This window comes from Mytilus edulis, chromosome 9 (genome assembly GCF_963676685.1).
Source record: "Mytilus edulis chromosome 9, xbMytEdul2.2, whole genome shotgun sequence".
Taxonomy (NCBI): Eukaryota; Metazoa; Mollusca; class Bivalvia; order Mytilida; family Mytilidae; genus Mytilus; species Mytilus edulis.
This window is the reverse complement of record NC_092352.1, coordinates 62,604,115-62,892,472: the sequence shown is the minus strand read 5'-3', so window position 1 is coordinate 62,892,472 and position 288,358 is coordinate 62,604,115. Positions and strand designations below refer to the sequence as shown.

At 31.9% G+C, this 288,358-nt stretch overlaps 7 protein-coding genes across 13 annotated transcripts; 4 read left to right on the top strand and 3 right to left on the bottom strand.

The window, feature by feature from the left end:
• Window positions 1-42,236: 42,236 nt before the first annotated feature.
• On the top strand, window positions 42,237-92,214 carry LOC139488771 (guanylate cyclase 32E-like). The gene is made up of 21 exons (XM_071274660.1): window positions 42,237-43,217; window positions 55,831-56,013; window positions 57,218-57,338; window positions 63,479-63,625; window positions 64,520-64,701; window positions 66,294-66,429; window positions 68,822-68,970; window positions 72,503-72,608; window positions 74,033-74,111; window positions 74,821-74,941; window positions 75,597-75,770; window positions 79,321-79,425; window positions 80,150-80,221; window positions 81,496-81,658; window positions 85,457-85,606; window positions 86,554-86,734; window positions 87,533-87,673; window positions 87,807-87,930; window positions 89,020-89,362; window positions 90,469-90,560; window positions 91,128-92,214. The coding sequence occupies exons 1-21, from the start codon at window positions 42,852-42,854 to the stop codon at window positions 91,569-91,571; spliced, it is 3,579 nt and encodes a 1,192-aa protein (XP_071130761.1). The 5' UTR covers window positions 42,237-42,851; the 3' UTR covers window positions 91,572-92,214.
• Window positions 92,215-93,369: 1,155 nt separating this feature from the next.
• LOC139488772 (membrane metallo-endopeptidase-like 1) lies at window positions 93,370-128,672 on the bottom strand. Of its 2 annotated transcripts, XM_071274661.1 has the most exons (15): window positions 127,156-127,787; window positions 124,437-124,463; window positions 115,100-115,177; window positions 113,975-114,092; window positions 112,107-112,220; window positions 111,060-111,214; window positions 104,613-104,729; window positions 102,929-103,063; window positions 101,263-101,989; window positions 99,349-99,468; window positions 98,573-98,703; window positions 96,304-96,369; window positions 95,686-95,778; window positions 95,222-95,310; window positions 93,370-94,509 (listed from the first exon to the last, which is right to left on the bottom strand). In XM_071274661.1, the coding sequence occupies exons 1-15, from the start codon at window positions 127,555-127,557 to the stop codon at window positions 94,410-94,412; spliced, it is 2,472 nt and encodes an 823-aa protein (XP_071130762.1). In that variant the 5' UTR covers window positions 127,558-127,787; the 3' UTR covers window positions 93,370-94,409. The 2 variants fall into 2 exon arrangements, with proteins under 2 accessions (XP_071130762.1, XP_071130763.1); XM_071274662.1 differs by lacking the exon at window positions 124,437-124,463 and having other exon boundaries at window positions 127,156-128,672.
• Window positions 128,673-149,520: 20,848 nt separating this feature from the next.
• On the top strand, window positions 149,521-164,030 carry LOC139488770 (Fanconi anemia core complex-associated protein 24-like). Its single transcript, XM_071274658.1, has 6 exons — window positions 149,521-149,686; window positions 152,915-153,051; window positions 157,367-157,519; window positions 158,100-158,244; window positions 159,034-159,065; window positions 163,709-164,030. Exons 1-6 carry the CDS (start codon window positions 149,587-149,589, stop codon window positions 163,775-163,777), a joined length of 636 nt encoding a protein of 211 aa, XP_071130759.1. The 5' UTR covers window positions 149,521-149,586; the 3' UTR covers window positions 163,778-164,030.
• An 8,351-nt stretch (window positions 164,031-172,381) lies between these two features.
• LOC139488769 (dual specificity mitogen-activated protein kinase kinase 6-like) lies at window positions 172,382-199,481 on the bottom strand. 2 transcript variants are annotated; one of them, XM_071274657.1, is made up of 9 exons: window positions 199,181-199,481; window positions 186,988-187,066; window positions 180,481-180,643; window positions 179,322-179,441; window positions 178,729-178,845; window positions 178,081-178,260; window positions 177,047-177,124; window positions 176,516-176,655; window positions 172,382-175,659 (listed from the first exon to the last, which is right to left on the bottom strand). In XM_071274657.1, the coding sequence occupies exons 1-9, from the start codon at window positions 199,185-199,187 to the stop codon at window positions 175,509-175,511; spliced, it is 1,035 nt and encodes a 344-aa protein (XP_071130758.1). In that variant the 5' UTR covers window positions 199,188-199,481; the 3' UTR covers window positions 172,382-175,508. The 2 variants fall into 2 exon arrangements, with proteins under 2 accessions (XP_071130758.1, XP_071130757.1); XM_071274656.1 differs by lacking the exon at window positions 199,181-199,481 and adding an exon at window positions 190,798-191,132.
• A 292-nt stretch (window positions 199,482-199,773) lies between these two features.
• On the top strand, window positions 199,774-234,421 carry LOC139488768 (protein tweety homolog 2-like). Of its 2 annotated transcripts, none has more exons than XM_071274655.1 (14): window positions 199,774-199,907; window positions 210,399-210,559; window positions 216,738-216,849; window positions 217,435-217,673; window positions 220,676-220,771; window positions 221,295-221,367; window positions 221,848-221,917; window positions 225,081-225,139; window positions 225,676-225,768; window positions 228,091-228,230; window positions 229,443-229,544; window positions 230,691-230,804; window positions 231,567-231,618; window positions 233,059-234,421. In XM_071274655.1, exons 1-14 carry the CDS (start codon window positions 199,791-199,793, stop codon window positions 233,125-233,127), a joined length of 1,497 nt encoding a protein of 498 aa, XP_071130756.1. In that variant the 5' UTR covers window positions 199,774-199,790; the 3' UTR covers window positions 233,128-234,421. The 2 variants fall into 2 exon arrangements, with proteins under 2 accessions (XP_071130756.1, XP_071130755.1); XM_071274654.1 differs by having other exon boundaries at window positions 231,564-231,618.
• Window positions 234,422-245,345: 10,924 nt separating this feature from the next.
• LOC139488751 (poly(ADP-ribose) glycohydrolase-like) lies at window positions 245,346-281,875 on the bottom strand. 2 transcript variants are annotated; one of them, XM_071274585.1, is made up of 20 exons: window positions 281,800-281,875; window positions 278,801-278,891; window positions 278,504-278,579; window positions 277,311-277,414; window positions 276,854-276,920; window positions 274,174-274,276; window positions 273,850-273,948; window positions 270,871-270,990; window positions 268,865-268,948; window positions 267,321-267,395; window positions 265,822-265,914; window positions 256,926-257,086; window positions 256,498-256,580; window positions 255,209-255,351; window positions 254,608-254,755; window positions 253,057-253,138; window positions 252,650-252,758; window positions 251,163-251,283; window positions 250,546-250,677; window positions 245,346-248,282 (listed from the first exon to the last, which is right to left on the bottom strand). In XM_071274585.1, the coding sequence occupies exons 2-20, from the start codon at window positions 278,871-278,873 to the stop codon at window positions 248,038-248,040; spliced, it is 2,118 nt and encodes a 705-aa protein (XP_071130686.1). In that variant the 5' UTR covers window positions 278,874-278,891; window positions 281,800-281,875; the 3' UTR covers window positions 245,346-248,037. The 2 variants fall into 2 exon arrangements, with proteins under 2 accessions (XP_071130686.1, XP_071130685.1); XM_071274584.1 differs by having other exon boundaries at window positions 281,771-281,870.
• A 128-nt stretch (window positions 281,876-282,003) lies between these two features.
• On the top strand, window positions 282,004-288,040 carry LOC139488753 (small ribosomal subunit protein eS24-like). 3 transcript variants are annotated; one of them, XM_071274587.1, is made up of 6 exons: window positions 282,006-282,087; window positions 283,213-283,278; window positions 283,815-284,024; window positions 284,350-284,463; window positions 285,015-285,038; window positions 287,961-288,040. In XM_071274587.1, exons 1-5 carry the CDS (start codon window positions 282,085-282,087, stop codon window positions 285,018-285,020), a joined length of 399 nt encoding a protein of 132 aa, XP_071130688.1. In that variant the 5' UTR covers window positions 282,006-282,084; the 3' UTR covers window positions 285,021-285,038; window positions 287,961-288,040. The 3 variants fall into 3 exon arrangements, with proteins under 3 accessions (XP_071130687.1, XP_071130688.1, XP_071130689.1); XM_071274588.1 differs by lacking the exon at window positions 285,015-285,038 and having other exon boundaries at window positions 282,008-282,087; XM_071274586.1 differs by lacking the exons at window positions 285,015-285,038; window positions 287,961-288,040 and having other exon boundaries at window positions 282,004-282,087; window positions 284,350-284,490.
• The last annotated feature ends 318 nt before the right edge of the window (window positions 288,041-288,358 follow it).

The following is a 288,358-nucleotide window of genomic DNA, read 5'->3' as shown; positions in this document are numbered from 1 at the left end:
TTCAATTAGCACAATTTCAGAACATAAATCACATGTGTTCAATATATACTAATCAACAGAACATAATATCTAAGTAACTTAATATATAAATATGCATTAACCTAATGCTGTTATCGTTTTAGTTTTTCACTGATAGTTTTACTCCGACCATTCTTAATGCTACTTTTGTTGTTTTAATGATAACATATGCTTGCTTTGCGCAGACTGTTTTAATTCATTCAAAACAATGATTAGTTTGGATGGTTTATAGTGTTTGTAAGGAAAGAATAAGGTAAGATTTTGATTCATTGTAGGTAGATAGACCACTTTTTTCTTCTTTTTGGACGTTTTCAATGAATTATTTAATGTACAGTAATTCCTTTTTTGTAGAGTTTTCTATAAATCACAATTTGGAAGCTATTGTGGGAATATAACTGGACATTTATATTCTGGCCTGGGAAGAACTGCAAATTATTTATATTGCGAAAGACAAAATGATTTTTTTAAGAATATTATGTAACACTTAATAAAGCCATCTGCATGTTACTATATATTCATAACAGAATATATAGACGCGCCAAAAAAAATAAAGCGAAACTTGAAGAGGTAAACATGTATACTTTGAAACATACATTATTAACTAATATTTTAACATACTAAATACTAAGAATGGATACATAAAGCAAAAAAAAAACATTTATGTGTTTTCCACAGAGATGAATAAAATTAACATTCAGATTTAAAAAAAAATATATCCTGGGTTCAAATAGTGTTGCATATCAAATTTTAGAACAAAAAAACAAAACATTCGATCTGACTGATTTTCTAGAATTAAATACGTTTTTCCAGTGACGGACATCAATTGAAATTTCTCTGATACTATACTTTTAATTCTGATATTTTGCCTTTTGTACATGAGATAAGTCGTCATTAATTAGAGTTAAAATATTAGTACTACAACATTGTTATTATGATAAAAACTAATATTATAATAACGATATTATTGCTCGAAATATTAAAGACAAGTACGATATTTAGATTTCAAATTAAGAAAAAGCATTCGTGGAATAACCATCGACAAAAAACTGATAAAACTAAGGAAACAAATCTAAACAGGAACCACATCAAAATGATTTGAATTCAGATTCGCTGGAAGGGTGGGTAGATCCTGATCCACAAGTACAAGTATATTAGAGCCCATCAGTCAACGATATGTCACTACACGATAATCTTAAAGAGGATTGATCACACAATCATGGCAAACGGGTCAAATGGACATAAATAGAGGCTTTTTTTTTATTCACATCCAACAATTTTAATAGTTTTACTGTCAAAGTATTTCGATGTCTTTATCATGTGCATTTTAACAGAGTTTTTTTAACATCTATCGCCAAAGATTTAAATTTATTGATTGAGTGGTAATTAAATTGTTCGGAGGAAACTTTTATAAAGATATTTCCTAGTGTTTACATATGTAAGTAATTAAAGCGATACAGAATACAAAATTCAATCTATGTTTGTGCATATCAACCATAACAGCAAAGTTGAAAGTACGTTATAAAATTCATTCTCAATTTTTGCGAACAGTTCTGGCATAACATGCTAAACGCATTAACTAATTAGTCATTAAAACTGTACTTAATAATACAGTTTAGATGCTGTAATGTAAACAGTCATTATCTGTGTTATAAACCGACTAGTTATACTATTACTACCTTCTATTTTTCTTATAAGCTAAGAAGAACCATGTTACTATATAAAATAGAATAAAAATCAATTCATAAACGGAAAAAATAAGAGGCAAACATTTTTTTCTATTTCCAAGGATTTCAAAATTGATGCTGTGCTAATTCTTTCGTACAAATAATAAATCTCAATATCGAAAAGCGCAAGCCAGTGAAAAAGATGCGATTCAAGAATTTAACAGGTCTACAACTTGTGAACCTTAAGGCGCATCTGAGTTCTTATTGTGATTTGTGTCGTTCACTATCCATTTTTCGGTGTTATCTTTTATAGACACTTATTTAACTCTTTGTCATTTGTTAACTCTTAGTCAGATAGACTTCTTGCCAACGTATATTTGTTCCGCCTTGCAGAATTTCATCATTTCACATCCGATACCTTGTGTAGAGAAAAAAAATAATAGTGTTCGTTAAATAACCATTGCAACAGCACTTAAAGTGGCCCGAAGTTGGACAGTTGCGAAAGAAAATTTCGTCTTTCATCCAATGTACTCTGTTTACAATGACGTTCAAATACCAGCCCTTTATCCATTTTGATCAACCAACTCTGACTTTGCTTTATTTGCATTTATTGCAAAATTGTTCTGGTCCTGAATATGAAATATTTGCCACTGGAAATTACAAAGACAAAAACACCAATCCATCTTGAGCCCTTGATTTTTTTCTCTCCGATTCATGAACTTTTATTGTCCATTAGAGTCTCATTCTCTTTTAAGTCCGATGTACCCTTACTAGAACCTAATTGAGTTGCGTGCTTATTTTAACTACCACAGATGCGGTTATACAGCGAGTTGACTATATGCGGAACTATTTCCCTGAAAATGAATAGGTGATATATAGTATTTGAACGTGTAATTTTAGCATGAGATATAATCATATCTTATACCTACAGGCTTCAATTCAAAGACAGCAAAACTACTTGATTTATCAATTTCAAACTAATTTAAAAAGATAGCTTAGATTCGTCGGCTGGTATGTTTATCTGCGGGTCATTGTAATTATATATTAATCTAGTGTGATAGAATATATGATGGCATAAAACAAAATATTTGACATTTTTTTCTGGTTCGTAATAGCTTGTTTATCGGATAACCTTGTTTATCAAAACCGACTGTTTAAACGGATCGTAACATTTGGAATGTTACTCAAGAAACAGTTTATGTTAATATCTTCTTACTCAGATGGTCGTCTTGTTTACATATGTACTTATTTGTAAATAATTTATGTTTTAGACTGCCAATCTACCTTCTATCAAATTCCTCAAGATTGTCACAGGCTTTAATTCTCTGATTGAAAATATAAACAGCATTTTTTTTTATTTAACTCTCACATACATTTGTAACGTAACCATAAACAAGATTATGTAACACTTTGGTATTTCCATGTTATATAGCACGTCTATTGGAGTAATTACCAAAAAGGTTTATGTGTACTTCTATATAAAAGTATTCTATCAAACTGAAATATACATCATTTATATTTTGGTCGTTATTGTATTGATATTTTTGAAAACCAAATTAACTGGAAAAAGTTATTTAATATATATTCGTAAGATGAATGGTCACATTTCTATCAGTTATTTTACACCTTGTCTTAAGAAAATGGGATCAGCTACTTTGGGTAGTATTTATGACCTTGTCTGAACATTTTATTAATATTGAAAAATTACATTTCATTATTGGATATTACTAAGTCAAATTAATCGGAATTCGGGAGAATTCTAGTAGATCGTTCTCATAACTTGCAAAAGTTAAAAGACTTGTAGTATCAAAAATGCATTGCAGATTCTGTTTTTTATAATATATTTCCTAATCTCAATTTATGTCTACCTCATTTGTGTAAGATATATTTTTTACACGCTTAAAATTGTTTTTTTGATTATTTCCCTCCTTTTCTGAAAATCTCGACCTGGATGAACCAAAGGTTTGAACGCTTGAAGTAAGTTTTTTTTAAATGAATGTGCAGTATGGAACAGTAGTTAAAAGTACGAGCTTATGATTACTTAGTTTTCATGGGGTCAAAATACTAACAAACAGAGAGATGTTATATTGTATTATAATCAGTTATTTATTCTAAGATATACACCATGAGTTCGACGTCGTTAAAAATGTTGCATTGAAACAAGTCACGAAGTAACACGTTTTCGTTAATTATTTACGTATGCAAAACGACTGAAATTCCATAAATAAGACACTTTTAATTTAATTTTAGAAGTCTCATTGTTGACTTCATATTAGATTTCAACAGTTGTGATTTGATTTAATTAATTTAGATTCAGCTATGCCTTACCGTGCATGCTTATATTCCATTTCATCAAAGGCAACAATGCTCTATTATATTCATACAATGTAAAGGATAATTGCTCAGTATTGTTGTTTTTCAAATGTTACAATTATCAACATTACTTGGTTTATTACATACATAAGTTGGTGTTTTTGACTAGCATTACCAACCTCTTCCCAAGTCTTTACTAAAGTCAACAGTAGTATACCGCTGTTCGAAATCCCGGTTACAAATAAAAACTAAGGAAAACACATCAAACATAAGAGGAGAACTACGACACAACAGAAACACAACATTAAAATGTAACACACACACAATCGAACTTTAATATAACAATGACCTTTTTCCTGACTTGGTACAGGACATTTAAAAAAAAAATGGTAGTTTGAACCTGGTTTTGTGGCATGCCAAACCTTTCGCTTTTATGGCAATGTTAAATATAACATTAACATGACAACATTAAATGTTAGGACTACAATTACAAATGAATTGGAGAACATATAGAACAGAGAAAAATTTAATACGCCAGACGCGCGTTTCGTCAACACAAGACTAACCAGTGACGCTCTGATGAAAAAAGTTTGAAAGCCCCAAAAAAAAGAAGACAAAGTTGAAGAGCATTGAGGATCAAAAGTTCCAAAAAGTTGTGCCCAATACAGCTAGTGTTTTCTGCCTGCGATAGGAACATCCTTATTATTTAGAACAAACATCTGACTAACCTATCTCTCATATTGTCTTAACCTCTGACTATCTTATAAAAATATGTATTAACTTATTAACCACTTTCTCTCTGAGCTTCTTATTTTCCAATAATAAATCCCTACCTATACCCTCGACCCTTAAACCCTATACATTCTAACACTTTCTTTGTTATGTGCTCTCCGTTTTCTTATTGGTCATCCAATCTAAATCTATACTTTTCTAATTTATTATTCCCCTCTTTAACGTTTAGCTTCACTTAATTCACTATTAATCTCATTCATGTCATCCTTTTTTAATGTATTTTGTGTCCTTATTTATTTATGCTATTTTAGACAAAATACTCAAATCCTCATTATTGACCACTCATGCGTATTGCTTTCTGTCAATCCATTTTGGGACCTCTTACCGATAACCTTTTAATATGGATCGACTTTATCATCTTTTACAAATCCACTCCTAGTCCCGTTCGGACCGTTTCCATTTGGAGAAATCTTAGGCATCTCAATAGAGTGATCATGGTTTACGATTGTCAAAATAGAGGTTACTTCTTTCATCAGACAAAGCAAAAATACAGATTTTCCAAAACAAAGTAAACCACTTCATATGATGAAATCATAATCTTTCAGTCAGTTTAATTGAAGTCTGGAGCTGGCATGTCAGTTAACTGCTAGTAGTCTGTTGTTATTTATGTATTATTGTCATTTTGTTAATTTTCTTTGGTTACATTTTCTGACATCAGACTCGAACTTCTCTTGAACTGAATTTTAATGTGCGTATTGTTATGCGTTTACTTTTCTACATTGGCTAGAGGTATAGGGGGAGGGTTGAGATCTCACAAACATGTTTAACCCCGCCGCATTTTTGCGACTGTCCCAAGTCAGAAGCCTCTGGCCTTTGTTAGTCTTTGTTATTTTAATTTTAGTTTCTTGTGTACAATTTGGAAATAAGTATGGCGTTCATTATCACTGAACTAGTATATATTTGTTTACGGGCCAGTTGAAGGACTTCTCCGGGTGCGGGCATTTCTCGCTACATTGAAGACCTGTTGGTGACCTTCTGCTGTTGTTTTTTTCTATGGTCGGGTTGTTGTCTCTTTGGCACATTCCCAATTTCCATTCTCAATTTTATCAATTTCATGCAAGAGACCAGTGAATCAAATAAAGATGCAATGGATATCTCGAAATCTTTTAGAAGACTATGGTAATTACAAAACAGTTAAGATGTTGCTTTTCATTGACTGATTATATAAATCAGACATTTGTTCATTTGGCCAACTGACTACGTTAATAAACAACAACTAACTTTAAAATCACGGGGTCAATAAGGCTTTGCTCCGCCTATACATGTATGTAAATGAAAATAATACGAAAAACGCTCTTCAAATCCCTGTGTTGCGATGCAATGGTATCAATTTAAAACAGCTTTGATGGCGTTACTCAAGATCTTATTCATCTAAGCTAGGATTCCAATCGTGTGTAGGTATCCCGGTTTTTTGAACAACTAAATCGGTACATACACAATGTTGCACTGTCACATGGATTATTGTTTTCAAGATTGTCTCTTGCTAGCTTTCGCCTCTTTAATAAGTACTTAGTCTTTCTATAACAAAATAACGAATTTACTATGCCTGTTTTACTTCGTGGTATACAATCAAGCACTTTACCAGTATAAGAACGATTTGTAAGACTCCTAATTAGTCACTGAAACAAGTCTAAGGACTCCCTTGTTTACTTTTTAGTTTTCGCATTATTTTAACTTTTAAATAACTCAACGATATTGGCACATGCGTAACCCATCAAAATAACATAACACTGAATTAGATTTTACAAAAAAATCTCACACACACTAGTCACAAAAGAAGTCGAGCAAAAGTTTCAATAAATGGTAAATAGCAGGATATTATGTCTAAATGACAAACCTGCATAAAGACTATGAAAATAAATTGCATGCATTATACTATTTTCAGATGATTGATACATTATTTATTCCATTGTTATTCATTAATGAATGAGTTTTCATATGCTAGGCACTTTAGCTTGTTCCATAGTAACAATTACATAATTCGTGCCACATCAACTCTTAAAAAAACCCTCAAAACTATTTACAAATGTTACTTTGTCATAGTTCTACTAAATTGTTTTTTTAATCTGAAAAAGAGCATTTCAAGCAAATGGTTAAATTGAATTCGAATATTGAATGAATTTAAAGCTGTTCTTATAAAAACTCGTATTTACATGTGATGGCCGAAGCTTTTAATTTTACTTAGGTCATCTCTCGTGTCGTGAATATAATAAATGAGCTCTTGTCTAACATATTGCAAAATATTGTCTAATGCATTTTTTACACATAGTTATTTGAAGATTGTGTTTTAGCAAACTATCTTTATCATATTTGTACATATATATATATTTAAGTCATCCTTTCATTCTAATGTTATCGGAATTATTTAACCAATGAATGCATATGTATGAAACTTAATCCTGTATGCACGTGTTTTTTTGTTTTATTTATTACTAATTATAAAGTATTATCGACAAATAATATTTCATTAAATCATTGTTGATTTCAAGCAGATTATCTTTCCAGTTTGTTGCCGAAATTTACCGGACCGTGAATAGTTATCAAAGGTACCGGGATCATACAATATTTAACAATCATCACAGAGTACGTGGATTAAGTGAATTGCTAGAGCCTTTATATCGTTTTTATATTTCATTCGTTCCAAAAATGTTAATTAAACTTTTCCTTAGAAGTTGTGTATATAACAACGAAGATGTGGTATAATAGCCAATGAGACAACTCTCCATAAGATACCAAATGACACAGAATTTAACAGCATACGACCTTCAACAATGAGCAAATCCAACACATAGTCTGCTATAAAAGGCACCGAAATCACAAATATCAAAAATTCCATCGACAAAACAAACGGCCTAATTAATGTACAAAAAATGAACCAAATAAAAAAATGTAACACAACAACAAACGACAACTACTGAATTACAGTATCCTGACTTGGAACAGGCACATACAGAACTTATTGTTGTATTAAATTTGTTCTTCATAATCCATGACAATCTTGTCTATTGTTCTTGTTTAACACGAAACTTCCATCAGTACAATTTCCTTTTAAGTGTGAAACTGTTATAAATTAATTCTATGAGATAATACCGCTCTTTGTAAGAGCTTTTTTTAGTCATACATTTTCTGTAATAAAGCAGTCATGTAGATCATCATTCTTTGAATTCATCACGTGTCTCATGTATTATTTTTGTAAATAATAGTCAAAATCTTACCAAAGATGTATACTGTTGTCTAACCATTGGGGAACGGTTAACGAACGAAAAGCTTTATCAACGCGATTTTGTCAGAATTAAAGACATTGGACGTTTTTGCGCTAGTTTGAGAAAAAAAAGAATATTTACATTATAAAAATATGTATAAATGGTAAGATTTGAAAGCCAGTTTTAATTACTTAGAAAATCCTTAAATATATACCCAGTTTTATCAAATATCGCTTATTTACTTGCGTCTCTTTGACACATTCCCCATTTCCATTCTCAATTTTATGTTCTTTTTGTATATGAGAGTTTAGATTTGGTTTTTAAAGGTTTCTGCATGGAACAAGAATGTGGGCCTGAAAATTCAGAGACAACTATTTAGATTTAAACAACTTAACCTTAAGGGCATACGATACAGTTACAGGGGAGGTAATGACGTTGCTAACGTAAATTGTTATTTTCGCGACGTCAAACGGTGACTTATCGGGAAAAGATGCAGTTTTCGGCTAATTTTTAGCATTCAAACTGATTTAACTTGAAAACGAGTTCATGGACCCCCCTTTTTTAAAATGGCATTTGGTTTGATTACTTAAGAAGATTATGTGTACCAATTCTCAATAAAACGTAAATAGTGCAATTTTTTTTAATTTGATAAATATACAGCCAAAAATTACGTTTTTTTCCTACAATCATGATCATTTGATAAATTTGAGGTATTTGTAAAAATAAAATGTACAAATTTATGCAATATTTATATAACACACAAATTACAAATAATTTAACAAAAAACCGATCGTGTTTATCTTTTAAAATAAAAAAGTTATGTATTTCTATCGAAAAGAAAAATATGTCCACAAATCCGTATTTTGAGGAAATATCTGAAATTTGAACCTCAATTTACTCAAAAAGTAGCACATGAAGGTATATTTTTTATAACATATTTGATTTGATCAGATTTAAAATAACCTATATGCAAATTTTCATCAACTTGTAAATACAGGATCAAAACTGTATCGTATGCCCTTAAATATATATATGTATATTGTCGAAATAATAAAATGTAGTTGTACTCTTTAAGAAACAGGAGCTCCACTGATCTTCCTATTTCTAAAGCTCGTACACATACTTTTTTCTTAGATTTTCCGAGTATGTACATATATTGTATATGTGATCTGAAAAAACAGGTACTCCCTCACTTCTTACCGAATTTTGTCCCCTAAATAAAGGCAACAGTAGGATACCGCTGTTCGAAATTTGTAAATCGATAGAGAGAAAAAAACCAAATCCGGGTTATAAACTAAAACTAAGGGAAACTTATCAAATATAAGAGAACTACGACACAACAGAAACACAACATTAAAATGTAATACACACAGAAACGAACTATAATATAACAATGGCCATTTTCATGACTCGGTATAGGACATTTTAAGAAAAAAATGTTGGGTTGAACCTAAGTGATGTATTGTGCAATAGTTAGATAAATCAATCTTAAAAAGAATGTTGCTGAAGTTAAAAAGACAGAATTTGAATTATAAACATATATATAAAGTAGTAAATGTCAGAGTCAGTAGAACTCCTACATATCTCTATCATATGTAATTAACATTACGGCCGTCATTAATGGTTTCAAATGTGCTATCAAATCTATAAAACAGAAAATTCTCTGAAGTTAATGGACCAAATAACTACTAACTACCGGTATGTCTTCATCCGTTACTTGATGATAGCGTTTAAATGATTGATATGATTAAATTTGTCTCATTTTCTCATACTTGAAATATATAAAGATCCGTGGTTTAAATTAAATTTTTTTATTTAAAATTGTGTTAATCTTAATCTAAGATGAACTAATATAGTGTTTGCCGATTCAGTATACACAAAATGTTGACACAATGACCTCATAAATTTGACCATTTGATCATTGTGTCTATGTTCTTTTGATCAAAATTAATATGGGTAAAAGTCTTAACGAAAAAGGAAATTTGAAGCGACATCTGGTATGAAAATAATTTGTTGGAAAGTATCTACTTTTCTTATATATCAAAACAAACGTTACGCTGATCATGTAGAAGGGGAAGGATACTCCAGATTAGCATGCAACATAGGCAAAACAATGTGTATTATAAGTGGTACATTGAGGACTTTCAGAAAGAAAGGATAATAAAAGTGCACATTTATCTTCTAAACCTTATAAAGAAAGCTTTTTTCGTCTTACAATAGTACAATAGTTTTAAAACAAGTGATTTGGAAAAAAAAATTGGAAAAGTCAGTGCTACTTTTTCTCATAAAATAATGGCTTCGTAAATACAAGCTGTCTAAAAAAAGGGGGGATAACATAAACGGTACCAAAAGGTAAAATCACAAAAATACTAAATCAGAGCTAAATTGTTCTGCACCAGATGCGCATTACGACAATCGATGCTCGGGGCCCAACTATTTGAAAATTCTAATCTTATTAAAAGAATGAATAGATATGAATCAAAAAGGACAAAAAAGTTGACATTATTAGGGTGCTTGAGATTTTGATTAACAACACATTTGTGATTTTGGAGGACGTGTCTCTCAACAAACAATTGCCATTCCCCTGATAAGAAACTGTCCACCTCTTCTTGCAGACATTTATTCATATAAAGTTGATTCAGGCAGGAATGTCTAACGAAGAAAGAAAAGAATTAAGCAGCATAATTTAACTCCACTTTCGGCTATTGACATAATGTACTCTCACTAAGTAATTCAAACTTTGGTGACTATGTGGAACGTATCTATCCCATCGAGGTTGAGAAAAATGATACAACAGATACAGTTAAGTCTGCTTCATATTTTGATTAAATCTATAAATTGACAATGATGGTCGGTTTGAACCAATACTTTACGACAAAAGAGATGATTTCAGCTTCCCAATTGTGAAATTCCCATTTCAATGTAGTAACATTTAAACAGCGCCTACCTACCTACCTACATATCCTCTTCGCTCCTGGCGGAGCATAAGGTCGCCACAAGATTTCGCCATCCAACTTTGTCTTTAGCCTTTGTTTTGGCTTCTTCTTAGGTCATGTTATGCTCCTTCAGTTCTGCTTCAATCGTTAGACGCCAGGTGGTTTTGAGTCTCTTCCTTTGGGGCGTCTATCTAAGAGCTATCCTGGTGAAATTGGACACAGTCATCCTGAGAACATGCCCCAGCCATCTAAAGCGCCTCTGTAGAATTTCGTTCAGAATATTGCGGACTTAGTCATTTCAAGGAGATGTTCATTTGAAATACTGATTGACCTGAAGATTTTGCAGATTCCCCTCAGACAATTGTGGTGAACACTTGAGAGCGATTTCATATCTGTTTTCGTTACTCTCCAGCATTCACTCACGGAAGGACAGATTTAACAGCACTGTTATATTTGATTTTGGTTTTTGGTGTTTAAACGCAACTTTTTAAGCACCGCATTTTGGATATTTCGTGACGGCCAGTTTTTATTGGAGGAGGAAGCCGGAGTGCCCGGAGAAAACCACCGACCTTCGACAATCCTAGTCAATTAAGATTGGAGTCGAGTGCACCCGTACGAGCGGGGTTCGAACCCATAACCTCAGTGTTGACTGGCTAGTGATTACAGTAGTGACTACTTAGACCACTCGGCCACCAAGGCCCAAGCAGCACTGTTATATAGCCTTATCTTTGTTTTCCTGTTTACTGGGTATATACTTCCCAGTTGATACGAAGTTCCAGCGCTTGTTTTTTTATTACGATTTCCTTAATAGAGGGCTGCTGCTCATAATGAAGCTATTTCCAAACGATGGACTTGTGTAAATTTTACGGTAATCATCACATTTTGGTTAGCCGTTATGGAATATTCGTTTCACAGATGACAACGAAAATGCTCCAAATGTCGTAACTACAATCTCGTCCACTTTTCCTCGAATATGTCCTACAAATATAGATTTTTCACCGGGTTTGTACTTACATGAACAACACGACGGGTGCAAAATGTGGAGTAGTATCTGGTTATCACTCCGAACAATCTGAGTCAACTTCTAATTTTGTTTTTAGAGGGGTTCGTGCTGCTTTGGCTTTTCGATTTAAGTGTTTTACTTAGGGCCTTTTACTTTTCAATGTATATGATGTTTATACCAGTAACCGTCTTGTCGATTCTTTGTAATGACACACATGTTTTATTTGAAAAGTTTCTCTTTAAATGTCCTGAACAAAATATGGATGTGGCAGTAGTTATCTATGTAAATTTGACGTTAGTTATTGTAGCACTTCAATATTGCTGTTTCCTCGATTTAGGTGTGTCAACCGGAATCGATTAATCGATTAATGTCTATTGAACAGCAGTATGCTACTGTTGCCTTTATTTATCATTTTTTTGAACATCTAAAGTACTATTGACTCTAAAAGTTAAGTTGGTGATCTCTCATGGTTAAATATGGTCAATTACCAATACACTATTTTGTAATGCCATAAAAACTTTGAACTTATTGACGTATTTCATAGGAGTAATACGACGGATGTTGCATGTAGAGTAAGAAATGCTTTGTTTTCGGAGCACATGACATTATTCCAACATTTTGGTGGGGTTCGTTGTGCTCTGTCTTCAGTTGCTTATGTTGTGTCATGTGTACTATTGTTTGTCTGTTTGCCTTTTTCTTTTTTAGCTATGGTGTTGTCAGTTTATTTTTGATTCTGTATGTTCTTTTTGTAGTTTTCGTTTCTCTTTAACTTTTAAAGGGTTGGCATTTTTTGGGTATGGGTGAAAGGTGTGCAGCTACTTGATTTGAAGTATGGCACTCAACACAATTAATTAATAAATAACTGCAGTAACTTCCCTTGCTCCTCAACAGACTGATGAGGAGCAAGGGAAGTGTCTGCAGTTATCGCCTAATTGGCAGCATTAACCAACTGACACTGTCAGTTGGTTAATGCTGCCAATTAAGCGATTAATATGTATAAAATGCCATCTTGATGAAACAAAAGAATGTCGATTACTGTTTATTTGTTAGAATGTTAGAAAACAGAAGCAACATAATCTTCATATGAATGAAAGAAGTATATGATTATTCAGACAACAGCAAAACGACACGAAAAATAACATGTTCAAATTAGAGGAAGTTCAACAGAACCTTGTCAAAGACTTTGGGGAATATATTTCAACTGTCAGTCTGTAGCATTTTATCATCCACAGTAATTACAAAGGAACACATGTTGATATCAGCCTTACGAATATATCGGATTTTTAGACAGAGTAAAAATATGAATGGGGATTTTTTACGAATGCAAACGGCACCCATGTAAACAGTAAAGAAAACCTTGACCGTCGTTTTATTTAGTGATACGCATGTCGACAAAACAATCACAATTTCTACCAAACATTTCTTCTATGCAACCGAAGCCGAAAAAAAAATTATTTTAGCAATCCCGAGATCAATTATTTCTTTAAAATATATGAAGAATAAATGCACTAGATGGACGTGCAGTTTTGATGAAAAAATATAGTTAGAGTCATATTGTGGGGGAATATGACAAAGGGAAAAGTGGCTTTACGTTTTGCCAAATTTTCGCGGTGGAAGAATGTCAATGATTCAAATTTCCCGGGAAACTGATGGCATGGAGAAAAATTACTACATTACCTATTACAATAGATCCGTTAGATGTGTAATGATAGATACTTTCATCTAGTAAAATATCATTTGTGTATCAGTTGTAATTGGCTTTGAACAATACTCAATATTTTCTAGTAAATGTTAGTTCTTTTAGGAGGTACTTCATGTCTCTTGTCTTTGTATTAGTTGGGGTTTTTGTGCCAATAGTGTCAACAACTATCGAAGGTTAGATAAAGTAGATGAAAGACTTACCAACCTGTTTAATGCTCCATAGTCCGAATGTGTTTAGCCAACGTCAGGAGTTGTAGTTGATCGATATGTGTCATATTTGTTTTCCATTTATTGTTAAGTCATACAACAGGCATTTGAATTTTCGTTTGATTTCTTTTTCACATTTTTTTTAAATTTTCAGAGCCTTCTTTATCTGACTATAGGTTTTTCTCAGTGTTAAAGGTCTTTAATTGCTTACATTCATGTCATTTGACTTTGTTGGATATCATTTAAATAATCTTTTGAAGTTGGTTAAGGTTTTTTATTTTTTATAACTGACACCTATTATGGACAAAGTAAAGGGTACATAAAAATGTTTAGACGATGATTGAAAATGATACCTCAGTTCTTTACAATAGCATGAGTACGACGTTTATGAAATCATTTCATGTTTACTATTACACAGTATAAACATTTTTACACAACCATACGAGTAAATGCTAATTGTAAAAACAAATATTTAATATTCAGACTACAGCATACAGTTATTCATAAACTCAAAGATATAACTTTGACATGTGTAAGGAGCAAATGGAAATTCATTTATCAAAAAGACCCGACAATGTGTTGCCATTAAGCTTATTAGATATTTATGATAATCTCAAATCTTTTTGATTTATATGGTGATTTTGTTTCAGAATGAACTTGAAATGAACCTTCATTTATGATGCGCAAAATGAGAATTTAATACCATTCTATCGGAAGAAGTAATTATTATATTCGTTAACATAAAATATATAATATACTGCCTTCAACAAACGCAATGAATGACTTGAGAAAACTAATTCTGATTTGAAAATATTGTATTAGTATTGTGATCGTGGCACATTATTTCCGGACAAATCCCAAATGCATTTCTAGTTTTCGTATTTCAATAAACACGCTATACTTTATTAGCTTCGAATTTGTATCAATTACTAAGAATGTTTTAGGAAATATTTGTTTGTTTTGATGCAAGAACATCAACAACAACATTACTCATGCACAATATAAATCGTAACTGACAATGTCCTGTATCAGTAATTAAGTGATAATTGTATTTTCTGTCTCCAGAGACACATAGGAAGGCTAGCGTCGTAAAGATGATGAGAATGCATATTGTATTGGTGATCTGGTTTACTTGTGTTTAACGTTCATGATATGATACTGTATTATGTAGACACTGTATAGTAAATCATTTCATTTTTGCCCTTTTTGTAGTGCATAGGTACTATTTGTATGTAGACAAGTTATCTTTGAATATAGCGTTGTACCGTGAAATTGAAATTTGTGAAAACATTTAGAAAAAAAATCAAAGTAAGCGACATAACAAGTGCGAAGTTTAGCTAGCTACAAGTGTGAACACGGATTCATTCCTCAATTTTCTTCATAAGAAGATGTGGTATAATTCCCGACAGGACAATGCTTCCCCGGACACCAAATTTGAAGTTTACATTTCGGGAAGTTATAAACACGATTCTAAACAATTTTATCGTTGTAGTTCCTGTAGAAAGTCAATAAATATATGAAAATACAGAACATTCATAAATTGATATTTTCGTTTTGAAACTTATATATGTCTCCGATTTGATTGACAACTGATGTTTTGGAGCATTTCTTATAGTATGTATATTCAAATATAAGATAGCTTTTTTTCTCTATTTATGATTGCTTGTTTATTCAAATAAAAATTATATGACACTGCAGATGAATGGTCGATAGTTTTTAAACAATTAAAGTTTACGGTTGTTTTAATTTTTTTTTTAACTTTTTAAAAACATTTGTCGGTATTAATTTTGATATGAACATAATGATTCGAAAGAGGAACTTTCCACGGACTATTTTTTTTAATTCAATTCTGATTTCATATTTTCCAGAAAGATGCATTGCAAATCCACTTTTTCAACAACGAAAAAATATGTAAATTATTGTTATTGAAATGGCGGTTCTCTCTGCAAATCAGTTTGCTGTTATCATATATTGCAAAAACAACTTACTTTTTCAAGATCAATATAATTGTTTACAAGAATGTGTCCATAGTATATGGATACCCCACTCGCTCTATAATTTGCTATGTACAGTGAACTGAAGTTTGGTCAAAACTCTAATTTGGAATAAAAATTAGAAAGATCATATCATAGGGAAGATATTTACTGGTTTTCAAGTTGATTGGACTTTAACTTCATCAAAAACTACCTTGACCAAACGTTTTAACCCGAAACCGGACAGAAGGACAAACGGACGGACGCACAGACCGAAAAACCAGAATTTCCGTAGTTCGGGCTTAATAAAAAAAGTTCCTTTTTTTTTGCAGTTTGCGCAGGTAACAGTTCTCTTTGGGTCAAATGAGCTCTTGATATTTTCCCCTACTTTTTTTTCATTAATTAAAGATGATTTTAGAACTAATATTGCAAGTCAGGAAGACACTAATTGGATATTTGTGGCGAAACAAGTTATATATATATTATTTTTTTTCTAAATAGTTAAACCATTAATTTCATAGTTCGTTTCTTTGTATTTACATGGGCGTTTTTTCGTTGTGTTTTTGGTTTGTTGTCGCACTTCAGTCTTTTTGTTATTCCGTTGTTTTCCCCTGATAGTTGATGAGTTTCCCTCTGTTTAAGTTGGTAATCCGATTTATGACTTTTGAACAGTGGTATACTTATGTATTGAACATCTACCTTACCATTGACTTCAAAAGTTGTGAATTGAAAATAAAGATAAAACTTTAAACTTGGAGCGTTTTATTAAATTGTTTAAATCATGTAAGTCAAAAGTAAGATTCAATGTAGTGGTCAGTTCTGTTTGGCTACCGATATGATACCCACAGGTTCTGTTTACAAATGATGATATGATAGTGTATCTTCTTATCAGATTTATTGAATTAAACATCGGCAAAGAACTGTTGTCTCAAATTTAAACACCTACAATGTTTAATTTTATGACAATGTTGTTACTTCTAAGAAATTAATGAAATATTGAATCCTTGTTTGACTGTGTGCAGGTCCTCATTTGTTGAATTTTATGACGGATATAAATGTACCGCTTCACAATACATCGTAATATGATCCGCGGAGGTTTACTTTCTTGTTGCAACAAATGATACATTGATTCGACCATTCTCGACATAGAACATTATTTTTATCACGTGAAAGATACAATACTTAGGATAGGAAAACTTTTGCTGAAAAGCTGATTTGTATATGGTCAACAGTTAATAACCGATTTCAAAAGATAGGTTTTGCAATCTATAAAGATATCATGCTTATGATATGATACATCAGAAGACCCTCTTATCTACATAAGACTCATCAGGGGTAGTAGAATCAAATAAGTCAAATGGCCTAATCAAATACGTACGTAGTAGAAGATATTTAAAAAAAAACACATAAAATCGTATAAATAATAATCCCTAATCTGCCTAAGACCATGAGTACTTGGGGATCCAAAAAACTTTAATGTTTAGAATAATTTAAAATTAAAAACTTCTTATTTAGAGAAAATGACAATATTAACGATACTTGATGTCTAATCAACAGTACTTGAATAGATAGTGATAATTTTGGGTACGTGCCAGTGCTTATTAAAGCAAAAATTACTTATAATTAGGTTCACCAAAAGCGCGTTTTGTCCTCATCAGACTCATTATCGGCGCTAGAATAACATATAAAAGTTCGAAGACTAAATCAAAAACGATGTTTTCGAGTTTGTAAAGTAACTATTCTTTATAGTGATGCAAAAATCTTGCGAATACCATCTATGAACCAGGAAAGCAGCAAGATAAACCTACAAATTCTAAAAGAAATAATCGCGAAGATAACAAGACTAATACGTTAAGCCCTAACTCGAACATAGTATCTAACGGATATTTGCAAGAACCAAATGTTCATGCTTATCTTACATTAAGATACTGTTTATGTAGATTAAAATATTTCAATCAACATGATTTTGCTAAATCTAGCAAATACGTCGTACACGTCAAATCTTTATAAACGTAAAAAACATTGTCATTTCATTTCAATTAGAATAATTGATCATTTGGAAGACTACAGGATGTAATTTCGATTTTAAATGAACTTCAAATTTATCTCCAAATGAAGCAACTACATAACAAGCCATTAAGGTTAATCATGAAAAAGTTCTACACGGTTTAATAAATATTGGTAATTTGAAAGCGCGGTCTATCTAATGAATTTCAGTCAATATTTTATAAGTAAGCAATTATTTGATTAAATTTTACAGACATTCTTTAATTGATTTGTTGACAAGATGAAATTTTTGACAGCAGTCTTATAAATATTACAAGCATAATTGTCCTTTTTTCCAAAAAATCCTTCGTTCGTATGAACCTTAACCTGACCTGATATTTATCATGTTTATAACGCATTCATATATCTTTTTTGTTTTGACCGTTCAAAGTGTAATGGGAAGCTGTAAACTCAGGTCCAACCAACAATTTTCTTCGGAGAAAGCCTGTACCAAATTCAGAGTATGACAGTTGTTTTCTGTTTTTACTCCGTTGGTTTATTACGTTTGTTTTTGTTAGTTTTTATGCCCCTCCCCTTTTTAATTTATAACGCAAACAAAAGACAAGACTAATGTATTTGAAAAAAAAAGAACTATGGCAAAATGATTTTAGCTGCCAAATGTATATGCAATGATATTACTCAAAGTCTCAATTAGATTCAAAACTTACAAACATTAAATAATAACTTCGGAAACTCCAGAGGATAAAGTATACAACTGCATGAATTGTTATAGATTTTAAACATTTTAGTGTGACACTGAGTGTCATCTGATTAACCATCGATATAGCCACAAAAGATTTCTGATGGGTATGTGACCCCGGATTGAACATGATTATTAATATACAGGATACCACGTGCATGAATATCATGTGAACTTGTCTAACAAAATACTGCAGGCCAAATTAAACAAACATGGCAGAAATGATCTTAATATCGTTATAGATGGAGCAAAAAGAATGGTACAAAACTGTTCAAAATGAAGAGGTCTACTTTTGAATATTTATTTGCATCAATACTGTCCGACGGGTTATATGAGTTTTTACGAAGAATTTTACCTTTTTGTCTTTCCTTTTTGCCTTTTAACCCTAAAACTATAACAAAAAGACAACACATAACGAAGCAAAAATGATCAGCAGGTCAGGTCTATACATAAGGTAACATATTTGATTCGTTGTTGAAGTTATTGCCATGTAAAGACGATTTTTCCAAATTTTTTGCTTTTTTCGTATTATCTTGAAACAATAACTGATAGATTATGTAAAAAGCAACATTTAAAATATTTTTTTATGTGATATTCTCGGTCTTTTTATTTTTTTTTTTTTTTTTTGTACTCTATTCCCGTCATGTAATGTTGTCATTTTAGCGGTTTATTTAACATTGCCATAAAGCGCGGAGGTTGACTAGCCACCAAACCAGGTTCAATCCTCCATTTTTTTCCTTAAAAGTTTCTGTACCAAGTCCGGAATATGAGAGTCGTTATTTTATAGTTTGTTTCCATGATAATAAATAAATAAAGAGAAACTTTAAAAAGAAAATTATCATTTAACACTAACAATTAATCAATAAATCAGTCTACCTTGTTTTTATAAATGCTTACCCTTCCGGAGCACCTGATTTCACTCCCGGTTTTTAGTGAAGTTCGTGTTGTTTCTTAATTATTATTTATTACTATTGATGTAAATGTCCTTTGGTTTTGGGAGTCTTTGTTTACTCCTTGGTTTTGATTGTTTTTGTCTATGAAAGCATATGCAAAACAAGAAGATTTATTTATTCACCAATTCTATATTTCACCCACACTAAATGTTAATATTACATAGAAGGGCATCAGTGGCCGAGTGGTCTAAGTAGTTCAACTACTAAAAAAAATGTATATCACTATCCTGTCAAGACTGTGGTTATGTTAGAACTTCATATGTGGCAGGTATGCTCAATTGCAATCCTAATTATCACGGATTTTCAGATTTTTATCTGACGAAGATCGATGTTTCTGTCCGTCCAATCCGACTTCCTCTATCAAAACAGTTGAACACACATTAGACAATAGTGACGAAAGAAGACGTTGAACGACAATCAGTTTATTGTATATGGATAATATCTGGAGTATCCATGAAAATCTGAATAACAAAGTTCATATTCTAACAAATGTAATAAATGATGAGCAATGCCATTAACTCATTTAATGTTTGATTTCAGATGTAAGGTTTGTATAAACAGAGCAAATTACATTTCTAAATTGGAAAAAAAACCTCGTTAAATGTATACTTTGTATTAAAAAATAAATATAAACCTAAATATAAATGTTTGACCTTAAACTTTTAGTGAACTAAAGGGATAATTATAGTAGATTTCAATTCGTGATCAACACGGGTTAATCTTGTTATAACAATGTGTTAGGAGGTGTACGGAAATAGGCTCATATATATATCTAATCTCATTGCATTTGAAAACATGTTATAATTTTTTTTAATGTATTACCTCAAGCATTTATTGTACACATTGCCAACTAAACGTGAAAATATATTCATATAAATTCTATTTAAAAAAAAAATGAATTAGAGAAGGTAATAAGGTGTGTAACCGTATGACAAATGTACAGAAATGAGCCGTAGGTTTTAGAATTATAATTTAATAGCAGTTTCATTTAAGATTGCCACAAGGACGTTCATAGTTATAGAAAAAAAGATTTTGACCTTTTCTGTTTTCATGAACTTGTGCCCGTTTCTGAAATTGTTTAACTTATGTCTTTTTTTGAAACTCGTTTAAATATTTTTAAATTAACTGTCTGCAACACTTTTGAATGTTTGAAATACTAAGGCTTTTCTACCTCAGGAATAGATTACCTTATCTATATTTGGCAAAACTTTAAGAATTTTGGTCCTCAATTCATTTCAACTTCGCGTACTTTATTTGGTCTTTTGAACTTTTTTGGATTCGAGCGTTACTGGTGAGTCTTTTGTAGACGAAACGTGCGTCTGGCGTAAATACAAAATTTCAATCCTGATATCTATGATGAGTTTATAAACGTGTGTCCTTTTCTTTAAAATCAATACCTTGCTTGATCTCAAACAAATATCCACGAAATATAGTTATCTGTTACTGATCTGTTGGAGAACAACAACCAACTGATGTATCAGCTAATGTTCGTTTAAAATGTCTTCACGTCAGAGATAAGCCATCGTTCGATTGTGATTCCTTCACAAACACTGATGACGACTGTCGTCATCATTTACGGCTGTAATCAAGAATAATGCAAATAAACTGCAACATTGCAAACAGAATTACTTTATGCTTTTAAGCACACCTTATAGTATCTAATTTTAAGATAAATGTTTCTACTTATAATACTTTTTGATTCGCATTGCATAACTATCTTCAAAAGATTTCGTTTACATAGTAATTGGCTGCCTGTCGACAAATTACTGTCATAACAATAACAGTTTCTACATATTGATACAAGCAACAAAAATAGAATTCTAGCAGCATTTAGCATGTGTAAAAGATATTTTCTCTAATTCAAAGTGTTCAGAAATAACTGTCATCATCTTATGAATGTACAACAATAATTTAATTTCAACCTTTAACAGAAAAGATAGCAATAATAAGTGTCACAAAATGGTGTCAACCTTTTGAAGATTGTTTTCGATTAAGACCAGCCAATATAACATCCTGTGAAAGTAAGTGGTTGTCTCAAGACATATTTTCTTGTAATACAAATAGAATATATAAACAACTTCTGTTTTATTGTAAGGATCTTTTGGAAATATTGAATTAATACATACAGGAACATTTTTGATGATTATATAGTTGCACCTTTTAAAAGTTTTACAAGTCGGAGAACGTGTTGATTATTAACAACGAAAACGAACGTCGTTTCAGCAAAGTAACCTGTAAATTCTGCTATCAGAATTATAATTTGTTGGACGAATCAATCAACGAAAGTGTTCTTCCTGTTGTATCCTTTGTATAACTTTTCAATATTGTCATTCTTGTCGTTTTAATAACCGAACATGCTTAGCATATACGTTATCATTATCCAATGCAATTTTATTTCTGAGGTATCTGGGATGTCTTCCTCATTTTGGATCATCTTCATAAAAATGTGCAAATTTCGAGAATAATCTGTCATTCATAAGTAAGGCTTTTCATATCAAAATAGAAAATTATGAATGTGTTTTATCATATTTCCAAATGTATTTTTACAAAAAAGGGATTTTTTCAGCTATGCCACATAAGTAGAGATAACTCAGATAATAGTCCGGCCGATTTGTGCAGATATAGAGCAGGATTGTTCACTTGATGAGGAAAGCATGAAACTTTGCATAGTAGTTCTTGGTTATATACCCTTTGATTATAGCTATGGACCCACTCTGAAAAATCCAATATGGCTGCCATTTTCAAGATGGCGGAAAAACGGTATAAAATCAAGATTGTCCTAAAGGTATTCTATATAATTTCTGAAATTAAAGTAATGATTCTTTAAAAATGGACTTCATGTTCTTGAATTAGTTATCAATTTATTTTAAAATATAAAAAAAATAATTTGGTTATTTCTATAACACCTACATTTGCAAATATGGCTGCAAATACAAAAACAAATAGTGAAATTCAAAATGTTAATCAATATCATGTTAAATGTTATTGTAATTGTTCTTTAAATGCTTTCAGTTTTAATGGTTGGAATGAAATAGGTTGAAAAAAAAGTAAAAACACAAAAATACTGAACTCCGATGAACGTTAATATAGGTCGGTTAAATGTGGTGGAATAGTAGGTAACTCATCTGAACTTTGAGCAGTGCCGAGGGCACCTTGTCTCGTGTCTCTTCGATGCCATGTCTTACGTCACTTATCGCGTTTTCATCTGCCGTACCCATCACATCGTCAAATTATTCTATGTAATCAAATGTGTACCTTTCTTCAGGCGCGTTAGACGATTGCCATAATTTAAAATGGTTAAGGGGCAACTATTTCCTTTTACAACTACGTGTGAAACCAATTCGCAACTATTCAGCGAGCAATGTCCTAAAATGCACTCCTGGTCAGCACTTTTATTAGCTTAAATGTTAAAAGTCATTTCTGAGTTTGGCAGAACTGTGATGGTTCGTTTTATGCAAACTTGATGAGTTGAAGTGTGGGAGTACTCAGGTTTATCACTGTGTCCAAATGTCTAGCCTAAGTATAACATCGTCTGTTAATGGCTCTTTGCACACATCCCATTGTATGTTTACTCCATAAAAGTCGAGAGTCGTCCTTTATAACCTTTCGAATAACAAGTTGTTAATCCACCATTTTCTGCTGGAATTAATTTCTAATTTACAAATGTTATCATTGCAGCAGTGTCCACAATCATGCTCACATTCTGGTCATATATAGTACCTCGTACTGCTAAGCTCTTTCAAATGGTTCGTCTGATAACAATATCGGACGAGGCCGTGGGCCTCTGTTCTATTTTGTGCTGAGGTGATGTTTCATGGCCAAGAGACTTTGGAGTCGTGTGTTGGCCTTTTGGTCTGACCCTTTCCTGTTTAAAGACTTCATTGTTCGGGTTGCACTTTGATTTGCTCCATATCCTGGTAAAGGTGACCGTTGTCTGAAATAACTGGGATTTCTGGAGTTTGTCCGTGGAGATGCTAACCGTTGTATTTCGGGACTATATGATCTTTAGCTTAGTGGGGGTGTTGCTTTGGTGAATTTCTATCTGGCGATCTACCGCGATTGTATTCTCAGGAGATCTTCCACGTGTATATTAATCAGGTTATCTTCCATTGAACTGGTGATCTTTCATGACTATTTGATCAGAAGAACCGAGGTTATATTGATCGGCTAATCCACAGTTATGCTGATTAGTGGAAGGCATACAATGTAGCATCAGCTAGTTTTGTGACAGTTTGTGCGTGGTAATGCACCTCATTATCCAAAGGACTACTCATATTTCCTTTATCGGTCGGTGATGCTTCGCCATCAGCAAAGTAGACTTGTCGATGGTCATAGTTGGCACTTTTTGATCCATATATTGCCATCTGGTTGAGGTTTTTAATTGTTTTAACGCCTTGTTGAATGTTTCTGGGTTCCAATGCTTTTTTAAGGCGTTGGAATCATCATGTGTTTACCATGCGAGCGTACTCAAAGCTAATATCGGCCTGATAATCTGGGGCCTACACACATTTTTCCTGTTTTCCCATTGTCATCTACTGACAGTTCGTTCAAATGGGTAAATGAACGCCTCCCAATTCAAGGATCCTCTTCAATTGAGTTTTTGCATTTTTTGGGAACTGTGGTCTTCGGCTCCTGTCCCTTGCACCGAGTTTTTTTTCTAACCATCGGGTATATTCTCTCTCCAATGAGGAGTCTAAAGAAGAGCTGTCGCCACACTCTTTTGGTTTCCTCTGCCCTTTCCTGGATCGGTAAGTGGAGTTAGCTTGGTGTTATGGGAAGCCTGTTAGAGCTTCAGGAGATGACGAGGTTGTCATAATTAGAGTGATAAATGTGGGATTTGCCATTAACTCGACGGGGGTGATACGGTAAGTAGGCACAGCATTCAGCATTGGAGAAATTTAATAGGATCTACTTGCAGCCAATTGTTTCTGTCATGGTGTGCTGCTCTGAACCAAATATTATAGACTCATAGTAGATGGTAAGTATGCGTAAGAAGACACATAAGCCTTTAGCTGGTATTCTTGATTAGTACTAGAGGTTTATACATGTAGCATGTTCTGAAATGGAGATTGTTGTTGAATAATTTGAACTGTCTAATGCAGGGCCACGGGCCCTGACAAAGGACTTTTGACTTAAGGTGAAGACACCTTCAACAGAGTTGGCGCGGTTGATGGTTCATGCGAACTACAATTGGAGAAAGACCAAAGGCATGGATTTTGTTGTGTTCTTTTGGTAAACTTGCGTTGTACTGGCTGGCTAAGGTTACATTTTGTCTTAGATGATGTGTCCATCGAGCAATTTTAACTTCTTTATTTCGATTGTCCACTAATTCATTTACAACAGATGCCAGTTTTTGGAAGATAACCTGCTGTTCAAATGCACTTTTAAATTTAACTGTGTCTCCTTCCTCAGTTTGTTGTTAGCTTGAATATCTTATTGGTCTGACCATCAATTCCGCCAAGAAATTACCACTAGCCTTGTGGTCTATCCTGTCTTCAGACTGCTAAAGTTGCTGAGATATTGCTTCCATCTGTTCGTTATTAATATTCATTGCCTCTTTCTGTTCAGCTTGAATCGTAATGAGACCAATACATATTTTATCAATTCGCGCTTCGCTCTGTTTTATATTGCGGTAAATCTGAGCTGTTCTTTGAGCATTAGATTTTCTATCTGCTAAAAATTCTCGGTACAATTGTTTAATAGTCATTTCTGCGCTGTCCTCTGTTACAGCGTCTTCAGCTGTGTGTTTCTCCATATCTCCAAGTGATTCAGTTTCTGCCATATAAATGTTCTTGTCCTTGTCGTCCTCAATTCCTGCCATTTCACTGATATGTGTTTAAATGATTCTCAATTCACAGTATAATATCTCAAATAGCAAAATATTGCGACCCAAGAAATAAGATAGGCACTGAATAATATCTTAAGGCAAATAAATCCCAAATCACAGCTTTTATGTGTGACCCAAGACAACAAATAGTGCAGCTTTTAATGAAAGCTACTACTGCAGCTTTTTATGAAAGCTGATACTTTGTGTATGAAATGACAAGCAAGGCAAAATCAAAAAGGACAGAACTGGGACAAATACTAATTATATATATGAATGACACCATACATCAATAAAATGCTTATATTCAGGTCAATTCTCAATAATGAATATTTGTTTATTTTTAAAGGCGGCCATTTTGAAAATAGCCGCCATTTTGTATTTATAAGATAGATCAAAACAAATCTTGATAAGTACCCAAAGTCATTCAAATATGTTGATTTTTGTGCTTCAAGCATGAAATCCACTGTGGTTTGTGCAATACTGGAAAATATTTTGGAACGTATGGCAGCCATCTTGAAATAAGCCGCCATATTGAATTTTCAGGGTGGGTCCATAGCTAATATTGCTCAGTACACAAAAATGTACCATCATGCAAAAATTGGTGCTTTCCTCATTATTTGAGCAATTTTTTCACCGATCGGCCGGACTATAAAGTAACTTTATAATATAATGTTTGCGGTTTTACCTTATTTATAAAGTAGCATGAAAAAGAGTCCAGTGACCCCATGTTTTCCCTTTTTTCTTTTTTTTTCATCTAAAAGAATATATTATCTGGTATTATATAAAAAAATTATATGATGTAGTTTTCTTTTTATTGAACTAAACTGGGTTTTCCATGCATAATCTATACAATTTCACATTCTGCATAACCCGTAGTGTGAAAAGTCTTGTGACCAATACTTTTAAAATTATTTACAAAAAAAAACCTGATATCAACCCCATTTTCACAATTTCACAAAAGAAAAACTGAAAGATTCTGATTTAAACCCCTCCCATCTACCTTTATACCGCTTTTATTAATGTTTGAAAAAAATAAGAATTATGTTTTAAATTTTTTGTCTACACAGCTAATTCAACCTTTATATATGGCAAGTGTGTGTTTGTGTTTGTTTTAAATTTTAGTTCGTTTAAGATAAAATCCTATACTTTTAGCAATCTAAATAATAGAAAAATAGATTATTATAGTTTTAAAAATGGGTTAAGCGATGAAAAGACTACAAATGCTTGTGAGAACTTGAGTATCCGTTTCTTTTCTCAAGTATTAAAAAAGACTTATACACCTAAGACATTTAATGCAATAGCGTAAGAACGTCTGAGGATAGAATAAAGCGGTAGGTTCAAAAGAAAGGAGACACGAAGAGAAGGAAACGAAAAGTTAGAGGTAAATCATTTTTTAGTAGTTGTCTATTCTATTTCGTTTGGTTTATTGATGTTATTGTTAGATCCTTTCGACTATTGAGTTTTGAATGTTCCCTTGGTAATTTTTGTCAGTTTTTATACTGATATTCTCTTAAAGAACAATACAGGTAATTTGCAAGGTTTAAATTTTTGCTTTTACTTAGCTGCAGGCGTCCTTATTTATGTCAAGCTTCTCTTTTAAATATTGAACAGGTTGTCTCCGGAAAGGCATTATGTATTTTGACAGTCATTCGTACAACAATTCATTGATGATGAAGATAAAACCAGAAAGACTGTTAGATGGTTATATAACATGACTTGTTTATGGGTATTTTTGCGTAATTATATCATTTAACTAGCATTTTCCATTCGATATTCTTGATTCACTCAAGCCTATGACGCATTTTCAGAAGGTAAGAAAATGCATCAAATCGAAACCGTCTGTCTTTTTTATGTGTTGTTTTTCCTCAAAATTGTAAAATTTTAGAATAACAAACTTGCTTACATTTACGGCTTCGTCGACTCTATGTCTCATTGGCAAGTGTATCACATCTTCCTATGTAGTTAATAATAGTAAGTTAACCAGCTATGATTGACGATAGTTCTGTTGTTATAACAATATTGAAAATGACATCTATGACTTCCCTATGGTCAGTTTATTCCCAGGGTAGGATCCGTTTACAAGTTCAATAGACACTTGAAACAAATCTATTATAATAAATGGAAAAAACGCCGATAATAATAGTATACATGGAGACGTCAATAGGATATAGTATATATTTATATGTTCTTAAGCAAAGTTATCATGACGTTAAATACAACGTTTAAACAAGTGAATAGATATCGAGTGTGTTTCATCAATTGGATTCAAAATATTCTTGTAACACAACTAGCTAGGTGAGTGTAATTTAAGTTTCACAGTAAATGATTTATAAAACAGACATAAACAGTGTCTTTTTTTATCTGCTATGTTACAGTATTAAAGCCATGGAATCAGGATATAGTTTAAATTTCTTCAGGTAATGTAATGTTATTCCATTTACTGCATTTTAGTATTGAACATTCGAGGATTCATTGAATCAGTATATATTTGATCAAATGAATATATTAAATTATCATATGTAATTTCTAAGCGTTCAAGAAGTACTTAGAAATTAGATAAATGACACCGCGCTGAATGTTTAAAAAGCAATACAGGGAGATACAAAACACAACTATTTTACCAGGTCTGTAGAAAGAAATTCTACAGAAACGGTTTTAGACGAACATAACCGATGCCTAGCGTTTTATCTTTACTTGAATTTTTATGTTACATTTAAAAAAGTCAACTATCACGTTTACGTCACGATATTTCCAAAAAAATTTATTTATTATTTTTGTAGAAATATGTAAATTGTATATTAAACGGTTGGTTAAATGTCAGACTGTTTTTGTTGCAAAACATTTAAGATATTTTTTCTTTCGAACCGATGTGTTCTTAGTCTATATTACTTGCATGTATTTGTTTTAAAATCTTCACCGTGTTTAAATTGTCGGTCATTTATGTTGAGGATTGCAACTTCTTCAATCTGATGTTACTTTTTTTTATATAATTGTTTTCTCCTCATTTTGTTCCTCTGCCTTGTCATTAGTATTTTAAAGTTTCATGGTTCTCATAGAAGATCTACTCGAGTTTTTTTTAGATTCAATAGCCACAAAATCAGCTAAATTGTTTATCTTGACGAATTGTTCAACTAAGGAAATATCACTGGCTTTTAGTAAAGGAATGCAACAGTTAAGAAAACGATATCCCTAAGTCTCACGCTAAACACAATATGGGTACTGTATTAATAGTAATAAAGATGATTATAACAAATTAGTTAAAAGATACCGAGACAAACATTCAAAAAATCAACCCAATTTAACTGCCTCTTTTATGTTGTTGTCAGGTGTTTTCAATTTCCATCAACATTTTTAAATGGAACAATAGAAATAAAAACGCATTACATACGATTTTGACCCCAAAAAATTAATAAAAGTTTTCATTGTTTCAAATAATTATGATACCGGAAGTGTAAAAACGATTTCGTTATTAGCAGTCAGTACAATTGATTTCGTCAAAAGAAGCTTAAGACATCGGTAATGCATTTTCTACTCATTTAAATATGTAATCGTCCTACCTCCGATTTAACCTTAGCTGGAGATGGGTTATGAATTAGTACTAGTATATAATTTTTTTAATGTTCAGTTACTAAAAAGAACAGAATAGGGAAACTAAGGAGAACCGGGCAGATTCGTTTTGTGATTATACACACACAAAATGTTCATTTAAGTTAAACGATGGTATACATTTTTTAAGCCAAAGACAAAAAGATAAACTGACCTAGAAAAATCGTCTTTTTACGATTGCACATGCTTGTCTATGTATTCATATATATGTTGATGTTAACATCGAATATTATGACAATCGGCATTCATCAGAGTCATATCGATTATTAATTATATGTTAAATGTTTCTCTTCGATTTTGTTTTATTTGGATAAAGATTTTTAGTATGTTAAAGTCATATGTAACGAGTTTCTTGTAATTATAATGTTATTCAAATAATTAAATATATGCATGAATATACACAAAACTAGTCCTTTATACCCGTTTTTATATATATATTTATTTATTACGTACCTATGACGTATTGTGACATGCCGACAAATAGTATTTCATTGAGTGATTGTTGATCGTAGGCTAACCAATATTCGAGTTCGTTGCCGACGTTTAACTGATCGAGACATTGATAAACAATTAGCACAGACCACGTGGAGCACGAAGTAAATAAATGAAATAATATGAATACATTTTTTTTTGCCATGCGTTCCTAATTGTTAACTAATTCTTCCTTTACTTGTTTTTGAATGTATTGTTGTATTTAATTTGTTACATTTTTTATACAAGAATCAGTTATTACTTATCAAATTCAAGGGCAAGTTTCTTTTACATTTTTCAATCAAGGTTTCGACTTCGCACTTGTGCCGTGGGCGAAGTTTTAACGAGAGGTCACGTATCTAAAAGCACTCCATACTGGTAAATATCTTTGAATTAGTGTATGGTTTGGATATATATATGAATTGATATATTTATAATATAAAAGATTTATTTTAAACAAAATCCACTGTACACTTGTTTTATAGTAAAAACAGCCATTTAAGTATATAAAACGAGTTTGAAAATCCATATATAAAAACTTTAGTGAAATTAATGATCATTAATATGATAAATAATTTTCCATCCCCTTTAGTATAAAATGTTAGTCAAATTATTTGACTTATTACAAATATGCGATTGGAGTAGATATTAAACGAGTTTTACTTTTCTGAACATTACCATATAAGCGGGAGGTTTGGCTAGCCATAACACTTTCAACACACAATTTTTTTTTAAATGTCCTGTACCAAGTCAGGAGTATGGTTGTCCGTCCGTTTCTTAGTATGTTGGCGGGTTTTTTTTAGCAGTTCAGTGTTTCTGTTATTCCGTTGGCTTCCTCCAATAGTTGAAGTGTTTAACTCAGTTTTGGTATGTGTTCACTAAATCAATGACTTTTGAACAGCGGAATACTACTGTTACCTTTATTAACTATCACTGATAGTAAACTGTTAGCGCAGAGGATATCATCAATAATAGTATCCAGTAACTTGATGTGGGCATACATACTCAAATACACTCATAGAGACAGACAGAGGTATAAGTATAATAACAGAAGGAAATACGTGTTTAAATTCGTTACACATGTACACACTGTGTTAGTTTACAATGAACATTAGTCCCAAATGCACTCTTACTGTAATCCTTGTACCTTTGATAACTATTTACACTACTGGGTCGATGCCAATGCTGGTGGACGTTTCGTCCCCGAGGGTATCACCAGCCCAGTAGTCAGCACTTCGGTGTTGACATGAATATCAATGATATGGTCATTTTTATAAATTTCCTGTTACAAAACTTTGAATTTTTCGAAAAACTAAGGATTTTCTTATTCCAGGAATAGATTACCTTATCCTTTTTTGGCACAATTTTTAGGACTTTTAGGTTCTCAATGCTCTTCAACTGTGTGTTTGTTTGACTTTATAATTATTTTGATCTGAGCGTCACTGATGAGTCTTATGTAGACGAACCGCGCGTCTGGCGTATTATAATCCTGGTACCAAATATAACTATTTACTTATATCGATTGCTCCGTTTGAAAAAGAATATTATTTAAATTTTGACATATGTATTTTTTTATAACTATTTCATCGAAACTATTAGAAACTATATATAACCGTATATCTTTAAGCTATATTCCTTTTTAATGTGATTTGTTTGAGCTTTGGATTTTGTCATTTGATAATAGACTTTCCGTCTTTAATTTTCCTTGGAGTTCATTTTTTTTGGTTATTTTACTTTCATTCAAAACATAATATATTAAGCATCTACTACTATTCTATGATTGTATCAAAAATGCAATATTTAATTGTGCTTATAATGATATAAAGAGCATTTTTTATTTTTTGATATACAAGATTGTACATCAGTTCGATCATAAGAATAGAAAATTAAAGTAAAGAATTGGTGTGAAAAGAAATTGCCTATAAATGTACTTGGCGGTTCTAAATTGTATTGTATTGTTTCATTATTATGAACGTTTATGATGATGAGTGATTTGAGATCATGAAATATCTGCAGTTAAGTCTCAAACTATGCTTTTTCGTTCTTAAGATTCATTGAGCCACAATAAAAATAGCAAGAACGACTAATTATGTAATGTTTTTAGACGACACCATGTCTAACAAAGGGATTTGAACAAATTGTTAGGAGATAATGCTACATGCATTGAATTTCTAACGAAAGATATATAATAAATCAACGCATTACTAACTTATAAAGTAAGGACTACTTAAATTCATTAAATAATTTTGAACGTTTTATTCTCCTGCATTCTTTAGTGAATGAATTATTAAATGCTTGACTAGGGTAATGTCTGACTTTCGGTCAAACAGTTTTACTTAAGTATTTGTTTACATCATAGAATGAAGTTGATTTTCAAAAATCTATATAGAGGAGATGTTATTGAAAAATATTTAAAAACAAATACAGGATACTTATGACACTGTTTCTTAATACTTATCTAAGGTCAATGATCACAAGGGACCAAATGTTTAGGCAAACGCCTGACAAAGTAGTTTTTATAACAAGAGATACGAACATTGTTGTTGCTACAGAAAGAAGTACTGTATCCTGCATGTAGCCAGTTGTGGCTATCAACATTATTCAGATAACCTTTTTCATCGTAAATTTCAAGTTAATCCTTATAAACAAGGTTTAAGCTCCAGAAAGAGTTGACTTCAAGCTACATTAACTGCCACATTCATAACCAAATTGATTCTTCTTATTATTCGTTTGATACCACAGAAGTAGACATTTAGATACTCGATGCCCTTTATAAACTATAACCATAACCTCTGAAGATTACGATGGTTATATGACCCTGTAATCAATATAAACATCAATAGTAAAATACTTATAAATAGACATTGGTCTCAAGCGGGTCTCAGATGGACTTATTGGAAATCGTACCACATCTTCTTATTTTTGTATAGACAACAAGTGTTCTAATATGAACAGTTTAGCTAGTTCCGTTTTGTCTAAAATTATAGGTTAAAAAATCTAATGCGAATAGAATCAGTCAACAAATGGTCTTCCATTCTCAAACAGTATTCCTACTGGTTAACACAGTCTGATTTTCCTCATCTAATATTCCTTTTCAATTTCTTAACATTGACTACCGATATCCAAACTGAGGTCACATAATATGAAATAAGGGTATCAGTCAAAATTAGGTCGAATTAATACCTTGCAGGAAAATTATATTTTAGCGTAATTTAAGCATAGTTGGCACAACTGAAACAAACTAACGACTAATACTATTTTTATGCAGTAATCTGTTCTACTTAATGTTTTAAAAGAAAGGGAAAACAGGCCTATTTTTTCAACTCAGAGTGTCCAAATCGAAACTAATGCCGCTTTAAGATGGATTTTATAACTTTTTTCAGTGTTATAGATTTCATGTCCAGAAGACTTTTCGATTGATTTCTAAACATTTGACGTTATGCGTACATTAAACTTTCACACACCTATAGTTTTTGCTTATCTACTTTATGGAAAAGGACGAAACAGCAATGCAATTCTTAATTTCAGCTTTATATTAGTACTATAACGAATGATAAACATTTACTCACTCTACAATTCAATACGATAAATGGTGAGGAAAATTGTATATCTATTTAATCTTTTTTTACGTAAAAAGTTAAAATGTGTTTAGGTTATCACGGTTATAAACATCAACAATATACATAGGTAAGAAACAATTCAATACTTGATTAAAAGTAAAACCAAAAAACACATGATTGATTATAACAGCTTCAATTTCCTTTAACAATACTAATATTGATGGGAACATGATGGTATGTATCAAAGATTTTTAAAAAAAATACGTTAATCTAGAAGCGACAGTAATTTTGCGTTTTTCATTGTCTCATTTCAAGAGACATTTGGCATTGTTTATATTGGTACATACTTTGGTAACTGCCTGTAGTAAGATATAACACATAACAAATCCTTTGTATACAACCAAGCACAAGATTCCTCTAATTGGTTTTTTTTTTAGAAAAAAATGCTTCAATAATTTTATTTTATATAGCTTTTCATGAAATACTTTTAAAAAGGCGAATTTGGAAATTCAATGATCATTGTGGTAATTTAACCACAATATTTTAATATTCTTATGGTTATAAATCACATCAGGACTGAAGATAAAATATCACAATTGCAACAAACAGTCAATCAAAGCAAGCAGCCACTTCATAACTAAATTGCCAATAAATTTACTTTAAAATGCATGCTAACATATTTCGTTTCATAACTTTAATTATTTATACAATTGAGTGATTTTGAGAAGATATGATACATTCATTTAACTGTTAAAAACGCAAACTGATTCTTTTCCATTTTACTTGGAATTAATGCATCGTGAACATCGTCATTATTACAACTTATATATAGAAGTCTTTTAAGTTGGAAAATAAGTGGTTCTTTTGAATAAAAACAAAGTAATAACATAACTGGCAATTTTCAAATCTGTTTTGTATATGTGCCGTTACATTTGTTTACTTCTTTTAGTATTCTTTTATTTTTTGTTTTTATTATTCAATCAATTTCACACCCAAAAACTGATTGACAATATGTTTACCTGATCGTGTGTGGGGGGAAAAGTTGGCAATACAAAATTTATCTTCAGCACAAGTTTCAGCATTCCAGATAACCCTGCGCATACGGAGTATATATATATATCTTCCCCAATTTATACGATATTCCAGGGCTTGTATTTTCTGTCATTATTTTCTTGATAGAATGTTGCTGCTTGCAAGGAAGGTATTGAACGAAAAGTTCCCTTTTCCAGAATGTCCTACATAATTATACCTATTACCAGGTTTATACTTACATAAGCAACACAACGGTTGTCACATCTGCCTACCCTTCCAGAGCACCTGAGAAAACCAACAATTTGTTGATGGGGTTCGTGTTGCTCGTCTTTATTTTTTTTTATGATGTGTTTTGCGTACTATTGTGTCTATTGATCTTTTTCTTTTCCAAACATTGTATTTTCGACTTGTGAGTTTGAATGTCCCTGTTGTCTCTTTCGCCTTTCTTTTATCTAGACAAAGTTGACCATAAATGAAGTTGGCTATTCTTTTGAAGTCCCTTGTGATAACATTACTCATCCGACAGTATTTATGCATCCCTGACTCAAATTTTTTGAAAGGTAAATAATAAACTGGGTATATATGGTATACTTTACATTTTATTTTAGAGATATCATGATATAGTTTTATTTTAGTTATCACTCATCTATCAGGATTTTGTCCTGTTCTTAATTTTCACCACATTAAAGGGCTAAATTTGCCCATGTTAAAATGCTGATATAGTCTTGTTTGAAATCTCGCATAGCATATACTATTTCATGTGTTTGATTTCGAGTCTGGGTTTGTATGTGTATTTCTTTATTTTAGCTAATGGAATTTGGACGTGTACAAACATCTACCAATATTGGATACAAGATAGTCTGTGGCATTCAAAGTATACAAATAAATGTTACGACTATTTAATTCTGATTGTAGAAAGTATTGCTCCTGATTTTCAAAGAGGATGTTTATTATTAGAAATTCAGTGGTTAATACTTTCCTTAATTTTTATCATATCAATAGAAGATGGAATAAAAGAAAGAAAAAAGGCGAGGGAGGACGAAAGACGATATAACTGAAGCGAAAATGAAATAGTAGACATAATCAATACATAATGGAGTAGGTCCGGTAAGGACCGATTTTGGCCTCAAATTTCAGGTTAATCTAACGAAAGTTTTGACACTTTTTAAACACTTAAGTGTCTATTTCAATTGATTCGATAAGTTTATGTGAAAGATTTTAACTGATTTAGTCATTAAAAACGCTCTGATTCAAGCTTAGATATGAAAAATCTACCAAATATGCCAAAAAAACATACTTTTCAGATGTTTTTTGTCAAAAATGAAAGTGGCCGCATCCGTGTTCATCCTCAACCTTTATATATGTTTTGTATTATCATCAAATACTAGTACAACTTACATTTCAATATTATGAATGAACACGAATGCGGCTACTTTCATTTTAGATGGAAACCGTCTAAAAATTAACCAGAATCCTTAAATTTTGAAGATTTCAGTAACTTATCACGACTTAATGAAACTAGAACGCGATATTTGTGCATTGTAATGTCAAAAACAGCTCATATTTATGTAGCAGAAGCATTTTGCTTTCCAAAATATAGCTTAAAGATAACATTTTCACAATTTTCTAAAACTGCTATATTTTTGGGCCAAAAAAGGGTCTTACTGAACCTACTCCTTTATAAATAAATGGTGTGTATCATTAAAAAAAACCCGAAATTATGAAGAAAAAAGTTGTGTACATGTAGCACAATATTTCTGTACTATTTGTACTTATAGCTAGTTCCTTTTGACAGTCTTGAATCTTTAAAAAACAAAATAATTGTCTAATCGGTAATTTATCGATTGTGTCATATTCCCGGTTGCGATATTTTTACTGATTGTGGATTTGCCTGGCGGATTATGCTCACATATAGCGGTGACTACTCTGACGCACCCTGTCTCGCTCCTTTTTGAGGTCATACGATTTCCCTCAGTTTATGCATGTTGCCTTGGTTTGTCTTCTTAATTGATTTACGAGATATCAACATCGATAATCTACTGTTTTAATTTTACTACTCGTGTTGTCTTTAATTCTTCGACCATGCCATCACTGGTGTAGTTAAAAATCAAAAAATGATTGTCTGACAGTGGAGTGCTGTCGTTAGAAAAAAATATTTTTGAACACAAGTTGATATAACGGTTTCCATACATGAATATGTACATGTACATTTCGACTGTAGAAAAGTCCATTCTTCTCAAATCGTTTGCTTGCTAACTGCTTAGTATATCATCATAGTGTTCAGTGATCGTTTTATTTCACCTAGTGAGCTAAAGGTTTTCTATTGAATTGCATGAATAGTCATTGAACCATTCTGCGTAAACTCCAAGCGCAGTATCGGAAAATTACTTTATTTCAAACAAAAGCATTTGTAGCTAAACACTGTATCACTGTAATGTGTTTATCTAATCCACCATTGAAGATAGATAGAGTTTTAGTTTTAACTTGTCGTTTAAACTGAAGTTCATTATTTGTGAATTTTACATTTAAAAATCAAAATGAATACATGGCAATTAATAATATGTTCAGGGAAATGAAATGATAAATTAAGAGTGGTGACCCGGTTAGTTATTTATTATTGATCATTTTCAATATTATATATGATATCATTGACAGTCTTCTGGTCAGCATATTCCTAGGATGTATCTATTTTCGTGTTGTTTGGACGCTTTAAAACTAATATGTAATTACAGTATATATTGGTAATACATAAATTGGTATTCTTGGAAACCTCATTTTGAGGGCCTCAGGGAAGATTAGTTTATTGTAACTAACTGAGTTTACCCTCTTTAAATAAAGAATTTATTATTATTATTATTATTATTAGGATATAGAATTTTAGTATGTATCTATTCCCCAAGAAAATCCCTTGTATATTAAACACCTGAAAAAATATATATATCGTGTAAATAGCATAAAATTATATTTAAAAATTTGAACTTAGAGTCTAATACATTATTGAATATATTACCTTTTGTCGTCGAAAACAAGATTGTAACGGCAACAATGACAAATGTGCAAAATGAATCATTTGCGTTCAGTCGATTCTATCAAAATGTTTTTCATAACTTAAATAAGTCATAAAAAAGACAGTTTCGCTGTAACTATTTAATAATTGAAACCATAAGACACAAGATTGGCATATAACACGTTTGTTTTAACCAATTTAAATTGATTATATTTTTACCTTTTAGGCGTTGGTTCAAATTTAACAGGGAATCCATCAACAACTGATTTCTTTTGTTTTAGTCATCTTCTATTGCTATCTAATATAAAAATTAAAGAAACAAGTTATTATTGATTCTATCGCATTCTTTTCATTTCCCCAAAATCATCCCGGGGGTAAAAAGGAATTGGGAAAAGAAATTAAAAAAAAAACGATTTAACAAGTCACCATTCTCAATTTAACCTGTATATCTAGAACAGCATATTCATTACTGGAGATGAAATTCTTTGGAATGCAACCAACTTTTGTCGTCATTTTAGTTTGCATTGCGCCTCTTTTTTGTTATTATTCTTAATGTTTATTTGTAGATTTCTTCTATAACAAGATAACTTTCAAGCAAGGACAATTTTATCTAGGCTGGGTTTTGTTTATATTAATTGTGTATGAATATTGTGCCATAGATCAAATTTATTCGTTCAGTATGTGTTCACTTGATTTGTTTATATATGTCTTTTGATTGAATAAAGTCATTTCAATTTATATTCAATAGTGTGTCTTTCTATGTTGTGATGTTACTCCATTGTTTATTGCTAAGGTGAGGGTAGGTGCATATTAAAATGTTAAAAGCCGCTCCATTTGTGTCCACCTGTATGAAGTCAGGAACCTGATGTTAAGTGGTTGGCGTTTGTTGATGTGTTTCTCGTTTCTTGTTTTTAGAAAGATTAGACCGTTGGTTTTCCAGTTTGATTGATTTTTCTTTATGTAATATATGGGGCCCTTTAAAGCTCCGTGTTGCAGGCCGTACTCTGTTCTATAATGGTTTACTTTTACAAATTGTTATTTGGATAGAGAGTTGTCTGAGTGGCACTCATACGACATCTTCTTCTATCTATATATGACGTAATGTGTTTGTTGTATTTTTTAATTATAGTTATAAATCTGGAAACACACCTTTGACGTTAAGTATAGATTGCAAATGAATGCTCTATTTTTGTTCTCTAAAAACTTCTGTATCTTGTACACCATTATATTCTTGGTTTGTAAAATACAGAACTACGATGACATTGCGATAAAGAACAATATTAAAACCTAGAATGACCTTTATTTAGTCTGTCTGACTTTTCTAGAGCAAGGTCACAAAACAGTTTAATATCATAAAAGCAATTTGTCACATTCAACGGAATAATCGACAAACATGTTGAATTTTGTACAGACTTCAATGACACTAATAATGTAATATAAATTTAAAAAAAAGAGTGACGTTTCCTTTTGAAGAGGTGAATCGTTCAGTTGACAGTAAATAAGGTGCTCTAATAAATCTGATGCGTTGTCATTGTATATATATATATATATATATATATATGTGGGGGGAATTTGTGAAACAACTATTTTTCCATAAAAAAATAAAGATATCATATTGAAAATATTGGCAAATGACCTAATTAAATCGTATATTTATTTATTTACTGATTTCCTTAAATGGTCAGTATAGGTTTATATATATGAGCATTTTGGTCATCGTTGAAGGCTATGCGGTAGCCCTTTAAAGATGTTAGTTTCTGTGTCGTTTGGTATGGTCTCTTGACGAGAGATATTTTATAGGCAATCATACCACATCATATTATTTTTTTTATGTTTTTACGATTAGTACACAAGTGGCTGCAAATTCTATGTTTAATCCACATAACAGGTCTTCTAATTTAAAAGTTTTCACAATCAACTTTGAAGCATTTAGCGTTATTTATATAGTGCATATTCAGTACATTTACGTGATTTAAAACATATGTTGTACTACTGATTTTTTCAGGAAAAGGCAGCCTATTTCATAGACTGATCAAAATTTGACAAGTGAACGACACAAGTTATTTACTCTTCAGTCTATCGTTTCTGACATGAGGAAATTAACAATAATAGTTTTGATATATTTTACACGAAGCAGAACAATAAAGCTATCATTTATCATTTCAATACAGTTTCAGCAGACTTTTATTTGACAACGTCATCAAACATGAGCCCCTAAGAATATATGTTGATCATATAGGTATATATTGATCTTCAAAAATGAACAAACTTCAACAATGTGGACTAGAATAGAATTTATGATGATAATCTCTTTTTTTTGTTGATAGTGTAGTGCTGATATTTGTTTCTAATTACGATTTCTCTCTATGTTCTTTAGCTTTTTGCTTTAATCACAAAAAAGGTAATAATCATCATTTAAAGTCAATAACTTGTATAAAAAGTAAGCAAACAATTTTGGTAAAATCTTACTTTTATGAAGAACTCTGCTTGCTGATAACTTTTGCTATAGAAATTGGTTATTGATATATTACAGTTTTGAAGATGATAGACAGTAACAGGTATCACATTCTTGATTGTCTATGAATATAATGTTGTATTACTTATTTAGTTTACTTTTAAAAGTTTGAATCGGAACATAATTAGTTCAGTTGTTGGCAATACATATATAATTGACTAAAATATTTTTTTCGAAAAGCCCAATTATTTTGTAGAAAACATTGTAATACTGGCAAGAAAAATGTTTTTCGGCTTCTTTTATAATTTCATAAGCCGCACATCTTTAGTTTTGAGCGCTTTCGCGCTTCATACAAAATATGATTCAATCAACGCTTGTATGTCCTTATCAAACTACAAAAAATAAACTTCCAATTCTAAATTATCGGGCTATTTAGATGACAATGTCTTATAAAATTTGTATTTTTCCCAGCAAGTCCTATAAGTTCTCTAGTTAATGAAAATATATATGATGATAGAATGGCGTGCTGAAATAATATTTAGGAAATTCATTTCAGTGTGAATGTCCTACAACTCCCGTTTTATTTGAGTTTTAAAAGTTTTGAATAAAGTGAATGCAATCTTTTTTCAACGTAAAGCTATCAAGTTTTATGAAGATTAATAAAAAGCTAAATCGTTCGATTTCTGGCAACATAATACTATCACTGTATTATGTCATTGCACGAACCAAAGCAGTTTTTTCTGCCTTAATTTAGTATTTAGTGTCCCAGTCTCTTATAACTACCACTTAAGTTGTCATTAAAAACATCGAGACAGAAACGTATATGACCTATCAATTTCCTTCGAGTGTTGGATATCGTGTTTGAAATTGACACGAATTCATGTTTATAGAAATGAAATATCTGTTTTATCAATATGAAGGTCGTCTACAATGTTTCTGTGGTTCACTGCCACTACATGTATATATTTGAATTATATAGAAAACAATGTGTAAAATTCTTCAAACTTATTAAAATAAATTAAGTTTGTCATTTTTGACTGATACATTGTATATGTGACAGATTGTTTTTTCACCTCACATTTATTTTATTGTTTTAATTGATAGCATTGCTTAAAAGAATGAAAATAAAGATCTTTATAAATTTAATATGCAGACATTTTTAATGTGTTATAATGTCTTTAAATAATAGTGACAAGTTCTAGATTAAATGGCTGGAAAAGTAAGGAGATGTGGTGTGATACCTAATGAGACAACTATCAACCCGAAATGTTATATAGTATTGACACAAGGTGCAAAAAAATACCAACGGACCAAGGCAAGAAAAAAAAAAAGCAACGGAGTGACATAAGACGACAATAAAAATCCCCGCCAATAAACCCCTAAACATAAATCTGATGATTAAATAAATAATTTAGTCCCCCTTCCCCCTTTCCGTTTGCCCCATTAAAACCAAACGTTAGCTTACTAAAATATTACTTTTTTACGAAGTTGCATTTTAAAAAGGTCTAAAAGGTGTACAACATTCTTCTTTTTCTTGAAACGGTTCTTTTTTTTATCAAATTCATTTGATTCTTGTTTTTTTTTGCGTAGAAAAAAAAACTCTCGGTTGAAGAGAAATGAAGCATACATGTGTTTACAAAATAACTTATATTTACTGCTTTATGGCCATTTAGGTTTCTCAAATGTTCAGTCTTGTAAAATGTACTACTACTTTATACCAACGGACCAAGGCAAGAAAAAAAAGCAACCGAGTGACATAAGACGACAATAAAAATTACCGCCAATAAACCCCTTAACATAAATCTGATGATTCGCAACAGAAACTACACACAAAACAAACCCGGAGACGAAACGTAATCATTCCATAATGTTTCTCTAGCCATGAAAATTTCACCCCATGACAAGCAACTTCCAGCAGAGAAACAACCTGATGATGATGTTTGAAGATATGAACACTTGTTACAAGCAACTGCAAACTTCAATCAAAATGATAAATTCCTCTAGGCCTTCATATGCTATAAAGTTTACCACTTAGTTTAAACTAGCATCAGCCTATTGCATTACTTATGGTTTATTTAAAGAAGAGTAAAACATGGTTATAGAAACCACAACATGATTTGCTTTCATTCTAAGTGATCATTAATCCATCAAAAACATTGCTACAGTTATAGCTTCAGTATGAACTGCACCTTGCTAATCATTTTAACCTTTTGTATAACGTTTAAATTGTTTGGTTTTTTTTATAGAAATAAGAAGATGTGGTATGATTGGCAATTAGTATTAACTCTTTACAAGAGACCAAATTGACACAGCAAACACAACTATAGGTCACTGTACGGCCTTCAACATATAGTAAAACTCATACCGCATAGTCCTCTAAAAAAGGTTCAGACATTATGACAAATGTAAAAAATTTCAAACGAGAAAAAAATAATGAACGAAAAACATATATAATATACAACAACAACCACTGAATTACAGGCTCCAGACTATATATTTAATCGTTCAGAATATCTTTAAAACTGGTACTTGTGCGAATACAAAATTATTTTCGAGCGTTGTTTCTATCTGTTTTTAAATTTTTGATACAACAAATGCACGAGCATCAATAATAATCAGTTGGTGTTATGATTAACTTTCGATTTAACACATAATTCAGTCCTGTTTTAAACAATAGAGGGGGTTTAGAACTGTTCTCTGATTATAAGCTTGCAAGCAATGATAGTTTAAGTCTTACTAGGAAGTAAAACTAACAGGAGGTTAACTTATGCTGCGAATTTTTATCTTCGAAGTCTCGGAGAGCAATATCGAAACTGTCTGTGCATACTGGGAGCTTATATATATCTCAGTGAATTCTCAGTGATAAAGCCAGAAATTTCTCTGGAAAGTTAATTAAACTGTATCTACACTACGTGTGTTAAGTGACTTATGAAAAAGAATCTATTTAATTTTGTTTCTTATTTCAGAAATAGATTGAACGTTTCAGAAATAACAGTTTAACAGCTAATTAATTTCCACGAGAAAACAAAGTTATCAAACAACTAATACTTCGGATCATTTACTTTATACTCTGTTGGAGAAAAAACAGTAATTTAATTTGCCATTTGTTAAAAATCAAAGTTCACGTTAACTCGATAGTCTATATAATCTCCTGCATCAGTGATGCTGACTTCGTTTGCTTCTCTCTGAGGACGTTAAAAAGTAGTTATTATAGTTATATACGCCACAGAAACAAATAAGCGGGGCGGCAAATTTTTCTGCGTCTTCGATAATTACCCAATATGCATGCATGAATGTGGCGTGAATAAGTTTATATTTATTTTTCAGACGAAGCTACAGAAATAATGTTGTGATTGCATATATGGATAATGAAAGTTAACGAAAATGATAAATTTTATTTATTTTCTGGTGATGTGTTATGGATTTGTGACATTTACTTTTGGAAGTAACGTTATCCGTTTAGGATATTTAACCGGATCGGAACAATTAGGTAAATATTACCAGCGCCCTGGTCAATCTATATCAGGTGCATTAACCTTTGCATTGGACGAAATTAATTCAGACTCAACACTATTACCAAATACCGATCTAGTTTTCACATCTGCAGAAACATATGGTAGTGAAAAGGAGAGTATTCGCCAAACAGTGGAATTATTAAAACATAATATTTCCGTTTATATAGGACCTCAGGAAACATGTATACACGAAGGAAGGATAGCTTCTGCATTCAATCTTCCTATGGTTTCATATGTAAGTAATTTATTATTAAATGTAAAGTATATGCACCACTAGGAAAACGGAAAGATGAAATCCAACGCAAAATATGCACAACTAAGTGTGTGTGTGTAGTGTTTTGAGGGACTAGTGTTTGTCATTGTGTCTTTTCTGCTTTTAACCATGGTGTTTTCAGTCACTTTTTTGTCCCCTTTCATATGTTACTTATTTTATCTAGTATGTTATTACTATTTGAGCTACCTAAATAGAAAAATACATTTTTTTACGTACCCTTTTCGATGAACTGTTTATGTACTAGAAATAATAGTTCGCAAAAGCAAACGAATGAATATACATAAAAAAACATATCACAGATACCAGGATTGACGTTTTATATTAACGCCAGACGCGCGTTTCGTCTTCGAAAGACTTATCATTAACAAAATTTGGAATGGTCTCAATATGTTAGCAGTAGACTGGATTTACACATATATGCTGTGTATGTGTCAATGAGACAAAAATAAAAAAAAACAGGAAAATTTACATCTAACTTCAGTATTTTCTGCACAAATAAGAACTAGTCTTACTATTTTTTGTTCAGTTGCGACAACTTCCTCTGATAATGTGGTCAGTGATTTAAATACTTTTTTGCATGTTTACATTTACTCAAAAGTTTGGAAATCATATACATAACGTTTTGTTTGATTTCGATCATACCTGATAACACCAGATATATTTGGCATAATGATATATAGTTTTTTCTTCATTTGTCAATATTTTCGCCATGATTTTATTTTATCTTACATAAAAATGTAGATGAGTTGCAACAACAGGGCTTCTAATTGTTATTGTATAGATATGTTTTATGGCTTTCCGTTATAATAATTAAGATTAGTTTTGTCAGTTTTCCTGATGTTCTTTAATTATATGGTTTTTGTCTATGACGAGATATGTATCTCACACTTTAACAAATTAATTTCCGAATCATAATTATATTGTTCAAATTTTGCCGGGGATATTTGTTTGGTGTTTCTACATTGCCGACTATCACGCATCTCATTTTTGTACAATCACACTATAAAGATACACAAAATAAGCATTTAATCATAATGAAAATTCAGCGCATCAAACAATTTTATTAATTTTACATTGACATAAAAACCGTAAATTCTTTTGGGTAGCCTTTGTTATCATGAGTAGTTTTAGAACATGTATTTTCAGTATAAATCGTTTCCTTATCACCACGTTTTATGGGTTATTATTCTACTCAAATAAAGACTTAATTGTGTTAGAGGTAGAACCAATTTCATATGTAATGATTCTGAATTAGACATACATTGTAGATAATCCTTGTAAATATGTAAATTGGATATTTTTTTCTTGTTTCATTGATGTCTTACTACAGTTAATACTGTAAGTCATAAAGTGTAACATATATTATATATGTCAATATGGAGGGGGGATAAGAGGGGTCCTGATCCCGAAATCCCGAGCTTAAAAACACCCAAATCCCAGAGTCCCGATAAAGGTCCTATCCCCCCTCAATATGAAATTTAAAAAAAAAGATATGGCCAATGAGACATGATAGTTTTGCTTTTCAGTATTGACTGAAGTTTCTCATTCCCCTTTAGAATCCCCGTCGATTAGATATCATCATTATCATAGTCATCTTTTGATTGTGTCAACCTGTCATTAATGTTTCTAAAAAATCATTATAATAATAATTTGCTTTTTTTTGTCTACAATGTTATCAATTGTTGTATATTTTAAAAGATCTTTAAAGGTCAAAGTGTGTGGTGTATGTCTGTAACTAGTAAAGTATTTATGGAAAACTTAAATATTTCTATAAATTTAAAGCCTTCTGAAGAAAAACAAAATTAGTCATGTTTGCATAATTTCTTCTGTTCTTAATTTTTTTCAATTTATTTTTACAAATCGTAGATTCGTGCAATTACGTATAATCGACAAGGTCAGATTGAAGTATTTTGAGGGTCATATCCATATCTGACATCTGCAATTTTAAGACTTACCGTACAGTAACTTGGCGCTAAACTTTTTCCGATTAAAGACTATTTTGTTTGACAATAAACTAGGATACATATACTCACATGTTGATAAAGTTATTTTTAAGTGAAAATATCCTTTAAACTTAAAAGCAAATTGATAGCTAAAATTTAAGTGTTGAACTCTATGTACGGATATTCATATTTGGTATTTGTATTCATTGGGAAGTAATTTTCTTGTGAATTCCTATTACTATAACTGATCATGATACAAACTTCAGAATTGAATCCGAATTCTCTGAAATTGAAATTTCTAACGTATTATGTCAAATAAAGATACGCTGATTGACATTATCTTAAATTACTACATTTTCATGTCTTCCACTTCAGACACACGTAAATAAATTTTAAAAATTCAATAACTAGGTTGATTTTCTATTCAGTAAGTTCGCAAAGATAAAATAAGAACGGATCGGTTTTTGCATTTTAAAAAGTCGTGTTTAATTGATTTTCAGAGGCCATTAACAACTTCTTTAAAGAGAACTTTACCCAAGATTATAGGAAGTAAGCCATTCAGAACTAGACAATTAGTTAAAACGAAAATAATGAAAATCAGATATGCAGGGGGAAAAAATCAGATGTTTCGATAAATATTACAAACAAGTAATCTGAATAATAAAAACTAAGGATAAGTTGACTATATAACCTTTGATGATGTAAAAAGTAAAATCACAAAAATACTGAACTCCGAGGACAATTCAAAACGGAAAGTCCCTAATCAAATGGCAAACTCAAAAGCTCAACCACATCAAACGAATGGACAACATCTGTCATATTCATATGAATCAATTATTCAAAGCAAAGAATACAAATCATATTTAGGAATTGTTTTTCGTCAATTATCTTTTATTATTTTGACTAGGTGCCAAACATTTTACCTGCATAAACATATACGAGATTTTTACTTAACTTAAACAGCCGAAATTCAAAAAGTAGAGAGAAATCCAATTTGTGTTAAATTGATATATTGTAACTAGTATTTATTTTTTGATTTCATGTTCCGATTGACGGTTACAATACACACAATTTTGATTTTTTTTTAAATCTAAATAATTTTTGACTCACCAGCAGAATCAGATACGCATTATAAAAGTAAATAACAAAGATAACAAAATATTTGCCTAAAGAAAGTCTGCACACTATTTTCAGCTTTTAATTGTTCTTGAACAGAAATAAATCCGTTCACAATCCTTGAGACCATACAGGAAACCTGTCTTTTTCAATTAATGATACTTGACTAAAATGAAAAGAAATCGCTAATGTAGATGTATTTAGTTCAATTTCTTTTAATAACTGCCACTACTGTACCAATAGCCTGTCAACACTAAGGTTGTAAGTTGGAACTCGGTACGCTTTGGTGCTTTCGACTCAATCGTAATTGACTATGATTGGCAATTGTCCTATGGAATTTTTTAACGACCTTGCAGCTATACAGCCCTTGCACGGTTTGTCAATTTTCCTACTAAACTTAGATTGTCACTCTGGGCACTCTAGCTTTCTACACCAATTAAAAATGACTTCCCAGAAAAAGCGCAATATTCTGAAAATGGCATGAAACACCAAGCAATCTATGAAGCAAAATAAACCGTTTGAGTTACACATACGGTGTATACGAATTATACCGTTCTTCTGTTCCTCCTTAATAAACCGTTTGAGTAACACATACGGTGTATACGAGTTATACCGTTCTTCTGTTCCTCCTTAATAAACCGTTTGAGTTACACATACGGTGGTTACGAATTATACCGTTCTTCTCTTCCTCCTAAAATCTTTAAATAATAGTAATTATCTGCTTTTGTTTTGCCCCAAAAACACGACGGTCTACTACCAAGGAAGAAATCTTTTTACCTTTCTGATTCACCCGAGATCAACTTCATTTTTTATGAGATTTGGATTGCTAAATTTAATGTTTTTGTTGCCGTTATGTGTACCCTTATTGTCCTTTTTGAATTGTTGCTGATGGCCATGATGTGGTCTATTGTAAACTTTTGATAGCACCCATGAGTATCCTTGTGTTAATCGATTTTATCAATAGCTAAACTAATATTAGGCTAGTCTAAACTTGGATTGTTTAGGACTGACCCTATTTGATCTTTTAATGGTTCACAGAAATATAGTAGATGCATGACAACATGCCATGCGATATTTAATTTTTATAATAAATGAAGAGTTTAGTTTTAAGTATAATTTCACATTTACGTAAGCGTTTAGGTAAATTTACGTTGTTTAGTCACTGGTAAAGATCGAGTGGAATCATGACAATCATCATACTAGATCTTCGTACTTTCATAGTAAGAATTATTCTTTACTGAATGACTATTTCTACTAAATGCAATAGACTTTACTTTGATAATCTCCTCCTGTCTAATGCAAACATTAACTTTGATATAAGAACATCCTTGTATAACGCATTTCGTTTCAGTGATTTGACAGGATTTGCTATTATAGAATACAGGAACCATTATAACTACTTGGTTAGGAATAATAATTGACTAAAAACCACTTGAGATATTCCAGCTGCAGTTTACTGCTTATAAAGCCTTTAGAAAATAGACTGATTAGTAACAGTGCAAATGTGAGTAACCGCTTTATCTGGACGAAAATACTTGAAGGAATACATACAACTTTTTCTAAATTGATTTAAATGTTTTCTCCCTTGGAAACAATTAATTAAATTTTTCTCGGTTTATGATATGAATTATCACAAGGTATCGGTTTTTAATGATTAATTGGCGTTTGATGATCTTTGTCTGTTCTGAAGACTAGATAAATAAGACAAATGTCTGCACAAGCCAGTACGATTGTAACAAATGTTTTGATAACTCAAATTACTTCAACAAAGTAATTTACTTCCGGTTTCATGTGATAGAATGCTTATGGTGTTTGGACATCAAAATAAGTGACAATGGATCAGTATAACTACGCATCATTCCTGTAAAACTAATTAAGGCAAACGATTAAATCGTCGAAATGATTTATAAAGCAGTGGACTTTTATAGGGACTGTAACAGAAAAATAACGATAACCTTGGGTCAGACATGACATACAAGCTTTTACATAAAGACACCGTTTGATAACACTTAGAAGATCGAATCATGTGGCACTAACACTGCCATTACAAATATGGCTAAACCGTATCTACTGTACACTAAAATAGACTAGTAAGTTAATTTACAGGTTAAGAATTCCGTACACGAAAGTTTGACGTCGGGAAATTGCTTTACGTTTGTATTGAGACAATACAATCTGCCTACATACATGATATATATTAGTGTTGCTGTTAATATGATCAGGGTAAGGTGTAGGTAAACCTTCTTTTGTAATTTTTAAGTTATTTTGCTTTTATTTGAACATGGTTGAAGAGTAAATATTTTCGATAGATTTTGATAATATTTTATATTAAATATTTTTCAAGCTACGCATTCAGGTTTGTCATTCAAGTTATTTGTCGTTATTGACTATAACTTACACATGTCATAATTAGAGGTCCGTCATTTAAAGACTTATCAACCGTATATCATATACGTTGACGCATACGCATCTGCAGATTTACCAATAAACATTATGTGATCCCGAGCTTTAACTGTATAGACTTTCAATAATGCAGATGGGCAACTGATTAATTATAATGCTAGTATCTAATTGTGTAGCTGACTTAATTGTAGGAAAAGAGGGTCAAAAGATACCACTGGGACAGAGGGAAAACATGTAATAGCCTAAGCTCGGGATCACAATATATTGTTTGGTATATCTGCAGATGCGTATATACGTCAACGTATATGATACGGTTGATACGTTTTTAAATGACCGACCTCTTACAATAGACAGAAACCAACGACGACAACCACTGGATTACAGACTTTTAACTCGGTACTGGCTCATACTTAATACTATGACAGTAACGGTGTGTTCACGTGTCAAAACTTAATTTTTGATTTTAGATGTTTTTTCTGCTTTGTATTGATCTGATCAGCCGAGACCTTTTCAACTGATTTTTATAGTTTTTTCTTTTGTTGTACGGTAGCACCACTGTCCCAGGTTTGGGGAGGGTTGAGTGATCACATACATGCTTCTCACATCCACATTATTTATGTGCATGTGCCAAGTCAGGAACCTGCAGTTTAGTGGTTTTCGTTGGTTCATACCTGTCATGTTTTAATTCGTAAACTATTTTTAAATAAATAGGCCGTTAGTTTTCTAAATTGAATTGTTTCATATTTTTCATGTAGGGGTCTTTTATAGCGGTTGGGATATTTTCCAAAATTGATAAAGGCCGTACAGTTGCCTATAAAGGCTTACATCTACTTCATTTACACTATGATGAATCATTGTCTCGTTGTATATCAAACTAAATCTACTTTATTTTTAAATAAGCAATGTGGTTCTGTTAGACATGTTTGTGAGCTCTCTACAATCCCAAATTACCTGGACAGTGGTGTTTAAGCACAACCTAAAAACTAGTTTTTTCAGGAATCAATTTTTTGCTTATTATGTGTGTTCGTAAGATTCATTCACCAATAAATATGTCTGTCAATATAAGCAAATAGTTGCGTTAACACCAAATAACCAATCAACCAATATATTCACTCGCATCAATATAATTGTCCTTAAAATTTGCTTATTAATTTTAATAACGAAATTGTTAATCTTCACAGCTGAAACATTCAATTCTGGTTTTGTACATTTCACTTGACTTCGATGGTCTAGCTATATACAGTGTACGAAGCATGTCCATATTTTTGTGACATAAACATTCAAAAGGAAATACATATTATTTTGGTTCAATAGCTTGCAATTTTTCTCTTTTCTTATTTTAAAAGGAAATAATAAGATAACGTTATATATAGAAAATTGTTTTCTATTTTAAGCTGTTGTTCAAAATATTTTCTTTTAAAATTTGGATGGAAGACATTTTTGTCATCATAACCCAACTTTGCCATTCAGATAACAAGTCAATTAAAGACACTGATTGTATTTCCTTAAACATTCAGTCGGTGATTGTTATCAATTTTCATTTCCTTAAATGTGCAAAGACTATTTTCATTTTATATTTAAATGAATTCTATAATTCGGATTGATCTTTTAAGACAATCCTTTTTACAAGGTTAAAATAAAAGATTGAGATCACTTTCATGACACATGTGTCGAAATGCTTAAGCAAATTGTAATTAATCGCGATCAATTTAATATAATGACAATCAAAACAATTTTTGCATTCGATTAACATCGATGCTGTTGGGACAATTGTTTCAAACGTCTAGTACGTATCTTTTAGGTATCATATTGTCCTTTTTGCTATATGTGTAAGTTATTAAAATCTCTAAAGGGTTTATGTTCGGTTTGAAATCTTAGAAATTGAAATTGATATTGAACTTTACAATTTTTCAATTAGCGCATGTACTTTTTCATACATACTACTGTATAATCCTGCAACAGCCATATACAAATCCATACTAAACTTATATTTCCATTTCGAGCGGAAATGCGATCAATTTAATATAATGACAATCAAAACAATAATTGCATTCGATTAACCTCGATGCTGTTGGGACAATTGTTTCAAACGTAAAGTACGTATCTCTAGGTATCATATTGTCATTTTTGCTATGTGTAAGTAATCAAAATCTTTTAAAGGGTTTGTGTTCGGTTTGAAATCTTAAAAATTGAAATTGATATTGAACTTTACAATTTTTCAATTAGCGCATGTACTTTTTCATACATACTACTGTATAATCCTGCAACAGCCATATACAAATCCATACTAAACTTATATTTCCATTTCTAGCGGAAATGCTATCAGTTTAATATAATGACAAACAAAACAAAAATTGCATTCGATTTACCTCGATGCTGTTGGGACAATTGTTTCAAACGTAAAGTACGTATCTCTAGGTATCATATTGTCATTTTTGCTATGTGTAAGTAATCAAAATCTTTTAAAGGGTTTGTGTTCGGTTTGAAATCTTAAAAATTGAAATTGATATTGAACTTTACAATTTTTCAATTATCACATGTACTTTTTCATACATACTACAGTTTTATAATGTATAATCCTGCAACAGCCATATACAAATCCATACTTAACTTATATTTCCATTTCTAGCGAATGCTTAGATTTATAGACCTATTTCAGATGTCAATTAAGATATTGCTCATCAGTTCATAGCTTTATGTATGTCTATTTATATCAGAACGTCATCTTTTGTGTTAATAAATTTCATACACGGAATAAATCACAGCAGTTTTATAAATTGCTCACATGAACTTCAATTTATAAGTTTCCAATAATTATTTACGCAATATATTGTACAAGCGGATGAAAGTTGTAATTGAAATTTCCAAAAGGTGGCTTTTAGTAATTGGTTAAATTTTCACAGTACCTACTGGAAACTGAACGGAAATGAAAATATTTTTCTCAATTAATCATGCATTTGATATGAAGATTACATAAAAGCTATAGTTCTATTATGATCTTTTCAAACTGAGAATCGGAGGAAATTCAGTGCAGTTGAATTTATTTGGTATATCATTCGTTAACCCGTAAGTAGTAGAGTTCAGTCACTTGGGTTTCGTGCCTTAAGTCATTTATTTCAACATGAGAAAAACAGGGAGGGATAATCATGAAATAAATATTCAAATTGCACATATATATTGCATAAAAGCAAGTTGGTTATAGCATTTTGTATCTAATGCCTTGATAAAGTTTCCACGTTGTTCTTTAATTCGACCGGTATTATTATACTCGTATCATTCTATATGCCAAGTGTTACATTACAGATTCAATTCTCCATGGTTCTCTGTGTGGACAATGGCTATTCAACAATAAAACGGCCGAAAAACAATTATGCTTCCATGAAAAGTGATGTGTTATCCTTTATCGTGTATTTTTCCAAGTATCAATTAGAAAAGAAGGTCTTTTGTTTGGATTAACATATCATTCAAAATATATGTGTCTTGTCGTTGTTGTTTTCGAATGTTCTTTGTACAAATATGTTCCCGTTCATATTAAATAACAAAATACACTTCGGATTTTAGTATTTATTGAATCATAATTTTAAAGTAGCCAAAGAATATAATCTGGAAGTGCATGCAGTGATTTTAATATGTAAGAACTCAATGTTATTTTCATAGTTTTTTGTGGGGTTCAAAAGCACATTCATTCGTCCCCTATGGTATCACCAGCCCAGTAGTCAGCACTTCGGTGTTGACATAAAACTAAGGATTGTCTTATCCCAGGAATAGATTACCATAGCCGTATTTGTTGTTTGGCTTTATAACTATTTTGATCTGAGCGTCACTAATGAGCCTTATGTAGACGAAACGCGCGTCTGGCGTATTGAATTATAATCCTGGTACCTTTGATAACTATTTACACCACTGGGTCGATGCAACTGCTGGTGGACGTTTCGTCTCCGAGGTTTTCACCAGCCCAGTAGTCAGCACTTTGGTGTTGACATGAATATCAATCATATGGTCATTTTTATAAATTTCTTGTTAGAAAACATTGAATTTTTCGATAAAACTAAGGATTTTCATATCCCAGGAATAGATTACCTTGGCCGTATTTGGCACAACTTTTTGAAATTTTGGGTCATCAAATGCTCTTCAACTTTGTACTTGTTTGGCTTTATAACTATTTTGATCTGAGCGTCACTGCTGAGTCTTATGTAGACAAAACCCGTATCTGGCATATTAAATTATAATCCTGGTACCTTTGATAACTATTATAAATCAAATTCCCTTTATTGATTTTAAAATGGAAAAGTAAAACGATGCATCAAAATTAAATAAATCAAATGTTAGCAACTTAATAAAACTTGTCGTACTTATGCAGGTTTTATTCAGATTTATGTAAATTATCATTGTTATAGTCGAGAAAATTAGCGTTCCAACTTTAAACTATGTAAAATCAACAATTTTCCGCGCATTAAAATAAAAGGGTTCAAGGGAAAGGAATATCTTTGTGTCAATCTGCAACAATGGAATATTTCATATAATTTCATCTTGATTGATTTAATCGATCTTCTTTTGTAAGTACATGAACAAGTTATCAAACAGATTAAATTTGCATAATTTAATGGGTTTGAAGTAAATTAAATGACAACTCATCCGTTAAGCTGAGCGGGATTTATAAATACACAGCTACGTTAGGTATGAACTTTCAGCGTCTCAGTTTTAAATGACCGTCCCAAATGTCCGGGCTTCTATCCGTTCGATCTCATTTGTTGAACTTAACTACATGAAACTTATTGATCTTTTTATCAGAATATTGTAATGAATATGCGTGATATATTGGCCATATCATTGTACGTTAATCAAACAACAAAAGGGACATTAATCAACTGCATGTTGATTAGTCTTGAAAGTATATAATTTCAAAATAGGTTTCTCAGCTTAACACAAATAACTTTTGTTTTATTATCAATTTCCATATTTATTCTGTACGACGAGTCGTAACTGAAGTAAAGTCATTTTTTTAAATCTATAAACAAGAGTCAATCATATATTTTTTGTTGCATTAATTTTTATGATATTTTTTGTTTAGATTTTGTGATGATTTGTTCACGCTTATAATTGTGCATGACCTATAATATTTATTCATCTCAATCTTTTTAAATAAAAGTTGCGATTTTTTTCTCTCATAAATTTCCAGTGATTAAGTCTTCCATTTTAGCATCAGATAAAGATGATCATTTTTGTGGGTTTTTTTATTCAATGGGTCAATGAATGTTCTATTTATGATATTTTAGAGACGTAATAACTGCATATACCACCCACTTAGAAATACATAAACCTGAATTGATTGTATTGCTTCTGAAGATAGTTTATTATTCCAGTTGTTATATCAGTTAAAGAAAACCAACATAAAATACTTACGTTTCTATAATTAAAGAGATGTCTCAGTGTTGATGATGAAGGCCGTGTCAATTCCTTCAGATTGCGAAAAATACTAGTATGTTTTGTCTGATACTATCATTACTATAGGTATCAAAGGCTTTCATGCTAAAACAGAAGTCAATGCAACAGGTATTATCTCTCAATGGGGTTCTCAACGATTTGTGTTTTTAGTTTAACATTCGTGGGAATTTCTCAACACTTATAAACATTGAATATAACATTCATAACATATGTAAAATAAAAACAAAAGTATGCCTTAATATGATTTCCCTCTTGTATTTTGGTTGAGATGCGTACCTATTTGCTTTCTCAAGTCATCGACCATATGTCAATTGTGTATCATTGACAATCATTAATGTAATATCATACTACCCTTTTATCATATCCACGATATTGGGTGGAAAACAAAATTCTATTTTCCACAAATGTTATTTAACTATTAGAATATTATTAGAAGATTATGACGCTTTTGGATCAGTTGATTACCATTTATACGGTATTCGCTTTCTGATTATGTTATTTCTGCTCTGAATTTAACAAGATAAATTACGCCATCCATAACAAAAGATATGAATGATAATCATGGAAAGCTGCATTAAGTCTTGTCTGATTTGGTTCTCAAAAGACATCATGCTGTATTTTCAAGTATGAAATTTAAAGCATACAAACTACCCTCCTGTTCATAGATCCTTAAGTTGTTATGTTTAAATTTTCCCGACGATGATAAATCAAGATAAGCGCCTAACTTGTTTATTTTCGTTGGCTTTTCTTCTTGTATGTTATGTTGTGGTTTCTATAAGAAGTTACGTTGTGATTTTTTGTTACACAGTCCATTTGGGACACTATTAGTTTTTACGTGATATAATATAAGTGACGGTTATTTATTGTTATTGTAGACCATATGTCAATGACATTTCTCCATTGTAAATCGATAAGCGTTTATGACAAGAAAAACTTCAACATAGATAAGAAATAACATCATACCATCATGTAACAACGGGAAAACTGTGACATTATTGTAAAAACAATTAAGTTACCTAAGACTCAGGCGCTTGGGAAATGACAAATATTTCCGCTTGAATATTAAAAAAATATTTCTCTAGTTTCCTGTTAGGGTCATGTCGACAATACCGGTATGTTTATTTGCAATTATCGACACGCTTACCGTCTAGTGGCTGCTGTCTCAATAGTGGTATGAATCATATTATAATTTAAACTGTCAATTTTCTTTTCGTAAAATAATGTTATTGTGTTGAAGCTTAGATTGCAGCTACCAGGGGACAAAGTTAACCTTAAACAGGATTTGCTGCTCTGGTTCTTTAAGTTTATGCGCTCTTCAACGTTATTTAAGATTTACTTTCAAAACTTGTGGCATCTATCGTAACTAATACATTTTATCTCACAATGTCGTGTTGTGGGTACAGAATCATAACACAATTGTTATGATTATGGCTTCATTACATTTTGTTTCTTTAAACTGACGAAGGTTGTTTAGTTGTCTTTTTTGACTTTCAGTTATTTTAAGATTTGTTTTGAATATAATTTCAACTTCACTGACAGGGGTAATCGTTAAATTTGCTGTCATAGATATTTTTTATTATGTCTTAAAATCTTTTGCCTGAAAATCCATACTCCTTCGTTTTTTGTGATTTTCTGATCCTTAAATGCTTTAGATATATCTTTTTCAGTATTGTTCAGAGTCTGATGTGAGCAATAAGATCCAGTATCCAACATTTGTGAGGACAAAACCAACAGATTCTCAGATCTCACAAAGTGTTGTTTCAATTCTGAAAACATTCAACTGGAAAAAGATCACTTTCATACATTCCAACGATAAAGAATATAAACACACAGCAGAAACAATTTACCAGGTATACATTATTTATAAAATTATTTCATTTTAAAGACATACTGCAAAAGAATTGATTGTAACATTGCATTTCCAGTGAAATTTTGGGACGAGCGAGCGAAACAAGTATTTGTTTGTTATTTTATCTGATATAATAAATGCGTGATCACATGACCCGTATATGGAGGGGAAACGATACAGTACACTTTTGTTCGCCTTGCCCATACAGAAAATGTGATATTCTGCCATCACCTGGCGTACGTCCACCATCATTGTTCGTCGTCTGTTTATTTTTTCAAAGTTCGTCTCCTCTGAAACTATTACTTATAGTAGTTATTGCCTCTAAATGACGTTTTACTCAATTTTGTGCGATTTTGAAGAAAGAGAAAGCTGTAAAAGGCAGAGAAGTATCAGAATGATATTATAAAAAAAAAAGGTGAAACAGCCGAAATTGCCAGTCGACTAGGACTAGGAGTAGGAGTTATTACTTATGATTTTTAACCATTTTTGCATTTGTTTCGCGAAAATAACAGACAACACATGATTTAGATTGTCCAAAGTAAAATGACCTTCATGAGTTTTATGCATCATGGTGTTGATAGATATGCTCTTTTGTTTATCTGTTCATGTTCTATCTAGAAAAAGGATTAAATATTCATTCGTAAATTTTGCATACAAAGAACACGTTTTCCGAGCATGCGATGACAGTTTAATATTGGGAGAGTTTATATGAGCAATCTCATATACGATACACTTTATTAAATATTATGTGAAATTGAACCCCCTTAAAACATATCAACTGAATCAAAGAACATCATTTAAGGCAGGTCATTTGAATGAATAAAACGCAATAGCGATATAAAGAATATGAACGATTATTTAGTCAATTTTAAATGCAATAGAATTACTGTTATCGTTTTAAATATTGTACCCTTATTAGTATAGTAAAGTGAAGCTAGTTTCAATCTTTAAACCCGATTCTGTCAATTTTTAAGTTTTGTCAAGGTAGACGTTTGTCAGTTTTCAAAACGTCTCAATCATTCTCAATCATTGGCTTATTTCTATCCACTTCCAATAAAAATAACCAACATGAAATATGCGCAAGTGTAGAAAGTGGCGTTAAATGACACCAATACTTTAACAGTCCCTGTCTTTTGAATTTCATAATGCATGTTTGTTTCTACTTATTTAACAGCATCTATAACTTATAATCGTTCATTTTGTAGCTGTTGTTGCAACACAATCTTACAGTAAGCTTTCGAAAAGTTTATGCTGGGCCTTATTTCCATGGACATACTGAAAATCCCTTCATACGGATCGTTTCAGAAACTTACATTGACACAAGAAGTAAGTACTTGTTTATTTTTCACAAATGCATATTTTAACTCATACAGTTCTTTAAATGTAAGACCAAGATTCAATCTTAAGAAAATGTGACGTGTCTGTCTTTCTTTAAATTTCTGTCTGTTGTTTGACCGCTGTTTCGGATTCACTGACGTTTATTTTATTCACACTATCATCTCTTTCTAAGTTAACTTTTTTAACCGTCTATTTCTTTCTTGATGTAAACAGGAAATTGGTCGTTAAAAGGTTTACATAACGTATGCCCTGATTTTGATAATACCGTGATAGCTTTAAAACGACCACATTTACTTTGTTTGAAAATACCATTGTATGATTGTATAATTTATATGTCTGTTTTCAACTCTCATTTCTTCATTTAAAACAACTCTGCACCAAAATAGAATTGGACACTAATGTTGTCTGACATTTTCACATTTGTTAAATAAGTTTTCTTAACAGATGACATTTCTGTCTCCATTTGGATGACAATTGCACATTATTAGTCAATTTCAAATCAGTATTCTCTTTCTGAATTATAGAGACTATTAAATAATTGTGCATTAGTTTGATATCAAGCTATTAAATTCTTAGTGAAGAAATGTTTCAACTTTGTCGTTATTTAAAGAAAAAGGACTGGTCGATAACTCGTTTATTAAATTATTAATAGAACAAAAAATGAATAAGAAATAACATTATAATAGTTACTAATTAAAAAAAAGTTTTTGTCAAGATAATGGTGTAACTGGCACGAAATCAGTGATAGAAATCTAGGGTCTTGATTTGAGGTCCATGGTCCACCAAACGAAAAATGCGGTCGAAGTTTAGATGTCGGCTTATTAGCGCTTCTCCTTAGAAACCATATAAGAAAGGGACAAATATTTTTACAGGTGCAACATGTCGTAACATTTTTATTTTGTAAGGATGCGTTGATATTTTATGGGATTGTTCTTCCCTCTAATGTTTAGAATGAACTATATTATGATTTAACTCATTAACCGTAAATTGTAGAGACTTCCGGTCTTTCAGCTTGATGTCCTTGCTGAAATAGGAAATAGAAAATATCTTCCTTATTTCAGGCAAAAGTATATTGAAACAGTTCATTTTATGAATCAGCGTAGAGAATTCTTTCGTTTATTATATTTTTAGAATTTATTGTTGTATAAGCTATCAACATACTACTTTTTATCAAAATTTTCTGTTTTCTTCTTTGAATGAAGTCTAAAGAACAAGTTTTTAACTTATCGGGAACCTTAAAAACAAGTTCCGAAAAGAAAAAGAAAAACATATTATTTCGTCGATTGAAATGCAAGACGCTCTTTATTCTCAACGTTTTCTACGTGATTACAAAGCTCTTTATCAAAATCAACATCTTTTTAATCAGTAGACCACTTCTTATACAATAAAATACATTATTCTTTGATGTTGATATTGCAGTGTTCTAAAACTTTGATAATGTCATATCATAATATATAAATAACATATAGCTGAGAGGGGGATAGAGCTGATTGTTACCCCGAGAAAACATTGCCAATCGCGGCGAAGCCAAGGTTGACAATGCTTTCTCGAGGAGTACCAATCTGCTCTATCACCCTCTCACCAATGTGTTTTTTAATTCATTATACTGAACGTGCTATCATCATTGTCTTTTACAGATTAATTTTATTTAAAAGTATTTTCCATGACGTCACGTAAACAATAGCAATGCTACGGATATTAGAAAAATCAACAGAAGTGTAGCAAGACGTTTTATTATTTTATTTTGACATGCAGTCAAATAATAAAATCAAAGCCAAAACGTAGAACTTAAGATTGTCTATAACTACTTGATGTACATTCAATTCATTGTCCTTTAAATTATCAATTTTTTATTGGTCTGTTTTTATAAATGCAAAAAATGCGACAGGGTTATAATCGCAATAATTTAAACTGGCATTTTGAAATTTTTTATATGAATTAAAAAGGATTTTTTATATTATCGCAAAACCACAAATCGCATTTTAGTCCAAATTAAGAATATCGCAATAATAAATGCACGCCATTATTTTTGAATTTACAGCATTGGAATGTATATTACATTGTTCTAGAACATTAAAAGGCTAATACTACACTATTGTGACTGTGTCATTTTATTCAAAATAACATTTATTTAGAAAATGTGTCTTGCGACTGATTATAAAAAGTTTAGTACAGACAATTATGCAATTGTTGTTTTTGCAATCATCACAAGCATGTAACTGATCGCAAAACCGTATGCGTTATATTGCAATGATGTTTAAGTAAAGGCAAACTGCTAAAACACTTATGTATCTGTCACGGGAGGAAATGCCGTAACCAAGAAATGCGTTATAATATTGTTTGTAGACATGATTCATGCTTTTTGACAATGTGTAAGTAATAAGGTTTCAATGTCCTGTACCAAGTCAGAAAAATGGACATTGTTATATCATAGTTCATTTCTGTGTGTGTTTCATTTTAATGTTGTGTTTCTGTTGTGTCGTTGTTCTCTTATATTTGATACTTTTCCCTCAGTTTTAGTTTGTAACCCAGATTTGTGTTTTCTCTATCGATTTATGAATTTCGAACAGCGGTAAACTACTGTTGCCTTTATTTAATAATGTGTCCAAACCAACAAAGCGGAATTCCATTTTAATAATCTAATGGGTTTATTAAAGGAAAATATGCCTTTATACTTGGATGACTCAAGGCCAACCATGAATTATACCGAAGGTATATGAAAGATCGAAAGGATTTTAATGTTATAAAGTTGTTCGTTTAATTTTTACGATTAGATTCTTTTGAGACTTATAGTGTGTGCCATTGTCATTGCTATTGTTTTTTTGTTTTTTTTTTCAAATATAATGGATTAAAATGTTTGTCCTTATATCTAAATGTTATAGCTATGAAACTATTAGATGAGTATCGTTAGTACAATTCAACTTGTATCTTTGCTATAGATATTTCGCTATCTATTTTAAATAAAAGAAGAAAATAAATGATTATAATTCAGTCAATTTCAGAAATCTCTATCATCGTTAAAACATTGATGGCTGTTTTTTATGTATGCTTTTGTTTATTCTTGAGTGATAAAAGAGGTTTTTGAATAAACATTCGTCGGAAAACTTTAAAACAAATTCAAAACAAATTCAAAAAAACCTTAACTGTTGCAAAGCAATAGTGAAGACCTCCCTTGTTAGAATTGTTTCAGCAATAAAAGAACTTCAACTCTGTTGTTATACCTTGTTCTAGGTAAACTAACTCTTCGAGTTGTGTGTATAGTATAAGTTTAATAATGTATCAAAAAGTAAAAGTATCATCAAAGTCATTTGAAGCACTAGTTCAAAATCATAAAATTACAGACAAATTGAATACGTGCTATTGAAATATTCACAATCAAAGCTCGTATGAAAACTATAAGCTTGACTGAAATCAACTAATAATACTCTGACAAGTTATGCAATTAAGCAATTATTGGTTTGGTTTCTCTACTTCTTTTGTAACTTCATATTGTGTACTTCCATTAATCGATATTATATGGGAACGGTTCAGCATTAAGTTTCTTTGTCTTTCCGTAGGCCGGAATATCGTCTGTGATTATCCCTTTCTTCTCATTCCAATTAATGTGTTGTGTAGTTATCAGGTGTTTGATTGACTCTGTGCAATTGGATAACTGTTTTTCAAACTACCCGGGCCGATTTGTCAGAAGTCCTATGTCTATACTATGGTTAGCTATATTTTTATGTTTTAATGTCATTAATGTTAAGTTCTGAACTGACATCAGATTTTTTTACACGAAAATTCCCAGGAAACCTCTGTTAGATGAAACGAATACACGGAGACAACATTCTAGCATCTTAACAATAAGCTGATTACTAAATTTTTGTTTACCAGAACAGGTGATGTTTAGACTATAACACTAAATACGGTCTTAAAGAACGATACGTATTCTATATTTGCAAATGAATCTGGAAGAGTTTATTCATAGACGGCAATACATCTAATGGATTTTTTTTTCTATAAAAAGCTAAATATTATAACAATTATGTGATATTATTTTAGCTACAAAAGCATATGGATTATGCTTTTCTGTGAATTATACCTGGTGTCATAGCTAGCTAAACCTCTCACTTGTATGACAGTTGAATAAAATTCCAATATATAGTTCTTCATATGTTAAGACTTTTATACATCTTTCGCTTTTAGATATTCGGCTTTAAGCGTTCCTGATGGAGGTTAATCCAGAAATGCTTTTCAGACGCATGAAATGTTTAACAATTTGTTTTCCTATTGTAATGCTATTTTGGTTTTTCAGAACAATAAGGTGGCGCATTACTGTTTTAGATTAAAACAGTCATCATTCTTCTTCTATATTTCAAGCTAAATATTAATGACTTCCCCCTTTTCATCAACTCTTGTAATAGTATACCATGTATTTTTAACATTTTTTACTACTGTCGTTTTTGTGTTAGCTCCAAAGTGAAACGTTAAACAGATTAATTAATTTCAAATGAATGGAATCATAGAGATCATTAACCAAAGAAGACAAAGACATATGACGGATTTCTGCCGTTATAAATTTCATAGTCTAATCAAATATGACATTCATTGACTGATTTTATTAGCCCGGGAATACTCTTTGTTCTCATAAACATTGTTACTATCATCTTATATAAATTCTCAAGAAGCTGTCTGAATTGCAAAATAATCCTCATTGATGTGACTGACATATCATTTCTTCATTGAAAGTGACGTTATATGTTGTTATTTTGTCGATAAATCAAGAAAAATTACTTAATAAATCTTCCTGGGGTTAGTTCTGTCCAATACAATTGTCAGTCTCCGAAGTTCTCAAGCATCTTTGTCTTCATCTATCTATTGTGAAGCAAAACCTATCACAGATATAATTACATTGTCATCTTGAAAATGTTGGGATAAATGAGTTTACACTTCCGTTAGTATCATTGTCCTGAAGGTGTCTAGTTCATGTTTTATTTGTTAGTTTTATTTTCGAATTATTATCCCCTGTTGTATGGTTTCTAGTGTTTACAGTTCTTTGGCTGTTGATTCCAAGTTGTAGATTTTTTGATTGGGCTGACTTGGTTCTTCCATTTTTATCACGTAATCAATCAAACTTCTTGGAAAATTATTGAATAGTACAACAATAAATCTGATTAAACACGAAAGTCATTTTTTGTTTCACGATTTATACCTTAGATTTTTCATTTTCAACTTTACAACTTATTAAATGATTCAGTAGATATTTGAATATTGATACCTTTGCCATTTCATTATCAAGTTTACAACTAAGTAAATGAAGGCATCAGTAGAGGATAACAACTTCATCATTTTGACCGCTATAGATATTTGTTTTGAAATGTCCCCGTAATAATGTTGCGTGTTTATATAGATTGATAATGTTTTAGTGATATTACATGGCAAATGATAAATAGTCAAAGCAGACAACTCTTGACACGTTCTTTCAATCATTTGATAATGTTCTCTTTTTTTGTTTGAGCCCTGTTGATCTTCTTAAAAATAGGAGTGTTTTAGTAATTGATGTTGAAAATAGAAACATTGTAAATTGCTGTTAAATAAATGATTTACAAGATGTTTAATTGAAAGACAAAAGCGACATTTTGCGTGATTCTTCGAGACTTAAAGTTTAAAAAGGCAAATTTATTTAACTCCGAAGAGCACTGAATTTGTTATAACAAAAGCAATTAAAATATTTATTCTTACTCAATGTAATTGTATTTAAGGCATAATTTTTTTATCAATTTTAAAAGTTTGCTTCGCGAAAAAGAAAACAATATTTTTCATATTAATGTATTTTCTTTCTAAAATACTTTTTTTCAAAAACAGCCGATTCCACCACCCTCAATATCTAGTTCCAATGAACAATATCATTTATTCTCGATTATATTTATGTGTTTTTTGTTGAAATGAAGTTATTTCTTTGTGTATGTGTTTTGTTAATGACTGTTTGTTTTATTCTTCTTTTTAGTGCTTTCTGTCCTCCTTGATTACCACTATGTATCTTCTTTTTGTCAACATGATGTGTCTTAATTCTTCTATGTAGCTTAATTACATTTACCCTTTTTTTTGGTGTATAAAATCAAAATGGTTAATTCATTTTTATCTTGCAGTTTATGTCATGTTGGGCCGTCGTTATGAGTTTATAGGACTGATGGACCATTTAGAAGACCGGGGATTACTTGATTCAGGAGAATATTTTGTTGTTGGTATTATTCTTAGACAGTATGATCCGCTGAAACCATTTGAATATCTAGAAGGTATGTTTTTATATTATTCCTGAATCGTAAGTTATAAATGTCTTATGCACCAGAATTTGGATGAAAACACATACATTGTGAAACATAATAAACAATATACAATATAATAAATGTTTTGATAAAACATTTCCATAATAGTTTCAAATGATAATCGGTCATTTTGTCGATTATGTCCTTTTCATGAATGTGTCCTGTTCGATTGTGATATATCGACTGAGTGTGTATTCGAATGGCGAATGATGCATAAGAAGATTACCATTTCGTCGACCTTCAGTGCTCATTACGGAGATTATTATGCGATTCCCTTAATATATTTTTGTTACCTGGATTCTTCTCCTTAATCGTGAGACTTTGAACAACGATGAACAACTGTTGTCTGAATTTGCTGTTGGTATGTTCTTCTAAGAATTTGTATTCAACAAACCTTGTGAATAAAAAAAAATATTATACGTTTGAAAATAACATAATCCGTGTTTATCCGTGCATATGCTTAATTTTCTATTTACTTGGAATATGGCAAATCAAACATGTTGAATAATATATAAGACACTTTCGTATGATTGTCAATGAAGTTACTATTGTTCTGAAAAATGTGCGGTTACGAATCATTATTCCCCTTCCCTTAAACTTTTTTGTCTATTGTCTTGTTCAGTTGGGTTTGTGATAATGATTGCTCAATCCCTACCCAATTGATTTTTTACATTCTATTCTGTATGTATGCTGTTACATCACTCTCCTAGGTTTTGGTAGATTTTAACGTTTGAATATAAAAACACTGAGGTTTTTCTACTCTATATAGGCTATTATTTATTGTTAAACGATGACAGATAATGGATTTTTCAATTTCACCTAAGGTTGTTTTCTTAATTTTAATTTACTGTCTTATTGTTACAGGTATATTTGATAGAAATGTGTCGGATTCAAGTGTCAAAGCGTTTCAGCATTTTATCGGAGTGGTTCAGTCGCCTCCGATATATCCAGATTACGAGAATTTCTCGGAACATGTCAATCATTATCTTGAATTACCACCATTTAATTTTACAAACCCTTTGAAAAAATATGGTGCCAAAAAAATAGTAAGTATTCGTTCGTACATTTTTATTTAATAAGATTATCATAATAAAATGTTACTGTTCCACATGACAACTTTTCATAGTAATAATTAGATAAACAAACAAACAAGCCTCCGGGTGCGGTAATTTCTCGCTACATTGAAGACCTGTTGGTGACCCTCTGCTGTTGTTTTTTATTTGGTCGGGTTGTTGTCTCTTTAACACATTCCCCATTTCCATTCTCAATTTTATTTAAATCTTATGTATGAGATAAGCATGGGGAGACAAAAAAATGAAATAAGTTTTTACAGGTTTTATTATTAAATTAATGCATAGATCTATTTGAATGCATTTGTTCAATGTGCTGAAAGTAGCATACAGATGCACCTATCCTACTTTCACAGCATAAATTATAAAGAGACAACATTACAGTATTTTACCTGCTTTAGCATTTACTTATCCTATAAAAGGAAAGTATTTGCATAGCAATTTACAAATATTAACTAAATTTAAAAAACGGATGGTGGGTATATACATATATCTATTAACTTTTCTGTGCGTAGAATAAGTGCTATTGACTGCTGCACTTTCAACACCTTCCACGATTTAGACAGTGTGAGTTTGACTTTGTACAGAAAAGGGAGTTAATGATGAAAAAATAATTCATGGCAAACATATAAATCAAATGATTTAAACTTACACAATATAATTCTTACTTCTTTATAAAAAAAAAAGGAACATCAGATGCATTTGGAAAAAAATAAGTTTAGTTGACGTCACTTGGTTTATTTTTAACTGCAGTAGTTATGTTTTTAAAAATGTGAACACATTTGGGCTACTCATGCTGCTTAACTTCTAACTTAGTTTATTTCTTCTTTTTTTAAGACTTTTATAGCGAGCACGTTGTTTTACATGTATACAATTTATTGGAATCTACCAAATTTCAAAAGTTTTCGTTCAAGATAATAAAATACAAAATATTCCTTTTAATAATAAAATTAGAAGAAACTATTTACATTATTTGATACAACTGTTTTATTTAGAGAACAAATAATTTAAGAAATATAAGAGAAAAAGAGACAGAAATACAAACGACATATAAACTCATCAGGCAGAGAAAAATTATAGAAACGAAAATCTACGAAAAGTCCAACAGAAGTTCGATGGTGTTCAGGCAATCAAATACCAATAATGATAGATAAAATCATAATGAAGATATATAAACCTTATTCCTTAAAAAAATCAAAAGAAAACACACCAGAAATTTATTGCCCACAATTAATTAGGATTACACTCATTTTTGCTCAAATTAAAGTATCTATCGAGTTAGTTTATATTTTTTAGGAATGTAAGCCGTTGTAATTGTTTTCTTGACCAGTGTGTGTCTAGAATTTTTAATCGGAAGTGTTCATGTCCTATTGGCCTAGTGGGAAATCTTCATGTTTAATGTTTAAATTCTGTAATAGGGAAAATGATTACCAGACGTCAGTCTTATCATGTGTTAACAATACCATTAAATGTCAAACTGTTGCACACTCTGAAATTGAAAGAAGCATGCATGTCAAATAGCATCATGGTGCATATGATACAGTGTTTATTTTCATATTCCATTACAGATAAAATCAGAGGCAGCATTTTTATATGATGCTGTTTGGTTGTATGCACGCGCGGCTGATCAGACCATTCAAGAAGGAAATGACATAGCAAATGGAACGTACATTTTCAGTAAGCTCATTGGAATGAGATATAAAAGTACGTATAACCTCTGGCATTTTAAAGTACCGAATTTTAGTGATTTTTTTCTAATATGACACGGAAATAAATAGCAAATAAATAGCTTTGAAAATTACTATGATGAAATGTTTAATTGAATCAGGAAAAGATTAATTGGAAATTTTATTTTTCAGTACAGTAACTATAACATTTTCAAAAGAATAATTATTCTCAATTAAAACTCCTGTAATCGGAAATAATTGAAGTTTAAGAAATTATTTACGGAGGACAATTCGGGCAAAATTCGAGGATTTGCACAGATAATTGAATTTCCGTTGCAGGAAAGTGTATTGACTTCAGGGTAACAATCCTGTTAATTAACACAGATTTAGGAGATCATTTATTACAAATATCATGTCGGTTTATTCAAAAATTGAATTAGGCAAACAAAGGGAGAACCAAAAACCAAAAGGTATTGGAACAACTAATAGCAAGGAGTCGATTTACATATTATTATATGTTTGATGAACTTTGATTTAGATTTTTTATGAAACCTCATTAGGTGTTACTGACAGCATATATAATTCGGGTTGAGTAAAAAAACATCATTAATATAAGTAGCTGGCACACGATGACAATAAAAATGTATAGGTTCAATGAAATCTCAATACTCAATACAAATACCTGATAAATGATCAGGATAGAAACGTATATGTTAAATGACAATTTAAATTCTACCATGATCAAAATGTGATGTAGGGTAAATGTCACTGAGATACTGGGTTAGTTTCATTCTCATAGAAACTTCACTAGGTAAATAGAAAGAGTGTACAGTTTAAAAAATATCTATATAAGATATTTTTATGTGGAATTATGGGATTTAGTTTTGAGTGCATACTCGGTCTACTATGACCTCCAGAAAAAGTCTTATGATTTCTTATTATACCGTTAATCAAGCATTCATCAATGTATCTAAGTCTTTCATCGACATCCCCCATTACATACTTATGAAATCATCTATAGCATGAAGTATCATTTTATTATATATTTGTTTTTTTTAAATATGAAGATGATGTGGTATGGGTGCATATGAGACATCTCTCCATCCAAGTCACATAAAAGTAAATCATAATAGGTCAAGGTACGGTCTTCAACACAAACCATTGACTCACACCTTCTCTCTATCTGAATCAATATTGAATCATCACAACATAAAAAGAGTTTTCTGTAATTGACAATTGTATATATATATAAAGAAGATCTGGTATGATTGCCAATAAGACAACTATTAACGATAACAGAAATGAGACAGAAATTCACAAATATAGTTACTGTACTGCTTTCGACAATGAGCAAAGCCCATAATCGCATAGTCAGCTATAATAGGGCCCGGAATGACAAATGCAAAACAATTCAAACAAGATAAATACCTGTCTGTTTTGTGTACAAAATAATGAACGTAAAACAAAAATGTAAAAAGTATAATCACGAAAATACCGAAATCCGAGGAAAATTAAAAACGGAGAGTCCCTTATCAAATGGCAAAAACAAAAGCTCAAACACATCATACGAATAGATAACAATGTCATATTCTTGATTTGATACAGCCATTTTAAGTGTAGAAAATGATGAATAAAACCTGTTTTTCTAGCTAGCTAAACCTCTCACTTGTATGACAGCGTATACATCGATATATGAACAAAACAAACAGGCATAATAGTTTAAAAATGTCAAAATAGGGGTACAACAGTCAACATTGTGTTATCATCTTAATCACTTTAAAACAAACAAATATGTAACAAAGAAAAACAAATAAAGCATATTGACAAAGCACATAAGCAAAAATGAAAGACAAGAATACAAAAAACGTTCCATAGAACAACAGTACAATGAGGGGATTGTACCAAGCCACGTCAAATGGATATCATAAAAAATAAACTAAACAGTATCATTGAATTTCAAAAATACAAATAAAAGAATACACTAACTTGTTTTAAGAACGTGTTATTGTATTCTGAACAAGAGAATAAAGAATGCAGCAAGAAACGACAACCACTGAATTACAGTTGACTGTATACATAAAAAAGAAGATGTGATATAATTGCCTATGAGACAACTTCCTACATGAGATAAAATGACACAGACATGAACACTAATAGGTCACCGTACGGCCTTTGCAACAAAGTGTTGGTTTGTGACTGGAAATTTAAATGCTTTAATCATTCAACCTATTATTACGTCCTAATTTAAAAAATAATCCTTAACGCAAATCTTGCTTTAATTGATTGTGAAGCCATAATGTTTAAGACATTGACATTTGACAATACTTTATATTGAATTGGACTTTTTCAATTATAGCGATTTTACTTCAAACCTTGAAGCTTTCTTATGACATATAAACATAAATAACTGTTATCACTTCATCACATAGGTGCCATGGGGTATATAAGCAGAATTAATTCGGTTGGTGATGCAGAAGGCAATTTTTCCATGATTTCCAGAAAGCTCGGTAATGATGGTAGATGGGGGTTGTATCCTGTGGGAGTATTTCAGCTGAACGAAAACACACAAACTCTGCCTGTAAGTTATTTCATACAACTGATATTTTTTTGATGCGTGATAATTTTTTGACAGTCATCAAGAATTATGCAACCTGATAACCTCCTACCACTATGAATTGAGAGAAAGACATCTACGTTAAGCAAATCAAGCGAGAATATGGCGCAATTACCAAGGAGATTATCTGTTAGAAATTCCTTACAAATGCATTCTTAACATGACGTTTTGCCTAAGGAAAAAGAAGTTGATTTTGAGTATTCGAAATTATAGCTTTTAAGCAAAATCAGAAGTTAGAACATGCTGTGAATTTATCATCGATCCGATATAAAAGTTTGATATTATACAGTTCTGAATCACATAGATGTTTAAATTCCATAATTTCATCGTGTTTTCAATTCTAAGGGCAGGTGATATTTTAGCACTATTTCTGTTCAGACTAATAAAGTTTTTGCACAACGAGAACGTTATGACTAAGTCTGTTAGACATGTTACTGTGGATTCATTTATTTTCGTGGGTATCAATTTTCGTGGATAGAGAAAAAAAGACGTTTCGTGGTAAACGTAAATTCGTGGATCGCTGAAAAATTCAGATACATAAATAGTGAATTTCTGTTTGATTTAGGATGTCATATAAACTTCTTGGTTTGGTTAATAATAAAACAAAAAAAGGATTCATTGAAAAAGTGTCGTTGAATTGTCAAAATCCTCACTTGATCATTCTAGATTAAAGTGTTCATTGAAAACTTCGATAGTAATCGTGAACAGAGACAACTAATTATTTGTTTGTTTTACAATTTATAATTTTTTGTCGGAATTTTAAGAGGCATTAAAAACAATTGTTATCTTTCCAAAGTTAAATATCCATATTATTGCAAAAGGTGTTGGGTAATATGTCAGTTAGAAAGCAACCAAACGACTAGTATATTTTCTAATATTTGGTTCTTTATATTTTCAAGGTATGCAAATTTTAAATTATTGCACAACAAATATTCATACTAAATGAACACAGAATCTACATCAGACAGATAGACTAACTCTAGACAAGAATAATATTCCCTGAATCCCTCTGGATATACAATATCTTTTGCAGTTTAAAACAAAGTTAACTAATTATATAAATATTGATATTATCAAGCTGCTATTACAGAGGACTGTCAAATAAGGCACACAAGCGTAGTTCTTATTAAATCAATGAAGATTTAAGAATTTATTTTCGTAGCTTAAGAACAATTCTATTGAAATAAAAGCACCACAATCACTTATGCGTGGCAATCTAATCAAGATAAAGGAATACAAAAAACTGCCTTGGGAAAAGAAATAAATTAAGGAACCCCAACAATACCGTCATCATCTATGATTTTTCAGATATTGACAAATTCGAACTATAATCGTAAAATTTCGTTTATTACTTACTCAGCTACAATAACGTCATACTTTTTATGAAATAGTATATATATAACGAGTTAAAAAATCGACGACCCTGATGTACATGTGATTGAATAAAGGAAGCTGGCTTGTCATGTTTTGGATTTTTTGTCAGATTTTCGAAATCCTCTGGTTTTATCCATTTGAATGCCTTGAAAAAATTTGCCCGGTGACCCCCATTTTTCTTTTTGTAAATCTTTTACATGTATAATGATAAGGCGTCTGTAAAAGTCTTATAAAATTTTAATTATTTTTTAATAGTTTTTGTGAACTTAAACTTGTCAATGATAAAGCTATGAAAAGTCAAGAGAACATATTTTCCCGCCAAAATTTCAATCGCTAATATCTAAAAACAAGCACGGTGACCTATATATTTTTTTTGCTCTTTGGATTCCTTTATTAATCCTCCATCAATATAAACTAGAGTTTTGAAAAGTTAATTGCTTTGAAACCGAGAAGCGAACTCCCTTAAAACGTCTGGGTTTTTCATCTGATAAAGGTTAATGTTTCCTTGATGGTTGTTTTCTTTAGATACAAAAGCTTTTGTAGATCAAAGATATTATTTGTATTGTTTTATTTCCGCCAAAGTGTATAAAAAAAGCAGAAGACTTTCGGAATGAACTTTAAAGGAAATAAGCAAAATTTGGGACAGGATTGCAATTCATTTGAAAGGCTTAAAAAAAATCTAATAAGATAATTTATATTCTCATGTTGGATTGTACAGTAATTTTGTCTACGTGGATTTTGTATCATAGCACGAAAGAGACCCGTGTTTTCCTCTTTGAAAGATACCAGCGAAACATACTAACTCCTAAGTCGAAAAAAAGAAAAAAAGACAGACTAGTACACAAAAACACAACATAGAAAACTAAAGATTGAGCAACTCGAACTGCACCTAAAACAGGTGGTGATCTCAGGTGTTCTGGAAGGGTAAGCAGATCCTGATCCACATGTGACAAACTTGTTGATATTGTTAGTACAAACCCGGTGATAAGTCTCATTCTTTTGGTCACATTCGGTGGGAGGATGGGAATTTGGTTAAAACAATTAAACTATATTTGTCGTCATCTGTGTGGTTATTTTATTCAGTCTTTAGTTTTCTATGTTGTGTTTTGTTTTCTGTTTTCTGTTGTTTGTCTTTTGTCTTTTTGCTGGTGTTTGTTTGGTTTAAGAGTTTGGAGGTCCTTCTGGTATCTTTCATCTCGCTTATATAAAAGATATTTTCGTGAAATTAAAAAGAAAACACGTCTCTTTTCCATCTATTATCAGAATTTACCTTTTAATAGTTTTTTAATAATTTTTGTTTTTTGATTGGGAGAGAGGGAAGATCAATTGTTAAAATTCAATTTTTAGCTTTTAGAAAAGATATATTTGTTCCAGGAGGAAGTGATAACAATCGTTTGATTCCTTTGAAAATGAAGGATTTAAAGATATAGTATAGAAAATGTTCCTGTATGTTATTGATTTTTTTTATTATTTTAAAAAATGACTTTTCCTGTGAAGATTAATGGTCGGTACCTTGAGAAAACCTAAGTTGCCATATTTCTATTCCACAGACATTCACAGGGTGATTTTCGAAATGAATAGTGTGGAGGGGAACTTACTGTAAAAAAAAATCTTGTCCAAGATATGACAACAAGTATTTTGTTCTACAGGACTTTAAAAAAAATAGTTCTGTAGAAAAAGTGGAATTAATTTTCGCGCTTTATAAATTAACCGTATTATCAGCATGTGTAAAATTACTATCTTATCAGCAAACATTCCCTATCCCACTGAAAATCAAATGGTCCACTAAGGCTACTTAATTTGAAAAAGCTTTGAAATGAGCAACTTTTGAATTCTTGTATATTTAGTATATGTTGTAACTTCCATAAATACAAATAATAAAATCAACGTTCTTAATATCCAGTTTTACTTACACTTAATCTGTACTCGGCTTTTATGCTATTATAGCGGTGTATTCGATTTATTTCCATGTAGATTCAAATCATGTACTAGTATAGTGGGTGCTTCAACTTCTTACTACCAAAGCAGATGAAAAATTTATCAAATATTTGATACTCGTTTTTAATATCAATTATTTAAGAAAAAATTATCCATATTAATAATAATTTTATTATAATTTTAGAAATTTACATTTTACAAAAACGAGCAAATATCTTGGCCTGATGATAAGATACCTATAGATGAACCAGAATGTGGATATCGGGGTCAAAGATGTATACAACCTGTCAGTAAGTGGAATTGTCTTCTCGAGTATAAATGACGGCAGATATTTTCTTCCAGCACTGTACTTAACCTTTTCTGGAAGTACTTAGAACATTTTTGTCATCCTAAATCCTCCAGTTTCACTTCAGACTGCCATCTAGCTTTACTTCGTGTAATTGATTTTCTTAAAATAAAAAAGAATGGTATAGCAATGATATAGGAAACACTTGATGCCATAGTAATGGAATCACATAAATAAAACATAGATGGTCCTCTTCATTGGTGTACGCATATGACTTGAATGATTTTATCTGCGGTTTGTACAAAAAGGTTATAATAATGAACATTATTAAAAAACTGCTGTTGAATGATAATCGGATGGTATCTTTAAAGATTAGACAATATAAGTTGATTAGATGACGGAAACCAGATATTATAAGGGTATGAGTTATTCAGGATTTCAAAATTTACTTCCAAATCTACGGGTATTGATTAAGTCAATAATGCAAAGAAATGTAAACATTTGACAATTATATGAGGTATTAATGCCTATATGTATGATACAACTGTCAATTGAAGATTGAGAAAATATATGAACAATAAATGTTAACTGTACGGTCGTCAACAATGTGGAAACCTATATGGTAATGTAAGCAATACAAGGCGCCTAATAAAAATATTTAACCAATTAAAAAGTGAAAACCAAACTGTTTGATATATATTATTACTACATCAGTTAACAAAAATAAATAATTGCAGACTGTAACCAACAGCTATCACTTGATTACAGCCGTACAACGATTATATTGAATTTAAACATGCTTTTGTGCTCAACCTGGCCCCTCCTTGTTGAGAAACAATTAATCCAAAAAAACACAGCGTTTCCGATCTCAGAATACTCGTAGATACTGGAAGTTAGTAAAATGCCAAATTTCAGCTAATATATAAACCAGAAATGAATTTATCAATCAACTCAAATAGTTGCATACAGTAACCAACAGTTATCACTATATAACAGACATACAACGAATATATTGAATTTAAACATGTGTTTTGTGATCAAATCTTCCCAAGCTGAGAAAGTTGTATAAAAAGTGCTTGACTTGTCAAATCGGTAGGAAAGCATAAAAATAAGTAGAATAGAAAATACGCAAAACTTGGAATCAAGAGTACTCGTACATATTGAACATTTTAAGCAGAAATGCATAATTAGAGAAAAGACGGTGTTATTTACAAATCTTAAATTTTCAACTTTTTTGCTGTTTAGATATTATTTTTAAAAGCCCTGAACTCGATATGTTGTCACCATTTCGAGTCGATATTCTTATGACGGGAGATTCATGCATATCAGGACTTGTTATCCTGTCGGTGAATTCGATCCAAAACAAACCTGGTATTCACTAATATTTAACTGCCTGGAGTTCACAAGTGATTGTATTCTTTTTTTTAGCCTACACGTCAGAGATATTGTTTGGTGTTGCAGGAGGGATTTGTCTAATAACAATTGTCATAGCTATATTGATCTACAGGTAAGGTTAAATGAAGATTAGATAGTTGTCTGGGGGGGGGGGGAATAAAAAATAATCATGGTTGATGAATCTGCAAAATTAATTAGCAGATATGGGCTGTGAACTTAATTAATGAAGAGGTCCTTGTTTCGTATTCTAGATTTCTGTTTCTGAATGCTTTTGTTTTTACCTTCTTAACCATTAAAAATATATTACAAAAAAGTTGTCGATGTTGAATAATTTGGTATCTGGATTGTTTTAGAATATTGAGAGATATTTTTCTTTAAGTGAAACGTTTACTTCATATAATTTCTTTTGAGATTAAGTTGGAAATATGTTTTTGTTTTTCTTTTCTTATTCAACAATCTACTAAATGTATTCTGTTAACTATTCATCATTGAAAGTCAAATTGAGAATGGAAATGGTTAATATATCAAAGAAACAACAACCCGACCAAAGAGCAGACAACAGCCGAAGGCCACTAATGGGACCTCATCGCAGCGAGAAAGTCCCACACCCGGGGGTGGTTCTCACCTATCCCCTTAATAAAGTTGTTACATATGTTGACGTTATTCAAATAACATTAATATTGAAAGATGTTTCGACGAATCAATCTAAACTTGACTTGGAACAACCATAGCTTTTATAAATACATAGTTTAATTTTACTCAGTTATATTTATTGTGTAAAGTTGTAATTTCAATAAACGATTTGTCTTTTATCAATGAAGGAACTGGAGATATGAACAGGAATTAGCTAGTTTATTGTGGAAACTTGAATGCCGGGATATTGTGCTGGAGAACCAATGTGGAGTTCCAAAGTCTGTCCTTGCTAATGGAAATATTGCTTGGGTAATGTGTTGTTTATTGCTGTCGTAATGTAAATTAACATTACTTGTTAAATAACTCATTAATATTTGCATACTAAAGCCCTCTAGACCAGCTTGATAAAATATGGTACTTAATTGTAAGGATATATGGCTGTGAAAGATCCTTAATATACCTCTTGATAGATTAATCGTCGCAACTTTCGAACCTGCCCTTTTGTTTACTTCAATGAAATTACAGCTGGCTTTCTGGCAACGGTAATTGAAGACCTATGAATGCAAATGGTAAAGGAAGAATGTGGAATTTTATACACGTATAAAAAACGGGCATTATGCAATCAATATATCAAACTCGAGAGACGATACTATTGGGGAGGATTGAGTTTTAATCAAAAACGTAAATTGGTGATAAAAAATAAGTTTGACAATCAGCTATGTATATCATGATCCACAAAAACACTAAACAGAAAACTCGAGACGGATAAAAAAAAGGAGTTAGTAAACCTAGGTTCTCCATTCAGTTCAATACTTTTTTTAGAGAAATCATAATTAATTATGTTACTGACATACTGTCTTTGTAATATCCATATATTTTTAACATACACTTGGTATCGTTGAAAGAATTAAGCGTTTAAACTTAAACAAAATCCAAATATATACTTTTAGTTTTTTCTTTGTAGAGGAGCTCTTTGTTCAGAGCTACTAGCCAGCTCTCACTAGGGTCACAAGTTGAAGCCGATTATAGACAATTTTTTACATGTGTTGGGACATTAAAAGGAACTATAGTTGCTGTAAAAATGGTTAACAAGAAAAGTGTGGAGATTACACGAAATATTCAAAAAGAATTAAAAGTTGTAAGTAGCAATGATAATGATAAAATAGATGCTCTAAAAATTTTGATAAAGAAAATTTGGAGATATACAAATTCATTAAAACGAATTCCAAGTGTTAAGTAGCAACAAATAATGATCAAATAGACATTACTTGTGTTACTCAGTGTATATAAAGTGCGAATCCAGTCAGTTCATGTTCACTGTTGTATGCGAGTATGTTCATTGTAGAATAAAGGATCATGGGAAAACTTTATTTGTTTACGTTTTGAAAATACCAAAATAATCGATTTGAAACTAATCGATCCATGTTCACTATAGATGCGATGAAATATCACTGTATGGCATTCATTTCTGATGTAGAATTTTCGAAAATGCGATGAATTTTTATTGTTGATTAATGTAATAATTAGACTTGCAACAAATGAAAAACTTATTTGATGACTTTAATATTTAATCTATTTATAACTTGTATATGTCTATAGAAACTGGCTGGCCATTTATACGTTTTCCCACAGTATTGACATGTGTGAACTTTAAACTGAAAAGTTTCCCCTCAATGTTTGATTTTTCCGGTTCGTATATTGCTATGATGTCGTTATCGTCTGCGTCGTCCGAAGACCCATTTGGTTTCCGGACAACTTTAATTTAAGTGAATGGATTTATATAAATTTTAAAGAAGGTTCAATATCAAAAAAGGAAAGTTGGGATAATATTGTGGATGATGGTTTCAACCGTTTACGAAAAAGGGGCATAAAAAAGCATGTTTTTAGTTTCAGGATAATTACTTGTGTATAAGAATTTTGATTGTTCTGAAATTGTACCACAGTGTTCAATACCACAAGTAGAATGTTAGGTTTCATTTTGGGGTTATGGTACTAACAGTTTAGGAATGAAGGAACAAAAAGGGACAAAAAAAACAATCATGTTTGTAGTTTCCAGATAATTACTTGAATGTACGTTTTTTGATCATTTCGCATTATCACAAATGGAAGACTGGGATTTTGTTCGGGGATAATTGCCCCAAACATGCAGAAATTAGGGGCAAAAGAAATGGCAAAACAAACGTTTTTCTAGACAATATCTTGTGTTCAAGTGTATGGACCTCTCTAAAATTGTACTACAAGGTTCATTACCAGAAAGGAAAGACTGGGATTTGGTTTGCTGGTTATTTATCCTAGAAGGAAAACAAAATATTATGGGCGGGAAGAAACCTTCAGTTGTACAGTATTGCGCATACGATTTAAGATCTTCGACCACATTTACCCTGTGTCAGAAACCTATATAACGTCATAAAATTGATCACAATCCAAATTCAGATAGTATTAAGCTTTAATATTATGTCCAAATTTGCCCCAACTGTTCAGGTTTCGATCTCTGTGGTCAGCGAAGCATTTATAATGTTTTACTATAAAACGAGTAGATGTGATTAAAAGTTCCTGTTGCTTTTTTCATATGGTAAGCTATGCCAGCATAGGCGTATCCAGGGGGCCTTGGAAAAATTTGGTTGATTATATAGGGAATCACTGAATCATGACTTGAGCCCCCCCCCCCCTCCTTTTAGGTCAGCCATCGGGCCCGCCTTTCAAAAAGTTCTGGATCCGCTAGTTCTGCTTTTGAAGTGTTTGGAACAATGAGTACAAATCAGGCTTTCTCCATGCTATCAGATGTTATGCTTATTGGGAAGTCTTAAAATCTTGATTCACACTGGTTACATTTGTTTAACCCATTAGTGTGAATCTTCTTATGCCTGGGAAAACTAGCTACCCATTTTGTCTTGAAAGGACAATACGTGCATTGGTATGAAGACCCCTCCTTAACTTTAGTTCTTTTTTCTGTGATTCATCTTCATATTGTTGAGCCCCCAAATGCTTCAACATCCATATTCTGAAGGAAAGATAGTTTTTAGCTCGATTGTTGCTTGCATGTTCTTTACTGTATAAAATGAAACGACAATGTGACATATAATTATCCAAAGTCATTAAAGCTTGAAATGCAAGTCAAGTTGTGTAGGGCAAACTTTATCTGTCAAAAACGTATACTGATCAAGTTGCATTGGAACATGATGTACGTGATGTAGAGCACCCATGATACTACAGCAGAGGTCGAACCCTGAACAGTTTGGGGTAAGTATGTTCACAACATTCAAGCTAGACTTCATTTTTGACCATTTCGATAACTTGGCCCAAAATACCAAAATCCCAAATTTAAAAACATGGTAAGATTCAGCATTCCAAATTACCCCAAATATTCAACTGTTGTTGAAATCCAAAAGAATTTATTTACAGTTAGGACCCCACAAACTTGTTAAATGGGCCAAAAATTACTCGAAATCCAATGATCAAATTTGTTTGCACATGCGTATAATGACTACTGCAGAAACATGAATTTTATCAAATTGGCATGCATTTGAAAATATTTTGCATTAATCTAAAAACACTTTCAACTCTGAAATGATTCACATATTGTTATATTATGACAACGATGTGTTTTATTTGAAATAATTTAAAATATTAATTCTATTGAATTTATTGGAGTGTTCAATCAAAATTTTCATCTCAAAGTAAGCACTATCAAATCCTTTTCTTACTTTAATTATTGTTTGTGCAAGTCGGCTGAATTTGGAATTTAATGCATAAAAATTAATATTATTCATACAGTGAAAATGCACCGCATATACAATACTAATGAATCGCTCTACAGTGAAAATGAAAGTAAAGTATCAATATTCAACAGTAAACATGACTCGCATAAAGATAGCATCATAGTGGAATTCAATACCATATGGGCAAACTGAATAACAATAGCTATTCTACGTTATACAACATTAATAATTGTGTTGTCATAAATATTTTTTTGCAACTACATCTTTCCTGCTAGCTTTTAATCACCTGCACGATTTGTTCGTAAAACGTCCTAAATATTCACCTATTTCGGTATATATTTCACGTATGGATGGCTCTCGGCGCGATAAAAACCGGTTCCCATCTCTTACTTTGTATAACTTGTATTATTCATTACTAAATATATAACAATTTATAACAATTTTCTTCATTTTCTTCAAAAATCATAATTTTTTCGTCTGTTTATTTACCATTCTACATCAGAAATGCATGGCATATACAGTGAAAATGGTATTTTAGGATCCGCACTTTACATACACTGTTACTTATACTGACTAAATAATAGAATAACAAGGTAGTTTTTTCTCAATAGCTTTAGAATATTGCAACACAGTAAACATGAGAATTAAACAATGCAGATACCATTTTGAAAACCAAAAGAATAAACACTGAAGCAATATACATTATTGTTTACAATTTACTATTGAACGATAGAAACATTATTTGAAAACTCTCAATAAAAACTTCGCTGAAATGATCTGTTGTCTTAATGTTTTGGAAATAGAAAATGAAAATAACAAACATATCGAAAAATTAAGTTCCTCATCAAATCGCAAATCAAAAGCTCAAATATATCAAACGAATGGAAACAGCTGCCATATTTCTGTATTGGTACAGGCATTTCCTTATATAGAAAATAGTGGATTAAATTATCATCATTTTTTTTATAGATGAGGGAACTTCGCCATGATAATTTGAATCCATTCCTCGGAGCTTGTATTGATAGTCCAGTGATCATGATTGTCACAGCTTACTGTTCAAAAGGAAGTCTACAAGTATGTAATTTTGTCTATCAGATATATACTAAAGTATGAAAGAGATTTTTTCTTCTAAAATTGATTACAATTGTTTGTACAAAAACTTTTAATTCAAACAGAAACTGTGCTGCCGAGACAATCCAACTTAAATATAGATTTTAAACATTTCAGTAAATGTAATTTTCAAGACGATTCATTAGAATTCATTAGATTATTTTGTTTTTACGCAAAATGTGCTGTTATTTGACGAAAAGTAAAACCTGTTGGTCGCTCAATGGGTAATTGTCTTGGCATTGTCAGTTTGTTTTTTACATTTGAGGTTGAATATCCCTTTGGTATGTACCTCCTCTCTTAAAATTTCCATGTGCGTGTCTGCATTTTGTTCATATATACTTAAATATATAAGTAACTTGTACACGGTTGTCTTAGAATTGACTACTTGGTATACAACGAAGGTCTTGGAACCCTTACAGTTCAAGAATCTACGACGTTATTATGTTTTAAAACTCGTCACTGTTTGCGACTGTTGTCAAACATCATATTTATGAGACAACAATCAATTAACTTGTAGGTTTTTTTTAGGATAACAACTTTGTAACTTTAGACAAATAGTGTGTATATCTTTGTTGATCTAATGATATTTTTTTGAAAATGTCTTGTAGGAAAACATTGATTTCAATTAGAATTATTTGATATAATAAAGTAAAATGAGTTTTAATATAGTCTTCTATTATTTTTGTAGGATGTCCTAGAAAATGATGACATTCAGCTAGATTCAATGTTCATTGCGTCCATTGTATTTGATATAATTCGAGTAAGTTTTTATATATTTGTCAAATAACATTAACTGTACCATTTTTTTCTGTACTAGATGCGAATTTCGGCAATAATGTTTCTTAGGTGATGCTCGATGCCAAAAGACTTGAAAAGCCTAAATACAAAGATAAAGAGATTTACCCCAAAAAAGGAAAATTAGTGTAGGCTAGCCAAAGCCGGGCAATGTATCAAAACTTGATAACTTTCATGAGGGAGATATATGCCTTAATCTAAATGTTTTTCCATGCCTTTGTCAAAAAACGTTTTTTTCTGTACCATTATGATATCTTCTACTTGATATTCCCTTTGTATCTTCTTATTTTTTTTCGACAAAAATAACACACAAGCAAAAAAGAAAGATGTGGAATAAAATGTTGTTAAAATCAAAGTTTATCCGTCATATATCATTGACAAAACAACATCACCGTTAAAGATATTGTTTTCCGCTTATTTCAGCCTTACTCTATTATAGATTAAGGATTTTTTAAGAACCATTAAAGACGCTTCCTTTCTAGAAATGCGTTACTTGATCATTAATCCCGATCTCGTGACTGTTTGATAAAGTTATAAAAACTTGATGTATACTCTGCTAATGAATGTGAGTTATACATGTTTTAACTAGTCCGGTAATTACTGAGGGTAATTAATTCGGAAATGAAGTATTATCTTCGTTATGTATTTCTTTTAAGTTAATTATAGCTTGAATTTGAATCTACATTTTAACACATTACAGGCTATCGTCAATAGTTATTACCCCTGGTTATCTGATTAATAACATTTCTGTGAGTAGCTGGGAAGTCGTCTGTGATTCAAATTTTTTAGCAACTCCTTCTCAATCAATAACAATATTTCATTGATACATTCAGCAAATTAATCATACCTAATAACATAACAGTTCTTTAATAGTATTTTCCATCAGATATATTTTCTATTTTTTTAACAGAGCAAAACATGAACTTTGTCATATCTGCAAAATACTTCCTAATCTTTTTTCCGTAATTCCTTCATAATTTACAGCTGGGTTGCAATGAATTTTTTACAAAAATTACTTAATGTATTAAATTGCTTTAACTAATTATTTTGTGATCTCAATAAAAAGCTCGACTGCCTCTTTTTTCTATTTATCAAATGCAAGTCTATTAATTGTTTTTAACATTTAAAGTAAAAGTTAATTTATTCTTATTAATCCTAATTTTTTTTGCAGAAAAATTTCCAGGTTTAGAATTTTTGGCTTGCACAATGTGTCAATTTGTTCATTTACTGTGATTGTAGGGTCTCATGTTTCTGCACAATACTGAAATAAAGTCTCATGGCAGATTGAAGTCCTCTAACTGTTTGGTGGATAGTCGATGGGTAGTGAAAATTTCCGATTTTGGAATGTGTGAATTTCTAAACGGAGCAATAGAAGACTTGGAAGAGTATGCTTATTGCAGAAGTAGGTTGTGATTCAAGTACCACACACAAGCAAATAAAAAAAAATCCCTGTGTTCATACCCCGCAATGTCAAACCTTTGTTTTATACACAGTTTGACACTCAAAGTATGTTATAATATGAAGTTCTTCGTAAGATTTGTTCAATTTAACACCCTGTTATAAAAATTAGTCAATAAACGCTTCATAAGAAATAGATTCGTTATAGATGTAACCAGAGGTGAACAGAATTTTATAATGGTGATTACATCACTATAACTTATATTTTTTATGATTTGTTGCAATGGCAATTCCAGGTTAAATTTGAAGTTTATTTGGAAATAGGGAAAAAAATTACGAGGAATATTTTAAACATTCAAGTAGGAAAATACGATTAGTAGCTATTAGCTTGTGGAGTACTTATTTTGAAAAGTATAACTAGACGATAAACACTGTAATAACATGAAACCAACGAAAAATAACAAAATATGCGGGATGGGTTTAGCTCATTGTTGAAGGCCGTACGGGGACTAATATTAACTTACTTCTATGCGATTTGGTCTCCGGATGATAATTAACGTTTCTATATTGCAATCATACCACATCCTCTAGTTTTTATAAGCATTGGAGTTTAAAAGGACAATTGGACTTGAGTTAAATTTGTGTCGGTTCTTATTAAAAATAAAAAAATTGCCAAAGAAAAACTTTCACGATTCAATGTTGCATTACACAGAGATTTATTGATTGTATACAAATATATCTTTTACACAGACGAGGGAAGTATTAGACAAACAAGTAATTTGCACTAAATGCGCCAATGTGTCACTGCAAATTTAATTTAGATATACTTCTTACTGCACTGATTACTTATCAGAACCTGCTTCGATTGAATTAAATGTCATTTTATCGACTTAATGAGTATTTATTTAATAATAACACGTAGTTCATTGCATTTAACAAAATTCCCAGATACAAATTACGCAACAAAAAAGCAATATGAATTGTTATATGGCATGGTTGCAGATCATTATATGGAGTTAGTCAACTGAATCAAATTCCAAATAAAGTTAAGCTATGATTCATACTTCAAACTAATTAATTTAACCTATTAAGAATAAAATTAAAATGTCATGACGGTCTCTAGCCTATGTTAGGCAACAGTAAATGTGTCTAATTATATTCATCAAAAAATTTTTTTTAGGTAGAACGGCAGACTTTTATTATTCAATAGCATCACATATTTTTGTCTTTTCAAGTTTTTAATATTGAGGTAACCTGGTGAATATGAAACAAAACCTTGTGTTTGGTATGATCACAACTATCTACCAGCTACAAAAGATCAAGATGTGAACAAATTTGGGTCACTGTATTGTTTTCAACAAAGAGCGAATAAAAATAAAAATAACAGCATGAAATATAACATAACAATAGACGAAATAAAATGCCAGACATGCAGCTGCCAAACTCGTAAAATTCAGGATTTTGACTTGAGAAAGACACATACAGAATGTGGTGTGGTTTAATACGTTTCTCCATAATCAAGTGTGACGATGTTGCAGTGAAATATTTAATATTGAGAATGCAAATGTGATATACAAAAATCTTTTACGCATAGACACTGTATAAATGCGTTAAATAAAGGCAACAGTAGTATACCGCTTTTCAAAACTCATAAATCCATGGACAAAAAACAAAATCGGGATAACAAACTAAAACCGAGGGAAACGCATTAAATATAAGAGGAGAACAACGACATAACACTAAAATGTAAAACATATAGACAAAATCCCACGAGAATAACAAATATAACATATATATATAACATCAAAACCAAATACATGAATTTGGGATAGACAAGTACCGTGACACGTCTTATCGCAATGTGAATTTACACTCAAAAATAAGAGAAAACAAACGACACAACGTTATAATGTAATACACACAGAAACGAACTATAATATAACAATGACCATATGTGAACGATTTAAAGGTGAAGTGTGAAGTATAACCAAAGCGAATCTAAGTCAACTCGTGTTCAGCAGAATACAAACATTTACTTGGGTTCTGTATGACATTATTTAACTGATCGTTCGATGTCAAAGGTTGACAGCAGGGGGAATTGACAAGTTTCTGTGGGTTGTATAAACAGTTTGTTTTTTTAAACCTTTTGGAGAAATCTTAATTCTTTCGTCATTTAGTAAAATTCAAAAAAAAGAAATCATTGTAAAATCTACTCATTGGTAAGTTTGTTTAAGCCCATATCAGAAATAAAAGGTTTTAAGCCCATATCAGAAATAAAAGTGTTTTTTAAGCAGGTAACAAAAGGGTTTCAAAAAGATACTTTGAAAGTCCTTTTTTGAAGAAAAAAATCCTCATAATTTTATTTTAATTCAAACAGGTAACGTATGCATACAAACCAGTGTACACACATAAGCAAAACTTACACAAAGAATATTTGTTATGTTTTACATATCTGTTCATTCTAAATTTAGAATTATGATAAGAATATTTTCATATAATTAAACAGTAACCTTTGGTTATGTTTCTTATTTAACCACCACATGATAATGGCTTGGAAAAAATTGTTTGTGGTATTTTCTTATATACTTATATTTGTTCAATGAATATGCCTTAATTCGAACACAAAAATATTGTTTGTTGTCATTTAAACAGAGAATAAAATAAATGGTAAGATGTTGATACTTAGATTAATCTATGAATATATATACCTTACACAAATTAATATCCCTTCTTTTCATTATATGTCTTATTTTGCTCATAACTTTTGTATATATCTTTAAAATAACATTCTTACAAGGAACACACAGTTCAGTACACAATCAATTGCTTATAGAAGATAATTCCATGAAATATTTTTTTTTTATAAAATCGCATAAACTATTTGTTATCATGAAATGCAAGATAACAAGAGCTTATAAACTGAAACAGCAAATAGTATTTGTTACGAATAATTTGGACGTACACTGATTTTGTATATGAAAATTGATCCACACTGGGGATTATGTACTTGAAAAGTTGTGTGCTCTTTATAAACGATCTTCTCTATATAGTGGACTGTTAAAGAACATTGCAATGTTTCCATTGTCTTACAAATTTGACTATATACAAATTCTTAACACAATACAAATGTTTATGAAACAATAATTTTTCATACTTAGCTATTCCTACAGCTTTACATTAATCCAACATATATATATATGATGTTCCAGATTTCTTATGTTTCTCTGCTGTATATATTTTTACTCAAAATTTGCTACCTCTAATATACATACAGAAAAATGCACACAAACAAACACCTATACGTAGTTGGCGGACAATAAAAATGTCAATAGAACAATGTTTTCGCTCTAAAAAAGATCCGGTAATAAAGGATAAACAGCAACCTTAAAAGTATTGAACAGATATTTTATATGAATAAAGCAAACATTTTTTATATGAATAAAGAAAAAAAGACACAAAAATACGCCAATGAGACGACAAATCTGTAGATAGCTACATGCTAACATAAAATGTGACAATACATCTATGTTAGCTACATGTTAACATTAAATATCCAACAAGACTCATCGGCAAGTATTTTTTAAATGTACAAATAAAGCATCGTAAATTTCACTTGATAACTGCGGTATAGTACTGTTGCATTTTTTAAAGCTCCATGTTAACATTAAATGTGACAACACATCTATGTTAACTACATATTAACATTAAAAAAAGTTGTCTTTAAATGTACAAATAAAACATCGTACAGATCACTTTATAACTGCTACAATCCTAAACTATATAAATCTTAATGTCTGTTTAGATCTGTTATGGTGTGCACCTGAGCTGCTTAGAATGGAGAAGAGACCCCGATGTGGTACACTAGAAGGGGATATTTATTCCTTTGCCATCATACTTTATGAAATCCATGGTCGTAAGGGACCATATGGCGACATGGACATGCCTCCACAAGGTAATATGCAATACATGCTTTACTTGCACAATATAATGAATAAATTAGTTGCTTGTTATATATAAACTAATGTATTTCGTATGAACTGAACAACAGAGTTTATCACAACAAAAGCAGAAAATCAACTTTTACATTTAGAAAAAAATAAACTGAAATAGTAGATGTTTTCGAAAATTGTGCTTTATGAATAAATAAGTAATCACAAAAGCGTTCAATGACCTTCATGTGGATATCAGAACTGTAAAATCTTGAATAGAGCACAATATGCGGCTAAACAGATATTTACATATAAAAATGAGAAGATGTGGTATGGTTGTCAAACAGACAACTCTTAACAAGAGACAAATTGACACAAACATTAACAACGATAGGTCACCATTGAGAGCTTTAATCAGGCGATATATAGCTTTATCAAGATACTAGGTGCATGCTGACTGGAACTTCATCTGGTGTTTAGACTCAGTATCAAAGACCACACTCTGACTCTTACCAACACTTTAAGTTCTGTTTATCAGCATCAGTTTGTAAGAAGTGTATCTGAGGATTCAATCCATTATTTGTCTTCTTTAAGTTACTAATTACAAAAAAAGTGATTGTAATTGCGCATACTCAGGATGAAAACAAATTCATTAATACAAAAAGTAGGTTCTTCTTTGTAATCCCTACCCACACCAGACCGAGAGAACTCCAGAAATGAACATTTCTATACACCCCAGTCGAACCTTGTAAGTTCAATATCCCATGAAACCTGCAATTGAATCAATAGGACTCTACAGCCTCCCATTTTTGAGATAGAAGGCTCATAAATATTGGTTCCATCGAGAAATTCATATTTCAATGCACTTCAATCAACAACAACAGTTATTACTTCAGTTAAATAATATGAGACAATTTAATGTCATACTCCGTTGAAGTAATGATGCATGATGTACTTGTTTTGTTTTTAGATATCATAACTAAAGTCAGAAAAAATGATGGTGACATTCCTTTCCGTCCACGTCTAGCTGAACTAGATACAGCCCCAAAGTTCGTTACGGAAGTCATTAAAGATTGCTGGGATGAGGTTCCTGAAAGACGTCCGGATTTAAAAACTATTCGGACGAGATTGAAATCATTGCAGAAAGGAATGTGAGTAAAAACAGTAGGCATTTCATCTCTTTTGTCATGTCGTCTGTCTAAGGGAAAATTTGATGTTAAAATGTGAGAGTGTTATGACGGATAGGATAAATTTGGTATTCAAATTAATTAATATCATATTTACTGAAATCGAGGTAAATATGAACATTCTTGTGTTAATAAACAACGGATCCAAGTTTTTCAAAGTCATTGGAATTTATTTTTTTCAAATTGTTTTTTGTTCATGATAATGACTTAAAATGAAGAAACATAACCAGAAAGAAAGTAAATTTCATATGTATGCATGACTGAAGAAATCATTTTTTTTAAAGTATTCACTTCAAAATTTTACAATTGTATCTATTTTTTTTAATACTATCCTTATCAAGTAATGCAAACTATTTTACTGTATGTAAATATTGTTAGCTCAATACAAATTTTATTAGCTGGAACTGTCCCACGCGAAAGTGAACAAAGCATCAAATCCGCTTCCCACTACACTCATATCTACCATACGCGACTTGATGAGCACTTTATATAGCGTTACAACGCGTTTTACAAAGCACATCATTATCAATACTAATATAATGTTTCAGATTATTTTAGGAGTATAATCTAAAATGTGAAGTATATAACAATTGTATGCCCGATTATTCCATTCCTTCTTTGTTGAGTTAATCTCCATATGTCCCTTAGTCAGGGTTTTGAGATTTGGCATTTTAGAGGGCATATATACGCAGAATATAAAAAAACCGATTCGGTATGATACTATTGGTTCTCATTTCTTGCTATTTAAAATTATTCTTTTAGGAAAGCTAATATCTTTGATAATATGATAGCAATAATGGAGAAATATGCCAGCAACTTAGAAGTGCTTGTCGACGAAAGAACAGATCAGCTGATTGAAGAAAAGAAGAAAACTGAGGAATTACTTCATCAGATGTTACCCAAGTAAGATAGTTTGCAATGAATACAACTTTAGTCACAAGCTTGTAACTTTACTAAATTATGTGAATTTTATTATGGTTTGTTTTAAACTGCCTTTATTTGCATTGAACTGACATACACCCTATTTGTTATTAAGGTTGGTAGCAGAACAGTTAAAAAGAGGAAAGGAAGTAGAGGCTGAATCATTTGATTCTGTCACAATATACTTCAGTGATATATGTGGATTTACTGCTTTGTCATCTGAAAGTACACCATTTCAGGTAACGTATACTTCCTAGTTTATTATTATAAATTATGGTATTTAGTGGCATTAATAATGATAAGGCAGAAGGACAAACATATCGACCTAAGGTAAGATACATATAAATCGATTGAAACCGAACACCACAAAGAAATAGACCGATTTACATTTAAACTTCCTTTTTTTGTTTTCATCCTTTTGGATCCAAACCCATTTACTTTACTTATATATTAAGGTACATTATAGCTCTTCAGCAAACATCGTTGGGTTTAAATCAAGACAATCATTCTGAGTATGTTCAACTTTAAAAGTTGCATCCCAATGTAAATAATTAGTTTGGACAATAGAAGGATTAAATATATATGCACTAAGGTAGTGTATTTTACCAAAGATGACATTAATGCACATTATAATCCATGAAAGTTTTAACTTTTCTGAAACACAAAATACATTCATCTTAATAATCTATATATACTTAGGGGTTCGTGTTGTTTATTCTTTAGTTTTCTATGTTGTGTCATGTGTACTATTGTTTGTCTTTTTGTCCTTTTTATTTTTAGCCATGGCGTTGTCAGTTTATTTTCGATTTATGAGTTTGACTGTCCCTCTGGTATCTTTCGTCCCTCTTTTAGATCTTGTCATGCTTTTTCCTAATCTACCATAGAGGCTTTCTAGTAAATGTTATCGACAGAAATGATGTATAAAGAGAAATAACTCAAACTTCTTTAATTAATTTACTTTGAAATTTTCAAGACCGTGTTGGTTTTTACAAGTACAATCATAACCCAAATATTTGTGCTCATATTGTTTTGGCTTTGGTCGAGCCAAACCAGAAACTTTACTTAAACTTTCAAAAATCAACGTTTGATGGTATTATATTCAGTATTGCTAGATGAAACTACATTGTGATTAATAAAAAAAGTTGCATACATATCAAATCAAAGAAAGAAAGAAAGAAAGAAAAATAGAGAAATATCTAGCATAGTACACGTACAAACTAGTAATTAATTACGAATTAATTTTTCCTTGGAGTTTTTTTTAATTTTACTCTTTACAGAATATTTTATATGAAGGAAGTGGGCATTAATTTTTATTTTATATTTTATAGGTAGTTAATTTACTGAATGACTTATATACTCTATTTGACTCTATTATCGAAAGTTACGATGTTTATAAAGTCGAAACTATTGGTGATGCTTATATGGTGGTCTCAGGTCTTCCGAAACGGAATGGAATCAATCATGCGGGTGAAATAGCTTCAATGTCATTACATTTGTTAAAAGCTATTAAACAGTCTAAGATAAGACATCGACCTAATGATGTTCTCAAACTACGTATTGGTATACACTCTGGATCTTGTGTGGCCGGGGTTGTAGGACACAAAATGCCAAGATATTGTTTATTTGGTGACACTGTAAATACAACTTCAAGGATGGAATCAACAGGCGAACGTAAGTTAACAAACCTGTAACCAGCTCGAATAACATCTTTGTAGTTGTTTTTCTCCATATTCTTTTTTTTATAATATATGCCGTAGTTTCTTTTTTTAATCTCAGATATAACTCTAGCGGTTCGTTAAATTTATGGAAACAATTAATGTTCCACTATTTATCAAATTCGTTCTGAATCATAACTGAAAATGAGTAAGGCAAGGAGAGAATCGCAATCATAAGAAACATTGAAAATAATGTATAACCAATGAACAAGCAAATATCAGAGGTTTTTATTAATTAAGAAATGTTGTGAACATATTATTTGTCTCGCATCTGCCACAGTTGTGTCTCTATTGAATTTGTCTTCGACTGCTTTCAAGTCTAATGAATTTAAAAATACAAATAATTGATACGGTTTTATATCAGAAATCTATCTACGAATGTGAATGAGTTAATCATGACTTTAGGCGCTCTACTTTCCCATGTCCTTGTATATTGGTGTTACAGCAGAACATATGAACAAACCGTAAAAAGCAGTTGGAAAAGGCTAAATAATTATGGTTGACTATATAGTGAAGTAGTTTGTCTGAAATAATTATTGATTTCACGTGAATGTATCGTTTTTTTTAATACTAGTACGTTTGTGTATGACAGTCACGTAAAATTTTACAATATTGGCGACAATGTGTGAACAACACAAACCGACACAATATGTAAAATTGTCAAAATTAGGGGAACAGCAGTCACCATTGTGTTATAATCTTAATCACTTTTAAAACGAACAAATATGTCAGTAAGCAAAATATCGCAATACTAATGAATCTGCAAATTGAGCATTATTAACAAAAAACAATCAAACTTCTTTTCGTTTATAAGAATTTCAGAATTCAGGACAAACGACAAATACGATATGTCTCTTCTGTAGTGTGTCTCTCCGGATTGCCCATAGTTCTTTTTCCTTATATTCCTCGTAAATTTAGCATAAATCACAATACCACTGAATTTCAATCAATAGAAGAGAATTGTCATATATTTAAGAAAAGGGACAAATTACACTGTTCTCTCATTTGACGTAGTCTTGAAAACAGCATAAAATACAATTAGTAGTATTTCTTTTATTTTAGCACTAAAAATTCATTGTTCTTCTCAATGCAAAAATTATCTGGATGAACTTCATGGATACACTGTAGAAGAGAGAGGACTTGTTTCAATGAAGGTAAAGTCATGTGTAAATGTATTTCCATTCTAAACATAACCACAGTAACGTTCAGTACAATATTTGTTCATTTGTTTGAAACAAACAAGAGTCATCTTAAATCATATATTTTTCTAACTTGAATGACATAAGTATATATTGCATTTGAAGAGATTGAAAAGTAATTAGTTACACGCTTACTGAGAATTAACATGTAAACAAAGGTGTGTTAAAATTTGTGAGTATACAGTTCTTCTTACAACAAAGCATTCATTTAAAAAAACAGGTATGTTTGTAAGACATACTGTAAACCAACTTATTTTCGCGAGCGATTTATTTTCGCGACTTTCGCGAGAAGAAAAATAACGCGAATATAAATCATCGCGAATATGTTAAACTAGGATCTTGCCCTATTTTAAAAATACGGAAAGAAAATTAAATAATCGCGAAATTAAATAGCCGCGAAGTGGTCTAGAAAGGATAACACGCGAAATAAAGTATCCGCGAAAATGAGTTGGTTTACAGTATATCATTTGGTTCACTATAAAAGGAATGCCTATTGATATTTTATCATGGCTTTACTTTCAGGGAAAAGGAGAAGTCCTTACATATTGGGTGACTGGAGAGGACAAAATGTGTCGTCTTAATAGGTTATCTCAGTCTGAACAAGGACAAAGTACGGAATCTGCTTGGCATTGTTTTAGCAATAACAATTACGACTGTATGGGCGATGATGATCCATCAGCTCTATCACACGGCTCAGTAACAATATCAAACGATTTACATAGACATAATGGAATTGTGCCTTCTAAATCTAGAGGAAGTAGCATAAAACAAAAACATACGGTAGATCATTCATCTCCTAGTTTTGCGGCAAAGCGGGTTGATTTTCGTGATAAAGGCTCGGGTTCTGTCGACATGTCAATAGAGGTAGACAAATCATTTGAGTTGTCTCCCTTGATTTCTCCATCACAGAAACTTTCACCACGATATGAGCATGCACCATTAACGCTTAATATAGAAGATGAGTAGATGTTCTTTAGCTTAAAAATGTTATCGTGCCATGTTTATATTTTACTGGTCCGACAATCCGAATTATTGTAAAATTATGTTGAGATGAATGGCTGTTCTATTTGCATGATCTAAGTACGTGTGACTATTTTAACCTGGTATAAATGTGTGTTTCTCATTGATGAAATGTATTTGTTTCATATATCAAATGATTGTCCCCATTGTTTTGGCTTACTAAGCAAATAAAAACATAAACCGTTTATCACAGTAAGAATTATTCAAAATTATCAGATGTTCAAATACTTTGTTGCACTGTAATAAGATTTTTCAGCAATTTAGTTCTCAATAATGGTAGTCAATACTCAATGCTTGAAAACTGAAGGTATTAACTGTAATCATTCTGGTTTTTGTTATTTTAAAGATGAAATGAAAAACAATTATGTATGCATGAGAAACTAAAACATTATTGCCTTGGTTCCTCGTAGCGCATGCTCTGTTAATGACTTTTTTTAGAAAACAGAAATGAATAAATATGTTCATATTGGTAAGTCTTACATTTCATCTATGTGTGTACGTTCGATTATATTTATAAACATCTGAAATTATTAAAAGTTAAACATTTACTTCTAATCTTATGATTAAACGAATATAATGTAACATATTGGATATTTTTTTTATCAGAATGCAACTGTTATGAGTATTGTTTCAGATTCGTGTTCATTTGTCCAGCTTATAAATATGCGTTGCTTATTCTGAGGTCTTTTATGAAAGTATTTAGTGTAAAAATTATCTTCAAATCTTGCTCATCACTTGATCACAATTTATAATTTAATTACATTTTTTTAATTTTGATTATGTTTTTAAATTTGTGTTTTCTTCTTACGTTCTTTGCTAGAAATCAAATAAATGATTAGCGAAGAAGTAAGCCCAATACTAGTATTATTTTCTTTAAAACTTAAAGCAATTTAGAAGCTGTAAAGGGGAGAGCACTATGACAAGATGTGTGGTTTGTAATATATATGCTGTTTATTTTGTTGGAACTGCATTCATTCTTTACATATATTTGAATGTGTAAAATGGTATTTATAGTTGTGTAAAACCCATTACTAGACACCGAAAAACAATCTCAAAGTTGACATCCTCCTCGTATCTCTGGTTGAAAATCATTATGGGTCATAATAAAAATCAGTTTGTCTTTGATTTTCATCATTTAATCGAAGAATTTTTATTAAAGATGTTTGAGTTAGAAGGAAATCAATAATCGTTAAAAAATAACCAATTACAATTGGAAAAGAAGTGCTAGTTAATTAAATAGATGGTTTTGAAACATACTTTATTGGCGCAAGAATTCGCCAAGTACTGTTTTAAACACGTCATGCAACGAAAAATTTTAACAAAACTCATTAAAACGAACAATTTCTTCCGAAATAAGTTGTTTACATTTTCGTAATCGATACACAATCCTTATTTCCGCATAAGTTTTTCATATGTATAGAGGAAACCGGAGTGGCCCGGAGAGAAACACCAACATTCGGCTGTAAAACCGACAACCTTTGTCAATCTGATTGGAGCCAGACGTACCTGCCGCGTGGGGAGTTCGGACTTCAACCTCAGTGTTGACAGGCTAGCGACTATTTAAGACCACTCGTCCACACTGTATGGATATAATATCTATTATTGTTCACTATAATAAACTATATTTTGAGTAAACTAGTGGATATCAATCTATAAGCTCGAGATATCTAGATTTAGATGGTTCTTTTCATAAAATCAGAGTCTAGGGAATAAACTCTATCTCTGCTCAAAAAGAATAGCGCTGTTTGAAAAATAGCAATAAAATTTATTTGTATATATAAAGTAACAAAATGATTTAATATTACGGTGTTCAATCAACAAAAAATAATACTGACAAACTTATACTATTTTCCTCTATCAACATGCATTCATAACGTACCATTCATCTATCTCAAATATACCCGTGAATAAACTATAAATAATAATCTGGGTATGACAATTAAAATATTGATCGCCAGTCAATGCAGTTATCATCATCAGCAACAGCAAACACCAAAATCCGCATTTAGAAAAGCAAAACAATGTTTCTATAAAAGTTTTACACGTTTCGTTAATGTGGACTCGCTTACACACTTTGTCCGCACTAAGATCAATAATGCAAATTTATACCAATACAGCTGGGTTGATACTTGTCTATTTTCTGTTGAAGGAATGTGTCACTGTTTTTTCACTAAAATGTTCTAAGCCGAAGCTCACCATAAATGATTCTTTAATATTCGCATTAAAATATATCCGAAAGTCACATTTTTTCTCTGCCTTTCTTACACACAAATTGTTATTAATACGCTTATCTTGAAATTATTACATGCGAATTTTAGGAATATCGATATCAGTAAAGCACAAAAATAAACACTTTCACATAACTGATGTGCCATTCACTATAGTTGCAATATATTATAACGTAAATAGCACCTCGAAAAAATACACCTGACTGATCTAGACAACACTTATTACACACGTTACACATACTATCTCTCTTCATCATACAGCATAATACTTTCACAAACAAAAGCACTAAACAATACAAGCCTTTCCATAATGCGAAAAATGTCTTAATACAAAACAAAATGATGTATTAGCTAAAAACTATAATTGTAATCAAGCCAAACACAACTTAATAACCATATCTTATATCACTATATTTGTATGGCAATATTGCATCCAAGTTTAAATTATCCTTCGGTCAGTTTATATTATTTTTAAAACACTGAACTGAATATCATCACTTAGTTGTTTAACAAGACATGGAGTCTAGAGTTTAGTTAAATAATATAATTGCACGATTTAAAACAGTGGACATCTGTTTTGTGGATTCATTGGACTGCTAGCTGGACAATGGAATGCAGCTGCAAAATGTTTCATGTTTGACATCATTCCTTTAATTCTGAAATATAAAAGACCGATCATTTTAGAATGATGCAATTCCAACATGATACTTCATATTAATACTACATATTCAATCTTAATATTAATTGCGAAAACTTGCATTTACTGTTTTTTACTACAACTGGTGCTTAATTGATTTGAGTTGAATCTTTAATAATGATTTTTCATATACATTTAGAAATGACTCTGCTGGTATCATGAATATCGTTACTATATTCGTCACACATCATGTGTCAAATTACAAATTAATTCACACTACAAATAAATTGTCATGGTTGCCAATTGATAATTCCATAAATTTTTGTTTTAGGAACGCACATAACTTGGTAAGGTTTATAATATTTTACGGTAAATAAATAAAGTTGTTAGTAAATTTTGTTTTCAGTTTGTTGATCATCAAATAATATTTGAGTAATTGATAATTTTCATGTATGCGGAGTACACTTCTGATTTCTAATTATGTGTGGATTAAAAAATACAAAGATGCTGCATCACATTGCATTTGTCTTTGTTTATCTTTACAAATATAAATTTACCGACCTTACAACAGCACCATTGTCTGTCAAAATCGTTAAACAACCCCATCGTCGAAAAATAATACAAAGATTAAGTCCTTGTGTTTCTTCATATGTATATACAAGATTGAAAACAAATGTTGTGATTGTGTATATATATATTAATCTGGTTTACTAACAATATAAACTACCAACCTGAATTCATTTGGCAATGGCGTCTTACTAGCTTCGTTGTTTACATAATATTGGGTTATACCCTTTGGTGTCACTTTTTCACAGAAAAGCTACATAAATGGAAAAAAGAGTTCAGTAGAGTCAAAATTATAATTTCAAAAATGTGTACAATACTTTACTCTAGCATAACATGTAAAATTTCCAAGAAGTTTTTTCAATAAAATCATCAGTAAAGTTGGTTTGTGTTCGTTCATAAGTTTGTTGGTAGTTGTCTTCAACATGTACTGTCATTAAGGAAATATGATGTTGATGGCAGAACCTCATTCGCGACCTTTTATGACATCAAATTTCATTAAACAATATAAATGGGAGCCAATGTCCAAAATTCATTGTCGTCCGTACACTAAATAATAAAACTTTTCCAGTCATTTTTGTTTTGGTAGTATTCATTGACAATTTAATGCTCTCAATATAATGGACCTTACCTGTGCGTAAGATATGAAGAATATTTGACTCTCTGTGTAGTTAACACCAGGTAAGTCGGGTACTTTGGCTAATGGAAGACCTTTCTGAAATGTCTGAAATATAAAAGGAAATATTTTATACTTGAACTTCAAGTTTAAACATAATGAAAAGTGCGTTCCTATGAGGACCATTTATTACACAAGAAAATAAGCCATAAAAGCAAAAATAACTGACCTAAGCCAACATTGCCAAATAAGATCGGAATTTTTCTTTCTTACGTTTAGCGTGGTTCCAACCATTGTCAAATGATAAGTTCTATGAGGACAATAACGTAAAGACTATATTACTTTTGTCTTGTTTCAAATAAAGTCAATTGACTTTTAACATAATTAAAAATGAGTATTTTGATCAACGGAGATTTTGTTAATAGCTAAAGCGTATCGTTGATATGTCCCACATATATATAGGAATGGAATTATACTACATCATAATTTAATACTTATATCAATGATCAACACATTACAAATTGAAAGCAAAGGGAACTTTGAAATAAGATGAAACGTGGAGATCTGGTTAACATCTCATGGAAAATGCGGATGCATTGTGCACTTAAGAGTTTTATGGTAATCAATACTTACTCTCTGTGCCAGGTGTATTGACAAAATATCTCTAAAGTTACTGCTTTTTGTTAAATCTCCACGAACCTATGTAAAATAAAACAAATATGTTCATAGCCGTACTGAATCAAAAAACATAATATTGCACCTATCAAAGGTAGTCTTACGTTTTACCTCAAAACAAGATATAAATTTAAAAGGCAGTTTCAGAGAATAAGATCATCATAGATACCAGGATTATTTTTTAAATTTTGTACATTAGAAATAAAGTGTTTACGTCTACAAAAACTGTAACGCTAGAATATAAAAACGTTTAAAAAGGAAAATGGTTTACACATAGGGTTCAATGGAACCTATAAGGCATCATTGCTGTCAAGTTTGTCACCACGAGATCGGTGGAGATGTCCATATCAGCATTCCTAGTCTGTAAGTTTTTACTTTATAACTCATTCAATGAAGAAATTGAAAATTTACCAGTCTGAATAAAGAAATGCTTCTGTTATTTTAATGTTGGGGTTCTTTTTCTCGAATAGAACAAAATAATTGAAAACTTCGTTACATTTTTTATGGAAACTTGGTCTTGATTGTGAATTTACTTTCAAGGGTTCATGTTTAAACGTAATTTTCCATTTGGTTCAGTGCCACATGTGGCAACTAATCAAACAGAGACGTAGTACAGACTGAACCCAATATATCCTGTAAACTTCAAAGAGAGTTACGAAGTTTCAAAATTGACAAAGATATTCAATGATTACCTCTTGTGGACGGATCACTACAAAATGAAAAAAATGAAGTACCTTCGATAAACTATCTCTGTTACGTGTGGTTCAGATTGGCTATTTAGTTAAGAAGAAAAGGGTTCTATGTGGTATTATTTTCGCAATTTATTCATCCGATGTTTTGATGTTAAAAATAAGTGTTGTTCATTGGACTTTCTAAAAGTTTTAATAACTGACCAAACACAATTAACAACTGCATCTTGAATTTCAGTTTCCGCCAGGTTTAATATCGAAATTATAGATTATAACTAATGGCAGTCCATGCATATTTCCCTGGAGAGTTTGGTTCAAATTAGTCACAGAGAGGAAATAGAAATATAATTTTCCTATTGCGCTACGGTAACTGTTTTATATTATATCAGAAATGTATCCCATCCGATCAGTGTGGGCTTTCAAATATTATCTGTCAAGTTTGAAAGTGTTTGAATTTATTTTAATTTCAGATGAGACATTTAAAAATTTACAAATCAAGAGCTGAGAACAATCTCCTGAAATGATCGTTTTATATTTATAATTTTTTATGAAAGATTGTCTATGCAGTTATACTCATGATGGTTTTGTTGTTTCGCGTAGAAGAAAAATTTCACAATGTGATTTTCCAAAGATACAGACAGGAGTTTATGGCCGTAAGTAGGGGCTTTGTAAAGGGTTTATCTGTCATTATATTTAAACTTAAAATTCTACAGAAGCGGCCTGTGGTTCAATTTGAAGAGAATTTATAATACAATAATTCTTTTTGGTTGCCATATTATTTTTATATAATTGAAATGAGAGGATTATGTTTTATGGCCACGTTGAATAAGTAAAAAGGGAAGTATATAAGGAAAAATACCAGATATAGTATTATGGTTAACCAACTCGTGGTGGCGGCAGTAAAAAGGGAAGTATATAAGGAAACATACCAGATATAGTATTATGGTTAACCAACTCGTGGTGGCGGCAGTAAAAATATCAAAGAGTGACATCAATATCAATTATGTGGTCATTTTATTAAATTTCCTGTTTACAAAACTTAGAATTTTTCGAAAAAACTAAGGATTTTCTTATCCCAGGCATAGATTACCTTAGCCGTATTTGGCACCACTTTTTGGAATTTTGGATCCTCAATGCTCTTCAACTTTGTACGTGTTTGGCTTTATAAATATTTAGATATGAGCGTCACTGATGAGTCTTATGTAGACGAAACGCGCGTCTGGCGTACTAAATTATAATCCTGGTACCTTTGATAACTATATTCAATCATATCGATTGGAATCTTTGGTTAATAAAACTCATTGTAAGCAGCAATCAATGAATTTATGATAGGAATAGCAAACGTTGTTTCAGAATAGTGAATTAGAAAGTGAAGAATTAACGGATGGATGACGGACGACAGATAATGATAATTACTCATGTTGGACATGCAAAACCTACACAGGATGATTTGTTAAATTTAATTTAAAACAGTTGACTTGCAGTTCGATCTTTCAATTCACCACTTCCAATAGTAGTCAAGAGTTTACAAAACTTACATGGATTACTCTTCCTTGATCATTGGAATATTTATATGCATTGTAGAACTCAGCTAAACACTCTAGATGGTGAGCAATTGTATACACGACGCTTTTATCAATGGTACCACTAATATAGTGTGAAAGAAGAGCTGAAAGATAACAAAAAATCACGATTTAACACAGGTATATGGATGAAGTGAAACTTCAAATTTATTTAACATTTGTATCAAGAAATAAATAACGGGACTGTCTTTTTGTATTAACCACTTAAACGCGATCAGGAAGTTACTAGACTACTTCAATATTGGAAATTTTAACAAAAAAATGTAAAAACAAAGGGCAGATTTAAAATTATGTGCATCAAAATTGTTATTTAACACGGCTACTACTGGACGACACAATTCTTGTGTAAAGATAGTATCAGTGACATAACATAACATATCGTTTAAATAATTTGTATTTATAGAATGAATGAGTCTCGAAATTGGTAAAGGGGACACTTAACTGATGCAATATTTGTATTTGGGTTTTTTTTCTACTTTTAGACCCGTATAGTTTTCACTTGCCTGGTATTTAGTTCCACGTAGTTTTGTTATCAGATTCTCGTTAGTTTTCATTTTCCCATAAAGTAGTCATCCTCCTTACGCTTGGACCTTTGGTGTTTAATGTTTTGTGTTTTTCATTTATTTTTCCATGCAAAGTTGTTGTAGGAACAAGAGTTTGAAATAATAAACATAAGTACGAAACAAAATCATACCAAAAACGATGTATGCAAAACGCAGTATTACACTTACCGTTTAAATCAAACACTTCTGATAATGCCTGTGATATAAGACCTCCGACAGACCCATAAAGGAGCGTCTCAGGAGAGGAATTGTAAAACGCGGGAATCTGCAAACCTAACGATGATATCTCTGTAAAATGGAGAGAGAAAAAAACGTGAAAAATTCAGGAAGCATGAAAAGATAGATCTTTACGTTTGTTAATGTGTTAAATTAATCAGTCCGACCGGATTTTTTTCTTCTTTTCGAATGATCACATTTTGTTATCCGTGGCCTTTTATAGTTTTTTATACGGCATTGGTATTTGTTCATTCTTGAGGACCGTGTGGTGACCTTTTTCATATCTTTGATTTATAGTTGTCTCATTGGTAATCATACGACGTACATCTTTCAATATGTATAATGAATTATACGGTACCCTTTATCAATCATATCAGTTGGTCGATCAACACGAATGTCCAACAAGCTGAAGCACCTCATAATGAAACGTAATGGTCAGATTTTTTGTTAGAACCCTTGACTGTAAAGGAATTGTACTGTGAAATACGAGTGTAGAATTTAATGATTTTGTGTCATCAGGTTAAGTGCTTAGGGATTAAGTAACTGTGTGCATTTGATTCAGATACTATTTTGATATATCATACTGTTCTTGTTTAGAGTTTGGTCGCAGATCATCTTAATTGTTTTTTGTACTTGCAACCTTTGCATACTTGGTTGTTTATACCTACAATATTGTAAAAACACCTGTCTATGAATAAATATTACATGTCTACCTCAAGATATTTTCGGTCAGTTGCAAATATTTACCATAGGCTTTAAGAGAGGGACGAAAAATACCAGAGGGAGAGTCAAACTCATAGATTGAAAATAAACTGACAACGCCATGGCTAATTATTCATTGAAAAAGCGCTTTTCGCCCATATGGGCCAAGGGCTTAGAAACATATACTGACTGACTTTATAAACGCAACAATAGATCATTTTTTTGTTATTTTTAAATGAATGTGTCACCGTCAAAAGCAATGACTGCCTGTTACAAACGCCAAAATGATTGTTGGAAAGGTCAACAAATTCTGTCCGACATGTTTTGGATTCTGTTTTACACCTTCTGATTTTGCATTTGTTCAACCCATTAATTGGTTTTGGCAATTATGCGGATGGAACTTGAGGGCTTTAAAGGTTTTCCTTCAGTCGATTCTTTGGTAATTCAGTTGATGTGAAACATGTATGGCATGAATCTGTACGCAATGGCACACGGCAATTTTATTAGCAGTTGACGTTGCGGCCGTAAACATGTCTGGCAAATGACGTTGCGTAATCAAATTCTGTTGACGTTTCATTGTCACTACACGTTGATCTGTTCATTGATGGCCACCATCTTGTCTACTTGTATCGTTGTCGGAAAGACAGTAAGACGAGTTTCTTAATTCATACAGTATGGTTGCAGCACGTTTATGTTTTCATGTTAGCAGTATTCTTAAGGCTAATTCAGTTTTTTATTTCTCAGTCTTGGCAATATGGAGATGCAACATTTTTAAACTGATTTAAGTGAGGCAAAGGATTGAAAGAACTGTTTCACAAAGCAAAAAAACTGAAACAATCTTTCATGGGTCCAAAATTTCGCTTTAAGAAATTCGTGCGACTTCAAAAATTCGGTATATTCAATAACCACAGGTAAGTCAGATTTTGATTTTTTAGTAAAGAGAAAGAAGTATGATAAGCATGAAAAGTTGTTGTAAGAGTATCAAACAAGATTTGGTAAAAAAATCAATAAAATGAGTGTTGCGTTTTTAAAGTCGTTCAGTATATAATATATAATTAACAATGAAAATAAACAATACATAAACATCTAACAATAATTATGTTATTTTTCTCTTTCTGAAGAGAGAGATATTGAAATATTTGAAACCTTCTGAAAGATACATACCAATTTCTCTATTCCATGAATTATAAGATGCAATACTTTGATCAAATGCAGAAACAAAGTGAATTCCTTTCATGTCCGATGAATATTTACTCTCCAATGCTCCTATCACATTTTCCTGATAAATGTTGGTCAGATAGCTATAGTCTTTGTTATAATTGTTATTCCAATTAAAAGATAAATTAACATGTATGGTATGTGATATTATGTCATTTCGCTGAGTCTCCGGTATCCAATACTGATCTTGTATAGTCTGCATAAGAGATTCTTTGATACTGGTAAACAGTTTCCTAGACACACTTTCGAAGTACGTGCTTTGGTTTGATAAAAATATTGCAGATAGCGGAAAATATTTTGCTAATAATGATATACAATATGAATTATTATAGTCTGAATCTTTTGTTTTATATACACTTGTTGATTTAATAAATTTGGGAAAATGTCTATATACATATTTATATAAATCTGAATTGACAAAAGTATGAGTTAAAATGTATTTTATAACTAACTCCACTTTCGCTTCTGAGATCACAGACGAAATGTCAGACACAAGGTCCACATGGCATAGTTCGAAGTTCTCGTCCACTCTTTTATCTAACAGAGTTGAGAAAAATAAAATCCAGTTAATATTATATCCTTCATATAAATGTTGCAGGGTAGATATTGTCATCCTGTTTTTGCAAAACGATATTTCTTCGGAATAGTTAACTCCACCGTCGTTATACCAAACCTACAAAGAGAATTTGTTGGTTGTTTGAAAGACATTATTAAAAAAAATACACACAAATACTTTAGAACATCAAGTTTTCTTTAATTTTGTATAGTATGTATCATTCATTGGTTTAAAATGTTTAAAAAATGTTCTGTACTGGTGTGAACTTTCCTAGATTAAACTGCTGATCAAGAATGATTTTGATGTTCACAAATGGTGTCAAACTATTTGGTATCGGAAGTTGTTCTATCATATCTCTGCTTTAATATCATCCTGATCTTTTTGTTGTTTTTCATTGGATTTATCTGTGAATTATAAATATTCGATCATTTCTTAACATTTGCAAGTGGGTGATGCGTGTATATATAGCACGAGACGATTATCCTGTCAACTCATTCGGTCATGCTCCGAATATTCATATTCCTTCTGTGTTATCTCTTGGTATATCAAAAATAGATTTACAAATGTCTCCATTGGTAAACAACTGTTGCCTCGTATTCCTCATCATATTCAAAGCAATTATAAGATGGTTATCGGAAATTTGTCAAAAAAGTAAAATATTGATAGAACCGAACTCAAAGGAAAATTCGAAACGGAAAGTCAAACTAACAAATAGCAAAATCAAAAGCCCAAACACATCAAAGGAATGGAATACAACCGACGTATTCCTAACTTGGTATACACACGTTTCTTTTTGTAGAAAATAGTAGATTAAACATGGTTTTATAGTTAGCTCAAGCTCTCACTTGTATTACCTTTCAATAGAAATCCTTTATATTGACAACAATATGTGAGCAAAATGAACAGATATAATAAGTAAAAATGTTAAAAATTGAAGTACAGCAGTCAACATTGTGTTATAGACTTAATCACTACAAATTCGTGTCTTTTATGAGTTTCAAGTACTTTGTAACAATGGTACAGATCGCATACGTGTGTATATCTTGTCATACGTACCTTATTCAGTGACATTTCTAGCTCGAATACCTCGCTTGTTGCTTGAAGTAAGCCATCAACATCGGAGTTAAAGCTAGTGTTTCCGAATACAGCAAGTAACGCTTCAGACAAAAAATACTCATAAGCATGGAGAACCTGAAATTTGTAAAATGTTACTTTTATAATTATGAGCCTACATCAAACATGCCGTTACTAGCTGTGTATTTGTTGTTACTCGATTGGTACGTTGCTATTAAAATTTATAATATACAGTATGTATTTGTTAAAAAATGTAAAATTGGTATCCTCTAATAAATGTTTGTACTTTGTTTTCACACCCGAATGCACAGAATTAATATTATAGAAATTGTCTATGCTGTAATGATGATATTTCTTATAAAATATACTTGTGGATCGTTGTTGTTGAAATGGATTTTAAGCATCTGTTGATAATGTTCTATGTTGGTGATTTTCTTACGGTCATAAATTTGACATTTCACAAAGCGTTAATTTAGAAAACAATGTTGATTTATTCTAATATTACATCTGTTTTTACAAATGTAGACTACTTCATTACTGTTTCAAATTTTGTAAACGTGCCTTTTTGTATTCATTTACCATGTTTACCATTATATAAATAAATTAACCAATTTTTTGGAAAGCAATTTGAAAATATTTATCTTATCATAATTTATTTTCAAATTATGTCATTCGTCTTTTTTTCTTTTCACATCCTGAAGCTTGAAAACAAACTTTTTGGTTTTTTTTTATCAGCACTATACAAACTGCATTTTGGTAAAGAATGGAAATAAATCTGTCCTTTAGTTTATTTCCCCATATTTCATAAATATCATACTGTATTAGAAATTAACAAACTAATAAAGCGAACACAATACGCGGACAAAACAGAGTGCATTAATTTAAGAATCATTTGATATTTTCGAAAATGCATTTATAAATTTGATTGGCGCAGCATGCTGTAAATCACACCATCAAAAGAACAATGTAAATATTAACTGATAAGCCAATACTTGGTTTAAACATACAATCCTTTCATTCCTCCGTGACTAGTTGTAATTTGTCATAATAATCGTAGCTTTGGGTTTTTGAACTTTCATTTGTATTTGTCATGTGAGAACTTGATAAATGATTATTGATATTGGCACAATGGATTTTGTAATCCATGCAAATGATTCAGTTTCATTTTCTAGCACTACAAGAAACAGATGCTTTTCCGTATGTTTTATCTGTCAATTTTTTACGATAAAGAAATAATAAAATAGATATATTATATGTCTAAAGGAAGTTCCAGTAGAGACGTTTGTTATTATTCTGATCTTGTATGGGTTATATAGTATTCGGTTTGTTTTGTAACCTTGCTTGAATCATTTTTATTTTGTTTCAGTGGATTTACTTTAATCTGATCAACTTGTATTACATAAAATAAAAACTAAATTACAAGTCATTAGTTCATTTTTTGGGGGTTAGAATTTCCGATTACAGACGTATCGGCAGAATACTTTAAGTCTTATGCCACTTATCGAAAATCCTGCATTATAAAACAGCATAACACATTAAAAAAAAACATTTTCCTCTGTTATATAAGATTATTTTCAGCTTAACAGTACAAAAGTTGTGTACTATATAAACTGTACAATATCACCTCTATTCCTCTGTGTTCATTTTGAACTTTCATGTTTTTTACCTTATCTGGTGGATATCTGAAGTTGAAATCTGCAGGCATTAAGTAACGGAAGCTAGGGATTTCTACTCCATGAGCAAACAACTCTTCAACTAAATCGTTGGAAAATCTGTTGGTAATCTGTAAAGAAAGTCTATGACTTACAATATTTTAATCTTAAAAAGATCGTTAACAAAAGCTCATTTTATGTAATATGCATATACACAATTCCAACTGAATACTTTCAAATAAAGAATTTAAAAGCAACAATTATTATAATATAATCAGAATTATGTTGTCTATGAAAGTTCGAATTAATTAAGAAATCGAAACTTTACCCTCTTAGATCACGTCACCAAACGATAAATCAGAAAAAGCAATACGCAGAGTAATACATGAACACGAAGAAGGCAAGTGTAATGGCAATAAAGAATATACAAATATAAATACCAAATATTTAAGATAGACACTAAACAAACGAGGCCCCTCATGGGGGGGTCCTAGTAATCACATAATCACCATTTTTTGGCCAATATAATCACATAATCATTAAATATTTGCTTATCTTTAGTAATCAAATAATCATAAACTAAAAATACAGTCCTAGGTAATCAAATAATCATGAAATATTTGGCTTAATAATCAAATAATCATTAAAAAAACGGCCAAGTAATCACATAATCAAAAACCCCATGAGGGCCCTCACAAACCAAAGTGGAATTTCAATTGCATAAGTCGAAAATTAACTAATAAACGCAATGGCAAGAAAGAAAAGACCAAAAGACAAACAGTGATAACACAAAATACAACCTTAATAGGAAATGCAAGCCATTAAATATCGTATCGTGGAATTTTGCAACATAAAATGGACAGTTCACAATTGAGAAGCTGAAATCATCTTTTTTTCGTAAATAGTTGTTTTCAACCGACCCACATTGTCAATTTCTGATGTAAGTTCTAAGTAGATATAAGAAGATGTGATAATAAAATATGCATTTAGGCATTGCTAGCTCCCAGCAAATAAGTGTAAGAGGCTAATCTAAAAAGGTATATGCATTTTCTTCTAAAAAGGAGTGTGGTTTTGACGTAATAATTTATAACACACGATATATTCTTAAGGCTTACTAAAAAAGACTACTTATTTTTACCAAGTGAGATTAAATGTCACAACAATAAGGACAGTGTTGCATATCGGTATACTTGTATTTCAATTTTATGCAAGTCTTGAAAAAAAAACCAGTTTTTCTTTATATTCATTGTGGAATAATCAATTATGCACTTAAAACTTAACAATCCCAGTTGTTGATATTTTATCAATAGTTTTGATACAATTTAATGGAGCAAACATAACCAACAATAGCATTCAACTCAAAAAGTGTCACCGTTTCCTTGTTCTTAGCTTGTGTCAATATATGTTGACTAACAAACGGAACACAGGCGTGAAATCACGGTATTTGTTTCCTGAAGCTAACGTGTATCTAATTCAATTCTTTGTCGTCAACATAATGATTCCTTTTAATATTCTATTTCGTATTGAAATATCCGACATTTATGATGCTTAATCCAAGAAATCATTGATAATTATAGAATCGGATTGTCGGACATCCGGAATCGAAGAACTTCTTTCACTTGGTTAATGGCAGCCCGTTGAGATTGCATATATAATAAATTTAAGAAAAGACCCATCAGTGTTTATATTTGTATTGATGTTTTTTTATTTTTACTTTTTAATATTATCAAAGTTCATGATCAATATTTTCCTGTGTGAATGAATAATCCTGAACCCAGTAATTGAAGCTTAACGATTCCTCTTGCTCTGGATAGTATATAGACTATATTGAACAATTTTTCAGCTAATTCAAGAAATATTGATACAAGGCTAATACAAAACGTTTTTGATGCAGAGTTACTTGAAACAAAAAATACAGAAAACAGCCATGAATTCGTAGAGGGACGGGACATGTCGTAGACCTTCAAATAGCAATTTCAACATAAAACAACAACTCTACTATATATGAACATGTGCACGAACCTATAACTAATAGATATTGTTTTTCTTATATTTCGACAGGGTGAGGGTGTCTACCACTTTTGTCTTTAAAGAACTGTTCTAAGCGGACAAAATCATTACAGATCGAAGACATAGAACAAAATCCTGACATAAAGTGTCCATGCTTCCAAAATATTATACAAGACTAAAAATTTGTTTTTCAGACGATAAAAAAAAGACTACAGAGTTATTCAGAAACAAACTTATTAATATTACGGAACGGGAACACAAAAGGAAAATCATGAAAGTTAGACCCAAATCAAAAACCTACATTAACTTATACTGATTAACACATTTTGATAACTCTTTGTTATAATTCATTTACTCCCGTTTTAATGATACATATGTTAAATGTTGATCAACTTTTGTCAAATATAAACGATAACTTCAAAGGCATGTTCGTCTTAGTCTTCATTTGATCCTGAACCAATAAACACAATCAACTGATTCAAATAAAGGTTGCTTAAGGTAAGTCAATACTAAAACTTAAAGAAAAGGAACAAATATAAGGGTCGTTAAAAATAACCCCATAGTCAGTACCATTGATCTTTTGGCTTCTGGCTGCGATGAAACTCTCGTAAAACCGGGAAATTCCGAAATTGTCATTTGCTCCTAGGTTGAATATTAAAATCAATGATCTATAATCTGCTTTTCACATTTTTATAGCATCACTTGATTATCTGTCACATATATTTTATTATCTAAAATCTGATATGGATCCTTGCTTAATTTCTGACAGAATTTTAATGTATTCAGACAAGGGCTTTTAATGGTAAAAGCGATAAAAAAAAAAAAAAAAGGAAGAACACTCAACTATGTTTTCGATTTTATAATCGATTTTTGTCTCTTTTGGGAATTTGTCGCATTTATTTTCCCACCAAAGGCATTGTTTAATTTACATATGCTGCAATAAAAACTCTTTAATCCTTGTTGTGAGTTAACTGATATGCATCCCCGGAATCTTGTTACTGCGAGAATTTCCATAAATGTCGCTTCGGAATCTCAGATGCTTTCAACATAAATTTTCAATTAATTATCCCTGAACTCTTCTTTAACGTGATGGAAACTGACTCACCTTTTTGTATAAGATAAAGAAAAAAAACAGGATTTGAAATCAGAAAGAGTATTGGACCTTTAATGCCTAACACCAATAATGTATTGAACTTCCTTGGTATAGCTGGATATCAGATCTAGATAACATGACCATATTAAACGTATACCTTTTATGTCTTTGATACAAACTCTAAACCCGTAAAACGTGATTTGAAAGATGAAGTATGAATTTGATTATTCCACTCAGCATGAAGATTGATGTCGTACTTGGTGCAATAAGAGATAACATTATTTTTCATTATTGATTCACCCACTTCGGGATCTATAAGATCTGGTCGGCTGGCAAATGTTCTCTCGACAGATATCCATTGATGAAATTACGTTAAAACAATAATTTCATTTTACTTCTCAAGAAAGAAAATAGAAATCTTAATAAAATTATAATCTTGTTAAGGTCGCAATTTCTTGCCCTTTTTGCGTGTTTGTGAGGCTCTTATTATCAATATTTTTTAATTCCATATGAGATGCGTGTAGACCGCGAGCAGTAAATGACACTGTTTTGTACTATTTAATAAATATCCTTTGATGTACGATATTTTTATTTGTTCTATTTGTCAATAAAACAAGCACAACAAGACCCACGAGCATCTGTTTTGTACTGATACGGGATGTCTGTATTAATTATGACTGATTACAAGCTAATTTTGGATAAAGAAAATCAAATTAGTAGTTTTCTACAAAGAAAAATTGATTTTGTTATAGGAAAAACAATAATATTGAATTTTTGCTTGGGAATTACCATTTTCATCTTCTTGAAAGCAGCCGTACGAACAGCTTATACTTATTTGTTTGTAATTTGTTTGTAATATTAAATGATTACAATGTCTACTTAATGTACACTTCTCATCTTCAAATTTATTGTCAATGTATGATCAATTTATAAAATAAATATACAAGTAGAACATATATCATTTGCCAAATTATGGTGCAACCAACAGGAATTCTTAGCGCAAAAACATTATTATTCAAAGACACATAATATCAAGAACACCAGTTGTCAAGGAAACAGAACGAAAGATATTGTCAAAACACCCTTAGGTATAACAAGTATGTAGCCTTCAACGATGGACATGTGCACAAAACCCAGTCACACACTATAGTTACCAAACGTGTTTCTGTTTGTTTTTGTCTGTTCCGGTTCTTCTACAAATCCCGAAAATAAGGGTAAACTAATGGGGAATAGCAGGCTACCTTTCTTGAGTTTTTCGGTGGGGTTCGTGTCGCTCATTTTTTTAATTTCTACATGTGTTGTTTGTTGAGTGCTGTTGTTTCTCTTAGACTAATTGTGTTGTTGGGTTGCCTCTTCAGTCATAAGCAAAATCTCCCTGCATATATCACTGTTTATCATTTAATATTTATCATGTATTCTTCTCTTTATTAATTGGATATCTATCTCTTGGCAATAAATATTCTCAAATGCAGAACTACTAGTAGTTGTTTTGCAGATTGTATGTTTCCCTTTGTAAATCAATTTAGAATCTCACTTTCATATTTTATTAGAATTAATTTGCTTTCCCTAATGACCTCAATTGTTAGAATGTAAAACAATCAATTTGTAAATTGAAATGCTGTTTTAGTCGTCATGATAATAGTTCCACCGTTAGTGCTATTAGACATCTCCTCTTAATCTCCAGAACAATGAACTATTATTGTTTTCACGAACATTGTGTTTTGTAAACGTTCGAACCAGTTGTAACATTGGAGCTGAAATTTAGTTTTAACGATTTTCACTTAATTTTTCAAACAGATTGCCATAATCACAAGAACTCTTATCTGTTGATTTATTTAAATGCATCATACGGAGAATTGTATGAAAATGCAATTGATTTATAATTTAGTTTTTTTAACCTCTTTATTATTGACTTTTTGACTTGTAAATAGCATCTAACTTGTCTTTGTCACAATCGGTATTGTATTACATTTTAATCTAATTTCCGCTGTCACCATATTCACTTCTATAATACATCGTGTTTTACAACTGTCTTTAATCTATTTTCAGATCGAGGCCGAAACAATTGAATAGTCACGCGTCCTGTTTTTTCCTTTTGTCTCATTAATAGATATTTCCTTGTCTTAATTTTTATGGATTGAGTTTTTTTAGTTGTATTTCAATAGGGTTGTGAAAATACCGAGACGCCTTGTGTTAAAACAAGAATATCTTTTTTTTCACTAATGCTTTTGCATTACATGATGTATATGAAGTTCTAGTTATATTTTTGTCGTTTGTTGATGTGCTACATATTTGTTTTTCGTTCATTTTTTGTACATACATTAGGCCGTTAGTTTTCTCGTTTGAATTATTTTACATTTGTCATTTCGGGGCCTTTTATAGCTCTATAGTTGTTAATTTCTGTGTCATTTGGTCTCTTGTGGAGAGTTGTCTCATTGGCAATCATACCACATCTTCTTTTTTATATATAGCTTAGATAAGAATTGTTATTAAATAATTTGTATCCTTACTAGTACATTTTAGTATGACCCCGAATGAATGAAACAATTTGCGTGGAATATGTTTCAGTGGATCTGAAGAAAAATTATCCATCTAGGCAAGTACCACTAAATAAACGGAAAATACAACGCAAAGGCACATTGTGTATTCTTTCTAATACTTCAGTCCATTATCTTTCAAATTTCAAATATACTAAAAATCTATCCAAAGAAAATAATTTGTTTACATCAAAAGTTATTCATCGATATACATGTATTCAATAAAGTCAAATGCTTAACTCAGTGACTTCGGTGAATTTACTTAAACGTAAGATAAAAAAAAATGTGTTTTTTATAAAATTATATAATGAACAATTATTTAATTCTAAAACATAAAAACATAACAAATTGCAATATTTTTACATAATATCAATTTCAAACTATTTGATACTATATTATTAAAAGGATCTTCAAATGACAAAGACAGTAAAGAGCTGTTTGTAACGACCATATTTTCATCCCGCATACTGGTTTTTAGGAGCTAAAACTGAAAATGGAAATGGGAAATATGCCAAACAGACAACAACCTGACCAGAGAGCAGATAAAAGCCACCAATGGGTCTTCAACGCAGCGGGAAAATCCCGAACCCGGAGGTGGACCTCAGCTGTTTATAACAACCATGTTTTCGTCATACTGGTTGAATATAACTCCATATAAAGTTGCTTCAATACAGTAGTTTTGCTAAGATTTGCGAAAAATGTCTCAATTGCTGTACGACTTTGCATTCTTTGTAATTTCTTTTACTTCAAAAACCATTTAAAGAGTACTGTCATATTTACATTTCAAGTAAAAATTTACTTCTTTTCAAACAAGAACTTACGGTGATATCTCCATTTTTCTTAACTATTACTTTGAAGAGAGGCGTAGCTCCATACTGCTTCATAACTATAGCTAGTAATCTGGTGACGTAGTTCTTTGTGTCATTTTTCATGTTCACCCCATTATTGGTCTTCAAGCTGACTAGAAGATGCCTGACTGTAAACAACACAAAACAAAACAAATAAACAAAATTATAGTAGTGATTCACATTAATTATTCAAGGAAAAATCTTATATTTGGTGAAATAAATTCTTGTTTAGTTGACAATTTGTTCTATCGTGGCATTTTTCGCTGAAAGTGGTATGTCATAGTCAAATTGTAATGTCAATAATGACAAATATCTCTATTCCTGGGATATATTGAAGTCCGCATACAAAATAATTTGCAGAAATTTATGGAGGCTAATGAGTTATGTCAAAGAATAACAATAAATGGCAAATTTAGCATTTGAAAACATAAATATTCGTTTCCATCTGACATTAAGATTCAAACAGAGACTTGGGGTTAATGTACACGGCTAAAAGAGTAATGGCTACTATTTTCGGTGCGCGTTTCTGCTACACTAATGATAGACGAAATTTATCTGAATTGTAGACTTAACACAATAATGCAAAGACAAACGAAATGTGATAATTTCTAACAGCAAACGAAATGTTCTCAGATCAATACCAGTATCGTCACCTCTGAGAAATCCCAGTAAATTGGATTATATCGACAAATTCATTCTTAGATTGCAAAGTGAACGTCCCACTATAACTTAAGTTCTGTCCGTGACTTCTGTACATGAAGATGGATTGGGGGATAATTTCATTAATATCCCATTACAGTTTATTTCAATAAATGAAAAAATGTGTCATTTGGGCAAAACATTTTACGCAAATAATGTTTTCATGAGATTTAGAAATAAACCATGACAGAAGATTTACATAACAAAACGGTGTGTGATTATATGGTTAATCAGAAAGACTTCTATGTCATTTAAAAACATATTCTTGATAATTCTATTCATATTGATAAACAAGTATATAAGTTTATGGTATATACTTACGCTTCTCTCGTGCTGTTAATAACGTTTCTTTCTCGTCTTTGCAATCTCTGTATAGTACTTTAACAGTTCTACGAGCTTCTGATTCAGAAGATGAAAGGGGTGTTGACAATGAATCTACAAAAATTATAAAAAGTGAACAGAAATATATGATTAATACTAGATTGGGTGTTTCTGATATGGCAATCTTTTTCAGAAAGGAATTGTCAAAAAAAAAACACATAAAGCAACATACCACAACAACTAGGAACACCATACTTCTCGGGGGAGGGGGAAACAGACATAGATAGACAAAAATGAATAACACATGGTCCAGGTAGCCCTTTTTTGTCTAATTAGGTCATTATTCAACACTCCATTGTGTTTATTTGGTTTGGATAAATGTTAAGATACACAGGCACGGCAGGACGGAAAGGGAACATCGATTCCTCGGGTACAGACAGTGCGAAACTCTTTGAACTTAATATAATGTTGCAACAAAATATTCTGGAATCCTGTTAAGAGACAAAATTTCTCTTCACCGTTTAAAACATACCTTTCCAGTGGCAGTGCGATATTTCCGCCTTTCACCGGGTCGAGCAATTTTGAGAACTCTTTTCCTATTTCATTTATTGCTAATTTGTTTTCAGGCTAACAAAACATGAATATTTTGCTACTGAACTAACATAGAATAATCTAATTTTTGTTTTTTTGGTTCGGGCGTCACTGCTGGGTCTTCTGTTGGCGAGGCGCGCTTTTGGCGCAGATAAAAGCGCAGATGCAGAATCAATCCTGCTGTCAATGAATTGTTAATTCGCTTTTGTTCAGTTTTAACATATGATTTTTATGCTATAAAACAATACTTATGAAACTTGTTGAAAAGAATATTTCAACAAGAATGTGTCCTCAGTACACGAATGCCCCACTCGCACTATCATTTTCTATGTTCAGTGGACCGTGAAATTGGGGTAAAATCTCTAATTTGGCATTAAAATTAGAAAGATCATATCATGGGGAACAAGTGTACCAAGTTTGAAGTCGATTGGACTTCAACTTCATCAAAAACTACCTCGACCAAAAACTTTAACCTGAAGCGGGACAGACGGACGAACGAACGAACGAACGGACGAACGAACGGACGCACAGACCAGAAAACATAATGCCCCTCTACTATCGTAGGTGGGGCATAAAAATCGTAAATGTTTATAGAGTAAAATTTATGAGGGAATCAAATTCAACACGTAATTCAACAATCTGGCCTGGCAAGTTTTAGTTACTGTACCATAAGAAGAAAATTATATATTGATACATTGAATACAATGTATAAAGCACAAAAAGATTAGAAATTAGCTTAGGACTAGGATTCTATTTGTAGTAGTTGACTAAGTGATGCTTTTATTATACCAACAGCTTAACGAATATGATTGGGGCGTCCGTCCAGAACCAGCACCTCGTTGTATTGTTTCGGTCAAAAAGATTTCGCGGGTTTTCCAAACCAAAGCATAGAGTTTCCCGTTTCATATAATGATAATTATTCTTTTCATAATGATTTTACTGGTTACCATAATAAAACATGTTTTTAAACTTTTATGTGGTGTCAGAGGTACCAGTGTGCAAGCTCTGCTAACAGTACTTCTAGTTATTACCTGTTATTAATATTTGTAACTAGTTGGCAATCCAAAAAGTCTTAAAGCGGAGTCATTGCTAGATAAACTATATTTATTACGGTTAATAAATACTGGCATGTTGTTTGTCGCTTCGTTCGGTGTAATTATGATTAAAGATAGAACCAGAATTCTATCCAATTTATCGTAGATAGTTTTACAAAAATCTATACAACATTTCAAATCATATTTTTTTCGCAGAAATGTATATACCACAGCATCTTTTACCTTCTAAAAAAGATCCGAACTTCTCCCGTAAAACATCTGGAACTTCTCGGACTCTTTGGCTTTCCCATGACAGATGTGATTGGTGAAGAAAGCCTCCACATGCAAATTCGTAAAAATCCTATTTCAAAAAGCAAAGGTAGATTAATTACCAAATATTTTACTTAATACAATTATTATTTGATGGATTCACATCTGACATAATCTGAGGAGTTTTTCTTGCTTTTACTTTCAAGATAATGAATTTGTCTAAAAACCCAAGCACCCAAGAAATTGCATGTCTGCAAATATTGGCAGGTTTCAAAGATTTTATCCAAACCACTGAATTTCAATCAAGTTAGTAATCAGATACTCTGTTTCAATTATTAACTTGATAAATAAATCCATATAACACTTGACAAGATCGTTTATGAAATAAGACGTATGCAAATTTCAATACACAACGCGTTAAAAGGCTGTTAGTTGTCATACTTAATATTCTGTTTGCAATGATGACAGCTCGTTTTGAATTGTTAATGAAATAAATAGACCATGCCAATAGAAACAGATTACTACAAAAATAAAAATGTGAAATAATGTATCGGTGTGTATTCAGTCTATATTATTAACACATAATGCGGAAGTACAATTTAAAAAATTGAACATGGCCTTAGTGTCTTTTCAAATAATTCTTCCTTAAAATTTCTAATACAAGAAATTCACTGAAGTGATCATTTATTATTACTACAACAACAAAATCCATAAATGGGTTTCGGATTACGCAAAAATAAGATTTGGATGAAACTTTTGTGTAATTGTAAAGAAAGTATAAACTTAATACGTGTTAAGAAATATAATTTATTTTTCCCAGTAGGTTTTCATGGTAATTGAATACCTCCAAATTCAATGTTTATTTGACATTAATCAATAAATGACCAGCTTAACAATAATAGCAAACAACAAATTCTGCCTATCTAATTTTGTATATTTGTCCTTTGTATGCACGAAGGCGCGATATTAAACCGTTGACAACTCTGGTGAGATATCCAATTTATTATTGAATTCCTTACTGACCATTGTAGCGCGTGCTTCGAAGTAGACGTTAAATTAACTGGTCAAGTGTTTTGATTGGGTGACGAAGATAATTACCTCACATGGGTTTGCGTTCGTGTTCATCCGTGATAAGACCGACGCTGCTTGGTGGATACAATCAGAAGTTTCACAAACCTACAAAAGACAATCAGGCAAAGACTATATAAATATGCAAATGGCTTGACATAACCTTATTTTAAGCTAATTTCCATGTTAACATTTTGGCCTTATATTAACTTATAAGCTAAGCAAAGACCACAGAAATATGCAAATGGCTTGACATATCCTTATTTTAAGTCAATTTCAATAATTACATTTTGGCCTTATAAGCTCAGAATGAAAATCAAATGAAATGTTAAATACGTAAATATATCAGAAGTATTTTATGGCACACATTTATATATATATATATATATATATATATATATATATATATATATATATATATATATATATATTTATTATAGCTTCGTTGACGAAGAGAAGAGAATAACGCCAATCTACATATCCTCCAATGAAAAATTTTGATAGTTTTAAAAAAAATACGATACAAAACATTAATTCAGCTTGACAGAAACATACATGGTGTCTACTCTTTGTTTTGAAAGTGGACCTAACTTTCGTAATTCCATAACCGGATAATTTAAGATATATACATCACTGGACACAATATATCAATCAGGAAATATACTTAAATTTAAAAATCATAAGATGAGTTCAAGTAATGAATATTTTGGATGTCGCGTTTAAATATTCGCATGTAACGATAGAAGTATATGTATAACAGGTGTTATGAAACTTCAAATAAAAAAAAAAGTTGTCTAAATGAATATGTTTTGAATACTTGAATGGCTAAGTTTTACTTTAAAACACGTGTTCGTGGACTTTCATGTACAAGAAAATCCATTATCTTTTTGAAATCTTTAAAAATGTTCTGCTTTTTCATTGTTGTCTCCCAATACTCTAACTCTCAGATTTTCGTATGCAGTGATCTTGACTACGACCGTGATCTTGACTACGAGACAACTTGGTAGAACTTTGACAACCGCGCACTTGCAACCGAACCGCGCATCGCAAGTGCGCGGTTTCCCCGTGATGGAGGAAAAGATAAACAAAAGTGCACCAAAAGATAGACACAGTGTTGTGTTTATTAATTATAATACATGGTCCGAGAACACAATTATTTCGTAGTGCATTTCTTTTAGAACATTAATGAAAATAAAAAAAATCCCACCTGCGCTTTCTCAAAGAAACTTTTACAGTGTGTTGTACTACTTTTGGGACAAATTATAGAAAACTTCATCGGCTCTAACTCAAAATATGGACAATTTTATGTTTAGGGCGTCTTGAAATCTTTTGACAGCTTCCGAAGTGCTAATTTTCAACCTTTTTCAGCTGGACCAAATCACTACTTTCCTTAAAAATTCTGGACCCAATTTTTTTTACAGTATAATTTCATAATTTGAGACATTAAACATGGAGAAATAAATTTGGAAGGGGTATAAAAATTAATGGCAAGTAACCCACTGTCAACACTAGGTACTATATTCGTTGAATCAATGGACGACAATTGTGATCTCAGACCACATAAATTTTAATACATCAAAATCAGGTTATCAACCATTATAAAAGAATAATTAACTAATAGAAACGCATTGGAAATGTTGAAAAAAATTAAGATCGCTCTATCATCTCAATTATTGTGCACGTGTTCCATAAGTCTTTGCCTAATATTTAATAAGTATTCAATGTTTTTGATCAACAAACAATCAACGAAATATTTTTTTTGTGAGTAACACGTTATGGTCATCGGATTTGTAATAGATGTTTTAAAAAATCGTGCATGAAGTGGTTCAATAATTTTGTTAATATTGAACCTCAAGTAATTCGTTTCATCTTAATTGGTTGCAAAATATCAAGCTACTATAGATATTACATGTGTCTTCTCACGAGAGCAAGTAAAAAATAACAATGTTTATGATTTTAAAATTAAGAACGGATACTACATACTGCAAATGGTGAACGGGGTACAGTAGTTTCAATGGATGCATATTAGGTTATTTTATAAAACATAAATGGAAATCTTTTTCATGCAAAAATAATTGCAATTAAAAAAAGGTGTTTTAAAGTTGATCGACAAAAAGGCGTACAATGCAGACTGAATTGCAACACATATATATACCTCTTTGCAAGGGTGTTGATGTCTCACATTGTTGTAAATAGTCTTGGTTTATCCCCAATTACCCTATAGCAATGTATCGTATATATCAAGTTTATTTGCTAAAAATACCCAATGGCTAAATTTCCAGTGCTTACCGATATTCTATTGGAGTTGAAATCATTTGCTTGTTTTTTGTGGAAGCATATCTTTAATTGTGGCATATTTGGCTTTTCAGTAATTTTTCTCTTTTCTTTAAATTGATAATGAAGAATAATGTCAAATGTGAATAGAAAAAAGTAAAATCATAAAAATACTGAACTCCGAGGAAAATTCCAAACCGGAAAGTCCCTAATCAAGGCAGAATCAAAGCTCCAACACATCAAACGGAATGGATAACAACTGTCATATTCCTGATTTGGTACAGGCATTTTCTTATGTAGAAAATGGTGGATTAAACCTGGTTTTATAGCCAGCTTAACCTCTAACTTGTATGACAGTCTCATCAAATTCCATTATATTGAAAATGGTGTGTGAACAAATCAAACAGACATAATAGGTAAAAATGTCAAAAATATGGGTACAGCAATCAACACTGTGTTGTAATCTAAATCACTTTAAAAACAAAGAAATATGTAACAAAGAGTCACAAAAAGGCATATGGATTTGTCTCATTGGCACTCATACCACATTTTCTTATATCTATATAGACAAAGCACATTAGCAAAATTGAAAGACAAAAATACAAGTTTATCATAGAACAATAAAACAATGACGAGATATATAAGTACAGAGCCACGTTAAATGCATATCACCAAAACAGACTGAACTGTAAAGTAATATTCATAAAGACAAATAAAAGATTACTACAACACGTTATTGAGACGATAACCATTATCAGTACCCAGAATCTATACTTCAAGGCCATCTTGTATTCATTGTGAAGTTGATACGGAATATTTATCAAAAAAGTCCAATGATTTTTATTTAGAAAAAGGACGAGACGGACAGACCCTGTTTCAACAATTTTCTGCTCAGACACTGGTGACGTTTTACAAAATTTGAGTAGGAGCTGCAAGTTTTTCGAATACTTATTAAGTTCGGAAATGTATATCCCATACGCAGGTGAAGTTGGTATATTATTGCTGCTTAAGGGGGTGGGGGGATTGTCCATTTCAAATTGATAAATTCAAAAATAAATATACTCACTGTTACTACCCATTGACTTTTACGTACGAATTTAAAGAATTATGTAGTGTGTTTTGTTTACGTAAATGAGACAGCAATGAAACAATTACCTTTTTAAAAGATTTATCAATTTAAAAATCATTGCCGTAACAAAGCAAAAACATATTTTGATGTAGGCCATTCATGCTTAGATTGTTGTGTAATAACATTTTTTTCTACTAGTCCAAACTAAACTTTTCTTTATTTATGTATATTTTACTTTTAAACGCAAACACATGTTGATTATGTCATAGCATATAACTGTACATTATATACATTTTCAGATATCAATAAATGTTTTTTCAAAACGTAACATTTTTATGGATAACAGTATTATTTTTCGTGATAAGATGGAAAATTATTATTTCCTTTCTTGGATATGAAACATTAAAAATTAATAAGCTGCATAAATTTCAAACAAAAAAGCAATAATAATTATAAATAATGAAGTTAATATTCAAAACAAGGGAATAAATCTTTTTTATCTTCATGTTGAAAATCGATCAGCGTTTTCAAATCGTTCCTTTAAATGAAAAATTGCTAAAGCCTTTTACCAAAGCCTCTTACCGTGGCTTCCCTTGTAGTAATATAATTACTCACTGATTGTGGAAATAAATTTTCTCGATGGATTTACATTAATTTTCGCAATTGAACTCCATTAAACATTTGAAGCATGTCTGAAAATCTGTAAAATGGGTCAGAAGCGGACATTTTTCATCACTGTGACAATGCTTTGTTACATCCTCCCAGAAAAGCTTTTCATTCAATAAATTCATTTCATATGTCATTATGGACTACTCGAAGATTGGTTTACAGTATATCAAAATATTGTCCCCTCAGAGAATTTATAGCATGACATGATTTGAAAGTAATATTTTAGGTACGCTGGCATGAGTTTTGAGGTTTATCTATTTCAACAGAGTTTTGGACATGTTGTTTAACTGACTTGTATTACTTTCAAGTTTAAATTATGTATATGTTATATATGTATATCTACTTGACAGTTCTTCTTTTTGATAAGACACAAAAAGCGGCAATGGTACTAAAAATGTCACTAGACCGTATGCAACCTCTACGTTACCGATATATGGGCCTCAGAGCCACTCTACTTTTTGTTGACACTATTGAAAATAAACCCTTAGTATATATATATATATATATATATATAATTATTTTTCTGTTTAGTATTAAATTTATATTAAGATCCATTAAGATCCATTTTGTTACATCTTGTGATCAATTTTATTTGGCAATCGCCAATGGCAGTCAGCAGGGTTAAAGAACATCAGTTGTTCGACCTGTTAGTCAAATGCGTTTTGTTTAAATATACTTTTTCACTTTTTTGGTCTTTTAGAAAATGTCGTTTGTGCTGTTTTTAGACCCTTCTACAACGAAATTTGTTTTACATGCACACGTATATAAATTGCGGTTTTTATCCAACGCAATCATCGGTTTGAACGTCGTTTTCAATTTAGACTCGTATATATATGTTCCTGACCATATGAGTATTTGGACCATACGCGTATGGTCATGACCATATGGGTATATACTCATATGGTCCGACCATACGCGTATGGTCCGACCGTACGCGTATGGTCGGGGTAATTAAAACTCTGTTACTTCTAAACATTTCATATGGTATGATCGTTCATTAAAAAGACGCTATCATATAGGTGATTTTATTGTTATATTAAAATAAAAGACAAGCTAAATAAAATTTAGAAGTTTCACATAGCTCATTTAACTTACTTGTCAAAACTATAATAAAAACATTTTATACCGATGGTCATTACCAATGGTAATTACCGGTTTGTTATTACGAGTAAAAGGCAATATGTCGACTTAAAAAGTAAATTCCAAAAATTTCTTAATAAACTGTTACACAAGAAGTCACTGCATGGAGAAGAATATAGTTTATTTTTAAGTTGTCTTGTGGATATGGTGTATTGCAGTCATGTTACGATATTTGAAATCTAGAGCTTCTTAAAAACACCGTAGACATATCGGATTGGCCCAAAACTCGGCATCACTGTATGCATTTGCAAAAAGGCTAGCTTTTCACTCGCAAACAAAAGGTGAAAATGAAAAGGATCGTGCACAACCAAAATTTGCAAGTAAAAATAAGCTATGATACCGTGTGGAAGTAAATGTCATCCCAAACCTATATGCAAGAATGTAATTAGCGATGAAAACTAACTATGGCATCAATATTTAATTTTTACATAATCTTTGAATAATAAAACTAATACATTGTCATGTAACCATTATTGTTTTTTCCTAGATAAAGTTTTTGAATCATTGAAACGTTTATTATGTAATTTGAAAAACATACTCAAATATGGTCCAAATACTTATATGGTCCGGCCCGTTATTAACAAAACGAGTATTATACTCATATGGTCCGACCATACGCGTACGGTCGGACCATATGAGTATACGCATATGGTCATGACCATACGCGTATGGTCCAAATACTCATATGGTCCGGAACATATATATATATAAAAATTTGCGAAAGCAAATTTACAGATCTAACATTGTTGGGTTGATGTTTAGACGAGTTATATATATATATATATATATATTTGTGTTTGTCCTTTGTTAAACATTGCAGATCTTGTCTCTTTATATTTTGTTGCAGTGTGTCACATGCTATGGTAAATATATGGGGGAATGGCAATACAGATTTTAATTGAACTGAATTGAATTTAAAGCATTGACAGAGTTTGAATCTCTGAAAACGAGCGGAATGAGACCAGTAACATCTTCGATCAGGTATGCAACAATAGTGACTTCGTCCTACGATTCAAACTTAACCATTGCCAAGAACATAGTAAAGTCTTATATAGAAGTTGACAATCATTATGACATATACGCCTCTTTTAAAAAAAAAAACTCATTTAAATTCCATCGCATGGCATATATTGTTAAGGCTTTCATCCTACTTTTTTCCAAGATATTAAGCTGATCAAACGTAAGGAGACCGTAATACACTTGAACATGACAATATTCCATCCTGAGCTTCTTTCTGTCATCTCTGTTATAAATCAATCTGCTTTGCCTTAGTTCTTGTCATTCCTTTGTATAAACAGTGAACTCAAAACATCTTCAAGCAGCTTTATGTTGAAAGAAGCTGGATTGATAAACAGGTGTATACCTTAATAGTGTTTACATTATCTTACCGAAGTGTTTGCACTAGTGTCTTCTTTGTATATACGATTTACAATAAAGTGGAGATTTATAAATGGATTAATATCAGCGCATTCAAAAATAATTATTTGAGATCCACACATTTCTATAAAGTTGCTATTGGTTTACATTGGAAGTACATACGGTGATATGGATCATACCTGAGATTTTAATATTTCCCAATCCCATTATAAAATTCTTTAAGTTAAATACATAAGGTATGGTACAATTGCAGAAGAGGTACAATGACCAAAAATAGTACTAAAATTACATTTTAGATATACTCGACATTTTTTTCTTTTTTTCTTTTTCAGTGGATTTGGGGGTTCTTAAAAGTTTTATTTTTTCCCTGGTATTTTGGTTTTCAGCATCACTATACAGAGAGCTTCTTAAATTATCTAAGCGTATATACTTAACGCTAAATGAATTGATAAAATTACCGGTTAGCACCTTATTATATGAAAGTACAATAATACAACACAGTTAAGTGTTGACGCAAGGTATTACCTTGGCATATATTTTTATATCCCACGCTACAAATTAACCGGGTATATATTTTTGTACCTGTCCGTCGCACTGAATTGCAAAATGTAATTCAACAAATAAATGCTTTACTAACAAATAAAATCATTACTTACAGAATTAATTTATATTGCACACAGTAATGTCCTGTTTTAATTCATATGAATTTTCAGTTTTCACATTGAATTCATGGTAAAACACTTGAAATTTTGCTAAAAAATTTGTAGATTTTTCGAAACTATTTTTTGTTTTTTTTAAGGATTGAGGTATACAATGCAGTTACTGTCCAGATAGATTTCAGCATACATGCAATTATTTAAATTAATTCAGTCTTGCCTTTAACTTAACGTTATGATCTATATATATTTTTTTTAATTATGAATACAAGAGAAATCAAATTGTGATTAAAAAGAGGTGAATCTCATGCATCGTCTCTTGAAAATGGTCTCATGAAATATTCTCCTTCCACAGCTTATGTGATTGCTTGGTTATGGAGTAAATAATGCTTTTAAATCGCAAACCGTCGGTTGCTATCAATTATGGTAAGAGGTATATCTTTTGTGACTTATGCAGAGGTATAATACTGCAATTGCAAAACATATTCAACTAAACTCAATACATCTATGCTTCAATGACCAACATTTCAAACAGCATTCAATAAAAACCACTGCGACGTGGAAATTTCTCTTTCAAAATGGATCATATTTAATTAAATTTTCTCAAGTTACTTATACGTTTGCGCTGCTGTTCTTGAATGTTTACATTTACAGTTAAACAATTCAATTTCGTGTCAAATTTTCTATATATATATTCAAATCTACTCATAGAAAGACTGAACTTGCAGTAGAAAAGCATCTCGTATTTCAATTTATTAAGATTTATTTTTCAATTATAGTATATTCACCTAATCGTATATTAGTCCAACTGTTTACAATTTTTTTAATTGGTCGAAATACTAAGGGTTTTCTACATCAGGAATAGATAGCCTTAACTGTATTTGGCAAAAGTCTTACGAAATTGCCATCTATGTTCTTAAACTACGTCTTTTATTTTTCTAATAATGTTAACGGAATGGTTTGGGTTTTTTTGCACATAACACTCAAGTCATCTATAATACATAAACATTTTCGGTACTATTATTTGAGAAGGCTGTTTTAATCTCGGGTTTAAATCAACGACAATGTTCATGCAACAATATTTGGATTACGAATGAAATATAATTTAGTGCGATGCAATGTGCCATTACCTAAAGCAAAGTGAAAATGTCGAATAAAAGGCAAGGTTACAAAATAATTCCAAATGAGAACCGTTGCTCCGGTGTCTTTTCAAAACAAGCTACAAATACTACGAGTGAGTCAAAGAAGACGTGGTGTCATGATAATATATATCGCTGGCTGTTATGTCTTCAATCCGACTAAGCTCCTTGTATGCAAATGTAATTCCGACTTAGTGTTTTTGTGTATTACAAAGCAAAGTCAGAATCATTCAGGTCCCTTTGAACAGTTTTGCCCTGGATTTGGCTGACACATTTCCAACTGGACGTAATACATTCAGCCATTTTTAATCTATTAAATATTTTCTTGAAATTAAGTTGGCAAAATACTTGGAAAAAAGACACCGCTGCTACATGCAAATGCATTCTTTTGAAATTTTGGACAGACAAAAAACAAAGGGTGGATTGTTGACAATTAAGGTACACGGTACACCTATATCATAATCATAATTGAATAGAACAATTAGTTTTAAACGCGTTGTCGAAGCTATATACGAATCTTTGGGTGAAAAGCCTAGCATGTTATCCTATAAGAGTACCGTAGTTAACAGTACACAATAAACACTCTATAAGATCTTGTTTATCAGAAAATGCTGGAAGATTTATCACCTGCATTCATGTAGATGTTCGACAATGATCAAAGTGACAATTAGTCTATCGTAAATTTGTAAGATTTAAGGAGGCTAATTTATCATGGTCAATGGCGTGGCTTCTTCTTGAAGACATTGACAGATTTGTAAGTGCAAATAATTTGAGAGGTACAGCAAATAAAGTTAATAATAAAATGTCATTGAAAATACGAGGACTTCTTATCGTCGTTTATGATATATGATTAAACTGAAGGAATATATCTTTTGAATAATACAGATAATATGTAATAAACTCTTAACAAAACCGAATTTAAACGATGGACGTTACATTGATAAAACACAAACTGCAAACCCCGGTTAAATTATTAATTGTATTAGTAGAAGCTTTATCTAAATAACCAGTTTGACCACATATAGAGGTACATCACAGTTTACCTTGTATCTATCAAAGCTAACATGTTCCTAGAAATATAAATGCAAGTTGAGAATAATTACTTGTAGTCAAACGAAGGTACAGCTGAATGTCTTGAAGAAAAGTGCAACAAAAACCAGTTTGTCTGTCTGGATGGATGGATGGATGGATTGATTGATGGATGGAGGGGGATCTCGAGAGAAAAACTGAGGGTTGTTTTTCTTTAAGTTGGTGTTGTGTATGATTGTTTACATATAAGCTAGAATTGGTGAATTGACAAGTTATGAATTAAGTTATTTATGGCAAAATTTCCTTAAAAAGGCAGATTTACAGCGAAAAAGATATAACAGGAAGAAAGACATATAATAATAGAACATATTGACATCAATTGTCAACATTGTCTACATTCTAGACAGGTATAATGTGACTTATTTATAATCCCACACACAAGTCCTAGTTAACTGTCACTCATGGTTCGATCAAGTACAAGTTTACTTGGTATTTTGACATAACTTTGGACTTATGTTACGTGTGTTTTTATTTTTCAAATCGTAGAAAAGATTGTAGATGTTGATTGATTGATTATTGATTGCTTAAGGTCCAGTGGCAAATATTTCCTGCATGTTCAGGAGGAGAACGAATTAACTGTAAATGCAACAGGTTGGTCCTATAATCGAGGTCATCCGTGGTAAATTAGTGAGACTATATCATGCAAACTGGTAGTCGCACATGCTATAGACAAACAAAAACAGGTAGCAATAAAAACAGCAATTTGCCGCGACACTTTGATGAGATTTTTCGTCTTTTGCATGCTTTATTTAACTAATGAAGAATACTTCTAAAGCTAAGGGTTTCAAGAGGAATTATCATTTGTCCCGTTAAAAGAAAAATTTCCATTGTAAATAGTGGTAAATTCGTTCTATTTATCAATGTTTAGTTGATAACTGGATGCCCATTGGTATTGTCCGTTGTCGGTTACATTATGGATATTTTAGAATTAAAAGACAAAAGAGATGTCATGTTTATTTTGTCTATTCATTCATTTGCCCACTCGTTTTAGCTGCCACAAATTTGGAATAGATTATTCTACTATTACTCTAAGGTTTTTAGATAAATGATATTTCATGCAATTATCTCTGAAACTTGATGTAACATAATCGTTCTAGTTTTCAACAGAACAAGTAATGTGGAATTCCCTCGTTACTAAATCCGACCTTTTTCGCATCCATATGAAAGAAAATATTGTTCCATATCATGAAACATGCATGTAATAAAAAACGAAAACATGGCTTTTGTCTAAAAATCAAATAAATGGACAATAGTGATTACTGATATCTTTGTGTGGTTATGTAATCATAACATTTTAATTCGTCATAAATTTGTCTTTTCCATGTTTATTAATGTACAAGCTGTCACTCAGTAAAAAATAAGTTATCAGGATTCGTCGACCTACATGAGGTCATTTATCTAACGGGTACATAAGTTACAATGGTGAGGCCTAAAGCTAAACATGTATTACGATGATTATTGTAACACGTTAATAATTAGGTTCAAAAATGAACCGAACGAACGTACACGTTCTGTATAATCTGGAGTTTTCCTTGCAGGAACTGATACAAATTATTAGTTCATTCCAGGAAAATCTATAATTAACAATGCTATGACATATCGTATTACAACTGGTTATTCAACTAATTGAAAAATTATTTTCCAGATTTATTTTTCTAATCACCAGTTCATAGCATGAAATTGATGTCGAAACTGACACCCCAGACAGCCAGATACCCGTGATTTTCTGTCTATTTCGTGTTGAGATTAGATTAATACTGTCGTGTAAACGACTTAGATTTGTCATTTAAATATGTCCAAATCAAGATAATTTTGAATGAGAACTAATTAACCGTATAACTTAAAACTGATCGTTATAAACTATAAAAACTTGTGTAATTTGGGGTATTTAAATCGTATTTTTCTGCATTTTCTGTTTTGATATGGCGAGCCATCTTTGGATCGTTCTGTACAGACTCTTAACAATTTATGGTGATCTTTGGCATTGCCTGTCAGTTGAGATGAAACTGTATTTAAGTAATTTAACGGGTCAATTTGATGATTTATAAGGAATATTTCAATCTTGACAGAATTCCTCAGAAGTCCAAATTCAATAAATTGGATTTTCCTCTATTGCCATCTAACTTGATAAAGAACTTTTCCTGAACACACTTCTATCCTTTCAAGCAGTCATTTATCATTCAGATTATACTAGATGATAAGCATTTCGCAGTAATTCAGAGTAGTTACAAGAACTATTAAATGCATTAGGGGGAAATTAGTTAAACAATTACTTCGACTGCTCATACACTAATCATTTTTATATGTATGAGAATATTTGACAAATTGGAATAGGAGGGTCGGTGTCGCTTTAATGAAAGAAAAATAACATTACACTACGACAAACATCATTACGCAAAGAAATAAATTCTAATGATTTACAAAGCAACCAACGTTTACTCAATATCGAATTTCTTCAACCCGAGTAAATGAATGTAAATATGTATTATGTATTCAGTTTAAAAGGAAAATATATGTAAATGTTCAATTCGTTTTTATAAATAGAATAATTTTGTCGTTTGTCATTAAATCGTTGTCAATTTTACGTCGTTAGTTGTTGACATTACACTTACGATATTTTATTTAAATTATTAGCAAATTAAATCAATTAATATGTTTTATTAATTGTCTTACCTGTCTCACGTCAGCAGGCGTTGGCGACAGTGTTGCTTCAGCTTGATTGCCAGTATTGTTTATATTTGCCCATGATGATTTTAAGTTTTTATAGTCGCCAAGTGTAATAATAAAGTTTACAGTAACAGAAACTAATGCAATAACTAATATAATATTCCAAAAACAACAACATTTCATTCGCATAGAACCTCTCTGTCCCCAGTGCGTACTCGATTCAAAGGAAACAGAACGGATTCTACCGTTTCCATTTCTCTTCGAATCTGGCTTTTCTTGCAAAGACACATGTTCGGGATCACGGAACACTATTTGTCCATCTTCTAATCCGGAGCTGCAGGATGTATCTTCATTATTATCCAAAGTATATACCACATATTTATCCGAAGGGGGACTACCTATTGGCATGTTTAACACCTCCGCCGTTCACCGTGTCATGTTGTCAACTGATTGATGTTTCATCTGTGTGATCCTAAATATCTATACATGCCTGACCAGGCATGAAGTTTTATAGATATACCTTTTTGTAGCGATAAACTGAACCGTTCTTTTAATTGATCTTACAGAAAATCTATTAAAAAGATATTGCGTTCAGGTTCACAGTGCATTAAATGCAGGTGAATCCACCAGTATCGACTGATATTGTGACATAAAAACTTCAGATAATAATTGGATTTTTTAAACTTATATAATGTATAAACATTTTTATAATACACGTAGGTCCATTAAAGCCGAAAGAAATATTTATGTGTTTAACTCATTGTGAAAGATTCCGTGTTTAGAATTTATTAATAAAATAATTTGTGAAGATCCGGTGACACGAACTAGTCTTTTGATTATCACATTTTGAATTTGCCTGATTCAAATAATAGATAATATTAATCTGCTTAAGAATAGCGAAATAATAAATATAATTTTCAAGTACTCTTTAAGTTCGTTAATTCCAACAGTTCACAAGTGAATGCTTCCACAACATGTGCTGAATAATAAAAAGCTGACCAATTCCTAACGATTCGTTAATTAGTCCAATTCCAACTATACACAGACATATACAACTCTATCGCTTGCTTTGTGAATGCTGAAATTACTGAGTGATAAACCTTAATAACAGTCTGACAAATAATAAGCAAATTGTGACGGTTACAGTCCTAGAGAATAGAGGAAAATCCGTTTACAGATATATTTGTCCCTACTGAACACAAAAGGTGACTTCCAATTAAATCTTCTACTGTCGTTGTTAGTCTGACACTACAATTATAGACGTGTATTGGCGAGCTGGACGCACCTGCTTACAAACTGATTGGACTTCTCCTAATCAATGTAATTGACAAGAATCAGAGTGACGGACAATGAAAAACTCTTTCTCCTTGGTTTGTTAAGGAAATTAAAAGTTATCTCTGTTAAAGGAATCCGTTACATCTTTGTTTTAAGCTGTATTTGGTATCCTTTCAATACTACGCTGAAGTAAACATCAACCAACATCCATAATCAATGTTATCTAATGAAAATTAAGTTTCACTTTCAATATCGGTTGAAGATAACGGGTTTTTAATTCCGCAATACAGATTAAGCCTTTTTATTCACAACTTTGTAGAAATATATTGATGCAAGCTTATTTTTTCCAACTGTGTGTGGTTTCTCTAGAGAAGACAAGCGTTAGAATCTTGTCAAATTTTTCTCGGGTTTCCTTAAATAATGTTCATTGTGCCGTATTTCTCAGATGATGCATGTAATGAATTTTCTTTTACCATTTGTAAATTAGTTTCTACATTATATTGGAATCTTTTCCCCTAAGTTTTCTTGTTTAATTAAATTGTTTTCTGACTTAAACTCCATATCACTTTTAACACGGACCCTAAAGAACAGCCTAAAATGGATTGATGTATAACATTATGTCACTGCGAATTACAATCCCGACAACATTATACGCTTTTTATATTCTGATCTTAACAGAGTTATAATTCAATCCGTGAAATACGACTTCTTCTTAACACTGGAGCCGTTTGCCATGGATTTGCATATAAAATTACAACAAGAAAAAAGAAGAAGAAATAAATCCTAATTGCAATACAACCAGTTCAAGCCTCCATTAGTAGAGTGTTTATATGTTGGATGTCGCATTACCATATCAAGAATTGGCGTTTATTTCTTAATATTGATGATGCGTTTCCCATGAAATCGACAACAAATTGCATTTTAACTAAAGAATAAGTATCGTTAAATTAATGAGTAATTCTCAAAATGGGTTTTAATTGATTCTATGTCGAAAGAACCGCATTTTAGCTTCCAATGTTATAAAATATATGCTTAAGTGGGAATCAATAATTAAAATAGGTTTCAAAAGTTCATTTTTTAATATTCGCTTTCGATTATTTTAAACAGGGACAAACATTAAGAAATCTGAAAAGATATATTCGATATTGCAGTCAGATACTGTTTGAGAAAAAATATTCTCACTTTTGCTTATTTTTTTAAAACCATATCTGAGTTTCTGGATGGTTAAGCAGAGGGAATTGCCAAATAGCTGTAAAATGATTGCTATGAAATACTACATTCTTTTCTTGATATTATACCAGGATTCGTTTTAACTGTGTTACTTGAATTTATTTTCCTCGGCAGATGATAAGGAGGGAATTGAGTAGTAGTCGCCAACATATGTTTGTGAGCCTTTCAACGTCAAGAGTCTAAACGGTGGTTGCTTCAATTTCTTTATGTTTTGTCTACTGATATGTTGATTTCAGACAGGAAATGTTGATTTCAGACTTTCTGTAATTTCTGTTGAATCAACTCACAACTTATCTCTTCTTTTAAAGAATTTTGATCTGTCTGTAAGTTTCCCTTGCCTCCAATCACTTAGATCGAACTCTTGCCTGAATACTTAAAATGAAAATTACACAAAATCTATAAACATGTATATGAAAACTGGAGCATTATGTGAAAATAAGTTGGGAAGAGTGTCAACTGAACAATTCGTTTCCTAAAATACTATAAATTGGATTTTGATTTTTAAAACTGAACTGCTTTTAACAGGAAATGTCAAACTAAGCAAATATTTAAAAATAATACACATTTAAAAAAATATCTTTACTATTTTTAAAATAAACCATTAGAATAAATTAGAATGAAATTCAAAACAGTGTGGCTGTGGCCATTGATTGACACATTAAATTCATCCATTGACTGGGACAATTTAGGTGAACGTTTGTATGTAACGATCACTGCTCACTATGTACTTTTTAAAGACACTTAAACTATGGGGTCACCAAAGGTTCTCAACACCTTAATAAAGTAATTCGAAAAATTAATCAGAAATAACACGATGTTTTGATTTATAACAATTATATAAATCAAAACATAAAGGTTATTCCTGATTAATTTTTCGAATTATTTTATAATTAAAGGCGTTAAGAAACCTTTGGTGACCCCACAGTTTAAATGACTATCGTAGGTACGTCGTGAACAGTGGTCGTTACAGACAAACGTTCACGTAAATTGTCCCAGTCAATGGATGAATTTAATGTGTCAATCAATGGCCACAGCCACACTGTTTTGAATTTCATTCTAGTTCATTATAAAGTAAAGTACTCGAGATTAATTGTTGTCGTTTTGGAGATTTAGAATTTATTTTTTTCGCATGTTTCAAATCGTGAAAGAAGCGATAATCGGCATTGTTCATTTTCACAGATACTTTTAAGTATAGAATATGTGCTACGACTACAATCAATAGCAAAATATTTGACGAGAAGTTTTATGTGGTTGCACTCGAAAATGCAGGATTATTATGCGATTCTCTCATTATAATATATTTAACATCCACGGAACTGTCTTGTTTGATAATAATATGAGTCATGTCGATGTGTATGCAAGAAAAAAACTATCATTATGTCACCACCTTATCGATGACAAAGTCTCAAAATCATGCTCCTCGTTCAGATATATATTGTTTATTGTTTATAACATATCTGAAACAAAACAGCAATTTCTGTAAAAGGACAAAAGAAAAGTGACATCAACCATTCCTTAGTATTCCATAATGGGATTTTAATTAGCAGACTAAGGGAGATAACATGCTTAGGAGTATTTAAAACACCTTCAGTATAAGTAAGACAAATTTATAACTCTAAGGTTGAAGGGGAAAAGACCACCAGACAAACAACAATCCTTGTAACACTACAAAGAAAACTTAAGATTTAGCAACATAAACCTGGCAAAAACTGCATGACCATAAGAAAGAAGGATAAAGTATGTGTCTCAAAACAAAATAGCAAAGGAATGCAAACCAATATGTCAACAAAAATCATTATGGAAAAGGAATTGCTATACGGAAAAAGACTGAAGGACAGGGGGAAACAATTGTAGGGTTCAGTAGTTCAATCTCAATTTTTGAACCCAATCTAGCAGATAGCAATTACAAATCTGGATATTTACTGTCAGAAATTAAAACTGAAAATGAGACAATAACTACATGTATAAAGGAAGACCAAACATTGAACACAATCGTTTCAATAGTTCCTAGTCAAACACAGTCCTTTAATGAAATATATCAAACGGGACTTTTCATCTGAAATATCCGTCATAATCTACTAAATCCACTCCTTCCTCATACTTACGAAGTTTTTGGTGTGGATAACTGAAATTTATGCTTCTTTTATAAAATGTTGAATGACTAGAAGATGTGAAAAGTTTTGGCACTCGTTTGTTGTCTTTCGGTACTAAAAAGACACATTAAAAGCTAGCATAACCTCCTTTTACTTAGACTAGAAAGATCTTTGACGTTGGATGATTCTCATACCAAAATTATGGCATGCTAATCAATCAATAAGTTATTAAACGATATTGACCTCAGTTATTCTGTGCCTTCGTGGAGATTCAGGGTTTCTTTAAGGAAATATGTCTTTGGCTATTTCTCCGACATGTTTCAATACAAAACGTTGATCTAATTCCCATGTCTGAAGTGAACACTGAAAAATTGTCACTATATGGACTGAATTTTCAAAGGCTATCAGAGTTCAAATTTGAATATTCATTTCTAGCTATTTTCCGTTCATATACACCTAACCTAGCAACATGACAACAGTTTATTTATATGAAACGATGTTAAGCCTGCAATTAAGTTGCTGTTTGCTGCTAATATAACAGTTGTTTTTCGTCACTTGTTTTGTAGAGTGTGTTCTTGTTTTGAGTAGTTTCACCACTGTTTCATGTTATGGGAATGTGTCCATGCCATCTATATAGTTAAACCCCGCCACATTCTGTATGCCTGTCCCAAGTAAAAAGCCTGTTGTTCAGTGGTTGTTGTTTGTTGCTGAGTTGCATATTTGTGTCTCGTTCATTATATTGTACATAAATTAGGACTATAGTTTTTTTCGTTTGAATTGCATTACAATTGCCATTAAGGTCAATTTATAGCTGACTATGCAGTATGCATGGGTTTTTGCTCATTGTTGAAGGCCGTATGTGAACCTATAGTTGTTAATTACTGAGACATTTGGTCACTTACGGAGAGTTGTCTCATTTGCAATTATATAACATCTTCTTTTTATATTAAGATATATTCAGCGAAATGTTGTGCAAAAGTTTGACTAGCATGTATATATATGCTGTTGCCCAACACGAAAATGATCTATGACAGAGGTTTTGACTCCCACATAATGAGAATATGAGGATTTCATGGACTTTCTTCTTTTATATAGCAACAGTTGTTTAACGGTTTTATAGACTGCACATTTGTTTTGAGAATTGAGAACACATGCTGGTCTTCTTCGAGGGACATTCATCATCATATTTCCTTCTTGGCTTATTTTCATATGGAGGCGACGAGCTTAAAATAAAAGTAGTCTATACAAACATTATTTGGCTTGTACAACTTTTGTTTTTTGTGGAGGGTCTGCGGGATGTAGGAATCAATATATCATTCAAACAATTTCTATAGACGACAACGATAAAACGATGACTTCACTAAATAGGTAAATATTAGGAAAATCATTTTATACAAATATATTACTAACAGTAGAACGTGTGAAAGCTTGGTACAGCTTTGAATAAAAGAGGGACGAAAGATACCAGAGGGACAGTCAAACTCATGAATCGAAAATAAACTGACAACGCCATTGCTAAAAAATGAAAAAGACAAAACAAACAAACAATAGTACGCATGACACAACGGTACATAATTAAGAAAAAAAAACAATATTAACTTGGTGGTAACTATTTGTTTACTAGTATATATTTTTTTACCATAATTACGCCGTTAGGTTTCTTGTTTGAATTATTTACATTTGTAATTTCGGGACCTTTTATAGTTATAGGAAGATGTGGTATGAGTGCCAATAAGAAAACTCTCCATCAAGTAACACTTTATAAAAGTAAACCATTATAAGTCAAGGTACGGCCTTCAACACGGAGCCTTGGCTTCAAACGGGAAAACCAGCGGTCTAATCTATATAAAATGAGAAACACGTATGAACTACATAAACAGAAGACAACTACTGTACATCAGGTTCCTGATTTAGGACAGGTGCAAACATTTGCAGCGGGATTAAACGATTAAATGGTACCAAACCTTCTCACTTTAGTATAACATCACAACATAGATAGCTTTTATAGCTGATTATGCGGTATGGCATTTGCGCATTGTTGAAGGCCGTACGGTGACCTATAGTTGTTAATTTTTGTGTCATTTGGTCTCTTGTGAAGTCTTGTTAGCAATCATCCCACATCTTCTTTTTTGCATTATATTGTTTATTTAAAAAATCGCGAAACAATCAGAAATAAATTCGTTAAAAGCACTGAAAATCTAATAGAAGAACAATTACTGGAGGCCGTTATGAAACGATATTTTATAGGGATTTTGTGTAGTTTAGTTTAGTAACCAATACAAAGTGGGGACCTTCAAAGGTTCAGAGGAGGCCTTCAGCTGAGGTGAGAAAGTGACATTATAATTTACTATGTATATGCTCACTTAATATTTTGATACTTTACGAATATGGTTAGTTTTATAGATTTTTAAATATAGATATTAGTTATCAGTGTGGAGGAGGATTTAATATAAAAAGAATCTGCTTTGATTTCTTTTAAAGGTTTTCAAATTAGCAACTTATAGGCCAAGACAATCAGACAGGTCTTTATGTCAATACATGTATGTCTTGATAAGGCCTACGTCACCAGCAAACCTTTAATTGTCATTATCTGTAAATACACATGAAAGCTAAGACAGATTGTCATGTTATTGGATTTGAAGTACAAAGGTTTTTCACTTAATATCAGCAGGCATTTGTATCAATTATGTAAGGGTGGGCTATTTTTACCAACCAGGATATGGCCTCATTTGATCTTCCCTCCTTTTTCAATGAGATTTTACTCTTGAACAGTTGTTGTCTATGATGAAAGCCCCCATGTCTTTTTTTCTCTTATTTCCTCATTTCGATGACTTCCTGGTAAAGGTTTTTCCATAAGCACGTGTTTTTGTACTTGTTTAATGATATAGTATATGTATTTAACGACATCGCAGTTACATGTATTTTTTTCTTTAAAACTAAAAGTGTTTACAGTACAGTTTTCAGTAGATTATGACATTGATATCTTTTGCTTTATATCAAAGATCATATTCACATAATGACATATATTTGATAGTCTGAATATTAATTTAAATTGTTTCTGAATTTTACATAGAGGTTTTCATGGTTGTGTTCCATGTTGCTATATAAAATAAAGATGGTTCACAGACGATTGACTTCGATGTTCTTGGTTATTAATTGATTTTTTACGTGGATTCATTTGATGATTCGCTCATATTTTGATATGCTATTATAGGTGGCTTTTGGATGTTATAGGTCGATTTAAGTTGTTCACGGACGTTTTATTTGATATAAACTATTCAAAGATATTTTACTTTGATGCCTGTTGATCACAGACTAGAATCAGATATTGAGTTCTTAGAAAATTCAATTGTGTAGATTTCTTTAACATACCAAATGAAATTATTGGAAATTAGTATTGCAGCCGCCAAATTAAAATCTATTCGATTTGAATAATTAATGGTTTATAATTGTTTCTTGTGTTCTTCTCTTGTATAACATTTATCAGTATAACAGGAAAGATTTCACAGATTTGTCGATATAGATTTACTGTGCTGGTGGTAATATAGTTATAGAGGTTTGGTGACAGAGAAAGATTGTTGATACTTCCAATAATGTTTATCAGAGTATTTCATTTCTCGTCCTTTCGAAGATAAACTAAAAAAAATCGAATGATATCGTAACATGTTGTTTATGTCTCAGGAAAAAGATAACTTTATAAATGAAGTATTCCAGTAATTTTGTATCAAAATAAACAGTTTGATAACATGTCATAGAGAACATATCATGGTGGTATACCAGTGATACACCAGTGATACATCATGATAGCTCCTTGTGAAAAATCAGATTAAAAATGTTGTGACAATTCCAGAATTATCATAGAAGAAGATATATATTCAGAAAAAAAACCTTCTGACAACATCTAACTGTGTTCCAAAGTCGTAAATAAAACCATAGGTAGAGCCGGGAAACAGCAAATGGTAATATACAAAACCTGTCTTAGACCGTAAGTTTTCTGGTTTAAATTGTTTTACATTGTCATTTCGGGGCCTTTCATAGCTGACTATGCAGTATGGGCTTTGCTGAATTGTTGATGGCCGTACGATAACCTATAATAGTTGTTAATTTCTGTGTCATTTTGGTCTCATGTGGATAGTTTTCTCATTGGCATCGTACCACATCTTCTTTTTATACTTTAAATATATCCTAGAAATGGTTGGACCAAAGAAACTAACAACGGAACAGAGTTTTCCTTAGCATTATTCTATCTTTGTGATCAGTTAGTTATTCCATGGAAGGATTATATTGACTCGATATTACTTCCATGATTATTTCAAATCATCGAGATAATTCAGTGTTTTCTTTACTTCCAAACAAATCATTAACATACTAAAATGTCCTTAATTGTATTTCAAACAAAACATCAAAGTATTTTATTGACAATTGATGATTATATGTGCTTTGACAACTTTCTATCATCTCCCTTTAGTTAGCAGTATAATTGATTCTACGGAAAAGAAAATATTTTATTGCGCTTAGAATAGCGTTAAGTAAAGGGCAAACTCTATCGGGAAGGTAAAAAAACATTCTTGATAGTTGATACTATGTTTTATCATTTATATGCAAAACCTTTTTCTGTTAAATACAAACTATCTGCAAGATATTAAAATAGGGAGTATATAGATTGTTGTTAAAATTTGTTTGTTTTTTTCATTTTTTGTATTCATTTTTAGCTCACCTGGCCCAAAGGGCCAAGTGCGCTTTTCTCATCACTTGGCGTCCGGCGTCCGGCGTTTAAAAAATGAGTTCGGTGACCCGGCAAACCAACCAAGATGGCCGCCATGGCTAAAAATAGAACAATGGGGTAAAATGAAGATTTTGGCTTATAACTCTGAAACCAAAGCATTTAGAGCAAATCTGACAGATATTAAATTGTTTATCAAGTCAAGATCTATCTGCCTTGACATTTTCAGACGAATCGGACAACCGGTTGTTTGGTTGCTGCCCCTAAATTGGTAATTTTAAGGAAATTTTGCCGTTTTTGGTTATTATCTTGAATATTATTATAAATAGAGTTAAACTGTGAGAGCATTAATGTTCAGCAAAGTAAGATCTACAAATAAGTCAACATGACCAAAATTGTCAGTTGACCCCTTAAGAAGTTATTGCCCTTTAGAGTCAATTTTTAACAATTTTCGTGAATTTTTGTAATCTCTTACAAAAATCTTCTTCTCTGAAACTACTATGGCAAATTTAACCAAACTTAGCCACAATCATTTTTAAGGGTATCTTGTTAAAGAAATGTGTGCGATGACCCTGCCAACCAACCAAGATGGCCGCCATGGCTAAAAATAGAACATAGGGGTAAATTGTAGATGTTGGCTTATAACTCTGAAACCAAAGCATTTAGAGCAAATCTGACAGGGGTTCAATTGTTTATCAAGTCAATATCTATCTGCCCTGACATTTTCATATGAATTGGACAACTGGTTGTTGGGTTGCTGCCCCCGATTGGTAGTTTTTAAAGAAATTTTGCCGTTTTTGGTTATTATCTTGAATATTATTATAGATAGAGATAAACTGTAAAAAGCAATAATGTTCAGCAAAGTAAGATCTCCAAATAAGTTAATATGACCAAAATGGTCAGTTGACCCCTAAAGGAGTTATTGCCCTTTATAGTCAAATTTTAACAATTTTCAATAATTTGGTAAATTTTTGTATTTTTTACAAAATAGTTTTCTTTGTTACTAAAAGGCCAAGTTTATTATAGATAGAGACAAATACATCACTATCACCAAAACACAATTTTGTCATGAATCCATCTGTGTCCTTTGTTTAATATGCACATAGACCAAGGTGAGCGACACAGGCTCTTAAGAGCCTCTATTTAGGTTACACATGCATGCACAATTCTCTGGGAAAAAAATCGTACATACTTCTATATCAAATAAGTATAGAACTAAAAGGAAATTATTATCAGAGACAAGTGACTACGGTTACACAGGTAAATATAAAGATAATTTATCACTACGGAAAAGGTCGGAAAAGGGCGGGGATGATCAAACGGTTAAGGCAATAGCAGTGAATGCCCCCATTGCCTACGTTGGGGCATACAAAAAAATGACACAAACGCCAGTTATTTGTCTGATTTTAACTATGATAAAGCATCTGATATTCATCTATGATAGCAGTTTGTAATTTTGACAGTGTTGAATTTTTTGTAAATATTGTTTTCCTTATCATTTTGTAGATTTTGTCCTAGTGATCAATTTATCTTTGAAAAATCCAATCTATGTAAGTTTTCAAAATTAAAAGGTAAACACAGAAACTCATAAAAATCATCAATCAGGGACAATAACTCCTTAATAAGATCACGGCTATTCAAGTTTTTCAAAATTGTAAAGAGACAAATACAATAACAATCAAAACCAAGGAGTAAACCAAGGAGTAAACAAAGACTCACAAAACCAAAGGACATTTACATCAACAGTTATAAATAATAATTAAGAAACAACACGAACTCCACTAAAAACGGGAGTGAAATCATGTGCTCCGGAGTTTTTATAGGGATAAAAAGCAATTGTCTCGCACTTTTTTAGTTATAATCTCTGCCCAACCTTTTTTTTCAGTATTTGGTCCTACTTCTTTTATTTTTATCTATTCTGACATAAATTGTCATCTTGCTTTTTTTTTACTCAAAACTCCTTTTATCCCCATCCCATAGTGTTTGTTTATATCAAAAATAATATTTTGTATATTTTGATATTTTTGTATTTACACCAATTATTTACAACAACATTTATGATTATGTTTCGATTTCAGATATTGAACCATACTGTACATTATGCAGAACCATAAGGTCCCTTAGTTTTGTGTATAAATAAATTTTGTACGTCATACATGGTATGTTTTGTATTCTGTTTATATGTGTTATTTGTGCTTTACTTATGTCTTTAAATCGGCTGTGGTATATATTTTATCAAGCTTACTGTGTTATGTTGCTGTATGCTTTGTTTTATATGTACAAATACAAATGTTGATTCAAATAAAATGACCTGAAAAATTACTAGCATTCGAATATTCGGTAGAACTTAATATGATGTTTAATATTATAGATGTATGATTTATGATGAGTTATCACAATTTATATTCTTTATACATAATTTAATAATCAAATCATTGAACATGAAAAACCACAGTTTTGCAGTAAGAAATATTTCAGAACTGAATTTTTGATATTGTTATCTAAGATGAACAGAGTTATCTTTCTTTGTACTGATTATTGGTATTGCAGAGCCATTGTAAATGTACAAAACTACCAATACTGGTACTATACGTAGTTTTAGATAAATATTCGTTAATCCTAATTCCTTTTTAAATGTTTTCAAATTATTAATAGTGACTGAATCAAATGAAGAATCTTTAAGAGTTCAATGCATAGAAAGGAAATAAGAAAATAACCAATGCATGACATAAGGAGAAGCAATCATGAATTTGGAAATTGGTATAGAGCAGCGGTCATACTTCAGTACAGAATACTGGTCGGAGCTCGAGACTTGATTGGTGGAATTTCATCAATTATCACAAATCAAAGAGCTGTGGTATGATTGCTATTAAAACAATTGTCCTCTTATAATCAACTATAAGTTACAATACAGCTTTCAGGCCGTACGGTGACCTTTACATGTACTAGATGTTAATTTCTGTGTCATTTGGTCTCTTGTGGAGAGTTGTCTCATTGGCTATCACACCACATCTTATATTAAAAAACGAGCCCAACCCAACAATATTCCATATAGTCTGTTACACAGCTACCCTGACATTGCTTGTTCACTATAATGTGGCAAATGACTTTCATACATATTCAAGATGATATACTGATTTCCCATGGCAGTCAAAATTTCCCGACCTGCAACCCTGCAGTGGCTCAGACCATGGAAGTATCATATTGACAATATAATACTTCCATGCTCAGACAAACACTTTTGGTGGGTGGGGTACTAAGTAACCGCAATTAATGGTACTTGGCAAATTATTTCCACAAAAAAGACAGGCTGACATAAAAAACAAGAAAAGATTCGACCCGGTGTCCTATAGCCATCCTTCCCCCATGCCAATTTTTCCGGGGGGGGGGGGGGGGGGACTGGATCGATCTAATTTTTCCCCTCAGTAAGATGAGGGAACCAGGATCAGGCAAATTCCCCCCCCCCCCTTTTATAGGACGAGAAGCTTATTCCCTCCTTGAAATATAACGTCGGCGACGTAAGTTTTAAAATATTTCTCAAAAATAAAGAATAGTAACTTTTTTTATTAGTAAAGCGGTACCAAACCTTCATCGTATCCATATTCATTTGATATATATTTATATATTTATATATTTATATATTATATACATGTAGCACATTATGCAGCGATGATGACATCCACTTCTTTCGTGAACCCTTGGTATCAGTTGACCAAACGAATACAATTAGACTACTTCTCTCAGTGAGTAAAGTTATTTTCTCCTCGACAGACGTGTTTGAAATGACGCCTCGAAATATAGTGAAATTACTTTACATGAATCATGCAAATTACCTACTCTATCTCTACCTGATTATGTTACATCGATACTAGCTGTAATGGGAATTGGGTACAACCGCCAACTTAACTTTAACCAGAAGGAATGGACAGTCAGTACACCCTAACAGTTAGATGGCCGCCATTAAGAAAGGTTACAACTAAAAGAGAGACCACAAAGTAAAAGAACCCATCGAAAGCAGGGACAGAGAGAAAAACTCGTCGCCATAAAGCTTTCATTCAGAAGAAGAAGTCCGATACGGATAAAACTTCATCAAACTTAGAGGAGATAGGTACACATACCTGCTTCATCCAGCATGACTGACGTGTAGTGCAGGGATGACCAGAAACCACATACACCGAATGAAGAAATCTATCCGCATCAATAAGAGCTGTACAAGATCTATAAAAATTCTCCGCCTGCCCTAAAGGTGCCGAGGGTCGACCACCATCCACCACGAATAAGACAAATATCTATTATTGAGTAAAGCTGACGTTGTAGTAAATATAATAAACCGTATGGACTTCAACAATGAGAAAATTCCATACCAAACAGTCAGTTATGAAATACCGCGCGTCATTAAAATCGAGAAAACTAACGGCCTAATTTATAATAAAATAATTTACGAAAAAAATACGACCGACATGAACCAACGAAACCATTTTACTTCATGCTCAGGCCAGTATGTATGAGACAATCCACCTTTTTATAAACAAAAAAGCATGCAGAAACAGACATTAATTGCGAAAACATGAATATTTAGTATAGATGTGAAACGACAGTTTTTCAACCGGAGAATGATTATAGATATAAGATGTGGTATGGGTGCCAATGAGACAATTAACTCTCCATCCAAGTCACAATTTGTGAAGGTAAACCATTATAGGCCAAATAATGTTTAGTTCTAAAACGTTACTTGCATCATTTAAGGGCATCTGATACAGTTTCTCAATATAATGTCATTTTTATAAATTTGAAATATGTTGTAGGCCTTGGCGAGATATAAAATAAAACACAAAATAAAACATAATTTAACTAAAAAGTATGTAAAGTGTTATGCAATAATTATAAATAGTTTCTGAGATACGGCGCGACATGTGAAAAACCCCTCATTTTTTCATAAACTCAATAACTTTTAAATCAAATTTTGAATCATTCTCAAAAGTATATACAAATCTTCAGATTAATATAACTAAGAAGTGTGTAAAATTTTAAGCATTAGTCATAAATCGTTTTGAGATACAGCGCGAACTGTGAAAAAAAAACCTGTAACTCAAAAAGTTCACCAAAAATGATACAGATCGTTTGACCATCATGACTGAATAAACAACCATGTTCAGTTTAATGATAATATGCTGTACCATGTTTACGACGGACTGACGGACGCGAGCATTTGTAGGGGAGACCGGGGTTGAATGAGACACTTTTTATGTTCTTGTCTATACATACAAATCAATTATACGCAGCTTTCTCACTAGACCTAGCAAACTAGACAAACATCTCGTGTACATTTTTAAAATGATTTGAATCCACTAAAGCTATTTCTTAAGTCGCATCTGACGATTTAATTGGGGTTGTCGCATGTCACTACCTACCCCGTGTGCGGGGTACGTTGAGACAGGGTACGTTGAGACAGAGGTTGGGGTAAGTTGTGACATACATACAGTACTGGTAGTCCTGTTTACATGTTCAGATGTACATGCTTTGTCGCAATTTCAAAAGGTGGAAGACCTACTAGATGGGTCATACCTTGTATTGCGCGTGAAATACGCTATGTTAAGAGCTTTTCCGTCAGTCATGTATCTTTGTCCTTGATCTCATTTTTATGGTCAAGGAACTGTTTTGTCATATGAAATACCGCACTTATATTTAGTTACTAGTATGATAATTTCTATGTTTGGTATTTTGTATATTGGATTCTTGCAAGGTCACTGTGTCTAAACCACACCGGCAAAATTTGTTCGGACTCGATGGTATCTAACATCCGGCACAATGACGGAACATTAATAGACAGAAGAAAGCTAGGTTTCTCCTTATTTTCTTTTTTTTTTTTATGATATCGAAGAATATATATACATATACAACTATTTTCTATTGTGATATGCAATATTTTCTACAACCGTTCTATATTAACGAAGAAATAAGTCAAAATGCATGTCAAAATGACGAATTGAGTGAACCTTGCATCGAAATTGTTTAATTTCTCGTTAAATTGTTCACATTGTACGGAAAGAAAGGTACGGGAAGATAGATATTGACACGGAGATTGCAAATTTAGTTATTATGAGCATCTCAATAATTGTATTTCTGTGTATGGAACGAAAGAAAAGGGTCATGTCAAATTAAAATAAACCGGTTTCGTCAATGTTGTTACTACACAATCACCCGGTTTCGTCTTTATATATCACCCGGTTTTTTTTTGTTTTTTTTAACAAACAATTTATGAAAAGAAACTTTGGCACGGATCTGAACATTGTCTTTCGAGAATTTAAATATATATTTATTTTAAAGTAAACTTGGCGTGTTAAAATCTATTTTAAACGGGCACTTTTGGACATAGTTAATTATGATGATACACATTTTCCTAATGAAAGGCGTATCCCTTATTTCACTTAACTTCAAACTAATTTTAAATGGAATATAAATACTGAATAGCAAACACTGGTATCTAATTATTTTGTAACATTATTATATTTTTTTATAATATTCAGTGGCGGATCCAGGGGGGGGGGGGGGGGTCCGGGGGATTGGAACCCCCCTTTTTTTGGCCGATCAATGCATTTGAATGAGAGCATATAGTTGGAACCCCCCCCCCTCCCTTTTTTAAAATGGCTGGATCCGCGCCTGATATTAGTATGTAAAGATGAAAAATAAAAGGATGTGTTTTGATTGTGCCATAATTTTAATTTACTATACTATATTTACAATACTTACTATCAATTATTAATACATTTATGCATTCAATCATTGACGAACGGTCCCAAACCGACTATAGTCTATACTGTTCTGCACAAATTAATCATGCATGCAGTCCTGCCAGATTTTCTGGTACTATATATACTGTGTTAGTACTTGCGCACTGAAGAGAGTTTTCACACTTAAGCATCCATAACATAGCAGTGAGATTTGTAACTTTCTCCCCGTTTCTGGTAGGCACATTTATTTTCATAGGCATGTTTTTCACATTATTTTCAAATTCATTTTTTGTACAGTTCAAATTCAATTGAAACTTCAAGATAACTTTCGAAAACAATATCTGACAGTTTTGTATTTTCAATGTGAATAAAAGTTGGTTTGCAAAACATGACCGTCATTTATATCTAGGTCTTATTAAGAAGAAGTGACGGTAACCACTTATCCCATAAACATTGACAATGAGACAACTTTCTTTTAGACACAACAATTATGTTGAATTAATCAAGTTTAGGTCAGCGTATGCCTTAAACAATGAGAAAAACACACAAACTGCATGAAAGCAAGCTATAACAGGGCCCTAAATTATAAATGTAAAACAATTCAAACAAGAAAACTACCTGCCTATTTTATGTTCAAAACGCATATGGTATAAAGCAACCAAAGACAACCATGGAATTACAAGCGTGTGATTCGGGAATGGACTGCGTCAAAGTGTTGTCGCTGACACAAACAGTACAACAAAAGTACAAATAATAAAAAATGATGAAAAAACCTTAACTCGTCCGATGACAGAGCCTGTATAGTAAATGCGCGATGTGTGCCAAAACTTGTATCATAGTTAAAATTATCCCTTAAATATAATAAATATACATGTATTCGCAGTTTACTATGAAGTCCACTATCACTGAACTAGTATAAATATTTATTAAGGGGCCAGCTAAAGGACGCCACCGGATGCAGGAGTTTCTCGCTTCATTGAAGACCCATTGTGGCCTTCGGCTGTTTTCTGCGCTATGGTCGGGTTTTTTTCGCTTGGAATTTGTATGAACTTTTCATGTTGATAGACATTTTTAAATAATCTGTTGTTTTTTTATTAAGATAAGCTGTCCTGGAGTTACGGTGCCACATGTTTATGCTGGACAAGACGGATAAATAGACGGACAGACGGACGGACCGAATGACTGATAGATGGAGGAACGGACGGATGGAAGGACGGACGGACGGACGGACAGACGGGTGTATACAATAATACGTCCTGTCAAAATTGGGACGGGCGTGTAAAAACGCAAAGAAATGAGAAAAAAGGTCAATAAGTTTTATTAGGATATCGGCCAAGTCGATTTATTTGTATATTTGTCTGCCTTATCATTTTTGCTATATAACTTTTATATATATTTGAAAAAAATGTATAGAAATCGATAAAAAGAACTTGATATTCGGCATTTATTATAATAAACATAATCCAACTCACATAATCCGATTTCCCGGGTGTCCCTGTTTTCTCATTTCTTACAATATTTTAATTCGGTATACACTTTATAAGATAAATGGCGAATCTAGATGACGTATAGGTTGCACGCCCCGACCCCACCTTTGGTTGCCAAAACTATATTGATTCCTGTATTTAACGATTTTGTAAAGCAAAAAATAATCAAAATATTGTTCGACTCGCTACGCTCGGTGGTATGTAAAAGTTGTTCGAATTACGTTCACCTTGAAATAAACTGAATCCGTCTGTCCGTATATATTGTCAAAAAAATTATATTGACCAACGTCAGTGTACGATCATCATAACACAACGGCGACAGTACAGACTCGTGTTTTAGTAATGTTAACAAAATAATTATTATTGAATTTTGTCGATGACCTGAGACTATTATACCAATTTGGACATAGCAGTATAGTTACAATAAGGGATAAAAAAAATTATTTTAATGCATGGTAGTTGTAATCCTACATTCATTTTCTATGTCCATTATGCATGCATATACAGTTGTCTTATTATCAACGTTTATCCTTAAGAAGGTTTATTTTTAACGATTGTAGAAAAGATTACATACCTAGAATGATTAGATTACTTAAAAAGGTGTCCATCCTTTTGTGCGAGAAAATCACATATCAATTGTGTGTTTCGATTTTTAAGACCGTAAACTTTAATTTCAAGTTTAAACATGTTTTCCCATAACTCATATAGAAAACGCATATTTAGAGAGCTTTAATCTCAATATGCTGTTAAAAAAATTCGGAATGCAAAGTAAATTAAAATATTTGTGTTCTATAAGAGTAGGAATTCAAGTTTTTGCTTATTATTTATTTGAATCTGAGACTTATATAAATAATAAGCCGTTGTCCGGTGAACGAACTTGTTTTCCAACGACCCACAAAACTCCTTTTGAACGCTGAAGTTAAATAATCAATTATAATGTAATGCGATTATGATTTTTTTTATTTGACCAAACCGGGTTATGCATTTTGAAATCTATGACGAAACCGGGTTGTATACATTGACGAAACCGGCCAGTTCCATTTTGACATGACCCATTTCTTTCGTTTCATACACAGAGATACAATAATGGAGATGCTCAATATAACTAAATTTGCAATCTCCGTGTCAATATCTATCTTCCTGTACCTTTCTTTCCGTACAATGTGAACAATTTAACGAGAAATTGAACAATTTCGAGGCAAGGTTCACTCAATTCGTCATTTTGACATGCATTTTGACTTATTTCTCCGTTAATATAGAACGGTTGTAGAAAATATTGCATATCACAATAGAAAATAGTTATATATGTATATATATTCTTCGATATCATAAAAAAAATTAAAAAATAAGGAGAAACCTAGCTTTCTTCTGTCTATTAATGTTCCGTCATTGTGCCGGATGTTAGATACCATCGAGTCCGAACAAATTTTGCCGGTGTGGTTTAGACACAGTGAAGGTGTACATGTCATTCAGACAGTGTTAACCGTCAACCTCATTTCATGGATCAGTTATCATGATCTATCATGTCCGTATCACAGATACCCATAGAAATATATGCAATAGTCTACTGTATTCGGTGTATGAATGAAGCACTCACACCACTTCTTCCTTTATCTATATATGAATGAAATTCAATTATAATAAAAGCAGGCGAGACATTTCAGACATGGTAATGCCATATAGTGAATGTCTAAGCAGTGGCTATCTTTTACGATGCTCGAAAAAAAATACTATTAATATTAATAATACTTTGTAAAATAATCAAGATATATGAACGAAGATAAAAAAAAAAAAGGGAACCGTTTGTGCTGTCATATAAACTCCATTACATAATTGTAAAAGTATAACTAGCAGATGCTGCTCAAATACAACCATACTTCTGTGTAATGTTGGACTGAAAGGGTATTACCCTTTAAAAATTATTTTGTTAAAGATGAATGAAAAATCTTTGTTTTATAAGACATATAAATGCTGACTTTAAGTATATATATAATGCCATATATACATAATGCAGTTAAATGATATACTGATGCGTTGGTATGTGATTGAGTGTGGTTTGCATTGCCATTTGTGTATAAAGTTTTATATAGCAGATGCTGCTCAAATGAAAATATCATTTTGTGTTACATTGTATTTATGTTGCATTATTTCATAATTTTTCCTCGCTGTCCAATTGTACGTCTTTTTGACTGAACAATCTAGTTTTCTCCTACTTTGAAACAAAAACACCGGAAACAAAAGTGTTTTACGTCAGATGTTGTTTGTGTATATCCCTTATTTGGATTGAAAATAATTCTTATTGGAATTAATGGGCGAAAAGACTCACAATATACTTGTCTGAGGTTGTCACAACCTGCCCCGTTTGTGCTGTATCAACCTGCCCCTAGGAAGTGTTGGTCACGTGGCGATCAGGCGTGGAGAAACTTATTGTACTTGGATTTTATACGATATCACATATTGAGCCCCGAATTTTTATCTTCATTTATATATCTTGATTATTTACAAGGTATCAGTAATATCAATAGCATAACAAATATTTCGAACATCGTAAAAAATACTTACGGCTTAGATTTTCAGTATTTACTTAATAAAATCTTCAAAAACGCTTCTATGACATAACCATTTCTATCTCCATACAATTTGGAAAAGACTTCACGAAAACTTTCTAAATATGCCATAATTTCTTCTCTAAAGGAAGATTTACAGTCACTGTCTCATTCAACCCGTGTCACATTCAACCCCAGTCTCCCCTATGTATAATACGTCCCGTCAAAAAATTTACGGGTGTATAAACATATTGTTGGCTATTGCCTTTTGCTAGATAAAATACGTGCTTCGCGGAGGAAATAGGAACTTAATTTGTTCTTTTATAAAAGTTGTATTATTGTTTATGTAAAACTGTACTGTAATAAAATGTCAGAAAATCGGATCCGTACCTAATCATGGTTGATTAATAATAATAAAAATGATAATTTACATGCATGATATTAGTAACAGCAAAAGGGTCAGTCGTCTTGAGATTGCTCACAAAACGATAGTTTGTTGAAGATCACATAAAAACAGTAATGTGTTTTATTTCTTATTATGTTATTAGACTGTTATCCTGTTAGAATCAAATGCACTAATATTAATGGCGTTGAAGTTAGCAACGTGAATTTTTGTGGTAATAAAATGTTCCTTGGCTTATAATGAACCCCAACGAAACTTTGACTTGCTGGCAGTTCAAAGGATATGGTATTAGTATGGAGTATACATCTTGTAAGTTGCCAGGTCAAAAAGAATGCATTTTAAGGAATGACTGTAATATTTTTTCTGTCTATGAAGAAATAACATAAAAAATTTGGTGCACACTGAATAACGCACGTAGCGGGTTATTTAACAGTGTGCACCACATTTTTTATGTTATTTCGAATAGACAGAAAAAATATTACAGTCATTTCTTATAATTTAATTCTAAATTCCATTTTAAACCGTAGAAAAGTATGAAAAAACGTTGATGACGTCACGCCGGTCACATGACTTAATTATGTCTATGGGCTGATAACAAAATAACGTCAGCCAATCATAAGACGCGTTACATCCAAAATTAAATTATATAAATGTAAGCATATTGAAGATTCGGACGATCAGACAAAATAATACAAAAAATGCAATTATACAGACGGCAAAAAATATCATCCCGATGAAACGGACTGATGAGCACGATGACAGACAGATGGACATGTAGACACAGTATGGTAGACATATAGATTGACTAGTAGACATGTAGACAGATTGGTGGACACATGCACAGACTAGTAGAGATTTAGGCACAGTAGTACTAGTGAAAACGTAAACTGACATGTAGATAAATTAGTCAACACGGAGACAGACGGGTGGACCTGAAGACATAAAAGTAGACATAGATGGACCGGTGACTATGAAGTCATACCTTTGAACATGCAGACAGACAAGTAGACACATAGACAGACCGATGAACATGTAGACAGACTAGTGGAAATAGACAGACTGATAAACATGTAGAAAGATTTGTAAACACATATATCCTGTTGAGAATGTAAACAGACTAGCTAGAGGAGTATTAGAAAGACTTGGGAAAGTACAGACAGACGAGTGGACGCATGGACAAGCTGATGACCACGTCGACATTGACCAAAAATATTTGTCAGCATAAAAATCTAATTCTAACTCTGTTGGGTTTAATTTTCAGACTGATATAAATATAGTGAAATCTATTCTATGGGGGAAAGATTGGCATGGGGGAAATGTGACAATATGTATACGTATTGCCAAATCAAGTTCCGCGGGGGAAGGATGGCACTGATCAAAAATCTTCTTCTTCTTCTTCTTCTTCTTCTTCTTCTTCTTCTTCTTCTTCTTCTTCTTCTTCTTCTTCTTCTTCTTCTTCTTCTTCTTCTTCTTCTTCTTCTTCTTCTTCTTCTTCTTCTTCTTCTTTCTTTATAGTATAGGCCTCCAATGGGAGTATTATCGTACTGTTGGGAAAAAGCTTTCCCCCCGGGGGGATTGCATGGGGGAAGAATGGCTATATAACAATGCTTATATTCCAAATATATATGTATATGCCTCTATTATTGTTGTTGTTACCAATTATGTAAATCAATTGTATCTGATTTTATGCCCTTTATCATATGGGCCCTGTAATTTGGGAAATAAAAATATTCTATTCTATTCTATAACACGGTACTGAAAAATCTGTAAATTTGTATACATATGCAGTAAGGAGAAGATCTGGTACGAGTTTTATCTTTGGGCCGAATTAAGCAAATCTGCTGTCCCAGCATATTACTCTTAGTTTCTTTCCCCCTTACTTATATTCACCAGATTTTCCGGGAAACTTGAAAATACAAAAAACAAACACACATTTTAATGACAACTGAATGTCACAAACTCCAATCAAAACTGTAATTAATGTTCCGATTGGTCATTTGATAGTAAATCCGAAATGGAAAAATTCAGATTTATCAACAACTTTGCAAAGTAGGTATCCTACCGTAGTCTAAAATCGGTCATCTTGTTGGTTCGTTCGCCTCGGTACATGTATTTGTGTTTGAACTTATCACACGGGGAAACTACACATTAACGTCATTACGCTTCTATTATTTATTTTTTAGAACATGATTTGTACTGTGAGGGTACCCAAATTGCACCTATTTTGACTGTTTTTAACCTACGTTTATTTATCCTTCAGACAAAAGTTTTAATTATGTGTTAAAGATGTATCATTTTTTACTATATTGGTTCACCAATTTAATTTTGAATCCATATGGAATCATAGAAAATTAGTCTGAACTGACCTCCAAACCATCAACGATTCTGTAATGATGAGTACCCAAATTGCATCCATGCTGAAATTCGCGTCGTCAAAAGAAGAATAACAGAGCTTTTGTTTAATTTCTTCAAATATTTTGAACAATTGGATATAAGTACATGCTTAGTTTTTATTTTTTAAGAAATGGATTATGACGGATACTTGTAACATATTGTATTTGCTTATTCTAAAAAGATGACGTTTTGATGACGTTGCATGTGACATTTCTGTACATTTTGCTTTTTCGCTAAGGCCCCAAAAAAATATATGTCTGTTTCCTGCTGCCAAGGCAAATAGATTAGGGTCAGACTCAGTAGGTCAGGATTTTTTTTTTTCATTATTATTTTTTTTCTTTTTTGCACTCCCTGCAGTCGGTTCAATGTCTGGTTTGGTTGGGTTCCTGTACCCAAAAGTGTGTTAATCTCTGATTGACTTCTTCTCCCAGTGTCAACATTTTTATGGGGAAAATCTGGATTCAGAATATTTATTTTTGTCATCTGCTTGACCATGTTGACCAGAATATTTGTTTTTATCAAATTGTGGATCAGATTTTTTTTGGGGAAAAAAACATAACCCCCACCTCTTGAAGTTAAATGGATGTTCCCTAAGAGCTACGATCACCCAGATAGTATTGATTTAAAAAAAAAAATCATATTTTCCAGTTACACAGTTTAAATAACCATGTGCTGATTTCAAATACAATTTATAATCATGAATGTCCATGTTGTCAATCAAAATAATCAAAACAGTTTGGAGCCTTCTCGTAGGGTTTTTGGTTACATGATTATCTAGCCCTTTTTCATGATTATTTGATCATACTTTATTTTTGATTACTTCATTAATGACATTGTTTAAACTAATAATAGATGATTATGTGATTACTTGGACAATACCATGAGGGGCCTCAGTTTTCTACCTTTATTACATAAGGGGATCTCCTCAAACATGTTTCCCAAGTTCATTGTACATTATCACTGAACTAGTATACATTTTTGTTTAGAGGCCAGCTGAAGCACACCTTCGGGTTTGGGATTTTCTCCCTGCATTGTGAACTTCAGATGTTATCTGCTACTTGGTAGGGTTGTTATCTCTTTGGCACACTCCCCATTTCCATTATCAATTTTGTTATATTGGGAAACTTAAAATTCATTTAATGAACATGATGAATGTAAACAGTTTGGGATGTTGTCTGATCAATTATTTGCATTATTGGTAATTATTTTGAAAACTTTATGTATAATAGAAACATTTGTATTAACTTTGAATAGCAAAATTTATCAATAAGGGAACATCTTCAAATAAATCAATACTGATGGTTGTCTTTTTATAGCAGTACTAGTTATTGTGACAATTCACTTCATATGAACTTTGGTTGATAGTTGTCTAAATAGCAATCGTACAACTTTTCTTTAATTTTTATACGCCCGTCAAAATTTTGACGGGACGTATTATGGTATACAAATGTCCGGTGTCCGTCCGTCTGTCTGTCTGTCTGTCCGTCTGTCCGGCGTAAACATGTCGCACCGTAACTTGAGAACGACTTATCCAAATTTCATGAAACTTTATATAGTTGTTTCTTATGATGGTCAAATGATCTGTATACTTTTTGGTGAAATTAAGATTTAAACTTTTTGAGTTACAGCACTTTGTAACTAAAACAGGGGTGTGTTTTTTTTCACATGTCGCACCATATCTCAAAAACGTTTCTTGATTATTGCTTAAAACTTTACACACTTCTTAGTTATATTAATCTTAATATCTGTATACTTTTTGGTGATGATTCAAAATTTCATTTTTGAGTTTTTGAGTATTTTGTAAAAAAGGGGGAGGGTTTTTTTACATGTTGCGCCGTATCTCAAAAACGATTTATGATTTTTGCTTAAAACTTTACACACTTCTTTGTTATATTAATCTAAAGATCTGTATACTTTTTGGTGATGATTCAAAATTTCATTTTTGAGTTATTGAGTATTTTGTAAAAAAGGGGGAGGTTTTTTTTACATGTCGTGCCGTATCTCAAAAACGATTTATGATTATTGCTTAACACTTTACACACTTCTTTGTTATATTAATCTAAAGTTGTATACTTTTTGGTGATGACTCAAAATTTTATTTTTGAGATATTGAGTATTTTGTAAAAAAGGGGAGGTTTTTTTTTACATGTCGCGCCGTATCTCAAAAACAATTTATGATTATTGCTTGAAACTGTACACGCTTCTTTGTTATACTAATTTAAAGATCTGTATACTTTTTGGTTTGATTAAAAATTTTATTTTAGTGATATTTGTAAAAAAAAAAACAGGGTGGGGGGGGTTTCACATGTCCCGCCGTGTTTCAAAAACAATAAATGGTTATTGCTTAAAACTTCGGGCGTATCATGCGCTCATGGCGCAGCTGTTTATTTTTCATGATATTTACCACTGTATTTTTTTTGTTTATTTTTTTTTGCCTTTTATCTTGAAAACTGTAACAGAATTGAAATGGAAATGGAAAAGAACAGAAAACAATTGAGATCTCAACCCTCCTCTATAGCCAATGTAGAAAAAAAACCACACACACATCAATACACACAGTAAAACTTTTTTTACATATATTTAGCATTTTTGGGGGAAACTTTGGTGACTAAGAAATCTTGCATGCAGCAAAAATTATCAGGATGACAACAAAAAATATTTTAAATTACATTGATTCTGGACTACAATATTGCATAGTGGCCATGGTAAATGTTAAAGTACAAAAATGTATATCTTGGTGAGCGACATTGGCTCATAGACCCTCAAGTTTTGAAGTTTTGATTCTTTCATATTGAAATAAAACCACGTCTGCCATCAAAATATCTTATATGATCTACACTTATTTATAAAAGTTTATGTGTACCATATCATTCCTTATTACAGGCAGTATTCAAGTTTTGTATGACGACAACTTAGGTTTGATAGATTTTTACCCATCATCAAATACTGGAGTTGTGTACATCACAGAAGCTGAGCTTGTCTCAAACAGTTATAGGAGAAGATTGGCAAAGCTTAGAAAGGTAAAAATAAGTTACCCCAACAGTTATAGGGCCATGGGATCTATTGCCACCACTTTGGGTCTTTTCTCTGTACATTTTCTTTAAAAAAATCTTTCTCTGAAACTGCTCAAAGGATCAAAAATAATTGTGTTTGCTGTATCTACAGGATGTCTGCTTTTTGTTTGTGATTTTTTCCAGGTTTAAGAAATGCCCCTGAAATGTTGATTAAAAATGATTCTATTGGGCCAAGGAAGCTGTTGGCATCAGTTAATGAAGTTATTGTCCTAAAACTCCTTTTATGAATATTTTTGCCACTTTTTTTGTAAAAGAAGATAATTTCATTGGCCATGGTCTTCAACTAATCTTCCTGATGGTGCTAAAAAGTTACAAATTAACAATATGTAGTATAAGACATCTTATTTATAGTTCATTGCAGTTTAAGTAATTGGCATATAGATGCAGTTTTTCTTAACAATATGTGGCATACCATGCAAGATGATCTCTGACCTTGACCTGTAACCCTCTTAAAAACATTTCAGAACCTGAAACATATTTATTCTGAACTGCCATTTCAAAATCTTTAAGATGTACTATAGATTTTGTATATGGTGGGTGTTTGTGGGTCATACACCACTGTCTCATTTCATCAACTGTTCAACATGTTGAAAACAGTGAAGATTCTCTCCTCCCATTAATCAAATAAATATTCTTTTTTTGCCATGATATATTTTCAGTTCCTGAATTTGTTTGTATGACCATTCTTTTACTGAAGTGACTTCTAGGCATGAAAGGGAGAAATTAGTTTGAATTCACTGTAATAAATAATATGTCACATTTTAATAGAGATGATATTGTACATCATTTAAAAAGTACAGAAAGGCTTTGGCATTGAAGAATGTGAAATATTAAAGTTCAAACAATAAATATAGACTTAAAATAGGTTTCTTTCATTTGATTACCTTATTTATTACCAAAAAAAGAAAGAATTTGAGCACTTAAAACTTTAACTATATAACATTTTAAATGAACTTTAAGAAAATATTCCTTGTTATTCTTCAATGTCAAAGACTTCCTGGATTTTATAAGTGACGTAAAATGTCATCTCTATTAAAACGTCACATCTTTCATACTACACTTGGCTTTAATCAATCAAAATGAAGCATTAATTCTCAGCAGGGATATTAAAATGGCCGCAAGATTGAAAATGTATGCATTTGTTGGTCTTTTAGAGATATGTCATTTGGTTAGACAACTGAAAGCAAGATAGAGTTGAGTCTGAGATTCTGTATTAATGTTGAAAGGTTTGACACTTTAAATAATTAAGTTGATTGGACATAAAAGAGTGCATTGTTGGATTAGCACCATATTATTTAGCACAAAACTGGAATCATTTCGTGTATCAATAAGTTAATGCAATTGATTAAACTTTATTTACAAATCATGTCTGTTATAATAAATATTCAAGTTCACAAACATATCTTATTTCTCTGATTTGTTATTTCAAATTAGAAATTTACTTTTTGATTATTTCCATGCTTACAAACACACAGAGAGAAATACTGGTTCTTAATGTTATCCTATATCAATTCTATCTCACCTAGTCCTACAATTCTATCTTACCTAGTCCTACCAATGAAAAGCTTAGATTAGAACAGGACTACAGATTACAAACAGTGCAATAACAAACAGTCATGACAGTTGAATTCCACATTTTGTTCTATAACAGAACAGGGGAGATAACAAAAGCTTATAATCTGTTTTTATAGGCTAACAAATTGAAGTAATAGAGAGGAGAACAGGTACCAGTAAACACTTGAGATGTGTATATTTTTATTACAAAAAAAAGAAGGCAAAAACAGTCAATATATTACAGCAACTAAAACAAAGTTTATTGTTGGTTTTTTTTTATAAACTGAACTTAAATATTATAATTAAATTTAAGAACGCCAGACATGCATGTATTCTACAAATGACTCACGAGTCATGTGAGTGGGAGAGAGTATAACCATAAAGTTTAGTATTATAAAATAGCTTGTGATTGTAGATACAACCATGACAATACCTATTGTTGTGATTGTAGAAACAACAAAGAACCAGTATTTCTCTCGTTGTAAGACCTTTTTGTACTATTTCAGGCAAACAAGATACCTATTGTTGTGATTGTAGAAACAACAAAGAACCAGTATTTCTCTCATTGTAAGACCTTTTTGTACTATTTCAGGCAAACAAGATACCTATTGTTGTGATTGTAGAAACAACAAAGAACCAGTATTTCTCTCGTTGTAAGACCTTTTTGTACTATTTCAGGCAAACACGATACCTATTGTTGTGATTGTAGAAACAACTAAGAACCAGTATTTCTCTCATTGTAAGACCTTTTTGTACTATTTCAGGCAAACAAGATACCTATTGTTGTGATTGTAGAAACAACAAAGAACCAGTATTTCTCTCGTTGTAAGACCTTTTTGTACTATTTCAGGCAAACAAGATACCTATTGTTGTGATTGTAGAAACAACAAAGAACCAGTATTTCTCTCGTAGTAAGACCTTTTTGTACTATTTCAGGCAAACAAGATACCTATTGTTGTGATTGTAGAAACAACTTAAGAACCAGTATTTCTCTCGTTGTAAGACCTTTTTGTACTATTTCAGGCAAACAAGATACCTATTGTTGTGATTGTAGAAACAACAAAGAACCAGTATTTCTCTCGTTGTAAGACCTTTTTGTACTATTTCAGGCAAACAAGATACCTATTGTTGTGATTGTAGAAACAACAAAGAACCAGTATTTCTCTCGTAGTAAGACCTTTTTGTACTATTTCAGGCAAACAAGATACCTATTGTTGTGATTGTAGATACAACCATGACAACTTAAGAACCAGTATTTCTCTCGTTGTAAGACCTTTTTGTACTATTTCAGGCCAACAGGATACCTATTGTTGTGATTGTAGAAACAACAAAGAACCAGTATTTCTCTCGTAGTAAGACCTTTTTGTACTATTTCAGGCAAACAAGATACCTATTGTTGTGATTGTAGAAACAACAAAGAACCAGTATTTCTCTCGTAGTAAGACCTTTTTGTACTATTTCAGGCAAACAAGATACCTATTGTTGTGATTGTAGATACAACCATGACAACTTAAGAACCAGTATTTCTCTCGTTGTAAGACCTTTTTGTACTATTTCAGGCCAACAGGATACCTATTGTTGTGATTGTAGAAACAACAAAGAACCAGTATTTCTCTCGTAGTAAGACCTTTTTGTACTATTTCAGGCAAACAAGATACCTATTGTTGTGATTGTAGAAACAACAAAGAACCAGTATTTCTCTCGTAGTAAGACCTTTTTGTACTATTTCAGGCAAACAAGATACCTATTGTTGTGATTGTAGATACAACCATGACAACTTAAGAACCAGTATTTCTCTCGTTGTAAGACCTTTTTGTACTATTTCAGGCCAACAGGATACCTATTGTTGTGATTGTAGAAACAACAAAGAACCAGTATTTCTCTCGTAGTAAGACCTTTTTGTACTATTTCAGGCAAACAAGATACCTATTGTTGTGATTGTAGAAACAACAAAGAACCAGTATTTCTCTCGTAGTAAGACCTTTTTGTACTATTTCAGGCAAACAAGATACCTATTGTTGTGATTGTAGATACAACCATGACAACTTAAGAACCAGTATTTCTCTCGTTGTAAGACCTTTTTGTACTATTTCAGGCCAACAGGATACCTATTGTTGTGATTGTAGAAACAACAAAGAACCAGTATTTCTCTCGTAGTAAGACCTTTTTGTACTATTTCAGGCAAACAAGATACCTATTGTTGTGATTGTAGAAACAACAAAGAACCAGTATTTCTCTCGTAGTAAGACCTTTTTGTACTATTTCAGGCAAACAAGATACCTATTGTTGTGATTGTAGATACAACCATGACAACTTAAGAACCAGTATTTCTCTCGTTGTAAGACCTTTTTGTACTATTTCAGGCAAACACGATACCTATTGTTGTGATTGTAGAAACAACTAAGAACCAGTATTTCTCTCGTAGTAAGACCTTTTTGTACTATTTCAGGCAAACACGATACCTATTGTTGTGATTGTAGAAACAACTAAGAACCAGTATTTCTCTCGTTGTAAGACCTTTTTGTACTATTTCAGGCCAACAGGATACCTATTGTTGTGATTGTAGAAACAACTAAGAACCAGTATTTCTCTCGTTATAAGACCTTTTTGTACTATTTCAGGCCAACAGGATACCTATTGTTGTGATTGTAGAAACAACTAAGAACCAGTATTTCTCTCGTAGTAAGACCTTTTTGTACTATTTCAGGCCAACAAGATACCTATTGTTGTGATAGGAGAGAGAACTGGAACAAGCAGTCAGTATTTTTGTTCCCTTCAGAAGTTTTGTGTTATGGAACTTGGATTTTCATTGATACCAGTCCCTTCACAGAAAGAGGCAGGAACATTTCTAGCTCAAATGGTTAGTTTGATACAAGAAAAGTGGGTTTTTTTTTGCTTAACATGAAAGGTTTCTTGCTCTTAAATCAAAATGCTATGCTTCAAACTTCTGTTTATAAAATTTAAAGAATTTTGTTCCAAATTGTCTCAGATACTGAAAATATTTAGTATGTGGTAATGTGTTTTAATCCCAATCAAGATTACAATGATTTGTTACATAAGTTTTTCCTTACAATATTTTTTAAAACAAACATAGTTTTGTAGTTTAAACATTAATCATGTAAATTGGTTTCAGTTTTTATTTTTGTGGGTACTAATTTTCGTTGATTAAATTAAACTTAGATAATTGTGGATTATTAATTTAGTTGTTTAGCTGAGGTTTATATATAGAAAATTTGTTATTCGTTGAACAGTTAATTTTGTGGTGTACCTTTACCCACAAAAAATTGGTATCCAACAAATAATAATGAATCCACAGTAATAAGATGAATACACTGGTAGTTAGTAATTTTATGCTGTTATGCCATTTAAAAGGTTTGAAAAAAGAATTTACCAAAAGTTTTCAGTTGAAATTAAGAACTTGAGTGTTTTGTATTTTTCAGGTCCATGTTGAAGGACACAAGGAGACCAATCCATTCACCAAGAAGAAGAGATCAACACCTTTAGATCAAGCTTTGTTAGCTTCTGTTAAATCTATACCTAAACTAGGAGAAGTTAAATCTAGAATGTTATTGGAAAAGTTTGGAAGTATGCAATAGAAATTGGCTCAGTATTATTTGTTATTGATACATAATATTTGGATTTCCTGAGTCAATAATGAATCATGAATTCAAATGTTTAACTTAGTATGGTTTGTTTACAGGTTTGTATGCATCAATTAAATCAATATTTTTTTTACTCAATCCACAATAACATATTGGCACCCACAAACATAATCTACAGTTCTTGAATTTCCAGTGATAGATTTTAATGAAATTGGAACACATCAACAAACTCAGAGACATGTAAATTTTGTTTAGTTTAAGATTAACATTACATAATATCTGATATTGTTCTAAGAAATAAGTAAATGGTTTAAATTGTCAGGGCATGTAATTTTATCAAGTTTGTCATGGACTCAATTAGTAAGTCATAGATCATTTTTGGTTCAGGTAAGTTGTATTGCATTATTGTTACCATGGTTACTAATTCATCTAATTTAAAATAAATGAATAGGGGAGTTGGGTGGATGGGCTGTTGTTGTTTGGATGCTGGTATCCAGGTCATTTCGAATTTAGGAGGTCCCTGGTAATATTCAAAGACTTGAAACTTATATTGGCTACAACAAGGTCCAACGTACATGAAAACAAACTCAAACCAGTATCAACTCTTGGACTTCAGGGACTGTCAGTCACTGCAGGGTTCTCATTAAGGATTTTTGAAGGCGAGTTGTGGACTCATCATTTTTGACCATGGTGAGTCCTAACAGTAAGAAAATATTTCATTTTCTTTCTGCATTAAACATTTGATTACAAATCCTTATTATCTTATTTTCAGGTCTCCAAGCTATAAGTAAAGCATCCATTCAAGTGAGTACGTTTTCTAGAAAATTGTTGAATATTTGAGAAAAGAAACTAGTAAGTTGTCTACTGGTGGCAATACTGTTGGCCTACTTAAGTTGACAGTAGACAACTTACTAGTGTTACATAAATCCCAAAAATGAATTAAAATTGTCCGAACCTCTACATCAATTAAAGCAAATATACTGAGTGCCAATATATAAGAACCACTTGCATCCATTTTTTTTTATTTGATAATTATATTATTTTCACCAATTCTTCTTTAGAATTGAACAAATGATCTTATACTTGGCTCAATATATTTAAAGTAATCTCATGTTGCTCTCTAAGTTATATATTTTTTTATTTTAACCAAAATAAACCTAGAAAATTTACAAATTTTATTGTACCTTTAAATTTGTATCATGAAGAATGAAAACTGCACAAATGAACAAATTTTAGATAATAAGTATAACATTAAAACAAAAAGAATTTGAAAAGTTTTAAGTGTCATATGTTTGAATTTGATATACATGTTTAAGTCTGAAAATTGAAACCAACAGTGTTAGAGTTAGATTTCTATGCTGACAAATTATTGTGCCACAACAAGTTTTGATCTCGCAAGTTTGATACACTACAGAACCAATCGCTTAGCCTCATGCCAGGCACTCTGGAAAACTTGACCACAATCGTTATATTAAAAAATAACTTCAATAGTTGTAGTGTTACTTGTCATGTAAGGCAAATCTTGAGATAGACATGAGACATGAAAGTTAAAAGACAAGAAAGCTATCATTTTCCAAATCTATAGGATCCCTTGAATGAATTGAGAAAGTCATGCTGATGGTTTAACACTGAAGTGCATTGGTGTTATTATGACACGATTTTTTCTGATGGCTACACTGAAGTTATATGGTGGTAACACTGAAGTCTGATGCTCTACACAAACTATGGTACATTTGTAATGCTTTTCATGTCGAATTAGATGTCAATTTTTATGTTAGAAGCAATTTTCCAGGTTTTAAAGTTGATAAGGGGATTAGATAAACTGCTAATGTAGAATTATATCCACATGTAGAAAATCAAAGAGGAGGGATCTCTCATTTAGTATGCAACTGATATTTAGGACAGCCATTGACCATGAATAATGAGTAAATTTATATACTAACTATTAAAACAATCTATTTTTCATAATAATTGCAGGTCTGTAAATTTTAAACAAACAATCATACAATAAATAGACCATAGCACATCAGCATTCAAACCATCACACTTCAGGTAGAGCATCGCCCTTCAGTGTCCCCATTGCACATCAGCATTCAAACCATCACACTTCAGGTAGAGCATCGCCCTTCAGTGTCCCCATTGCACATCAGCATTCAAACCATCACACTTCAGGTAGAGCATCACCCTTCAGTGTCCCCATTGCACATCAGCATTCAAACCATCACACTTCAGGTAGAGCATCACCCTTCAGTGTCCCCATTGCACATCAGCATTCAAACCATCACACTTCAGGTAGAGCATCGCCCTTCAGTGTCCCCATTGCACATCAGCATTCAAACCATCACACTTCAGGTAGAACATCGCCCTTCAGTGTCCCCTTTGCACATCAGCATTCAAACCATCACACTTCAGGTAGAGCATCGCCCTTTAGTGTCCCCATTGCACATCAGCATTCAAACCATCACACTTCAGGTAGAGCATCGCCCTTCAGTGTCCCCATTGCACATCAGCATTCAAACCATCACACTTCAGGTAGAGCATCACCCTTCAGTGTCCCCATTGCACATCAGCATTCAAACCATCACACTTCAGGTAGAGCATCACCCTTCAGTGTCCCCATTGCACATCAGCATTCAAACCATCACACTTCAGGTAGAGCATCGCCCTTCAGTGTCCCCATTGCACATCAGCATTCAAACCATCACACTTCAGGTAGAACATCGCCCTTCAGTGTCCCCATTGCACATCAGCATTCAAACCATCACACTTCAGGTAGAGCATCACCCTTCAGTGTCCCCATTGCACATCAGCATTCAAACCATCACACTTCAGGTAGAGCATCACCCTTCAGTGTCCCCATTGCACATCAGCATTCAAACCATCACACTTCAGGTAGAGCATCACCCTTCAGTGTCCCCATTGCACATCAGCATTCAAACCATCACACTTCAGGTAGAGCATCGCCCTTCAGTGTCCCCATTGCACATCAGCATTCAAACCATCACACTTCAGGTAGAGCATCACCCTTCAGTGTCCCCATTGCACATCAGCATTCAAACCATCACACTTCAGGTAGAGCATCACCCTTCAGTGTCCCCATTGCACATCAGCATTCAAACCATCACACTTCAGGTAGAGCATCGCCCTTCAGTGTCCCCATTGCACATCAGCATTCAAACCATCACACTTCAGGTAGAACATCGCCCTTCAGTGTCCCCATTGCACATCAGCATTCAAACCATCACACTTCAGGTAGAGCATCGCCCTTCAGTGTCCCCATTGCACATCAGCATTCAAACCATCACACTTCAGGTAGAGCATCGCCCTTCAGTGTCCCCATTGCACATCAGCATTCAAACCATCACACTTCAGGTAGAGCATCACCCTTCAGTGTCCCCATTGCACATCAGCATTCAAACCATCACACTTCAGGTAGAGCATCACCCTTCAGTGTCCCCATTGCACATCAGCATTCAAACCATCACACTTCAGGTAGAACATCGCCCTTCAGTGTCCCCATTGCACATCAGCATTCAAACCATCACACTTCAGGTAGAACATCGCCCTTCAGTGTCCCCATTGCACATCAGCATTCAAACCATCACACTTCAGGTAGAGCATCACCCTTCAGTGTCCCCATTGCACATCAGCATTCAAACCATCACACTTCAGGTAGAGCATCACCCTTCAGTGTCCCCATTGCACATCAGCATTCAAACCATCACACTTCAGGTAGAGCATCGCCCTTCAGTGTCCCCATTGCACATCAGCATTCAAACCATCACACTTCAGGTAGAGCATCGCCCTTCAGTGTCCCCATTGCACATCAGCATTCAAACCATCACACTTCAGGTAGAACATCGCCCTTCAGTGTCCCCATTGCACATCAGCATTCAAACCATCACACTTCAGGTAGAGCATCACCCTTCAGTGTCCCCATTGCACATCAGCATTAAAACCATCACACTTCAGGTAGAGCATCACCCTTCAGTGTCCCCATTGCACATCAGCATTCAAACCATCACACTTCAGGTAGAGCATCGCCCTTCAGTGTCCCCATTGCACATCAGCATTCAAACCATCACACTTCAGGTAGGGCATCGCCCTTCAGTGTCCCCATTGCACATCAGCATTCAAACCATCACACTTCAGGTAGAGCATCGCCCTTCAGTGTCCCCATTGCACATCAGCATTCAAACCATCACACTTCAGGTAGAACATCACCCTTCAGTGTCCCCATTGCACATCAGCATTCAAACCATCACACTTCAGGTAGAGCATCACCCTTCAGTGTCCCCATTGCACATCAGCATTCAAACCATCACACTTAAGGTAGAGCATCACCCTTCAGTGTCCCCATTGCACATCAGCATTCAAACCATCACACTTCAGGTAGAGCATCACCCTTCAGTGTCCCCATTGCACATCAGCATTCAAACCATCACACTTCAGGTAGAGCATCGCCCTTCAGTGTCCCCATTGCACATCAGCATTCAAACCATCACACTTCAGGTAGAGCATCGCCCTTCAGTGTCCCCATTGCACATCAGCATTCAAACCATCACACTTCAGGTAGAGCATCACCCTTCAGTGTCCCCATTGCACATCAGCATTCAAACCATCACACTTCAGGTAGAACATCACCCTTCAGTGTCCCCATTGCACATCAGCATTCAAACCATAACACAACAGGTAGAGCATCACCCTTCAGTGTCCCCATTGCACATCAGCATTCAAACCATCACACTTCAGGTAGAGCATCGCCCTTCAGTGTCCCCATTGCACATCAGCATTCAAACCATCACACTTCAGGTAGAGCATCGCCCTTCAGTGTCCCCATTGCACATCAGCATTCAAACCATCACACTTCAGGTAGAGCATCGCCCTTCAGTGTCCCCATTGCACATCAGCATTCAAACCATCACACTTCAGGTAGAGCATCGCCCTTCAGTGTCCCCATTGCACATCAGCATTCAAACCGTCACACTTCAGGTAGAGCATCGCCCTTCAGTGTCCCCATTGCACATCAGCATTCAAACCATCACACTTCAGTTAGAGCATCACCCTTTAGTGTCCCCATTGCACCTCAGAGTTGTACATATTTATACTATTAAACGAGAAGACCTCATTTTGTGTGTCACTTCTCTTCTTTCCACATTAAATTAATCATCATGCCTCTGTAACTTTAGGCACAGTGCATAGTCGCATTTGTCATCCATTCTTAAGATTATTCAGATTGAGATATTTTGGGAGAAAAACAAGAAAAAGGAATCTGGATATTGTTTCCGTCATTGGACGTAATTTTAAGTCAGACCAGAATTCTGGTTTGCGTTTTCTGTTTACAGTGAACATACATATACAACGAATAAATTTATATTACTAATAGCGGGACATGCAAAATTGAAGAAGAATTCAAGCAGTGAAACAATACTTATTTCTTCTTTTAGGAATTGACTGCTGTTGTTGGAAAAGCTAGTGCTGACCATATAAGGACTTTTCTAGGTAATCCATCCTAAGTGTCAGAATTTTGCAGTCTAGCAAAAGTTTGTTCAGGAAATATTTATCAAGAGCAATCAAGGGCAGGACTACGTAGCAGTTATCATGTGTATTTAAAAATACTGAAAGCCTGAAGACACATGAAGAAAATGCAGAAGGGTTACAAAAGTTTTAAAGCAAAAGTTTACATCAGAGAGACTTTACAATGAATGTTTGCTATCAAGAACACTAAAAATGTTAACATTAATACCAATAAAAATGTGATTTTACAAAGTGAGTTTATATTTGCATGGAAAGGATGAACACTATGATTGATGTTGATTTTATCATGTTCACCTGTTCATAATAGGAGTTGACAAAACCTTATGACGTTCTTTGAATCTCATCAGGGAAGTTCGCAAAACTGTTCAATGTCCTCTGTATCTAAAATTTGAGTGGGCAAATATTTAAAAGATGTTCTTTGTATCTCACTTTAGGAGTGAGGAAACCTTCAGATGTCCTCATTTTCTCAGTGTGGGATTGGCAAAAGCTTTAAATGTCCTATGTATCTCATGTTGGGAGTGGTCAAACGTTCAGATGTCCTCTGTTTCTCATTGTGGGATGTGAAAAAAACTTTAAATGTTATCTGTATCTTTAAATGGGAGTGGGGAAACCTTCAGATGTCTTGTTTCACATTGTGGGATCTGCTAAAAAAAATAAGACATTCCATCCTGGTTGTTAGCAAAACCTAAAGATAACCTGTGTGTCTCATTGTTGGAGTGAGCAAACATTTAGATGTCTTCTGTGTCTCATTGTGGGAGTGAGCAAACATTAAGATGTCTTCTGTGTCTCATTGTGGGAGTGAGGAAAAACCTGAAAATGTCTTGTGTCTCAATGTGTGAGTGAGCAAACATTTAGATGTCTTCTATGTCTTATAGTGGGAGTGAGCAAACATTAAGATGTCTTCTGTGTCTCATTGTGGGAGTGAGCAAACATTAAGATGTCTTCTGTGTCTCATTGTGAGAGTGAGCAAACATTAAGATGTCTTCTGTGTCTCATTGTGGGAGTGAGCAAACATTAAGATGTTTTCTGTGTCTCATTGTGGGAGGGAGCAAACATTAAGATGTCTTCTGTGTCTCATTGTGGGAGTAAGCAACCATTAAGATGTCTTCTGTGTCTCATTGTGGGAGTGAACAAATATAGAGATGTCTTCTGTGTCTTATTGTGGGAGTGAGGCTCAGTGAGCAAACATTAAGATGTCTTCTGTGTCTCATTGTGGGAGTAAGCAACCATTAAGATGTCCTCTGTGTCTCATTGTTGGAGTGAGAAAACGTTAAGATGTTAATGCACTTCTGTGTCTCATTTTGGGAGTGAGGAAAAACCGGAAAATGTCTTCTGTGTCTCATTGTAGGAGTGGGCAAAACCTTAAGATGTCCTCTGTATTTCAGTGTGGGGGTTTAGTAAAACAGGAAGAAGATCTCGGTATCTCATTGTGAGAGTGGACAAACCATAAAGATGTCCTGTGTATCGCACGGTAATGTTAAAATAACTTCTCTGAAACTGACATTATTAAGATGCTTGATTTTTTTATTGACAACATATTTGTTACTTTCAGAGGACATGTTTTTCAACAGACTGTCAGCATTCCAAAGGGAACCAATTGTGCCCCTTTTCTTGTCGACTTGTTTCCTTATTATTATGAGGTTCACTTCATACAGGAACTTCTTAGGAAGAAAGATTAGAAGTTAGCAATATCCTATAACTCTACTTTCCACTATATAGATGACATTCTTTCACTAAATAATTCAAAATTTAGTGACTTTGTTGAACGCATCTATCCCATCCAACTAGAGATTAAGGATACAACAGATAAAGTTAAGTCGTCCTCATATCTGGACATACATCTAGAAATTGACAATGAGGGTCGGTTGAAAACAAAACTTTACGACAAAAGAGATGATTTCAGCTTTCCAATTGTGAACTTTCCATTTCTTAGTAGCAACATTCCAGCAGCACTTGCATACAGGGTATATATCTCCCAATTGATCAGATATTCCCGGGCTTGCATTTATTATCATGATTTTCTTGATAGTGGGTTGTTGCTCACAAGGAAGCTATTTAAACCAAGATGTCCAAATGGTGAAGTTGAAATCATCCCTTAGTAAATTTTACGGACGCCATCACGATTTTGTTGACAGTTATGGAATAACACATGATATCGTATATGTTCCTAATGTTGTAACTATAATCCCCTTCCCTTTCATGAATGTGATGTACCGAATTAGACTATTTACCGGATTTGTAATAACATAAGCAACACGATGGGTGCCACATGTGGAGCAGGATCTGCTTACCCTTCCGGAACACCTGAGATCTCCCCTTTTATTGGTAGGGTTTGTGTTTCTTATTCTTTAGTTTTCTATGTTGTGTCATGTGTTCTATTGTTTGTCTGTTTGTCTTTTTCATTTTTAGCCAGGCGTTGTCAGTTGATTTCCTATTTATGAGTTTGAATGTCCCTCTGGTATCTTTCGTCCCTCTTTTACAAAGTATGGAGTTTGCTCTTTGTAGAGTGTATAATGACCTATTGCTGCTTTAATTCACATCATTTTAACTTGGTTGGAAATGATCTCATTGGCAACATAACACTGGCACATTTCCTTATTTTATAAAGAAGGACAAGAATGGTTGACTTGATTATAAGAAAAATATTGTAATCGCAGATTTCTGAGACATGAGTATGCTAAGATAAATTTTCCTCAAACCGCATATTTTCTATAAATAGAAAGATGTGGTATCATTGCCAATTCAATAAGACAACTTTCCACAAGAGACAAAATGACAAATTTAAACTTCAGGTAACCGTACAGCCTTCAACAATGACAAAACCCATTCCACATTGTCAGCTATAAGGCCCCAAAATGGCAGATGTAAAACAACTAAAACGAGTAAACTAACAGCCTTCTACCAGAAGCCAAAGAAGGAAGAAAACAAATATTATACGGTTAGAACTTGGTTTCAATCTTATCTCGACGGGTTCAAAGGGATGGATTTTTAAAGCAGATTAAACCACACTCAAACTTCAAGACAGAATTAAACCCGTCTGTTGTGGGTGTTTGAGTGAAATTCTTAACTGGAAGACAAATGAACTAGTCATTACCTCCAGATAAGTGATTCTTCCTAGAAATGACTGATTAATAACATTTAATTGTAGAGGGAGATACAACATTCTGTTCAAATAGGTGGATCAGGTAGTCAGTCTGCCAGTTGTACAGAGAGTCGATCGGAAAGTGCCAACCTCCTTCTCACTACACCAACTACTGAAGATTGTCCACTTGGCATCATGGACTGTGTTGGTGGAATCTCTAGCTGCTCTGGAGAAATACCTTCTTATTTAGGAAAAACTCTCTCCTTGAAGGTATACCATAGAGAAACCACAAAAAGGGTATGCTTCTCTGGATTTGGATTAGATTTTGTTTATGCCAATAAGAATGGTCACCCCTTGTTCTGCTGAAAGATTCCTAAGAATTGCTGACAAAAATCTGATAGGAGGGATTAAGGCGTAAGCAGACATTCCCTCCCATGGAATACCCATGGCGTCTACTGTGCAGGCTTTCATGTCCGATACAAGGCACGAACATTTTGAGTTTGTACTGGAAAGGATAGTGTAAGAAGAACTGCCATAATTTTGGTGTGTTCCTGCAAATGATCTGGCGTCCCAAAAACAGACAGAAGTTTGGCAAACAAAGGCCCATCAAACCAGATAAGGTGAATGGTCTTGATGAACTATTGGAACTGTAAATTTCGCAATTCTGCGTATATGGGGGAGAATGCTGAAGAAGTTAAAATTGAAGAAGTCGAATTTAGATTGCGACCAAGAGGAACATTTAAAAGACCAAGCTTTTTGTGAAAACTGGCAAGTGAATTCTAAAACAAAGAACTAAGCCCTGGTGAGTAAGGTAATGTTCGCTTTGGAAAATGATGTCATGAGAGGGGCCCAGGTTTTACTTTTTCCTAGAGAACACAGAGATAGAAATATTACCTCGTTTGGAATTTTTACCAGTGAGAGAAACATTCACCTTAATTGCAGGCTTGGGTTTGACTGAGGGGCTTCTGAACCTTGTAAAGTAGCAAATCGAAAACCTTATCATTTGAAGGAAACTTTATAAGAGCATTATTGAGACTATCTGATATTTTTTGGCTAAGGTGCAGTTGGCTGTAGAAACATATAATCATTAACTGATAGGCACATACAGTATTGCTTACTTGAAAAGGAGAAGGCTTTACCTCAGGTGGAAGTGTTTAGTTCTCACACTTTAAATAAAAATGTTCAGCATTGCATAAAACCTGAGAAGCATTTCTAATTATATTCTCGGTTTTACACCACAAAGACGAAGAAAGACGCAGTCCATCAGAAGGTTTGAAATAATAGAAGACGACAAAGCCTTGTCACAGACGGGTACCAAATAACCAAAGTTAAGAACTCCAACCTGTAAATATAAAGCATTTAAGGGAAACTGCATTGTAGGAAATTAAATAGATGATACAATGGAACATGACATTCCTTGTTTTTCATTGGATGATATGTTTCATTTGGGGATTCCGCCTGTCAGACTTGCGCAGATGGACTTACTCAGAATGTAAAATGGTAACATACTTATTGATATAAAATCATGCAGTCTATACACATAATTGCGGTTGTTTTCATAAACCAAAAACAAGATGACTACCAAGATAGTTATAATACTAGTAGAATAAAACACAAGACTACATACACTGAAATGTATCTATCTTCATTGATTATTATATTGAAAGTCTTTGAAATCAGTTTAACAACCAGTGTTATAAAAACTGAAATTTGATTAATGAACCATGACAATGGGATAGAAGCAAATGCCATACAATCATTCCATACAACAAATACAGCAGACCTATTTCTAATATTTAAAAACTAGAGGCTCTCAAGAGCCTGTATCGCTCACCTGACTTTACTTGGGTCTATAAAATCATATAAAAAAAAAATTTGTCTACAAAGTGACAACACTTGGCCAGCTCATCAAAAGGAATATTCAATTGAAGCTATGTTTGGTTTCATTCCATTCAGTGGTTCTCTAAAAAAGTCATTTGTATGCATTTCCCAAAGGATCCTATGTTAATTAAGTCCCCCTCTGGCGGTCATCTTGGATTATTGATCGGCTTCAAAGTTACAACACTTGGTCAGCACTTCATAAGGAACATTCATCATATGTTTGATTCCATTCCATTCAGTGGTTCTCTAAAAAAAAGTCATTTGTATGCATTTCCTATAGGTCCTATGTTAAACTAAGTCCCCCGCTTGCGGCCATCTTGGATTATGGATCGGCTTCAAAGTTACAACACTTGGTCAGCTCCTCATAAGGAACATTCATGCTATGTTTGGTTTCATTCCATTCAGTGGTTCTCTAAAAGAAGTCATTTGTATGCATTTCCAAAAGGGTCTTATGTTAAACCAAGTCCCCCGTTGGCGTCAATCTTGGATGATGGATTGGCTACAAAGTAACAACACTTGGTCAGCCCTCATAAGGAACATTCATGCTATGTTTGGATTCATTCCATTCAGTGGTTCTCTAGAAGTCATTTGTATGCATTTCCCATAGGGTCCTATGTTAAAGACGTTAAACTAAATCCCACGCTGGCGGCCATCTTGGATTATGGATTGGCTACAAGGTAACAACACTTAGTCAGCACCTCAGAAGGAACATTCATCCCATGTTTGGTTTTATTCCATTCAGTGGTTCTCTAGAAGAAGTTCAAAATGTTAAAAGTTAACGACGACGACGGACGACGGACGTCAAGTGATGAGAAAAGCTCACTTGGCCCTGTGGGCCAGGTGAGCTAAAAAGCAACGCTGACCTAACCATGAAAACTTGACATCGATCACCGTCCCAAAAAAATGATGCCAGTTCATGTGAACCCTGTCTGATACATTCACATCGTGCAATGATTCTATGTACCAAATAGTTTTCCTATTAATAATTATTAGCAAGAAAATCACATGACGAAAACTATAACTTTTGAAGCAGTGATGAATCTAAGTTCCCGTCCACATCCACTCTGTGTTTTTGTTAGATCTATTTCTATTTGTATCCATCAGTTGAGTTGGGCCTTTTTCTAACTGATTTCTTCATGCTATGTTTGGTTTCATTCCATTAAGTGGTTCTCTAGAAGAAGTCATTTGTATGCATTTCCCAAAGGATCCTATGTTAAACTAAGTCCCCCGCTGGCGATCATCTTGGATAATGGATCGGCTTCAAAGTTACAACACTTGGTCAGCACCTCATAAGGAACATTCCTGCTATGTTTGGTTTCATTCCATTCAGTGGTTCTTTAGAAGAAGTCATTCGTATGCATTTCCCATAGAGTCCTATGTTAAACTAAGTCCCCCGTTGGCGGCCATCTTGGATGATGGATCGGCTACAAAGAACAACACTTGGTCAGCCCTCATAAGGAACATTCATGCTAATTTTGGTATCATTCCATTCAGTGGTTCTCTAGAAGTCATTTGTATGCATATCCCATAGGGTCCTATGTTAAACTAAATCCCCCGCTGGCGGCCATCTTGGATTATGGATTGGCTACAAGGTAACAAAACTCAGTCAGCACCTCAGAAGGAACATTCATTCCATGTTTGGTTTCATTCCATTCAGTGGTTCTCTAGAAGAAGTTCAAAATGTTAAAAGTTAACGACGACGACGGACGACGGACGTCAAGTGATGAGAAAAGCTCACTTGGCCCTTTGGGCCAGGTGAGCTAAAAAGCAATGCTGACCTAACCATGAAAACTTGACATCGATCACCGTCCCAAAAAAATGATGCCAGTTCATGTGAACCCTGTCTGATACATTCACATAGTGCAATGATTCTATGTACTAAATAGTTTTCCTATTAATAATTATTTAAAATAGCAAGAAAATCACATGACGAAAACTATAACTTTTGAAGCAGTGATGAATCTAAGTTCCCGTCCACATCCACTCTGTGTTTTTGTTAGATCTATTTCTATTCATCTGTTGAGTTAAGCCTTTTTCTAACTGATTTCTTCATGCTATGTTTGGTTTCATTCCATTAAGAAGTCATTTGTATGCATTTCCCAAAGGGTCCTATGTTAAACTAAATCCCCCGCTGGCAGCCATCTTGGATTATGGATCGGCTTCAAAGTTACAACACTTGGTCAGCACCTCATAAGGAACATTCATGCTATGTTTGGTTTCATTCCATTCAGTGGTTCTCTAGAAGAAGTCATTCGTATGCATTTCCCATAGGGTCCTATGTTAAACTAAGTCCCCCGCTGGTGGCTATCTTGGATGATGGATTGGCTACAAAGTAACACTTGGTCAGCACCTCATAAGGAACATTCATGCCATGTTTGGTTTCATTCCATTCAGTGGTTCTCTAAAAGAAGTCATTTGTATGCATTTCTCATAAGGGTCCTATGTTAAACTAAGTCCCCCACTGGTGGCCATTCAGTGGTTCTCTAGAAGAAGTCATTTGTATGCATTTCCCTTCAGGCCAGGTGAGCTAAAAAGCAACGCTGACCTAACCATGAAAACTTGACATCGATCACCGACCCATAAAAATGATGCCAGTTCATGTGAACCCTGTCTGATACATTCACATTGTGCAATGATTCTTTGTACCAAATAGTTTTCCTATTAATAATTATTAGCAAGAAAATCACATGACAAAAACTATAACTTTTGAAGCAGTGATGAATCTAAGCTCACGTCCACATCCTCTCTGTGTTTTTGTTAGATCTATTTCTATTTGTATCCATCTGTTGAGTAAAGCCTTTATCTAACTGATTTTTATGGTTTGTTTTTTTGATGTACTGTAACACCACTGTCCCAGGTTAGGCTTATAAACAAAATCAACCCTGCCACATTCTTAATGTACCTGTCCCAAATCAGGAGACTGTAGTTCAGCATTTGTTGTTGGTTCATGTCCATCATATTACTTTCTCAAAAGTTGTTTTGTTATAAATAAGGTCGTTAGTATTTCAATTTAAATTCATCATCAGGGCCTTTTAAAGCAGATGAAACAGTATGTCATTTTCTGAATGGTTGCTAATACTTTTTAACATCTAGTTCATTTGAACTTTGGTGGATAGTTGTCTAATTGGCAATCATACCACATCTCCTTATTTTTTATAAAGACTATAGAGTCAAACATCTGACATCTGTATACATGATATGAAGCACTGTAAACTCAGGAAAAGGTGACTATTGCAATAATAAGAACTCACATTCTGATCTCTTATACACATATATCTGTATGCAGAATTTTCTGAAATCTCAGTAATTAATCTCTTCTGTAAAAATTGCAATAAAGTCTGAATTAATAGTACCTGGACCTCTTTTGAAATTAAAAGATATCACAAATAGATTTATAGTTGCTGCTAATTGGAAAAGACAACAACAAATGGAAGTTTTAATGACCTTGACTGGCTATACAGCCCTTGCACGGTCGGTGACAAAAGTAAACCTATATCTTGCATTCTTTTGTCACTGTTTGGAGAAAACAATAAGAGGAAATAAAATATCCCATGAATTTCCTGGTTATATATACGATAGAGATTACAATAGGCAACACAATATTAACACTAAGATCATCTCTGTTCATTGTTTTTATTTATTCTTTAATATAGTGAATTCCTTTTATACAAATAAATGGTTTGCTCAAATATCAACAACATATATCAACGTATGGGAGTATAAAATATAACCATGCTCCAGATCACAAGCTTCTTCTCCTGAGATATGAGCACAATAAATAACAATCATCGCTCCCTCTCACTCATAACAATAACATCTCTCTCACTCACCTCTATAGTGAATCAAACCCTAACGTGGTCACAATAAATAAACAATCGACTCAGACTCACAAGGAATCTTATAATAATATGAATGGTTATTTACAAGAAATTTTAAAAATGATATTACAATTAAAATGAAATAAAACAAAATTTGTCATGACCAAAACTAAAAGTCTTCCTAAAACTACATTTTAATTTTAACATTTGACGATATTTCATTACATGTTATTCAATTTAAATAAAGCATAATTAATATTTGATATTAAATACATATGCAATACTTTGAAATGTCAAATGCAGACATTTCCAGAAATTCAAGTTTTATGCAAAATGAACATATATTTAATATAATTTTACATTTTTTTTTTGGCAAACAATGACATCAATAATGAATATGCATCTTAGATAATTTTTTGAACTAACTGCTTAAATATTTGTATGTCAATATTTCATGGAAAAAATATTAACTGATATATTACAGACAACTCTAATTTCTATTCAATGCATATACTAAACAAGAGCATCTGCAAAGAATTAAACATAATTCAGTCCCTCTGTTAACTGTTTTGCAGTAATGATTTCAGGTGAATATTTCTATGAAACAAATGAAGATGGATTTCTTTCTATACATGGCCCTAAAAATTTAGAAACAATCAGGAATGTTTATAACATACCATGAATATTCTCTGCAAGAAATGTATCAATAACTGGGAGTATGCAAGTGGAACTAAGTTTTTGTTTTTAATTAAAAGGAAATATCAATACAATAAATCAGTCATACTTTGGGAATTTCAGAAAGGAAGTTTAAACTGTTTACCTGCTTCAAAACCACTATAATTTAAAAAGGTAAAATATTTATGTAATTGTTTAGGTTAATTGGTTCACACAAAAAATTTGCAAATAATCAACTAGTTAGTTGTCATGCATTCTAAATTAATATATTTTTGTTTTTAACTTGATGATGTCATTTTGAATGGATGTAAATCTTCAAAATCATGGATGAATAAATACAAATAAAATATTAGACTTTGTAAAATGAAAATAACCTTTAGTGCTTAATATAAAATATACCAAACCTAGAAACTCACAGTGTACACAGAATCTGTTCATTTATCTTGAATGCTAAAGGTGTTTTTTAGCTTTGTATCTTAATTTGGTTTAATATATCATGTATATTGCTTAAATGTCAGGTTGCCTTATAAAATAGAACTATTTCATGCACCTTTTACACTTTGCATATTAAATATTACATTAAAACAGTATCTACAAAATCTATACAAAAATTTACTCTTATCAACATTAATATATTCAAATTTAGGTATGAATTGTAAAATGTAGGCTCCAAAGAGCATATATTGGTCACCTGTAATCTTTCCCTACACTTTTACAATTGTCCTATTCCACCCATACATCTATATAAGTGTTATTGCTTCACTTCATTTTCTCTGAATCTCAGTGCATCAAAAAATTGAAATACATTGACAGTTCTTATCAAAATTGAGTGTCCAATTAAGCGAATTAGGATATTCACTCAATTATTATGTATAAACTTCAATTGTCTTTCGCCATTATTAGGTCCTTCCAAAATGCTGTAAATGGGAACTCTAGTTTAGTTAAATCTTGACAAAAAGTGATTCAGTTTCAAAGGATAAAATCTATAAAAAAAATTGGCAGACAGCAAACGACCAACAACAAATGATAGCAATAACTTGCAAGGCCTTCTGTCAAATGAGCTCTAAGTATTTAAAAACATTACTAAAATAAATAACTCATAATTTGTATTTTGTAAGTTCATTGCTGTCTAAAAAATCTAATTTTATCATGATTTCTTAAATATTTAAAACAAGACAACAACAGTATAGAAAATATTATCCTTCCTTAATATATTAATAATAAATAACCATACCAAACACATTTCATTATCACAGTTAAAACTTAATATTTACTGGTCACCAATAGTAGCAATGGGAGGTAACCAGTATTTTTCAAATCCTAATTGCTCTCAATTTAAAAAAAAAAGTATGTAAAATCAGTACAAATAATATGAATACTTCTGTAACATTACATATTAATAGTTCTTACTCTAAAAAAATAAAATAAAATGACAAGTTATATTAAGATTCTTTGAAAGCATTCACAAGATCAATTTATACTTTCATAGTATAGAAATAATTTTAACTTGTTAACCTTACATCAGTCAAAACTGTAAAATACTTAGCAAGTTTAGAAGTAGATTAATGCAAAATGTTATGACAACTTCTGAACTTTTTAAGTAATATTTACAATCAGCTGAACAAAATATAATTTAAAAATTTCTTTCTCAATAACCCATATTCTTGATTTCTTTGATTTGGTAACACTTTTTATTCATTTATGTTATCTAATCACATTGTAAATAAATATACCAATATGATTTATTCCATATATATTATATCTGACAATTCAATAATAGCAAAATGCTTTTCTCAAAAATTGCAAATTAATAAACAAATATGCATTACTAAACTGTTATCAACAAGGTTTAAATTATTCAAATGGCAGTTTAAACTTGAATTCTACTCCTCTTCAACCAATCAAAAGAATTCTTGGTCATCCTCTCTTGTAATTAAAAAATAAAAGCTGTAATCTCAGCAGTTTTTAAAATTGAAAAAAGTTTGGGATAAATATATTTATAAACACAGAAAGAATGCTTCACTATATAGAAGTAAACAAATTAAGTGTTTTTAACGACCAAAATACCATTTTAGAAAGGAAGACTTGTCATCTTTCATTGCATACATAAAATATATATAAAAATAGGTAGAAAAGATTTTTTTAAAGCACTGAATGAAAAACAATTAATGGTGATGATATCTTCTCTTCCTTCCATCCATCTCTTTCTCCAGGCTTCATGCACACGCCACAAAAGTCTAAAGACAGTTTTCATTAACTCGGTTGTTCATTTAAATCCCCATATTTTTCAAACACTCCTTCTACATATTTGGTTATATCAAAGTCTGTGGTTTCACCCTTTTTAACAAATGGGTGTTCTAACAGTTCAGTATAATTGGCCCTTTGCTGTACATCTTTATGTAAACTGCAAAGACAAAAAAAATCATATCATATCATCTAGTTGTAAATACTTTTATTATGAATTGAGTTGTTATGTGCATTTTTTTAATGTCCTTATATTTGCATATTTAAAATATTGCTTCATAAGTCTACCCTAAAACATGCTCTGAGGTTGAAATAAGGCAAGTCAACAGATCTTCCTTTATAATTCTTTCTCATTATTACAGCCTCTAGTCAAAGTATGCTTTTATGACTCAAAATGGCTCCATACTCTGATGTTGGCTTTTTGATATTGATTTCAAATTAATGCATGTTCCCTCAACCTACATCTATTTAGCATGCTCCTTTGATTTAAGTTGCAGTTTGAGCCTGATCCAAACTACAAGAAACCTAAACAAGATAAAAATGACAATTTTGGAGTGAATGGCATGCTTTTTATCTATCCCACAGAGTTACAGGTCTGGAACTTCAAGTGTAAATTCTCAAGAATATATCTTATGATTGTATATAATTCAAATATCCTTTAGGAACAACCTATTTGAAGGTCGAGCTTAAGCTAAAAATCATAAATAAAAAAGAAAAGTTAAGATTTTGTTGAAATGAGTTCATTGGACTCCATACCTACAGCTGTTTCTCTCAGAATAAAGCACTTGAATGATTCATATGTTCACTTGTGTCCAATTTCTTTACAAAAATTCTGTTTATATTATGGTGTTAAATGATAAAACTATACTTCACATCTACTCTTCATATCTATATTCTTTATTTACCTGACCCTTGCATTTTTTTCCAATTTCAATATCTGTATTGCATGTTTTATGTTGAATGCTACTATATTGTAACTTTGCTACAAATAACTTCAATGTTAGCTAGTCACTTACCAGCATGTTATAAAATCTTCAAATTCTGATGAGAACTGTCCAGACGGCAGTTTAGGAGGGGGGTCTTGTACCACTTGTTTCAGTTGTTCAAATGGTGTGTTCCATTTCTTGTACGGAAAACTTCCTGTTGCTAACTCAATCTGAAAAAATACATTAAAACATGAATTTAAAGGTTAAAATATTATAAAGATACCTTTTTATTGTTGAAAGTCATATGTTGACATTTGTCTTTTTCTTATGCTATTGGATATTTAACTAGTTTCTCCTTGTATTTCTATGATTATTTTCTAACACTATTCATTTGTGACTTTTTTAGCATTTGCTCTGTAATTTTGTTTACCCAACAGAAATTCATTCATTTTGTAAATTGCAAATAAATTCATTCTAGTTCTTATATTATGTGTTCTCTCTAAGTGTGATATTAAATTTTAGAAATAAACTTTTTCTTTGTGTTCTACAATTTAGTAAAAAAAAAAAAATTCTTTCATCCACAAAACATGATTGTAAAATACCATGAATTATCTCCCTTACCATAGTTATTCCAAGACTCCATACATCTGCTTTGATATCATATCCTGTTTGTCCTTCTTTGGGATTAATTCTCTCAGGCTGAAAAAAAGACAGCACATCATTTTTATTTTTTTCTACATTAATATCAACAGTTAAAAAGTTTTTATAATAAACAATAAGTTCTTACAAAATGTATCCAGTCTGGTATACAAGGTATGTCAAGACTCGAACCTGTCTGAACACACAAGTCATATAATCCTGTGTACAGCCATAACGTAATTTTCTTTGAATTAAATGGCAAAATACAGGTGTAATGAATTTATGTGCATTTACAATCAGGAGCTTGAGTTTTACCTAGTAATGCAGCTTTTAAGGGTACAATCTTTTGTACCTTTGCACATAGTACCAAAATGATGATATTTAGAGCACTGCCTATACTAATTTGAAAAATTGTCTTGAAATCGACTTTTTAAATCATCTTTTTTCTCATTTGTTGCTATATATCATATTGGTTTATCGTTTTGTATATGAATCAGGTTGTTAGTTTTCTCAGTTAAATTGTTTTATATTTGTTGTTTCAAATCCTTTTAAAGCTTGCTAATGTGGTATGGGTTTTGCTCATTGTTGAAGGCTGTATAATGACCATTTGTTATTAATCTTCTACATCATTTGGTGTCAGGTGGAGAGTTGTATCAGTAACAATAATATCACATCTTTTTATTTTTATATAGTAAATTTTCTCCTGATTCTATTTCAATCTTATTTTGTTACTAGACAAAGGGTAAACAGTATATTCCATCAAAATGAATGGCGTGTAGGAAGTTAGTCTTATTATTGGTTAAGAGTTGTTGGTAATTTATGGTTATATTTGATGTATGCAAATGTACTATCAAATAAAATTAAGAATGGAAATAGGGAATATGTCAAAGAGACAACACCCTGACTAAAAGACCAGATAGCAGATATCAAAGTATGTAACTTAATCTTTCTACACTATCACATTCATTTGAGTTAAATAGTCCTAATTGATGATGTGTGTTCTATACAATACTTACTGCCATGTAAGGTTTACACCCAGCATCCTGGGTCTTTGCAACAGAATCGACTAACTGACCAGAGATACCAAAATCACAGATTTTCACTTGGGCTACCTTGTTTATTAATATATTAGATGGCTTGACATCTCGATGCATCACTTTCAATTCTGTCTTCAAATAATGTAAAGCCTTTACAACCTGCAAGAAAACAAACAAATCTGTAAATTAGCAGCTATACAGAGGCCATAAGCTGTTGTTTTTTATAAGACCTCAAATGGTTAAGATTGTGGCTGAAAAATATTGATGACAAGGATAAGTGCTGAGAAACATAGGAAGGTGATGATAATAGATATATTACACACATTTACGTCTGTGTAAAATACATTTTAGAGCCAAATATTGTAGGTTTAATTTTTTTTAAACCCAAATAAAAATATTTAAGATAAATTCAAGAATATAAATCCTGATGTCTTACACACTAATGTCTTATTTTTACATGAAGTATGTTAATGCACCCTAAACCTAATCCAAGAAGTATGCCAGTCAACTTTTAATTCAGACCTAGATTCCAATAAAGAAAACAAAATAAAATCACAAAGTACTAGCACACTTGAATACAACATTGCAAAAATAATTTTCATCATAATTCACTTCAAAAATACTTACAGAAAAAGTGATAATTGCTAAAACAGTCTCTGGTATATGCTGACCATCTTCATAAATCTTTTTATAGAATTTATCTAATGATGTGTCCATAACCTCCATACATATCCAAACATCACCCTGTAATCATATTAGCACCTTTTAAGTATCCACTAAATGCATGCAATGAAAGAAGGAAATTCTAATCCATTGCTCAAAGCTTAACATAAAATTGCAAGTTCATCTTCTATCTTAACTCTGTTTATTATTTACCACAATAACTTGTATTAATATTAACCAAAGTATTTAGCATGTAAGAGTTGTTCTATTTTGGTATGCATTTTCAAATTTTTACAATTCTTTACAATGACAAATCATATAAATACAAATTTACAAATGATTGCAGCCTTCTCTATTTTGGTACAGACAAATTTAATAAACTTCTTATTATGGTTCCAAATCTAATATGATTTTTTTCTTTTTTTCATCTTTTTGATCCCATTAACAATCTTTTTATTTGTTTCCCTATGAAACTGATTGCCCAGCCCCTCATACAACATTTAGTTTTTCTGAAAACCCAAAAAACAATTTAATGAATATAATTGATGATGCTTTACCTCTCTAAACAAAGCACCGTAAAACTGTACTGTATACGGACATGAGCCACTCCTCATGGATACATCTAAATCCATTAATAAACGTTTTTGTTCCTCATTATTAACTGTTACAGTGATTCTCTGAAAAAAGGCAGAAAAACTCCTTGTTTATAGTTTATAACATTGTAATTTTAACATGAATAAATGTATGATAAATGCTGTTACACCAAAACACATATGTATAATAAAGTATTACAGTTTTTTGTTTTGATTGATGTTGGTATCAACCAAATGTATGTTCATTTCAGACCATGAGGATTTGTGTTGCTGCAAATTCAGAAATCATTGTGTGCATTTATTATTCCTATTTTGTCATTTTTGACTAAAATGTGTTGTTTTTTTTTGCGATATTGTGGAAAACCCTGTTCAGTTCATATAATTATAAATAATTCAAAATGCGAGTTTGAATTATTGTGATTATAAACCCTGTCACATTTTTCGTAATAATAAAAACATCGCAATACTTTCTGAATTTACAGTATTGTTTTTACATTATTCAATATCAATCTTATAATAGTATATATATATATATGTTAACTTATGGTAATTTTGTCACAGATTTAGATAAAAAGTTGATTAAGTGTAAATAGCAATGTATTATAATAAAATATGTTACTGCATACATGTTTTACTTTTATCTACTCCAGAATGTCACATAATTTCGTTTGTAAATAGATCTTTCTGTTCAAAGTCCACAATCAATTAGGTTTTTTTCAGTGCACTTCAAATACTTTCAGTCTTTATAAGGTATAATATCTATTATGTAGGCCACATATTTGTTTAAAATGTATGTGGTATTCAACTGTGTATACTATTATAATATAAACATTCTGGTGATATAATAGTATAATTATTCAGAAAAAAACAAATGATTTTCAATTTACTTCTTCAAAGATCTATTGTACAAAGATATAAGATGTGGTACTCATGAGTGACAATGAGAAAACAGTGCTCTAAATCCGAGTCACAATTTGTAAAAGTAAACCATTATAGGTCAAAGTACAGTCTTTAACATGGAGCCTTGGCTCACACGGACTGCAATCAATCAATGTGCATAGAACAGAATCAACTCTGACATTTTAAAATTATTTGTTAAAAAAATTATTTTGACTATTTATACCTTTACTGCTACAATAGCCCCACTTGGTCTGTGCATCATTTTATCTACAATACCAAATGCACCCCGACCAAGATTTTGGATAAGCTGAAGGTCACTGGCCTCAATCTCAAACTGTTTATCATTGATCTTAATTGTAGCTTTGGAGTCCAAATTTCTTGGAGGCCTGCAATGACAATGAAAAACAAGTTAAATTTGCTATCCTACTCCAGATCCTCACTGTTTTCATTGGCTAATTTGCCTTGTAACATTCAATGAAAAACATAATACCAGGTACTTATCATGTCATTAATAAAACATTCAAACTCCTACAACACAGCAAAAAAATGTGACATATAATAAACAATTTAATGCTGTAATTTATGTTTACAAAACTATAAACGATCTATATATAGCTTTAGATTCGATAAGTCATTTAGAGCTTAAAAAAAAGTAGTTTTTTGTTTGTTTACAATCTAAGTTTTTTATTAAATCTTTTTTTCACACAGAATCTACTCCAATAACATATTTATACTCCCTCCAATTGTTGTTTTCAAACTGGAAGCAGAAAATATTCATTCTTGCATATAATAATGAGATAGGGACAATTGCCATTGAGACAACTATCCAAAAGTAAAGAATGTAAACAAATAAATGTCACAATATCACCTTAAACAATGAGCAAAACCCATTGTGTATAAAGATATAAAAAGTCAGCATGACAAAATTTCATACAATTCAAAAGTGAAACCTGATTTTTCTAAAAACAATAAATGAAAACCTAATATGGAATACAGTAACCAATGACAACCCCTGAATTACAGGCCTTAGACTCTGGACCAGTATGAGCAAATTCAAGATAATAATATGTTAATATAATAAGAACACGAAACTTGCTTTGAACTAGAACCACACATTCAGACAGATTTTTAACATTTAACAGTCTGCAAGAAGACATCAATATACCTGACTTTGACCAAGATGAAGATAGAAAAGCATGATATAGGAGTGTTGTATTCAGTGTCAACATAAACAATGAACTAGTTTGTGATTAGTTCAGTTCAAGGGGAACCACTAGTGGTAGATCAATGATATTTGTTATGCAGCTGTATTAGCATTAGCAGATCTCAATTCAATGTGTTTTTGTGTTCGTCCCTCCAGTTATGGTGTATTGACATGGAATCTTTTTCTTTATTTACATGACAAGATTGTGTGTGGGTAAGTTTAAAAGGGCCACCCCCTCCAGTTATGGTCTTAAAAACTTTTTCCTAATTTACATGTAATGTGTGTGTTAAGTTTAAAGGCACTAATGATAGGTCATTGGTACTTGGCATGCAGTTCTATAATATCTATTACTATTGGAATTGAGATTATATAACCCACACCTTTGGTCATATGGTTCATTGACTTTGAATATTTTGCATAATTTACATTTTAAAGCCATTTCAATTTAACCATTTAATTTTTACTATCAAAATTTGATTAAGGTGTGAATTAATGCTCTATTTTCCTTGCACTTAAAGGGCTAAAGTATGCATCTTGCAAAACATGCACTTTACAAAATAAACTAGTGCATGCACTGATTAAGAATAAAGAGCAGTTGTTCTAAAGCGTTACATTCCTACATAATCATTCAATAATTAAGTACTTGTTATATACAGTTGTATATATATATATGAATGAAGCATGGCCATGCTGCCAATGAGTAATTATAAGACATGTGGTGTCATAATTGTATCATCAGTGTATCATTCCAAGAAAATTCATACATTTCTCTCTTAATCAGTCAGTCATCAAAACCAAATTATTTGATAAGACTAATTTATTATGGTATATGTGATTCATACCTCTATTTATTAATACTTATAACATGAATAACAATGGTTTACCAGGAAAAAAAGGCCAGCAACTAGTACATGCCCAATTCTCAGGATGATAAAAAGACTTATGCAACGTTCAAAACAAAAACTTAATAAATCTCCTACAGGGTTAAAGATTAGCAGCCATAGGCAGCCTGGCCCCCCTTACAAAAAGTTCTGGATCCGCCACTGGCAGCAGTTTAGAAGCCCAGGCCACTTGTGTCATAAAAAAATCTTACAGATCGGTTGTAAGTCCATACTAAATTGTTCATGGATTAAGTCAGCAGATTTTTCATGAAACACAGACCAGGCTTCTTAATTTTGGGTTCGGCCCCTAATTTTAGTTGAAAATGTCATGTGCTCATGCTTATCTTTCATGTTAGGGTAATATGGGCTCCAAAATGGAATATGTTATGTGCTTTCCCCTCCTCAAAAGATAACTATCCTCAGATGATTTTTGTATGAACTAATTTTATTATTGCAATATTGCAATAAAATGATCAATGCATCATCTTAATTTTTCCTATAGTATTAATTTATCACAACAATTAACAAGGTAACTGTCCAAATGCTTAATTAACAGTATTGTGGAAACCCTTGAATAATTTTTATCAGTTTTACATAATTTTATGAGGCTTTTTGTTGGAATGTTAAATGTAGGGCAGAAACATCACCTGTCTAGGTTTCCATGTTAACTGTGACCCAATTCATAAAACTAACATGATACCTCTGTATTATGTTTTTTTCCCTCCCTTCCTGTTAATGCATCTGAGAATTAGAACAGGGATCCAAACATTCCTAACAGACACAACCCCAGACAGTATGAATGATTTATTTCTTCTTTTAGAGTAATTATATGGAAGTGGATGACCTAGCTTTTTATCAGTAGGTTACCTCAGTAGGTTACCAGGTGACATAGACTGGTTTCTTTATTATAGTAAACCATCTGTCATCTGAACTGATTTTATGGGCAAAAAATGTAAAGTCAATTATTGATGTTCAAATGACAAGCTATTAAAAATTCTATGCATTTTCAAAATTCTTATTGATAGCTCCTCAGGTGCAATTAATTTGTCAAGTGATTTGATGACCTGAAAATATTTTCCTTTACATTACCTTTTCAAATTTACAAGGTAAAAATTAAAGTGTCTCGACTGTAGACTTAACATACTTTTTATCTCAACCAATACTAATGTCTGGAAAGTGAAGCAAATCAATATTTATCAAACTATTTAATAACTGACAAGGACATGCATTGTTGACCTGTGATTGTCAACAGATGGGGGAAGTCACTAATATTCAGTTGTTAAAATAAAATGATCTGAAAACAAACAAGTATGCAACCACATCCAGACAAATATACTCAAGGTTACATAATTAAATTCATTTAAATAGCAGATGAAAGACTACTTCAGTTAGAGTTAAAGAACATGCAATTTAATTTTCATTTATAAATATTTCAGAAATTAGTAGTGGATAAAATAAAGACATTGAATTTGACAAGTAAGCTCAACCATCAATGTTAATGTATTTTACATTTTTTCTTTTTTTTTCTTTCTATTTTTGGCATTGCCATATATGTGTTTAAAACTGACATGTATAATGATGGATTGAGTGGAGGAGCACTTACTAGATGTAGATGTGCTGTTTTCTCCTTAAATAAAATTTTGTTTCTAGAACTTTGCAAAATATCCACAATAAGGTAACCAAGAAAATAAGTCTCTGATCAAGTTCCTTTATAATATACATGGAGTAAGTATGGCTATCTATAGACAAAGCACAAGTCTGTACACTGTTTTGTACATATATATTTTACATGAATACAGCACTTTAAAAAATATTAACCATTTATTTTCAAAATCCATACCTGTCTAATAATTTTATTAAATTTTCCCTGTTTAATATCAGGGAAATCTCAATATGTTAGACAGAAATTATTCCAGCCTTCATTTACTTTCTAGCTATATATATAGGACCAAAACTATACACAGCTACTTTTGCATAGGTACTATTTCTGTCTTAAAATTTGTAGTACTGGAAATCTACTTTTAATATTCAGTACTATTTTGTTACTCTAAAATTATTGTAATATTTAGGTACCTGTATTTTACAGTACTTTATTTGTACTTGAAATTTAGGTACTACAGATTTTTGGTTACTTATAACCCTCACATTTTCAGCATTTTAAAAGTTTTTCTATTTCAAATCTCTCAAAGTAATGATTTTCAAACATGGAGTATTGTATTATTTCTATATCAAAATATTTAGTACAAATCAAGTACTGTAAAATACAAGTACCTAAATATTACAATAGTTGTACAGTAAAGAAATAGTACTAAATATTAAAAGTAAATTTCAAGTACTGCATTTTTTTAGTACAGAAATAGTACCTATGCAAAAGTAGCTGTTTAAAGGACCAACCCCTTAAATATAATCCTAACCTAACCATAAGCCCAAACTGAACCCTGACCCTTACAAACAGGGAGCAAAGGCCAAATATATTGCTTCATGCACACCTTCAAATTGTTTTGTAAGTTTCATATGGTCATATTTCAGAGTAATAACAAACTTTACATGTGGTCATTCAATACAGATTTGCAGAGTCAGCAGCTTCTTTGACTATTTCATTTATTTTATTCCTGGTGCAAGATTAAACATTTAATATATATATGTAATAATTCGGTGACCTTTCACAAAAATATGCTTAATCTTCCAAAGTGGTATAAATTGATGGGACAGCTCAGTGTAGGTGGTTAACCCTTGACTAGATTACAATTAAGTCTCCCACACATAGTAATTGTTAAACCATTAATTACTCTGGTACATACTATCAAGCACTGTTAACTACTTCACATTTTATTTATCTCTTGTTAAATCGTGTCAAATAGTCAATTGAGCAAATACCATTACAAGTCAGGTATCAAAAGTGATCCTTTAAAATACCATAAATGGTTATAATGTGTTTTAATTATCTGTGCAATACCATACATGGATAAGGTCTTTACATTGTATCTACTAATTATAATCCATAAAAGGCAATATAGGTAGAAAAGCCGGATAAATGCTTCTTCGTATCTCAACTTTCATATAATCTTCAAAGGTTGAAGACCTGGCATACAAACTTTTTTTTTCAATGCACGTATACAGTGACCTATTATAAGATGCTGAAATTAACATCATTTGTTGGATAAGATGTCTTATTGGCAATTATACCACATTTTTTATTTGTATCAAGGAAATATCACACAGTCAACAACAGCAAAAAACCACAAGACACTAGTAAAGAGACCAAGGCAGACAAACATGTATTCATAAATAATAATCAATATCAAACATGTGCAAAATCTATGGAAAAAAATTAAACGTGATCTTTACAGAATTAAATTTTCATCTGCCTTTTTCAGAAGAATATTTCAAGACTTCAAAAAAGCATTTACTGAGACTTTTTACTAGTTAGTTTGGCTTTTATCTTCAAGCATAAACATTCATACATGTTGTCCCTCTTATATGCATCAAATGGATCTTATATTTTCTTAATATGATAGACTAAACTGTTATATGTGTGAAATTATATTGATTAATTTAGGTATATATCTTTTCTACAAACTGTCAAATGAAATATGTGTCATTAACTTGTGATTAACCCTTCTTTATACATCTATTGACTATTAAACAGTCAGAATAGAAGAAGTTTTTTTTGAGGATTTCTTGTATACAGTAGTTGAGACTACAGTAGTGTATAGTAGTCTCAGACAGTAGCAAATAGATACTAAAACCAACGATTCTTTGGTTAACTTTGAAATTTCAAATTTTTGAAATTCAGCGTTCTGAAAACCAATTTTGTTGCAAGTTATTATAACCCTTTTCTGGGGAAAAAATTAAAGTTAACATAGCATGCAGATGTGAAAATGTCTCAACAAGAACACTGACCTTTAACCATATAATTAAGCATTAACATCAATTTTCAGTTTTAATTTTTATTAAAATGACAACAAACTGTCAATATTAAAAAAAAAATGCAAATTAAATTTAACTAATTATTCCTGACAAGGTAACCTTCAATCTATAACTAACCACATATATCATTCTTTAACAATGTCATGCCAACCTTGTATAACATTTGACATAAACTCTTAACATAAATATATATACAAACATTTTCTTATAAGGAGACTGTTATACATTGCATGTTTGATGTGACAAAGGAAATGTTCCGTTTCCTTTACGTACATTTCCTCTTAAGGTAGAGAGAAATAAACATTTCCCATTCTAATGTTATGATACAATCTGAAGGGAATATTGACACCAAGCAGGTAGACTATATTGTTCACTTAAAATCAGAAAAAAGAGTTTTTGATAACAGAATAGCTAAGATTTAATAGTTCAAAAGAAAAGTATCCATGTTTAAACTAGAACTGGGTGTTTTCACAATAAGATAATCCCTTTAGGTTAAAGATTCTGTGTCTGGAGCAATTTTCTGAGGGCGAAAATCAGCAAAATGTTTGGAACACAGTATTTAGATTTAATTATCTCCCCTTTTAACTAAATATTCGAAAGAGGTGTGGTATGCATGATTGCTAATGAGACAACTATCCACCAAAGTTAGCAATTTGTGAAGACTTATATCTTTAATTTATATTTTGTGGTTTCTATAAACTATGTTAAAACTTACACTGGACTTTTGGGAGGCTCCAAGTTTGGATTATGGATTTTTAGTCCAGGTGGCACCCTTAGTTTCCTTCCACCTCTTGCTGAAAAAGAAATTAATACAAATTTATATTATTTTAATGCTTTCAGAAAACTTGGAATGATACTTGTTAGATTTACAATCAATGAAATTATTTCACCCTGTTTTCTACTAGTAAATTTCCAACAATATAATGCAGTTCAGCTTGATATATTTAGCCTACTCACAGTATTCTTTTTTGTTACTTTCCAGAGGTGTGCCTGAGACAAAGGTTTTATATATATACTAATATGTGAAAACTGTTGTTTCTTATTTGTGTTTGCAACTATGTGTTGTTTATTATATTTGTAAAAGAATATTATATTACAATGATATTATATTATGCTCCTTGTGAGCCCATTTTATGGAAATAAAGCATCTTCTTCTTCTTCTATATTGGTACATGCATAGGCTGTTACAGTGTTACGAAACATTTATCAATGGATGTGGTATGATTGCTAATAAGGCAACTCTCAACAGGAAACCAAATGACACAGAACTCAATAACTATAGGTCACACTATGGACTTCAACAATGAGTAAAACCCATACCACATGGTCAGCTATCAAAGGCCCAGCAAAGACAAAAGTAAAACAATACAAATGAGAAAACTAAGGACCTGGTTTATGTACAAAATAATGAATAAAAAAACATATATAATATACAGCAACAACCACTGGGTGATAGCTATATATATAGCAGGGGCGGATCCAGCCATTTTGAAAAGGGGGAGGGGGTTCCCAACCCAGGACAAAGGGGGGGTTCCAACTATATGTCCCCATTCAAACGCATTGATCGGCCCAATAAAGGGGGGGTTCCAACCCCCGGAACCCCCCCCCCCCCCCTTTGGATCCACCAATGTATAGGCTCCTGACTTGAGACAGGCACAATACAGAATGTGGTGGGGTTAAACTAGTTTGAAGGTGCAATCCTCCCCCAACCTTGTGCAGTGGTAAACAAAGTAGCTATTCTGTACATTTCCTTTAGTTTTCCAGACCTTTTGCATACGGCCTGTATAATATGAGGAGATTATTAGTTTATAATATAACTCATAATCTCATATATAAGGTTATAGTGGTGAAATAAATTTCACAGAAAATAATTTGTAAATTTACAGTTGTGGTGTTATTTAAAAATAACTGTGGTCACACAATTTTGATATACATGTATATATATATATAATGTAAGTCAATACATATTAAGTTATGTGTAGGAGTATTGTAGTATGTACATACAACTGAACATCCTTCTGACATCCTAAATTATCAAAATTAAATTGATGATAATGGGAGTTTTTAACAACTTTGAGTCCTTGACTGGCTATAGCTATACAGCCTCGCATGGTTCGTGTAAAAATAAATTGAATCTACTTTCCCTCCTCTTATACATGTAATAAATGACGGTCAACTTTTTAAATGTTTGTTAAATGTTAAGACATCTGTAAATGAGGTTTTTGTAAACAATCAAACTTTAAATGACAATGCACTCCTTTGACAGTGTATTTGTTAGGTTTATATATGAAGTGGAATGTACTCAATGCACTGAGAACACCTTGTATGGTGACCTTTAAATATCTTTTTGTTTTGTTGTGTTGTTTGGCTTCCTAATTAACAATCATTTCTTCCTATATCTATATTGATTGATTGGTAAGTAATCATTTTTTTTTTATAATTAACTTTTATTAATTGCTTTAAAAATAAAATAAAATAAAAACAAAAATTGATTTTCTTAGCAGATTATTATTGTGACTAATTGTCATATTTATGTATTAAGCAACAATATCATCATAAACACAAATACAATCCAAGGACAATCAAACATCAAGTGTTATGTTATTAAATAACCAACTTTCTACAGATTCCTAGGTGCATAATGAATCACATGTGATGACACATCTACAAGACCTTGATTTTCCCAATTTACTGGTCATCCCTACAGTAGCATATATCACAACATGACAGAGGCTATTTTTAGAAATGATCAAATCTCAGGTTATATTATCTACCTTTATTATAATTGACCTAGTCATTCAGTATTGGCAAGTACCAGGATCCGAAATCTAGGTCAAATACTGATTAGTTAGTGAACTCTTCTTTTGTGTGTCATTTACGTTAGTAAAGACTTCCACTAACAAACAAACAACTTGTTTTCCTGTTGTTAAGATTTCCTGTACTTAAAAACATGAATTGATCCTTGTACCTATTATTATGGCTACATAAGCATGTTAAAAAGACTTTCTTTCTTAAATTCCCCTCCATTTTCCCGGTTCAAAGATCAAGTGTATATTGTACTTATAAAAAAGACCAACAGGTGGGCATAAACTTTGCAGGGGACTCATTACACTGGAAATCCATCAAATTGAAAAGGTTATTTTGATATTTGTTTACATTCTAGAACTTTGGAAAATTATTGCATCTATCTCTCTACTGAATTCTTTGTACAGAATTTTGCATCAGACCAATAAAAAACCCTGACCCATTTGGTTCTTAATTTACTACTGGTTTCCTTGAACTTAAATGATTTCTGAAAATTACAAGGTATATGAATGTAAACTTCTTCCTAGATAAAATGGCACTTCTCCAATACCAAGAACAGTTGATATACAGGTACTTGCATATTAGTTTCATACTATAAAAATAAAGTCAGGGAAATTCAAAATTACAATATAAATTGCTAAAACATCACCTGGAAATAAAAATTTGATCTGTAAGGAAGAACAGAATCAACCACTAGTAATGTGCACAGAAATATATCCTAGCCAATAGGCTTGAACCTAGAAATTCCTAAATTTAAAAGTTATGGAAAAAAACCTCTTTATGTCTCTATAAAAAGCAACCTTTAATTGAACTAAATCAAACCAACTTCAAAATGCAGAGATAGATATAATGCAGTACATATGCAATTTAACACATAATGCAGAACATCAGCTGCAATTCAGAGAGAGACAACACTTAGTCTTTTTCTCCGTCTTTCCTCAATTATTTTAGCATTGTTCTGTTGTATAGAATGCAAGCACGTCCAATTGCAATCTTCCTCTCAATGATGTCTTAACATTTGAAGGAGATGCAAACTGGTACAATCCAACCAATGCCCAAATAATATAACGTCCTATAGTATACTTATTTTTTAATTTCCATTGGAGCATATATATGACTGAATTGAGATAGGTTTCATTTTACAAGACATCCAAACTGTCATTTTTGAGCAGTTATCTGGGAATATGCATGCTTTAAATTAAATATGGAATCAGAAAACAAATTTTCACAAAATATTAGCCAAAAAACATTGGATTGTTGTTAAAAATGTACAAATCCATACTATCATGACTATAGGCCAGGACAAAAATATACTAAGCCACCATCCTCTCAAGTTACAATCGAAAAAATTATATATATAGTAAATGTACTTTAAAAACAAATAAGGGAGCCATTGCTTTAACCTTTAATCAAATGTTGAACATACATACTTGTTTATTTCAGATTACATGTAATATTGCATAATATTATGTTTATAAGAACAATATAAGTAATTGTGGCCTTTAAAATATCAAGCCAGAATTATTTTTTTCACACAAATCATCATTAAATATATTGAAAAGAATGCCACTTATTCCATTTAGACATATTGGTGAAAATTCTTCCAACAAAAGAAATTTTCCAAGATCCATGTAACATGAGATTTAATTAACACTTATATATATTACTGAACAATATGAACTAATAAATCATGACCTCAATTAAGTATTTGTTTTCTTACCTTTGTTGTTCACTTGCGTAGGAGAAACCCTCGGAACCCCTCCCATAGTACCAGGTACATTCACCTGAATGGGATTAGCCATCATTTTGAAAACACTTTCTCTGCTATGTCAATTTCTTGTACACAATTCACAATGAATAATACACTTGCAGATGCAGTTATTGCACAATAGATGAAATAAGAAATCTGGAAGATGAGCAAGCCCCAGGGATTTTGTTTTCCTGTTGTTTTCTCGGAATTCCAAGTAAACTACTACAAATCACTAGCAATATTGCCAAGATTCACACAATCATGAATCATCAGTTCTGATTGGCTGAACAAAAACAGGTCAATATTCAGTTCATAGGTAATTCATTCATACAAATGTGACTCAGTATCAACTGATTGTAGCCGATTGGATAAGACAAATCATGAATAGTTATGAGGGAATACCCTGACAGCATGCTCTACCTTTTGTCAAGTCGTGACTAAGCTATTTACAGAACACTATATATATAATCTATCATCAAACAAGTATTAAAAGGCATTCGAAAAGATGTCACACAAAGCTGAATACATATACATTGTATATTACTATCCAACATCTAAGACTAACTCTTTTCTCAAACAATATTTTGATATATATCATACTGGTCTGCATTATTATAATTCTGTAACCATTTAAAATTTGGTTTTTGACAAATTAATTCAGGCAAATGTATTTGTTATATATTTTGTAATAAAAGCATATATATAAGTTTAAACAATGGAAAATACATATACTAAAATTTATCCAATACATGAATAAAATTTTTGCTAGAATTACTACGAAAAGAAAATTTCCCAACCATTTATATCTTTAAGTCTTAAAACAGGGAATTTATAATAATTTTCAATTAAATTTGTATAAAAATAATGATGGACTTTTTTAATAAATTGAAACATTTTATTTCCTTAGAAAATTTTCATTTGAGTAATACATTTGTATATTATAATGAACAGAATTTTTTCAACTACAAGACTTCAACTTCAGATACATGTAGGTCCTTGAAATTACACCAGTTCAATTAAGCTTATATTTACAATAATGAAACTGATAATTTCAGCTGTAAATTTTGCATTAAACTTAATTTATTTATTGTCATAAAAATATGGAAATACATAAAAATAACAAATATAGCCTGAAAAAATGTATAATTTCTAAGATTCCTTAGAATTTTTGAATCCATTTTTCGAAAAGATCATTAAGAAAACCAATACATGTAGTTCTACATGATATCCCCTCTTCTCTCTTTTTTGTGTGTCTTTCTTGATCTTGAGGATTAAAGGAGATGTGTAATAATTTTATTTTTTCTTTACCCTTGGGGTTTTGTGTATACAATATATTTATTTCTTGGTCTTTTACTGACCTACAGTAAAAATCTTGTCAAATGGTCAAAGTTGGGCATTTGTTTGGCTGTATATGGGATGTATACTGAGGATGTATAATTCATCCGCCATGTGGTGTTACAATGTTGATATATATGGTGCCTTGCTCATAGAGAGATCCAGTCTCTGCACATTCATAGTCACCGAGAATAGTTGCAACAATTTTGAGGGGTTGCAAGGCTAATTTTTTTTGCCTATTGAATATACTTTCATTTTCCAGTGGCATTCTAAATTCTCTGCTAATCATCCTGGTGAATCCCCTCTTGCAGGACCTACCTCTTATTTTTCTTGTTAGTCTATTCTTGTCCTGAACATGCATGAAATAATTGCCACTGTACATTATGCAAACATTAATCAATCAATCTTGAATAACAAACAGGAATTATGTTCTTAGATATTTATCATTTGCATTGGAACAGTATATATATACGTATGGAAAACAAAAAAAGTGTAAATTTTTGCCTGATAGATAAATTTCATACATCCCTCAAAATCTAAACAGGCCATGACATGTTATACGAGAGATGCTGAGAATTTGTAGGTAGCAGTTACAGTTAAGTAGGAATTATGTGGGCAGAGGTTATGTCACAACAGTAAACTCAACAGGGGACCATCTCATTCACTGTCAAAGCATGTTCAACTCACAGCATTCTTTTAACTTTCTTTATCAGGCATTAGAATTGGGCAATTATGTCAGGATAACACTAAATATATATCCTCCCACACTTCCCACACATGGTTTACACAATGAGCATTATGAGGAAGGAAACAATGGGTTTTTTAACATATAGAAAATTCATATTAACATTTTTGTTGGAATCATTAATACCTTGAATTTAGTTGGTTTACTCTACACATGCATGATGCAGATTAACTTGTTTGATACCAAGGCCTTAAAGATATGACACACTGAAATGTCTGGCCTGCAGAAATATCCAATTCTATTAACAGAAATTAACTCTTTTTAAATAGGTCAGGGTCAAATGAAACTTGTCAGGCTTACATGGTATGATAATATATGAATGAACACATTTCAAACATTTCAACTTCATTTTAGAAATGAATCACTAATTCCAAAATTATTAAAATCTGATAAGTGACAAGAGCATGAAAATGAAGTCAATGTAAATAATAAGATGTGGTTATAGAGAGCCAATGAGACAACTATACATCTAAATCACAATGTTTGTTGACAATTACAGGTCAAAGTATAGAACACAGAGCCTTGGCTCACACTGAATACCAAGTTATAAAGGGCCCCAAATGGACTAGTGTAAAACAATTCAAACAGGAACACCAACTGTCTAATATTAAAAAAACAAAAAATATCTAGATAGGTATATATATAAATCAAAACAACAACGAAAACCACTGAACACTGAACAACTGCAGGGTCCTTATTTGGATCACATTCCAATATAATTTGACAGACTCTTAAAACAAATCAACACACCAAATATTGTTGAGCTTTCATGCATACACTATAGGTGCTGAAATTTCTACATGTACCTTACTGAGTGTGGAAAATGATGTCAAGGTCAAATAACATGTATGTAGGATGGACATACATGTATGTAAGATGGACATACATGCATGATCCTTACAACCAATCCATATGGCTAACCCAAATGTAGAATAGCAGTATGAGAGTTATACAAATTGGGGTTCAGCATTTACATTCCTAATTGAAGCTTCGCCAAATTTTTCTTAGGAATGTATTACAGAATTAACAAGAGGCTGTCAGAGAGACCGCAAACCGCATTTTCTTGCAGAGGTCAAACCCTGAACAGTTGAGCAAGTATAGACACAACATTTAAGCTTAAAACAGCTCTGAATTTAAATTGTGATAATCTTTCACAAGAGTGCACACGCTGAAATATCTCGCCTTCTATACTAATCATTGATATTATGTTGATAGTCCTAAGTATAAACTGTCACATAAACTTAACATTAACCAAGATAACTAAACAAAGACCAATGAACCTTGAAAAAGAGGTCCAGGTCAGATGAACCATGCCAGGCAGACAGGTACAGCTAACAATGCTTCTATACAACATATATAGTTGACACATTACTTATAGTTTAAGAAAAATAGACCAAAACACAAAAACTTAACACTGTGCAATGAACCGTGAAAATGAGGTCACGGTTAAATAAAACCTGCTCGCCTGACATAAAGATCATAAAATATTTCCATACACCAAATATAGTTGACCTATGGCATATAGCATTAGATAAAAAGACCAAAACTCAAAAACTTAACTTTGACACTGAACCATGAAAATGAGGTCAAGGTCACATGACATCTGCCCTCTAGACATGTACACTTAACAATCATTCCATACAACAAATATAGTAGACCTATTGCATATGGTATGAGAAAAACAGACCAAAACACAAAATTTAACTATAACCACTGAACCATGAAAATTGGGTCAAGGTCAGGTGACACCTGCCAGTTGAACATGTACACCTTACAGTCCTTCCATGCACCGAATATACTAGCCCTATTGCTTATAGTATCTGAGATATGGACTTGACCACCAAAACTTAACCTTGTTCACTGATCCATGAAATGAGGTCGAGGTCAAGTGAAAACTGTCTGACAGACACGAGGACCTTGCAAGGTACGCACATATCAAATATAGTTATCCTATTACTTATAATAAGAGAGAATTCAACATTACAAAAAATTTGAACTTTTTTTTCAAGTGGTCACTGAACCATGAATGTGAGGTCAAGGACATTGGACATGTGACGGACGGAAACTTCGTAACATGAAGCATCTATATACAAAGTATGAAGCATCCAGGTCTTCCACCTTCTAAAATATAAAGCTTTTAAAAAGTGAGCTAACGCTGCCGCCGGATCACTATCCCTATGTCGAGCTTTCTGCAACAAAAGTTGCAGGCTCGACAAAAAACCGTAACTCAATTTTTTAATCTTTGAAGAACAATAACTCCTGATCAGTAAAAGTGAAAATCATGAACATCACACATGACCTCCATTTTAACATCAGTAACAACATATTAAAATTTAATAAGCATTTTACATATTTGTTTCTCGTTTGAATTGTTTTACATTGTCTTATCGGGGCCTTTTATAGCTGACTATGCAGTATGGGCGTTGCTCATTGTTGAAGGCCGTACGGTGATCTATAGTTGTTAATGTGTGTCATTTTGGTCTTTTGTGGATAGTTGTCTCATTGGCACTCATACCACATCTTCTTTTTTATATTAGTTGAACGGTTTATGAGTAAATGCACGGACATGACTGGAAACACAATTTTTCAATCGTTCAAGAACCATAACTCCTGAAAAGCTTTGGTTTAACGGTTCCTGAGAAAAAGTAGGACAACATTTGGCTGCTGCCCGCCCCCTGTCCTACATCCCCAAATCAATAACCCATATTTTTGAAGAAAAATGAGGTTAAAAATTGACAGGCCCGAATATATTTTTATAGGATATGTCCTGTCAGTCTTGTGCTAATTTTCAAAGGCAGTTCAGAATAAAAGGAAAAAATCCTATAACAAATGCAATGAAAGCAGGTGCACAACTTCATTATATTGCAATCATTCTGTGAAATTTCAAGGATCAGCTGGCTGATTACACAAATATGGTTCTTACATTTATAAATTTGGCAGAATTCAGAACTTATTGAGTGTGTAGGTAAAGGTAATATCTTTGGTTAGCTTGCTTGTTACATGTAGCTGAACTGTGAAGTCATAGGTAAACTACCCTCCTTTAAGAGTAGACTAGTCCAACAGATAACCAATATATCTGTCTGTAGAACTAGGCTACTTCTACAGGAGGGTAGTATACCAGAAAAATAATGACTTCACGGTTCAGCTAGCAAACAAGCTAACCAAAGCTTCTACCTTAACCTACACACTCAATGCATTCTGCTGTAGCATGAATATAAATTTCCTTTACCGTATCAAGTTGTTGTTCTTACATTTATCATGATTTGAGACACGTATTATCTCCAAGTGGTACTGTTACATGTCATTACTTTAAAGCTAGACAATAATGTACATGAAAAGTGGTCTTGAAATACGATGCATTGCTTTTCTACTTTCTAAATAACTTTTTGTGACAGAAACCTTTAAAAATACATTTTGTAAACAATGGAAATCAAAGGACTATAATAAAGATAATAAATAGCCTTTTTATTATATAAAACAATCATGTATATATATAGTTTATATTATTGGTGGAATATTTTATCCATTCCCCATTTTGTGCCTTTAGGATAACCAATCATTTGTGCCTTAAAATCAAACTTCAAAAAGAAACTTTTATAGTTATACACCAAATGCATAAAATTGGAACAGAGAAAAACAACTGTATAGAAAATGAACAAGTTTTATACATATGGCAGTCAGCAGGGTTAAAGAACATCAGTTGTTCAACCTGTTAGTCAAATGCGTTTTGTTTAAATATACTTTTTCACTTTTTTGGTCTTTTGGAAAATGTTTGTGCTGTTTTTAGACCCTTCTACAACGAAATTGTTTTTACATGCACACATATAAAAATTGCGGTTTTTATCAAACGCAATCATAGGTTTGAACGTAGTTTTTAATTTAGACTCGTTTATACATGTATATATATATATATATATATATATCTATATAGAATGTCATCTTTTTATACAAGTTCAAGTATTAATTAATTATATATGCACGGAAGCTTAAATTTTTTTTGAATTAAAACAAAGTTTAATTTTGGACCCTTGGACCTCACTGTGGACCAATTTGATAATGGGACCAAAAACCCAATATCTATATGCACAGTAAGATTCAGCATATGAAGAAACACTGTAATTCAATTGTTGTTGAAATTTTGACCAATTTGAAAACTAGGCCCAAATTTGAATATACAGTATTTAAGTGTAGATTCAGCATACATGCATGACATGCATACATGTATGTACAAAATGTACATGTATCATAGAATCCAAATTTTAAATAAACCATTTTTTTTATGAAATTAAAATTTATTTAACATGTTTGAAGACCCTTCGAATCTAAAAAACAGGATCCTAAAATCCAAATCCTCGATAAATGTTTAGATTCAGCATGTCAAATTAAATAATTCAGATCAGACAAGAAATAAGAAATGTATACAAATTAAAGCATTAGAAAAGTATAGTTTGTGGCCCCTATTTTGGATTTCTAAATGGTTAGAGGCATAACTTCTAGAAAAAATTGAATAATAATTTCTTTTGCATTATATGTACATAGATACATATACATATACACATTATGTCCTAGTAATTATAATTATCTACAAAATTAAAGCTTGTGGGGATTTAGAGAGTTAAAATGTCAAAATGTTGCAGAAGAGTATTTTTAAAGCAAAATTTCAAAGGAGCACAACTCTGAGACCAAAAAGTGAATCATAATTTCATGCCTATATACACATCTACATTGTATATGTCCTGATCATCTACAATGTACAAAGTTCATGAAATTCTGTTGTGTGGTTTAAGAGCAGTTGCAATGACAAGAACAGGACAACCAGACAGACAGACAAAAAACATCATACATTTGTACCTGTACATGTATGTATAGAAAACTTTGAACTGTGGGGTATAATTATAATTCTTACACCTAAATTTGGAATTTTTTTAAAGTATTTTCAATATGACTACCTCTCACCTTTTAAATCACTATAAATTTAAACATTAACTACTTAGCACTTCATGCCCTCTGCATTAAACCAAAGGCAAGAACATATATTTTCATTAGCCTTAACTAAAATGAGATGTCTGTTCTATTCTCAGTATGCTGTGATGAAACCCATTTTTTTAAATGTAAAATTGATATATATATATATATATATATATATATATATATATATATATATAGGTTGGTTAAAATTTCTGACCAGTTGAACAGTTTGGTTTTTTAAAACATATTGCAATTGGGGCAAAATTTTGAATTAACTGCAACTTCACCTCTTATATATTCAATATTGCATCTTTATTAATTGCAATACATAATCAGATAATGTTTTGAATTTGCAATTACCTACATGTACACATATAATTTATAGCCAGTGGCAAATATTTGATTCCTTTTAGGAAAAGTAACATTATATCATAATATTTATACATATATACTCGACTAAAACAGAAAATCTAATTGCAGCAAAGTGGCCATGGCTTGGGGTGAATTGCAAATGAATAGGATGGAGAGGGGTTAAACCTTTATTTAGATTGGCAGATGCACTATTTTGGTGTGAGACAGGTCACCGATGAAAGAATAAACAGGTTCGTATACCAGTATTCAAAGTCAGGTAATTTTGATAAAATGATATCCCCTTTGATTTGGGTTACTTAACATAGAATGAACACATCAACAGGAAAAAAAACTTACCATTTAGCATTGTATACAATTACTAATAATGATGCGAGAAATTAGCATGAAGAAATTGAGAAAAGACCTGCCGGTCTATATAAAATTTGTGGCTTTTCAGTTGAGGAGTAAATATAAATTTTCTGAAACTGCATTGCTTAATCATAATGTTAACTTTGTCTGTTTGTTGTCAGTTACATTATACTGAAATGATTCCCAAACAGTTTTTTTTTAAAATAAAATAACTGTTCTATTTACATATATGTATTTATATCTATAAACACATGTGGCATGCATGATCACTAAATAGCTAATTGCAGGTGTGAATTCGAATGAACCAATATTTTTTATCAAGTCTTGCAGTTTGCATATGCATAATCGCAAGCTAACATGGATGGTTATTTATACATGGAGGTTTAACATTTAGGTTATTTTATTTTTTTATCATTGGTTTGACAGAAGTTTAGGGTCATTTACTTATCAAAGTAAAAGGAGGAGGTCTGGAGCAATTATCAATAATGTCAAAATGCATGTGCATTCATGAAATGTATTTGTGGTATTATAAATGCTATTTCATTAAATTAATGTATCCATTAATCCTATATATTTGATGCATACCTGACATTTTTGTCTTTTGCAGAAGTTGCAAGGTGTATCACTTTCTAGGCCAAGGTCTTTGACTCGCTGGAATTTGCTCTAAAATCAAATGATGATTATGCTGTAAAAAGCTTGCCAATAGCCTATTCACATATCGATCTGTACACAATAGTTCTTAAGTTGGTTAACTGCTGATGCACAAATTTCTGCCTTGGTCCTAAGCAACCTCAAAAGGGTCTTCAAATGTGAGGTTGAAGAAACGGATGCCTATCACTGCCGAGGGAAACCCGCTTACGTCATTAATGAGTCACGTTTGTTGGGCTTGCCTTTTCTTGGTCCTAGGCTACAAGCTAAACAAACTTGTGAATGTACTATTGGTACCCTTCAATGTTTCCAAATAATTTTATAGGTTGTAAATACTGAAATAAATCATTAATTTACTTCTGCCTTTATTAGAAGATACTTCATTTCCTAGATTTTTCATGTCACGTGATCGTCAAGTTTCGAAAGTCAAAATGGCGGACGTCTCATGAGATGATGAGTGACCATTATGTGTTAGATATTTCAAAACTTTGGAATGTTACTAAATAGTTTCACTGAATAATTTCGCAAGAGAGAAGAATATTTTAAAATGGATTCGTTCGAACGAGAATGGATAACAAACTTTTTGCACTCATTTCCTCATGTTACTTTCTCTTTTAAACTTAATAACTCAACATTCAACCCAGATGATGCTGATTACAGAGAGGTAATAGAGTTAACTATGATGTGATTGTCTGGAAAAAAGAAGTCTCTATTAAAATAACGTTTAGTTTCTGGCATACTGTGAACTTTATTGTTATAATCCCTTGTATACAATAGACTATTTTCGTATTACCGACTGTAAACTCCGGTTTTTATTATTTTTCGACAGGTTACCTATGACATCCTGGTACTCGATCAATTAAAAGCAACGTAAAAAAGTAACATCAAACATTTAAATGCTACAATTCTTGGGGAAATATTAAATAACTTCATTCAAATATACTGCTTCATATTTTCTTTACACGACAAATTCATCGGAAAATAGTAAAATTTCCCCTCAAATCACACCGATTAAATGTTTGATGTTACTTTATTATGTTGCTCATAATTGACCGAGTACCAGGATGTCGTAGGTTACCTGTCGAAAAATGATAAAAAAAAACGGAGTCAATTTAATAGCGTTCCGGCACCAATATATTTTTTTTGTATGTTTATGCAAGCAAAGATATACATGTACTTTAATATACATTTAAGGCAGGCATTTCCTGTGAAAGGGGACGAAGTCTGTGCGAATTTTTTTTTGTTACTTCAAAAATAATGCGATCATCAGGAAACGTTTATTCATATCAAAGACAAAGAATATTATTAAAAATGAAATCGGTATTGTGTTCCTTGAGTTCCTATGTTTCACTAGACTACTCAAAGTCTCATGACAACGAGACCGGAAGAAGGAAGTAGATTTCTGCGTTCTGAGCAAATTAATGCAGGAATTAAATTAGTGACAAAAAAAAAGATAACGATTTTGAGTTCAAACCAGGTTTAATCCACCATTTTCTACATTTATAAATGCCTGTACCAAGTCAGGAATATATCTGACAGTTCTTGTCCATTAATTTTTGATGTGTTTAATTTTGTCATTTGATTTTGCCATGTGAATATGAACTTTCAGATTTGATTTTCCTCTGAGTTCAGTATTTTTGTCATTTTACTTTTTAGTACAATGAAAAACTAGTTTCCCAATATTTTTTTTTTAATTATTTTTGTTGTTGATTTTTCTACTGTTATAGTGGGGCTTTGCATGGTCCCCTTATAATCTGTATACTGAACAAATGACATGAAGAGTATACCACGTCAAGTGAAAATTGCTAGTTAACAAGCAAATATGCCCACCAAAACTTTTATAGATATGAAATACAAAAAATAATTAAGAAGTACATGACTGAAATGTGTACATCCGTTAACAAAACCCCTGTGTCTATAGTTTAATCATGTGAAAATAAGAAGTAAACGTAGTGTAGGGCCAGAGTTTGAGTTATTGGCATTCCTTTCATATTGTCAAATGACAAGTATGTAAAGATTGATACAGTTATTACATTTTGTAGATCAAGATTATAAGAGCCATTTTAACTTGGTGTGAAAAACCATTCAGACTGGCAGATCCCTATCCCCCCAAACAATACCACAAAAAAATGTAATGTCTTTATATCAAAGCACCCCAATTATTTTCATGCATTATATTAAGTGAGCTGCTAGTGAAATAGGTTAAAAATATCTTACTCACAAAACTTTATGTTTGCATGTTCCATAAAAACCAAAATAATTCCATACCACATGCCTGTTTGAACAGATGTTGAACTCACCTAGTGCTAATTAAATGTAAGAGACTAGAATTTCATGAAAACACATACGTACACTGTAAATGTACAATATCTTTCTTATTTGTACAGGTCTGTTAACGTTTATTAACATGATTTAAAACAGATTCATAAATTCCCAGATAATACATGAATTGGATGTTAGTCCCAGATAATACATGAATTGGATGTTAGTCCCAGATAATACATGAATTGGATGTTAGTCCCAGATAATACATGAATTGGATGTTAGTCCCAGATAATATTATACATGAATTGGATGTTAGTCCCAGATAATACATGAATTGGATGTTAGTTCCAGATAATACATGAATTGGATGTTAGTTCCAGATAATACATGAATTGGATGTTAGTCCAAGATAATACATAATACATTTATTAGTGATCATGGATGATATTTTATTACCACTTTATAATGTCCATATTGATGACAAGCCTAGTATCAGAACTGTATATATCTCCAACTTAATTTTTAGTCTGATTATTGTATTAATCTTACTACAAAGTAATGACATTGAACAAAATCCTGGACCAAATTCATCAAGATACAGCTATCAAAATATTAAAATAGCTGGTATTAATGTTAATTCCTTACGTTATAAAATTGATTTAATTCATTCAGAACTAGGTGAATGTGATGTGATTTGTGTATCTGAAACAAAACTGAAAGCAAATGTTGGCAGTACTGATTTGGTAATGCCAAATTTTCATAATCCTGACTTATTCAGAAAAGACAGGTCAACTGACGGTGGAGGAGGAATTTTGATCTATGTAAGAGATAGTCTCCATTGTAAACGCCGTAGTGACTTAGAAATAGCTGAATTAGAATCAGTTTGTGTCGAAATTACAACACAAACTGGTAGATTCTTAGTTGTATGTTTTTATAGACCTCCAAATGCACCAGTCACATCACTAGACCATTTTGAAAATTTATTAGATAATGTAATAGATACTGATAAAAATGTAATATTGCTTGGTGACTTAAACATAGATTTACTAAAAGCAAGTCCGACTAGTAGGATATCAAGAATCTGTGAAAGATATGGCATAGAAAATGTTGTTAAGGAACCTACTCGAATAACCTCCTCAACTGCAACACTCTTAGACCCTATATATATAAATAATCTTAGTTTACTAAGAAATAGTATGGTACTACCAAGTTTTTGTAGCGACCACTCTCCAACACTTATTGAGATTAATTTTTCCCTTGCTAGACAAAAGGCTTATTCAAAAGTAGTTTATGACTATGAGAGTGGTGACTATGCATCAGCAAACATGTATTTACAAAGAAAAAACTGGAATGAATGCTTTAAAAATGTTCATGACATTAATAAGATAAATGGTCTAATTAACCAAGAAGTTCATCATGTCATGGACACACATATTCCAAAAAAAAAAGTATTGGTTAGACCCAGGGACAAACCTTGGATCACAACCAGTATTAAAGTTAAAATGCGAAAGCGTAACCGTGCTTACAAAAAAGCTAAATCAAGAAATTTAATTTCAGACTGGAAAAAATTTAAAGAACTTAGAAATGAAGTGATTGATCTAGTAAGAGAAGCTAAACGTCAGTACCTGATTAACTTGCATAATTCCCTAGTCGATAAATCAATCCCCCCAGGGAAGTGGTGGAGAATAGCTAAGAGTGTTTGCAAATTTAAAAATAAAGAGAGTCAAAATTCTCCCATTAAGGTAAATGGTGAGATTCTCATTCACCCCATTGAGAAAGCCACAGCCATAAATGATTATTTTTGCTCAATATCAAAATTTGACACAGAACCTCAACTGCCTAATGTTCCACCTTTGGCACCCTATGAGCTGTCTGACATAGTGATAACAGAGCAGGATGTGATTGACCATTTCCAAATTTTAAATATTAACAAACCAGCTGGACCTGACAAGCTACCTCCAAAATTTCTTAAGGCAATTTTCCCATCACTGGTTACACCTTTAACATTCATATTTAATAAAAGCTTACAATCAGGAATAGTTCCCAGTGATTGGAAACTTGCAAATGTATCAGCTATCTACAAGGGTAAAGGAGATCAGGACAATGTTTCAAACTACAGACCTATCTCTGTTACTAATTGTTTTAGCAAAATATTGGAGAAAATTATTTTTAAGTATTTACATAACTATATACATGATCATGCAATATTAACTGACCAACAGTCAGGGTTCCGAAACAAGGACTCTACTATAAATCAGTTACTTTTATTATATGATGAGATTGTAAAAAATCTTGACAAAGGGAAAGATGTCAGATTTATTTTTTGCGATGTGTCAAAGGCATTTGATCGTGTATGGCACATGGGACTTCTATATAAGTTAAGAAAATATGGAATAAAGGGTAATTTGCTTAACTGGTTCAAAAGTTATCTTTCTGATAGACAACAAAGGGTTGGAGTAAATGGGTTTTTTTCTAACTGGAATACTGTCAAGGCAGGAGTCCCTCAAGGGTCCATCTTGGGCCCTTTTCTGTTTTTATTGTTTGTGAATGACATAGTAGATGTGGTTACAAACAAAATAAAACTGTTTGCAGATGATACTTGTCTATATTGTGTTGTACATGATGAGAGATCAGCAGCTGAATCCCTGGGGCAAGATCTAGAATCATTAGACCAATGGGCAGGAGAATGGGGTGTAACCTTCAATGCAGACAAAACCAAATCTATGTACTTTACGAGAAAAAGTAATATTGATGTCACATCATTATGCATGAATGATGCACCTCTAGAAAATGTCTCAGAACATAAACATCTTGGTATAACCTTATCATCTAATGCCAAATGGTCTAGTCACATACAGGATATTTATTCAAAAGCTTGTAAACGTCTTAATATTATGAGATATTTAAAACATAAGATTGATAGACAGTCTCTGGAAAGACTTTATATTGCATTTATAAGGCCTATTTTAGAATATGGGAACATAATTTGGGATAACTGCACACAAGAAGAATCCGATCTAATTGAGTCTGTACAACAAGCTGCTGCTAGAATTGTAACTGGGCTTCGAAAGGGAACTCCTAGATGGAAATTATATAAGGAATTAGGTTGGGATTCCCTCCAGAATAGACGTCAGAAAAACAAATTATTGTTTCTTCATAAAACTATTTCTGGAGATATTCCTAGTTATATTGCTGCTGATATCTTGTCGTATACAAACACTAATGACCAGTATGGACTGAGGAAAAAAAGGGAATTTAAAACTCCTCAGTGTCGAACCACAGCCTATAAGAACAGTTTTATTCCACATACTCTTGAAAAGTGGAATTCACTTGATGGAGAAGTTAAAAATATTTTAAGCTTTACAGGATTTAAAAGAAAACTGAATGAGGACATAAGTCCTTGTCCTGTTTTCTTTTCCACTGGTTCACGTAAAGTTAATATAATCCACTGCCAATTAAGAAATGAGGCTAGTGATCTAAAACAACACCTTTTCTGTGATCATTTGTCAGACAGCTCTATATGTGCCTGTGGAGATCCAGTAGAAGATAATTTTCATTTCTTTTATGTTTGTCCATTTTACATTTATCAGAGATATGAGCTCTTTAGAAAAATAAGTAACTTTAATAATGTCAATCTTGATGTCCTACTACAGGGTTGCTCAGACTTTAATATTGATGAAAACACAGAGATATTTACATATGTACAACAATATATTCATGAAACTGGAAGATTTTTATAATATTTCATGTGATACTATACTGTTTAGAAATCAGCTTATAACCACAGTGTACCACTCTTTAGTCTTAATTAAAGACCAACCTAACTTTTAACACAAAAAACAACCAATTGTGTTTAGCATCTTTTTGCAAATAAATTTATATATATTTTATTTTATTTTTTGTATTAGTAATTATATTTTCAAAAATCAAGAAATTAATAGTCATGTAATAAGATGGTACACTAAATTACTTATGTATTGCAAAAAAGGGCCAATCAATTCTTGTTATTCATATAAATAGAACAACTTTGTTGCAGTGAGTTTGTGAATTTGAGTAAAAATCACTTAATGATCTACTTGATTCCTTACCTACACTTATTAATGTGGTATAAAATTCGACACCACCTTCAGTAGGTCTTGCTTTGACTTTGTTAACATAGTTATTTATATACATATGCACAATAAAATACTTCAAGAAGTGGGGGAATTGCCTCCCCTGACTCACTGCAACAACGTATGATCTATTAACTTATCAGAAAATTATATACTATCATGCATGTTATTCAATCCATCTTGTATGGGAAAGGATTTGTATAGGCACTGCCTTTTGTCCAATCCCTTTGTTTAAATGTACATTTGATATTTGAACAATAAAATATTTTGAATTGAATTGAATAATACATGAATTGAATGTTAGTCCCAGATAATACATGAATTGGATGTTAGTCACAGATAATACATGAATTGGAAGTTAGTCCCAGATACATGTAATACATGGATTGGATGTTAGTCTGAGATAATCATGCATGATAATGGTGTCTGAGGAATCATTTTTTTTAATCAAAGGAAACAATATTTTTTAAGTTTCTTAAATTTTAAATATTTAAAGTACTAAACTAGCAGTTTTTTTTATTGAACATGTTGAATGTGCATTATGTAAACACACTTTCAAAGAAAGTATGCTGGCTTTACAATGTATGTATAACTATTTAAGGGGAAATAACCATGATAGAATTAACGTAAAATTTTAGCAGTTTTCCAATAGTTTAATAATATTTTTTTTAGTAAGTAAAAAGTAACTTATTGTTTCAAATGATACATTGTATATAAAACAAATGCTTTTAAATCTTAAAAAATGTGATCAATGATATTACATGGAATACCTGTCACTTTAACTATGCTACCAGGGGGTGTTTAACAACCTTGACTACCCATGAGAGGGATTTAAGTATCCAAACACCATTAAACTATTTATACCACTAATTGTTTATTATAACATTTAAAGATAATGCACTTAACTCTAATTAGTCTAGAATATATATGCAAAAGTATTGGTAGAAATTATGCATGAAATCAATTGACATGATTAGTCAAGTCCTGTTTATTGATAGGTTATACGTACATTGTATATTATGAATATAGTTCCCTAGTGAATTGGAGCAATGTAAAGAGGACCAAGAACATAGTTATTTTAAGAGTTAGGCTGGGCTAAATTTTAGCGAGGACTAATATATTTAGTATATGATAGTCCCAGGTTTTGGGTTTCTTCCAAACAGATAGTGTGTGTGTATATTTTTTGGCATGGCTTCTTTTTAATAGATTATTTAAATATTTTATTCCAAATGTCATGGGCTAAAATTGTTTCAGAAGGGATATGCTTTTTATACGACCCCAAAAAAAATTTGGGATGGTATATAATTATATTGGTATGCTCAACATCAATGTCGTCCGCGTCGTCGTTGTCCGAAGACACATTGGTTTCCGGATAATAACTTTAGTTTAAGTGAATCGATCTTCATGAAATTTTGTCAGAAGGTTCAATACCACAAAAGGAAGGTTGGGATGATGGTACCAACCGATTAGGAATTAGGGGCCCAAAAGGGGCCCAAAACAAGCATTTTTCTAGTTTCAGGATAATAACTTGTGTATAAGTATTTCAATTGCTCTGAAATCATACCGCAATGTTTAAAACCACAAGTAGAAGGTTTGGATTCATTTTAGGGGTTATGGAGCCAAAGTTTAGGAATTAAGGGCCAAACAGGGGTCAAAACAAGCTTTTTTCTAGTTTCAAGACAATAACTTATGTGTAATTGTATGGATCTCTCTGAAATTGTACCACAATGTACCATATAACAAAGGGGAGGCTGGGATTAAGTTTTGGGTTAATTGCCCAAAATATGTAGGAATTAGGGGCCAAAAAAGGGCCAAAAAGAAGCATGTTTCTAGTTTCCAAACAATCATGACAATAACTTGTTTTTAAGTGTATGGATCTCTCTGAAATTACCACTATGGTCAACTTATTCTTCAATCACAGTTTTCCCTTCACATTTATGCAATGTGATTCAATACTGAATTTCTTACAAGAGTAGTCATGATTAAGATAGCTGCATATATGGCTAATTAAACTATGGAAGCTAATATAAGACTGTCAATTAATAGCTATTGATTTGGAGTAAATAAGGTTTTTGCATTTTTTAAATTCTTTGTACACATGATGTTCATTATGATGTTTAATTGAAATAGAGATTATCTAACATCTCAGTTCAATGTAAAACATATTCATCTTTTTTGTCGAAATGAGTTTTTGTTACATGTACCTTTAATACAGTTATTTAAGGTGGTATGGGTGTCTTCCTCCATCTTGGATTTAAAAAAACAGAGAATGAAAGGTCCATATTTTCTATCAAGTTAGCAAAACTTGATGCAGGAATGCATATATTCAATTTTAATTTTCATTTAAAATAACCAATTTAAAAGAACGTAACTTATAGATATTAATATTTTTGCAAATGTTGATAATTTTTGGTTTGTTTTATTCTTTTTTTAAAATTGGCATTTTAAGGGGAGGTAACTCTAAAACTGCATTTTCTGAAGGATTCTACATGGAATTTTCCTATTTTGTAATTTAGTCGGAAAAAACGTTCGGTGAGCCTATCTTTTCTTTTGATATTCTCAAAGCATTGTCTGAAAGCTATCTTTTCCTTAAGTATTTAACAATTCTATCATTTTGTTTAGTTTCTAAACACAAAAATGGTGTTTTTTCCTGTATAATCCATACAAAATGTGTCATTTTGTCACGTCCTGTAGCTTGAGAAAATGCGCGGTGACCTATCATTTTTATTATATTTTTCAACTTATATCAATAGATACTACGTTTTGGCAAAGTATGAAAAAATTCTATCATTTTTATTTTAGACTCCCATACCACCTTAATTATTAATAGAGATAAGTGTTTTATTTGTTTTAAAAGTATTTTTGATTATGTCGTAATATATAGAAGAGGGGGCATTTAGTTTTACCCTTGTCTGCATGGTCTGTGGGTATGTCTCAAAATTGCTTTCCATTCTCTAACTTGAGTTTGCCTTCACCAAATTTTATGAAACTTATGCACAAAGCTTACTACAACAAAACACAGGTCAAGTTTAAATTTTGGTGAAGTCACTTTTACTGTTCTAAAGTTATGCCACTTTACAAATGGAAAAATTGCTAAATTGTTTGTTTCTCTTCTCTAACTTATTTCCACAAAACTCAGATCAAGTACTAATTTGGGTAGCATCACTTGTACAGTTCCTGAGTTATGTCCCATTTACAACTTTATATGCAAGCAGGGGCATCATCTGTGTCCCATGGACACATTCCCAGGAGTCCGGGACCCCATTTATTTTTCTTTGTCATATTTATTGACAACTTTATTATTTTGTATACTATATTATGTTGCTCTTGTTACACACAATGTGTGCCTGAGTGTATTAGTTGTAAACTTGTAAACTTGTAAAAACTAGCTGATTTCTGGGTGAGATTTAGCTGCCAAAACCATATTTAATCTATTATTAAAAAATCCAAGTAGTTGCTGTATAAATTGGGAATGGAAATGGGGAATGTTTCAAAGAGACAACATCCCAATCGAAGGGCAAAAAACATTATGATTGTATAAGAAGGATAATCTTTACTTCTTATATCTGAACATGAAACCTCACACAATCAAAACTTTTACGGTAGTTTAAACTATGAGACATATCAGTAAGTTTTCAAAGGTACTTTTACAAAAGACTTAAATAACAGTTAAATGAAATGAGATATTTGTGTCATATTAAATTATGCCTTTTTCTGTGACCTACATACACAGTTCTGTAAGATTTTAAAGTCATGCTAATCCAGGTAAAACTTGTTAAACACTGAAGGTCAGCTACTGTGATATTAAATTTTATTTCCAGGTGTTAATGTTAATGCTACTGACATCTACATTTGTATAATTGGTATTTAGGCACTCACATCAAAATTCTTTTTCACTTCTGCTATCACCTTCCTTTGGAACCAGGTTATAAGGTTACCAGTCTTTTTCCTTGCCCAAAATGTAGACACAGAAACAATGATGTGTTACAATGATTGACACATTTAATTTTAAAATTCATACGATGGCTAGTTTTTGTCATTGGAAAAATGTATTTATAGCTTCAATTGTATAAAGCACATTTTATAGAAGTTAAATAAAGATTTGCGTGATGAAGAGTGGGCTGCTTATACATGTTATATTTGTGTTCGGGATCAGGAGTGGCCTGTATGGTGTTTAGGTGGATATTTCAATATCCAGCTGAGCTGTAGTCAAGATCATCTCTAATGATTGACACATTTAAATTTACTCAACTAAAGTTATTGACACATTTACATTGATTTACACTTCAAACTGCCTTAAACTATCCAAAAGGTCTTTAACCTAATGTCTGAATTTAGATAAGTCATGTTTATATATATTTCACATTTGTCTATCATTGGATTGAATAACATATTTTCCTTTTATTATTTAGCATCTTAACAGAAAATATTTCATGTCACAGACCATAAATGATTATTTTTGTAAAAGGTCATTAGGTCAAATTAAGTAAAAAAGATATTAGTCGAGTAAAAAAAATGGACCTGGAAATTGGTTTACTTGTGTGGTATACAAATACAAAATTTGATGCCAGTTTCACCTTAGCTGTGTTTGGCACAAATTTTTAGAATTTTAGGTCCTCAACGCTCTTCAACTTTATACTTGTTTGGCTTTACAACTTTTTTTATCTGCGCGTCACTGATGAGTCTTATGTAGACAAAATGCTGTCAGCGTATTATAATCCTGGTAGCTTTGATAACTAATTTCATATTTTCATTATCATTGCTATTTTGTCTTTCAGTCAATCATCTTCCTAGCAATATTACCAGTAGTGCTATTTGTACTGTTTTTGATAATCAGTCTGTGTTGTACTTGTTACCAATGCAAGAAGGAAAGACCACAGAAAAGAGTGAAGTCATGTTGTCCAGCTGGTATCATTGGAATCATTATATTTGTGGCCATGTAAGTTTTTATTTTTAATTGATTTTGTGTGATGTCAAACTTGTTATGACTTTTTAAAATATGGTGTGTTATGATTACAATAAGGAGATGTTGTATGATTGCAATAAGGAGATGTTGTATGGTATAATAAGGAGATGTTGTATGATTGCAATAAGGAGATGTTGTATGATTACAATAAGGAGATGTTGTATGGTATAATAAGGAGATGTTGTATGATTGCAATAAGGAGATGTTGTATGGCATAATAAGGAGATGTTGTATATGTTGTATGATTGCAATAAGGAGATGTTGTATGGTATAATAAGGCGATGTTGTATGGTATAATAAGGAAATGTTGTATGATTGCAATAAGGAGATGGTGTATGGTATAATAAGGAGATTTTGTATGATTGCAATAAGGAGATGTTGTATGGTATAATAAGGAAATGTTGTATGGTATAATAAGGAGATGTTTTATGATTGCAATAAGGAGATGTTGTATGGTATAATAAGGAGATGTTGTATATGTTGTATGATTGCAATAAGGAGATGTTGTATGGTATAATAAGGCGATGTTGTATGGTATGATAAGGAAATATTGTATGATTGCAATAAGGAGATGTTGTATGATTACAATAAGGAGATGTTGTATGGTATAATAAGGAGATGTTGTATATGTTGTATGATTGCAATAAGGAGATGTTGTGTGATTACAATAAGGAGATTTTGTGTGATTACAATAAGGAGATGTTGTGTGATTACAATAAGGAGATGTTGTATGATTACAATAAGGAGATGTTGTATGATTGCAACAAGGAGATGTTGTAATCATACAACATCTCCTTATTGCAATCAAATCACATCTCCTTATTGTAATCACACAACATCTCCTTCTCCATCTGGTATCATTGGAATCATTATATTTGTGGCCATGTAGGTTTTTATTTTTAATTGATTTTGTGTGATGTCAAACTTGTTATGCCTTTTTATACGACCGCAAATTTTGAAAAAATTTTCGTCGTATATTGCTATCACGTTGGCGTCGGCGTCGTCGTCGTCGTCGTCGTCGTCGTCGTCGTCGTCGTCCGGCGTCCGAATACTTTTAGTTTTCGCACTCTAACTGTAGTAAAAGTGAATAGAAATCTATGAAATTTTAACACAAGGTTTATGACCATAAAAGGAAGGTTGGTATTGATTTTGGGAGTTTTGGTCACAACATTTTAGGAATTAGGGGCCAAAAAGGGCCCAAATAAGCATTTTCTTGGTTTTCGCACCATAACTTTAGTTTAAGTTAATAGAAATCTATGAAATTTTGACACAAGGTTTATGACCACAAAAGAAAGATTGGGATTGATTTTGGGAGTTTTGGTTTCAATAGTTTAGGAATAAGGGGCCAATAAAGGGCCCAAATAAGCATTTTTCTTGGTTTTTGCACAATAACCTTAGGTTAAGTAAATAGAAATCTATGAAATTTAAACACAATGTTTATGACCACAAAAGGAAGGTTGGTATTGATTTTGGGAGTTTAGGACCCAACAGTTTAGGAATTAGGGGCCAAAAAGGGACCCAAATAAGCATTTTTCTTGGTTTTTGCACCATAACGTTAGTATAAGTAAATACAAATCTATGAAATTTAAACACAAGGCTTATGACCATAAAAGGAAGGTTGGTATTGATTTTGGGAGTTTTGGTCCCAACAGTTTAGGAAAAAGGGGCCCCAAAGGGTCCAAAATTAAACTTTGTTTGATTTCATCAAAATTGAATAATTGGGGTTCTTTGATATGCCGAATCTAACTGTATATGTAGATTCTCAACTTTTGGTCCCGTTTTCAAATTGGTCTACATTAAGGTCCAAAGGGTCCAAAATTAAACTTAGTTTGATTTTGACAAAAAATGAATCGGTTGGGTTCTTTGATATGTTGAATCTAAAAATGTACTTAGATTCTTGATTATTGAAGTTTTTTGGTCCAGTTTTCAAATTGGTCTACATTAAGGTCCAAAGGGTCCAAAATTAAACTTTGTTTGATTTCATCAAAAATTGAATCCTTGGGGTTCTTTGATATGCCAAATCTAACTGTGTATGTAGATTCTTCATTTTTGGTCCTGTTTTCAAATTTCAAATTCTACATTAAAGTCCAAAGGGTCCAAAATTAAACTAAGTTTGATTTTAACAAAAATTGAATTCTTGGGCCTCTTTGATATGCTGAATCTAAACATGTACTTAGATTTTTGATTATGGGCCCAGTTTTCAAGTTGGTCCAAATCAGGATCTAAAATTATTATATTAAGTATTGTGCAATAGCAAGTCTTTTCAATTGCACAGTATTGTGCAATGGCAAGAAATATCTAATTGCACAATATTGTGAAATAGCAAATTTTTTTTTAATTAGAGTTATCTTTCTTTGTCCAGAATAGTAAGCAAGAAATATCCTATTGCACAATATTGTGCAATAGCAAGAATTTTTTTTTAATTGGAGTTATCTTTCTTTGTCCAGAATCAACTTAAATCTTTGTTATATACAATATACAATGTATATACACTTTTTACTACCAACTGATAAATTTAAATAATCTTTACCATTCAGTGATAACAAGCAGTTTTTTTACATCTTAATATTTTATGATGTATTTAAATGAGTAGTTATTGTTGCAAACTCCATTAGAAATTTGAATTGATATCAGTTTTGAAAAAGGGAAACGGGGATGTGAAAAAAAGGGGGGGGGGTTAAATTTTTCTCATTTCAGATTTCATAAATAAAAAGAAAATTTCTTCAAACATTTTTTTGAGAGGATTAATATTCAACAGCATAGTGAATTGCTCAAAGGCAAAAAAAACCTTTTAAGTTCATTAGACCACATTCATTCTGTGTCAGAAACCTATGCTGTGTCAACTATTTAATTTTAGATTTAAAAAGTTTGAAGAAGAAATCTTTAATTGATTTGTAAAATCTTGGCATTTGTTTTGTGTAAAAAAAACCATGTAATGTCAAAAATTTGATCACAATCCAAATTCAGAGCTGTATCATGCTTGAATGTTTTGTCCATACTTGCCCCAACTGTTCAGGGTTCGACCTCTGCGGTCGTATAAAGCTGCGCCCTGCGGAGCACCTGGTTAAGATATGGTGTGTTATGATTACAATAAGGAGATGTTGTATGATTGCAATAAGGAGATGTTGTAAGGTATAATAAGGAGATGTTGTATATGTTGTATGATTGCAATAAGGAGATGTTGTGTGATTACAATAAGGAGATGTTGTGTGATTACAATAAGGAGATGTTGTGTGATTACAATAAGGAGATGTTGTATGATTACAATAAGGAGATGTTGTATGATTGCATCATCTCAGATGTGATTTGATTGCAATAAGGAGATGTTATATGATTGCAACAAGGAGATGTTGTGTGATTACAATAAGGAGATGTTGTGTGATTACAATAAGGAGATGTGATTTGATTGCAATAAGGAGATGTTGTGTGATTACAATAAGGAGATGTTGTATGATTGCAACAAGGAGATGTTGTGTGATTACAATAAGGAGATGTTGTATAATTACAATAAGGAGATGTTGTATGATTACAATAAGGAGATGTTGTGTGATTACAATAAGGAGATGTTGTATGATTACAATAAGGAGATGTTGTATGATTACAATAAGGAGATGTTGTATGATTACAATAAGGAGATGTTGTGTGATTACAATAAGGAGATGTTGTATGATTACAATAAGGAGATGTTGTATGATTACAATAGGGAGATGTTGTATGATTGCAATAAGGAGATGTTGAATGATTACAATAAGGAGATGTTGTATGATTGCAACAAGGAGATGTTGTATGATTACAATAAGGAGATGTTGTATGATTACAATAAGGAGATGTTGCATTGTATGATTACAATAAGGAGATGTTGTGTGATTACAATAAGGAGATGTTGTGTGATTACAATAAGGAGATGTTGTGTGATTACAATAAGGAGATGTTGTATGATTACAATAAGGAGATGTTGTATGATTACAATAAGTAGATGTTGTGTGATTACAATTAGGAGATATTGTATGATTACAATTAGGAGATGTTGTATGATTACAATAAGGAGATGTTGTATGATTGCAATAAGGAAATGTTGTATGATTACAATAAGGAGATGATGTATGATTGCAACAAGGAGATGTTGTATGATTACAATAAGGAGATGTTGTATGATTACAATAAGGAGATGTTGCATTGTATGATAACAATAAGGAGATGTTTTATGATTGCAAAAAAAAAATGTTACAGGTGAAAAATTACTTGATAATGGCAAAGAAAGTGAGCTAAGTTTATAAATCCATGTCATTTGGACTCCATACATTTTATCCCAATTATTCTGCTATCATTGGACAATCAGAAGTTCCCGTAAATTTGTTATGTCACAAGAGAAAATGTCTGACGCCACAAACAAAAAGAGATTTTTGTATGACGTCAATAGTTTAAGTGTTGTTAAATCTCAGGTTAAGTGTCACAGATCCACAACTAGCTATAGTGATAAAGTCTATCCACCTCAATATCTTTTTATATTCCAGTTATATTGAGTTATTCAAAGAATTTTTATTTTGTCTTACTCACACCAAACTCCCTAAAAAAATAAAATATGTATACAATAAAGACAAGCAGAAATAAAAGATATGAGTCTGTCAAAGAGGAACAAGTTAAGATATATTATTACTCAAACGCATCATCACTGAAGAAATCTAGTGTAGTATCAATATTCTGAATGTTTGCAGTACACTTGAAGCTAGTTGATTATCATTGATGAATCTGATTATTTGTGTAATAATGATACCTAATTAGCTCTGTACTTCCGTATTTAAAACTGCAGTCTAAAAAGACACTGTAAGAGGGCATTTACGATAGGTAAAATATATATTGATTTTCCAGTTACTGTATGTTATTGTATATAATGGTGACAGTTACGGATATACTATCAAACAGACCACACAAAAGCTCACATTTTTTGGGGCATTCATGCATGAATTAAATGCACACACAGTTGCCTATTCAACATTTTACTGATTAAAATTATTAGACCTAACAAACAAAAAGGGAACATAAGTAGGAACACTTTTTAATGTAACTGACTTGTTGTACAATGAGTGAATAGGAAGAATTGTAATTTTTCTCATGATTCAAAAGTCCATATAAAGCTTAAGGATAGCCTTTGAGGCATTTAAAAAAATAAGAAAACCCTAAACACAAGTATATTTAATGTATTTTATATTTTGGCCTAATCACAGAGAATTTATGTGCATTTGATATGGTTGACAAAATAATTTTAGGTATGATTGTTTTAGAGAAATACAAATATTTTTTATTAAAGCTAAGTCATGTTTCTACTTTTCACTTAATTGTTGTTTTGAATAGGTTAATAATTACACTTCTTTCACAAAGCACTTCAATAGGGAAAAAATACATCTGTTCCATTCTCTAATTTTAGTTTGCTACAATCAAATGTTATGAAACTTACCGGTATACAAAATGCTAATTACTATAAAACACAGATCAAGTCTGAAGTTTGGTGGCATCACTTTAACCATTCTAGAGTTATACCCCTTTCTAGAGTTAAACCCCTTTACCATGTTTACAATTTTCGTTTCCGTACTCTCACTTTAGTTTGCATCAACCAAATGTTATGAAACACATACACAATGCCTATTACCACAAACCATAGAGCAAGATGGAAATTTGGTGGTATCACGTTTACTGTTTCTAGAGTAATGCCCCTTTACAAATAGAAAACATGCTGAATTTTTCGTTTCTGTTGTCTAACTTAAATTTGCCTCAACCAAATGCTATGAAAATTATACACAATACTAATAACCACAAAACTCTGATCAAGTACAAATTTTTGTAGCGTTTCTTATAATGTTCTTCAGTTATGATCCTTTTTAATTTTATATGATATGCAAGCATCATCTGTGTCCCATGGTCATATTCCCCATTTATTAACATAGGGTTCAGTTGCTATCTCATTGATATATAATGATTCATTATAATGGACATACAAAAGATATGCCATGCTTATATCATATTTTTATTATATTTGAGTGTCATTTATGAACAAAATTAATCAAATGTGAGTATTAACCATTTCAAAAATTCCTTACCTAATTTCTTTAACCCTTGATAAATTAATTAATCTTAATTTATTTTATTATTTTAGAGCTGCAGCTGCTATTGGTTTGTATGCAAACGAAAAGACTGACAATGGAGTCAACGACTTTAATGATGCAGTTAAAGATGTAAATAAAACATTGACAGAAGCTCTCACAACTGTAAGTATTAAACGATAGTTGAAAATTGTCAGTTGCAATATGTTTACCCTTCAAAAACACCTGGTGTCACCCTCAGTTTTTGTGGTCACCCTCAGTTTTTGTGGGGTTCTTGTTGCTCAATCTTAAAGTGGTTTTTTTTAATTATTGAAAAGATACAACGTAGGCTACGACTGTTGCTTTATAAATATCAATGATAATAATGGATAAAGGGAAGTAACCCAATTTGCTTTTTGAATTCAATTTCTTCTTTAAAGTTCTCAAATTTTGTCCATGTTGATTTAGTATAGTTAGGATAATCATTATAACATTAAATGTTATTAGAAAGCAAAAACTAATCATAGAATTTAAGAAGGTGACCTGTGTAAAAAAAAAAAAATTTTTTTTAGCTAGGAACTAAAAGTATGTTTGGATATTTTAAATGTTTCTCAAAAATTCAGGATATGTTGACTAATATATTGAGTCATTGACTAGTGAGAAATGTCTATCAAAATCTTATTTGGTGAAAGACGGGTTCAAGGAAAGATTTTCACAAACAGTAAATTTTTATTATATATAAGCAAACATGGTGAAGATACTTTTTTTTAGATAAATAAAATGCATGGTATTGCTGCAAATCTAGCAGACAGAAGTATTCCAGATTTGGAAAAAGTTTTAATGGGTATGATATCCAACCTAACAGTAAAGACACAGATAGGAGAGTTTACTAAAGACATGTTAGACCAGTCTACTAAAGCCAAAACAGATATCAAAAATTTATTAGATAGCACTCCTGATGTTAACCTGGATTTTATATCTGACAATACAACCAATGGAGAATTTATAAGGTTGGTATGCTAGGGATGAAGAATTCACAGCAGTTTCACTATAAGACTTATTACCCAAACTGTGAAAATGAGGAGTAAACTTCAATGAGACAGGCTCCCAGTCCAAAATAAAAAAAACCAACTGAACAGCTAAAATTATGTTGTTTTCACCAAGGAAACTTAACACGTTTTTATTCAAAAACATATCTGATTTATAATATCTATAACTAGATATTGTTTGCCTTCTATTATTAGAAGTACTAGAACACACCCGTGAAATCGCGGGCATACAAGGTTTGTGAACTGTTGTAGAATGTTTTTTTTGTAAAATATATTATGTATGGAGAATTTCGGTATAAGGTATCAAAAGCTCTGTCCCTTTTTCCAAAGTTCGATATTTGTTTCCTTTCTGTAAGTTTCAATTATTATCATGTTTCTGGCCTCAGACCACAATTATTCTTCTCCTTTGCTACAATATTAATGAATCTTTTGGTAAAAGTCAAATTGAATAAAAAATTTGCACCGCGTCAAACATGAAATAAATGTAACTGCTTATAAATAGACCATTATTAGTGTAATAAAATATGCTTCTCGGACAATCCAGCAGTGCTTTTTCTTTTGAGAGTCTTATTAACATACCAATGGTAGGATATGAATCTTGTGTAAAAAACTAAGACCGACTTAGGCTAATTTATAAATAGACCATTATTAGTGTAATAAAATATGCTTCTCGGACAATCCAGCAGTGCTTTTTCTTTTGAGAGTCTTATTAACATACCAATGGTAGGATATGAATCTTGTGTAAAAAACTAAGACCGACTTAGGCTAATTTAATGGGGTGGTAGGAGGGGTCCTGATCCTGAGGTTCTGGGCTTAAAAACGAAATCCCGAATTGCAGAATTTAAAGAAATTCATATCCCGAAATCTTGAAATCGAAAAACATATTCCTGGATCCTGTAAGGATCCCAAAAAGCCCGAGCTAAAAAAACCACCCGTTCCTGACGTCAGGAAAAAGGTCCTGCCTCCCTCTTATCTCTAACCTCTAATCTCTTCATTTTTGCCATATTATTACTTTTACTTTAAACAATAAATTTTTATGCCCCATTTATAGGCATTATGTTTTCTAGTCTATGCATCCGTGCGTTCGTTTGTTTGTCCGTCCGTCCATCTGTCCCGCTTCAGGTCAAAGTTTTTGGTCAAGATAGTTATTGAATAAGTTGAAGTCCAATCAACTCGAAACTTAGTAGATATAGTGCTGATGTGGCATCCGTGTACTATGGACGCATTCTTGTTTCCACATGTTGAAAAATTCACTTATTTTAATATATATGCAACTGGTATGACCCCTTACATAGTAAACATTTCAAAGAAAACAGTAGACAGAATACAGATAGTCTCTATATATTAAAGTTGTATAATCGTAGTTTCCATTGTAGGTTAACGTGAAAAATAATTGTCCTGTCTAAGGAGGTATAATAGTTGTGGTTATCATGGTTTTTGCGATCTAAACACCATGATATAGAGAACGCTCTGATTGACTTATTTTTTATACCCCCGCTTTAAAAAAGGGGGGGTATACTGTTTTACCTCTGTCTGTCCGTCAGTCCGTCCGTCAGTCCGTCCATCAGTCCGTCAGTCCGTCCGTCAGTCCGTCCGTCAGTCAGTCCGTCCCATGAAACTTTCGTCACATTTTTCTCAGGAACTACACATGGTATCAACATTTATATATGTCAGCCATACCGTGTGATGCGTTTTCAGATTCATCACTTGACAACTTCCTGTTTACCGAACACTTGTCTGATTTTACACATTATAGCCAAGTTGAAAATTTTCGTCACATTTTTCTCAGGAACTACAATACAAGGATTTCTGAAATTTGGTTTCAGGATTTATATAAGTCAGCTATACCGTGTGATGCGTTTTCAGATTCATCACTCGACAACTTCCTGTTTACCGAACACTTGTATGATTTTACACATGATAGCCAAGTTGAAAATTTTCGTCACATTTTTCTCAGGAACTACAATACAAGGATTTCTGAAATTTGGTTTCAGGATTTATATAAGTCAGCTATGCCGTGTGATGCGTTTTCAGATTCATCACTCGACAACTTCCTGTTTACCGAACACTTGCATATTTTTACACTATTAATATTATCCACTTGCGGCGGGGGTATCATCAGTGAGCAGTAGCTCGCAGTTTCACTTGTTTTTTCAGTTTTGTTATCAATCATACGATTGGTTGTACTTGTGCATGTTTCAAACCGGAAGTCTGATCAATGACTTAAAGTCAGTCTGATGACGGAATCAATATCCGGACTACTTTTTTGTTGTTTTTCTACAAAAATAACTCAATCTGAAAAATCATAAGAATGTATGACAAATGTGACTATGCATGTTACCTATAGAACACAAAGGCATGATGATTAATTCATCTTGGAAGGAAGAGAAGCTCCACACAAAATGAGATCTTCTCGTTTAATAGTATAGATAACATTTCTCAAAAATTATAAACAGTTGTCAACTAAATTGGTTGTATGGAATGACTGTAATGGGAACATGTCTGTCAGGCTGGTTTCATCTGACTGAGACCTCATTTTCATGGTTCTTTGCTTAATATTACTTTTTTGTGTTTTGGTCAATTTATTTTTTAGTAAATTAAGCAATAGGCAAATTTGTTAGGTGTTTCAATTTGGAATGGTTTAAAGGTATATATATATCTGTCTGTCAGTTATTAACTGACCTTGATATCATTTTCATGGTTCATTGGTCAATTAGTTTGTATATAAAAAAAGGTAAGGTGTATATATCGGTCTGACATTATTTATCTGACCTGAGTTTCTGTGATGTTAAAAGCCTCATCTTTTAGACTTCCAACATAAAGTGAAGAAGCAGTTAAGCAGGCGAGACATTTCAGCGGTACACTCTTGTTTAAGATGTATAAGTTGATATATTTTGCCTGTATTTTATTAGATTATTTTATTAGATGTATTTTGCCTGTTATATGTTTGATTTTCCTTATAGATGGACATCAACAGTAGTTGTATTGTCTGTGATACTGTTTGTATTAGTGGTATCATTGTGTGGCTGTTGTAAAAGATCTAGATGTCTCCTGGCAACGTAAGTATAAGGTGTATATAATACTAAAGTAAAAAAGTTTATTTTGCATAAGATATCTTATATCCTGATTCTACAAAATTCTACATCTATCTATGCAGATTGATTTCTTGGTGTTTAACGCAAATATCAGCACTATTGGCTAGTTCATGGTGGTCAGTTTTTTTTGGTCGGAAAAAGCCAGAGTGCCAAGAGAGAACCACAACCTAGAGTAGGAAAACTGACAATCCTAGTTAATTAAGATTGGAGTTGAATGTACCTGCCACATGCTGGTTTCAATTTAAACACCAGAGTTGACAGGCTAGTGCAAGGATCTGGAATTTTTTTCACACAATTTGGTCATTTTGAATTTGAGATAACCTAAAAGTTGCCTGTTGGCAAATTTTTTTTTTGAAATCACACTAGAAAAAAAAGATAAGAAAAAAAAATAATTATGAAAGCTTATTTTGATATCCAAAAAGATTTAAAATATTTAAACTTGAAATAAGTCCATTAAGATTTATTTTTTCTATGTGTATATTTTCAGCTCTATTTCTTTTGGTTTCCTTATCCTGTTCCTCTCCTGGATAATGAATGGAGTATACCTAGGAGGGAGTGTGGTAAGTGATGGAACCAGTCTTGCTTTGAAATATGACAACCAAAAACCAGAAAACTTTTGAAGAATATTGCTTTTGTCCTGGCAAAAGACTCCAGTTTGTGTAGAATTTGATTCAGGCCTATTCCTGGAAAAAGTTAATTGACGGCAGGAGGTTGGACAGTGCATTATAGCATAATTAACCAGAATGTGTCCATAGTACACACATGCCCCACTCACACTATCATTTTCTATGTTCAGTGGACCATCAAATTTGGGTAAAAACTGTAATTTGGCATTAAAATTAGAAAGATCATATCATAGGGAACATGTGTACCAAGTTTCAAGTTTATTAAGCTTAAACTTCATCAAAAACTACCTTGACCAAAAACTTTAACCTGAAGCAGTACTCCGGTACTATATACGTGTATAAAGAAAATTGGGATTTTTGACATGGTCCTCTTTATATTCAAGATCATTAATAAACTATTTGATTTATTTACAGACAAATGCAGATTTATGTGTGGATCCAGAAAATTTTATAGAGAATGTTGTCAATGAGAGAATAGAGAAGGGTAATTACTGAGATTATACAGTGTAGTACAGTTGTGTGATAGATTGAACACCATTTTCTACTCATTTGTATAAACTCTTATGTTAAAAAAAATAAGATGATGTCAGATGTTTGCCAATAAGACAACTATCCACCAAAGTTCAAAATAGACAAATGTATTAATTAAAACTAACAGAAGACAGCTCTCTCTAAAGCAAAAACTCCATAACTGTAAAACATACACTACAAACAAGCACAGGACACTTTATACAGCATCCGCTACAAACAAGCACAGGACACTTTATACAACATCCACTACATACAAGCACAGGACACTTTATACAGCATCCACTACAAACAAGCACAGGACACTTTATACAGCATCCACTACAAACAAGCACAGAACACTTTATACATCATCCACTACATACAAGCACAGGACACTTTATACAGCATCCACTACATACAAGCACAGGACACTTTATACAGCATCCACTACATACAAGCACAGGACACTTTATACAGCATCCACTACAAACAAGCACAGGACACATTATACAGCATCCACTACATACAAGCACAGGACACTTTATACAGCATCCACTACATACAAGCACAGGACACTTTATACAGCATCCACTACAAACAAGCACAGGACACTTTATACAGCATCCACTACAAACAAGCACAGAACACTTTATACATCATCCACTACATACAAGCACAGGACACTTTATACAGCATCCACTACAAACAAGCACAGGACACTTTATACAGCATCCACTACAAACAAGCACAGGACACTTTATACAGCATCCACTACATACAAGCACAGGACACTTTATACAGCATCCACTACATACAAGCACAGGACACTTTATACAGCATCCACTACAAACAAGCACAGGACACTTTTTACAGCATCCACTACATACAAGCACAGGACACTTTATACAGCATCCACTACATACAAGCACAGGACACTTTATACAGCATCCACTACAAACAAGCACAGGACACTTTATACAGAATCCACTACATACAAGCACTGGACACTTTATACAGCATCCACTACAAACAAGCACAGGACACTTTATACAGCATCCACTACATACAAGCACAGGACACTTTATACAGCATCCACTACATACAAGCACAGGACACTTTATACAGCATCCACTACATACAAGCACAGGACACTTTCTACAGCATCCACTACAAACAAGCACAGGACACTTAATACAGCATCCACTACAAACAAGCACAGGACACTTTATACAGCATCCACTACATACAAGCACAGGACACTTTATACAGCATCCACTACATACAAGCACACAATTCTTTATACAGCATCCACTACAAACAAGCACAGAACACTTTATACATCATCCACTACATACAAGCACAGGACACTTTATACAGCATCCACTACAAACAAGCACAGGACACTTTATACAGCATCCACTACATACAAGCACAGGACACTTTATACAGCATCCACTACATACAAGCACAGGACACTTTATACAGCATCCACTACAAACAAGCACAGGACACTTTATACAGCATCCACTACATACAAGCACAGGACACTTTATACAGCATCCACTACATACAAGCACAGGACACTTTATACAGCATCCACTACAAACAAGCACAGGACACTTTATACAGCATCCACTACAAACAAGCACAGAACACTTTATACATCATCCACTACATACAAGCACAGGACACTTTATACATCATCCACTACAAACAAGCACAGGACACTTTATACAGCATCCACTACAAACAAGCACAGGACACTTTATACAGCATCCACTACATACAAGCACAGGACACTTTATACAGCATCCACTACATACAAGCACAGGACACTTTATACAGCATCCACTACAAACAAGCACAGGACACTTTTTACAGCATCCACTACATACAAGCACAGGACACTTTATACAGCATCCACTACATACAAGCACAGGACACTTTATACAGCATCCACTACAAACAAGCACAGGACACTTTATACAGAATCCACTACATACAAGCACTGGACACTTTATACAGCATCCACTACAAACAAGCACAGGACACTTTATACAGCATCCACTACATACAAGCACAGGACACTTTATACAGCATCCACTACATACAAGCACAGGACACTTTATACAGCATCCACTACATACAAGCACAGGACACTTTCTACAGCATCCACTACAAACAAGCACAGGACACTTTATACAGCATCCACTACAAACAAGCACAGGACACTTTATACAGCATCCACTACATACAAGCACAGGACAATTTATACAGCATCCACTACATACAAGCACACAATTCTTTATACAGCATCCACTACAAACAAGCACAAGACACTTTATACAGCATCGACTACATACAAGCACAGGACACTATACAGCATCCACTACAAACAAGCACAGGACACTTTATACAGCATCCACTACAAACAAGCACAGGACACTTTATACAGCATCCGCTACAAACAAGCACAGGACACTTTATACAGCATCCACTACATACAAGCACAGGACACTTTATACAGCATCCACTACAAACAAGCACAGGACACTTTATACAGCATCCACTACATACAAGCACAGGACACTTTATACAGCATCCACTACAAACAAGCACAAGACACTTTATACAGCATCCACTACATACAAGCACAGGACACTATACAGCATCCACTACAAACAAGCACAGGACACTTTATACAGCATCCACTACATACAAGCACAGAACACTTTATACAGCATCCACTACATACAAGCACAGGACACTTTATACAGCATCCACTACAAACAAGCACAGGACACTTTATACAGCATCCACTTCAAACAAGCACAGGACACTTTATACAGCATCCACTACATACAAGCACAGGACACTTTATACAGCATCCACTCAACAAGAAAACAAACCCTGCAACCAATATAAAAATAAAGAGATTTTGTAATTAACTCAATAAGACAAGTAAATAGAAATAAGTTTGTTCTTTTTTCAATCCTCAAAAATTACTTTCTTGACCATGATCTTCAAATATACCTATGGTCTATTGCATGTTTATAAAATATTCACATGAACTTTATCATAAAAAAAGTTTTATGAAAGAGGACAATAACTAACTTCCCCTACTTTTGTTTTTGTAGACATAATCAAAACCTACATTAAATGTAAGGATGACGGAGCAGCAGGTCAATACTCTCATGTAAGCTGGAAAAATTCTCTTTGATAATTATTACTGTAAATTCAGAAGTTATTGCAATGTTTTTATTATTGCGAAAAATGCAACAGGTTTTAATCACAATAATTAAAACTTTCATTTTTAAAAAATTTATACAAATTAAACAGGATTTTTCTCAAAATTGCAAAAAATAAGATTACAAAATCACAACAATAAACACATGCTATAATTTCTGAATTTAAAGTTTCTTACTGCTTTACCTTTCTTCAAAAATATATAGAAATGATAAGCAGCACTTAGTCTGAAATGTTATGAGGCTTTTTTGATTTTTTGATTTTTTTTTCTTACAATGTCTTTTTCTTTGCGATAAAATCTTCCTCTCAATTTTGAGATCCAATTTTGCCATGATATCTTCACTGACAGATGATGAATTATTTTTTGTAGCACAAAATGAAGTTAAGGAAATGTTAGCATAAAAAAATGAATAAAATTTTATTTGCTGTACCATGCAGTCATTATATTGTAGTGTAATTTTAAGTATATAAACTTTCACATTTCAGGACATTTCCGAAGCTTTAAGTGCTGTAACTTTAGCGAATGACACATTATCAAAGATTTATAATGTCAGCATTAGTTTAAGTATAATAAATAAAGTAAGTTGAAGTTCTGTATGTTTACTATGTTATATTGTAATGTATACAAATGTACTACATTGAAGCTATATATTGCACATATGCACAGCATAAATGCCTTGGCGGTATGAATGTTGGCATTTAACAGTCACTATTCATAAAAAATAAGTTTGCTTGTAGTGGTTAATGTTGATTGATTATATTTTGCTGTCCAGTTTTTGTTTAGGATGTTGTGAAGGATAGCAGGTTTTCAGATTTTTTTATGCAACTGCTTCAAAATCAAAAGTTTTTTTTTATTTCTAATGAAATAATTCATTCAAAACAATGTTAACAAATACAGTGTGAAGAGAACAACTATACAGTATCTATAAACATCAGTTTTATTTGTTTTTCACTCAGAATACAATTAAAATCTAAGCATTTTACATGCTTCTAATAATAATCACCACACAACAACCCAATTCAAAATTATTTACAAAGCAAACCCCATTCTTCTGAAGTTGTTTCATAACTTGCTTAGGTCTTTTAATTTTACACACTTATAACTACAACTTTAGAGAACCCCTCATTTCTTTTATAAACTCTACTAATTTACCTATATTACATTGGTATGCAATTTTAAAGAAATGACCCAATATTATAACCGATAATCTATGAAAAAATTTAGTACATGTTTTAATAGGTTATTTGAGTTATTAAAGGGGTTTCTTTGCTGTGGCGTCTAACATGTCTAGGTCGTTTATCTACTGTGTTACTTGTCAGTCAAACTGAGGTTGCGTTGGCTAGGATTGCCAGTTCCTTGCTGAAGGTTGTGGTTATTTCCGGGCACTCAAGCTTCCTCCAACAATTAAAACTGCCGTCACAATATAGTCAATAGTGCTGAAAGTGGCCTTAAACATAGATAATCAAGGTTGCTCAACACTGCTGAAAGTGGCCTGAAACATAGATAATCAAGGTTGCTCAACACTGCTGAAAGTGGCCTGAAACATAGATAATCAAGGTTGCTCAACACTGCTGAAAGTGGCCTTAAACATAGATAATCAAGGTTGCTCAACACTGCTGAAAGTGGCCTTAAACATAGATAATCAAGGTTGCTCAACACTGCTGAAAGTGGCCTTAAACATAGATAATCAAGGTTGCTCAACACTGCTGAAAGTGGCCTTAAACATAGATAATCAAGGTTTCTCAACACTGCTGAAAGTGGCCTTAAACATAGATAATCAAGGGTTGCTCAACACTGCTGTAAGTGGCCCTAAACATAGATAATCAAGGTTGCTCAACGCTGCTGAAAGTGGCCTTAAACATAGATAATCAAGGTTGCTCAACACTGCTGAAAGTGGCCTTAAACAAAGATAATCAAGGTTGCTCAACACTGCTGAAAGTGGCCTTAAACATAGATAATCAAGGTTGCTCAACACTGCTGAAAGTGGCCTTAAACATAGATAATTAAGGTTTCTCAACACTGCTGAAAGTGGCCTTAAACATAGATAATCAAGGTTGCTCAACACTGCTGAAAGTGGCCTTAAACATAGATAATCAAGGTTGCTCAACACTGCTGAAAGTGGCCTGAAATATAGATAATCAATGTTGCTCAACACTGCTGAAAGTGGCCTGAAACATAGATAATCAAGGTTGCTCAACACTGCTGAAAGTGGCCTTAAACATAGATAATCAAGGTTGCTCAACACTGCTGAAAGTGGCCTTAAACATAGATAATCAAGGTTTCTCAACACTGCTGAAAGTGGCCTTAAACATAGATAATCAAGGTTTCTCAACACTGCTGAAAGTGGCCTTAAACATAGATAATCAAGGTTGCTCAACACTGCTGAAAGTGGCCTTAAACATAGATAATCAAGGTTGGTCAACACTGCTGAAAGTGGCCTTAAACATAGATAATCAAGGTTTCTCAACACTGCTGAAAGTGGCCTTAAACATAGATAATCAAGGTTGCTCAACACTGCTGAAAGTGGCCTTAAACATAGATAATCAAGGTTTCTCAACACTGCTGAAAGTGGCCTTAAACATAGATAATCAAGGTTGCTCAACACTGCTGTAATAGTAGATTATGATTCACTATTCAATTTTTTAAGAAATACAGTAACCTTAAATTTTCATTAAACTTATCATTTACAGTTGCTGGAAAAAAAACATGCTTTACAAATTGTTATAAGAATTTAAGTCAAAATGATGAAAATATTACTGAAAAGGTGTGTTTCACAAGTGATTGAATGGGAAATTCTTGTCCTTTGGTCTTTTATCTTCTTCCTGATCTTTTCTTTCTTTTTTAAAAAGTAAAATGTAAATGCAAAATGGTTTTTTTTTAAAATGCTTTTATATTTGTAGGTAAAAGGGCCTATAATAGCTGTCAGAACACAACTGAACTATGGTTTTGGAAATCTGACAGCTCTGAGTAATGTGTTCCAGTGTCAGAGAACACATGATAATTACTTAGCCATTAAGGAAGCAGTATGTCATACAGTTATGTAAGTAAAATGATATAATAACTAATCCAAGAATTAAATGAGCTGTGGCAGATAGAAATGGACCCTATGCATATCTGTTTACCTAGTTTTAAGTTGAAAATATCTCTATGCAAAGTCTATAACTGTTTGAAGATATAAAAAAGAAGATGTGGTATGATTTTGCCAATGAGACAACTACAAAATGTATCCACAAAAGACCAAAATGACACAGACATTAACAACTATAGGTCACCGTACGGCCTTCAACAATGAGCAAAGCCCATACCGCAAAGTCAGCTTTATAGGCCCCGATAAGATAATGTAAAACAATTCAAACGAGAAAATTAACGGCCTTATTTATGTAAAAAAATGAACCAAAAACAAATATGTAACACACAAACAAACGACAACCACTGAATTACAGGCTCCTGACTTGGGACAGGCACATACAGGAAGAGTTGATATAAGAACCCTACAAAACAGACCGAAATATGTCTTTTATTTGATATTTGAATGTTCCATAATGGGTCAACGTGAACTTGAATAAGGTCGATATTTATCCAACACAGCTCAAATGTTGAAAAGTGATCAAGGAACTCATTGATTTGAGCATTGACAATGTTATTTAATAGTTAGGTCATGATTTGAATTTGTATTACAATAACTTTAAACAAAAACAAAAAAGAAAGTGCAAGTGCAAGAAACTATATTGATAATGAGATAGCTATCCAACAGTAAAAATAATAGAAAAGATATCCATAGGTCAACTAACCATCTTCAACAATAAACCAGTTATACCATATGTCAAGCTCTCATTCAAAGCCTAAAAAAATAAAACAAATAAGTTTATCAGAGACTACAAAGTTTTAAACAGACAAAAACACTAAATGATATTAAAGTAGTAATTTAACTTATGCAAACCAATTATCACTTTTATACAAAACAAAATTTAGTCTTAAATATACTTCTCATTGTAATAAAAGAAGTAATACTGTGGATTCATTATTATTCGTTGGATACCAATTTTCATGGATTTCGTGGTAACCTGAAACCACAAATTTAAATGTCCAACGAATTACAAATTGTGTATAGGTGTTTATGCAGACTTTTGAAAAACAACAAAATCAAATATCAACGAAAATGCAATTTTCTTCAAACCATGAAAATTGGTACCAACGAAAATAAATGAATCCACGGTAAACTGAAATGGAGATATTTATTTATCTTTTGCAGATTCAACATGTCCCTGATATTGGCAGCATTCCTTTTGTTATCTTTGTTATTATCATTAACACAGTGTATTCTTCCTAAAATGTGGCATCTCAGTGGCAAAAGGTAAGATAATGATGTGGCATCTCAGTGGCAAAAGGTAAGTTATATAATGTGGCATCTCAGTGCCAACAGTATAGATGAAATTTTCACCTCAATTAAAAAAAGTCAGATTTAAATGTGGCATCACAGAGGCTAAAGATCAGGTAATAATGTGGCATCTCAGAGGCTAAAGATCAAATATTAATGTGAATCTCAGTGAAAAAGGTTGGGCAGAATTTTCATCTCAGTTACAAAAGGTCAGATTTAGATGTTGCATCTCATTGGGAATTGTTGCTTCTCCGTGATAAAAAGTATGGGATCTCACTCTCAGTGATCAAAGGCAAGATGAAATTGTGGCATTTAATCAATAAAATGTCTGTGCTTCATGATACATAGCTTGTGCTGTTTCTCAATGGTAGAATGAATAAGGAAATTGTAAATTGATCAGGTAACAAAATATCTACTTTTAACACCATGCTGTTTTTATGTGATTCTGAAAAGACAAGAATTGAAAAGAAAACTTTGTTATATTAACTACTGCACATTTTTGTGATTTTTTCTATAGAATGAAAGTAAGCTCTGTGAAACAAGTTGTTTTTAATTTCCAGTATTTTGCTATAAACAGTGTGATCTGTAGAAAATTTCACACATACAAAGACTAAAACAACTTTTTTTATGCCCCATTTATGGGCATTATGTTTTCTGGTCTGTGCATCCGTTCATCCATTCGTTGGTCCGTCTGTCCTGCTTCAAGTTAAAGTTTTTGGTGGAGGTAGATTTTTATGAAGTGCGAGTCCAATCAACTTGAAACTTAGTAAACATGTCACCTATGATATAATCTTTCTAATTTTAATGCCAAATTAGATATTTAACCCCATTTTCGTGGTCCACAGAACATAGAAAATGATAGTGCCAAAGGGGCATCTGTGTACTATGGACACATTATTATTTTAAATTTGTATGTTTCAATAGGTTTAGTTTGTGCCTTTTAGATCTCTTGGCTGACATGTGAGGTATTGCCATCACTTGTAAGGTTTCTCATTTGTAACTATCTACCTTCGATCTCTTCTTTTCCAACTGATGATCAAAGTCGACTTTTAAAACAGAATATAAAAAAAAGAAAAGTTAAAAGAAATGATAGGAAAGCTAATGATATATTATGTTTTGTAGAAGAGGAAGTGGCTACAGACCAGTGGATGATACTGACCCATTTGTACCAAGGCCACCTCCATATCAGGACTACGGAGCAGTATATGGAATAGGATCTCCACTTGGACCTTCAAAGTAATTAATTTTTTTCTTTGAATTGAAATTAAGAAAATACAAAATTTACCTTTTTTAGCAATATTCTGTCAATATATTTGACTTATTGATTGTATTGGCTATAATTTGGCTATTTGACTGTTCTACCTATAATTTGGTTAATTGACTGTTTTGGCTATATTTTGACTAATTGACTGTTCTTGCTTTAATTTGGCTAATTGACTGTTTTTGATATACTTTGGCTAAATTGACTGTTGTTTCTTTGGATATCTTTTGATTGGTTAGTGTTTATAACTTGTTTAAATTAAAGGAGTTTTTGTAGATTCACCAATGTCAATCAATTTGATAATCTGTCTCACAAGTTTTGGCATATTTTTTACAGAAAGTACAAAATATTACTACTATTCTTCATATTTGATATCAAGATTTCTATTAAACCATAGTCATTGATTGGTTTCATCATAAAATATTTGTCCCTGCACATTAAGCAAATGTTATCAATCAATAACTTTGAGTCCACATCCCATTAACTTCTTATTTGCCTACTGTGCATGAAATGTGGATGTGTATATACAGTTTTTTTCTTTCTAAGAATTTGCAATTTTAACGGAATTAAGTTACTTTAAGATTCTTAATTTACATTTCCTATTTTCTATCTCAATATTTTTAAGTTCCTCTAGGGTATATTTTTTTTTTAAATTTTTGTTGGTGTTTATAAAATAAAAATATATAAATACATGGACTTGTTTGCATATCTCAATGAAGTTTTGTTTGTTTCAGCAGTGATGCCATCAATATGACAGGAGGACCACCTCTAGACTCACCACCACCTGCTGTAAGTTTATCTCAAAACCTAAATCAGAAAAATTTGTTAGAAAATGGTTAATTTTACCAATTGTTTTCTATGATAAAGGTTCATAACAAATTGAGAGACCCTGCCCCCCCCCCCCCCCTTTTTAGCTCACCTGGCCTAAAAGGCCAAGTGAGCTTTTCTCATCACTTGGCGTCCGGCGTCGTCCGTCGTCGTCGTTAACTTTTACAAAAATCTTCTCCTCTGAAACTACTGGGCCAAATTAAACCAAACTTGGCCACAATCATCATTGGGGTACCTAGTTAAAAAAATGTGTCCGGTGACCCGGCCAACCATCCAAGATGGCCGCCATGGCTAAAAATAGAACATAGGGGTAAAATGCAGTTTTTGACTTATAACTCAAAACCCAAAGCATTTAGAGCAAATCTGACATGGGGTAAAATTGTTTATCAGGTCAACATTTATCTGCTCTGATATTTTTAGATGAATCGGACAACCCGTTGTTGGGTTGCTGACCCTGAATTGTTAGTTTTAAGGAAATTTTGCTGTTTTTGGTCATTATCTTGAATATTATAATTGATAGAGATAAACTGTAAACAACAATAATGTTCAGCAAAGTAAGATTTACAAATAAGTCAACATGACCGAAATGATCAATTGACCCCCTTAGGAGTTATTGTTCTTTATAGTCAATTTTTAACAATTTTCATAAGATTTGTAAATTTTTACTAACATTTTCCACTGAAACTAATGGGCCAAGTTCATTATAGATAGAGATAATTTTAAGCAGCAAGAATGTTCAGTAAAGTAAGATGTACAAACACATCACCATCACCAAAACACAATTTTGTCATGAATCCATCTGCTTCCTTTTATATTCACATAGACCAAGGTGAGCGACACAGGCTCTAAACACAGGCTCTTTAGAGCCTCTAGTTTTTTTGTGGGAAAAATTGTGGTTGATTAGTTGTGGGATGACTGGAGCAGGACCCTTTTAGGCAGTCAGTGCCCCTTTCCCCTTTTGAAAAAGACCTAGGATACAAACCCAATATCTTTATATAAATGATGTACAGAGCTGAAGATAATTATCAGTGTTGTCACTTCTTGAGTTGCATATTTGATCTATCTATATTCTAATTTGCAAGGAGTTCATCTCAATGTTACCATCATTCTAATGATATTATTAATGAAATTCAGAAGGATTCATAGTAGGACTTATATAATTTATCTGTGTAACTGGTGTTCCTATTTTATGTTGGCTAGTGAATTATTTATCACAGAGTGAGAATTAATAAGTCCTGTATTTTCACTCAGTTAAATGCAGAATTTATTTCACTATTATTAATAAAATATTATTAATATAGCTATATTACCTCCAACCGTTCATTTCACAGATTAAATTCGAAATTAATAATGAAATATCTTTAATAATGGAATTTACGTATTCATGATGTATTTTTTCAGTACTCTGTACGTGGGTTTGGGGAGAGCCGACATGCCAGAAGTCACAGTACAACTTCAAGTGAAGCATGATGTACAGATTGGAAAACTGAGAAACTTGAGATTATAAAGACTAAATAAATACTGATCCGCCCACCTAAGTGGTTTTGTATTAACATTTAAACTGTGTGTACAGTAATAAATGTGTTCTTATAGAAAGAGGTTTTTAATGATCTCATAATGAGAGATATATGAAGGGCTTTCATAATGACTTGTTATGCATTTGTATATACAATTGTTTGCACTTTTTACATCTTGCATCATATAATCAATTTTTCTTTTTTTGACATTATTTATATTCATTAAACAATTTTTTTTGAAGTATTTGTTCATTTATCTCAATAATAAGATTTTTTTGTTTTATTAATTTCTAATCATTTGATGTTTCCATATTATATTTATACAGGGTATTTATTAAACACACTCAACAGAATATATTATTTGAATCTTTATTAAATTTTTTAACATATTTTATGATTTTGAGTGGCAGTTCGACATAAAAATGACAATAACTGGCTAGAGACATCAATAAAGATTCACCAGTTAACGATAATCATCAAACTAAAATTAGAAATTTCATATGTAATACTCAAGTTGTTTATAAATTCACCAATGAATTGCATGTGCCATCATACTTTGGTTTGAAAGTAATTGTTTTTTATTAATTTGATACTTAATTTTGTTTATTGTATGCATATTTGTTTGTCTTTATCTGTAATATGAGTTATTTCCATTTTCACAAGTTTTTTCCTAGCTTTTACATCATTTTTATACATTTTCTAAAACAGATAATGATAACATTTTTGATTTACTAAAAAGATACAAGTAGTGAAAAAGGTTGTATATTTGTATATATCTATATATATCTGTGATTGACTTGTGCATGTTTTGTTTTTTATTATTCACTGTACTTGTTATGATATTTTTGGTTTCCCATGGTGAAACTTTTGTTGCCTCTGTTGATCTCAAATATAACTAAAATAGTTATCACTGTGCTTCAAGTAGTAAAATGAAAGTAGAAAACAAAAAATGTCTGTGATAAAAAGTCATACTGTATACTACATGAAGTGGATGATGTCCCATAGTTTTATAAGAATTTACATCCAATACTGGCATATTGAAAAGGAACCAATTTAAAGAAAAATTAGGAAATAACTGATTTATATTTTAGCTTGGTCTTCTTAAAACGTATAATTTACTGAAGCATATAGAGTTAACCTTGTGATGCACCCTTATGAAGGCCAAGCTTAAAGTACAATACAGTTATCTCTATTTTAATGTCCCATATTAAAATAAATTCCATTTAATAGATATTTTGGCTTAAAAATTACATCAATGAAAAAGTCCACAAAACCTTTGCATTATCTTTAGTATCTCAACAATGTGACATCATATTTATACTCTGGATGTCAATTATAATTAATTGTTGATGTATAAACAATTCAATGCTTATAACCGTGTACTTAGTATGACTCTTATGACTTCACAGTTGAATTTGTTTTTATATTCAATTGATAATCAACCTGTTCAAGTTGCTTGCAAAATCTTGCTTAAATCTGTGGTATCATATTCCACTTTTTTTTATACGACCGCAAAAATTAAAAAATTTTTGGTCGAATATTGGTATCACGTTGGCGTCGTCGTCTGCGTCATTTTTGTCATCGTCGTCATCGTCATCGTCCAAATACTTTTAGTTTTCGCACTTAACTTTAGTAAAAGTGAATAGAAATCTATGAAATTTTAACACAAGGTTTATGACCACAAAAGGAAGGTTGGGATTGATTTTGGGAGTTTTGCTCCCAACATTTTAGGAATTAGGGGCCAAAAAGGGCCCAAATAAGCATTTTCTTGGTTTTCACACTATAACTTTAGTTTAAGTGAATAGAAATCTATGAAATTTAGACACAAGGTTTATGACCACAAAAGGAAGGTTGAGATTGATTTTGGGAGTTTTGGTTCCAACAGTTTAGGAATTAGGGGCCAAAAAAGGGCCCAAATAAGCATTATTCTTGGTTTTTGCACAATAACTTTAGTATAAGTAAATAGAAATCAATAAAATTTAAACACAAGGTTTATGACCACAAAAGGAAGGTTGGAAGTTAAGGTCCCAACAGTTTAGGAAAAAGGGGCCCAAATAAGCATTATTCTTGGTTTTTGCACCATAACTTTAGTATAAGTAAATAGAAATCTATGAAATTTTAACACAATGTGTATGACCATAAAAGGAAGGTTGGGGTTGATTTTGGGAGTTTTGGTCTCAACAGTTTAGGAATAAGGGGCCCAAAGGGTCCAAAATTGAACTTTGTTTAATTTCATTAAAAATTGAAAATTGGGGTTCTTTGATATGCCGAATCTAACTGTGTATGTAGATTCTTAATTTTTGGTCCCATTTTCCAATTGGTCTACATTAAGGTTTAAAGGGTCCAAAATTAAACTAAGTTTGATTTTAACAAAAATTGAAAATTTGGGCTTTTTTTATATGCTGAATCTAAACATATACTTAGATTTTTGATTATGGGCCCAGTTTTCAAGTTGGTTCAAATCAGGATCCAAAATTATTATATTAAGTATTGTGCAATAGCAAGAAATTTTCAATTGCACAGTATTGCGCAATAGCAAGAAATCTTCAATTGCACAGTATTGTGCAATAGCAAATATTTTCAATTGCACAGTATTTTCAATTGGAGTTATCTTTCTTTGTCCAGAATAGTAGTTGAATCAACTTAAATCATTGTTTTATACAATATACAATGTATATTCACTTTTACTACCAACTGATAAATGAAAACAATCTTTACCATTCAGTGATAACAAGCACTTTTTTTTACATTTTAATATTTTATGATGTATTTAAATGGGTAGTTATTGTTGCAAACTCCATTAGAAATTTGAATTGAGATCAGTTTTAGAAAAAGGGAAAGGGGGATGTGAAAAAAAAGGGAGGGGTTAAATTTTTCTCATTTCAGATTCATAAATAAAAAGAAAATTTCTTCAAACATTTTTTTGAGAGGATTAATATTCAACAGCATAGTGAATTTCTCAAAGGCAAACAAAATATTAAAGTTCATAAGACCACATTCATTCTGTGTCAACTATTTAATCACAATCCAAATTTAGAGCTGAATCCAGCTTGAATGTTGTGTCAATACTTGCCCCAACCGTTCAGGGTTCAACCTCTGTGGTCGTATAAAGCTGCGCCCTGTGAAGCATCTGGTTTTGTATGGTCTTACAAATGTTTGCCTTGCTTGAAAAGTTCTGTAAGGCAACTTTTCATCTCTTTGAATAATGTTGAATACATGTGCATGAGATTTATTTTTGCTCATATTTAAAGACTTGACATCTTTTCATATATTTTTCTATAATATAATATTTATCTTCTATCTGCTTTTATTTAAAAGGCAAAGAAAAACAATATATTTTTTTTGTGAAACTTCATCTTTTCTATTCTGTAATTTTTTTCTCTCACTTTAAGTCTGTTACTATACTTCAGATGTATAAGTCCCCTAGCAGCAAAGCTGAAGGAGATTTTAGATTTGCACCTGGTCTGTTTGTCAGTCCCGCAAATCAGTTTTCCATACTATTTTATACATGTTTGAAGATATTGAATTGATATTTGTAATACATGTATAGTTTTACCATGACAAGTTAGAGATCAAGTTTGATTCAGATGATTATGTTGCAGAGTTATGGTCCTTGGATTTAAAAATTGCATGCAAGAAATCAGTTTTCTCCACTTTTTAGCTCACCTGGCCTGAAGGGCCAAGTGAGCTTTCCCATCACTTGGCATCCGGCGTCGTTGTCCTGTGTCGTTCACTTTTACAAAAATCTTCTCCTCTGAAACTACTGGGCCAAATTCAACCAAACTTGGCTAAAATCATTATTGGGGTATCTAGTCTAAAAAATATGTGTGGTGACCCGGCCAACCAACCAAGATGGCCGCCATGGCTAAAAATAGAACATAGGGGTAAAATGTAGATTTTGGCTTATAACTCTGAAACCAAAGCATTTAGAGCAAATTTGACATGGGGTAAATTTGTTAATCTAGTCAAGATATTACAAAATATTTTCCTCTATAACTAATGGGCCAAGTTCATTATAGATAGAGATAATTGTAAGTAGCAAGAATGTTCAGTAAAGTAAGATCTACAAACACATCACCATCACCAAAACACAATTTTGTCATGAATCCATCTGTGTCCATTGTTTAATATGCACATAGACCAAGGTGAGCGACTTAAGAGCCTCTAGTTTTGTAAAGCTTCAAGATTCTGTTTTTATTTAAGTTAGCATTTTGTTCCAGTACAATTAATTTTAACGGGTAGTGGACTATGTATTGCCTTGCAATACTTTCAGAACTCTTGTTTAAAATGAAATTTATGTCTTGCTTATATTTTGTAGTTAATATATTTGTTTATGTATTAAAACAAACTTTTATTTACAGCACGTTTTACAAATACTACTTCAATAGAAGCTTGCCAGATGCTTAGTTTAATAGATTTAAAATATTGTACTTTAGATTAACATTGCAATAATGTTTGTTTTATATGTTAGCTTTATGGATTTGTACTGGATTGTACTTTTATTTGAAGTTGATTACATCCATGAACATTTTGTAAAGATTTGTGCATGTTTTGTTTAACGGATATATATAGTTTATTTTTAAGAAGTAGGAAACTTATATTAAGGGCTGTATCAGTTGTACATGCATTGTAACTAATGAATGCACTTTCAACAAGGGTACCACATATCAAGTAAGTTTTAAATTTGACTTTATTCACTATTCAAACCAGTTTTTGCCAACAATCCATAGTGGAGATTTCAAAGAGTTTTCCCTTGTCTAATGTATGTTTTTACGATACAGCCCTAAGAGAATATAGCAGGAAAACAAAATATTTATTCTTCTTCATATTTATAAATCTTTAAAAACAAAGTGTAAAAATGCTTGATTTTTTTTACTTTACTTTTGATCGATGTCCAACTGATAGCTTTTAATATAGCTCTTAAAAATGAACAATTTCAAGAAAAATGGTGTGAATTTTATTAATCTGTCTCATCTCATAACTTTTATATTTAGAATTCCAGCCTTATTAGAATGTCTCAAAATCCATGAATATTTACCAATATTGTTTAAAAGCAATGCCAATTTACACATAACTCACTGAAGAAGCTGTATATCAAATAAACTTTATACATGTATAAGATTTTAAAACCTATTTCATTTGTCCTTTATTATACCCTTTTGTATACTGCTTTATGGCTAATGATGTTTCTGTCAGTCAGGCAACTCAGTTCCCGAAAATTATTTCATATTTTTCTCAGAAACTACAAATTCTAAAATATAGTCCAGCTTCTGTGAGCAATGCTTTTCAGTTTGATGCATTATAAGATTCATTGCTCATTAACTTCCTGTTCACCAAATACTTATATATTATTTTAGATATTGGCCTTGTATGAAATTTTCATCACGTTTTTCTCAGGAATTACAAATCAGGGCTTTTTGAAATTTGGAACCATACTTGTGAGCATGCCTAACAGTAACTTAGTGATGCTTTTTAAAACCCATCTTACATCAAATTTATGTTTACTTTTAAAATACTAATAGCTGGGTTATCATTAGCTCACATTTCAACTTGTTAATTTTAAAAATAATTGTACCATCAGATGTCTTGTGATCAGATTTTATTAACAAAAGAAAATTTATCTTGTAAATATATGTATGTATTTAAATTACAGAAAAATAAATGGTGAATCAGATTGTATGGAGGATAGAAAGAAATACACACTAAAAATTACTGTATAGTATATACTTACAATTAATTTCAAAGAAGTGCTGTGTTTCACTAAATAATATTACTATCATGCTTTTAATTTTATTATTTTTATCATATTTAAAATACGTAAAAAAAAATGCTTTATTTCATTTTGTATGAAAACGTTCATTTCTAATAAAACTATTAATGATGGATAATGTTGTTTGTTGTCATTAGGGTTATATGTTTGATGCATATTGCTGTTGGTTTTATGGTTACTTGTAAATTATATTTAATATTAAGGATACAACTGAATACTGAGAATTATCTTTATCAAAAGTAAGAAAAAACACTTTTACTGCTGCTCTGTTGTGGTCTGACAGTTGCTATGAGCTGCTTTAATCAATCACAAGGACAGAACAACAGCTTCTAGCATAGCCTCGATTAGAAAATATGTTTTGGATGAATCCCTAAAAATATGTAAACCACTAGTAAAATATATCTCCAAACACTGTTGATAGATGCACATATGTATTATTTTGGCTTAATACCCTGTTATGATGGTTGCTTGTTCTACTAACATTTATTATGCATTTAATATATGTCAAGTTTTAGATGTTTTAATTGGTGTATTGGATTTTTGGATTATATATTTACCCTATTGTCTAAATACAAATTAGTTTCTGGTCATTTCTGGATAATTTGAGAGTAATATTGTTGATGCCAATTTTAGAATTTGGAAATAATAATTAACGAAGAATTTAAACTTCCTTTTATTTTAATGGACAAGCATGATACAGTATTTGGCATGGAGAGATGATTTTTCAAAACTCATCAAGGCTTCAAAGACTTCGAGAGAGGATGAGCTTTTGAAACCTTCATCAACAGTAAAATCCAAACTTTTCATACGATACAACATTTGCATAATTTAAACAAATGTATATTGCCACCAATTATAACATCACATGAAAAACAACTTGGTGCGAATGTTTTGGAGTGGTGAGGAATAAAAATAAACATAGATAGATTAACCATCAATATGGGGCAATTACAAATGATTGGTCGAGATCAGAAATTCCTTCTTCATGACTTGTACACAGGTATGTATTCCTCTGAACTAGTAAATAAGATTCATATTATTGGTTTTGACAATTTCAATAAATTTGAAAAAACAGACCGACCTCTTCATGGATTTAGTGAATGTATATATTGCAATCATTAATCATATTACAAAAGAGGAATACGCAACTAGGAATTAAATTCATGTTCGGCTATAAACGTTTTTGGATACAACATACTTGGGGTAAATTTACCCAATTCTTAAGGCAATGAGTTGCATTTTCTGTGGTTAATTCACCAGAATTTGGCAAAGAAGAGTCCTGATTCATATCATATAAGAATTTCCCTTTGAAAAATGAGGCATTTCAAAGAAAACTCGCTCAAGCGGGACTTTATTACTTTGGAAATCGGACTTGGTTCAGTGCGGTGGATTTATTAATAACTGGAAAACAACAAAAATCCTATTGTCAGACATGAAATAGGGTTCTCGTACTGTACTTTTGTACAAGAACACAAGAAGCTTGGTCAGTTTGGTGATAAATACACTAAACACACTGCTGAAATTGAGAGAGTGTATGTCAATTCTTAAATCGAAAAAGCTAAACCAGTAATAGAAACGATAAACCCCACATTTCTGCCACGTTTTAAAAGATGACCTCCAAGAAAACTATCACGACTTTGAACAACGTTATAGGACTTTTGATACATTTATGGAAATATCGGGTCTTCATGATATGGACAACTCAAAACTGCGATGTTATGTTAACGCTGGTTTTTGTTATTACAGAGTTCAAGAATTCATTGTGTGCTTTGAAAGTTCGTGTATAGACTCAGATTATCTGATGCGAAGGAATCCGAAAAATCCATGGACTGTTGACTCCTATTTATCTCCAAGCTGCCCTCGTGTCATTGGGAATCAAGATAAACTGAATTGACCTAACTTTGACTATGATGTTACCTAGGCCTTTACTGAAATAGAATTGATGCGTAGGGAAACATGACACATTGTAACACATGTTGAGCTAGGTGGTAGTTTGGAAACCAAAGCTTCATATGATTTCATTTACATTTATTTGTTTCAACGCCTATGAATTAGAAATACTTTAACATGAAATGCATTTTTCTTTTGATGTTTCAAAGAAATAATTTTCTTACAAAGTGTGTACATACATGGTTTGTTATCTGCACATGGCACTTTGATTACTAAACATGAATCAAATCTTGAAAATTAACAATAAAACAAAACTAACAATCATAAGAATAATATTTAATATACTTGTCAAAAGGGAGATGTGTTTAAACCATACTGCATACATGTTCCACTTCTAATCACTCACTCAGGTTGTGTATAAAAAAGAAGATGTGGTGTGTTTGCCTATGAGACAACTCTCTACAACAGACCAAATGACACAGTTATTAACAACAATAGGTCACCTTACAGCCATCAACAATAGGCAAAGCCCATACTGCATTAAAATAAAGTCGCCTATAAAAGGCTCCGAAATGACATGTAAAACAGTTCAAACGCGAAAAACTTACGGCATAATTTATTTAAAAAATAAATCAATGAAAAACAAAAATGTAACACAGCAACAAACGACAACACTGAATTGCAGGCTCCTGACAGGCACATACATACAGAATGTGGAGGGGTTAAACATGTTAGCGGGAGCTTAAACAAATGAGAAGGTGTGGTATGATTGCCAATGAGACAACTCTCCACAAGAGACCAAATGACACAGAAATTAACAGCTATAGGTCACCGTACGGCCTTCAACAATAAGCAAAGTCCATACAGTATAGTCAACTATGATAGGCGCTGACATCACAAACATAAAGCAATTCAAACGAGAACAAGAATGTAGCCACAGTACACGGATGCCCCACTTGTACTATCATCTTTTTATGTTCAGTGGACAATGAAATTGGGGTAAAAATCTAATTCAGCATTTAAATTTAGAAAGATAATATCATAGGGGACATGTGAAATAAGTTTCAAGTTGATTGGACTTCAACTTCATCAAAAACTACCTTAACCAAAAACTTTAACCTGAAACTTGCACTATCATTTTCTATGTTCAGTGGACTGTAAAAATTGGAGTAAAATTAGAAAGATCATATCATAGGGAACATGTGTACTAAGTTTGAAGTTGATTAGACTTCAACTTCATCAAAAACTACCTTGAAGGGGTTCCTTTGTTTCACCAGCAAACCAAAAGATGACTTGTCTGATAAGTTCAGGCCAAACTTATCAAGGTCTGTACAAACATAATAATGTCGCTGATATGTCCAGTTTAAAGTTATTAAGGCCAGGTTAACGTATTTGATGTCACAAAGCTGTGATATGCAAATAATAAAGAGCTGAGCAGACCGTAGAGGTTGAACCCTTGAACAGTTGGGGCAAATTTGGACACAATATTCAAGCTTGTTACCGTCTGAATTTGGATTGTGATCATTTTTGACATAGTATATGTTTATGACACAAAATAAATTTCAAGATCTTACAAATCTATTGCGCAATACTGTGCAATTAAAGATTTCTTCTTGGAACTTTTCAAAACAAGAATGTGTCCAAAGTACACGGATGCCCCACTCGCACTATCATTTTTCATGTTCAATGGACCGTGAAATTGGGTAAAAAATATAATTAGGCATTACAATTAGAAAGATCATACCATAAGGAACATGTGTACCAAGTTTCAAGTTGATTGGACTTTAACTTCATCAAAAACTACCTTGACCAAAAACTTTAACCTGAAGCGGGACAGACAGACGGACGGACGGACAGCTGGCCGGACGGACTGATGAACGGATCCACAGACCAGAAAACATAATGCCCCTCTACTAATGTAGGTGGGGCATAAAAATTGGAACCCCCCCAAACTTTTTGAATCCCCCCTTGATGCAATTACCCGCACACTCAATTCCAGCCTTTCCTTTGTAGTATGAAACCTTGTAGTATGATTTCAGAGAGATCCATACACTTAAGGGTGTACACCTCTGAGGAGCCAAAAATTTCTAGAATTAAACTTTTTTTCTTAACCTGATTTTTGGGTTTATAAGACTGTTACAAAATAGTTGGTGAAGAAAAAATCATATGGTGGTGCGCTTTGTTTTTTTGCTACGGCCCTTTGAAAATGCCCAATTTTGATGATTTTCCCATTTTTCATCGATTTTTACCTATTTTTGGGCTGTTATTGTGAAAAAAATCACAGTTCTTCAATTAAACTTTTTTTCATACTTTCTAGAACGATAAAGTGGACCAACCTGAATAAATTAACAAAACTATTGGTAGGTGTTAATATAAGAAAGTTTGATCATATTTTGACGCTTTTTTGTGTAAAATTTACCATGCTGTCAATTTTGTATTTTTGTGATTTTTCTCAGTTTTAAGAACAAAATGCATATTATTTCAACTTTTTTGTTATAAATGACTGAAAAAATACATATCTAAGAAATTTGAAAAGACCAAAATGATATGGGATATACATGATTCTTGTAAAATCATTTTTTGTATCCCTAACCCATTTTCTCAAAATTTTGGCTAAAAATACTGACTTGATGGTCCGAGAACACAATTATTTCGTAGTGCATTTCTTTTAGAACATAAATGAAAATAAAAAAAATCCCACCTGCGCTTTCTCAAAGAAACTTTTACAGTGTATTGTACTACTTTTGGGACAAATTATATCAAAATTATAGAAAACTTCATCGGCTCTAACTCAAAATATGGACAATTTTATGTTTAGGGCGTCTTGAAATCTTTTGACAGCTTCCGAAGTGCTAATTTTCAACCTTTTTCAGCTGGACCAAATCACTACTTTCCTTTAAAATTCTGGACCCAATTTTTTTTACAGTGTAATTTCACCCCTCTACTTGCAATTTGAGGCATTAAACATGGAGAAATAAATTTGGAAGGGGTATACAAATTAATGGCAAGTAACCCACTGTCAACACTAGGGACTATATTTGTGAACAACGAAAATCAAGGGACGACAATTGTGGTCTCGGACCTGATTGGTCAAAAAATTTGAAAACTGGATTACTCAAAAACCATTCATTGTAAATACACAATTTTTTCAAAGAGTTATATTTGATTATAATTTTTATAAAATTCATTGATATTTTCCACTTGTATCCGATGTTTTGCAAATAATTCAAGAACAAGATTTCAACGAGTCTGAACAAGATTGAAAAGTCAGGAGAATATATCCTTAAACTGAAATCTAGAAAAATACTTGTTTTGAGCCCTTTTTGGCCAATAATTCGTGCATGAATTGAGCAATTACCCCCAAACTCAACACCAGCCTTCCTTTTGTGATATGGAACCTTGTGGTACAATGTCAGAGAGGTCCATATACTTACACACCAGGTATTGTCCAGAAACTACAAAAATGCTTGTTTTGGTCCCTTTTTGGCCCTTAATTCCTAAACTGTTGGAACCATAATACCCGAAAATAAATCCAAACCTTCTACTTGTGGTATTAAAACATTGTGGTACAATTTCAGAGCAATTGAATTACTTATACACAAGTTATTATCCTGAAAGTAGAAAAATGCTTGTTTTGGGCCCCTAATTCCTAAATGGTTGTGACCATCATCGCCAAAATCAATCCCAACTTTCTTTTTGTGGTATTGAACCTTCTTATTAAATTTCATAGAGATCCTTTTACTTAAACTAAAGTTATTGTCTGGAAACCAAATGTGTCTTGGGATGACAACACAGACAAAGCAGACAACCACATCATACCATTATACGATCCCAAATTTTTTTTAACTGTTTGAGCCATAACCCTTCAAAGCCAATCCTAACCATCCCTTTATTGTATGGAAACTTGTGGTATAATTCAGAGGGATCCATACACCATTCCACAAGTTATTGTCTGCCAACTATAAAAATGCTTATTTGGGCCCTTTTTTGGCCCTCAATTCCAAAACTGTTGGGACCATAACCCCCAAAATCAATCCCAACCTTCCTTTTGTTTAAATTTCATAGATTTCCATTCACATTTTCTAAAGTTATTGTCCAGAAACCAAATGTCTCAGACAATGCTGACGATGACGACCTGATACCAATATATGACCGCAAAATTTTTTTTAGGTCAAATTTTGCAGTCATATACAAACAAATGACAAAATTATAAAAGCAAGAAATTTTTTTATTTTTTATTAAATACCTAAAAATCTGTATGACCGCATAAGGTCAAAATTTAATAAAGTAGGTGCAAAACATAATCTTTTTTAGTGGAATTTTGTCAAGGAGATGCACAATGACATACAGATTACAGAGTGTCATGGAAGACTCAAGATGATGCAAGACAGCATAAGTATTCATTACTTACAGACAGCTACTCCTTATCAACAATTAACCAGGAATATTGAAGAACATTCAATTCGACAACAATATTTAAAGAATGTGGCATCAAATAAATAAAATCATTCTTTTCATTGAATAGCTTGGTTTATTATCATAGTTGGCACTTACACACACATGTGTACAGCAGTTCTTTGAAAATACTTACAAATGTGGATTGTACATCTTTCAATCAAATGGATTAACGTAAACCTTACATACATGTACTAATATCTTCATACTTAAAAGTTAGGTGAAATATGCACTTTACATTATCATCCGATAAAAAACACACACAATGGATGCAAATACATAATTACACAAAATAACAAGATATTCATTCACTCTTTACTTAAAGAAAAATAAAAAATGTGCGCCTTCCTAGGATCATGTTAAAGAAAATTAAGAAGTCCCTGTTTAAGTGGCATAAAATTTCTAAAATCACAAATCAAAACAGTACCGGTAGGTGCACAACTTCATGTCCCGCAGAAGAACCTGTGCAAGTGTATAAAAATTATTTCAAGCCGTTTCCAAGGAGTTATAGATTAAACTGATATAAATGAAAATTGTTTTGGTAAGAGACCCAAATATCACTCATAATAAAGTTTACAGTTCTAGAGAAGAATCGTTGTAAGAGTGGTAGACTTATATCAAGCTATTTTCAAGAATTAAATTCTGATAAAAAGCAGATAACAACAGGTCCGCATTAAAACTAGAAAAAACTCAAATTAGGAATGATATATTTTTCAAATAGTAGCTGTATAACTTTATGTGCTGTAGACAAATCTACACATTTTGGTGGAAGTCTGTCAAGAGATGCATAATAACATACAGTATAAAAGCCAAAGATTATGCAATACAGCAAAAGTAATTACAAACAGACAGGATGGACACTAGGAAAAACTCCTTTGATTTATTCCTGTGTGTCCCTACAGCTCAACTGTCATTAGACACACTAATTACAGTGAGAAATATAAATTTCAATGGAAATAATCTTATCTGATTTCTTACTTGATCTAATTTTTTATCAGACAGAGACTTGATTTGTTGTACCACTATGTCAATTTGACATAGAACAGATGCAACAATACTGATTTTCTATAAACTAAGAAAATTGGCATCCACAAATAAAAAAAAATATGGAGTACAAAATTATTACATGTCTTTTCATTCATTTCATCAATAATAACATCATATGCATATACATACAGTAAGAAAACTACTATTAATATATTTATCTAGAGATCATGATAAAAAATAAGTTTTTTGACACAACCATATCAACATTTTCACAGCACTGATCTACTACAGTGTAGTATAATAAATTAAAATCACAAAAACAGTATGTACAAATAAATATTTACAATTAAAAATATAAATATGTTTGGGGTCTCATTGGGGGGTTCTGATCCCGGATCCCGCTTACTGTTTTGTCAGATTCCCGCATCCCATCAACACTATGTACATACGCAATTCTCATTATTTTGTAATTTCCCATGTCCCGCTAGACTTCATTTTCAGTTTTCACGTCACAATAATTTGACTTTCACGTGTCACGCATACAAAAAATCGGCAATCAAGCGTCACGCTTAGACCCCAATGAGACCCACTAGTTTGTCAGCAAGTCATTATTAATATAAAATTAAACATTATTTGTTCATTCAAGAAATGAATAATTTGCATTGCTCATTTATAAAACTTTTCAAATTGATAAGGGGAATATCTTTTTTCAAAAATTTATTGACAATTTAGCTGTTTTTATAGCAAGTTACAGTAATAGCTGCCATATGAAAATTAACAAAAGATAAATTACAAAAGGCAAAAATAGCAGGACATGTACCCGGTAGTATAATATATTTTTTTTAAACTTAAACAATCTTAAACAAGAACAATTGATTGTAATGACTGAAAATAATATTAACACTTGGCCCCTGCCTCACACAATATCTGTAGAAAATTTCTTGAATGCTCCAACAACAACAAAGTTCCAGAACCAGATTTAACCAATATGAAGAGATAAGAGTAGTTTACAAAAATTGAATCAAATAATTTTTCCTTATAAACTTCTCACATGAACAAAGTATTATTGGAAGAATGACACAGACATATAGGACAGACACTGAGACAAAGCCCTATGATTTATTTAAAATTAGTTATCTATGAACCAGTCTATAACATATCATAAGAAAGTATGTTCATACATAAATGAACTTGAATATTAATACACCAGTTCACAAGAATGGAACAAAGACATTAACTTTTAAAACATGAAAATTAACTAAATACATCTACAATAGGATTAAACTACAATTGTATTTCATCTTTCAGTTTATGGCAATGACAATCATGATATAAACTCAAAAAATTTGGTGTATTATTTAGTCATGACATTCTGATGATGAATATCTAACAAAGGTTAAAAAGCAGGATGACTAAATGATTAGTTAAAATTATTTTTAACTAATCATTTAGTCATCCTGCTTTTTAACCTTTGTTAGATATTCATCATCAGAATGTCATGACTAAATAATACACCAACTAATTATAAAAGATTTTGTCTTGATTAGTACAATTACAAATGACATGAGCCAACATCTAATTGTTAGGGGTTTCTAATAATTCTATAGTGTCTTCTATTGTCTTCTTTTGAACAATTTTCTCCTCAAAGCACCATTTCTTCAGTGCAGGTTTCCTTCAGAGTATCCCAAACTGAATGTCAAAATGGTTTTATAATATATTCAAGCCTTATGATTGTTCATATATGTCTCCTTTTTCCTTGACTTAAGGTGTATTAGCTTTGTAATCATCTGATAACTGTCTTTTAAATGAGTTATTAGAAACTTCATCACCCTTACTATACATTGCTGACATTTCTCTCTCAATGGCAGGAGAGTCAGGTTCACTATCAGTATTTTCTAGAGATCCATCAAAAACTTTGACAATATATTCAAACAAGTTCATATTTGGTTTCTTCCTGGACTTTCGTAATACTCCTTCATACCTTTCTATCAAATTCACAATGATACCTGAATAAGAATAGCAGTTGAAATTAAAAATGCATTCATAAAATGTTTGCTATTTTAAACATGAAGCTGTTGAGTGACAGCAAACCAGAATTTCCTGTAGAGGTTGAATCCCGAACAGTAAAGCAAGTATGGAAAAAAACATTTAAGCTTGAAACTGCTGTGAATTCGTATTGTGATTGAATATCTTAAATAGATTATAATAAAAATTAATAATGAAAACAAGAGGCTGTCAGAGAGACAGCAAACTGGATATATATTGATATATTCCAATATTTTTCATTCATTTGTAACAAACTAATATAGATCTGCGACTTATCATATCTTAATTTTAACTTTTTAACTTATAAAAAATAGATTATTATCAAATAAATTTACAAATATGGAACCCCAAACAGGATCAAGTAAAAATTAAAATTAACAGACACAACAAAGCAATTATATACATATCACTCAGAAAATTAGTTTATACAGAATAATAAACACACCTACCATAAAATTCTTCAAACAATTTACCAAAGAAAAGAAAAAAAATCCAATGTCATTTATAATTAAAACAATGTCTTTTAAAAATCTTATTAACTTGATAACTGTCTTTTAACTGAGTTATTAGAAACTTCATCACCCTTACTATACATTGCAGATGCCCCATCCGTACCATCATTTTATATGTTCAGTGGACCGTGAAAATGAGGTAAAAACTCTAATTTGGCATTAAAATTAGAAGTATCCTATTATATGAAACATGTGTACTAAGTTTCAAGTTGATTGGACTTCATCAAAAACTACCTCGACCAAAACTACTTAAACCTGACCTTGAGCAAAATCTTTAACCTGAAGCGGGACAGTCGGATGAAGGGACAGACAAAAAGACAAACAGACGGACGCAGAGACCAGAAAACATAATGACCATAAATTGGGCATAAAAATGAGTTATTTCCTTTGAACAGAAATCTAGTAATTTAAAAATAAGTATTTCATCATAAATGTAATTCTTGGGAAAGGTCTATAACTCAACAACGAGAAAAAGCTAAGTTGTGAAAATTGAACTTGACTCTCATTTAGTCAGAGGGTTTTCATGTCAATGAACGGACAATTTTTGGTAGTCTATTGCCCAGACACCCTCTCGCCGTACATTAACCAATTTTTACTTCGAAAATCCAGTTATAAATGATAATTTCAAATCTAACCCCAAACAGGATCATGTAAAAATCAAACATTAAGGTCATTTGGACATAGAAAAACTTCTTGAAAATTGACCTTTTTAATGTTGGTAGATCTGAAATTGAGTTTTAGTATATGAGCATACAATAATGATATACAGAATTAGGGTGCATAAAGTTCTAGTTGACAAAATGTAGTCAGCAGAATTTGTGGCATATAACTATATGCCACAAATTCTGCTGACTACATTTTGTCAACTAGAACTGATAATTTTATAATAGTAATCACCCATACTTATCAGACAAGTAATTCATTTTTCAAGAGATAAAGAAGGAAGAACTGAGTTTAACTGGAAATTTGCAAAAAATAAATACAAATAACAAGGTAAACTTATTAAAGGGTGAACTTGGAATTTAAAATTGATACTATAAGATGGAAGAGTATTATTTGAGGAATGAAATAAGCTTAAAATATTGATTGGTTATGGAGCTCCTTTTTGAGAAATTTTACTTCTAAAATATGACAAGTAAAGGCTGACACACTCTTACCATTTATTTGCATTGGTATATTATTTGGGTCTCAAATCAAAAGAAAAGAAATCTAAATTCTGCTTCAATATTTGGAAAGTAACCTTTCATGTCAGAGCTATTAAGTCTTATATGAAAAGATGAATTGGTGTTATGGGGCAAAATAGTTTACCTTGTATCTAAAAAAAAAAAACACCAAATAGTCCAAACATCTGACACAAATTCCAAAACCTCACCTCTTAAGTACATCCTTAATAAAGTATATAGTGTGTATATATATATATCCCTATCGATAATATATTACAGAGCTAGCATATATTGTCATGATTTCCATGAAAGAGAGTTGCTGCTAACAAGCAAGATAGTAAACCTAAGTGATCTCAGTGAGTATCATTACTATTGTTTATTTAATATATATCAGATGGATATAAAATTAAGAATGGAAATGTGGAATGTGTTAAAGAGACAACAATCCAACCAAAGAGCAGACAACAGCCGAAGGCCACCAATGGGTCTTCAATGCAGTGAGAAACTCATGCAAAATTTCTATTTATACATTTTTAAACAATACCTACCTATACCTAATGGATTTGTAACAGTAAGATATTGGTGTATATTGTATATATCATTCTTAAGCCTTTCATCATCAAAAGTATAATAACATACATCCCTCTTAGCTGCTGTAGCTGCCATTAATTGGATCAATGCTGAAATACAAAACATAATATATGTTAGTGGAAAACTCAGTAGATTTCTGACTGGTATCCATTTCAAACTTTGACAAAAGTCATTAAAGTGAGAGATTTTACAAAATACTGCTGTTATATGAATAGATCTTTATTGGCATTCGTGACTGAAATGAGGTTTAAAATTTTCATCATTTGCAGTATATTGAAAGGATACAAGAAATTGCACATGTTGTCCTGCTAAGAATACCTCACTCGATAATTGAATATCTGTCAGACAAGACTGATATCTAAATATTTAAATATCTTCAGCATCTAATGGCATTGCTCCATTTTATTTTTATTGAAATGAAAATTTTAAAATAAAAAATATGGATTTTAGTGCAAATGGTTATCATGGGTATGAATTTTTGAGTTTTTTATTTATTTTTTATTTATTTTTAGGTTTTTTTTTTGTAATTTTTAAATCTTCAATTTTGCTTCCTGGATTAGTATCTGTATTTCACCTTTTAATCTTTTATCACCACCAAAAGCACCACAACCCCAATTACCAGTACAGACAGCAGATAAATTCATTTCATTGGGGGGGTTCTTTCCTCCTCCAAGTGACACAAATCCACAGTAGGCCTAAAAAAACAATTAATTTCAGAGTGAACTGTGTATTAATTACAAAATTGTATGACATATATATACAATATTATGTCAATGTCAGGAAAATATAAACTTTTTTATATGAGGCTGAGAAACTGGGGAAGGGTGAGGTTCTACCAAGCCCTTCCCCAGTTTTGCGCCTTCCCTAGTTTTGCGCCCAGTACAAAAAAGTTTATATTTTTCTGACATTGACCTGATATTGTTTTTAAACTGCAACTTAAATTAATAAATTGATAGCTTTTTAAATAGAAACAGTAAACACAAATGTCAAACTTATTTTCATCCCTTAATGGACCCCTGATTGTGGAGAAAGTGTTCCATGATGAAATTGACATTATACAAAATATGGCTTTGTTACTATATTTAGGAAATAAACACAACTAGTTGCAGTATAAAATATTTTGGATTGGTTATTATTAAACTAATAGATACTTAATCAATAGTGAATTTAACAAGTGTAACTGTGAGCTACTGCTCACTGATGATACCCCCGCCGCAAGTGGATAATGTTAATAGTGTAAAAATATGTAAGTGTTCGGTAAACAGGAAGTTGCCGAGTGATGAATCTGAAAACGCATCACACAGTATAGCTGACTTATATAAACTCTGAAACCAAATTTCAGAAATCCTGGCATTGTAGTTCCTGAGAAAAATGCGACGAAAATTTTCAACTTGGCCATCGTGTGTAAAATGATAGTAGTGTTCGGTAAACAGGAAGTTGTCGAGTGATGAATCTGAAAACACATCACACGGTATAGCTGACTTATATAAATCCTGAAACCAAATTTCAGAAATCCTGGAATTATAGTTCCTGAGAAAAATGTGACGAAATAAAATGGTAAGTGTTCAGTAAACAGGAAGTTGTCGAGTGATGAATCTGAAAAGGCATCACACGGTATAGCTGACTTATATCAAGTCTGAAACCAAATATCAGAAATCCTGGTAGTGCAGTTCCTGAGAAAAATGTGACGAAAAATTTTCAACTTGGCTAACAGGTGTAAAAATGATACAAGTGTTCGGTAAACAGGAAGTTGTCGAGTGATGAATCTGAAAACGCACCACACAGTATAGCTGACTTATATCAAGCCTGAAACCAAATTTCAGAAATCCTGGTAGTGTAGTTCCTGAGAAAAATGTGACGAAAAATATTCATGGGACGGACTGACTGACTGACTGACGGACTGAGGGAAGGACAGACAGAGGTAAAACAGTATACCCCCCTTTTTTTCAAAGCGGGGGTATAATAATAAGATAATACAGCCAGTGAAAATTTCTAGACTTTAGAATATGAGTCTATGCAAAACAGACATCAACATAACAACACAAACTTATTGATACCTACTTTATTTAATTCTCTTTTTACTATATCACCTCTAAACTGTTTATCATAATAATGAATAACCAAGGCATCAATGGCAGTCACATGGGTACACAATCTTCCCCAATCATCTCTGAAAATTAAATTTATTGTATGCTTTTCAGATGAATAACACTTCTTTGTTTTGTGATGATGCGACAACAAACAACCTTAAACCTTTTTTAATTACCTTCCTAAAAAAATAGTATGTATAATATGATATTGAAAACACTGAAAAATTGTACAATTTTGTAATATAAGGTGCCAAATAAAAGTTCCCATCAAATCTCAACCTATCATTTATCTAAAACCGTCAGGACCATCATCTGTACATCCAAGACTGACTATAACTAGGGACTTTTAATTTATAATTACACTGTTTTTAATCATACCTTGGAGTTTTAGAGTCATCATAGTCTCCTTTCCACTCAAAAGTTTTTGCATATCCATCATATGAACTAAACCTTTCACAACCTGAAGAAAATATGCAATAAGTTCATATAATACTTCCATTGCAACAAGTTAAAATTGAATTAATATGTGTTGTCACTAAAGTCTAAATGTAGCTTCAATAAATACTATGCTAGCCTACTCATGCAAATTTGTACTTTTGCATATTGGCACTTTTGGAGCAAGCAATGCAAACCCCTTAACAAAACTTTTGTTCATCAATAGTTTTATTTTAAAGGGATTTTAGTTAGTATAAAATAGTTTTCAGTGTTGTTTTTATGCTATTTATTTTTCAATGTCTGTGGTGTTTTTCCTATTAGTAAGGGCCTTTTGTCTATGCAATGTCAAGAATAATTTCAGTTCAAATTTTCACATTCGGTCATGCACTAGGATCAGACAATTTTTATAAACCAATTGGTTAAGGTTACAAAAGAGGAGACATTTACAGATGCTGATCCATGATTTTGAAAAACAGAGTCCTACCAAGGCAACATTTAGAGTGGGACCTGTAAAAAGTCTACATTTTATAAACCATATATGTAGCTTCATAAGGCCCTCCCTAAATCCTACTCTGATCTCTGAACCAATTTTACATATATGTTTCTTCAAAAGATTTTAACAGGATTAAACCAATGGGTTTGACTAGTAAAACAAGAACTGCTGGACCCTTCATTAACGACTAATCCCTCACTTGTTTTGGAGGGAGAGATCCTTTTGCGCCAAAAATGTGTCCTTTAGCGCCACAATTTTTTATCTGCAATGCTACGTTTGTGCCACCTGTTTTAAAATTACATGGTATCAATAGCGCCATAAATAAAACATACGATTGCGCCAACTAGAAGATATATGACTTCCCTCCTCCTTTATTCGGACTTGGAACCAGCAGTTTACACCGAAAATGTTGCTGCATTGGTACTTCCCAATGTTACGTATGTAGTTGCTTGTAACCTCACTTTATTGTAAAAAAAACCCAAGCATTGAAGAACGAAATGCATAAAACAGTTCATAAAAATTCCTGTGGAATGCTTCTGCTCCTTTGCTGGCACATCTTTCGGTAAATAGAGTTTCAGTCCAACGGATAATGGGAACAAAGCACTGTGTCATCAACATATGTGGCTAAAACATTATCAGCTTCAATTTTCTTCTCTTTCGCATATCTTGTATTAAATATTCAACAAATCAATAAGTTTTCTTCTGTCTCTGTACATGGACTGTCTAATTCATTTCAAGTCATTTCTCTCCAGATGCTCATCTTCATGGTGAAATATCTCCCAACATATGATACTTTTGAAGCCAAAAATACGAATAAATATTATTCAATAATATTTATGATAGATATGTGTACAGGTAAATTGGCGCAATTGATACATTTGGAAAACATAATTTGGCGCAAATGATACCCCTGAAAAACAATAATTGGCGCAAAAGAACTGCTGCCGTTTTGGATGGGGTTACTAAGTCATTAGATTTCCTTGAAATTTTAAGATTTTTACCTTTCATTATCAAACTTTCATTTTTCTCCAGACCTTCTGTGAACAGCCGTGATATGATCATTTCAGGACAAATTAAAAATCTTATTTCTTCTTGAACACAACCATGGGTTAAAACTCCTCCTCCTAAATATTTGTTGGCAAAATCAACCTGTAAAAAATCAAACAATTGAGACATTACCATCCAGCTTACAGAAACATTATAAATATCAACATTGTTGGATGAACTGTGACATATGAAGTTGTTAACATTTCTTGACTGGTGAATAGTTTTCTCATTGCCATCATTCCATATCTCCTTATCTTAATATTTGAGCTCAGAAATCAGTGTATTTGATTTCAATAATTCTATTTATTTTTCATTACTGTTGCAAAAAAAACCCTATCTGTATGCATAATTAAAAGGGCTTTAAATATCCTTACAAGAAATGTGTTTATTTTTGTAAAATAATTTCATTTTTCTTACCTGCCACAACAGTTGATATTATTACTATTATTGAAGTTATTGTCCTAGAACAGATAAATATGTTAGGCATAGGGGACATTGTAACAAATATCTTTAATATATTTGAATCTATTATCTGGAATCTGGAAGACCTCTAACCTGTAATAGTCCTTCCCCATCATCTTCTATGGTTCCTTCAGAAGATACATGTAAGTCTCTTAGTGGTGTATCTAAGCTGTCCCATTTAGGGAAATCAATATGACCCACACATTGTCGGGTAAATGTTACTAGACCTGTAGGCACTACAAAAATATACAACCAAAAACATGTTAATAATAATTTTTCATATAAATTCTTTCATCCAAAATTTAAACTATTGATTTGTCTTAATACTTGGGATTCCCCTTTTTGTGGATTTTTTTAGTATAGGTAAACCAAGAATTTATATGTTCAATGAAATTCTTATTGACTAAAGGTTAGTATACAGACTTTAGCAAAAACAATGAAATCAAATATCCTTGAAAAGACAATTTTCCTCTAACAACAAAAATTGCTATCCACAAAATGAAATAAATCTACTGTATTGCTTGAAACATTATTGTCCTTTTTTAATTTGCAACTTTCTTTTAAAAAATTCCATTTGTTAGCAAATTTAAAATTTTCCAACACAAAGCTGATGGCAGATTGGACATTTTGATCATAACTTGACACAAACTTTTGACATACATTTTTATAGTTTAAATGTATTTTGTTGAAAACTAAGGGTTCTTCATTGTAAAGCTTAGTCACCTCTTCTTAAAATTTTTAAGAAACTATTGTGATTTTTTTTACCATTAATTTATGGAACAGTGTAACAGATTACAAGAGATATAACATAACCATAATTTTGTCCTCTTTTCTCTATTGTGACAACATGATCAAGATGATGGGTTTCATAGTGGAACTTGAATTGTTTATCCCTCAAGTTTCTCTATCTTTGAGGTTTTTTTCTGCAAGTTTTTGTCTTTATCTTCTTTTTTCTTTCTGTATTTCTATTATCTGTATATGTTTAATTTCTGTTTGTATGATTATTTTCTATCCAACTGGTTTATTTTCTGTCTGTATGTTTTTTTTCTGTCTGTATGGTGGGTTTTTTTTCTGACTCTTTTTTTTCCCCGGGTGTATATAACTTTCTATCTGTATGTTTATTTTCTGTCTGTATGTTTATTTTTTGTCTGTATGTTAGTTTTATGTTTGTATGGTTTTTTTTTTTTTCGTCTGTATGTTTATTTTATGTCTGTTTTTTTTTCTTTCAGTATTTTTAATTTTCTGTCTATTTTTTTTTCTGTCTGCATGTTTATTTTCTGTCTGTATGTTTATTATTTTTCTGTATGTTTATTTTTTGCTAAATTAAAATCAAATACACAGATCACAAACCTTAAAGTGTTTTTACATCTAGAACTACTTACTTTTTTTGGTGACTCTTGAAAAGTACTGAATGATACATTTTAATTTTTCCATTTTTACTTCATTAGGTATTCCATCATATAAACTGTAAACAAAAATGTAACTAAGAATTTGGTTTCACAAAAAAAAAATGTAGGTGTAGTGTGATTGCCAATGAAACGAAACTGTAGATTAATATCATACTTTTTGCTTTTTTGCCTTTGTCTCCTTTAAATATACATAAACTGTACATGATGTTCAGTGGTTGTGTATCATAAGTGTTTCTGTTTTTTTTTTTATATATAGATTAGATGAGAAATATATATCAATAGCGTATGAAAAACTGAAATACTCTCCCTTTAATTTCTCATTACATGTACTCTCAGAATAATGCTTAAATAGTATTTATAGCATTTCAGATTGAGGACATGAAAAGATAGTTCTAACTTACCTATTAAAATTAATACTTGGATAATTAAAGAATTCTGAAGTTTTGCCTTTGGCATTTCTACGTGGATATGTACAAAAGAAGGCATTAGCTAATAAACAGGCTATCTGCTGCTGGCTTAGTGTTATACTTCTTGTCTTCCCTTTCTTCAATAATGGAATGGGCTAAAATTGTAAAACAAATGTGTTTGAAAATTCCTTGATATGAATAAAAACATCAATGAGATACATGAGATAGCAATCAATTATCAAACAATTTGTTTTTATGAATGAAACTAATAGCTAGTCATTTTCTGAATTAAAGAGTATAAATAATAACTGTGAACAGAGCATTTGTATAAAGCACAAAGTCTGAAACAGTCATTATCAGTCGTCACACTGTATGTAATACTCGGCTCAGCTCTTACCTGTAGAAAACCTATTTCAAGCAGTATATCACAAAAAATAATCACATCCTCATTTTTAAGAAGATGTTGTTTTCTGAGCCTTAAAATTAAGAAACAAATTGGGTAAACCTTATTGATCCTTTAGATAAATTTATTTGAAAATGTTACTAATTAATCACTATAATAAGATCCTTGTAAATTGTTTTTATCTGTTTTTAATTAATATTAATTTTGTTATCAGTAAATTAAATTTCATAAGTTTATGTTTTACTCTGACTGTTTATGACATCTTTATACTAACTCCATTAGATGTTGGATGTGTACTGATTGATAATTTAGTCTTAGATGCATTCATGTTTTTTTATTAGTTGTAGTTGGCTTTGAACTAGCTGCCAGTAACTGTGAGTACTCTCAAATCTATATTTAGTGTCTTTCTGTTGTTGGGATGAAAAAGAACCTGTCCGTTTTGTAATTTTTTTTAAATATTTTTCTATTTGAATCAATCTGATGAGTTAACCCCTTTTCCAGATTTTTATAGTTTGTTCTTATGTTACACCACTGTCCCACTTTAAGGAAGGGTTGGTGCTTTCAAACATGTTATATTTTGTATGTGCCTGACTCAAGTCAGGAACCTGTTATTCAGCAGTTGTTGTTTATTGCAGAGTTACATATTTGTTTTTTCATACTTTATTTTGTACATAAATTAGGTCTTTAGTTGTTTTTTTTTAATTGTTTTCCATTAGGTATTTCAGGGCCTTTTTATAGCTGACTATGTGGTATTGGTTTTACTCATTGTTAAAGGTTGTACAGTGATCTAAAATTGTTAATTTTTGTGTCATTTGAATTATTGTGGAGAGATGTTTCATTGGCAATCATATCACATCTTCTTTTTATAAAATATGCACAGTCAAACCTGATTAAACCGGACCCTGAATAAACCGGTTTCCTCTCCATTCCGGCCGAAAATGAAAGTCCCATATTTTTCCATTCAAAGTCTTTGTTAAAATACCCTTTGTAAACCGGACCCTGTGTATTCCGAATTCCGGTCTTATTATGAAGTCCCAATACTCTTAATTACATTAATTATTACCTGTCAAAACCGGTTTGTCTAATTAATTTCAATGATCGATATGCAATCAAATGGTAATTTTTGAAATCTCAAGAAGAGATTTTATATGAATTTATAGGGTTAAATATACTTACCATGAAATTACATTTATATTATATAGAATATGTTTGCTTTCACAACATGTTCTCATCGCAATTAACTAGGTGATTAAAAATTACATCCATGAGATGTACTCACCTACGTCATAGTTCACCTGTGTAACATACACAAGCTTTAGTTTTAATTTGTCGTTTAATTGATTAATTTCAATTAAGTGAACAAAAAACTGAATTTATTCCAGGGGTGGTGGTGGATTGTGGTAAGTATATTTAACCCTATAAATTCATATAAAATCTCTTCTTGAGATTTCAAAAATTACCATTTTATATGAATTTGGTTAAATATACTTACCATGAAATTACATTTATATTATATAGAATATTTACTGATTAACAAGCAGTATTTCATTTGGTGGAGGATAAATTCTCTCACACATATACAATTTCAACATATAAAAAAATTATGTCAATTCTTTTAAAAAGTAACTCCATTAAATTTTGTAAATACAGATATTAGTTAAAAAACGAAATTACTGGATTTATTATACAATGAAGCTATGCTGCATAGCTATATGTATCAATGGCAAACTTTGCAGATTGTATAAATACAGGTATGCAAAATTAATAGACTTGATGAAGAGTTGTCTCATTGGCACTCATATGTACATATACCCCATCTTTCTATATCTGATGAATAAATAATCTGCAGGTCAGTATAGAAATAATTATATTAAAGCTCCTTCATTATGAGCTAAATGTGTTGCAATATTTATGCAACAGTAAATAAGCATTTATTTCTGAAAAGGTTGTTCTTGTTGCTTGTACAAATCGACAAGAACTAATCCAACCTTAATTTCATTTACTTTCAACTTTGAAACTTAAGTTTATTTGGAAACATTATTACCTTTCTTTAACTTTCCATTGTTTTCTCTATATTAATGTAATAACAGATAATATATGATTGCTGTCATCTTTTGATAACCTGATCAATATCACATCTTTCGAAATAAATTCTTTTCTACTTAAATAAAGAATTATAATCATTTAAAATATACTTTGTAAATAAGTGTCCTTCATACAAACAAAGTTTAATAAAGACTCAAACCAAAGTTGTTTCATGATTATGCTAAATCTGGATTAAACTTTAAACTTTTTTAAAGTTATAGTCTTCCTGAGAATTTGCTTCTCTGCTAGATATACTACTCCTTTTAATATTTTAGATTTAGAAATAAATATTTTTATCAAGAGAAGTCTTGTACTATTATAGAATGACAATTTTCTAAAGTGACTAAATTTTAAAATCTGATAAAATTTCTATGAGGGGTAGAACCTTTGAATACAATGTCTACCAGTTCAACCATGAACAATATTTTTGTTTCGTATTGGACTACTGAAGTGTAAAAGTACAGAAAATGGACAAATCAGTGGAAAAGTTAAAGTATACATGTTTTCCAATGATATACTGCTTCCACAGAGCATTTGGATGTTGAGCTGAATTAAAGCCATGATTGTTGTCCTTATAATCCAAAAAGAATGCTAACAGATGATTTTCTCCAGCTATGAAAAATCTGTCTAAAAAAAATGTTTTGATATTTCTAATTAACATTTCACAATGGTTAACTGTCTAGAATTAAAAACAATTATAAATTATATCTTGCCATGTACAGTTCCAAATTTAAAGAAACAAAAATTTGACATAATGAACAACTCTTGTACTGTTGCTCTTGACAATTGTTTATATTTGTTTCAAAAATTATTTCGCTATCAGAAATACTAACATGCAACTTGTCAAATATAGTTCTATAATTGTATTTAAAAAAAACCACTTGTTTGGCAATATGGAAAACACTTGTACTAACTTGCAGACTTAAGTGTTCTTAGTTATTTCAGAAATGGTTTCACCATCAAAAATGCTCATTTTATTTCTGTCTTGGTTCACCTCATCTGAATCCTATACATTCTGATATGATTCAATATATATCAACCAAAAAGCTTTGGTAGTATTTTGTGACTTCAACCCAGTCATTTGGTTAACTAAAAGTCACTCAAAAGAATTTTGCATTTGTCCACAGTTTTGACAAAAACAAAATTAATGTGATTTAAATAATCACATCTTTCAAAACAGTATTGAATCAAAATTCAAAGTAATTGTTTAAAATAAACACATTTCAATTTTGTGTAGCATATTCTTGCATAAGATACTAACTCTATGCTATATATTTATATTATTCTGCAAAGTTCTGCAGAAAATGGACTAAGAAATATTGTTTGATAATTGGCTGGTGATATGAAAATTGAATAGTGAATACCATCAATTCCGAGATTAAAATCACATGCATTCGGAAACCTTCCTGCATGTAGATAAGACGTCAACTTGACTTTGACCAGACTAGATTTATTTATTTATTTATTTTTTAACTTAATGCTTATAATGAGCAAAAATAAAAATAAACAGTGACATTTTAAATTTAGGTATTAAGAAAATGTCTCGCATCTGATTTGATATAATCATGGAATTATCATATTATATTTTACTTCCATGTACTATAAGACTATTGAATGTTATTTGCTAACTATTAATCAGTCTTTTAAATAAAATGCTTTTCCTGCATTTTGCTGTTAGATTAACTGCTTCTACACTGGTGCTAAAATTTGAGAACCAATTGAAATGTATATATATTATATGTATATATTGGTACATCATGTGTTACTCCCAAAATACCTCTTCTTTTTTCTGCATCTCGTAAAGACTGGCTAAATAAAAGGTTTATATAAAGAGATGTATAATAGATAGTTCCTTTTTTCAAATCTTGTGAACTACTTCATTTTCCTAGACCATGTCTAGCATTTTAAATAAATACTACATCCACAATGCTTTAAATTTTATTTATTTTTGTTTACCAATATTTTACTAATTTTTTACAAAATCTAAATTAATGATAATCTTGTTTCTATAAATCAGCATTTGAGTCCTCTATAGTTCAGAATTCTGAATCAATATGTAACTCTAGGAAAAACAAAGTGTAGCCGTTGCATAAACTGTTGGGTTCTACCAATCTCACATTAAGAATAAAAACAGACCCAATGAATGAATCCCTTATAGCAGAAACTTGCCCATCTGTTGGCATTGCTTAGAAAACTTAAGATGTAAATTAAGGCATAATTTTCTATCTTTAAAAGAGCATCCAAACTCCTTTCGCTTTCATGATTGGAAGATATATGTATAATTTGACAGCGATTCCCATATAGTGAGGGTAAAATAGTCCCTTAAGTCTGATGTTATCACCTCTTTTTTTGTGTACTCAACACAAAACAGAATTAGTACATATTATATTATATGCATTGGCAATGTACACTCTGAATTATGTAATCAAAATATAAGCCATTACCTTGAATGAGTCTTTGTGAAATGCATCATGGCATTCCCTAAACTCTTTATTTCATAGACAATCTAATGTTTACATAAAAACATATAAGTCTTTGTTTCGATCCTTACTGCCGACAAAAACAAACAATTGGTTATAGCAGTTCATACTTATAATAATGATGTTCTTCTTGTCATAAGTAAACTAAACATGAAAATTAAATATTAGTAAAAAGAGTTGTCACAAGCTATCAACTGTATTTAGAAACAGTGTTCCATTCTTAGTGACTCCACGTCTGTTAGAGAATTGGAGAATTATTTAAAAAAAAAATATGTATTGGTATGCTTAAACTGCAATCACATTTGTATTGTACTAGATAACAATGTATTATTTTAGTGTGTTTAATATCTGTCTTGACTATTTCCAGACACATTTTCAATATATTATCAATATGAGCAAATATGTAAATTGACTGAACTGTTGGTTCATCACAAAAAACAATGTGTAACCAAATATTAGCTATGCTTGTGTTGTTTTAAAATATAATAAAAATAGACATAATGTTCCCTGGATGGAATGATGTCTACAAAAGTCAGATAGACCTGGACTAAAATTCACTGTCTGATTGTAATTTATTTTATTTGTAACAATCATCTAAGTGCAACGCTCCATAAATATCAATGTGGAATCAATAAATAGTTATGATTAAATTTTATGCAAGATATCAAATCTGTATTTTAGTAGAAATAATGCAACTTACAGATCCCAAATCATGCATGTTGTTCTAGTTCCTATGTTTCCTGTATGAAACACGTCAACATTAATCAAATAGACTTGGGTAAAATCCCTATTCTATTTTAATTCTATAGTGATCCATTGAGCACATTTTATTTTCAATAAATACTAGAACACACCCGCGAAATCGCGGGCATTCAGAGCGTAGTTTAAAGTATGTAAAGTGTTGTTGGAAGAATTTTGTGAAATATTGAATGACTGGAGAATTTCAGCAAAATTATCATAAATCATAAATTATTGGGGACAGGAAAATGTTTTTTTTTAAATCCCTCCTCCTTTATTTCCAAAATTCCCAATGTGTGGTTTTCTATAAATTTCAACATGAATATACATTTAGTATGTTATAAACATTTAAGTAAGGAGCCTGTACTTCAGTGGTTGTCGTTTGTTTATGCGTTACATATTTGTTTTTCGTTCATTTTTTGTACATAAATAAGGCTGCTAGTTTTCTCGTTTGAATTGTTTTACATTTTCATTTCGGTGTCTTTTAAAGCTGAGTATGCGGTATGGTCTTTGCTCGTTGTTGACGGCCGTACGATGACCTATAGTTGTTAATTTCTGTGTCATTTTGGTCTCTTGTGGAGAGTTGTCAACATGGCAATCATACCACATCTTCTTTTTTTTGTAATCAATGAATTTTGTAAAAGATTTAATGACTGGAGAATTTCAGAAAAGGTATCAAAAGTGCACATGAATAATTTTAGCGCTTATCTGTATATTATGAACATTCACTATATAAATAATATATAAAAGTGTATTTACTTTCAATTCTAAGTTTTCTAATCGATCCATGGTGGTCAACTCATTGATATAGTATACAGACCCTCTCTATTTAATAAACTCTGTGACCACCGTGGATAGTAAACTTGAAAATGATAGCAGATAGAATTTTGAAAATACACTTTATTCGTAGTATAATGTATGTTCAAAGTATACAGAAAAACGCAAACCGGAAGTATAACCTGACTTACAATTTTGTCCAATGACGGGACAATATCCGGATGCCCTTTTTCTCGATTTTCTCCCAAAATAACTCAATCTGAATAATCATATGAATGGATGACAAATGCGACTATGCACTGTACCTATAGGACACAGAGGCGTGTTGATTAATTTATTGTGGAAAGAAGAGAAGCGACACCCAAAATGAGGTCTTCTCGTTTAATAGTATAGATGGTTTATGTTCCCTGAATGGAAAGTTAACCAAATAAACATCATCAGTTGTGGGCAAAATTCCTATTCTGATTGTGATGTATTTATCAACTGTTAAAACAGTATCACTGTTGGTCTACGCTCCCTGTATGGAACGTTATCCAAATAAAACAATCAGAAATGGGCAGATTCCCTTTTCTGATTGAAATTTATTGAACCAGAGGTTCTAGTCACAATAGTGGTATACGCTCCCATACGGACGTTATCCACATTAAAATAATCAGATCTGGTCAAAATACCTATTCTGATTTAATAGTGATGTGTTTACAGTCTTGTGCACAGACTGCACATTGTAAACAATCGACCGAACCAACTGAGGTTCTAGTGACAATAGTGGTATACGCTCCCATACGGACGTTTTCCACATTAAAATAATCAGATCTGGTCAAAATACCTTTTCTGATTTAATAGTGATGTGTTTACAGTCTTGTGCACAGACTGCACATTGTAAACAATCGACTGAACCAACTGAGGTTCTAGTGACAATAGTGGTATACGCTCCCATACGGACGTTTTCCACATTTAAATAATCAGATCTGGTCAAAACACCTATTCTGATTTTAATATAGTGATGTGTTTATTACACAGTCTCGTGTACAGACTGCAAATTGTAAACAATCGACTTTATCCAAACTTTCCACTCGACCTGTTTCGTAGCATTGCTCTAATGCAGTGAAAAAATCCGGCCAGCGTGAAAAAATAAATAAATAAATAAACATCCGTTTATATATATATCTTTTTTAAAAACGTAGCACTCACGTAACATGTCCGATTTTGACAGCTAAATTCTGCCTTTCCTCGGACCCGATTTAATGTTTGAAAATGGCGGCTAAACAAAGGTCATTTTCTAGGTCGTCGTATTTCCAGACTCGTAAGCTGTGAAATTGACGATAAAGTACATATCAGAAACTTGACAGAATCTGATTCACATTAAATTAATCGTATACCGATATTCCGAAAACATATAATGTCTTTTATAAAACATAAGGATTTTCAACAGTAAACTGTTAAAAATCCTTGTCGACGAGAAACATGCGTTCTCTTGAACGCAAAAATTAAAACTAAAGCTTGTGTATGTTACACAGGTGAACTATGACGTAGGTGAGTACATCTCATGGATGTAATTTTTAATCACCTAGTTAATTGCGATGAGAACATGTTGTGAAAGCAAACATATTCTATATAATATAAATGTAATTTCATGGTAAGTATATTTAACCAAATTCATATAAAAACATATTTGTTGATACAATATAACTTTTCGTGATAATCAATTAGTCAGGTGTCCAACTGTGAACATACAATCGTACAGTAGTGAGCTGTATTATTTATTAAAACATTATAAATGTGTCAATTAAACGAAAAGACACACCGAATATATATCTCGGATTGAACTTACGTTTTAACTTGGATAAACAAATTAAAATCGCGAAGTAAAAAGTTCACATCGTAATTTCGAAATCCTTGGTTACTTGTTGTGAACCCCTAAACAAATGACCTTGATAATGAAAAACACCCGGATGACAACAATCAATGGATATTGTACACTGTACGACAACGTTTCGAAAGTGATGACATTACGTTTGATAATATTCTGGCTTTTTAATCGGCCATTCCAACATTTCAAATTATTGATCATGGGAGTAAATCGAAACTCTCGTCTTACAATCCAAACAACGCGAGCATTATGATGCAAATGCAAACAATGAAAAACGAAGTGAAAGTATTTTAATTTATCAGATATAATTTACAATCAGAGAGAATTTTTTCATGCAAAATGTTGGACGTCACAAGTCATTAACTTCCGGTCAAAACAGAAACCTGAATAAACTGGCTCACTGTCCAAACAGGCCCTTTTTTATGGTCCCGTAGCCGGCCGGTTTATACTGGTTTTACTGTACAAACTGATAAATCAATTATCTGTTTGTCTGCATATTAATATTGTAACTTTATTATACTAAGTAAAAAATGTTACCTGAGTACATAAATGAGGCAAACTGAGTGCTAACTTTGCAATTTTTGGTAGAACTTCACCAAAGAAATGATTTCTTTCACATTCTAAAAGGTTCTGAAAAATAAGAAATAGACTTGACAAACACCAGTCAGGGGTACAACTTGTACAAGTAATTTTTATTTACTTGTAGATGTAAATATTTATATAAGTAAATTTGTAGGATACTTATACAAGTATATCTTATTTACTTGTATAGGTAAATTATTTTTTGACTTAGTTATGTCCCTTAGACATTCACCAAAGGTAGGTAATTTGGAGTTTTTTCAATGATATAAACATTTTAAAAGTCATCTGGGGCCAAAAATAATTGATTTTTTTGGTTGATTTTTATACCATATCACAAAGTAACAGCTAATAGTGTAATAAATAAAATTTATAAAAAAAATATGTTTGGTTTCATTCCATTTAGTTGTTCTCTAAAAGAAGACATTTGTATGTATTTCCCATTGGGTCCTATGTTAAACTAAGTCCCCCACTGGCAGCCATCTTGGATGATGGATCGGCTACAAAGTTACAACACTTGGTCATCACCTCATAAGGAACATTCATACTATGTTTGGTTTCATTCCATTCAGTGGTTCTCTATTAGAAGTCATTTGTATGAATTTCCCATAGGGTCCTATGTTAAACTAAGTCCCACGCTGGTGGCCATCTTGGATGATGGATCGGCTATAAAGTAACAACACTTGGTCAGCTCCTCATATGGAACATTCATGCTATGTTTGGTTTCATTCAATTCAGTGGTTCTCTAAAAGAAGACATTTGTATGCATTTCCCATTGGGTCTATGTTAAACTAACTCCCCCACTGGCGGCCATCTTGGATGATGGATTGGCTACAAAGTAACAACACTTGGTCATCACCTCATAGGGAACATTCATACTATGTTTGGTTTCATTCCATTCTGTGGTTCTCTAAAAGAAGTCATTTTATGCATTTCCTATAGGGTCCTATGTTAAACTAAGTCCCCCGCTGGCGGCCATCTTGGATGATGGATCGGCTACAAAGTAACAACACTTGGTCAGTACCTCATAAGGAACATTCATGCCATTCAGTGGTTCTCTAGAAGAAGTTCAAAATGTAAAATGTTAACGACAACAACGGACGCCAAGTGATGAGAAAAGCTCACTTGGCCCTTCGGCCAGGTGAGCTAAAAAGAACTTAATTACAGCAATTGTTAAAATTGTACAATAGTTTAGTTTAAGTAGATTAATTTATAAATAATATGTTACATCATTTGGACTAATGGATAGTTATTTAACTGGCAATCACTTCACATCTGCATATTTATGCATACATTATAAACTATATGACTATGACTACAAATTGTGTATGTAAGAGTAACAGTTTGACTTTGTCTGGTGACATCCTGTATGTATGTCAGTACAATTATTCTTGATTGTTGACAGCACAGATATTTTCACACAAAACAAACTGTCCATAATTTTTTTCTTTAATTACCTCTGTAAAAAGACTCTTCAGTGTCTCAAAATTCCACTTGCCAAAATATCGTGAATTATATTTCAGTATTACATCCTACAATAAATAAGATCACTAAATCATAAGTGCAAACAGATTAATGTAAAGAGCTATTCATATATAACAAAATGTTCATTTTTGTGTTCATTGTACTATATACTAATGGCACATGAGATCTATGCATCATAGACATACTGACTCAATAAGTAACATTGCAAAACGGATATTAAAATATTAACAAACTTGACTCTTTTCAATCATTAATTACTTAAAACTTTTAATAAATTCTTTCATACTGTGGATCTGTTTATTTTTGTGGGTACCAATGTTCATGGATTGAGAAAAACTTGCATTTTCTTCGATATTTGATTTCTAATTTTCCAATGTCTGCATACAACCTTCATCTTCGCTAGTCAAGGGTTACAATCCACTCCCATTCTTTTTACCTTTGGCAGATTGAGCTAACATTTGTGATATCAATGTTGCGTCATCTATCGGAAGATTAAAGTCATGCCCATTCCGAATACATTATTCTTGACCAATGGTAGCACTTGAACTCTTCAATATGGAGGTAAAACCACATTAGCATCCAGATTCTACACACTGGTTAAGCCAGAAACGAAAATATGTCAACATTCATGCATTTGTGCATGAAACATACACAGGAACTTCTATCAGTTGATTAAAAACATTCAAGTTGTCAATAAATATAGTCGTATGTTTAGTGATGTAAAGACTTGTTGCACAATAAACATGTGGCAATTGTTTACAAACACTTTCTACATCTACACGTGATCATGTTATAGGCGCTTTTTGTTTTGATGCAGCAAGTTTCTACTGCAACCAATAAAAATACTTACCTTGCGTCTCCAAAATTTTATCTCAATCCTCCAAGAATGAAGAGAAGGGAGTGGATCGTAACCCTTGGCTAGCGAAGATGTACAACCTTTTACAAGATGCGTAATTCAAAGAACATTTAAATTCGTAGTTTATCAATACCAACGAAAAATGGTACCCCAAAAAAAAAACAATGAATCCACAGTAAATATAAAAATATGGTTTTGAAGTTTGGTTGTATACCTGTAGAAAAATGTAGAATAATTGGTATTTGCAAACCAAGCACAATCATTGAGACAATTAGAGTAATGTTATTACATGTGTCCTTCAATCAAAAGAGTGTCAAAATTATGTTATGATATCTGCAAATTAACAAGATATATTTACTGTTATTCAGAGGAAATTTGAGCATATTGGACATTATAAGTTTCATGACACCAGATTATGGGCAACAACTGGTCATTTGATGAATTTCCAGATTATTTGAAAACCCTGACAGGTATTGAATAATCTTGGGTGAGCTGGTAAATTCACAGGTCATACCCACAAAATACAGGTGAGTTGACTCGTATGATAGTTAACTACTGGGCTGGAGATATTTTTGGAATGAAACACTGGTAGCATTTTTACTCAAAAATATACATCATAACACATGTACATGTATTGTTGTAACATAAATTTATAGATACCTCTAACTCATATGGACCTGGTATTTTACTAAGAAGTGCCTCTTCAATAATCTCCCACCTTTTCCTCAATATCTGTTTATTATTCTGAAAGTAATTCATACAAAAGTGTTTTTAATCACTTTTGCTACAACTATCTGGTATCACAAACTGCAAAATGTTAATTTAAGATAGAAAAAAAAAGTATTCTCAATATTTTAAGTAGCCAGATGCTCTGCATGGCGCAGCTTTATACGATCACAGAGGTCCAACCCTGAACAGTTGGGGCAAGTATGGACACAACATTCAAGCTTGATACAACTTTGAATTTGGATTGTGATTCAATAGTTGACACGGCAAAGGTTTCTGACCCAGAATGTGGTCAATTTATTTTGCTTTTGAGCAATACACTATGCTGTTGAATATAAATCCCCTCAAAAAAAAATATTTGAAGAAAAATTCTTTTTCAATTTCTGAAATCTGAAATGAGAAAAATTCTATCCCCACCCTCCACATTTTTTTCATCTCCCCCAATCCCTTATTCCAAAAATAATCTCAATTTAAATTTCTAATTTAGTTGGCAACAATAATTACTCATAAAGTATTAAAATATAAAATAACTTAGTCATGGTTAAAATTAATATTAATCAACAGTAACTTCTAAAAATAAATTTACAGCTACTCATCTCAAGACAATTATCACTTCCTTTAACATAGTTTTCAAGCAGTGTAATGGAGGTAATCAAGTAATCAAACATATAGATATATCAGTATTCTTTAATTTTAATTGGAATTGGATTACTTCCCTAACACTGCTTTTAAATTGTCTAAATTGTCCTTTAACCAGGAAAACCCTTGTTTCACCCCCTTTTTTGTCGCTAATTGCTTAATGATTTGATCCATTACCCCCTATGACCATCCCTTTGTAATATGGAAACTTGTCGTATAATTTCAGAGCAATTTATACACTTAAACAAAAGTTATTGACTAAAAACTACAAAAATGCTTATTTGGGCCCCTTTTTGGGCCCCTCACTTATTGAAACCCCCCTTGGAGCAAGAACCCCAAAACTCAATTCCAGCCTTTCCTTTGTAGTAAGAAACCTTGTAGTATAATTTCAGAGAGATCCATACACTTAAACATAAGTTATTCGTCTGTAAACTATAAAAACGCTTCTTTTTGGCCCTTTTTTGGCCCCTTATTCCTAAATGTTCAGGGATATAAACCCCAAACTGACACAAAGCCTTCCCTTCATTATATAGAACCTAGTGGTACAATGTCAGAGAGATCCATACCGTAAAACATAAGTAATTGTCCTGAAACTTCAAAAATGCTGGTTTTTGGTCCCTTTTTGGCACTTAATTCCTAGACTGTTTGCCCCATAACCCTAAAATAAATCCCAACCTTCTACTTAATGGAATGACATTGTAGTACAATTTCAGAGTAATTGAAATACTTATACACAACTTATTTAGTTTTCTTGTTTGAATTGTTTTACATTGTCTTATCGGGGCCTTTTATAGCCGACTATGCTGTATGGGCTTCGCTCATTGTTGAAAGTCGTACGGTGACCTATATTTGTTAATGTCTGTGTCATTTTGGTCTCTTGTGGACAGTTGTCTCATTTGCAATCATACCACATCTTCTTTTTTATATTATTGTCCTGAAACTAGATAAATGTATGTTTTGAGCCCCTTTGGGTCCCTAATTCCTAAACCGATGGGACCATAACCCCCAAAATCAATCCCAACTTTCCTTTTGTGGTTATAAACATTGTGTTAAAAATTTAATTGATTTCTATTTACTTATACTAAAGTTATTATCCAGAAACCATCCGTCTTCCGACAACGCTGACGACGACAACGCAGACGACGTGATACCAATATACGACTGCAAAATTTTTGCGGTTGAATATAAAGCATTAAAAATCATGTGAGCTGGTATTGTTCTTTCATTTCAAACTAGGAGTTGGATAAAAAACAAAGTGTTTTCAATGGTAAGATTTATACTTTCTATATAGACTGACATACCTTGCCTTGGAAAGGATATTCATTCTGTGGAGAACATGGCATCTTCACATGGTCATTATTCCAACCATCTTTATACTGTGCTGGATGAGGTGTAGGTGGTAACTTTGGATCATACTTGTACTATTTAATTAAAAATCATATATTGTATAGAATGTTGTGCTCCATGCACTATGTCTATTTTTTCTCAAAAGTAAGCCACATAACGGTTTTGATAGCATAAATGTAATCTTTAACCCTAAAGATAAACTAGAGGCTCTAAAGAGCCTGTGTCGCTCACCTTGGTACATTTGTATATGTGAATATTCAACAAAGGACACGGATGGATTCGTGACAAAATTGTGTTTTGGTGATGGTGATATGTTTGTAGATCTAACTTTACTGAACATTCTTGCTGCGTACATATATCCCCATCTATAATGATTGGCCCAGTAGTTTCAGTTAAAAGTGTTAGTAAAAATTTACAAATTTTATGAAAATTGTTAAAAATTGACTATCGATTCGTCTGAAATTTTCAGGGCAGATAGATCTTGACCTGATAAACAATTTAACCCATGCCAGTTTTGCTCTTTATGCTTTTGTTTTTGAGTTATAAGCCAAAAACTGCATTTTATCCCATGTTCTATTTTTAGCCATGGCAGCCATATTGGTAGGTTGACCAGGTCAATGGACACAATTCTTAAACTAGATACCCCAATAATGATTGTGGCCAAGTTTGGTTTAATATGGCGCAGTAGTTTCAGAGGAGAAGATTTTTGTAAAAGATAACTAAGATTTACGAAAAATGGTTAAAAATTGACTATAAAGGGCAATAACTCCTAAAGGGGTCATTTGACCATTTCGGTAATGTTGACTTATTTGTAAATCTTATTTTGCTGAACATTATTGCTGTTTACAGTTTATCTCTATCTATAATATTTTTCAAGATAATAACCAAAAACAGCAAAATTTCCTTAAAATTACCAATTTAGGGGTAGCAACCCAACAACAGGTTGTTCGATTCATCTGAAATTTTCAGGGCAGATAGATCTTGACCTGATAAACAATTTTACCCCATGTCAGAATTGCTCTAAATGCTTTGGTTTTTGAGTTATAAGCCAAAAACTGCATTTTACCCCTATGTTCTATTTTTAGCCATGGCGGCCATCTTGGTAAGTTGACCGGGTCACCGGACACAATTTTTAAACTAGATACCCCAATGATGATTGTGGCCAAGTTTGGTTTAATATGGCGCAGTAGTTTCAGAGGAGAAGATTTTTGTAAAAGATAACTAAGTTTTACGAAAAATGGTTAAAAATTGACTATAAAGGGCAATAACTCCTAAAGGGGTCATTTGACCATTTCGGTAATGTTGACTTATTTGTAAATCTTATTTTGCTGAACATTATTGCTGTTTACAGTTTATCTCTATCTATAATATTTTTCAAGATAATAACCAAAAACAGCAAAATTTCCTTAAAATTACCAATTTAGGGGTAGCAACCCAACAACAGGTTGTTCGATTCATCTGAAATTTTCAGGGCAGATAGATCTTGACCTGATAAACAAATTTACCCCATGTCAGAATTGCTCTAAATGCTTTGGTTTTTGAGTCATAAGCCAAAAACTGCATTTTACCCCTATGTTCTATTTTTAGCCATGGCGGCCATCTTGGTTGGTTGACCGGGTCACCGGACACAATTTTTAAACTAGATACCCCAATGATGATTGTGGCCAAGTTTGGTTTAATTTGGCCTAGTAGTTTCAGAGGAGAAGATTTTTGTAAAAGTTAACGCAGGACGACGACGGACGACGACGACGACGGACGACGACAGACGCCGGACGCAAAGTGATGAGAAAAGCTCACTTGGCCCTTCGGGCCAGGTGAGCTAAAAAGGGCACTTGCATACTATTTTTCAACTTTAAGGTAGCACAATACACAGATTTTTTTACTTCCAATCACTAACCTTTGAAATGCTGTAACTTTCTTATGAATGCATAGAAAATAATAAAAGAGGTATATATAGATAGATAAAAGATTTATCTTTTAAATGAATGCAATATTTTTATTATGCAATCATTATGTAATCAATTATTATGTAATTAGTGGCAAAATCTGGGTACGTTCACTTGAATGAATTTAGCTCTATCATCTCTTTAACTATACTAAAAATTTTAACGAAATCTTAATCAACACATTTTGGGCTTCAAAAGGGTGTCTCAGATTGTCTCTATGGTATTCCATTCTCTCACAAATCTCTAATTAGTGTAAACATCCTAACCACATAAAAGAAGATAATGATTAATTAGGTGTAAAATTTGTTCTATACATTCTATCTAAAATCTGAGACACCCTTTTGTAGATAATGGCCATAGGAACAACATATAATAAAATCAACCCTCTAGGGATACCTATGCAGAAGCTAATTTCATTTGAAAGTGGAAATTTGGTGAAAAATATTTTAGACACAGTTAACATTATAATTGGTTACATAATTAAAGCATAATACTAACATTGCATTTATTTGAAAGAGTAATCTGTTAGCTATCCAAAACTACCACTTTTATAAATTTTCAAGCTTTATTAAGAAAGTTACAGCATTTTAAAACTTGGGTGTTGGAGTTATAAAATCTTTGTATTGTGCTACCTTAAATAATGATGCATAAACTTTAATATATACATTTCAAGTCTTATTTCTAGAGTATGGATGATTATAGAATGCACAGTTGGTAGGTTCAATGTTGTTCAATCTTTAGTTCTTTTGTGCAGTATTGGTGGATTATTGGTTATTTTTCACCTCACAAAGACTAATTTTTAACTACTTCATTTCAACTATAATAATACTGTAAACCAACTTATTTTCGCGAATACTTAATTTGGCATTTAGTTCTTCCTTCTCTATTTCGTGGAGATTTAATTTCGCGATTCTAAACATATTTGCATTTATTTTTCTACTCGCGAAAAGTGAATATTAGTTGGTTTACAGTATATATAACTCTTACTGGCACTTTTATAAGAACTGTATGGTTTTCTGTTGAATGTAGAGCAGGTAATTTATCCATGCAGTCAGGTATTTTATTCAGTCTATTCAAAGGTTTTCCCTAGAAAATAAAACATATGATATTGGTCACTACAAAGAAAACTAAATGTTATCATTACTAATCATTTCAGCTATAGGCAATTTGTATATAACAATTTATTTATCTTTGAAATACAAAAAATCTTTTATTAATAAAATACAAATATATTTTTTTATTTAAACATATATATATATGTTTAAATAAAAAAATTCCCTCTATCATAAAGGGTGGGATCAATATATTTACCTTCCAATCAGAATTAGCTTTTCTCTGACTTGGTTTCCTGGTTGGTATATCTGGTTTAACACTATCTCCATCTTGAGAACCTTGAGAGTCTGCCATGTCAGAACTATTCAAATAAATCATGAACATTAAATTATCTCAAGTACTTCATTGGCTATATTTTAAGAATTGAACTACACATATGAATAGAGATATTATTTCAAGCAAGTTTTCATTAAAGGTGAAAACAAGTGACATAGAAAATATTCTCATCACTTGTTTTCTTTACATTGTTTTTCAAAAAACCAACAAATTTTCATTAAAAATGAATATTCACATTTCATTTGTACTAGTGTTTATTATTTGCAAACATATTTTGTAATTGTTTCATATATCTCATTATTCTGATCGTATTTGTGTTTACTGTGCCATTCTGAAGCAAACACATAAATTGACAATATACCTCAGTTCTGGCAATGACAAATCTTTGTAAATGTTTGATAAACATAAGTTGTCTCCCTTATTATGTACTGTATATACTGTTTGACAAACATAAGTTGTCTCCCTTATTATGTATTGTATATACTGTTTGACAAACATAAGTTGTCTCCCTTATTATGTATTGTATATACTGTTTGACAAACATAAGTTGTCACCCTTATTATGTACTGTATATACTGTTTGATAAACATAAGTTGTCACCCTTATTATGTACTGTATATACTGTTTGATCAACAGAAGTTGTCTCCCTTATTATGTACTGTATATACTGTTTGATAAACAGAAGTTGTCACCCTTATTATGTACTGTATATACTGTTTGATAAACATAAGTTGTCTCCCTTATTATGTACTGTATATACTGTTTGATAAACAGAAGTTGTCACCCTTATTATGTACTGTATATACTGTTTGATAAACATAAGTTGTCTCCCTTATTATGTACTGTATATACTGTTTGATAAACAGAAGTTGTCACCCTTATTATTTACTGTATATTCTGTTTGATAAACATAAGTTGTCTCCCTTATTATGTATTGTATATACTGTTTGATAAACAGAAGTTGTCTCCCTTATTATGTACTGTATATACTGTTTGATAAACAGAAGTTGTCTCCCTTCTTATGTACTGTATATACTGTTTGATAAACAGAAGTTGTCTCCCTTATTATGTACTGTATATATATATATAATGTTTGATAAACAGAAGTTGTCTCCCTTATTATATACTGAATATACTGTTTTACAAATCTAGTTGCCTCCATTATCATTTCCTCTGGCTGTGTTAGAATACACGATCAAGGCGACCTTTGGTTACCCATATATATACATAATCAAACTGTAGGTAACCATAGGCTGCCTTAGACATATATATCAAAACAGAGCCTGTATATTCATAAATTTTTGCTATGTTATCATTCTTTCAAAGAAATTGCAATGGTATATGTTTTGCAAATGAATTAAAATGCTCCGCAGGGTGCAGCTTGATACTACCACAGAGGTCAAACCCTGAACAGTGGGGGTAAGTATGGACACAACATTCAAGCTTGATACAGCTCTGAATTCGGATTGTGATTAAATAATTGACACAGCATAGGTTTCTGACACAGAATGAATGTGGTCTAAGAACTTATTTTTTTTTAAATTGGTCATTACCTTTTATTTTCCATTATCCAAAATCTAAATACATGGTTAGATTCAGCATATCTAAGAACCCAAAGAATTCAATTTTTGATGAAATTAAATAAAGTTCAATTTTGGAACCTTTAGACTTCAATGTGGACCAATTCGATAACGGGGCCCAAATATAAAAATCTAAATACATGGTTAGATTCAGCATATCAAAGAACCCCATATTTTCATTTTTTGTTGAAATCAAACAAAGTTTAATTTTGGACCCTGATTTGGAACAACTTGAAAACTGGGCCCATAAATCAAATAAGTAAGTACATGTTCAGATTCAGCATATCAAAGAACCCCAAAAATTCATTTTTTTTTTAAATCATACTTAGTTTAATTTTGGACCATTTGGACCTTAATGTAAACCAATTTGAAATCAGGACCAAAAATTAAGAATCTAAATACAAGGTTAAATTCGGCATATAAAAAAAAAACAATAATTCAATTTTTGTTGAAATCAAACAAGGTTTAATTTTGGATCCTTTTGGCTCCTTATTCCTAAACTGTTGGGACAAAAACTCCCAAAATATATCCCAACCTTCATTTGGTGGTCATAAACCTTATGTAGATTGATAAATAATATTTACTTATACTAAAGTTATTGTCGGAAAACCAAGAAAAATGCTAATTTGGGCCCTTTTTTGACCCCTAATTCCTGAACAGTTGGGATCATAACCCCCAAAATCAATCACAACCTTCTTTTAGTGGTTATAAACCTTGTTTTTAAATTTTATTGATTTCTATTTACTTCTACTCAAGTTATTATCCAGAAACTTTCTGTCTTTGAACGACGACAAAGACGACGACAACGACGACGCAGACAACGACAACTTGATACCAATATACGACCAAATTTTTTTAAATTTTTGCGGATGATAAAAAGTTGCAATTTAAATTTTGATAAATTATTTGTATGATACATTCCCTGAAATCAAAATAATAAATCAGATATTTTTTACTAATGTTTGCAACTATAAATACATACAAAAGTTTCTTATTTACAGTATTTCTACATTATTTCTTACTCCATATTGTATTCAAATGTCTCATCATATTTTATAGTATCACCAAGACTCGACGTCTTCATTTCAGCTGCAATGTTAACAAAAAGACAGATTCAGTGAACACAATCATTGTATGTTAACAAAACATGAGAAAGCTTTCATAATTAAAAAAATAAAACTAATTTTTATCTAACATTATACGAGTAGAAAAGCAAAATCTGACTAATGAAAACAAATTTCGAAATCAATGATTTTAGATTAATAAATTCAAGGGCCTTGGAAAAGATAGGAGCTAAAGCAAAATGTCAAATACTGGTCATAGAGTTCTGCTAAACAAGATCAATGAAAAGTAATAACTAAGCCTTCCTATTTGCAATTCTAGTATGCAAATTTTTATTTATGGAGATAATCAGCATTTTCCCCACGTATATTTATCAATTTTTTAAATGAGGTATATTGAGACATCAAGAAAACTTACGTTTTTTAGTAAAAGCTGCTTGAGCTCCTTTTCCATCAAATGATGCACCGAACCCTTGTGTTGAAATGTCATTGAAAACTTTAATTACAGGATTGACTGCTGGTCTACAAAGGCATAAAAGTAAGTATTTGTATCTTTATTCGTAAATAATTTATTATTTCGAGCAGGAAAGATGATATTAATTGTCACTGTATATATGTATTTAAACAACAAAATAATAATATTATAAAGCTTATTATTTAAGATAAGTTTAAGAACAAAAACGTTATTTATTAATGTTAACAAGGCCTGTATAAGGTACCATTACTTGATGTTTTCCAACTAACAAATGTACAGATTTCAATTAAATATGATAAAAAAAAAGAATAAAAAAAAGAACAAAAAGGACATCATTAAAAATATTTTTTCAAAAGTACACATTCAAACTTGCCAAGTAGAAAATAAAACATTTTTTTTTATATGGCTCCTCATCTCAACACTTGTTTCCAAGCTTCTTGTAAATATATTTGATGTTGAGACAATAAAGATACTTTATATTTGCAATAATATATGTGTACATGAAAGATAATGATCATGGTTGTGGTCTTGTCATACGGTTTGTCATTTTGACGATTGTCTGTATCACTCATCACAACTCTGTCTCAGCATACAACTGTATCCTTTTGTTTATACATTCAACAGATGTCAAATTTTACCTCAATACTGATACATAAGCCACATTTTAACATAACATTTATAAAAGCATTTAATTGACACCAAAATGACAAATTTAAGCAATTTTCAGTCAGTCAGTGAGATATTTAGAGTAATAACCCTTACATTTCATAACCATTCGTAACGTCAACTACCATGACTACTGTAAATTCAGATATTATTGCGATGTTTACACTAATGTGAACAATGTGACAGTATCAGGTTCATAATAGTAAAAACTTACATTCATTATTTCATTTAATACATTTCAGTTATGTTTTTCCTTCATTAAATATTTGCAATCGCATCAATCAGATTTCCCATTTTTGTCAAGAATTCGCAATAATGTATGCATGTATCAATTTCTAAATTTAATACATGTTTGTTTGTTGTTTTTTTTTATCTTCAACTACTTTTACTGATTGAACTCTCCTGCAAAACTGTTTTCAAAATTGACAATCTGGTGGATAGAACAATGCTGTACTTATAAATATAACTACTTTGCGCTTTTTCCAACTTCAGATTCAGCCATTTCTACATCAATGATTTCCACCTTTTTGTCTTTTACTGGTTCATCTAAAAAAAAAAAAGGAGAAAAAATAAAGAAATTATAATAATCATGTTCATCTTTAGATATATCAACCTACATGTACCATATATCTGCATTGCAAAGAAAGTAATAACTTATCTTCATATACTACAATGTACTTTTCTTGTCTAGTTTTTTTTTTAACTGAAAGCAGATATTTTTTTAATACAATGACAAACTTTGCCCAAGCTGTCTGATGTGTACTTACCACTATTTGATTTGGTTTTCTTTCTGAAAAAATCTAATAGGGTTCTTTTCTTTTTCAAAGGGGGTTCACTCATTCTATAAACAACTTTACCCTAAAATAAAATATAAAAGCTTAATGAAACAATTATAATGGAGTTGCATATTAATATAATACACAAGATAAAATTACGTATTCATATGAGAACATTGTCATATTGTGAAGAGATTCTTTGAACACAGTGTCCTGTCTTCTATTTCTGCTGTTACTATGAAAATGATTGGTAATGTGTAAATCATCTACATTGGTGTTGTATAGATTCTAATTTGCTATAAATGTTGTCCTAAGCAGCCAGATCCCAGTTGATGCTGGAATATTCCATGAGTGGTCTAACAAATGTTTGATAACATAAGGCTTTAGTTTTACTAAGACAGTTTTTGATGTTTTTGATGTTACAAATGTACTTAGAAGAAAAGCTCCCATGGATTTAGCTTTCTTCATGATGTGATGATTCCAAATATTTTCTTTTTGTGTATGGAGACACCAAGATATTTCCCAGAGTCAAACTCTTCTAGGTTATCTACGGTATCCTGTTGTTCCGGCTCCAAGTCAATACGACCCAAAGTTGATTTATATCAACTTTGAAAGATTTGGAGACATTTAAGGAACAGGATACATGGAATTTGTAAAGAGTATGGACAATTAATGACAGCAGGTAATTAAAGTATGTCTAATATATAGAGAAGGAACTACACTCTGCACATGGCACACAGATTTGTTTTATATTATCAATCTGTCACAGTGGTATTGTGTCATTTATATCTTACTACTTGTGGTGTGGACATCACCGTTATTGACACCTGCACAAGCAAAATTTGTTGAATCGATTAAAAAAACAAGTAGATGTTGTACTTTAGTACACAGTACAAGTAGGAGTGTTACATGTATGTTATATACATTGTATTGTATGATCTATACACCTTATAATATTGTATTTGTTTGCCATGACTTGACATTGAACAGTTCAAAGAAATTTCACACTTCGCAAAAGTGTGACGCCAAAACAAAATTGATTGTTGTAAGACGCCAATGGTCCAGGTGTCACAGATTCCCTAAAAAGTAAAAGGACTTTACTTTTAAAGTTTAGAAAAACAAGCTGGTTCAAATTCTATTTTAGGTTTTTGATCTATTGTATTGCACCCACATTTCTACTTACGTTAACACAGCTTTTTACTATGTACATGTATGCTTGTTTATCATGATATATATTCAGTTTCAGGTGTAGGTTGAATTACCTAACCTTACGTTTTTCCAGATAAATGACATAAAAAGTAAAATATTAAAATGAAGTTATCTTAAAGTGTGTCTTTCTATATTATGTTACATTATTGTTTCAGATAAGGGTGAAGGTTTGGTACCATTAATAAATTGGCATTAAAACGTTTAAACCCGCTGCAATTGTTTGAAACTGTCCTACATTTTTTGTAAGTCAGGAATTTGATGTTCAGTAGTTTTCATTGTTAATGTGGTGAATGCTAGTCAATTCGTTCCAAGTCCGATTCGTTCCAAGCCAGTTCATTCCAGATTTGGACAATTCGTTCCGACTGATTTAGTTCATTATTAATCAAACTTAATAATGTGTTCCACCTGATTTAGTTCATTATTAATCATACTTAACAATTTGTTCCAAATATTTATAATGTATATGTCCATATATCACTGTATTAGTGTAAATCAACCTACAGCAATTCCATGTCCATTTTTTTCTGTATATTTCATATAAAAGATCATTTTTCAATAACATATGTTCATAACAGTTTATAGATAATTGTTCAATAGTCTTTCAGTTTCAGTATTTCATAGATTTCATTTTATTGGTCAACGGATGGCACAACGATAAGTGCAACAGATGTCATCAGCTGGGTAACTGGCTTCTATAGCTGTCCCAAAGCTCAATCATTTTGGACTGTGATCTCTTTGTGGCTGCTTACCTTTTTTCGGTTTCGTACAAGGAAACTGAGTAAATCTTTATATTGTAAAACATACAAAACCTCTGCTAATGAGTTGTAACGATGCAGGTCAGAAAAACATAGTAAATGTAGTATGGCAGCCATCAATTATTATTGACAAGCATTAATTTATGACCTAAGCTATGACCCAAGCAAAGTATGGTATTATTCTTTTGGTGAATGCATAAACAACTATTATGCACACATCATTGAAATACAATAATCAATTAATATAATGATAACTATTTCTATGAAAATATCACTAGTTAGTCACTTTATTCATATTTAAAACACTAAATTATCATGAAATACTTACCTTAATAATTTTAAATAGTTATCAATATATAACATCATGCCCAATATATCTTTATTATAGATATAATAAACCATATTTTTTGTTTTAGATACATATAAGTACAAAATGTGAAAAATGTACAGCATTAAAAATTAAAATAATTAGGCTATTTAAATGGTTAATATTGTTTAGTACTGTTCTTGAATAAGTTGGAACAACAGACTAGTTTTGGGAAAAGTTGGAACGAACTGACCAAGCAACTTGGGACGAATTTGTTGATACGAATCAGAGTTGGAACGAATCGTCCAGATACCAATGTGGTTCATAATTGTCTCTTGATTTTTATATAGATTAGACCATTGGTTTTCCTGTATGAATGTTTTTTCACTAGCAATTTTTTGGGACCCTTTGGTATCGTGTTTACAGCTGTGTTGAAGACCGTACCTTGACTTATGATGGTTTACTTTTATGAATTGTGACTTGGATGGAGAGTTGTCTCATTGGCACTCACACCACATCTTCCTACATAATTTGTATATCTATTAAATATATACATGTATATATATCAAAATGATCATGATATATCATAGATATAGAAACTAGATCCGGACAGTTCAGTTCTTTTGAATAGAAAAATTAATAAGCTCTTTAACGGGAATTTAAAAAGATATTTTCTTCTCATTACATTACCAAACATAGTACAAATGAAAGTTTCATACAGCAGTTTCTTGGGTATATTTCCGTCAAAGCGAGTTTATTGGAAATTTAACCGGAAGTATAAACTCGAAAGTGAAAGTTTAATATACAACATAGAAAATTATGAAAATTACATTTATAAATATCAAAATAAAATAAAATCTCTTTTTATGATAAAAAGAGTTGTATTTGATTTTGCATTGTTCGGATAAATTTATAAATAACGAAAACTATTTAAATTAATAAAGAACTTATTATTTCTCAACTTCCGGTTTGTCCTTTCTTCCGTCGTCAACAATTTCACCAACATGGTACAATACTACCCATATTTAAATCCACTTTTATCGTTAATATTACTGACCATCTTATTGAAACATCTCATGAATAAAATATTTAATACCAATTCTTAACTTTGATAGCATATTCGTAGCGATATTACATCCATACAAACGACAAATATTGATTTGAAAGATAGTCCATTTCGAGGGAAGTCCCCAACTAAATGTTACAAGTTGTATTAGATTTTAAAATCTGCATGCACATATCTGCAGCACGAAATTTGTCGGAAGAGACCGATCCCTTTTACTTCATTCTACATCACAGAGTAGTAAAATACCAGAAATAACCATTTAATGATGTATTATATCTGACATGTTCTTGTTTTTGTGACCTGCCTACTTTTAATTTCACCATGAGATGTATAGGTTCATCAATAAACATCAGCATATTAAATGCATATTATGTTTCATGTAATTAAAAAATTGTTGTCGATATATATATATATATATAGTCTATATAGCTTTAACATTTTGTACATGTCTACATCGATCCATTATACAGTTCATTTCAAATACTATATATATATCATGTCTGTGAGTATGTGATTATGAACAACTTTTTGGTTTTGTTTATTTATGAATACATATGCTATAATGAAAACAGGGAAATGTATTTATAAATTTAGAGACAACAACCTGACTAATGAGCCGAAAACGGAACCAAGGCCAACAATGAGTCTAAAACACTGCAGAAAATTCCTTACCTGGAGTCTTGCCCAAATAAACAAATAATGTATACTAGTTCACAAAAATGGACATCACACTCAAGTTCAACTCTAAAACATAAATTATTTAAAGGTACAAAAACTAGGAAACTGGCAAGACTAACCAAGGCTAGTGGTTCATTAGTACATTTCTTGGTGAGGGGCAAACATTTGCTGTAATTGAACATGAATTGTGAGTTCTTGTCCCTCCCCCTATTAATCTGCCTCTTCCTGTGTTGTAAAAAAAAATCTTGCAATTCTAGAAACTCCACTTGGCCAATTATAAATAAGAAACAATTTGAATTATAATTTATATATATATATATACATTGTATAATATGGACTCCTAGAGTCAAAAATCATCATTTCATGTTATCTGTTGTATACTTTTCAGAGTGAAGGTGCCACCATTCGTACTAGGAAATTTATGACCAATCGTCTGCTGTGCCGGAAGCAGATGGTATGTATAGACATTAGATAATCTGTTGAAGTGTATTCAAAATGTTTTATCATGGTACATGAAGATTGAAAAATGTCAGGTTTGTCTAAAGGAAAACAAACCTCTGCAATTGTATACAGCAGTCCACCCTGGGAAGTGGTTAACAATCTCCAAAAAATTGTAATACAAACAAAACATTGGACTGAATATAAATCTAATCATTAAACATTAAGGAACATTCCTTTGCATTTGGTCTTTTGTGGAGAGTTGTCTCATTAGCAATCATACCACATCTTTTTTAATTTGAATAAAGGACTCCACATATATGTACAACAATTAAAATGTGGTGTTTTTCCTGGTTAAAGCATACCTCGGCATTCCTTGCCACAAAGAAGCAGCTGTTAATACAAATATCATCTCGACAATTTTCCTATGAAAAATTGGGATACAACAATAAAAAAACACGAGCAAGTATTCCTATTCATTACCTGTACCTGTATTTCCTTTCTGTCATTTGCAATAGATTTTTTTAAATTAGCATTCATAATTATTTTCAGATTGTAGATGTTCTACATCCCGGCAAGGCGACGGTTGCCAAAACTGATGTCCGTGAAAAATTGGCTAGAATGTACAAGACCACACCCGATGTAATATTCTGTTTTGGATTCAAGACAAAGTTTGGAGGTGGCAAGACCACTGGATTTGGACTGATATATGACAGCTTAGACTTTGCCAAGAAATTTGAACCTAAATACAGACTTATCCGAGTATGATTTGTTTTAGTTTCGTTAAAATAAATTGCTATTAAGTTTGCATTTCAACAGCTGAAAATTACTGGTTAATATATAACTGAACTGTTTGGTGCAGTGAAAAGTAATGTTATAGACACAATAGTAAATTTATCAAATTTGTACTTGTTAAAATGAGAAAAAGTAAGTTCTTTAATCTACATGTAGGATTAATTTTTATCAACAATAAGGACAGGTTAAGTACATGTTTGTGTATGCAATTCAATAATTTTTTATAATAGATATGCTTTTGGAGAAGAACATAATTTGTTTATTTGGTGATAACATGTTTTTCTATCAACAGCATGGTGTAGCAGAAAAACTTCAAAGAGCAGGTAGAAAACAGAGGAAAGAAAGAAAGAACAGACAAAAGAAGGTCAGAGGAACAAAGAAAGCCAAAGTTGGAACAGGCAAAAAGGTAAAAAAATAATTTTGTACAATTAGGAAATCAATATAAGGCAGAAAAAGTAATCCGATGCATTCTTGGTAAAACAGTTATTTTATTTCCTTGGTAATGGTTCAGAATTTATATACATGTTTATGTGTCACAATCTAGTCCTCGTGTTTTACACAATGGATACATTTTTGTCTTTCCTCAGTTACTAGATAATACATGTAGTATGTGATATGCGATTCATTCTGTACAGTTATTTAATGTCCGTCAACCATTGGCAACTGAAAACCTAGCTGTATTTTGTAAATTGAGATATTTTGATAAAGGAAACAATACTTGGATGTGCTTTCCCATGAAAAATACTTTTTAGATTGAGATATTTTAATATAGGAAATAACACTTGGATGTTCTTTCCCATGAAAAATATGTATTTTCAGAAATTCATGCAGTACACTGACTATTGAATGGAAATTTGTATGTTTTACATTAGAGTTGCATTATAGGTTAAATATCATTTTACTGAGTACTGCAACTGTAATTTTTCCATGTATGTCATTATAACTCCCACTTTTCAGAAGTAAACATACAGATTACAGATGGTAAGACTTGAGTGGCTTGTATATATATCTATCTTCAGAGTGAAATCCTTTCTTATCATTAATACTATTCATAAACAGGTGCTCCTGTATATGCTTGTTCATAAAACCTAGAAAAAAGTCTATGATGATTTATAGTGAATGTTTGATTTCTTTCCCAAAGTTAAATCTGTTTTGAAGTGAATAATATTTCTAACACTAACTACCTGTATATGAATAGGAAATAGTTGCAGAAATCAGATAAAGATAATATTCCATAGTACTGTTATTGTTAGCATAGTATTTGATTACTTTGCAGTATCAGTCTATGTATGATTTTACAGTTGCAAAGATCTTTCGGCAAAAATCAAATTGTGAAGAAATGCTCAGTTCTTATTTCACCAATCTGCAAATGTTTCTCAGACATTTTATATACATGTGCAAGTTGAAAACTAAAATTGATTAAAGAAAAAACATCTTTAAAAAAGAATGGACTGAAGTGTCCAGTATCTGAAGAGCAAGTCATAGGCTAATCTGTTTGATAGGGTTTGACACTTGATAAAGACAAAACTGTCTATATTTTATATTTAAGGATTTTTAATGAAGGTCTTTTTTTTTAAAAGCTCATTTAATTTAATAGAATAAAGACTAAATAAGTTTTTATGGAACCATCATGAAATTCCAAAAAAAATTTACATTAGGAAAAAATAACAGAAAAAAATGATCAAAAATCATTAGACTTGACATTTTACTAAAATGCATCATGTCTTATGTAAAAAGTGATGTTTAAATTCTATCTTTCACATTTAAAAAAAAATGCTTCCCTTCAATTTATTTTTGGGTGGTGGGGGTATAACTTTCATAATGGGAAGGACAGCCAATCTATTGTGATCAAATATAATTCTAGTTATTAAAACAATTATTAAAGGCCATTCCAGAAAAAAATGTATGGGGGGGGGGGGTTGGAAGGCAGTTTTTTGTCAGCACCCGCCACCGAGACAATTGTAATTGAGAATTATAGTGTAAAAAGTTGCTCTGATACCCATCACCCATGTATTATTAATATAATGTGCCTTCCAACCCCCCCATACATTTTTTTCTGGAAAAGCCCTAAGCTCATTACAATATAAAACAAGTTTTACAGTTTAAAAAAAAGTATCTGCAAGATATGATTTAATTTTAAATGTGTCAAACCCTCAATTGTAACTTTTCTTGTCCTTTTACTGTGTATACATGTGTCTGTAATGTTGTCTCTCACACAAGATCAGCAGATTTTAATGTGTTATTGATGTATTTTGTATTTGAAACAGTATTTACCTAAAATGTAGAAGTTTAGATTACAACACTGCATTTCTTTGCTTCTTTAAACATAATTTTAGAAATAATGTTTTTCATGATTAACCTTGGTTTTTTATTTGTGAAAAAAAGAACAGCACTAGGTTGTTCATTTTATTTTTAGAGGTTTTTTTTTTATCAGTTATCATTTGTGGCAATTTTGAAACTTTGGTTCGTCTTATAACAGTTTAGTCATTTGAAATTCTTATTTGAATAAGGATATGGCCTCACAACCTCACTTTGAAACTTTCATTTTCTAGGTTGTGTTTATGTCAGTTTAAAGGGAACGACTTATAATAATTGAAGGATTATTTGTATGAATTACCATTCCTGATTAACATGGGAGGTTTTTATGGTCCTGCACCTTCAGTTGTGGCTCATTGACTGATTTTTGCGTATTTAGGTTAAAATTCAACATGATTAGCAATTTACTATCAAAATTACATAAGGATGTATATGTTTCTGTATCTACAGTTTATTTATACCCATAATGGATCTAATGGACAACCATTGTCTTTTTCTGATGGCATATTTAGTGTATCTGGATTTTATGTTATTTCAAGATTAATGCAAGTTTCAAAATTGTCTCAATATTACTTTCAAGTCTCATTGAAATGGAAGAATAGGTCACAAATATCAATCTTTTATCTCTTAGATCCAAGTCTATTTGCTGTTTTACTCTTTGAAAGTAAATCTGATGGATATATAGAATTGCTATTCATTATAATGTTTGCTACATTATTTATGATTTAAGTTTGAGATTCTAATCTCAATACTTTAATTACATGTAATAAGACTGAATAAATCGTGTGATTTTTATTACTTTCATTTTGGGAAGCATAGCTTTATCAATTGATTGCATCAAACTACATGTATATGCACACCTTTTTTAGCCATTTGATTTTCCATTTTTCCTTATCTGCACACAGCACAGCTATTAGATATCTGACATAGGGCCAAATAAAAATTATGTTTGTTTCCCCTCTCCCCAACCGGGTCAAGTATAAGCCCACTTCAGCTTGTCAAATATTTTCCACCAAAAAAACCCATATTTTTTTTAATTCCTGAAATAGTTTATTTCCATTCTGACATTGAAAGCAAAAGGATTGATAATCTAAATAAATACACTCAAATTGAGCACAAACAACTGATAAGTGGCTTCAACTGGATGTCAAACCATCCATGTGAACACGCTATGACATCCAGTTAAAAAAAAGGACCAGCCTGCCTGGTCTGTTTACAAGGATCGATAGAACCAGGAGAGGGGAAATAGACATTCTTTTAAATGTGGCCTATCAAAGATAAATGATCTGCTGAATAACTTATTATCTAAAACAAACTGCAGCTAAATTAATTATCTTTCAACAATTTAAATGTGAACTAGTAAATTTAAGCTTAAAAAACATGAAGGAAAATGTAATGTTTGGTCATATATAAATGTTTTCTGATGCTTCATCCTTGTTCTACTTTTAAGCAAATGTGCCAAAAATATTATAAAGGACATTTTTTGGAATAATGAAGTAACAAAATGAAATGTTTAACATACAGTTGTGAATTAGTGAGTTGAGTAGGGAAATGTTACTAATATTATTTATTTATTATTTTTTTCAGTAATGGTATATACAGAGATGGATGTGGCTGCAGCTTATGTTGCCTGTGTATTTATTTTGTATTAAATACATGTCAAGACATTTTATGTGTTGAATGAAATCCAAATAGTGAAATGTCAAGTTTTTGTTTATTCAAAGTTTATAATAGAAGGGCAGATTTAGATTATACGTAGCTTGAGATCAGTTGAATTTCAATAGTAGTTGAAATGATGTCTCCTTAATTATTATATAATACAGTGATGGTAGTAACATATTTTTTTGACATTTTCACTAATCATGCTTACACACATCATATCAAACAACACAAGTGAAGAAATGGGATATGCATTAATGAAACAGCAACTCAACAACACTGTTAATCTTGTGGATAAATATGGTGTTTAACTAAAGATACATGTA

Bases quoted from the DNA above. Each gene is read 5' to 3' on its own strand.
- LOC139488772 (XM_071274661.1), bottom strand. From the start codon at position 127,557: ATGCCAATAGGTAGTCCCCCTTCGGATAAATATGTGGTATATACTTTG. The intron at 115,178-124,436 runs GTAAACTGTGAT...TGTCTTTTGTAG, and splicing joins TTAGCTTTGATAGATACAAG to GTTTGTGAAACTTCTGATTG. The intron at 95,779-96,303 runs GTAAGTATTGAT...TTTATATTTCAG, and splicing joins CAATACACCTGGCACAGAGA to ACATTTCAGAAAGGTCTTCC.
- LOC139488771 (XM_071274660.1), top strand. From the start codon at position 42,852: ATGATAAATTTTATTTATTTTCTGGTGATGTGTTATGGATTTGTGACA. The intron at 72,609-74,032 runs GTAAGTGGAATT...TCTTTTTTTTAG, and splicing joins AAGATGTATACAACCTGTCA to CCTACACGTCAGAGATATTG. The intron at 87,931-89,019 runs GTAACGTATACT...TATATTTTATAG, and splicing joins CTGAAAGTACACCATTTCAG to GTAGTTAATTTACTGAATGA.
- LOC139488751 (XM_071274584.1), bottom strand. From the start codon at position 281,797: ATGAAACTTTCATTTGTACTATGTTTG. The intron at 251,284-252,649 runs GTAGGTATCAAT...TTGTTTTTTTAG, and splicing joins TAAAAAGAGAATTAAATAAA to GCCTACTGTGGATTTGTGTC. The intron at 248,283-250,545 runs GTAGGTATTGTT...ATTCTTATTCAG, and splicing joins TACAAATCCATTAGGTATAG to GTATCATTGTGAATTTGATA.
- LOC139488753 (XM_071274586.1), top strand. The intron at 283,279-283,814 runs GTATGTATAGAC...AATTATTTTCAG, and splicing joins TGCTGTGCCGGAAGCAGATG to ATTGTAGATGTTCTACATCC. The intron at 284,025-284,349 runs GTATGATTTGTT...TTCTATCAACAG, and splicing joins CTAAATACAGACTTATCCGA to CATGGTGTAGCAGAAAAACT.
- LOC139488768 (XM_071274654.1), top strand. From the start codon at position 199,791: ATGGATTCGTTCGAACGAGAATGGATAACAAACTTTTTGCACTCATTT. The intron at 210,560-216,737 runs GTAAGTTTTTAT...TTATTATTTTAG, and splicing joins ATCATTATATTTGTGGCCAT to AGCTGCAGCTGCTATTGGTT. The intron at 229,545-230,690 runs GTAAGATAATGA...TATGTTTTGTAG, and splicing joins TGGCATCTCAGTGGCAAAAG to AAGAGGAAGTGGCTACAGAC.
- LOC139488770 (XM_071274658.1), top strand. From the start codon at position 149,587: ATGTCACAAACTCCAATCAAAACTGTAATTAATGTTCCGATTGGTCAT. The intron at 153,052-157,366 runs GTAAAAATAAGT...GTACTATTTCAG, and splicing joins GATTGGCAAAGCTTAGAAAG to GCCAACAAGATACCTATTGT. The intron at 159,066-163,708 runs GTGAGTACGTTT...TTCTTCTTTTAG, and splicing joins TAAGTAAAGCATCCATTCAA to GAATTGACTGCTGTTGTTGG.
- LOC139488769 (XM_071274656.1), bottom strand. From the start codon at position 190,882: ATGATGGCTAATCCCATTCAGGTGAATGTACCTGGTACTATGGGAGGG. The intron at 180,644-186,987 runs GTAAGTTTTAAC...TTGTCATTGCAG, and splicing joins GAGCCTCCCAAAAGTCCAGT to GCCTCCAAGAAATTTGGACT. The intron at 178,261-178,728 runs GTAAGTATTTTT...GTTTTCTTGCAG, and splicing joins TAGCAATTATCACTTTTTCT to GTTGTAAAGGCTTTACATTA.